The 284,273-nt window shown below is 49.3% G+C and overlaps 9 protein-coding genes, 2 long non-coding RNA genes and 2 pseudogenes across 22 annotated transcripts; 8 read left to right on the top strand and 5 right to left on the bottom strand.

Annotated features, from left to right (window-relative positions):
* Positions 1–13,478: 13,478 nt before the first annotated feature.
* Positions 13,479–68,180, bottom strand: Pla2g5 (phospholipase A2 group V). Of its 2 annotated transcripts, none has more exons than XM_041652977.1 (5): positions 68,095–68,180; positions 23,713–23,762; positions 21,866–22,010; positions 16,018–16,124; positions 13,479–15,336 (listed from the first exon to the last, which is right to left on the bottom strand). In XM_041652977.1, the coding sequence occupies exons 2-5, from the start codon at positions 23,750–23,752 to the stop codon at positions 15,215–15,217; spliced, it is 414 nt and encodes a 137-aa protein (XP_041508911.1). In that variant the 5' UTR covers positions 23,753–23,762; positions 68,095–68,180; the 3' UTR covers positions 13,479–15,214. The 2 variants fall into 2 exon arrangements, with proteins under 2 accessions (XP_041508911.1, XP_041508912.1); XM_041652978.1 differs by lacking the exon at positions 68,095–68,180 and adding an exon at positions 40,771–40,870.
* Positions 46,026–46,176, bottom strand: LOC121448975 (annotated as a pseudogene).
* On the top strand, positions 49,636–53,014 carry Pla2g2a (phospholipase A2 group IIA). Its single transcript, XM_041652976.1, has 5 exons — positions 49,636–49,739; positions 50,366–50,417; positions 50,618–50,762; positions 51,067–51,176; positions 52,570–53,014. The coding sequence occupies exons 2-5, from the start codon at positions 50,375–50,377 to the stop codon at positions 52,710–52,712; spliced, it is 441 nt and encodes a 146-aa protein (XP_041508910.1). The 5' UTR covers positions 49,636–49,739; positions 50,366–50,374; the 3' UTR covers positions 52,713–53,014.
* On the top strand, positions 62,578–67,054 carry LOC121448770. Its single transcript, XR_005974387.1, has 3 exons — positions 62,578–62,683; positions 63,307–63,358; positions 66,573–67,054. It is a non-coding gene; the product is annotated as an uncharacterized LOC121448770 (long non-coding RNA).
* Positions 68,181–78,591: 10,411 nt separating the features above from the next.
* LOC121447819 lies at positions 78,592–88,498 on the top strand. Its single transcript, XR_005974306.1, has 3 exons — positions 78,592–78,900; positions 82,777–83,023; positions 87,589–88,498. It is a non-coding gene; the product is annotated as an uncharacterized LOC121447819 (long non-coding RNA).
* Positions 88,499–98,255: 9,757 nt separating this feature from the next.
* On the top strand, positions 98,256–101,177 carry Pla2g2e (phospholipase A2 group IIE). Its single transcript, XM_041651055.1, has 4 exons — positions 98,256–98,295; positions 99,122–99,260; positions 99,419–99,525; positions 101,035–101,177. Exons 1-4 carry the CDS (start codon positions 98,256–98,258, stop codon positions 101,175–101,177), a joined length of 429 nt encoding a protein of 142 aa, XP_041506989.1.
* Positions 101,178–111,028: 9,851 nt separating this feature from the next.
* Otud3 (OTU deubiquitinase 3) lies at positions 111,029–132,035 on the bottom strand. 4 transcript variants are annotated; one of them, XM_041652353.1, is made up of 8 exons: positions 131,739–132,035; positions 127,116–127,264; positions 122,400–122,512; positions 118,741–118,863; positions 117,921–118,052; positions 117,174–117,270; positions 116,419–116,603; positions 111,029–115,620 (listed from the first exon to the last, which is right to left on the bottom strand). In XM_041652353.1, exons 1-8 carry the CDS (start codon positions 131,954–131,956, stop codon positions 115,444–115,446), a joined length of 1,194 nt encoding a protein of 397 aa, XP_041508287.1. In that variant the 5' UTR covers positions 131,957–132,035; the 3' UTR covers positions 111,029–115,443. The 4 variants fall into 4 exon arrangements, with proteins under 4 accessions (XP_041508287.1, XP_041508288.1, XP_041508289.1 ...); XM_041652354.1 differs by having other exon boundaries at positions 116,419–116,597; XM_041652355.1 differs by having other exon boundaries at positions 131,753–131,888.
* A 6,745-nt stretch (positions 132,036–138,780) lies between these two features.
* LOC121448560 (60S ribosomal protein L17-like) lies at positions 138,781–139,338 on the top strand. The gene has a single exon (XM_041652673.1). The coding sequence runs from the start codon at positions 138,781–138,783 to the stop codon at positions 139,336–139,338; it is 558 nt and encodes a 185-aa protein (XP_041508607.1).
* Positions 139,339–168,584: 29,246 nt separating this feature from the next.
* Rnf186 (ring finger protein 186) lies at positions 168,585–170,813 on the top strand. The gene has a single exon (XM_041652519.1). It carries the CDS (start codon positions 168,631–168,633, stop codon positions 169,471–169,473), a length of 843 nt encoding a protein of 280 aa, XP_041508453.1. The 5' UTR covers positions 168,585–168,630; the 3' UTR covers positions 169,474–170,813.
* Positions 170,814–174,126: 3,313 nt separating this feature from the next.
* On the top strand, positions 174,127–248,769 carry Tmco4 (transmembrane and coiled-coil domains 4). 7 transcript variants are annotated; one of them, XM_041653193.1, is made up of 16 exons: positions 174,422–174,659; positions 178,233–178,365; positions 182,432–182,519; positions 186,233–186,410; positions 192,476–192,650; positions 193,219–193,246; positions 207,711–207,843; positions 216,547–216,644; positions 217,003–217,146; positions 217,774–217,893; positions 219,079–219,243; positions 220,283–220,419; positions 228,485–228,569; positions 243,423–243,540; positions 245,035–245,152; positions 247,672–248,769. In XM_041653193.1, exons 4-16 carry the CDS (start codon positions 186,241–186,243, stop codon positions 248,074–248,076), a joined length of 1,896 nt encoding a protein of 631 aa, XP_041509127.1. In that variant the 5' UTR covers positions 174,422–174,659; positions 178,233–178,365; positions 182,432–182,519; positions 186,233–186,240; the 3' UTR covers positions 248,077–248,769. The 7 variants fall into 7 exon arrangements, with proteins under 7 accessions (XP_041509132.1, XP_041509127.1, XP_041509125.1 ...); XM_041653191.1 differs by having other exon boundaries at positions 182,383–182,519; XM_041653194.1 differs by lacking the exon at positions 174,422–174,659 and adding an exon at positions 174,998–175,147 and having other exon boundaries at positions 182,383–182,519.
* On the top strand, positions 195,663–195,812 carry LOC121448981 (annotated as a pseudogene).
* A 504-nt stretch (positions 248,770–249,273) lies between the features above and the next one.
* Htr6 (5-hydroxytryptamine receptor 6) lies at positions 249,274–264,717 on the bottom strand. Of its 2 annotated transcripts, none has more exons than XM_041652366.1 (3): positions 263,181–264,717; positions 251,480–251,638; positions 249,274–251,340 (listed from the first exon to the last, which is right to left on the bottom strand). In XM_041652366.1, exons 1-3 carry the CDS (start codon positions 263,901–263,903, stop codon positions 250,894–250,896), a joined length of 1,329 nt encoding a protein of 442 aa, XP_041508300.1. In that variant the 5' UTR covers positions 263,904–264,717; the 3' UTR covers positions 249,274–250,893. The 2 variants fall into 2 exon arrangements, with proteins under 2 accessions (XP_041508300.1, XP_041508301.1); XM_041652367.1 differs by having other exon boundaries at positions 263,190–264,717.
* Positions 264,718–272,074: 7,357 nt separating this feature from the next.
* Positions 272,075–282,251, bottom strand: Nbl1 (NBL1, DAN family BMP antagonist). Its single transcript, XM_041652008.1, has 4 exons — positions 282,058–282,251; positions 274,029–274,223; positions 273,796–273,907; positions 272,075–273,369 (listed from the first exon to the last, which is right to left on the bottom strand). Exons 2-4 carry the CDS (start codon positions 274,193–274,195, stop codon positions 273,118–273,120), a joined length of 531 nt encoding a protein of 176 aa, XP_041507942.1. The 5' UTR covers positions 274,196–274,223; positions 282,058–282,251; the 3' UTR covers positions 272,075–273,117.
* Between the last annotated feature and the right edge of the window lie 2,022 nt (positions 282,252–284,273).

Genomic DNA, 284,273 nt, shown 5'->3' with positions numbered 1-284,273 from the left:
GTGATCTTATTCTTGAGCACCGGGATTAAGACTACCTAAGGGCCTCGCAGGGAAGTGCTTCCAGTTTAACAAGCTCAGCCCCAATCCCTATCCTTGACCTCCCAGAGCTCAGCTGTGCCTCGAAGAAAATAATAAGCTACTTCCCAGTCCTGGGATGTTCCCCTCTCAACTCTCATTCTGCCTACAAGGCTGGAGATGCTAAGAAAGCAGACTTGAGTCTCCCTTCATGCTTCATGAGGGAGTGTGGTGGCCTATTTCTGGCTAACTCTTATATCTTAAATTAACTCATTTTTATGAACCTGCATATCACCAAGGGCTGTGGCTTACTGGCAAGGTTCTGGTGTGTCTGTCTCCTGTAGACAGCTACATGGCTTCTCACTGACTCCGCCTACTCTCTCTCTATATATATTTCTTCCAGCCTCGCTATATTCTGTTAAGCCTTTGGCCAAAAGCAGCTTATTTATTAACCAGTGGCAATAAAACATATTCACAGCATACATCACCTCCCACATTACCTCCCCTTTTCTATCAAAATAAAAAGGAAGATTTTAACTTTAACACAGAAAGATTACATATAATGAAACAGGTTTCAAGCAAGAATTACACAACATTTATATCTAGTTTATCTTTTATCATAACTAATGGAAACTATAATTATAACTCTATTCTTTAACTCCATCAAAGACCCCAGAAGGATATAATATTACCTAAGTTAACAGGAAGTGCATTATAAACAGCTTCCAAAGTTCTAGAATTGATAGAGACATTTTGCTGCCTGGACAGTCACCCAAAGTTCTTCTGTAACATTGGGGCATTCAATCTTCAGCCTGCAGGCCCATAGTATCCAGCAGACTTTTCCACGAAGCAGGAAATCCAAATATCTGTTTTGCCTTGGAATGGCAAGGCCAATCAGTTGCTTTCTTCTGTGTCCGGCAGAATGTCTGGCAGACTCTTTCATGAAGCAGGAACCCCAAAGGACTGTCTCACTTTCTTTAGGCAGCTTCAGCAGTCATTTTTCTGTGGGTCCTGCAAGTCCAGTCAAACAGTTCAGGCAATAGCAGTTTCTTGGCCAAACGGCTAACAAACTCCATAAGGAGACTCTTCAATGCCCATCATCCTCTTGAAGTAATTGGTGCTGCCAGGAGCAGATGTGTCTCATTGTCATGAAAAGTCTAAGTTCTTAAAACATTTTAAATGCCATTTAAATATCAGAAGAATATCTATCCATCTGAAATACATTGTTGGGGGTCAGCCTTGACAAAAATACCTTTTTCCAGAGTGGAGGCATGGTAATTTTGAAATATAATAAAGAATACAAAGACACAAATGAAAATAATAAAACATAGAAATATTTAGGATAGTATCGGGAGGGAATTTTTCAGTGAGTACTGAAAATTCACCTGTATTTAATTTCCAACTGGTTAATATATCCCTGACCCCAAAAGGTAGGAGTAAAACAGAAGACTGCATTAACACTAGGCCAAACACTCTGTAGGCAAAACTACTCCCTGGGTAGAATCCCAAGTAATTTCCATTAAGGGAACTGGAACTTAGTTGGATCCTTAGACTTTTGTTTTAAGTAGGAACCAACTAACTACTTCCCTATTTCAGGAGAACAAGATCTGGCAACTAGCCACACCTGTTGACAATAGCCTTGAGAGAGCAGAACTGATTTACAACTAGGTGGGAACTTTGTTAGAAGCACAATAACCCGAATGAACTAAAAACAAGTCCTAAACTCTCTGACCTTTGGCCTCTTTGGGCCTCCACAATACATCTCTGTATATCTAGAAAACCTAACATGACTACAAGCTTGACTATTATAGATGACTCTCTATTAACCTATATTTCTTAATTATACATTACATTTTTAAATGAGCTGCACAAACACAATACCTTAATCAAGAGCAGGAATATATATATATATATATATATATATATATATATATAACAAAATTGATCTTAAATTTGTATTAATAAACCAAGAGTATACCAATGTGAAGTATTGATCTCTATATCATATCTCCCTTTAAATGTAAAGACACATTTGTAAACAATATTTGGGAACTTGGGCATAGAACTCTCCAAACTGCTTTTTGCTTTTTGTTGGGAGAAGTAATTTTTGGGGTTGTTTGTGGTGACCTTTCAGGGGGTTTTGGTCCATAAAACCACATTAGTCTGGAAGGAATCCACAGGTTCTCATCTTCTGTGGGAACAAAAACAGAACCTCTTTTCCAAAGCAACAAATCCTTAGACTCAAATTTTGAAGTCAAGATACCTTTAAAACATATAGGTTGGTTTAGCTTAGCAGCCCATGCAAAGAAATATCACTCTGTACTTATCTCTGTACTTATTCACAGTCAAAAAATTCAAAGAAAACATAATAATAAACATAATCCAGACTCTCGTATATTCCACATTCATGTAGCTTATTTTTTTATCCCTTTAATCTATGATTGTCTGTGTGCTGTATCTTTAAAGGCTTTGATTTAAGTTTTAAAACCATTTACTTCCTTTTATAACTGTCTATATTCTTTTTCTTCTCTTTCTCAAGCCTATATACATTTATCCAACACTGTGATCCATTTAGAGGTCTTTTCCATCTGGATTTGTGTTTATTGCATGCATAACTGTAATTATATTTTGACCAGGACCACTTCTTAAAATGCAAAGCAGCATGGCTAGGACTAAGGATGCTTTGCCTTTGAACTCAGCCCAGTCCAACATGGTGGAGGTCCTCACTGCAACTGAAACTGCCTGGTGGGAGCCACATTCACCACCTCAACTCTGGTAACCAGTTGGCCCATGCTGCCATCAAGTAACTTGCAGCACGCTGCCAACAAACCCCATTGAAGTGCTTAGCCTCCTGAAAGAGCCAGAGTTTTTGCTGCCAGCATGAACCAGGAAGTACCATTTCAAAAACCTCATGGGCTTTTTTTGTTTTGTTTTGTTTTGTTTTCATTTGTTGTTTTGCTACCATTGAATCAGGAATATATCTCTTAAAGGAGCCACAGTGCTCCTACTCACCACCAGCAAACAGAAGCCATCCAAAAAATAATGCTTTCTCAGGTTTTATGGATGTAGTCACCCACATTGGCACCAATTTGTTGGGGGAGGTCACTTGTTCGTTCCCAGCTGTGCAGAACCAAAAATAACCACACAGAAATTTGTATTAATTGCAATACTGTTTGGCCAATAGCTTAAGCATATTTCTGGGTAACTCATATCTTAAAGTAACCATTTCTATTAATCTGTGTATTGCCACATGGCTGTGCTTCCAGTGGGCTCCAATGGAGGTTATCTGTCTCTTGTAGGCAGCTACACGGCTTCTCTCTGATTCTGCCTACTCTCTCTGTATCGTTTCCAGCCTGGCTATATTCTGTAAGTCATTGGCAGAAAGCAGCTTTTTAATTCACTAACCAATAAAAGCAATACATATACAGAAGGATTTCCCACACCGTCCTTTGCTGTTGCTATGATCAAACCCACTGACAAAAACAACTTCTGGGTGGAGGAAGGATTCGTTTTAGGACAGTTTCAGGGTACAGTCTGTTGAGGTGGGGAAGTCAAGCCAGCAGGGGCTTGAAGCAGCCAGGAAATCAGAGGGATGAATGTGTACTTGCTAAGCCCAGCTGGCTTCCTCAGTTTTATACAGCTCAGGATCCCCAGTCTAGGGAATGGTTGTACCCACAATCAAGATGGGTTTTTCCATAACAATCTATGTAATCAAGATCATTGCAGGCATACTCAGAGACCCATCTCCCGGGTGATTCTAGATTCTGTCAGGTTGACAACCATTATCACAGTAATAAAGAAAAACAGAACACATTACCCAAACAATGTGCTGCTTTGATGTAAGGACTGTGTACTGGCAACTGAGACTCGAGAGATTTAGAAACAGAGCTCTTGGCTTCCACTTATCAGACCAGCAAAGTACCAGTTTCCCTTTGGGGAAGGGGGACCCTTTCCTGTTGCGCTGTTGAAATCAGGCATGAACATCAAGATTTTGCACAAGTAGACCTTACCTGAGAAGCCCTTATCTTTCATTACCTACATGCACTTCCTGGTAATTTTGTCCTCAATTCATCATCCCTTGGAGACCAAACTTCTCCTTCTTAAAATGATATAGATGTTAAACTTCATTTTACACTTCCTTGAATGGACATGCACACACATACTTATTGTATATAGTATATATATATTTATATCATATATACATAGTATATATGTGTGTATAATATTATATAATATGTATTATATATGTGGTATGTATGTGTGTATGTATGTGTGTGTGTAGATAGATAGATATTGTGTATGTATGTGTATAGATAGATAGATAGATAGATAGATAGATAGATAGATAGATATTCCCTGCCAATCTGTCCTTTCCTAGTCCAATTTGCTGGTCCCACAGTGACTGAACATCAGAGAGTAAAGAACATTTTCTCTCCAACAGTGGCCTGTAATTTCCTATCAACATTTAAGTGACTAAGGAAAAAAAAGACCAAAACCTCATACTAATAGAAAAATGACTAGATAGCCCCAAACACACTACACACTCCTGGGGAGATGTGCTGCATGGAAGGCTGGCAGAGAACACCCATGTCATGGCCATCTATGGGGGCTCTGGGTCCTGTGAGCAGGCTTGTCAGTGCTGGGGTCTCCTGATTTCCAGGCTGTAGAAGCAAGGATAACAAGTTGTTGGCACTTTCTGAGCCTCAGTTATTACCCCGGAAGAATTACAGTCCCATCCCCACTAGTCTCGAAGTATGGTGATAAAATGGAGTGTGTTTCACAGCACAGAGGCCAGTGTGGAACCCAGCAGCTGCAATCATCATTGCCATCATCAGTGTTAGAGGCCACGGGTGATGTGTTTTATTGGCATGTTTTATGGCTGTGTCCTTCCGTCCTTCCCCGGGGCTCTTTGCCACCCAGAGCAGCTTATTTGTGATCCAGCAAGTCACAGAGGAGTGATCTTTCTGCTGCCACTGTGACTTGGAGAACCAAGGGTAGCTCACATATGCCACCCAACATGTGCTCTCCTGGGATAGCAGCTGCACTGTCCTGGTCTTGAGTTGCCCTGCAAGTCGACTACAGGGAACCAGCTTGGATTGCTAGGACTGTCCCAAACTCCAGGGTCAGAGAGCCTGTTTTTGAGTGCCACCTTCATCACAAATCCAAATGCAACCTTCCCCAACACACTTCTTTCATCTCTCAGGTTCCCTCTCAGTCAAGTGGGCTTCTGGGAGATTTGGTCCGGGTCAGAATACTTGGAAAAGGACAACCCAGTGATCCACACTGGACTGAATCTTTAGAGTTCTCCATGTTCCACAAGGTGGCAGGCCTGTCTAGACAGAGCCATGGTCTGGAAGGTAATGACAGGTTCACAGTTTACAGCCCCACAGGTTTATTGGAACCCGGAGTAAACTCAGCACCCAGCAGCTGGTTCGCTTTGACTCATGGGAAACCAGTCGCGCAACATTCTAAATTTCCGAGATCAGCAGTTCAGGGCTGATGACTCAACAAATTTTTGGCACTGAGAAAAACAGTCTTCAGAGTCTCAGAGCTGGGTGCTCAGACTGGACAAGTGGCTGGCAGATTCCCAGAGACTCTGCAGAGAGGAATACATGACTTTGAAATGCGACCTTTCTTTTCTCTGAGTCATTTCATGTTCTCCTAAGCTCCTTGCTGGGCTAGGAAAAGATCAGTAGGTCAGTAGCAGAATGTGGGTGCTGGGGCGGGGGTTGACCCGATGACCCAGAACCATTTAGGAGGAATAAGGAAGGGCTGGTGAGATGACTTAGTCTCTAAGCCGCTTGCTCCATGTGTGTGAGTGAGGTGAATAAGGACTGAAGTCTGATACCCTAGAATTTGTGTGAAAAATCCTTCACAGCAGCGGCCGGCTGTCACCCCAGCTGAGGTGGGCATGGGTGGAACCTGGTGCAGGCTGGCTAATCGGTACCGCTGAACTGATGAGCTCCGGATGCAGTGAGAATCTCCCAGCATCAGCATCACCTTCTGGCCTCACGTGCATATGCACACATAGGAATATGCACACACTCTCACATACGGGAGGGAGTAAGGCAGTTGTTACAGGCATGCACTCTGTTTTAAAAGCAGAGAGGCCGGAGAGATGGCTCGACGGTTGGGAGAGCTGGCTGTTCTCCTAGAGGACCTGAGTTCAATTCCCAGCACCCACATGGATGCTCACAACTGTCTGTAACTCCAAGATCTGACACCCTCACACAGACATACATGCATACCAATGCACATAAAATAAAAATAAATTATTTTTTTAAAAAAAGCAGAGAAGTTGAAGACCACATTGTAAGAAATTATTCTTCCATAACAGATGAAGGAAGCTATAAATAAGCCCTTAAAAGGTAATAAAAAAAAAACCAATAAAGTGTACCTGTGTGGGTGTCACTTGTCATGGTGTCTCCTATATTCATAATCAGGACATGCCTCCCACACACTGACCTCTCGTCCACCGTCCCAGCTTCAGAGATCTGGAAGATTCATGCCAGAAACTCAAGTTGTCCCAGACTCTAGCTGCCTTCAGTATATCCCTCGGGTATATGTGAGCATCAGGCAAGCTCTGCCCACCTTTTGGTCTGGGAATAACAAAACAGTATGCCATGCTTGTGACACATTCAGTTTCCCGGGACTTGTCCCTCCCTGGTGTCTCCACAGCTGACCATAGATTTCCATGCTGTGGATCACCGGCTCTCATTACTTGGGCATTTTGATATTCTGAAATGGACCTTCTGCCTCTGCATCCTAAGGGCAAAGACTCTTAGAATACCCCTAGAGCACAGTCTTAGATCCCCCAGGCTCCACCTAGGCTGAGCTTTCTCCTCTCCAGGAGGTCAATGGGGCTGAGCTGTGCCCCCAAGCAAATAGATTTTCCTGATCCAGAAACATCCATGTTGGGGGCTGGTGTGGCTCTGCTTCGGGGGCCCTGGGGCCCAGGGGTCCTTGGAAAGCCTCCACCAGCCCTGTCTCTTTGTTTAAGCTGAGACTTCATCCCTTAACCTCTTGTTCTCTCATGAAGCTAGTACTTGTCTGTTGCAAGTTATTCCCTGCCCCAGTGTGAACCTCCTGAGAGACAGACTGGCAGGTATCTGAGTCCAGTCAAGCCTGGCACAGGTAGATGCTTAGTAAGCCTGTGTTACAGGAGTAACCATGGGAGCTCAAGAGAGAAGGGTGGGGGAGGGAGGAGACCATGGGAGAGCAGAAGAGGAAGGAGGCCCCCTGCTGGGGAAGATGAAGATGGCACACTTTTCTGGAGGAAGCATTGGAGCAGAGCCTTGATGCCGAGGACTTTGCCTGGTAAGATGGAGTAGGTGCATCCATCCAACCTGATACACCACACAGGCAAAGGGTGGAGTGTGGGAACGGGTAGCCTTTGGGACCAGCTGCAGGCCCGTTTGCCTGATGTTCAACTAGGGTCTCCCCGCAGGTGCTTCCTCTCTCATAACTGTGGCTTCTTCCTCCTGGAAGCTCATAGTGCTCCCCTAAGGAGAACTTCACCTTTTGAGTATCACCTGTGGTCACATCCACGAAGGTGGGGTCTGGAAAAGAGGAAGGGGAGAGTAGACGGTCCCCCCATCCTCTGGCTCACAGCTGCCTTGAATCTCTCTTCTTAGAGGGCTCAGGCTCGGGTTGGGGCTCCGCTCCCATGACATGCAGAATATAATGCATGCTTTGTACCCCACTTTATCACAGAGACACCCCTGGCAAGCTAATGAAGAAGGTGTGTATTAGCTCACAGGACAGCCATAGAACAGAGGCATAGAGAACAGAAATCAAGGCCTGAGGCCACCTTGGGGTGATGTAAGCCCCATTATGCTTTGCTTTGTTTTTTAAGGTTGATTTTTTTAAGTATGTGTATGTCTCTGTGTTTATTCTCACGAGTGCAGTTGCCTGAGGAGTCCAGAGGAGGGCAGCCATTGCATCTCCTGGAGTTGGAACTATTGTGGGAACTGTGAGCTGCCTATTGTGGGAATTGAACCCGGATCCTCTGCAAGAGTAGTGGGTGTGCTTCTCTACAAAGCCATCTCTCTAGCCCGTTATTTTGAGACAGAGACTCAAGTAGCCCAGGCTTTCGCTGACCTCTGTGTAACCAAGGATGACCTTGAACCCCTGAGCCCCCTTCCTTCATGTCCCAAATGCTGGGATTACAGGTCTGCACCACCATGCCCAGCAACTGTCCCCTTTTGTTAACTGATTAACCAAAGACCAACTACATGAACACATCCTACCCAAACAACCAGGTACTGCAGAGCAACCGTGGCCCACTAGCAAGAAATACCGATGACTGTCAGCAAGACGGACCTGAATATTCATGCATAGCCTGCCCATCACAGGGAACTCACCCCTTAAGTACTGTGGCAGGGGTGGGGTCAAAGCGTCTGTGCTCCTGCCAACACACCCAGCCCCATCTCCTCTGTGTCCCTGCCCTTTGCAGGTGCAATCACATGTGACTGTATGACTTGGTAGATCTAACCAACCAGCAATGTCTCTCAAAAGAAGTTATTCAGCAGACTCTGGGCCACAAGGCCCTTCTAGAGGCCCTTGAGACAGCACACCCTGTGTTGTGGGGTTTGCTGTTATCTAAGGCATCCTTGGGTCTTAGTGTAAGTACCTTTAAGTTGGATGTGGTGGCACACACCTGTAATCCCTGCTTGGTCTATATAGTGAATTCTAGACCGGTCAGGGTTATAGATCAAGACCCTGTCCCTACAACTGCCCAGACAGAAAGGACTAACAGAAGTGAAGAAAAGACAAGACAAACAGGCAGGAGGGAGGGAGGGAAAGAGGGAGAGAAGGAGGGAGGAACAAGACAACAATAAAGAAGAAGGAATAAAGGAAGGAGAAAAGGAAATTTCTTCCCAGCCACCAGGTCCACCCAGCACGATGTGGCCTGTGGAACAGAGCAGAGTGGTGTCCTGTGGATTAAGAATTAATCCAGTTCAGGTCCCTCTGGCCAGGTCATGACCAGGACAGAGAGCCCCAGCTGCTGGGTCATTGCAAAGCAAGGGAGCAGTGTGTCATCCTGACAGCCGAAGCCAGTGTTTGTGACAGTTCCATGATGAGACAAGTCACACAGACAAACACCTGTGAAACAGGAGCAGGGCGGGGGGGAGGGGGGGGAGTGAGCTGGTCTGCTTCAGAACAGCTGCTCCATGTGGAAGCCCCAGTGTCTTCCTACCCGAGCTTCTCTGTAGGTACCTGTGCCCTGCCCAAGCAGCAAGAAAACACTCATGTCCCTTCTGCAGGTCTTGAGTGGGAAGTCAAACCTCAAATTCATGGCTTCTTCCTATAGGCTCTCCTACCCTGTAGTTTTTATTCGCTAAAATGCTCTGTCACACCAATTACTTGGCCGTCCCAGGACCACTGCTTGAATGTGATATCATTAGTAACCAATGAGGTCACTGCTTGAGTCCTGCAGGCTATGGAAAAATGCATGTCCCTGTCATCCTGAAATCCAGTGCATTCTAATCAGGAAGAGAAACCAATTGCAGATAATCCCGAAGCAAGCCACAAAGCCTTCCTTCAGGTTCTGTTCCTCGGAAATTACAGCTAATAACAAATTCTATGCCATCCAGGGGCTGGGCAGAGGCAGGACACCACTCTGCAACAATATACTGATGTGGGGACCTGCTTAGCTTTACACGGTATGGGAGGGAGCTGTTTCCCTTGTGCCTGCTGCTGCTACCACTGGAAGCTGGCAGGGCTGACAATTGAGAAGGGAGAATGGTTGTGGAGTGGGTGAAGAGGTCGGACCGGGAGCTGGGAGGTGTCCACAGGGTAGACTGAGTCACAGAGTCCTCAACCCAGTTTGTTGTGTTGTATCCTGAGGAAGTCTCCCATGCCTCTCTCACTGAGTTAAAAACACAGCTGGGCCTAGCGCAGGAGAGAGGCCATGCAGGTTCCCACCTGCCAGGCGAGTCAGCTTGCGATGATGGGTCTGAGCCATGAGCGAATCTGACTTGGTGCTAAGGCTCAGACCTTCCAGGTGCAAAGAAGACTGCCTGCGACTCCCCTTCTGCTTTCCAGACAAACTGTACAAAAACACCGCCTTCCCTTGTAGACCCAGTGCTCTGCAGGGAAAGGAACTCTGGGAAGCACAGCTCAGGCTCGGCTTACCACACTCACCCTGAGGGAAACAAAATGAGGCTTCCTCCAGACTTGTTGCAAGCCCTGGCCCTGGCTCCCAGTTTCTGAAGTGGGTGGATACCATCTGCTCCAGTCCCAGCATCAGGCAGCTGGCTGCTTCCTTCCTACCTGCCTTCCTTGGAACCTGTGTGGCCTTAGGCAAAGCATTCTATGTCCCGGAGCTTCTGGTGGCACACTCACTGCGGGAGGAGAGCATCTGCCTCACGTGTGGGTGCTCGGGAGTAGGCAGTCTCCTGCTTGGTGGAGTTCTATGCATTAGCTTGTTCAGCTTTGTCCTCCCTGTCACTTACCGCTAGGAGACATCCCCTTGACCTCATTTGCAGTCTGAGGGCAGCTATGTGGAGTGCTGTTTTGTTTGTGATCTAACAAGGAAAGTTTGCCTGAAGATCGGAGTGCAGAGGTAAGACATTAGTTAGCTATAGAAGTCAGGCAGTGGTGGCACTCACCTTTAATCCCAGCGCTGGGGAGACAGAGGCAGACCCTGTGTTCAGAACCACCCTGGATGAAATTGAGCCAGACTAAAAGAGAAGCAGAGCTGGAGGGTGGTGGCTTAACACCTTTAATCCTAGCACTAGGGAGGTGGAGACAGGAGTGATAAGGCTGGGCAGAGAGAGGAATTTAAGGCGGAAAGAGATAGGAGCTCAGCCTGATGATTTGTAGAGATAGGATCGCCTCTTCAGTCTGGGGATTCAGTAGAGATAAAAGTCTCTCTAGGGCTGGAGAGATGGCTCAGCAGGTAGGAGCACTGGCTGTTCTTCCAGAGGACCCGAGTTCAATTCCCAGCACCCACATGACAGCTAACAACTGTCTGTAACTCCAGTTTCTGGGGATCTGATACCTTCACACCAATCCACATAAAATAAAGCTAACTAAATTTAAAAAAAAAAAAAAAAAAAAAGTCTCTCTAGTGGCTGCTCTGCTTCTCTAGTCCTTCAGTTTTCACCCCTAATATCTGACTCTGGGTTTTTATTATTAAGAACAATAGAATTTGTGCTACAGCTATGAGCGTGTGAACAGACACACACAAACACACACACACACACACCCCTCCCCCCATCACATGCACACACCGACATCCATGGGTTCAAATTTTTGGCCCGTGTTGGTGTCCAATTTGAGTCCAAAGCACCATTTCAGATGCTGGCACAGGTCCTGTGGTCCCAGGGGCCTGCTGAGTGTGTATTCGCATTCTCTACTGACTTCTACACGTTGTGCGTTTTCCTATCTCTTAAAGGGCAGCCATGGAATTTCAGGGTGATGACTTCTCTGTTGGCGTTTCTGCTAAGAAGTGGGCAGGTCAAACACGAGGTTTCTTCTCAGGTTTGGAGGTTCTCGCAGCTCTCCGCCTCCTCAGAGCTGTTCCCAGCAGTGAGGGTGGGCCCAAGGTGGCAATGACCATGTGCTATTCCACAGAGGCAGGAGGCATCCTAGAGCCCTGCCAGACTGACCACCCGGGGAAGAGAGAAAAAGAGTAGCTGGCTCTTGGTTTGAGTCCAGGGGCTTCTCTTGGGAACCCCGTAGTGTGGGGTCGCCACTGAACTGTGCTGTCTTCTGTTTCTCCCTCACTGAACTGGATCTGAGGACAGTGCGTGACGGTAGACAAAGTGAGGCCTAGGCATCAGATCTTCGGGTCTGATTCTGGGACCAGTCTCCCAACCTCTCCTGGCCCAAGTGGTAGGTAGAGGTTCCCCGTGGTCCCATCCAGATGTGCTGCTGTTTCTCTAACCTCACAGCATCCCTGGCCTGGCTGAGAATCTGGATACTGGGACTCAGAGCTGGGAGGCCCAGAGACAAGGACCTGACCATCTGCCCTTTGGTAGAACTTACCAGGAACATGACACCCAGCCTGCCACTGGACTGTGACAGAAGCAGAGTCCAGGTCACTTCATGCCATCGAAACAGACAGAGGGACACTTCTGAGTTCCCCCACAAACCCACTCAAGGCTGAGCTTGGGAAACAGTTCTGATTTTGAAAAAGGAAATGAATGTGTGGGTATATGTGTTTGTACCCATACCCATGTGAGTGTGCATGTGCTTGTGTGTGCGCGCCTGTGTGTGCATGCCTGTGTGTGTACCTGTGTGTATGCACCTGTGAGTGTGCGCACGCAGCAACTTCAGTTGTCATTTCTGTTGATGGCTATTGAGCCCAGGAATCTGCCTACCTCACCTCCCCACTGCTGAGGTTAGAAGTACACACCCCCACAGCCAGCTTTTTTATTTTTTTTAATTTTTTTTAGAATTATGGATATTTATTTTATTCATGAGAGAATTAATATGAACTATATTTTATTAGACTCTTGGGTTACTTGGTTTTCATATTGTGGGGGAATAATCTAAAACCAACAGACTTTTCACAAACTCTGACTGACCATGCAAGAATCATACAAATAATCTTTCAGGGAGCCTCCAGCCTTCAATCCACACCTGTTCTGAGGATTTAGGTTTGTGAAACAGAGTCATTATTGCCTTCTCCTCGTGTATCAGTAACTCTAGTCACAATGGACATGACTGGTCCCTGGGATTGCCATTACAATGGCATGGTGAAGTAGTTCTCTCTCTACTTAGAGAAGAGACAAGAAATTGTACCATTAGAGAAGTCTCTGCTATGCTTTCTTATACTCATCCAGATGTGCGATATCTACAGATTTTCTTTTTTCGTTTATTCTTTTCTCCATTCTATTTACAAAGCCTCCTATTCTTCCTGATCCTCTTTTTTTTATTGAATAAAAAAAAATTTCCGCCTCCTCCCAGCCTCCCATTTCCCTCCCCCTCCCCCCACTCCTCTCCCCCTCCCTCTCCAGTCCGAAGAGCAGTCAGTGTTCCCAGGTGCCCAGGGCGATGTCCCCAGTTAGTTCCTTGGACAGCTGAGGATAGGGAACCTGAAATGATTCTATCCTATAGCCATACTGATGAATATCTTGCACATCACCATAGAACCTTCATCTGGCGATGGATGGAGATAGAGACAGAGACCCACACTGGAGCACCGGACTGAGCTCCCAAGGTCCCAATGAGGAGCAGAAGGAGGGAGAACATGAGCAAGGAAGTCAGGACCACAAGGGGTGCACCCACCCACTAAGACAGTGGGGCTGATCTATTGGGAGCTCACCAAGGCCAGCTGGACTGTGACTGAAAAAGCATGGGATAAAACCGGACTCTCTGAACATGGTGGACAATGAGGGCTGATGAGAAGCCAAGGACAATGGCACTGGGTTTTGATCCTACTTCATGTTCTGGCTTTGTGGGAGCCTAGCCAGTTTGGATGCTCACCTTCCTAGACCAGGATGGAGGGGGAGGACCTTGGACTTTCCAAAGGGCAGGGAACCCTGGCTGCTCTTTTTTTTTTTTAATTTTTAATGAGTCCACAGCCAGCTTTTTTTATTATTATTTATAATGAGTCTTGGTGATCCAATCCAGATCTTCATGCTTGCTCGAAGTTGGCTCTTTACCAGCTGAGCCATCTCTCCAGCCCCTCCCTCACCCCAATTTTGAAATTTCCACGTGTGAAATCAGCTCATGAGGCCCACTCTGGTGTTGCTTAAATATAGTCGCTAGCGTATGCCGAAAACGTGTGAATTTGGGGTGATCTCATGTAATTAACTTTACCTAGAAAATGTTCAGACACTGGAGTTCTCAAGTGTTCTGCACATATTTTGGAGACGTGAGTGAAGGAGCCTGGGTCCTTCCTCGGGAAGAGCCCTCCTTTATTGTTGGACAACGCATCTCTCCTTCCTGTGATGCTGGTGTGAGAAAGCTCTGTCTTTCACAAAGTGATAGGTAATAGGGATTTTCAATGCTCCTAACTTGGTGAAAAATGAACAGGCTGCTAACCTGTTCTTCCAGCCTCCTTGACTCTCATTTAAACCATGTCCCCCCACCCAGTGACATCTCAGGACTCCAGCACCCCTGTGTCTGCACCAGGTGAGCGCTAGGAGTCCCATTTCAGTTAGCTAACTGGCACTCTTTGAGACACAGTCTCATGTAGTCTAGGCTGCTCTCAAACTTGCTAAGGAACAGAGGCTGATCTTGAACCCTGACTCCCCTGCCTCCTCCACCTACCAGGTGCTGGGATTAGGGGTGTGCACCCATATGCTCCCAGAAGGAGTCTCGTTTTCTATTTTGAGGAAGGTCAGAGGGATTCAGACTACCCAGAGGTTCAAACCCACCCAGCTGCAGAAGCCAGGGCTGGGAGCTGGATGCTGCCCTCTCTAGCCAAGGCGAGTCCTAGGTAGTACAGGACTGTGTTTCATCTTCCTCTAGAAGAAGCATTGAGCTCCAGATCTGGTTTGAAGAATGCCAAGGTTTAAGAAAATGAACTCAGACAAAACTTGAAAGGCAGCCGGGCAGGGGTGGCACACGCCTTTAATCCCAGCACTTGGGAGGCAGAGGCAGGCGGATCTCTGTGAGTTCTAGGCCAGCCTGGTCTACAAGAGCTAGTTCCAGGACAGAATCCAAAGCTACAGAGAAACCCTGTTTTGAAAAAAACAAAACAAAACAAAATCTTGAAAGGCTAAGAAGGCTCCCACCTGTTTCTACCTCCATCCCTGAGGGCATGCAGGTGCTACAGGGAGTTACAAAGGTTTAGGCAATCCTACCCCTGCCCTATCAGAGGGAATGCTGGGGGTGTTTACTAGCCTTGCAAATGGGTTTATTTAATATCTACATAGCAGATTTATAGAGTTAACTTGGCCTCTACTCGAGTAAAAGGTCTCTGGAGGGTGGTAATGTCAGTTCGGTTCCAGAAATTGAAAGAAAAGTCAACACAGCGCTGGCCTGGAGCTGGGGGAACTCCCAGGCCCAGAGCCAACTTCACAAGTGCCAGCTCAGCCATCCTGGGAGTTTGCCAAGCCGGGATCAGAGTCCCTCTCTAGGACCTTGGAGGATGGGGTGTTGTCCTGGGGTGCTGCCCAGCCCAGTGGCACACAGTTCCACAGAGGAAGACAGATCCAAGACCTTGGGGCGTGCATCAGGAATACAGCAGAGGGGGCCTCCACTGTGGGAGGAACCCCCAGAGCAGAGCCCACACAGGGCATTAGCAGAGGAAGTTGGGGTAATACTGATAATAAGGATTGTAGCTCCAGAGGTTTCTCCGCAAGCAGTAGACCAGCATCCGATCACAAGCACAAAGCCTCGTCGAACAGAAGGACCCGTATTCTACAAAACAGATACCAAGTGCTGAGTGAGCACAGGAAAATTGTGCCCCACCAACACTGACTTGTTCAAAGTCATATCAGGGGGTGTCTTCTAGTCTGCGTAGACACCCCCCATCTGTGTCCTGCTCTGAGGGATCTCAGAGTGGGTGGAGGAGGAATCTGCACCAGGGTGGTACAGAATCTGATGGGAGAACTGCTGAGTTAGGGAGATGTGTAATCTGATGGAGGAGGCTCAGCTCCTGAACTAGACGGCCAAGATCTCGAGGTTTCCATTCAGGGAGTACCCAGTCTGGTGGAACAGACACATGCCCTTTGGGTGGAGTGCCTAACTTGAGGGTGGAGACAGTTTCTGTGGGAGACGTTAAACAGAGATGCACCTGCGGCCTGGCTGTGAACTCAGGGCCCTGGGCATGAGCCCCTCCTGCTGAACACTGGCAAAACCTTTGAGCTTCAGTTACACATGAGAAATAAGGGAGGTGAAACCTACTCTGTCCAGGAAGAGGAAATCTGCAAGCCCACAGTACCTAGCAAATAGTGGGTCTAAACCGGGCCCACCCTTCCCCAGAAACCTAGAAAGGCTGCAACAGCCTGTGCCTCTCATCCTCACTCTGCCTCACAAGATACCAGCTGGCCCATCCCTTGGGCAGCACGACTCCCAGTCTGAATGGGAAGCTCCACTTACCACAGATAACCTGGCCCCGCGTGACTCTGTAGTCATAGGCCTGAGTCCGGATGCCACAGCCTTTCTCCTCCAGTTCCCCATAGCAGCGGTCATGCGCCCAACAGCACCTGTCAAAGTGAGAGATGGGGACGCTGGGTGGAGAGGCACCCTCCTGACCTCCGGTGCCTGGGAGAGATTCCAAGGTGAGAGGAAGTTCAAGTCAAATCTAAACAAAATTAGAGCCAGAGGTGCTGGGGGGTGGGGTGGAGAGACACTCGGTGATGTGGTGCTTGGCTGTTTAAGTTCTCTCTGAAGGACTTTCTAACCTCCCGCCCCTACGAGAGGGTCTCTCCTTGTTCTGCATGCACCCCAAGCTTTATGCAGCTTGCCTGAGAACACAGATGCCTGGGACAAAGTTGGACTTTCTCTAAGACAGCGACAGTTCAGGCAAGATGCTCTACATAGAAGGCTTGCCTAGTAACAGCACCTCCACCAATGAGCCAACGCTAACACTTGCCTCTGGGCTCTACAATCAATGAGCTTGGTATCTGAGCAGCTTATGTAAAAGCTCTGGTTCTCCTGCTAATTAAAACTTCCCCTTATCTCACCCTCCTTGAATAGGCCCGTGGTATTCTCCTTACAGTGCACCCTGTTCCCAAATCAATAGCCATTCTTTGGTGATTCTCTCTGCATGTTATTTAGGCTGACATCCCGAGCAGGTGAGAAACTACAACGGTATCCCTCTGGCAGAAGCTGTGGTGGTGTGAGCTGGCAGGGATGGCGTCTGGTAAGTTAGGCCCTGTCACCCACTAGAACTGCCACTGATCAGAAGTTCATGGGTCTGTTTCTGCCTCCTTATGGCTAGGTGGAGTGTAGGTGAGACGGTTTGAATGAAAATGGCCTCCATAGGCTCATAGGGACTGGCACTATCAGGAGGTGTGTTCTTGTTGGTGTAGGTAAGGCCTTGTTGGAGGAAGTTTCAAATGCTCGAGTCAGTCCCAGTGTCACTGCCTGACTGGCCCTTGCTAATCCAGATGTTGATCTCTTAGCCACCTCTCCAGTGCCATGTCTGCCTGCCTGCTGCCATGCTCCCCATCACAACAATAATGGACTAAACCTCTGAACTGCAAATCCAAATTAAATACTTTCCTTTATTAGCATTGCCGTGGTCATGGTGTCTCTTCACAGCAATAGAACTCTAAGACAGAAGTCGGTACCAGGGACTGTGGTACTGCTGTTATAGGCTGGGTCATGCTTTTGTCTGGAGGAATATGCAACACTTTGGGACTTTGTACTAGAAAAGTGACTGAACGCTTTAAGCAGGGCTTAATGGGCCATACTAGTGGCTAATGGAAGACAGTGGTGCTGAGGATGATTTGAATGGGGGAGGGGTTTATTAAAGCATAAGAGGGTTCAATATGCGGCCTAGAGACTGCTCTTGTGATACAGAATATAACTGCTTTCTGCCCTTGTTCAAGAAATATCTGCCTGAAGCTAAATTGAATAGCTACGAATTACCAGCTTTGGCAGTAATTTGGCAGAAAAGAGGACTTTTCAAAATGACTTAATATTGATTGTGTTGCTTGGTTATTACCGGCCAGTCTTATGCAGATCTATAGTGAAAAGGAGCAAGCTGAGTAAGGAAAAATTGGGGGGGAAAAGTACAGTTTGAGGTAAAAGGGGAAACCAGAAAATATAATGGAGCTAAGTCCTGTATTCAAGGAGATAAAAAGATTAAAGAGAAGCCCAATGCTAGATGGAATAAAGGGAGTGGTGACCTCAGAGAAAGACCCCACCCAGCTAAGCTTCCAACTTGTATGAAGGAATTAAAGGAAAGTTTAAGGCCAGGTGTGGTGGCACACACCTTTAATCTGAGCACTGGGGAGGTAGGAGTAGGTAGGTTTTAGAGTTCAAGGCCAGCCTGGTTTCAGAACAGCCAAGCACAGGCAGTGAAGGAGACCATCAACACCAGAAAACTGGGGTTTGAACAAGGGGCCCCTGTTCCAGCCCCAGCAAGCAAAAGAACCTGGCAGCTTCAGCCATGTGGTTCTGGCTTTCGAGTTAAGGATACAAGAAAGGGGCTGTGCAATCTCCCTCCCAACTAAGGAAGGCCACCGAGGCCAGGTTTATGTTAGCGGTGCCCCTGCAAGGAGGCCTGGAGGTGCCATTGCATGAAGCTGTGAAGGTGAAGCCTGGATTGCCTTGGAGACCCCAAGACGTTGGAGATGCCAGAGCCATGGGACACCTGCTGAGGAGAGCTGCTACAGGGAGTGGAAACGGCCCAAGAGAAAGAAGTGTGTTGCAGTCAACAAAGCTGAAAGGAGTCGGAGATCTGAAGGACATTTTGACATCAGATGTGGAGATGCAGAGTTTGGCGTTTCCTACTGGTTTTTGGTCTTGCGTTTGTCCAATATTTCCTCACTACGCTCCCTTCCCTATGTTTTAGAATGGTAATATATATTCTGTGCCATTCTATGTTAGAAATATGTGATATGATTTTATTTTGATTTTATTCAGGATTACACTGAAGAGATTGAACCTTAAAAGAAACTTTGACCTGTAGGTTTTTAAGCAATGTTGAGACTGTGATAGACTATGAGGACTTATTGCATTGGGCTGAATGCATTTCTGCATTATGATATGGCTACAAGTCTATCAGGGCCAGGGAATGGGATGTGGTGACTTGAATGAAAAAGATTCCCATAGGCTCAAAGGAGCTGGCACTATTAGGACGCCGGTGTGGCCTTGTTGGGGGAAGTGTGTCACAGGGGTTGGGCTTAGAGGTTTCAAATGCTCAAGCCAGGCCTGGTGTCTCTCTCTGCCTGCTGTCTGCTGACATAGAACTCTCAGCTATCTCTCCAGCACCATGACTGCCTGCATGCTTCCATGTTCCTGTCATGATGATAACGGACTAAGCCTCCAAACTGGAACCCAGCCCCAGTGAAATGTTTTCCTTTATTAGAGTTGCTATGGTCATGGCAGTAAAACCCTAACTATGACAGTAAGGCAATGGTTAGGCTATATTTCCCTCCCAGTCTCCTTTGCAGGTGGGTATGAAGACTGTATGGCCAGATTCTAGCCAAAAGTGATGTACTTGGCTTCTACACCTACCAAAAATCTTCCTGTGTGTTTTCCGCTTCTCTTTCTCCATCTTTAGATGGAAGAAATGACCCAGCAGAGGAAAGCTGAACCTCAAGAGGGGATGTGCTTTAAGTTTGTTAAACAATACAGGTTACATAATACACACGAATAAAAATTTAACTTCTAGTGTGTTATATGTGGTGTCTTCGTTTGAGTATTTATAGTTTTATTATTTTATATGTGATAGCGCTTTGCCTACATGTACGTTCGTACTCCACACATGTGCCTGAGGCCCAAGGAGGCCAGAAGAAGGTGTCATATCCCCAGGAATCCACCTGTCTCCAACTCCTCTTGCAGTGGCATCCGGCTTGTGGATTCTGGGGAACCAAACTCAGTTCCTCGTGCTTGTACAGTAAGGACTTGACTGACCGAGTCATCTCTCTAGTCCCATGTCTATAAATGTCTGTATAAAATTACATATTAAGCTGAACAGGAGTTTGTAATGATGTGTTCAACTACAATCCCTTACAACATAGGCCATTCTAGCCTTCTCCTTACTTATTATCCATAGAGCCGCACTTCAGCTTGGCCCCAACTCCTTGGTGTCCATTGACGTCATCCTTCATGGAACCCACTGGCATCAGAACTGTTAACTCTGTACACTGGGGTTTCCAAAGAACAACATCTCCTGTTTCACACAGTCTTCTAGAATGGTGACACTCCCCTATCAAAAGGTAGAATCCAGATCCTTCTTCTCTTTTCAAGATGACACATAGTAACTAGGTGTATTGATGGGCACAACATGGTACTATACATTCCATTGAAATTGTTCATCTTGACTGTCAGCTTGACCAGATTAATAGCTCTCTAGGAGATTATAGAATCTTGAATGTGTCTATGAGGGATTCTCTAGCGGTTAGATCATGGGGGGCAATGAATGGCTTCATCCACTGGTGGATACAGAATACGATGGCATTATTAGGATGAGGCCAAAGTTGGAAGTAGGACCTAGTTGAATGAAGTGGGCCACTGGAAGTGTGTCTCTGGTGGTGATAACCTTGCCCTGTCATCTTTCTGTATCCTTCACTCTGCTTCCTGATCACCACGAAGGAGCTCCGGTGGCAGACATTCCCACCATCATATCCTGCCTCAAAACAGGCCCAGAAACAGGGACCCACGTGGCCATGCGCTCAACACTTTGAAACTGTGCGCCGGCATAGCTGATTATGCTCTTAAGTTGTTCTGACAGTTATTTCATCACAGTGAATGAGAGAGAAAAGTAACTTAAGTAACCATGACATTGCATAGCCATCGTAGCAATGCAAATCACTTACCCATCTCCTCAAACACACATTTCTTTGTGGCGAGACCATCCGAGATCTCTCTTGGGCTGCTCATCTCCTAAGCTGCTCACTGCCCATTGACTGTAGTCATAGAACATTGATGCTTATTCCTCCTCTGTTGCATCTGTGCACTCATTGGCTAGCCTAGGTCTCTTTCAGTTACATCTGTGCACTCATTGGCTAGCCTAGGTCTCCTCCAGATGCATCTCTGCACTCATTGGCTAGCCTAGGTCTCCTCCCATTGCATCTGTGCACTCATTGCCTAACCTAGGTCTCCTCCAGATGCATCTCTGCACTCATTGGCTAGCCTAGGTCTCTTCTCTCGATCTTTTGCGGCTGGACCAATTAAGAGGGCTGCATAAGGAACACTGTGGAGTGTTGGAGGTCTAGAATAAAAATACTATCTTTTATTGTTGTTGTTGAGACAGGGTCTTGCCATGCAGCTGGGGCTGACCTAGAACTTGCTATACAGCTCACATCAGCTTCAGACTCTTGCTCTTACTGCCTCTACCTCTCCAGGACTGGGATTGCAGGTTCACACTCCCACATCCTCCTTCATTTTGTAGCTTGGGAATGTTTGTTCATAACCCCCGAAGAGTCCACCATGCTGTTAGAAAGTCAAGACAACCCTGCAAATGACTTGTAGAAAGGGCCTGAGGCTCTACCTACAGACAGCAACAACCCAAGTCATAGCCATGATCCACCTGTGGTGTGGATCAACCAGCTCCAACCAGACTTTGCAAAAGGTAAATGAACAGATAGGAGCCATGCTGCCATAGCCTCCCCAGACATCAGGTTTATGGGCAAAGTAAACAATCATGTTTGCATTAAGCCAACACGGAAGGATCATTTGTTATATTTCAATAAACCAAGTGACAAATTAGGCCACTGAGATCTTGGGACTCTTGGGAGTTATATGGCATATCTTTAAAAGCAGTTTAACTCCTCTGAGTCTTAGTTCTACTTATTTTAAAGATTTATTTTAGAAGCCAGGTGTAGGGGTGCACTCCTTTAATTCCAGCACTAGGGAGACAGATCTTTGTGAGTTCGAGGCCAGCCTGGTCTACAGAGTGAGTTCTAGGACAACCAGAGCTACATAGTGAGACCCTGTCTCAAAAAAGGTAAATAAAAAAAAATTAGTTTCGTGTGTGTGTGTGTGTGTGTGTGTGTGTGTGAGAGAGAGAGAGAGAGAGAGAGAGAGAGAGAGAGAGAGAGAAAGCGCACTGGTAGCCAAAGAGGCCTGAGGCATCAGGTCCCCTGCAGCTGGAGTTACAGGTGTTTGTGAGCTGACTAACATGGGTGCTGAGAATCGAACTCAGGTCCCCTGCACTCTTAACCATTGAGCCATCTCTCTGGTCCTGAGCCTCAGAGGTAGACTAGACACAGAATCAGAGGGGGTAATGAGGGCAGAGCCCAGAGCATTAAAGGTAGTCATGACAACTCACCGATCAGTCCCATCCTTGGGGGTCCCTTTGCCGCCCCAGCCACAGTAACAGCCATAGAAGCCATAGTTCATTATTGGATCCTTCCCAGTCACTTCCTCGATCATGGACTTCAGTTCTAGGAAGCCTCCGGGCACTGCAGGCACACCTGGAAAACAGCCCAAGCCCCCAGGTGACACTGGACATGCTGCAGCAACCACTGGCTTCCCTCCCACCTGCTCTTATTCTCTCAGTTAATGGGAGGAGGGCCAGGCAGATGACAGCAAGTGACCTAGAATAGAAGTTGTTAAAAGTTTGTTAGCTGGACAGTGGTGGTATAGGTGGTCTACAGCCTGATAGGCCAGCCTGGTCTACAGAGCTAGTTCCAGGCTAGCCAGGACTACACAAAGAAACTGTGTCTTGAAACCTGCCCCCCCCCCCAGAAAAGAGTTTGCACTTGGGGGCCAGGGGATGTGATTCAGTTGACAAAGGGCTCACCTAGCATGCATGAAGACCTAGTTTTGACCACCAGCACTTTGCAAACCTGTAATCCTAGCACTCACGAGGTGGAAGCAGAAGTTTTAGAAGTTCGCGGTCATTCTCGACTGCATAGAGTTCAAGGCCAGCCTGGGTTATATGAGATACTTTCTTTAAAAAAAAATCAAAAATTGAATTTAGGAGCAGAGTTTGGAGCCAGCTCCCTTGTGTTACAACAAATTGGGACACTAAGGCTCCTATAAGTCTAAAAGGAAGTATCTTGCCTAGGGTTTTCAATGTAAGGAGCCAGGGGCTCCTTCCCTGCCTTGGGTCTCAAGTTCCTCCTAGGATCTCCAGGTAGCTGGCAAGACACCAAAGAGCAGAATTGCCCATCAGGGACTTGTATGAGGGGTGAGGGGACTACAATGAAGCCTGAAGTCAGATTATTGTGCCAGGCCCTCAGACCTTAGCATGACTGACTCCATGAGGAAAGTACCATTTGGCCATAAAACTCAGCACATAGACAGCACCGCCTGCCAAAATGAAAACAATGGCCTAATTCATCAAGTACATCAAAGTTCTGGGAAAGTTTCTACATGCACTAACCTTGCTTTTTAGCTTCTATTGGTTCCGCTTCTGGCTAACTGTTCTTGCTAACTGAAGTCTGTCAAGCCAGGATATGGTTTTTGTACTTAAAAGCACACCCGGGGAAAAGTTCAAGGCTATACTGTGATCACCCATTATGGCTGCCAACCCACTAGCAGACTTTCTACTGACTTAAACTCAGGTCCAAGCAGTCTTCTCTGAGGGCTGCCCTACAACTTTTCAGAAACTTCCAGATGGGGTTGTATTCAGAAATACTGAACAGAGAATGACTCCAGAATCATCAGCTGGAGTCTGTCTATCTATCTATCTATCTATCTATCTATCTATCTATCTATCTACCTATCTATCAATCATCCATCTATCCTTCATTGAACCTAATGCACCACCGTGCTGCAAGCGCCCTGCTGCTGAGCTGGCCCCCAGCCCAGGGCTGGGATATTTCCAAAGGATTTTGTGCTCTACTTTATTCTCGCTGTTTGTCCTTATTCTAATTTTACACTTGAGGGGTGGGATATCTGCCTCCCACATTCACAAGCTCTGCATCTTCATGTTCATAGCCTTCACACCCTGACCTACAGTATCCAAATTCTGCCACAGCACCATGTCCACCAGCGCAAACGCAGGGGCCCAGGGAGATCAAGGCCTTGGCTGATATCTTTGTTCGCCCCGTCAGGACTGAGCTGAGACTCAGACACAGGTCTCTGAGCTTCAAAGGCTGTTGGTCACCTTTCTTTCCTCTACCCATAACTCCCAAGGTTGGGGGAGGAGGTCAAGGAGCCAACACTTACTGCAGACCAGGAACCAAGCCAGTGTGAGGAGGCCCTTCATCTCTTGGGTTCTGGAAAACAAAACACATCCCATGGTGTCTTTTAAATCATCGTTGCTGAGACCTGTTCAGTCCCCACCCAGCTCCAAATTAGGTCTGGGTGTTCCCTCCCTCATTGGGTAATCCACAGACTGCTCCAGCCGGAAAAGACAGGCAAAGCCTACAGGCCTCGATCCACCGAATTTCCTGGAGACAGAAGGCCATTATTGACTCTACCAGAAGTGGGGGTGACAAGTGCCCCTTTGGCAGACGTGTAAATGGATACAGCTGGCACAAGATTAAGGGCAGGAACTGGCAGACCCTAGACCCAGCTAAGAACCAGTGTGGCGGGCTGCTGGTGAGGTGGCTTGGTGGGTAAAGGTGCCTACTACCCAAGCCTGGTGACTTGAATTTGACCCCTGGAACCTCCGTGGTAGAGAGAACTGATTCCTACAAGTTGTCCTTTGATCTCCAGAAGCACACCTTTATACATACACACCATGCACCAAATAGAATGTAAATAAAGGGCAGAGGGAGCTGGGGTGCTGAGGGAGGAGGAGCTGGAGCTCTGAGGGAGGAGGGAGCTGGAGCATTGAGAGCAGGGGGAGCTGGAGCATTGAGGGAGGAGGAAGCTGGGGAGCTGAGGGAGGAGGGAGCTGGGGCGCTGAGGGAGGCAGGAGCTGGGGCGCTGAGGGAGGCAGGAGCTGGAGCACTGAGAGCAGGGGAAGCTGGAGCATTGAGGGAGGCGGGAGCTGGAGTGCTGAGGGAGGAAGGAGCTCGCACTTGTATCTTTCTCCTGAAGTTCACAGGACTGATGTCTCTGAGTTCCCTGATGGTCATTTGAGGGCTGTAGCTGTTGGTCTGGGCACTATTTCCGCTCTGAGAATGGGGGCTGGCCAGACAGTTGCTCTGGAAAGGAGTCCAGGACCCATAGTAAGTCCTGGCCATTGGGGGCTTCACTATGGCTTTGTGGCCCCAAGGCACACTGCAGGTCTTCTGAGTCTACAGGTGTCACTGTTTCCATGGGAACGAGGAGGCTCGGAAACTGCCTGGAATCTGCCAGAGGTCACTCAGCGCATGGAGTCGAATCGGAATGTGAACCTGGGCCTGACCCCTCTCTACACTGTGCCAACACTCCTAGAGAGGCAGTCTTTCAACCCTGGCGTTCTGTCTTCCATGAAACTCATCCTCTAGGACTCCCGCCCTAGGGTCTGTCTTTAGCAAAAACACAATTCCTGGCTGGAACTTTGCTGGCAGTCCTGGCCAATAGACAGAGGAAAGGTTTCCAAAGCGGCCTCTAGAAGGTTCCTCTGCCAATAGCTGTCTGCTCTTCTCCACTCCCAGAATCCCTGATCCCTGAGTGTTCAAAGCTGTTCAGCTGGTCTGTGGCCAGCTAGGATTTCCTTTCAGATGCCACACTGTCTCTAAGCCCCCAGGTGGCCGGGTCTCTGCGCCGGTGCTCTCTGCCCAGGTCCCTGGCACCCCCAAAGGCCTGGCCTCCAAACACAGCATTTTAGACTCCTGGGACTTCTGGCCACTGAACTGGCCTTTGTCCAGGAGCACCTCTGAGCTCCAAGAGCATTCCTGAGAGTGCTGTCCCCACACAGCCTGTGCTCTGAGGCCTCCAGGCACCCAGATCAAACTGCCTGAGACACAAGTTTCCACAGTCATCCCTTCTGCTGCTTTCCTGAGATTGTTCTGAAGTAAAGACACCAGAGCTACACACTGGGCATCTCCAATGTGCCAGACACCGTCCATGTCACTCCCAAGCCAGCCATGGCCTTGACATGGTACCTAGGGGCAAGCCCCTATCTCTCCTCTTCAGTGGGGATTTGTCAGATGAGAGGCTGAATAGATAACAATTGTTGATTTGACAGATTCAGGAACTGTGAGGCTGGCTGGGTGAGTTACAGCGCTTGCTGTGCAAGCATAGAGATGTGAGTGGCTCTAGCACCCACCTAAGGCAAGCTGGGTGTGTTTGCATCTGCCTCTACTCTAGAGCTGTGGGGCACAGCCCTGGGATTGGCTGACTGTCAGCCTGACTCATTCCGGATTCTCCAGATTCACTGAGTGAGTGCCCTGTCTCAAGGGAGTAAAGGGACAGGGTGATAGAGAAGGTCGCCCAGTACTGCTCTCAGACCTCTGTGCTCACATATAGCATGTGCACACACGCATGCATGCGTGCACACACACACACAAGAGGGGGGAGAGGAAGGAGGAGAGAGGGGGGGAGGGAGGAAGGAAGAGAGAGGGAGGGGAGGGAGGGAGGGAGAGGGAGGGGGAGGGAGGGAGAGAGAGGGAGGGGAAGGGAGGGAGAGAGGGAGAGAGAGGGAGGGGGAGGGAGGGAGAGAGGGAGGGAGGGAGGGAGGGGAGAGAGAGACCTTGCATGGGTGAAACAGTTGCCCAAAGGTTTAGCCCAATCTGGTGAATCCCTCCTAGTGACTCTCCAATTCTCTGAGTTACCTGGTTAACTCTGTTTTTTTCCCCTGATTTCTCTTAGTCTTACTTTCTTTCCCTCCCCTCCACTCCCCTCCCTTCTCCTCCTCCTCGTCTTCTTCTTCTTCCTCTCTCTCTCTCTTCCTCTCTCCCTCCTTTTTTTTTTCTTTTGTAGGGACGCCTGAAATCCAAACTGACTTTGAACTATGTAGCCAAAGCTGACTTTGAATTCCTGATCCCCTTCCTCCACCCCTCGACTGCAGGCAGGCACCAACCACCATGGCCAGCTTATATGGCGCTGGGTGGCACCCAGGGCTTCATGCATGCTGGGCAAGCACTCTGCCAACTGAGCTACATTTCCAGCCCATATATTTTCTTTTATAAAGCTTTGACATCTCAAGGATCTAATGAATAGAAGGTGCCCATGTAGGCTAGTCAGTTCGTACACAGCTAGCACCCGGCTTTCCTGTGGGCATGCTTTTCACATGCCAGACAAGCAAGTCAAAACCTTCAGCCCCAGCACCCACACACTTAACTCTCGCAGGCAAATCCAATCAGTGTTAGTCCAGTGGACCCTCTAGAGAAGCCCATAGCTGCCGAGGCGAATCTCACTAGCCAAACCATTCCGCTCCCTCTCTTGCCCTTCAGACTCACGCTGGTGACAACCCCACCCAGTGTGACCCTTGGCTCTGTAGCCCTCTTCTCCTGTGGACCTGCTCTCTTCACCCGGGACTCTACAGTGCTCCTTGGGCTGCGCCGTTGTTGTACAGAGAAGGGAGTCCCTACAAAAGAATTGCAAAAATAAGACACGTTCGGGAGAGGAGCTGGCAGTAGGTCCTGGAGACAGCTGTCCAGCTGACTGTCGCTAGAGCCCAAGGCAGCCCCAAGACAAGGCTGTGGCTTGTCTGTTTTTATCTGATGATCACAGGGACACTGGCAGATAATTTCAGAGTGGAGCAGGGCTGCGATACTGAAAAGTGGGAAGGCCAAGGCAAACAAAAAGGAAACACAGGGGAGGCTGTGGAAACCAGGGAGCTGCCAAGGAACTGGTCCTTCAAGGCCACATGAGGGAGCCCCGTAAGCCCCAGACCCCCACTTCTATCTCCTGCCTGGAAAAGAATACCATGGTCCAGTCAGCTTTGAGATGACGGCGGTGCACGATGCTGCCTCTGCTCCCCACAGAGGGACAACCCCCACTCACCCCTACTGGCAGCCCCAAGAATGATAGTCTCACCTGAGGGCCCCTCTCTGTCCTCAGTTCCAGAGAATTGGCAGTAGCTGGGCCTGCTTGGTTTTAAGCTGGACTTGATGCCTCCCACAAGCTGCCTGGGCCACCTCCAAGATTCCTGGGAACTCAAAGACCCCCTGTTGCTCTCCCCTCTAGATTCTTGCTGCAGGCCTCAGGGCTGGGTAGCTTTGAGGAGAGATCTCTGGAAGGGACTGGCTTGAGCTGAGCTGGTCCAAGGCTGTATTCCCCACCAGAGACGGAGCCCTGGATCCCCACCCAGGCACACTTCCTCTGCGACAGTGAGCCTTTGTGGAACGATCCAGTCTCTGGTTCCTTGTGGTTTCCAGCCACAGCAACAACTTCTATTTTGTTCTGTCTTCTTCGGCCTCAACTCAGAGCTGGGTCACTCACAACTCTGTCTTCCTTCTCTCCTTCGGCCCCAACTTTCTCTGGAGCCTGTAAAGCGCCCCCGCCCCGGGGACAGTGCAAGATGCCCCTTCTCTAGTCCAGCTGGTACCACTGTGGACATCTGACTCACTACGGAATCCTTACACCAGCTTGTCCTCAGGAGCTACTTAGTAGCTATGTGACCCTGGGCAAGTAAGGAAACCTCTCTGTTTCTTCAGATGAAACACTAAACACAATGACGCCCCCATAAGCCAGTGCTGGACTGTTGGGGAATATTGTTTTCAGGTGTGTTGCTTTTGTTTACACTGCATTTGTTTAACTCTGTGGAGCTGTGATTTTTTTGCCTGTCTAAAACACCTGATGGTCTAATAAAGAGCTGAATGTCTGATAGCAAGGCAGGGGCAAGGATAGGTGGGGCTGGCAGACAGAATAAGTAGAAGGAGTATTGAGGATGAGGAGGAACAACAAGAGAGCGAGAGGAGGAGGGCATCAGGGGCCTGCTGGCCAGTCATCCAGTCACCCAGCCAGCCACGGAGTAAGAAGGAGAGTAAGACATACAGAAGGAAGGAAAGGAAAAATCCCAGAGGCAAAAGGTAAACAGGACAATTTAAGTTAAAAGCTTTCAAGAAACAAGGCAAGCTAAGGCCGGGCACTCATGAATAAGAATAAACCTCCATGTGTGTGTTTGGGGGTGGGGGTGGGGCCTGAGTGGTGGGCCCTTTAAAAAAAACCAAAAGAGTAAAAGCATCACACAACACTGGACACGCTAGTAAGTAATGTCACACAGAAGAGAATGTGGCTCAGCGGGTAATGTCACAGCTTCTACATCTTGAGTTCAAATCTAGACATTGTCACTGACTGAAAACATCATCTCAGGTAGGTTTGCCTGCTTGGAGGAGCTGCGCTGAGCCTTAAAGGAACCAGTGCACATATTAACGCTGGTCACAATGGTCAAGGTCGAACACTGTTAGCAAATGAATGAAGGAGTGTTCTAGAAACAGGACGTTATGCCCTAGTGTGAATCAAGATAACTCCACCACCATCACCACCATGGCCATTATCATCTCCTCCTCCTTCCGCTCCTCAGTGCAGCTAAACTGGCTAGCCATCAAGCCCCAGAGATACCTAGGGTGATCAGTGTACGCCACCATACCTGGCTTTATTTTAATGCCAGGGATCAAAGTTGGAGCCTCATTTCCTTGTGTGGCAGGCACTCTGCTGCCTGAGCTATCTCCACAGCCCTCCTGACTTTTTACCCCGCCTCCCTCCTATCTCTCTCTCTCTCTCTCTGTTTTACTGCGAGCAACACTCATGACCACTTCTCTCCCTAGGACCTAACCACAGGACCTTCCACATAGCCCTGGGAACTCAACGCCATAAAAAAAATACTTGTCTACTGTCTGCCAGACACCGAAGAGGGTCCAGTGCTGATAGAGACAGAGCCCCTGCCCTCTGGAGGAGAGAGACCCTCAGCAAAGGCACATGTTTGGCAGTGACACACGCTGTGGCCAGCACCATCTCTTCTGCGTTCTCATTCCTCCTCCTTGACCAACTGTCTTCTCCCTAGGGAAGGCTGGGTGGGGGTGTGTGACCATGGGACATGCAGAGATCAGCGAACAGGTCACAGTGGTTGGTTCTCTTGAAGATAGAAATCACAGCTGGGCGGTGGTGGCGCACACCTTTAATCCCAGCACTTGGGAGGCAGAGGCAGGCAGATCTCTGTGAGTTCGAGACCAGCCTGGTCTACAAAGCTAGTTCCAGGACAGGCTCCAAAATCACAGAGAAACCCTGTCTCGAAAAACCAAAAAAAAAAAAAAAAAAAAAAGATAGAAATCACAGAAGCAGGCTTGGCAGCAAGGCTTTACCTGCTAAGCCAACTTGCCAGACCCTCAAATCACTTTCTCTATCACAAACACTTGCTGGCCTCACCATCTGATACAGGGCAAAAAGGAATAAATAATGGAAGAGAAGGCGATATGGATGTGTGCTCTTACATATAACATTTATAATAATGGCAAAGGCAGAACACTGTCAATATAAATGAGTGATAGAATGTTCTAGAAATAGGACACTGTGTACCCATGTGATAGGGAACGCGCATGCAAGGCAGAACACTGTCAATATAAATGAGTGATAGAATGTTCTAGAAATAGGACACTGTGTACCCATGTGATAGGGAACGCGCATGTGCATGTGTGGTGTGTGTGTGTGTGTAGCAGAGTGCTTGTCTGGCCTGTAGGAATCTCTATGTTCGGTCCCTAGCTCCAGTATAAACTGGTTCTGGTGGCGCACACCTGTAATTCCAGCATCTGGGAGGTGAAGGCAAAGAGGGCCATCCTCAGCTACAATATCAAGTTCAAGGCCAGCCCAAGATATTGAAACCGTATCTCCAAACCAAAAAAGGGCCACCTCCCTTTGCCTCTGACGGCCTTCTCTCGCTTTTGTTTTCCTCTAAAGGTCCCATTTCTGGGGAGACACCTCCATGTCCGCTGATCTTCACCCCTCCTGGTCTGGATTCTGCACTGCTGCAAGCCTGGCTCCCTGAGGTTCACTCCTGGGGTGCCCAGGGTATTTCACCTCCTCCAGGCTCTCCCTCTGCTGGCACAAGCCCCTCGGAGTCAGCCCCCTGTCTAGATCCTTCCCTGATCCTGCTACCCCACCCTAACACCCCAGACACAGGCGGACTCCCCGCCACACATACACACCCTGACTCGCTCTCAGGAGTGTCTCTCCTCTCACCCCTGGGTGAGCCCATCAGCGCTCAGGGACTTGCTCTTAGTCCTGAGCAGATGTCTAGGTGACAGGTGTCTAGGTGGGTGTGCGGGCTAGGCTGAGTTTGGTAGGAGTTTTGACTTAGCAAGATAGGCTTAATGACCAAAGGACAGACTGTGAGAATGAGAGGACGCAGTGCCAGTCAGGGGACCCAAGCTGGCAGTCACACGCCCCAATTCCAATACGCACATTGTCACCCTAGCAGGGAATTTAACAGCTCAGAAGTATAGTTCTCTCACATAAACTATAGGGAAGCTATGGCTGCTTCAGCAGTGACAAAGAAAGCCTGATGAGATGGGTTGGGCTTTTGAGGCCAGAATTCCTGTGTGATCCTGTCTGCTCAGTCCCAAGAACGGCTTGTCATGCTAAAAGGGTCCCCAGGAAATCCCCATGGGTTGGACCAAGCGTCTCATAACATATTTGCTCTCTGGAGTTTTCTGGATCTAAGAGCAGTAGGCCCAAGAAAGGACACCTGGATACCCCTGCTCCAAGAGCCCACGCTTCCACAATAACCCTGGCCTTGGAATATGATTTGTGGCTCCCAGGACAGTTCATCCTGGGATCCCTGGTAGAAAAATCTGCTTGGAGCCCTCCTCCTGCAGGATGTCCTCCAGGATTCCCTCTGCAGGAAGCTGGTGGGTCTCAGGAGCATGCTGGATCTCACCATATTCAACCGTGCCCTTGGGTCCTTCCTGCAGGAGGGGTTCGTTCCTGCAGATGGTGGCTCAGGAAGGAAAGGGAGAATTCAGGGTATGAGCACCCGCTAGATCCAAAGCCAGGTTGGCGTTTGCAGTCTTCTCAAACCGTCTCCGAGCCTTGGGACGCGCATGGGTGACTACACTCTGTAAGTATGGGATGGAAACCGCAGGGCAGTTGTTGTGGGAGAGCTTGCCGGGAAGACCCAGCTAATGGTAGGGCTTCAGAACCGTGAGCCTGAGCTGCTGCCCAAACACCCAGTGCTTTCAGCTCAGACAAACGCGGAAATGGAAAGCTGAGCCCCCGTTAGTCACAAGCGTGCAAGATCTCAGGGGTTGCAGAATGACTGACCCAGGACCTTTGCTTACTTTCAGCCCAGACTCTTGTGGAAGCTTAGGTTCTCGGAGCAGGAATGGCCAGGCATCCTTGCTTTGGCCTAGGTACCAGCCTGCTCCTTTTAAACCCACCAAATTCCAGAGAGCGAATGTATGGTGTGTTCTCCTAGAAGGGAGAACATGTGGCTTAGCCCATGTGGGGCTTTTTTCAAAACACGTAACCAGGACTGGGACATAGCTCAGTTGGTAAATTACTTGCAATATAGTCATGAGGACATTAATTCGATCCCCAGAACCCACATTTAAAAAGAAAAACAGACATGATGGCATGTCTCGGCAATCCCAGCATTAGGGAGGCATAGATAAGGGGGTCCCTGGGGCTTGTTGGCCACCCAGTCTACCCCACTTGGCAGTTTCAGGCCAGTAGGAGAGCCTGTCTCAAAACAGAAAGGGTGGACAGAGTGTTAGAACCAACAGCCAAGGTTCTCCTCTGGTCTTCACATATGTAAGTCCTCATGTACCCATCCACACATGAACACACGAGCATGCACACACAAACCAAAAAATATGTAGTAGGCCGCCAATATACCAGTGTTGAAATCTTAAACAAGACTCTAAATTTCCGACCTCTCTTAAGGCATCTGGCATCCTGTGTTGGCCCCAGTTTCCTGTGTGGCAATCCCCGCCAATCTTCATTATCAAAGGGAGCTCCCTGCTGGGGGTATGGGGAATTCTCTAGTGATCTGTCTCAGCTCAAAGAGCAAAGATCATCCCTTTGGCCGTCTCACAGTTCAAGTGCTGAGCTCCAAGCCCCATATACAGTAGTTGCTCAAGTCAGTGCGCAGTAGAGCTCAGAAGGAGTACCCACGCCAGGGGAAGAGGAGACACCTGTATTGAAACCCGCAGGGTGAGGTGGTCAGTTGGCAGAGCTTTCCTACCCTGCTTGAAGCCCTGAGTTTAGTCCTCAGCACTGTGTAAACCAGGCCTGGCGGCAGACGCTGACATTCCCGGCACCTGAGACGGAACCAGGAAGATCCAAAGTTCAAGGTCACCCTCAGTCACAAGTTCTAGTTAGCTAAGAATACATGAAACCCTGTTTCTAAGGGCATGAACCGGGTGGAGGGCATTGAAATTGAAGGGTATCTGGGGTAGAAGGAGTGGACTATGCCAGAGCCACAGGCACCTTCAGGGAACTGAAAATAGCTGTGGAAGGGCTGGCATTTAATGAATAACTCCAAGGAAAGAAATTGCTCCTGAAAACCTCCCAGGCTCTGTAGCCAAACACATCCCGCAGTGGACCATCCCCTGTCACCAGCACCAGGTCCCTGAACTGAGAAGACGTGTGACCTTGGACAAGTTACTCAATGACCCCACGTCTCAGTTTGCCATCAGGAGTAATGGGGCCCAGTGATTCTTCCCTGTTCTGAGATGACCAGGTGTTTAGGCATGCAGGATGGTGTTGATAAATGTTGCCTATATTCAGTGTGTGTGTGTGTGTGGTGGGGGGACACTCCGGGTTCACTAATCACAGAAAACGATAAATATCTTTAATAGCAAGTAGGGATCCCGGAAGAGCTTTGGGTAGGACAGGCCTAGCATGTAGCTATGGTGTCACAAGGGACATAGGCGACCAGGCAGAGAAGTTCAGTCTGCTGTCTTTTGTTGTAGAAGGCCTTGATTGAGTCCCTAAGAAGAGACTCTGGTTGTTCCAGGCTTGAAACACACAAGGGGAGAGGGGTGACACCACCCCCAAGCCAGTTTCCATGACATCACCTGCAGAGGGCACTTTGAACAAGGTGGCAGAAGAACAAACTATGGGAACTCCAGAAGACCACAGACCACCCTGGAAGGCAGGAGGAAACACAGAGCCCAGCCTTGGCCCAAACAGACTTCCGGAAGAGCAGGGGACATGGGTCACAGGACATAGGTAGAGGAAGTGGCTGACTGGCCTTGTGAAGGTGGCTCAGGAAACCATTGTCTTCAACTCTCTGAAGGACTGAGGACATCAAGAAGATCACAGATAAAACATGGGGCTCAGATGGACGAACCAACACCAGCTTCTCAGCTTTATGGTGTTGAGGTTTGCCTTAGGCCAAAACAGCTCACCTGTCCTGGAACGAGAATGAGTTGTCAGGGGAGACTGACTCTCTCTTCCCTAGTGTTGCAGGATATTTTCACACTGTGAGAAGATGTATTGATGTGGTTGATGCAATAAAAAGTTGAATGACCAATAGTTAGGCAGGAGGTAAAGGTGGGACTTCCGGGAGGAGAGAGAACTCTGGGAAGAAGGAAGGCAGAGTTGGGAGCCAGACACAGAGGAAGAAGGAGGCACAAGATGGAAGTGAGCTAACACCAAGTGGCAGAATATAGATTAATATATCTGGGTTAATTTACATTATAAGAGCTAGTTGAGACAAACCTAAGCTAAAGGCCAAGCTTTCATAATTAATAATAAATCTCCATGTCGTTATTGGGAGCTGGCAATCCCATAAAAGACAGACAAGAAAGTTTGCTACACTATAGGACACTTTCTATCCGCCAATGGTCACGAAAAGCAATAAGAAGCGGGATGTAGGGAGGGATAGAGTCAGTGGGACACTCCCCAGTGCTCTATCAAGCCAATCATTGCAACACCTCCATGATACTCTGTAAAACTGTCCATCAAAGACCCAGGGGTGTGGCTCAGTTGGCAGAGCACTGATCTATACAAAGCCCCATCTGCAGCACTGCCTTAATGAGATGTGGTAGTGAACACTGTCAGGAAGCTCCACACAGCCCTGCTCCTCCCATTCCAGACACCGCCCTTGAGAAAGCCCAGCTTCCCCCTCCCCCTCCAGAAGGTCAAGACCATGCCTATAGGCTATTAAAGAGGCTGACTCCCAACCGGCCAGGTGGGTCTCCCTTGCGGCTTTCTTTTCTCTCCACCTCCGCCCCCACCACCTGAGAGTTGCTTTACTCATTAAACCTGGACTTTTAAATCTTTTTTTTTAAACTTATTTATTAGGTATGGAATGTTCTGCCTGCATATATGGCTACAGTCTAGAAGAGGACCCCACATCTCATTATAGATGACTGTGAGCCACCATGTGGTTTCTGGTAATTGAACTCGGGACCTCTGGAAGAACAGCCTCTTCTTAATCTCTGAGCCATTTTACCAACCTGTGGGTTTTTAAATCCTAATTCGGCTTGGTTTGATTGGCTGCACTGGTAGAGAGACTTAATATCGGGGTACGGAAACCTTCCACACACTTAAGATCCCAGCACTTGGGATGTGGAGGCAGGAGGATATAATGTTTCAGTTGATTGGCCAATATACCTCAAGTTGAAGTCCAGCCTGGGTTATAGGGTACAGTGTCTCAAACAAATAAACAAACAAAAGGTGTGAGGGGGAATAAAGTAAAAACATTTTAGTATTTTTGTTATTGTTTATTTGCTTTGCCTTTGGCATTTTGTTGTTCTTGTTGTTTTGGTTTTTACTTTTGTGGTCCAGGCTGGGCTACTCACTATGTATCTCAGGCTGGCAATCCTACTGTTTGAGGCTCCTGAGCACTGGGAACACTAACTTGTGCCACACAACACAAGTATTAGTATATTTTATTGAAATTATTATCTTATTTTAAATATATGGGTGTTTTGCCTACACATATAGCATGGATAGTGCCCACTGAGATCATTAAGCAGGTGTCCAATCTCCTGGAACTGGAATTACAAAGGCTGTGAGTCACCATGTGGGTGCTGGGAACAAAGCCCAGTCCTCTAGAAGAGCAGCCGGTGCTCTTAACCATTGAGCTGAAGTCAGTCAGTCAGCAACCATATGACCTGCAGGGGTCTATTGGAAGCGTCATTCCCTCTGTATTCTCGACCCCCTCCCCACTTTTTCTTCAGGCCAGAGTCCTGTTCAGTGACATGGCAAAGAATGACAAAACCCACGAAGTGGGAGCCAGACTGGGCAGCAGGTGCCCACCACATCTGCGGTTGCACCAGTGGGGCAACTGGATTGTCCCAGAACCTTCACGTGTTTTCTACTCAGATTTCTTCACAGAATGCCCTCTAGAGTACTCAGCAGTCATAGTGCTCTTGATTTATTAAACTCCAGGCCTCATCTTAAATGCCACCTCTTCCAGGATGTGTGAGAGCCAAAGCTACATCGTAAGTTCTATTATCTACTCCGTAGAGATCCATGAAACAAAAAATGCCTCTGCTCTGCCAGCCCCTTGCCCAAGAACAGACAGTTCATGGAATGCTGGAGGCTGTTGTTTGTGGGCAATAACAAGCCACGTGACCTCACTCCCCTAAACAAGTTTGTTTGACCTGTCTGCACCAGACATGCTTGGTCACATGTGGGTGGGAGGTTCACAGGCAGGAAATATGTCAGGATGTATGCCTGCCCCTGATTGGGTGTAGGCTGAAGGTCAGGATGTATGCTTGCCCCTGACTAGATTTGATGGGAAATAAAAAAAAAAAAGCTGCTACAAAAATTGAGTCAGGGCCATTTTTCTGGGCAACCAGAGAAGGACCTGGCCAGTGTCCACCCTCCTGGATAGTATGTAATTAAAGATTCCTTAAAAGTGGTCTTATTCTAGACTGGTGGGATGAACAGTTGCTTTCTCAGATTACCTACCTAAGGTCAGCAAGCTTGCTTTCTTTACCTTCAAACCATGACGTGCTTCAAACCATGACATTGTCCCAGAACCCCTTCCTCCGGAACTTTACTTTCTTAGACAATCACACATCTGTCTTCTTTACTGTATGAAGAATTTGATGGGATGACATCTTGGAGCCTGGAGGAAACTGGCTCCACCTGGGTTGGAGCCCAGCGTCAGCCTGGCAGCCAGTCTTACGGACACACATGGCTAGCCCTCCCTCTCCTGTGGTTCATGGCATGGCACAGTTCGGATGACAGCCACAGCTACTGCTCCCTGGCTCCAGTACAACTCTGTAGCCGTCTTGGGGAGGAATGTGTAGCCGTTCATACTCTTCCCTTTAGCAATCAGACTGCAGAAGCAATGGATCCCAAGCTTCTGCTCTTGACTGTCCTAGATGGCACCTAGGGTCCTGGATCCCTATACCTGAGGTACCCACAGCTTCAGTCCAGACCATTCATCTCTACCCATTCCAAGCAGCAAGTGGTCCCCAGGGGAGGGGCTGAGGCCAAGCTTATCCAGATCCAGCAGCGCCACATCATGTTTAAAAAGCAGTATTTTTCCCTGGGAAGGGCAGGGGTGAAAAGCCTTTCAGAATGCCTGCAGCCCCTGGAATGACATGGACTCCTTCCTTGGGCCCCTGCTCTTCCATAGCCCGAATAATAAAAACCATAGACAGATACTGGGGTTCACGTTGAAGATCAGAAAAGCAAAGCAGCCAGCCACTGGCTCTTACCTCTACCTCAGACCAAAATGGGCGATCCTGCCTCCACCAGTCCTAAGACTGAGACTGAGACCTGTCTCCTCCCATTTTATATTCCTCTCTAATGTTGGAATAAAAGGCATGTGCCACCACTGCCTGGCCTGTATGGCTGACTGGTGTGGTTGCTTTGCATTCAGATCTGCAGGTAAGCTTTATTCATTAAAACACAAATAATATACCACCATACGCTTCTGATATTCCCTCTTGGCTGCCTGAGATCATCCTTCAACCTCTCCACCTCCATGAGAGCACACAGCATGTCCTGCCTCCATTTTTTTTCTTTTTCCACTTCTCATTCTTTCTTTTTGCCTCTCTCCCCTCAACCCCTCTTCACCTGTTCAGCTCTTGGTTGCCTTCTATTCCCTTATTTCTGTCATCTTTCTAGCTACAACACACTCATCCCTTAATAGCTCCTTAGTAAGCACTTGGACACAGCTCTGAAGAGAGCAAGCATGGGCTATCTTAAGAATGCTCCATGCAGAGAGAAGTGCAAAGATCCTGGGGTAGAAATCTGCCTGGGAGCTGGAGAGACAGGCAAGCCAGGTCTCCCTTTGGTGGAAAACTTTCTTAGAGTTCACCTTACCCTGAACTACAAAGACCCAACTCTGAGCCCTCTGAGCACCTGGAACTGTGAGAGCTGAAATTATATTTTAAGTTTAAATTGCTGTGCTTAAGAGAGCTATAAAACAAAAATGCCTCTAACCTGTAACCCATACTTGCCCAAAGACAGATAACTCCCTGGAACACTGGGGCTGTTGTTTATGGAAGATAACAAACCTTGTGTTTTCATATCGGTAAACAAGGTTGGTTGCCCCAACTGCACAGGATGTACTTGATCACATGTAGGTGGGAGGCACATAGGCAGGAAGTATGTCACAATGTATGCTTGGCCCTGATTGGACGAAGGCAGGAAGTATGTATTCTTGTGAATTTTTGCCTTTATAATTACCTGAGCAATTTCGCTTGCAGCCATTCTCTGGGAATCTCAAGTATGGACCTGGGTAGTTTCCATGATCCTGGCCAGTAACTTAAGAAAGCTTGGTTCAAATTTGACTCAAAACTGTGGTAGTGAGTGATCTTATTCTCACCCAGGGGGTTAAAGAATCTATTTGTGCTATGATACCCACTCCAACAAAATCCCTAGAGACAGGAATTGTGTTTTGTTTTGACATCTTCATGCCTCATGTGAGGCAAATCCTTTTGTCTATAGGGTAGATACAATTGTGTTGTTAAATCAAATGTTTTGTCTAACACCACCTCTGTAAAGCTTGCCTCAAAGACTTCTCTCTAAATAGTAAACTGAAGCTTAACTTGACACACAAATAAAATCTATTTACAAAAATAGTCACCCACCCAACAAGTAATGGAGCCACCTAGACGCTCACCAATAGAAGAGCGGGAGGTGTGCACAATGGAGAATTATTCGGCAATAAAGGACATTACATCATCTGTAGGGAAGTTGACAGATTGGAGATTATCACATTAAGGGAAGTGGCAGGGACACAAAGACAAATGCCATGCTTCCTCTTGTGTGTGGAATCTATCCATCCATCCATCTACCCATCTGTCTATCAGTACTCATCTAGAATGATCCATACTACATGAAAGGACTAGGGGACTGTTGAGATACAGGACCAGTAATGGGAGGGAAGAGAGAGAAGAGTGGCTAATGGGTAGTGAGTGAGCAGAGGGTGTGACACGCAGGCCCAAAAATGTCATAGTGAGAGCTGCAAGATGGCTCGGTGGGTGAAGGGGCTTGCAGCCAAACCTGACGACCTGAGTTCAATCCCCAGGACCCACTTGGTGGAAGGAGTGATCTGAGTCTTACATATTGTCTTCTGACCTACACACACACACACACACCACACCACACAACCACACACACACAAACACTGGCTTATGCAAGTCTCCACACTCCCAGAAAATAAATAGATATGCATGATAAAAATCCATCACTTTGCACAATGAACACATGATAGTGAAAAAATTAGCATATTCTCAATGTAAGAAGCCAAAACATACTGCCTATGTGAATATTTGGACTGGAGGTTCAAGTATTTTGTTTGTTTGTTTTGTTTTTAATAACCCAGTCCTTGGGTCATCACAAGCTCCCCAATGTTCAAACCAAGCACTCACAACCCAGTGATTTCTATCCAGTCAGGCTGACTCCCTCCCTTTCCACACAACTTCCTTTCCTCTGGCTATAAATACAGCCTGCCCTTGTCAGGGTGGGGCATCCTGAACCACTCTGGGTCTGGAGTGTTGCCTGACTCAAATCACCACCACAGTGAAGGCCTGTGGCAAGCTGCTAACTAGCCTTGTCACTTTCCCCCACAGCAATATGGTTGTTGCCGATCTGAACACAGAGAGGCTCACTCTGGTCACAAAGCACTTAATCTCTTAGTTGAACCAAAATGCCCCTATGTCAAGGCCAAATACCTTCCAGAGAGGGGCACTCAGAGAAGGGAGGATGCAGAAAGGAGAAGAAAGAGTTCCTTGTAGGATCCAGCCAGCAACGGTGTGGCACCCTTCTCCGGATTGCATGGTTTGTGCCCTGGGTGAATGGCACACAGAAGTTAAGGGGATGTTAACTAAGGCAGATGAACCTTTCCCCAAAAGGGAATGTTTTCTTCTGGTTTGGATTAGAAAGAAATCCAGGGGCTGAGGAGATGGTTTGCCCACACAAGTATGTAAGCCTATAGACCCGAGCTTGCTCCCCAGAACCAATGTAAAGAAAACGAAACGAAAGAACACAAACAAAACCCAGACACAGCGTTTGTGCCTGTCATCCCAGCACTGGGGAGAGAAGGAGCTTACAAAATGGCCAGTGTATTCAGTCAGTGAGCTCCAGGCTCAGTGAGCCCTGTCTCAAAAAATGAATCAGAGATATGATTGAGTCAGACACCTGAGGTAAACCTCTGACCTCCACATGCAAACAATGCATATGCACGCATGCCTATACATACATATATATGTACATACATACACACACAAACATGTACATACATCTGAGAAAGCTGGACAAGCCTTCAGGTGAACATAAGCATGAGGCATAACCCACCCTGCCCATAACCCTTTCTGCCCTGGCTTTGTTCATTTTAGGAATGACCATCTGAGTACCCTTACTTTAGACATGACCTGCCTCAGGAACTGTCCCAGCCCTAGTCTGATAAAGTTGCACGTAAGGGGATCCTGAAGCCCTAGGAGCTTCCTCTGGCAGAAGCTGTGGCCACCCCTCCCCTGGCCCCTCTCTGGTTCTTCAGACCCCACCTGCCCAGATTCTCTCTCTCCAGTGCACTGCCTCCCCCTCTTTGAGGCTCCTCTCTCCCCATAACTGACCTCTTTGGCCTGATCTCAGCTCCTGCTCCCAGGGCTGTTCCCATGTGCAGTCTTAGTAGTCAGAGTCCCCAAGTTTATGGCCTGCAGTCCAAGCATTAGGCCCCCAAGCTGCTAAATAGGATGGACAGACTCTGATGCTGTCTGTGGGAGCACACAGTGAACGCTGGTCTGCAGTCACCCTGCTCAGCCCCCAGCAGCCTTCATGGTGGCAGAAAGTCCAACAAAAGAAGAGACTGGCACAGCCCTGGCCCTTCTAGAAGCCCCAGGGCCCTGGGCAGTCACCCAGCACATTCCAGCAGGGAGGGGAGTGGTCCAGCCCCAGGTTATCCAAGTCACAGCCTTCTCCTCCCCACAAGCCTGTGCTAATCCCTTCAGTCCTGACTCACCCCCATGGAGCCTGCACTGGAACTTGCTTCATTACCTGAGAGACTGCTAAGAGCCTTGACTGTCTGAGGACCCAGGTGCCTTGGTATTGTCCTGGCCAGGAGGGTGGACACAGATCCTGCAGTTGGGATGGCTCCTAGGACAGTGGAGAACTAGGTGTTCCTGAAGCTACTGGAGAGGCCGGGGTGTCTCTGGATGCTGGGGCTGTGCCTGGAGATCCCTGGCAGAGAAGCACAGTTTCAGTTTCGATTACTCCAAAATGCTTTTCTGAATAACAAGGGAAAATCTCTGTCTGGCTGGGGCTCAGACTCACAGATTCTGGAAAGCATGGCTCCTGGGGAAGTCCAAGTCCAATCCTGGACAGTGTACACAAGCAGGCGTGCCACCAACATCACCCAAGTGAGTGGCAGATGAGCTAAGAGCAAGAGGAAGCAGACATCACTCCTTACCCTGCCAAATCAACAACCAAGAAAAAAGAGGAAGGCCCTCCATGGCCTCTGCATCAGCTCCTGCCGCCAGGCTCCTGCTTCATGCTCTGGCTTCCCTGATGATGGACCTGTGTAACCTGTGAGCCAAACGAACCCTTTCCTCGTCAAATTGCTTTTGCTCAGAGTTGCATCACAGCACCGGAGAGACAAATTGACAACGACATATTGTTATTCTTTTATAAAGATATGGTGGTGGGGGACCGGTCCCTCAAGGGATAGTGGTCCCACGAGGGGCATCAGCAGCTCATGGGAGGCCTCAGCGGGTTCCAAAGGCAGGTGGGAGACTGTGGAGAGTGAGAGACAGATACATCATGCAGAGAGAGTTTGAGTATAGTTTATTTAGTGGGTTATGGAGGGGAAGAAAAGGGAGAAGGGGAGAAAGGAAAAAGGGGAGAAGAAGGGAAAGAAGTTACCTCTACAGAAGAGGAAGGGGAAGATAGAGCCCACTGGAGGGGGGTGGGGAATCTGCTTACCTTGGTACAAGGGGATTTGGGAGTGGGCAGAGCTTGTCTCTTAAAGGTACAGAGCATCCATGTGACAGGGAATGTCAACAAAATACTAACCCATATGCACTAAACTCTGTCACATTCCTGTATGCAAAGGCAGAGACAAATCTAGATACAGTACTAGTGGGAGCTTTGATTTCCCTGATCCCATGGATGTATCCATCGATCCTTCAGGAAAAAGGAAACACCTAAGACACTCCAGACTTACCCTGACAAAGCTATCAGTGCAATCTCCATCAAAATTCTACCAAGACCAGACAACAAAATCCAGAACTTCATGTGGAATCAACAAAGTCCCAACAGGTCAAGGCCAGCAGGACCCTCATAGCGTATTAGACTACAGACTGTGGGACTCCAACATCACGGACATTCTTCACATTCCAGAAAGGAATAAACGCCAGAAAAAGTGAAAGAGGCTGGCCAGCTGGTGTCATAATTTGGATTGTAAATGTCCCTTAAAAGCCATGATGATGAAGGCCTGGTCCCCGGCCTTGACACATTGTGAAATGATGGAAATTTAGCAAGATAGTGGACATCAGGGAAATCCCTGGGGCTGTCAGGAAAGGGCTATCCAAATCCTTAATGTCTCTCTCTCTCTCTCTCTCTCTCTCTCTCTCTCTCTCCACACCATTTCTAATCTTTCACCTTTCTGTCCTGGGAATGGCAGCCCAGCTCAGGCAGAGCACAGCCTGTTGTCTGCCTTCACAGACAAACATCATCATCTTAACCAAGTGGTTCCACACAGCTGCCTGCAGACCGGGCAATTCCTTTCCCCCTCCATGACTTCCACTCAAGTAAAACCATGTTCCTGGCTACACCATGGAAAAGAACTTCAGGATAGTATAGAGTTTGAGTTCATTAAAAGGTGGTTTTGACCTAGATTTGAAGCTCAAGTACCCAAGAGAACAGTGAGACTCCCCCAAGTATGGGTACGGGCTACTGGAGGGAGAGTTGCTCAAGGGCAATAGCTGCACATGTAATCCCTCAGCTTTCTAACTCCCATCACTAAAAGAAAATAGTTCACAGCAAGTTGAAAGGTTAAACATTTCTGTAGTGATATTTCATTTGTATTTTAATAAATAAAGCTTGCCTGAAGATCAGAGAGTAAAACAGTCATACTGGTCAGCCATACAAAATAGACAGTGGTGGTACACACATTTAATCCCAGTAGTAACCCTAGTTAGCTATTGACACTGGGCACTGGTGGGTTCATGCCTTTAATACCAGTACTAGAGAGGATTATAAAATGGGAAGAGACAGGCCTCAGCCTGAGGATTCCTGGAGACAGGATCGCCATGATCTATTGTAGAGTTAAGAGCCAGTGTCAGGCTGCTTTGCTTTTCTGATCTTTGGGTTTAACCCCAATATCTGTCTCTGCATTTCTATTATTTGTAGTACAATTGATGCCCAACATTTGTGGCACAAATTCACACAAAAAAAAAAAAACCAAAAAACTACCAGCACAGGCCGCAGCTATACGTGGGGCTCCTACTGAAGTTGGAGCCCCACCTGGCTAGGTGTTCTCTTTTCCCCCTCCCCGAGACTCTGAGCAAGTTTGGTATTTTTCTGTCATATCCTTCATGCAGCCCTCCAACATATGTGCTTTTCCTGAACAGTCCCCTGTGTGTTTTTCAGAGATTTGCTGTATTATGTTTGTTTTAGTTATTCTGAGTGCTAAGATATAAACCTTAGAAAAACCTAATGAAACAGTTCACAGAGATACTCAAATCTAAACTGATGGAAGAGTTACTTTCATTGGTTAATAAAGAAACTGCCTTGGCCCATTTGCTAGGCCAGCCCTTAGGTGGGTGGAATAGACAGAACAGAATGCTGGGAGGAAGTGAGGCAATCGCCATGCTTCTCTTCTCTGGGTCAGATGCAATGAAGCTCCAGTCCAAGATGGACGTACACTAGAATCTTCCTGGTAAGACACCACCTCGTGGTGCTACACAGATTATTAGATATGGGTTAAAGCAAGATATGAGAGTTAGCCAGTAAGAGACTAGAGCTAATGGGCCAAGCAGTGTTTAAATGAATACAATTTGTGTGTTGTTATTTCCAAGGCATAAGCTAGCCAGGTGGCTGGGAGCAACTAGATGCTCAACATATTGAAGAATCAAACAGCCTTTGGAATTCTCCTGTATTTGTTATTAAAACTAAATCTGGAGAGTGGAAAATAGTAACAAATCTAAGCTGTTAATAAGGTGATTCAGCTAATAGGTTCTCTACAGTCTGGCATTCCTTTGCCATCTCTGTTGCCTAAAGGATGGCCTCTTATAGTTATTGATTTAAAGTTTTTTCTTTACTATACCTTTTCAAGAAAAATACAGAGAAATTTTTGCCTTCACAGTGCCTACTTTCAGCCCTTCGCAGCCTGTTAAGAGACATCGATAGAAGGGTCTCCCAGAAGAAGCAGTAAATAGCCCCACCCTGTGCCAATATTTTATAAATCAGCCATTGGAAATAATATGCAAGCAATTTCCTCAGTCTATAACTTACCACTACATGGATGACATTTTGTTATCTGTTTCAAATGTAGATACTTTAGGGGGCTAGTAGATGGCTCAGAGGTTAAGAGCACTGCCTGCTGTTCCAGAGGTCCTGAGTTCAATTCCCAGCAACCACATGGTGGCTCACAACCATCTGTAATGAGATCTGGTGCCCTCTTCTGGCCTGCAAGTATACATGCAAGCAGAACACTGTATATGTAATAAATAAATATATTTTTTTAAAAAAAATGTAGATACTTTAGAAAGAATGTTTGAAGGAGCAAAGAAAATATTGCCTTGTCAGGGATTACAACTTGCTCTTGAACAAATACAAAGTTGAGATTCTATTAATTCTTTAGGCTATAAAATAGGTTTACAAAAAATTAGAACCCAAAAGGTGCAAATTAGGGGAGATCGATTGCAGACTCTTGATGATTCCAAAGATTGCTAGGAGACATTTTGCATCTATAGCGCATTATTGGGATAGGTCCTGGTGACCTGATTAATTTAAACAAAACCTTACATGGTGACAAGGACTTAAATAGCCTCAGGGAAAAATCAGCTGAAGCTGAGAGAGAACTGACTTTGATTGATGGAAAATTACAGAAGACACATGTGGATCCAAAACTAAATTGCATTTTAAGTTGTAAAATGGATTTGTGAGGATGTTGTCAAGAAGAAATACCCAAAGTCAGAGATAGAAGTTCTTTGAGCCCAGAAAAGCCACCATTTGCTTAGTTTACTTATCTTTAATGGTTTTTGGTTCGAGATGTTTTAAGGAAAAATGCCCATCATCTCTGCAGGCAATTTTGGTTTTATCAGCAGTGTGTGACTCTGCCAGCAGGAATGACAAACCAACCACATCTCAGGACACGGGATTTCTTTTCTCTATCCCACCTCCTCAATGTTCCTTCCGTCCACCTTGCTATGAGTGACAAGTCTTGTTTTGTCTTAGAAATATTTCCATCTTCCCAAGAACATTAGCTAAGGCTTTTGCATACATAGCCTTTAGGATTTTTATCTAATTTGATGAGGGTTTTTTAATCATAAAATAGTTTGTATATTACAAAATACCTGTATTACATCTATTGAGATGGCCAGATGGCTTTGCTACCCCCTCTGTTGACACAAAAGAAATTCTTTCATCAATTTGCAGATAGATACCAAACCATCATTGCATTCTAGGAATGAATCCCATGGGATCCTGGGTGTGACTTTTTTAACCTAATGTTGCATCTAGTCTGTGAGCATGTTGCTGAGGATTTTTGACTCTGGTCATCAGAGAGCACATTTTGGTCTTCGTTACCCTCATCCATGATGTGATTCCCATTTGAGCAGACATCTTGTTCAGAGATGCCCAAGGGCTTAGGTTAGACATGGGTGGAAAAACACAAACAAGTGGACAGAATTCTAAGAAAAAGTCTTGAAAATGAGAAATGAAGAAATCCCATCTGGTGTCACCAGGATCCTTAGTATTGATGCAGTCCTAAAGACTGGACTTGGTGGGGGCCCCGGGATATATGGAGGGGGAGAAACCTTCTGCCTATTGCTTAGTAAGTGCTCCGGAACCTGAGAGACTGGACCAAGGGGGAATGTCCACCCCAGGAGATGAGGTCTCTGAAGGAGATGAGATCTCCCTGAACCTTGATGTAGGCTTCACATCAGCTGCTCAGGAGAGGAGCCTGGGCTAAAAGGAATGCAGGAGCTGGCAGGGAGTCACCTTACTTCATTCTGGTGTCCTTCCTCCTTTCCTCCCTCCTCCTTCCTTTCCTTCCTTCCTTCCTTCCTTCCTTCCTTCCTTTCTTGGAAGCAGCAAGTACAAATACTCCCCTAATTATCACAAATTATAGTCAAGTTTCCTACATCTCGGAAAATGGCAGGGGTCACCAGGGTGCAGTGGGTAAGCCTTGCTGAGAAAACTACCTTAGTGATCATGGTGTCTCCCCTGCCAGGTGAGTAGTATTCACGGTGGCTTTCTACTAATGCCAAAGCCCCCCAAAATGAGTAGTCTAAAGGAGGCAAGATAGAAAGACCCAAAACTGGGGTGATATGAGACGGAAACCCTTCACCTAAGATTTGGTTGGTTTGTCCTTCCTGCTGGCACAGCCAGGAAGCTCCACACACTGGTGATAACACCAGAAGTGTCCACAGAGATGATGAGCAGTTTCCTAAAGACATCTCAACCGAAAATGTTAAAAACAATTTGAGCCATGCCTACTGAGGACCCAAATGATTGCTAACCTTGATTTTTAGCACTTCTTATTCCCAACAACACCCCTTAAAAACCCACTTTCCAACTTTGTTCATAAAAGGACACCCTTTGCTGGGCAGTGGTGGCTCACGCCTTTAATCCCAGCACTCAGGAGGCAGAGGCAGGCGGATCTCTGTAAGTTCGAGGCCAGCCTGGTCTACAAGAGCTAGTTCCAGACAGGAACCAAAAAAGCTACGGAGAAACCCTGTCTTGAAAATTCAAAAAAAAAAAAAAAAAGGACACCCTTTGTGTGGCTGTGGGATAAGGCCAGTTCAGACACCCTCTACTCTGCTGCCCAAGGACCTAGCTGGGGACATCTCATTGGACACCTGGGAACCCCTCTAGAGCCAAGCCTCTTGCAAGCCACACTGATGAATATCTTGCATATCACCATAGAAACTTCATCCGGCAATGGATGGAGATAGAGACAGAGACCCATATAGAAGCACTGGACTATGTTCCCAAGGTCCAGATGAAGAGGCGAAGGAGGGAGAACATGAGCGAGGAAGTCCGGATCATGAGGGGTGCGTCCACCCACGGAGACGGTGGGACTGATCTATTGGGATCTCACCAAGGCCAGCTGGACTGGGTCTGAACGAGCATGTGATCAAACTGGACCCTCTGAATGTGGCTGACAATGAGGGCTGACTAAGAAGCTGATGATAATGGCACTGGGTTTTGATTCTACTGCATATACTGGCTTTTTGGGAGCCTAGTCTGTTGGGATGCACACCTTCCTAGACCTGGATGGAGGTGGGAGGGCCTTGGACTTCCCTCGGGGCAGCGCACTCTTAGGACTAGAGAGGGAGGGGGAGGGAAGGGGGAAGTAGGAGGGAAATGGGAGGAGGTGGAAATTTTTAATAAATAAATAAATTTTTAAAAAAAGAAAAGGACACCCTTTGACCCTCCAACTTGCTGTGAATTACCCAGAGTGATGGAAACTAGAGAGGCACAGGACCAAGCAGTGATACTCCCGTGAGAAGCCCACATCCACACTCTAGGATTTCTCTCTTCCCCCAGGCAACTCTCTATTAAGTTCTGTACTTAAGGCCTATGCTTTAAGAGTCCTTCCATAAGCCCTGCTTCACTGCTGGCTTAGCCTGATACACTTTCCATGGCAAAGCCAAGAATCCAGCTTCATCAGAGCGCAAGGCTCGAAGTGGGAAAGGAAACTTTGCAGGCAACACTTCCTGGATTGCTGACTTCACCTCCCTTGCTGCTGACACAGGTATCAAAAATGGATTGGCTCAGGGCTCTGAGGCAGAGACCAGAGGAGCCCAGATGGTTGGGTCCTTCTGAAGGTGAGAGTCTGTCCAGGACTCTCCTGCCTTCTGTACTTGTTGGCATCTTGGACTCCCTGGGAAGTAGAACTGTCACCCTGTGACCACCTCTCTGAACCCACATTTCTTCCCCTTTCCCTAACGACATCAAGGTTTATAGGGTCAGGGTTCTAATGACCTCATCTTAGCTATTCATTTCTGTAATGACACTATTTCCGAACAGGGCTGTAGTATAAGGTTTCAAGATTTGAACTGGAAGTGAGGTCCAAAGAGAAAACCATTCAACCAATAACATATTCAATAAAATCTGCCTTTAAGTAAATGAAATAAACTCATTTTCAGAACATCAGAAGGACATCTGCTAGAATGACTCACATATAAACTACAGAATGATGCAATGATTTTGTTTATCAACAACATAAAAGAAAAATCCTTTCACTTCTTTCTCACACTAGATTCTCTGAGGGTAGTAGAATGTTCCAGAATAGGTGTCTTTCATTCCACCACTCAGTGTCCAATAAGACAGCCTCCACCTTCAGCATCTTCCAAGAGGATCCCAGAAAAGGCACAAGGTGCATCTGGTTTGGGTTTGTACCGAACTGACCCTTTGAGCCCACCTCATGTCTGAAGCAGGTCTATGGCACTCACTCATCTACCATAGGCTGCAAAGAGTGAGGGACAGCTGGAGTGCAGTGGAACCCCACAGCCTCTACTGTAGGAGTGTCTGAAGGACTGATGTGTGGTGCTTTACTTAAGGACATGGAAGCCAAATTCTTACCACAGGTGGGAGGACAGGGGGAGTAAGATGTTTAGTTTAGGAACTAAAGCCCTCAAATCACTATATCCCTGAAGCCTGGAGAATAAAGATGTCATAGACCCAGGAAACATTAAGAAGCCCACTGCCAAACTGGTGAGGGCTAGGAGGGACAGTGGTGGTGGCATTTGGTGGGAAAAATCAAGAACAGCTGCTGGATTTTTTCCAGGTTTAAAAATTCGTATGAAACTGTGCAGCCAGATTGGTTTACTTTGTGAAGCTCAGGTCAATGAAAGGCCCTGTCTCAAAAAACATGGCAGACAGTTCCGGAAGAACGATATCCAAGGTTGTCCTCTAAAGTCCACTCACGTGCACACACAGCTGCACACACAGCTGCACACATAGCTGCACACACAGCTGCACACACATGTGCACAGACAGCTGCACACACAGGCACACCACAGACACATAAACATACAGAGAAGAAAACCACATGGGATGAGAGATGGGGAGGACCATGAAGGGGAGAAGAAGAGAATATGGAGATGCTGGGCTCTTTGGGGGACAGAGAATCCAGCCCATCCAATCCTTCCCATGCTGGAGTAGTCTGTGGGGCCCCAAGAACTTGACTCCTGCAATGTCCTCATCACCCCCTCAAGAAGTTTGTGCAGCCTTGGACCTCACAGAGGCTTAGCATATATCTTTTGTGATTGAATGAATGTTGAATGGAGGAAATGAACAAACTCTACTGCATCAATGTCCTCTTCCCTATTCGCAAATGTCACAATCAATTAGGAAAAGGAACATTCCTGGCTTACAAACACTCTCATTTCCACTGCTTACACAATTCTTGCCCACTCCTGGGAGTGGCTGCTGGGAGGTGACCTCTTGGTTATACCCAGATTGGATAGAGAAACTTCCTTTGCCAGGAACTGAGCCCTTTTTTCAGCAGCCAGAGAGTTTCAAAATCAGCTGGATTTATTATAGTGTAAACCCATGGTATGAAGGATTTTCCAGCTCTCAAGGCTGTCCAGGGGGATGACGAGGGGGAAAAAAGGGGAATTGCTCAGAGCTTTAGGTATCCTATCTATGAATCCACCATTTGACCACGCCCACCTCTCTGTCCCTGTGTCTCACCAACCCCCAACCCCGCAGAAGGAAAGGCTATTTAAGGGCAGATGAAGTTCAGGACAAACAAGACAGGCCCTTGAAGAAGAAGCTGCAGCATCGTCCGAGAGGTAAATGCCCAGAAGTTCCAGCCTTGTGACTGCATTTGAGTGGTTGTCTAGGTGCATGTATGTGTGTGCTCGTGGACATGCCTGTGCATGTGAACCACCATCACGTAAACATGTAAAAGACAATATTTGTGTGCAAGTATGTTGTATGGGTTTGTGAGGGTGCTGAGCAAGAATTCAAGAGCATGTGTGTGTACATGCTTAGAAAGGCTTGCCAAGAGAATGTGCAGCTTTAGTTCGGGACAGAAACTGTTGGGGATCAGATTCCATGGATGGAGTTCCGAAGCCTTCACCCTAACGCAGGGAGGCAGGTTGAGTATCTAATGAAGAGAGGCATTGTCTTCAGCCTCCCAGTTTTGTGGAATGAATCCAGTCTCCCAGGAGGACTGAAGGAGGTGCTAGGGTGCTCCCGGTACTGTATCATATTCCACAGAGCAGGGAAGGGACAAGGGGTGACACGCGTGATGCACTGTCTGAAGCCACCTATGCTCTCTATGACTTAGCCCCATGCAAGAGCACGTCTGGACTCCAGGGTTGCTAAGTCAGACAGCAGAGCAGGGGCTGGAGCAGAGGCCGAGACTCCTAGTTAGGAAATACCCAGGCCAGTCGTCTATACCTGTCGTTCACAGGCTGACAACATGAAGGTCCTCCTGCTGCTAACAGCTGTGATCATGGCCTTTGGTAAGACTTGACTCTGAACTCAGCAGGATGGGGGGTAATCTAAGGAGAGGGGCACCCTCTCCTTCCCATTCCCCAGGCCTGTCTCAGTGGGAATGGGAAGGAAGGCATTTGTGGGGAGAGAGGCAGTAGAGAGATGCCAATGCGGAGGAGGGGCAAAGGGCTGACTGCCCTTCACCAGCCATTTCTCCATCTCTTTTCAGGCCCAATACAGATCCAAGGGAGCCTTGCAGAGTTTAGACAAATGATCTTACTTAAGACGGGAAAGAGAGCTGAGACCAGCTATGCCTTCTATGGTTGCCACTGTGGCTTGGGTGGCAGGGGATCCCCCAAGGATGCGACAGATCGGTGAGGACACCCCTATCTTCAGTTCACTCTGGCTGGGACGGGACTAGGACAGAACTGGTACCAGTTGCCTCAGGGTCCTGGTGGGGTCAGGACTAGGACAGACCTGGTATTTTTCCTCAGGGCCCTGGGGTACCCCCACCAGTAAAATAGTCAGTGCTTTGGGAACTCTGTTCTAGACCCCTCCAATGTTTCTGAGTCTCTGCTCAGGGTCAAAGATCAAGGGACCTGGGGAGGCACCAGGACTTGTTGAGCTGTGAGAATACAGCCTCAACAGGACATGCCCCCCCCCACCCCCACCGACCAGGTGCTGTGTTGCTCACGACTGTTGCTACTACCGGCTGCAGAAACACGACTGCGGCACAAAATTTCTGACCTACAAGTTCTCCTACCGAGGGGGCAAAATCACCTGCTCCGGTAAGAAAAACCCTGAGATCCTGGCAAGCTGCCCTCACGTGTTTATTGGAGCAAATAAATGCTGAGCAGTTTGCTGGAGCAGAAGGGGAATTTATCTCTGCTTAGAACCTCACGGAAGACTCCAGTGGGAAGCCAGAAACAGGCTTTGCACAGCCTGAGGCTTGCAGGGGGTCCTGCAAACAGTGGTACCTAAGCTGAGTCCTAAGAGAGTCAGTGAGGCTCACAGTGGGAGAGGAAGGTTGGGCCATCCCTCAAACAAGGCACAGCATGGCCAAAAGGTCAAAGAGGACCATAGGCCACTCTGTGCTGCCCAATGGACACGTGAGGATGAGTCTGAGCAGTGAGACAAGAATGGACAGGGTCAAGCCGGGCCTTCCTAGCCATTGTCTTGAGGTTTGGGGACCACAGCACCAGGGACCTATTATTTAGCAAAGCAGCAAGAGACACTTCTGCACAAAGAGGGCTCTCCCTGGGTGGGAGGGATAGGCAGGAGGGAGGGGGCAGCGAGCCATGCTGCCTGCAGGGTGGTGACACATGGAGTAAAGGGGCCTCTGTCACATGGGAAAGAATTCTCTAGGACAGTGTGGTGCCAACCTGGGCAACTGCTACAGCCCGGGATCAGGCCTGCTCCTCAGCTCCGGCCTGGTGCCAACATCTGTGCTTACACTACAAGACACACTAGAGCTCCGGGAATGCCCTTGGCCACCCACGACAGGTGGCTTTCCCTCTCCAAGACTCTTTGGAGAGGGGGAATGAACACTTCCCAGAAGCCCCTGCTGACTTCCTCTTTAGCACTTCATTCAGAATAAAGCTGCATACGACCTAAGACCAATCACAGCCAAGGAGAAGGAGTAGACCACACAGGTTTTCACCATTTCCATCCATCCTGAGGCCAGTGAGGCTGGGTTTCCTTACACAAGCAGGTCTGTTAACAAGAAGGTGGGGCCAGATATGTAGCTCAGCTGGAGAGTGCCAGCCTCACATACACAAGGACCTGGGTTCCATCCCTACCACTGTATAAATTGGGCATGATTTAGCGTGCCTGGAATCCCAGAGCCCAGGATGTAGAGGTGCAGGATCAGAAGTTCAAGGTCAGCTTCAACAACATAGAGTTCAAGGCTAGCCTGAGCTACATTAAACCCTGTCCTTAAAAACAAAATCTAAACTAAAGTAAACTAAAACCTAGAAGAGGTTGTCTAGGAAGCTAGGCAAACCTCTGGCAGTGCCAAGCTTGGCCGCTGTGCATCCCCATCACATGGGCTGTGTGTCCACATCCAATAGGGATCTGCCTTTCCGGTGGCCCCAGTGCTTGCCTCAGAACAGGCCCGTCCCCACCAGCAACCTTGTGATATTAACAACCTTCAGCTCAGTGTCTCTTTCCCTCTAATTTCAGCCAACCAGAACGCCTGTAGGAAACAGCTGTGCCAATGTGACAAAGCCGCAGTTGAATGTTTTCACCGGAACCGGAAAAGCTACAGTTTAAAGTATCAACTCTATCCCAACAAGTTTTGCGGTGGAAAGTCGCCAAAGTGCTGAGGGAGCAGCCTTGTTCAACATCTGGACACGTTGTCTCCTCTAGCACCCCTTCCCAGACAAACCAAGTCCCCCCCAGTGATAAACACCCCTCTCCCACCCTAGAGGCTGAGTGGGGGCCCTTCTGTACTCATTCAGAATGAGACACCAAAGCCTGGTGAGTTAGACTGATCTTTCCCCATCACTCATCTACCTTGAACGGGCAGATTGTTGGCTTCCAGCTTCCCCTTTGCGTGCAACTTCCTGCCTTGCAGTACCAGAGAGACCCCTGGGAGGCTCTTACAAATAAAGTACTTCATTATCAACCGTGTGTGTTCTCTTAACGTGAAATGAGACTGGTATGAAGTATATATGTTAAAAGTATAGGTTTCGGGCTGGGGAGATAGCACAGTCCATAAAGTGCTTACCATGCAAGCTTGAGAACCTATGTTTAACCCCAGAACCCACACACATGAAGCACACACTTGTTCACAACCCTAGAGTTAGGGAAACAAAGACAGGTGGATCCCTGCGGCTCCATGACCAGCCAGCCTACTTGAATCAGCGAGTTCCAGGCCAGTGAGAGACCCTGCCTCCAAAACCAAGGTAGATGGTGTCCTGAGGACCCAAACCTGAGCTTGATCTACAGCTTCCACACATAAACATGCACATATATGCATGAATGCATGAGCATGCACAAAGACTCACACACACACACACACGAACAGGCTTCCTGGTCAGTCAAAACGGGTCTAACTATACGGACCCCACCACTTTAAGCAATGATTCTCTTATTCAGGTGGAGCTACTTGTCAGAGCCTCCTGCTAGGGCTTGTTTGGCAATTTAGAGGGGACACAGATGTCAAGCAGTGTCCAACCACTACAGCTGCCATCCCTTCCAAAGCAGGACTCTCTCTCCCTGCCCCCAGGCCCAGGCTGTTTTTCCTGGCCGGTAGGGGGAGGTGGAAGCCAAAACCAGCAGAAGAAAGTGGAGTTGCTTTTGTCAAGGTTCTGCCACTTTGAATTTAAAGAAAACAGGGATTATGGTGGACGGCATCATGTGCCCACAAGCCTGGCACAGACCTACTCCCGGAAGACTACCAGAGCCATAGCGTGTGCAAAGCTGCGCACCGAGCAAAAATAAACTCCTGTGCCCCCTGCACTTGTCAAACTGAGAGCTTCGCACAGATCCTTAAAATGCCCGGACAGCTCCACACTTCTCTTTGCCTGTGAAGGAACAATCAGAAACCAGTGAGATTGCCCAGCTCGGGTACATCTGTGGGAGCAGGGCCAACAAGTAAAGACACTCACTTGTCTGTCTCTGCTGTTTCCTCTCCCTGCTTTAAATCTGGTAACTTTTTCACATATAAAGACAAACTGCAATAAAAGCAGTTTAAAGACTATGCCAACCCCCAGATGAGAGTTTTTCTTTTGACATTTTGGCCAATAGATATAGTGGCATTTCATTTCCATTTTTATAAATAAAGCTTGCCTGAAGTTCAGAGAGTGAAACAGCCCCACTGGTCAGCCTTACAGACCAGGCAGCGGTAACACACACCTTTAATCCCAGTAGCCACACTAGTTTGCCATAGAAACCAGGTGGTGCAGCCCTAGAGAGGATTATAAAATGGGAAGAAACAGCTCTCAAACACAGGCTCATTCTGAGGTTCCTGGAGGCAGGGTCGCCATTTTAGACTGAGGTTGAGGTAAGAGCCAGAGGCTAACTGTTTTGTTTTTGGATCTTCAGGCTGAACCCCAATTTCTCTCTCTCTGAGTTTTTACTAATTTTGCTTCATTTTGGCACCCAGCTTTTCTGGCATGAATTGATGAAAAAGCCGTTTGCCTGAGACTTTTTAGCCACCTGCCCAGGCAAGAGGATTTCATGAGGGATCACTGAGAGTCTCTGTCCCGAAAAAGCCATGTGAGTTGTGTTTTTAATCTCCCCTCTGGTCTGGAGAAATAATTTAGGGTTTGGGCTGGTACCAGAACCCAACAAACAATCTGGAATTCCTTTGCCTTCTCTATTACCTAAAGTATGGCCTCTTATAGTTATTAATTTAAATGATTGTTTCTTCCCTCTACCTTTACAAGAAAAAGACAGAAAAACTTGCCTTCACAGTGCCTACTTTTAATACTTCTTAGCCTGTTAAGAGATATCACTGGAAGATTCTCACACAGAAAATGTTAAATAGGCTGACACTATGCCAATATTTTCTTTGACAGCTGTTGAAAATGATCCATAAAGAATTTCCTTAATCTATAGTTTACCATTACATAGATGACAACTTACTAGCTGGTTCAAATGTAGATATTTTAGAAAGAATGTTTGAAGATATAATGAAAATTTTTCTTCCTTGTTGGGAATTACAAATTCCTCCTAGAAAAAATACAAAGAAGAGATTCCGTTAATTATTAGGACTACAAAAATTTAGATCCCAAAGATGCAAATTCGGTGAAATTAATGAATGTCAAAGATTGCTAGGAGACATTTCCTTTCTATGGCCCACTATTGAAATAAAAAAAAATGATGAACTGAGTAATTTGTTGGAAACCTTAGATGGTGACATGGAATTAAATAGTCCAAGAGAATTATTAGCTGAAGCTGAGAGAAAATTGGCTTTGGTGGAAAAAGAAATTAAAAGATGCATGTGTGGATCATTTACATCCAGAGACTGATTGCATTCTGGGTATTCTATACTCTAAGCATTTTCCTACAGGAATATTAATGCAGAGTAAAGATATTATCTTAGACTATATCTTTTTACCACATAAACAGAGTAAAAAATAAAATGTTTTATATTATGTGGGAAAGATTTCTGAGTTGATTCTAAAGGGAAAATTGAGACTTTATCAATTAACAGGAGTAGACACATCAGCAATTATAGTAGCTTTTTCCTAATGATGAATTGACAAATTAAGGGTGAAAGAACGTTGGCAAAGAGCTTGTAGTAATTTTTGGGGGGAGGAATTAACAACAAATATCCCCCAAAGCAATATAATTCAACTTATAAAGAGGACTAATTGGATCCTTCCTCTGATTGTATGGGGAAACCAACATCTGGAGACCCTACATTCTATACTGATGCAAATCAATCAGAAAAGGTAGGCTACAAATTAGAAAATTTAAGTAAAATGGTTCTGTCCAAAAGTCAGAATTATATGTTCTTCTCATTGTATTAATGGATTTTTCAGACTTCTTAACATAGTTACTGATTCACAATATACAGAAAGAGTTATTTTGTATATTGAAACTCCTGAACTTATTCCAGATAATACAGAATTAACTTTGTTATTTATTCATATACAACAAGTAATCAGAAATAGAAATCATATATATAAGCTGATCCTATATGACCTTCCAGGACCTCTAGCACAAGGTAATGAAGAAAATGATCAACTATTAATTGGAAATATGGTGGAGGCCTCAGAATTTCATAAAAAAACCATCATGTCAATAGCAAACATTTCAAAAAATATTTTTCTACCCCTTAGAAACAAGCCAAGGAAATTATAAGAAAATGTCCTACTTGTTCTTTATACAACCAAACTTCAATACCTGTAGGAAACAACCCAAAAGGTACTCAAAGAATGAAATCTGGCAGATAAATGTGTTTTATTTTGTAGATTTTGGAAAATTAAAATATGTAGACACACCATTGATTCCTCTTCAGGATTTCAATGGGCAATTGCTCTAAGTTGGGAAAATACTGATTCAGTAAGCACACATTTGCTAGAAATTATGGTCATCATGGATATACCTGCACAAATAAAGACAGACAATTTCCCAGCGTATGTCTCTAAGAAAATGAAAGAGTTTTTTTTGCTTATTAGAATATAAAGCATATTACAGGTATGTCACACAATCTTACAGGGCAAGCAGTTACAGAAAGATCAAATCAAACTCTAATGGATATGTCAAATAAACAGAAAGGGGGTAATAAAGACCCCCATAATGACGGCATAATGCTTTATTAACTTCTAGTTTTCTAAATGCTATTGAGAAAGGAACAACAGATGTAGAGAGACATTGGATAATAAAAAGATGGAATTAAAGCATCCAGTATACTTTAAGATGTGTTGAGTTCAGAATGGAAAACAGGACATGTGTTACATTAGGGAGGGAGTTTTGTTTTGTTTCCACAGAAGAAGAAAAGCTATGGATATCCTCAAAATTCATGAAGATGTGATTTGGATAAGAGAGATCTCTTAATTAGAAGAGATGATAGCTCATCAAACATCATTGCTGTTTAATCAAAACTAATCTATAAAACTAACAAATGTTTTTCACTTGATCAGATATAACTTGCCAAAAGAGAATCTCCCAACAATTAGGGTTGGGGAAAGGTTTTGCTCCTGTCTTTTCAGGAGAATAAAGGTATCCAACTGAGGAGTCCAAAGACCACTAGACAAGTGAGACATCTGAAGAAAAAGGATAAGTCTGATGGAGGAGGGTCATTTGTCTATGTGTTACTTTTATTGGTTAATAAAGAAACTGTCTTGGCCTTTTGACAGGGTAGAAAATTAGGTGGGCAGAGTAGACAGAACAGAATGCTGGGAAGAAGGGAAGTGAGGCAGATGTGATGAAGCTCTGACCCAAGATGGACATAGGCTAGAATCTTCCCGGTAAGCCACCACCTTGTGGTGCTACACAGATTATTAGAAATGGGTTAATCAAGATGTGAGAATTAGCCGATAAGAGGCTAGAGCTAACGGGCCAGGCAGTGTTTAAAAGAATACAATTTGTGTGTTGTTATTTCGGGTAAAAAGCTAGCCATGCAGGAGCCGGGTGGGACAAAAAGCAGGCCTGCTCGCCTCTTCACTACATAAATCATCCAGAAAAAGTTTCCCAAGAGAAAGAATAAATTGATTTGTTGATAGATCACATTTCCAACAGCATAAAATGTCGTAAATCTTTCTGCTATTCTCTACAGACATATAATTCAAATGGTCTTTTTGTAATCCCAGTTAAAGATTAAAGCTGGCTTTGGAGTTGGAGTGTGGCTCTCTCCTTCTCCAAACCTAAGCATGCTTATTAAAGTGAAATCTAAACTCTCTGTCTCATGTCAAAAAAGTCACCTGATATGGGACAAAAGAAAAAAATATTTAAGGATTACTTTATTGCCACTCATTTCTTAATCCTTTGGTTTTATATTAACTCTTAAACAGCTTTTCTTAAAGCACAAATTTTATTATATTATATATATATATATGTATATCCTAAATTTTCTGTCATATAGAACACTAACTAATTCTAGAAAAAGTTTCATCTACCTTCCTGTACATGATTTCAGGTTTGAGTCTCTATCACTTTTCTGCAATGAACCATGAGCACGCATAACAGTGACCTCTGAAATCTCCAAAAGAAGGATGGGGATCCACAATGATGATTCCTCCAGGACTATTACAGCACCATTAATCTGAAAAACACCACCTAAAGATCAACTTTTAGACCATAAACTCCTCAGAACAATTTCAAGGTGGCTAGCTGAGATGATCCAGCCTCACAGACTACTCCAGCCAGGACTTGAGACAAGCCCTGCACTTTTCCATTACAGAAAGACCGCACAACAAATGATAAAACTACCTCTACCAGGACTTTACAATTAACCCATTTTATTTTTTAGGATCTGCTAAAGATGCTGTCGCCCCCAGACAGTAGGAAGTAAACCTAAGAATATGATGCCCACATTCCAAAGAGGTGGGTTTTGGTCATTCAGTGGGTCATTGTTTAGGATGCTTGGGTACAAGTTGTTGTTGGTTATGGTCAGGAGGAAAATTAAACAAAAGAGATTAGATTCAGAGTTCTTGTTTTGAAAAGAAAAAAGGGGAATTCAGATATGATAGGATAAAAAGATGTTATTGAATCTGATCTGAAAAGAAAACAGGGAGGATGTAGATATGATAAGATAAAAAGGTAGATTGTTGGATACCTTGCTCAGTCTAGTTATAGTAGGGAGGACCTTGGACCTTCCCCAAAGCCATGTGCCTTTCCTTTCTCTGGGGAGTGGATGGGGTGGAGTGGGAGGGTATGTGGAAGGAATGGGAGGAGAGGAGGGACTGAGAGCTTAATTAGTATGTATAATGAAAAAAGATAGTTTGTTTTCTTTTTTAAAAAATAATTAAAAATAAAAAATTGTAGATTGTTGAATCTATTTTTAAAAAGCGACTACTAGTTTTAAATATTTTACATTGGATTGAAACTTTGTATATTGTATACAAATTTGTATATCAATACGAGTTTGAGATTAATTTTGTTGAAACGTACTGTACGTACATTTCTACTCTTGTTCAAGTTATTATACCTATACAACTCGTTTAATAATGTAGTACAAATTTCTAGTCCTAGAAAGTTATTACTGCTAACTGTTTAGGATAATAAGGAAATGCACGTTATTAATTAGTCACCTATTACAATAAAACATGTAGTCATATTAGGTATGTTTTCAAGGTTAAAAGGAGATATATTTTACTGAGACAGGTCATCTTCAAACACTCCAGTGAACTACAGAACATGGCATTAAAGATGTTTTAATAATATTGTTGTTGTTGTTGTTTTTAATGACAATGAGATATGTTTGCTCCTGGCAGCACCAATTTACTTTGGAGAAGATTATGGTCATCAAAGAAACTCCACAGGGCGTTTACTTTCCTTGTGACAAAAGTAAGCCACTAGGCAAGAGAGTGCTCTTGCCTCAATTGCTGACCACGTGCTGTCCAAATGGAAGACGCCCTACACAGAAGAGTGACTGCTAAACCTTGCCTAGACAAGGAGGGAGAATCCGTCAAAAATCCTGCTTCACAGAAAAGTCTGTCAAATATTCTAGGCATGTAGGCCAAATATGGGTGTGTTAACACTGCAGAGGATCCATGGGTGACTGTCCAGGCAGCCAGCTCTTTCTGTCATTTCTCACATTTTTTGGAAGTTGCTTGTTTGCACTGCCTGCCTACTCAGTTAATATTATTTCCTTCCCGGGTCTCTTGGGGAATTGAAGACTAGATAGTTACAGTTATATATTCTCTTGTTTTCCAGAGGCAGAAAGGAAGCTCTCTAAAGAGGTGTAAAGCACATAAGGTTGAGAGACGTCCAAAGATATTTTTGGATGGTAATGCAAGTTAGGTTAGAAAGCAAATTAGGTTCAAGACTTTGGACTCACCAAGATAGGATAGACTGGCCCCCAACCTTGGCATATTGTGAAATGATGGAAACTTAGGAAGATAGTGGATAACGGGGAATTCCCTGGGGCTACGTCAGGAAAGGGCTATCTAAATTCTCTCTCTCTCTCTCTCTCTCTCTCTCTCTCTCTCTCTCTCTCCCTTTTCTAATCTCTCACCTTTCGGTCCTGGGGATGGCATCCTAGCTCCGGCAGAGCACAGCCTGTTGTCTGCCATCACAGAAACACAAACATCATCCTATTAACTGAGTGGTTCCACGCGGCTGCCTACAGCCCGGGCTGTTCCTTTACCTCTCCATGACTTCCACTCAAGTAAAACCATGTTCCTGGCTACGCCACAGAAAAGAACTTCAGGATAATGCAGAGGTCGAGTTCATTAAAAAGCATTTTTTGACTTAGATTTGAAGCTCAAGTACCCAGGAGATCGGTGAGACACCTCCAAGTATGGGTACAGGCTTCTTGAGGGAGAGTCGCTCCTTGTCTGGGCAATAGCTGCACATGTAATCCCTCGGCTTTCTAATTCTCATCACTAGGGGAAAATAGTTCATAGCAAGCTGAGAAGCTAAAGCATTTCCTTTTAAAGGCAAAGCTGTAAAGTGGATTTCTGAGCTTGTTACCAGGAAGAAGTACCAAAAAAATTGAGCTAGGGGGTTAGAGGAACTTGGAGCCCAGAAAAGCCACCATCTGCTTAGTTTACTTATCTTTAATGGTTTTTGGCTTGAGCTATCTCAAGGAAAATGCCCATCATGGACCAGAGGAGCCCAGATGGTTGGGTCCTTCTGAAGGTGAGAGTCTGTCCGGGACTCTCCTGCCTTCTGTACTTGTTGGCATCTTGGGCTCCCTGGGAAGTAGAACTGTCACCCTGTGACCACCTCTCTGAACCCACATTTCTTCCCCTTTCCCTAACGACATCAAGGTTTATAGGGTCAGGGTTCTAATGACCTCATCTTAGCTATTCATTTCTGTAATGACACTATTTCCGAACAGGGCTGTAGTATAAGGTTTCAAGATTTGAACAGGAAGTGAGGTCCAAAAGGAGGACACCATTCAACCAATAACATATTCAATAAAATCTGCTTTTAAAGAAATGAAATAAGCTCATTTTCAGAATATCAGAAGGACATCTGCTAGAATGACTCACATATAAACTACAGAATGATGCAATGATTTTGTTTATCAACAACATAAAAGAAAAATCCTTCGCTTCCTTCTCACACTAGATTCTGAGTAGAATGTTCCAGAATAGCTGTCTTTCATTCCACCACTCAGTGTGCAATAAGACAGCCTCCACATTCATCATCTTCCAAGAGGAACCCAGAAAGGGCAAGAGGTGCATCTGGTTTGGGTTTGTCCTGGTGTGGACAAGACCCTTTGAACTGACCCTTTGAGCCCAGCTCAGGTCTGAAGCAGGTCTATGACACTCATCTACCATAGGTTACAAAGAGTGAGAGACAGCTGGGGTGCAGTGGAACCCCACAGCCTCTACTGTAGGAGTGTCTGAAGGACCGATGTCTGGTGCTTTACTTAAGGCCAGGGAAACCAAATTCTTAGCACAGGTGGGAGGGCAGGGGGAGAAAGATGTTTAGTTTAGAAACTAAAGCCCTCAAATCACTATATCCCCGAAGCCTGGAGAATAAAGACGTCATAGGCCCAGGAAACATTAAGAAGCCCACTGCCAATCGGGTGAGGGCTAGGAAGGACAGTAGTGGCAGCTGTTTGGTGGGAAAAATCAAGAACAGCTGCTGAATTTTTCTAGGTTTAAAAATTCTTACAGAACTGGTAAATGGCTCAGTCAGTAAAGTGTTTGTTTTGCAGTCCCAAGGACCTGAGTTCAATCCCCAGAACCTATTAATATGCACACACTTGTCACTCCAGTGCTGGGGAGAGGAATGTGACCAGGTCCCTGGGACTCTGTGAAGCCAGATTGGTTTACTTTGTGAAGCTCAGGTCAATGAGAGGCCCTGTCTCAAAAAACATGGCACACAGTTCCGGAAACGATATCCAAGGTTGTCCTCTAAACTCCACTCACGTGCACACCCAGCTGCACACACAGCTGCACACACAGGCACAACCACAGACACATAAACACACAGAGAAGAAAACCACATGGAATGAGAGATGGGGAGGACCATGAAAGGGAGGAAAAAGAGAATATGGAGATGCTGGGCTCTTTGGGGGACAGAGAATCCAGCCCATCCAATCCTTCCCATGCTGGAGTGGTCTGTGGGGCCCCAAGAACTTGACTCCTGCAACGTCCTCATCACCCCCTCAAGAAGTTTGTGCAGCCTTGGACCTCACAGAGGCTTAGCATATATCTTTTGTGATTGAATGAATGTTGAATGGAGGAAATGGACAAACTCTACTGCATCAATGTTCTCTTTCCTATTCGCAAATGTCACAATCAATTAGGAAAAGGAACATTCCTGGCTTACATAACTCTCATTCCCTCCACAGTACACAATCTTGCCCACCCCTGGAAGTGTCTCCTGGGCCATGACCTCTTGGTTTTACCCTGATTGGAGAAATAAACCTATTCAGCCAAGAATATAGTCTTTTTCTCAGTGCCAGAGAGGTTTCAAAATCAGGTGGAATTTATCATGATGTCAACAAGGTCATCCAGCCAGATGATGAGGGGGGAAAAGGGGGATTGCCCAGGGCATTGTGTGTGTTTATCTATGAGGCCACCATTTGGCAACTCCCTCCTCTCCATCCCCGTACTTCACCCACCCCAACCCTGCAGAAGGAAAGGCTATTTAAGGGCAGTTGGAATTCAGGAAAAACAAGACAAACCCTTGAAGAAGAAGCTGCAGCAGCACCTGAGAGGTAAATGCCCAGAATCTCCTGCCCTGTACATGTGAGTGATTGTGTAGGTGCATGTATGTGTGTGTTCATGGACATGCCTGTGCATGTGAACCACCATCACGTAAACATGTAAAAGACAGTATTTGTGTGCAAGTATGTTGTATGGGTTTGTGAGGGTGCTGAGCAAGAATTCAAGAGCATGTGTGTGTACATGCTTAGAAAGGCTTGCCAAGAGAATGTGCAGCTTTAGTTCGGGACAGAAACTGTTGGGGATCAGATTCCATGGATGGAGTTCCGAAGCCTTCACCCTAACGCAGGGAGGCAGGTTGAGTATCTAATGAAGAGAGGCATTGTCTTCAGCCTCCCAGTTTTGTGGAATGAATCCAGTCTCCCAGGAGGACTGAAGGAGGTGCTAGGGTGCTCCCGGTACTGTATCATATTCCAACAGAGCAGGGAAGGGACAAGGGGTGACACGCGTGATGCACTGTCTGAAGCCACCTATGCTCTCTATGACTTAGCCCCATGCAAGAGCACGTCTGGACTCCAGGGTTGCTAAGTCAGACAACAGAGCAGGGGCTGGAGCAGAGCCCGAGACTCCTGGTTAGGAAACACCCGGGCCAGTTGTCTATACTTGTCGTTCACAGGCTGACAACATGAAGGTCCTCCTGCTGCTAACAGCTGCGATCATGGCCTTTGGTAAGCCTTGACTCTGAACTCAGCAGGATGGGGGGTAATCTAAGGAGAGGGGCACCCCATCCTCCAGTGCTCCTTCCCATTCCCCAGCCCTGTCTCAGTGGGAATGGGAAGGAAGGCATTTGTGGGGAGAGAAGCAGTAGAGAGATGCCAATGCGGAGGAGGGGCACAGGGTTCACTGCCCTCCACCGGCCATTTCTCCATCTTTTTTCAGGCCCAATACAGATCCAAGGGAGCATTGGAGAGTTTTGACAAATGATTGTACATAGGACAGGACAGTACCGTGCTCCATTCTATAAGACCTATGGTTGCCACTGTAGCTTGGGTTACATAGGATATCCCGCGGATGAAACAGATTGGTGAGGACACCCCTGTTCTCCTTATTCTCTATTCACTCTGGATGGGACACGACTAGAACAGAGCTGGCTCCCACTGACCCACTGCCCTGCTGGGGACAGGACTGAGGCAGCAGAGCCCTAGTGGGGACAGGACTAGGACAGAGCTGATGTCTGCTTCCTCAGGGCCCTGGTGTATCCCTGCAAGCAGACTAGTCAGCTCACTGGAAACTCTGCTCTATACCACTTCATAGTTTCTGAGTCTCCACTCAGTGTCAAAGGTCAAGGGAAGTGGGGAGGCCCCAGGACTCCAGGGCTGTGAGAATACAGCCTCAACAAGACATGCCCCCCAACCAGGTGCTGCTTTTATCACAGCTGCTGCTATGATCGAATGAAGAATCGTGGTGTAGCACAAAAGGACTGTGCTACAGTTTCACCTAGCAAGGGGATGAAATTGTCTGCTCCTATAAGAAAACCCCCAAAATGCCAGCAAGCTCTCCAGATGTGTATATGGGACACACAAGCGCTGGGCAGTTTGCTGCAGCAGAAGGGGAATTTATCCCTGCTTAGAACCTCACGGAAGACTCCAATGGGAAGGCAGAAACAGGCTTTGCACAGCCTGAGGCTTGCAGGGGGTCCTGCAAACAGTGGTACCTAAGCTGAGTCCTAAGAGAGTCAGTGAGGCTCACAGTGGGAGAGGAAGGTTGGGCCATCCCTCAAACAAGGCACAGCATGGCCAAAAGGTCAAAGAGGACCATAGGCCACTCTGTGCTGCCCAATGGACACGTGAGGATGAGTCTGAGCAGTGAGACAAGAAGGGACGAGGACAAGCCGGGCCTTCCTAGCCATTGTCTTGAGGTTTGGGGACCACAGCACCAGGGACCTATTATTTAGCAAAGCAGCAAGAGACACTTCTGCACAAAGAGGGCTCACCCTGGGTGGGAGGGATGGGCAGGAGGGAGGGGGCAGCGAGCCATGCTGCCTGCAGGGTGGTGACACATGGAGTAAAGGGGCCTCTGTCACATGGGAAAGAATTCTCTAGGACAGTGTGGTGCCAACCTGGGCAACTGCTACAGCCCGGGATCAGGCCTGCTCCTCAGCTCCGGCCTGGTGCCAACATCTGTGCTTATACTACAAGACACACTAGAGCTCCGGGAATGCCCTTGGCCACCCACGACAGGTGGCTTTCCCTCTCCAGGACTCTCTGAAGAGGGGGAATGAACACTTCCCAGAAGCCCCTGCTGACTTCCTCTTTAGCACTTCATTCAGAATAAAGCTGCATACTACCTAAAACCAATCATAGCCAAGGAGGAGTAGACCACACAGGTTTTTACCATTTCCATCCATCCTGAGGCCAGTGAGGCTGGGTTTCCTTACACAAGCAGGTCTGTTAACAAGAAGGTGGGGCCAGAGATGTAGCTCAGCTGGAGAGTGCCAGCCTCACATACACAAGGACCTGGGTTCTATCCCTACCACTGTATAAATTGGGCATAATTTACCATGCCTAGAATCCCAGAGCCCAGGATGTGGAGGTAGGAGGATCAGAAGTTCAAGGTTATCCTCAGCTATGTATGGAGTTCAGGGCTAGCCTGAGCTACATTAGACCCTGTCCTTAAAAACAAAAACTAAACTAAAGTAAACTACAACCTAGAAGAGGTTATCTAGGAAGCTAGGCAAACCTCTGGCAGTGCCAAGCTTGGCCGCTGTGCATCCCCATCACATGGGCTCTGCCTTTCCGGTGGCCTCAGAATAGGCTGTTCCCCACTAGCAGCCGTGGGATATTAACAACCATCAGCTCAGTGTCTGTTTCCCTCTAATTTCAGCCAATCAGGACCCCTGTCAGGTACAGTTGTGCTGGTGTGACAAAGTCGCCGCTGACTGTTTTACCCGGAACTTGGGCACCTTCAAGTTATCTTATGCATTCTATTCCAATAAGCGTTGCAGAGCGAAGACACCCAGCTGCTTATTTGTAAATCTTTAGTTTAGTTTAGACAGGTCTCCTCTAGCACCCCTTCCCAGCCCAACCACGCCCCCCCCCGTGATAAACACCCATCTCCCACACTAGAGGCAGGGTAGAGGCCCTTCTGTCATCACCTGATGAGACACCAAAGCCTGGTGAGTTAGACTGATCTTTCCCCGTCACTCTTCTACCATGGGTTGGCAGATTGTCCACCTCCAGCTTCCCCTTGGCACCCAACCTCCTGCCTCACAGTACCACGGAGGCTCCTAAAAATAAAGTACTTCACTAACCACCATGTGTGTTCTCTTAACGTGAAATGAGACTGATATGAAGTATATATGTTAAAAGTATAGGTTTCGAGCTGGGGAGATAGCACAGACCATAAAGTGCTTACCATGCAAGCTTGAGAACCTGTGTTTAACCCCAGAACCCACACACATGAGGCACACACTTGTTCACAACCTTAGAGTTAGGGAAACAAAGACAGGTGGATCCCTGCGGCTCCATGACCAGCCAGCCTACTTGAATCAGCGAGTTCCAGGCCAGTGAGAGACCCTGCCTCCAAAACCAAGGTAGATGGTGTCCTGAGGACCCAAACCTGAGCTTGATCTACAGCTTCCACACATAAACATGCACACATATGCATAAATGCATGAGCATGCACAGAGACTCACACACACACATACACACAACAGACACACACACACACATACACACACACACACACACACACACACACACACACACAGGCTTCCAGGTTAGTCTAGATAGGTCTAACCACAAATACCCCACCACCTTAAGCCCTGATTCTGTTATTCAAATTGAGCCCCTTTGTCAGAGCCTCCTGCTAGGGTTTGTTTGGGAATTAACCACCATAGCTGCTATCCCTGTCAAAGGCTGAACTCCCTCTCCCCGCCCCCAGGCTAGAACTGTTTTTCCTGACCTATGGGAAGATGCAGAAGCTGAAGTCAGCAGAATAAAATGAAGTTGCTTCTGTCAAGGCTCTACCACTTTGAACTTAAAGAAAACAGGGATTATGGTGGACGGCATCATGTGCCCACAAGCCTGGCACAGACCTACTCCCGGAAGACTGCCAGAGCCATGGCGTGTGCACAGCTGCCCACCGAGCAAAAATAAACTCCTGTGCCTCCTGTACTTGTCAAACTGAGAAGCTTCGCACAGATCCTTAAAATACCCGGACAGCTCCACACTTCTCTTTGCCTGGAAAGGAACAATCAGAAACCAGTGAGGTCCCCAGTTTGGGGTGCATCTGTGGGAGCAGGGCCAACAAGTAAATGCACTCAGTTGTCCGTCTCTGATGTCCCTTCTGCCTACTTTGAATCTGCTAATTTTTTCACATATTAAGATAAAGACAAACTGCAATAAAAAAATAAAACATGCCAACCCCCAGATGAGAGTTTTTTTTTTTTTTTTATCCAATAGAAGATGAGATTTTTAACTCCTCCCATCATCGGATAGTGATCCTGCAACTTATATCAACTCCTTGGCAACCGAGGCGCCTGAGGCACAGTCCTCAGAAATGAAAACTTGGGATTTGAGGCTTGAGATGATAAGCTTCATGAAGCTGTTCTGCCCTTTCAAGTCACCCCAATGCCGGAGTCTGAGCCTTGTGCAACAGTCAGAGTTCTGGCACAAGAAATCCGTTCCGAGTGTCATGCCCACACAAACACTGCCTATGACCTTCCAAAATTCATTCCCCAAAATGCTTCCTATCCCAACTGAGGAGCCAAGTAAACATCCAAGCAAAAGCAAAAAAAGGATTGAGCTGGGGAGGGGCGTTGGCAGGCCAGCAAGATGGCTTTCAGTGAGTAAAAATGTTTATTAAACAAGTTTGCCAACCCGTTTGATCTCTGGAACTGCTAGGGTAGAAGGGGAGAAAGTTGTCCTTTGACCCGAACATGATGTGTGTGCAGTGGCAGGCACCTGTGTGCTCATACTCACATCTCATATATGTGTGCATGTGTGTGTGTGATGTGTATATACATATATATATATACACAAATAATTTTAAAAATGCAATTTCGTTCTTCTTCTTATTATTACATTCATGATGATCTCTTGGCAGCGCGTCATCCTCTAGTGCTAGTTAACAAGTAAACTGAGTGAGTAACAGGAGAGCCAGAGCTATGCAGAGAAACCCTGTCTTAGGGAGTCAAAGAAAGCCATCCCCACTGTGTCCCCTGGACAGAAGCTGGACTCAACCTGGCGGGAGAGCCTCTGGGCATGCCTGTGTATATTGCCTTCATTCTGTTAACCGACATGGGAAGACGCATCTTCATTGTGGTTGGCGCTGTTCTCTAGATCAGGGGCCCGGAAAACAGTATGAGGGAGCGTTCTTTGCTCTTTTCTTTTGACTGTGAATGCACCGGAACCAGCTGCCTCACGCTCCTGTGGCCTTGATGTCCCCACCGCAATGAGCTTACCTTGATCTGTGAGCCAGAGTTCGTGCCTTCTCCCCTGAGTTGCTTCTGTCGAGGTTATCACAGCAAAAGGGAAAGAAGCCAAGACAGCCACCGAGAGGCTAACTCACTGTGTCCCGTTACGCTGGGGCTACCGGCATGCTCCCTCATGCCCAGCAAGCTGGCCTGGCTTTGTAATTACATTCTCTATAATTAGTGCTTATACTCAAGGGCTTTCAGGCAGTTCCTTGCCCTTGCCTTGGGCAGCTGACATCTTCCCTTATCTGGTAGGATTGAATCAGATGTTCTGTGTGGCCCAGTCAATGTCCTGTCTCCTGATGATGGTCACCTTGGGTAGGGGACAGAGATGTGATAGACCATGTTTTCCATCATCCCCTTTGCTGCCACCATAGACAGGTACTCTGTTCAGCACCTTGCCACCAAGCACCTGAATCGGCATCACTGACTGAGATCCCCATCCTGCCACCCCGGGGATAAGGATACAGGAAGAGGAAAGAATGAACTCGGAGGGCAGGAGAGAGCCTGCATTGCTCTCAGCCTTTCTCACCAGCAGTGGCTTGGGCCAGCTGTCACTGTGACAGAAAGGAAGTTATCCTAGACAGACATTTGTGCCCCACCCTTCAATGAAGGGCTCGAGAGATGGGAATCTCCCTGGGAATCTCTGGAAGAATCTGACTCACACAGTTCTGAGAGCTCGCCAGAGCACCTTCTGGGGGTGACCAGAGCAGAGGGGTCAGTGGGTCAGTGATACGCAGGACCATGTCTTGACCAGGGATGCTGAGTTAGGCAAACCTCTGCACTCTCATGTCAAGACCCTGAAGATGAGTTGGACTTCACTGGACCCTTTTGCTCCTCTTCCCACCGTGGCTACATTGATTATATAATCCTCTGCTCTTTCACTGTTGCTTCCCTTTAATTGGCCTGCTGTGGTTGGGTGACTGAGCCTGGCTCATTAGGGCAGCCAGGGTCCAGCCTCTGACCCTAAGGGCTCTGGTGACATCATCACACCTCTGGAGCTTAGTCATCTCAGAACCAAAGAGCAAAACAGAAGAAAAGCACAGTCTAGAAAGTTCTCTGGCTAGGTGTGGTAACCTGAACCTGTAACTCCAGCACTTGGGAGGCTGGGGAGGAGCCTCAATCTGAGACCAGCCTGGGCTACATGATGAGAGAAAAGAAAAGAACGGTTTCCTCCACCCCCACCCACGGTCTGACCCTGCTCATCCCCTGCTCCAGGACCCATGGCTCAGCTCCCCATAACTGCACCCTGCAGTCTAGGTTGTTCCCAGCTTCTAGCAGAGCTTGGCTTAGGATCTTTTGTTATTTCCTCAGATCCAAGCTCCTCCCTCAGACCTGTCATTCTGCCAGACTGGTTTTGGCAAAGGAGCCAGGAGCCTCTGCTAATTTGTAGTCTTGGCACACACAAAATGGGGGTGGGGTGTACAGTGCAGCATTGTGTGTATAATTTAAAAGCACACACAGAGTTCCACAAACACTGAGTCCTTTTCGAGGAACCATACTTCTAAACAAACATAAAGAGTAGTCCCAATGGAGAATGGAAGACAGATGCAGTGTAATAAAACCATGCCTTCCAGCAGCCAGGGATAGTAGCATGCCGTGAAGAGAAACCTCTGGCAGGGCAACTGGACCTTTAGAAAGGGGCTTAGGGCCGGCTAGGTGGCTCAATAGGTAAAGGCATGTGCTGCCCAGCCTGGACCTGAGTTCGATCCCTGGGACTCACATACTAGGAGTGAGGCAGCCCCTGCAAACCAGCCTCCAGCTTCCACACATCTGCCAGGATTCAGAGATGCGCACACTCACATAAATAATGAATAAATAAATTCAATGGTCGTTTTTAAAAGAAAAGGCAAACATTTATCCCTGGACTCGCTTGTGGAAAAAGGCTCTAGACATGTGGTCACACACAGGCACCCAAGCAAACACACAGTGACACCTGGGATTGTTGGGAAGGGTGAAAGTCAAAACCAGAGCCATCTGGAATAAGGGCTGGTCTTTGAGTGTCCCCTCCCAAAGCAGCTCACTGGGCCTCTGACAAGTTCATACCACCTAGCTAGAGGGAGACACTGATTTCTCTCTTCCATTTCGGTCTTGAGCTCATTGGTAACACAAGAGTCCATTTTATTTCACCCCTGTCCCCAGTTTTAGGACAAAGGCAACCTGGCCACAGGTAGAATTGAGACAGGTTCATCCTAGGTGACACAGAGATGGCTGAGCACTTTCTCTACAACTCCTAAGGAGACCTATGAGGCTGGAAGTACCTATGTGACAGACATGGATGTTGTACCCAACAGAGACCAACCTGGAGCCACTCAGACCCACTCCCGTCCCTCCACTCCACTCAGCATCCATGACACATGCCACACCCAGGCTGTCCCACTGACTGGCACTGATGAAATGTACCAACATGTTGGACTGTGTTTGTAGCTGGTCTGGGACACACATGGCCACAGGTTGGATGTACCTATTACAGCTTGTGTGATCTCTCAGGATGCCAAGAAAAAGGTACATGGTCCATGGGCAACACCAAGGCCCGAGGCCAGATCTTCTACAGGAATTGTTAAAAAGATAAACCTAGGCAATTAAAATCTAGCAAATTTGATTCGTGCAGAGATCAGGCAGCTCAAGATTATGAGAGGTTTGTCACTGACGAGGACAATAGAAAACGAATCTTATAAAATGTTTGAGAAGCTCAGAATTGAAAACGCATTTGTTAAGATGGAAAGCCACAGTGAGGGACTCGCTAAGCTTTAGTGTCTCTTTGGTATTTATTTGGGGCTTCTGTTTGGTTATGGAGTGTTAGGGGAGGAGACCTGCTGTTCTTCCTGGCCACCCAGCTAGCTTAGCCCCCGAAATAACCACACAGAAACTGTATTCATTAAAATACTGCTTGGCCCATTAGCTCTAGTTTCTTATTGGCTGATTCTTACATCTTAATTTAATCCATTTCTCTTAATCTGTGTATTGCCACATGACTGTGGCTTACCAGCAAGATTCTAACCAGCATCCATCTCAGGCAGAAGATCCACGGCTTCTCTCACTCTGCCCTTCTTCCCAACATTCAGTTCTGTCTTCTCCTCCTACCTAAGTTCTGCCCTATCAGGCCCAAAGCAGTTTCTTTATTCATTAACCAATGAAAGCGACACATGAACAGAAGAACCTCCTATACCAATGGAGGATCTCAAAGTCCTGGCATTAGCTCCATGATAACACAATTTCAAAAAACAAACAAGCAAAAACCTTCGGTACTGATAATCAAATCCGGGCCTTAAGTTATATCATCAGCTCTAATTTAAATGTTTTAGCAGAGCTAAGATGTGGCTCAGTGGGTAGAGCGCTTGCCTGCCATGCACAAAGCCCTGGGTTCGAGATCCAACACTATATAAACTAGGCATGGTGGGCATGTCTATAATCCCAGTACTTGGGACATAGAGGCAGCAGTTCAGAAGTTCAAGGTTCTCTTTGGCTACATAGTGAGTTGAAGCTAGCCTGGGCTACATGAGACTCTGTCTCAATAAATATTATTTTGGCAGACTTAAGTCAAGAAATTTAATAAATATCACAAGCTAGTTTGAAACAGCGGCTAGGTGGCATATTTATAAAGAAAAAAGAAATAAAAGAAGAAAATATACTAATTCTACTGGAAGGTGACCCAGTTTTCTTGTTTTTTCATCTTTCACAGACATGCTCTGCCGCCATCATTTCAAAACAGCTTGTTCCGATCAAAAACAGCTTTGCAGTAATCGCCGGGTGAAGTATATGAAGGGCAAAATACAAAGTAATAAGCAAGCGTTCAAAATAGACTCACTTGGGCAATTACAAAGGGAACCCAAACCAAGAGAGAGAAAGTGTGGTTATCAAATTGTCCATTTGAACACATCCTGCTCTTCCAGATGGAAAACCCCAAAGAATCCATGAAAAAGTTAAAAAGAAAAAAAAAAGTTTCAGGATACAAAATTAAGACAGAAAACCCGGCAGTTTTGAAAGCCCCAGCAGGGACTTTGGTAGAACCAGAAGTGAAGGAAGCAAACATGTATGGTAGTGACAGACCCTAAAACCCCCAGGAATGGCTTTGCAGGAGCTCTCAAACGGAAACTCTGAAACACCAAAGCTTTGAAGAGATTATAGAGGACGAGGGGACAGGAGATGCCTTGTGCTATTGAGAAGGAGCAGCCCCATCCAAGTGCCCTTGCCACCCAAAGGGACCCGCTAGTCCAGTGTGCTTGCTTACAGGTGCCACCCAGGGGCCAAGGGCTGGTCCCGTGGGCAAAGCGCTGGCTGTACAATTGTGAGGACCTGTGCCTGGGTTCCCAGCACCCACGCAACGATGTAGGCCCACCTATAACCCCAACATCTAAGGGTGTGTGGAGGCAGAGAGGAGAGGATCCTGGAGCCAGCCAATCTAGCCGAGTTGATGAAGTCCAGGTTCAGTGAGAGACCCTGACTGAAAGAGTAAGAAGAGAATAATTGAGGAAGATACTCGATGTCACCCTCTGGTCTCTACATGTACATGTACACACATTTGTACAAACACACAGAAGAACACACAAACACATACAAATACACATGCACATGCGCTAACAAAAACACAGTGCACACGTAGACTAAACACATAAGTGAGCAGACACAAACTAACCACCAGCATAAACACACAAATACACAGGCACACACAAATGCCAACACACATACACATGCACACACAAACATACCTAAATGCATACACACTCACCAGCACAAACACACAGGCATATAAAAACATGCACGTAGACATTTACACGTATACAAGTACATGCAACAAACTAACACGGACACACAAATGCAAGATCATACAAACACACAAAATATACATGCATAAGCACATGCATACTGAATGCACATCCAAACACATTGAAACCAACATCCAGATGGTAACAAAAACCACAAACACAGATGCATGCAAAACAAGCCCACACACGCACACAAGATACGTACACATGAGTACATATACACACACCAAGTACACACTAGCATACAACACACGCAATGTGCATGCATGTATATGAACACATACAAATACATAGGGACACCAACACAGAGACACGGATGGACACACAAGCACAGATGCACAAACACACAGAAAACATATAAACACCCAGACACATACACACCCAAAACGCAGGTAGATAAAAATGCACACCCAAACAGAAGCCACAGAAACACACACAGACACACAAGCACAAATGTACAAGCTCAACAACTACATATTCTAGCACAGGTGTCCACAAACACATGAACACACGCAGAAATGCACACACACAAACACTAATATCCAAGAGCCAAAGTCATCTCAAGCAGGAAGACTCACACAGGAGGCCTTACTCTGCCTCATTAAATTGCATTCAAATTCTGGAATAGGACACACTGCTGGTGTAAGACCAGACACACACATCAGCGAAACAAAACAGCCAGCCTACTGTGTAGGGCAGGGTGAGGGCTGTTTTGTGGTTTTTGTTTTTCTTACAAAAAGGCTAAGAACCTGTATTGGACAGTCCAGTCTTTTCATTAAAGCTGCAGGGAAGGTTGGAAACCCAGTGTGTCAGGTCACGGGTGCCGCTGTCTCACAGATGGGCCTCACAGACCTTCAGTCCCATCCCCTCCAGGGCTTGCTGTGCAGAGCTAACAGGCTCCCTACAGTGCCTGATGTAGCTGGGACCTCTTCCCCTCTACCCCCTCACTAGAGTAGATGCCCCCCCACCATCCTTGAGTCCAGACGCCTGACTCTGGGCACACTTATTAACCGAACCTGCTGCTTCCTGGAGTAGGACCCTGAGACCCTGTCTCAGAATCCTCTAAGAATGATGCCTTACTATGTCCCTCTCTCCCTCCCTCTATCTCCAGACCCTAGCTACACCATACTCCTGCCTGCCTATGGCACTAATAATACCTAATAAAACTTTCTTGAAGGATGGTTCCTTTCTCCTCCACCACCACCCCAATTTTTTGTTTGTTTGTTTGTTTGTTTTTCTAAAAAATCCCCCTCTGTAGTCCAGGCTGGCCTGGTACTTACTAGGTAGACCAGGTTGGTCATGATTCTCCTGCCTCCGCCTCCGGAGTGCTGGAACTACAGACATGAGCCACCATACCTGGATTCTATTTTCTCCACAGACAAATTTAAATCAACCTGTGTGGTAGATGCTTGGTTTTGGACGGGTGTGGGGGTGCACGCTGTCAGTCTCAGCACCCAGGAAGCAGAGGCATGTGAGAGAGAGCCTAGCTCAAAAAACAAGCAAACCAACAGCCTGAGTCAGTTTAATGGGAAATGCATTTGCTAAATGAGTTATTTTAACTTTAAGGGATATGTGCTCTTCTGATTCCTGTACCATTTGCCACTTTCCAAAAGAGAAGACCTTTCCTGTCCTAAGAACTGGGGAGACATCAATGGCGCAGTTCTCAACCCTCAGCAGAGAAGTGCTGTGGGCTGCAGTGAACACCCAGATTCACACAGGTCAGAGAAGGCGCAGCTGCTTCCCAGAGCGTACCGGCCATCATCTGATCCTGCTCTTCCCTTTGCAAAACAAACCCCTGCGTTGTGGTTTAAGCTTCCATGGCTAAGACAAATCTCTTCTCTTCCTCTCTGCGCAGGGGACTAATGACAATATTATATAAAGTGATAAGCTGTTTTTTATTTGTGCCATGTGTTTTAAAGTGGCAAAATGCAGCCTACGGGTTTGTTCTTGAAAAATGAATGATATTTGGTCGCCCACAGCTTTGAACTATCCCTTCTGTCGTTGGCTTGTGTATCTTTAAACAAAACAAAACAAAAACAAAAACAGTGATGAGAAAAAACAAAAACAGGTAAGAGAAAAGGAAATAGTCAAAAAAACGACCCTCTCACCTCTTAGTGCCTGGCCCAAGATTAAATGAGGTTGGCCTGTCTTATGCTGCCATCTACTGGACATGCCTGCATCTGGGGGTAAGGGGGTATAAATTATCTCCCAGGTACTCTCCAAGGATACAAACCATATCGTGTCTCCTTACAATAACGTTTAATGCCTGGAGTCTGGACTGCGAAAGCAAAACCAAAGGGCTGAGAGAAGTCTGAAGCTAAAGGCTTGACTGGGCCTTTTCAGATGCCAACTAGAAAAAGGATCAAGTCCTAGGTCCTCCGTTCTCACGTTCTCGACCTCACAACCCTTTGGAGGTCAAATGGCTCTTTCACAGGGATCGTCTAAGGCCATTGTAAACATCATAAATTTACGTCATGATTCATAACAGTAGCAAAATTACAGTGATGAAGTAGCAACAAAATAATTTTATGGCTGGGGGTCACCACAACATGAGGAACTGTACTAAAGGGTCTCATTAGAAAGGTTGTGAACCACTGTGATGGAAATCTTTGCATCAGCAGCAGAGAATTGTCCACTAGACCCATAGCCAAGGAAACTTCGGTACATTGGAAGCTAAGATGCTGTTTACAGGGCCGGGCAGTGGTGGCGTAAGCCTTTAATCGCAGCATTCAGGGAGGCAGAGACTGGTGGGTCTCTGTGAGTTCAATGCCAGCCTGGTTTCCAGAGTGAAATCCAGGACAGCCAGGGCTACACAGAGAAACCCTATCTGGAGGCGGAGTTGGGGGAGGGACGACACACAATAAAGAACAAACAAAAAGACACTATGTTACTATGTTATCCACAGGGCTACTGATAGGAGAGGCAGAGACCCTGCTTGGAGGCAAAGTCCACTAATCCTAGCACCCAGGATGCTGCACCCTGAGGTTTGAAATACAAAGTGAGCTCTCCTTTCAAAAGGGGAAATAGGAGGGGAAAGGGGAGGGAGGGATAAAGGGGAGGGAAAACTTTAGGATAGAAGTGTTGGATCAGGAGCTACAGTCTCACAGACCAAGCCCAACCCCAGCAGCTGACAGGCACGCCCTCTGTGACCTTGCCATTACTAAACAGGTGCTAAAGGTCACCTGTCAACCAGAGTCAGCAGCGGCCTGAGGACAAGCAGGTACTCAGTGCTAACTGTGTGGCGTGGGGCTCTCCTCTGCTCCCTGAACCCATAAGAAGGGTGGGGCTCTCCTCTGCTCCCTGAACCCATAAGAAGGGAACCCCACTTTGCTCTGTGGAACCAAACGCTAAAATTCCCCCCATGCTGCCTGTAGTATTAAATAACTTCTAATAAGTCTGTTACCCACGTGAGCAGTCTGGGGCCGGCCAGACTCAGTGAGCGAAGGGACTGGCCATTAAGCCTGACTCCTGACTTAGATCCCAGGGACCCTCAGATGGGAGACGTGACTCCCACAGGTTGCCTCTGGGCTCTATACTCACATGCACACACCGAATTAATTAATTTAAAATGCCCTTACCCTCTGAGCCATCTCGCTGGCCCTACGGGTTGTTTTAAATACTATTAAGGTTGCTTTTTACATATACAACTTAGTCACCACTTTCTGTTTACAAGATTGGCGTTTTTCCATCCATGAGTTGCCTGGCTTTTATTCGCCTTCTTATAAGGAGTCTTTTAGAGGCAATATTTTCAACTCTGAGATATCTTTAGATGCTTTGGCATATGAATGAAAAGCACATCTCATTGTTTCTAAGGTGTGGGATTCCCTCCTCTACCTCCCAAAGTGAAGCCCTTGGATGAGTCTTCTGGTCCTTCTGGAACGTTCCATGTTGCACCTATGAGAATGACTTAATCAGCTCTCTAACTGAATTCACTTGGTTTCAGTTATATGCTTTCATCACCGATTTTAGGGTCAGATGGTAGGTGTGGGTTCGTGACGACTCAGGCTACACCTACAGGGGCTTCTTTCTCTCCCCACTGCTACAGGGAATGGCAGGCAGCCTATTGAGAGATTCCCTGGAACTCATAACCCTCTCTTCCCCAAAGGAATCTTCCCAACCCATCTATCCAAGCCCCTAAGCAATCGAGAGGTAGAGGTGACACGTACGATGACCATACACTAACTGCAGGACAGTGTGGTGGACACACACTAACTAAGGACAGTGTGGTAGACACACACTAAGGACTGTGGTGGACACACACTAACAACCATGTGATGGACACACTAACTAGTGTGATAAACACACACTAACAACCTTGTGATGGACACACACTAACAACCGTGTGATGTACATGCACTAACTAAAGGACGAATCTTGCCCCATCCCCTGTGCTCCCGTTTCCTCTCTCTTGCTGTGATACAACACTCTGACCTACAAGCAATTTAGAGGAGGGAAGGATTTGCTTAGTTTACACTCTCGTGACCCCAATCCAATGTTTGAGGCAAACTGGGGCAGGACTCTGGAGGAACACTGCTTGCTGGCTCACTTTCTGGCTCAAGTGGGAGGCTTGTGCTTAGGTAGCATTCTTATACAGTCCAGGACCATCTGCGTAGGGAATGGTGTCACCCACACTGGGCCAGGCCCTCCTCCACCAATTAATAATCTAGACAATCTCCCACAGGCTAAATGTCACCTAGGTGATTCCTCGTGATGTCTTTCCTCTCAGTGGCTAACTCCCCTACCCTGGCGACCTCTGGATTTTCAGCTTCCTGAGAATTTTGTATTAATGTCAGGCAAAGTTAGGCATACCAGAAAGTAGGTCACTCGATTCCTTTTAGAATGCAAGACCTCAGACCTTCATTGCGCCTTCACTCTCATGGGGTTGCATAGTGTTCCTCATTGCGCCAACATTATTCTTGAGGATGATGGGTAACATGACCACCCACTCTTAAGTCGGGGCTTAAGCTAAGAATCTCCCCAGTGTGCTGGATCATCACAGCTTCAGCTGTCAGTTTGACACAAGCCTGGCATTACCTAAGAAGAGGGAAGCTCAGCCAACAAACTGCCTCCATGTAAGCATATCTGTAGGGTGTCTTCTTGATTCGCGGTTGACATAGGAAGGTCCAACCCATTGTGGGCCGTGCCGTCTCTGGGCAGGTGGGCCTGGGCTGTACAGGAGAAGCAGCTGCACAAGCATGGGACTCAAGCATGTAAGCAGCATCTCCCCACGGCCTCTGCTTCAAGCTCCCACCCTGACATTCCCTGATGGCAGACTGCCACCTGTGGGCATTGCTTTTGGTCATGATGTTAGTCATAGCAACAGGGAACCAAACGAAGACACTCATCCTTGACTTCCAGCACTCAGGAGGCTTTATCTGTGTGGTTCTATAGGCTGTGGGGAGTGAGGGGGTGGGTTAGAAAAGGGGGAGATGGCCACTAGGTGAAGGGAGTGAAGGCAGATGTCAGAACTGGCCATTTGGGAAACTGGAGACGGTATTAACTAGAAACTGGCTGTGTTCTGAATCGGCACAAGCCCAACTTTAATTTTAAACGGTTGCCAGAGCAACACAAAAGTATAACATTTTTCCAGAGGCTGCCAGAGCAAAGAATCACAAACTTGAGAGCTTAAGTAACATAAATAGATCCTATCTGGCAAACAGGAAGCTGAATATGGAGTCTGAGACCAATGCTCCAGCAAGGGATGGGCTTCTCTGAGGGGTCTCCAGGGAACCTATAGATGTCCCCCTCCGATCTGTGCCTTCCACTGACATCTGTGTCCAGGCCTTTCCTTCAGATGAGGATAGCAGCCATCCATGCTGGTGGAGGCTCACTCTAGTGGCCTCATTTTAACTCAATCATTATTTAAATCCCTAACCCCCAAACACAGTCACGTGTTTCTTAAGATAAGCTCTCAAGTCGATTGGGCTGCCCTCAAATGTAGCCCAGGATGAAACTGGAACTCCTGATTCGCTTCCACCTCCCAACTGTTGGAATCACGTGGACATAGCCACATTCTGAAATAATAGGGGTGAGTACTTGAATACGTAAATGGGGGGGGGGGCACAGTTAAACCCTTAACATGCAAAAAGGCACTATTTCTAGAATATTCGTCCTGTAACTTTGCTTGCTTATCGCCCATATGTGCATGAGCTATAGAAACGATCCCTGAAAGTATAGTCTTTCACCCATGTATATGATAGGAGACTCCTCATGTCTGAATTCTTCCATTCACGTTCTGCATAAATCAGGAATATGTTGTTTATGTTGCTTTAAATATGCATTTGTGTGTGCGGTGCTTTGCCTGCATGTGCATATGTGCACCACATGCATGCCTCCTGGTGGCCACAGAAGCCAGAAGAGGACATCAGACTCCCCAGGACTAGAGTTACAGACAGTTGGTAGCTGCTATATGGTCTGGGAACTGAACCAGGGTTCTCTAGGAGGGAGCCAGTTCTTAACCACTGAGCCATCTCTCCAGGCCTCTATGTGTTCTTAATCCTATAAATGACGAGAAAAATTACTTGAGTATATGCCACCGACACTGTACTAGTGTATTAGTGGCTTTGATGCATGACTGTGATAGAATATCATGGCCAGAGAAACTTAAAAATGAAAGACCTTATTTTGATTTACAGTCTTAGAGGGAAAGAGTCTATCATGGCAGAAAAACACACAGAAAGAAGACAGAGACAGAGAGAACAGGAAGTGGGGTGAGGTTCTCCGCCATGAAAGCCCACCACCAGTGACATACTTCCTCCTGCAAGGCTGCACTTCCTAAAGACTCCATAACCTCCTCCAAACACCACTAACTGGGGACCAAGTGTTCAAAGACATGAGGCTGTGAGGGGCATGCTCATTCAAACCACCATGGGAAGAATGATGGATCTTTTATTGGAGGGAAAAAGTCACTTGGCCTCGGGGAACCAGTTTTTTACCCAGGAGGTGGGGTGGTTGACAATGGCTTTGTCTTGTTTCTCTGTCTCTGAGACAGAATGCCTGACAGCCTCAAGAAGGGATGATTTCTCTTAGTTCATGGCTTCAGGGGGTTTGGGTCCATCGCGGAGGGAATCTCAAGTCACGGTGGCTGGAGTAGAAGGTGAAGGCTGTTCACACCATAGCAGACCAGGAGCCGAGGGGGAAGCAGGGGCAAAGGATGGTTCCCCCTTCAAAGCTTCTTTCTGTCAGTCAGTCCCTATCTCCTAAGGATCCCATGCCACAAGAGCACTGCCAGCTGGGGTCGATATTCAAGACATGAGATCATGGACCACTGACAGTCAAACTGTGGCAGTCTTATTGTGGGTATTGCAGTTGTCAAGGAAACAGAGTTACATCCCCATCAGGATCCCAGGCAGCTTTCTGGCAGAAACCACCCTTTGAAACCACAGAAATAGACATAGGGGAGGGAGAGAGACGCCTGGTCAGTATTAACACTGGATACACTGTGGACAAGTGGAGCAAAGTGGGGAGTCCGCCTTGGCTTCTAGCACGGTGGTTCTCAACCTTCCTAAGGCTGCAGTCCTTTAATACAGCCCCTCATGCTGTAGGGACCCCCAACCATCAAATTATTTCATTGCTACTTCATAGCTGTTATTTTGCTACTGTTGTGAATCGCACTGTAAATATCTGTGTTTTCTGATGGTCTTAGGTGACCCCTGTGAAAGGGTCATTGGACCCTCAGAACGGTCATGACCCAAAGGTTGAGAACCACTGCTCTAGGGTCTCCAGACCAGTGAAGAAATGCATTCTTTCAGGACCTCTCAGTCAAGTAAAGAATGCATAAACCCCAGTGCCAGGGAGCACTCATTCCAGGGGAGACCTAGACTCTGCCCTGGGGGACTTGTACTGTGATGGAGGAGACAGCCTTTATCTCCACAGATGGATACATCTGATTATGGAGTCACAGTGGCTCTTCCAGGGGGCTCCCTCTGTAATGGAAGACAGCCCCTTCCCGGAAGGAGCTGTTGTATAAGACTCAATCCAACATTGAGAGGACACCGTCCTTGAACTGAAGGAGCTCCTGTATGAGAAAGAAAGCCTCAAATAACCTTCTATCTTAACTACGAGTTCTATCATCGGGCACCCTCACTTATCCGGCTCAGACAAAAGTAATCTCCCAGCAGCCTTCCCCCTCTCTCTTCTCCTAGCTACAAAAGAACTTCCTCAAAAAAAAAAAGTATCTTTGTTCATCATTCACCCTTCACCTACTCTCTCCCAAGCTCAGTGACCTGGCCTCATCACACTGTCACGTGACACACTAACACCACCTTCACCTGGGCTTTTACAGACTCAGGCCCAGGAGCCGGTTCCCCGTGTGATCCCACTCCAGCCTGGAGATACTGATCTCACAGCCTCAAGCCAGTGAAACGAAGTGTCTCTAAGAGTCACAGCCATGCTTGGGAGCTTGAAATGTGTGCACTCATTGGAGCGCTGTGGCTCTGGGGAGATTCAGAAGCCACAGTCTTCATGGGTTATTTGTGGGCGGAGGAGATGGCTCAGCCAGTAAAGAAATTGCTCTACAAGCAAGAGGGCCTGAGTTCAATTCCGGGGACCCAAAGGCACCGATGGATGCTGGGTTGCTGCCGCTAACCATTTCAGCCACCTTCCCAAGGGCTAATTCTGTGCTCAAAAATAAAACCTTCAGCTTGTCTGTTTGCTTGTGTGGGTCTACCCACGCAGTTCTCCATGATCATCTTGGCTGAGTCTACTTTGTTTTGAGTTTCCCATATAAGTAAATTAACCATAAAAAAAAAACATAGCTGGTATGGGGTTGGGAACCAGATGTGGTGGCTTATGCCTAGAGTCCCAGTCCTGAGGAATTATAGACAGTCAAAGCCCAGAGGCTGTCAGTCAGTGAAAGACTCTACCTCACAAGAAATGTGGATAGTGTGTTGGGGCGGGGGAGGAGGAGGACAATTTCGAGACAGGCTTTCTCTGTGTAGCCCTGGCTGTCCTGAAACCCACTCTGTAGACCAGACTGGCCTTGAGCTCACAGAGATCCACCTGCTTCTGCCTCCTAAGTGCTGGGATTAAAGGCCTACGCCATAATTGCTATTTTACGCCACCTGTTATCTGGCTCGCTTCATGGTCTCCTAACCAACGATTGTCGTCAGAGAAGCCATACAGTCAAATGACTAACTTGCTGGTTACCTTTCCGGTCGCATCTAACATCTAACAGGTTCCCATGCACTGATCACAGAACGAGAGCGGATCCCGCATGCCCTGAGCCCACATCCTCAGTCACCACTTACCTTGCCATTACAGCCTCCTAGCAGAAATCCAGACAGAGGAGGGGACAGAAGTCACAGGTCAGTCCTTACTCCAAGTCTTGGAGAGGATTATCCTCACGTCATCCTCTAAGAGATCCCAGCTTGAGCTGGCCTTGGACAAAACTTCCTCAGGAGTGGTGTTTGCAGAGGCAGGGGGATAGATTAAGAGGCCCACCATGCCCTGAGAGCTCCAGGCAGAAGCTATGTGCTGGAAGACGCTATCAAACCACTGCTAGTGTTAATGGTGTCTTTAATGTAAGTCTTTAATAAGCTACAATGCTGGGGGGGGGGGAGGTTGAGGTGGCTTCAAGCCTTGATTGACAGCTGTCAGACCCTGGTATCCTGACTGCTCTGCCTTGAGCTAACTACCAAGCACCCAGCTACTGTGAACACTCCATTGGTAGTTTGAAGAAGCCACACAGCAAACACAGCTGCTTGCTGCCAAAAAAAAAAAAAAAAAACCAACAATCCTAGGATCCAGCACCCTCCTCCAGCCTCTGCAGGCTCTCGCACACACATGTGCACATACAAAGACACAGGTATGTGCACACATACATAAATAAATAAATAAAATAAATATTAAAAGAATACCACAGAGCGAGTTACTTATCCTCTCAGAGCCTTGTTTCTTTTTTCAGGAGAAAAATGTAACGGCGTGTAATTGACTTTGTGAGAACCTTGCTGCTCCCTGGGATGGGACGCCATCTGGAAGAAGAACCTAGAAGTTGGCTGACAGAAGACAGGCTTTCGTGCCCCTCTTCATTTTCCTCATCATTCTGGACCTCTGTGAGGAAAGAAGCTGCAACCAATGTCTTTTGTGCTAAGAGATGATGTCAACAGCTGCATGGAGGGGATTTATCCGCTCTTTAAGTGCTCCATTCTGAGGTAAGTGAACAGGTACCGCCCTGCCAAAATGGCTGCCTGCCTGCCTGCCTGCCTGCCTGCCTGCCTGCCTGCCTGTGTGGGGCTCTGAAGGAGTGAGGCTTGCCTATGGTGTTCAGGCTTCCACCACAGTGGGCGGAGGAGGGTTGGAATTGGATTTGTGGAAAGACTGAGAGGACCTGTGCATAAAAGAACTCGGGAAGGGCTGAGTGGCCCTCCACCATGCTCAAATAGAAAAACTCTCCCAGAGGTGGCCCACGGGCTCTCTAGCACAGTGGCCAGCCTGTAAGCAGAAGGCCAAGACTGGCCCCTCAATTAGTTGGGATGCCCTTTCTGTGGGGGCAGAAACAGTGGGGACCGGCTGTGTGGTGAAGGCACTGGGGCTGCGCAGGAGGAGAGATTTAGCCAGAGAGAGCAGAGCCTCTATTGTATGGACGGATGAAGAGGAAGGCTTCAAGGAGGAAGGTTTACAGACAGGACATGGTGGAGCTGATAGGAGGATCACAGCTGAAACAAGGCTCCCACCCCTCAGGGCCCCTGGGCTCTCAGCCCTTCAGAAGAAGAGTCTCAGCATGTACAGTCCCCCAGGCACCCCTAGGATCATGAGGGATCTGGGGAAAGGGCAAGGCTGTAGAGAAACCTACCTTCCTGGGTGTCAAAGGCCCTGGGGGAAAAGTTACAAGGATGTCCAGGGCCTGATCCCTGGAACCTGTAAATGTGGCCTCGCAGGAAGTGGGCAGGAGTGAGGAAATTAAGGAAGTCACAATGATGAGATTATCCTGGATTAGTGAAGTGGATCCTAAATGGAACCACAGAGTGTCTATTATTATAGGATGGAGGCGAAGGGAGGTTTTGCCATAGGGGAAGAAAGTGGCATTGCCACTGCTGCAAGATGCCCCACTTCCGGCTCTGCCAATGAAGGAGGCCAGAGAGGCAAGGACATAGATTCTCCTCCCATGTACACGGAGACAGCTCATTCGTTTTCCGGCTGCCCAGACACGAAATAATGACACAGAAACTATATCAATTACAACACTGTTTGGCCAATGACTCAACTGTATTTCTAGCTAGCTCTTATATCTTAAATTAACCCATTTCTATTAACCTGTGTATTGGCACAAGGTAGTGGCTTACTAAGGGTCAGGTGTCTGTCACCTTTGGCAGCAACATGGTGTCTCCCTGACTCTGCCCACTCTCTCTCTCTATCTCTTCCAGCCTGGCTATATTCTGCCCTGCCATAGACTAAGGCAGCTTCTTATTAACCAATGGTAATAAAACATATTCACAGCATACAGAGGGGAACCCCACATCACTCCCAGAGCCTCCTGAGGAGGTGGGGTCCTGCCCATACCTTTGTTTATATGCAGCAAAGCTGATCAGGGACTTCTGACCTCCACTGCTTTGAGAGAATTAATGGGTGTTATTTTAAGCCCTCAATCTTGTAATAGTTTGTTACTATGTCACCGGGAATGAAGACAGACCGACATACATACACAGTGGTAGTTGGTTAGAAAGCCCTGAAAGGCCAGGAAGACAGAGATGTGCCCATACCTGGTGGATAGTTGATGCTACAGGAGGTCCTGGGTGGAAAAGCTTCCAAGAAAGAAGAAGCCAGCTTTCCAGCCTACCACTGAAGGAACACAGGGGATGAGCCAGTCGGCAATGGCTGGAGAAGTACATTGAGTCCCCTGTACCAGGAGTGTCCTGGGTCCCCTCAAAAGAGCTTAGGAGACCCACAGTTCATGGCAACCTAAATATTTTGGTAGTTATTTGAGTGAAGAAGAGGAGGAGGAGGAAGTAAGAGAACAGTGAGAGAAGAGGAGGGGTAGGAGGAGAAGGAGAGAAGAGGAGGAAGAGGAGGAGAGGGAGGGAGGAGGAGAAGGGAAGCAGCTAAGGGGCCTGGGAGATGGCTCAGCAGTTAAAGGAACTTGCCACCAACATAACCTGAAATCAACCCCAAGCACCCACATGGCACAAGGAGAGAAATGACTCCTACAAGCTGTCCTCTGACCTCCACACAGCCGTTGTGCCGTGCACATGTGTGTACGTGCACAACACACATGCACATGTACACACAAGCACACACAAATGAATAAATGTTTTGAAATAAAGATTTACTATGTACATCAAGTTGGCCTTGAACTCAGAGAGCAAATAAATGTAACCTTTTGCTTTGTTTTTTCCAGACAGGGATTTCCTGTGTAGCCCTGGCTGTCCCGGAACTAGCTGTGTAGATGAGGCTGGACTCGAACTCACAGAGATCCGCCTACCTCTGCCTCCCTAGTGCCAGGATTAAAGACGTGTGCCACTACTGCCTGGTTCAGCCTTACTATTTTTTAATAAGTCATCTCCATTTCTACTGTGACCCACATGCCCTGATCATCCTTGTTCTGATACCCAAAATTCCTCCAGTAACACACCCCTTGTGTAGCTCAAGACAGTGCAACATGATTGTCACCTGTCACACAGGGGATGACAGTGCAGTTCCCACAAGGTGGCAGCTGTGAAGACGGAGGGCCGCCAGTTTCTGGGCATATTTTGAAAGGAGTGTGTGATCTCATAGGACACCATTGTTTAGGCTTCTGCCCTGGCCCCAACAGGCCAGGTTCAAATCAAAATGAGATCGGCCACGCCAAAGTTCCACAGTGAGTTCTCTGGCCTTCTGAGAAGTGAGGACAGGGAGGAGGGGATGGCTCAGCGGGGACAGATGTTTGTAGTCAGGCCTGGCACTGGGGTTGTTGTTGTTTTTCTTTTATTTACTCGTTGGGGGCCCTCTATCCCGATCCCAAATAAATCCACAGAGACTTATTCTTGCTTAGGCATGCCCGGCCTTAGCTTGGCTTGTTTCTAGCCAGCTTTTCTAACTAAATTATGCCATCTACCTTTGCCTCTGGGCTTTTGTCTTTCTCTGTTATTAGACCAATCAGGTGTTTTAGACAGGCCACACAGCTTCACAGAGTTAAATAAATGCAACATAAAAGAATGCAGCACACTTTTGCAGGGGGAGGGAAATGGGAGGCGGTGGCGGGGAGGAGGCAGAAATCTTTAATAAATAACTAAATAAATAAAAAACAAATGTTCCAAAGCATAAACAAATGTAACACATCTTAAACCAATATTCCACGGCATGAAGCCTGAGTCCAACCCCCGAGGCCCACATGATGGAAGGAGAAACCGACCTGGCAAGTGCCCTCTGACTTCTGCATGGCACAGAGGCACACACATACCCACATGCCCAAACAAATGAATAAATAAATATAAAGGTAATTTTTTAAAGGTAATTTTTAAAGAATGCTTAAGGAATGGGGCTAGAGAAATGGCCTAACAGTTAAGAGAATTCGCTGTTCTTGCAGAGGACCTGGGTTTGGGTCTCAGCTTCCATATCAGGTGGCTCACACTCCGGCTCCAGGGAAACCTATGCCCTCTTCTGGGCTCCCAGAGTACTGCACTTTTGCTCATACACACAGATATGCGTGTGTATGTGTGATTAAAAATAAAAAGCTTAACGAATTCATTAAAAAAATAAATGAGGACAGAAATGCCAGCCAAATCTCCCAAACAGACCAGTCCAGCCGGCAGGATCATATGTCTCCCTCCACTAAAAGTGACTTGACCTTGCCTGGTGTCAACCAATGAAGGTTTTTTTTTTTTTTTTTTTCCTATTTTCAGCCCGTCCCCTTTCTGCTGTCCTGTCTACAAACTTGGCCTTCTCTGCTCAGCCCATGAGACTCTCGTTCTGTTTTCTAGAACAGTCTAGTGCCTTGTTCTAGAATCCCTAATGGGGTCAATTAAGAGCTTTAAACTCAATTGTCGTCCTTTTGACTTGTGACCACGCCAACAGTGCCTGTTGACGATTGGATACAGGGTGTGAGGCAGAGATGGGTGTTCAGGATGGCTACAAGGTGTTCAACCAAGCAACTGGGTGTCGGCAGTGCTGCCAGCAGGGCGGGCCGCGAGGGTGGCTTAATTGTGTTCTGAGATGCTTACAAGAGAGGCAACTGCATCTCAGGTTAGCTGGGCCCCCAGCAGGTCTGAGCTCCCAGATCCCAGCCCTTTGGTGGTGTTTAAGGCCCTGAGAGATGGATGTCTCCAGGAAAGTTTGAATGAAGAGACAGGGTCCAAAGATAGTGGGGAGTGGCTGGGAGGAGAAAGGTTAGAAGAGCTGGGGGGGGGGGGGGGCGGGTGATGAGCAAGGGAGCCAGAAGGGCAGCCCTAGAGAGTGGGAGTGTGTGGTCCTAGACGGAAAGAACTGTGAAGATGGATCAGAGAGGTGGGGGGAGGGGTGACATCTCCAGAGGGTTACATGTGTTTATACAATGTTTAAGTCACCAGTGTCGGGGATAACTATTACTCATAGCCTGAGTGTGACCCAGATAGGTCACCCCAACCTGGAAGCCAAAAACGCAATCCATATTTTATTTCCCATTTCCAATCATTTTCCCCCGCTTCACCCAGCACAGCTGATCCCTGGTCCGCAATCACTTCACATACCATGAGACAGGCTCTCCAAGAGCAAATCCACAAATGAAGTGACCCCAGTTAAATGTGAACCCTCTCCCGTTATCCAGGTCTCAAGTAGAGAGCGCCGTCTGGAAAATGACCTACTTCACATATTGGGAATGAACGTTTCCCCCTGGTTTCAACATCTCTACAGCCTGGAAATGTCTTCAATCAGTGTCCTACGATCACCTGGCATTCACGCGTGAGCAAGCCATTTGAAACCTTCAAACCATGTACATAAAGAGCCAGCAGCTTCTGGGTGTGGTGGTGCACATACCTTTAATCCCAGCACTCAGGAGATAGAGGCAGGTGGATCTCTGTTAGTTCACAGACTGAGTTTCAGGTCAGGCAGAACTCTATAGGAGAACATCTTTGAAAATTAAATTTTAAAAGCTTTAATTTTTAAAGAGCCAGCAGTATAGCATGCTAGGTGAAAGAAAATGAGGTATGTCCCCAATAAACTAAAAGCCCAAGGATTGTGATTCCGTTTATCCTTCCTAGCTTCTCATTGGCTCAGCCTTGGCTAGAGGATGCTGGTTTTATCCTCCCTAGCTTCCCATTGGCTCAGCCTCGGCTAGAGGATGCTGGTTTTATCCTCCCTAGCTTCTCATTGGCTCAGCCTCGGCTAGAGGATGCTGGTTTTATCCTCCCCAGCTTCTCATTGGCTCAGCCTCGGCTAGAGGATGCTACATGTCTGACTTTTTGGTTCTCCTTTTGGGGACTTTGGAGATGGTTCAGTGAGTAAAGTTCTTGCCCACACAAGCCTAAGAAACTGAGCTCAGATGCCCAGCACCCACGATCAAGAGGGATGCAGCAGTGTGCGTGCATCTGTAATCCCAGTCCTGAGGGACAGAGACAGGAATAGTCCACGGCTTGCTGGCCTGCTAGTCTAGTCAAAAAAGTGAGCTCCTGGATCAATGAAAGACCCTCTTGCAAAAAGCAGGATGGCAAGCCAGGCAGTGGCGACACACACCTTTAATCCCAGCGCTCAGAGACAAAGACAGGAGGATCTTTGTGAGTTTGAGGCCAGCCTGACCTATAGAGCAAGTTCCAGGACAGCTAGGGCTGCTACACAGAGAAACCCTGTCTTGAAAAACCAAACCAAACGAACAAAAATGTAAGATGGCAAAGCAATTGAGGGAGATAGCCCATTATCAAGCCCTGCTCTCCATACAGATTTACAAGGCTCTCTCTCTCTCTCTCTCTCTCTCTCTCTCTCTCTCTCTCCCTCTCTCTCTCTCTCTCTCTCTCTCACACACACACACACACACACACACACACGCATGCACACACACAAAACCTTGTTTCCTCTTGCTTCTTGTCACTCCTAGTGCATCCACCTTTCCCTTAAGGCAGTGTGGTCGTGACACCTAGTAGGCAAGCATCAGAATTACCCTGACGAGGCAGTAAATTTTACTTCCGGGGCCCAGTTTACAGAGGTTCTGATTCAGCAGGTCTGGGTGGGGCCTAGGAATCCACATTTCTGCTAGGTCCCTTGGCTTACTAGTTTCATTGCTGTGACAAAACAATTTCCATAAGCAAGTTAAGGACCAGGTACACAGTCCATCATGGTGGGGTAAGCATGGTCACCACGGGAGCGCGAGGCAGCTGGTCACATCCGGTCCATAGGCAGGAAGCAGAGAGACGGATGCTGGTGTTCAGCTGACTTCCCCCTTTTGTAGTCAGTTAGGACCCCAGCCTAGGGAATGGCACCGCCCACATGGAGGGTGGGTCTTCCACCTCAGTCAGTCTAAAGGATCTCTCCTAACCTCCCTGAAGATGTGTTTCCATGGTGATGGAGTTGACAGGATGAACCAGCACAGCAGCTGATGTTGATTCTGCTGGTAGGGGACCGTGCGAATCTCTTTTCCTGTCTTCCTGTATTTATTTCATTTTCCCTCATTCACTGTTCCTGTTCGGATTCTTTTTTTAGGGGGAAAAAAATAAGTATACTGAGTCACACTTCTCGAGTCTTTCTGGTCTCTTTTTAAACTCCCTGTGCAATCTGGATCTTAGAGGCAGAATCGTATGACACTGGCTGTTTTCGCTTCCTGACCCTCGAGTCAACCAGAACCGAACTTAATGGCATTAATTCCTGTGTCTCAGCTTACGCCAGATGACACGTTCTATTTATACATAGAACATCCATAACTTTTTTTTAACCTTCCATGGTGGAATCTGGCAATTAGTTGCGACCCACCTTCTGTAAGCAAGATATCCAGAACCAACCTTTTAAAAAGTTGTTCACGTATGTGTGTATATGGATGGATGGATACATGCATTCATGTATGAGCACATGTGTATGAGGGAGCTCAAGAAGGTGTCGGGTCCCTTGGAACTAGAGTTACAGGGGATTGTGAGGCATCGGTGTCCTTGTGACTGAACCACAAGCACTCCGGCCTGCTGAGCCATCTCTCCAGCCCCAGTGCTCGCCTCTGATTTCTACTACAATTGATGGCAGGATTAGATGGCTCCCTGGATGCCAGTCCATTCCCATTGCATTGAGTGGCCTCCAGGATAACTCTACTGGGGGTGACTAGCTGCACTGGGGGGCACTTGGAAACATCTGGAGCAGATGTATGTGGTAACTGGGAGGATGCTCCTGATGTGTCTGGGTGAAGGCTAGCAGTGTGGCTAAGCAGCTCATGAGGTTCAGGAGTGCCCCTACATCAAAGATGAGTCTGAGCGAAAGGCAGTGAGAATCAAAAACTATTTTTTTGATAGTCTTGGGGAGGGAGCTACTGAGGTACCCATAGTATGCCCACATCTTAGTCTTCAGTTCAGACTGAATGGACCAGAATGGCACCCTTAACAAAATCCCCACCGCACTTTGGGCAGTAATGTTCTTTTATAAGCATACAGGAATTTAGTTGCCCTTAAAGCCCTGATTTAAAGCTATTGCCCCGCCCCCAGTGGCGGCTGCAGGGTTTGCAGACAGAAGATTTGCTAAGGACCAGAAGCAGTTTGGTCCTTACTCCTCGAGCTGCCTACTTCAACTCCAGTTTCCCCCCCCCCCCCCCCCCCAGCCTGTGCCCAAGCCAGCTCTGTGCAGTTCAAGGTTAAGATGCAGTGACCTAAATACTAAAGCCTGTGAAGTCCGTGCTGTGCCCGGGCCCTGTCACTCCCATTTGCTATGCCCCTCCCTGTGACCCTGCTATGGCTCCTGAGATCGTCTTGGAAGCTTACCTCAAATGCCACTTACCCTTGGCTTTTCTGGTTCGCCTCCTTGTTTATTAAGTTCCCGGATCAGTCATCGGCTCAGGGGCTCGGAGACAAGGTCAGAGAAGAATTACACCCTGCTTCCCTGTCTAGATTTGGACCAATTGAGAGACAGGTGAGTCAACCGGGTAGCGATCAAATTAGTCCCGACTTCAAAAAGTCTTGACTGAAGCTAAATTGGAGGAGGTAGCTGTAAACTTCCTAATTCCACTTCCTTAGAATTAGATGACTAACCAGCCAGGCCAGGAACACTGCTGAGCCACCAGAGTGAGAGAGAGCTCTCCAGCTAAGCTGGCCACACAGCCCCAACCCGAAGAGCCTTCTGCGGGAAGGCAACGCTGTGCCACCAAGGAGAAAGAGGATTGCTGGGCATACCCAGAGTCCTCTGCCAAATGTGTTCATCATGGAAGGATCAGGAAGGAATAGGGACATAGGTAGTGGGAACCCGAGAGGAGTTACACCAGCAGATGGTCTACGCATCAGAAGGAAACAACATGAGCAGGGCATAAGTGTTCCCACAGAAGAACACTCGCCCTCGGGTTGCGGATGCACCTGGCAAACACAAAGCCCTGGGGTTGATTTCCAGCACCCTATAAAACTGGGCATGGTAGTCCTGATCCCAGGACTCAGCACAATTAATAAAATAAATAAATAAATAAATAAAATTAATAAAAATTAATAAAAACCCAGAGACAGAAATTAGGGTTCAACCTGAAAGTCAGAAAAGCAAAACAGCCAGCCACTGGCTCCTACCTCTACCTCAGTTGGAAATGGAAATCCTGCCTCCAGGAATCTCAGAATGAGACTGTGTCTGAGAGCTGTTTCCTCTCGTTTTATATTCTTCTCCAGGACTGGAATTAAAGGCATGCACCACCCAGTTTCTATGGCAAACTTGTGTGATTATTGGGATTAAAGGTGCGTGTCACCACTGCCTGGTCTGTAAAGCTGACCAGTGGGGCTGTTTTACTCTCTCAACTCCATGAAAGCTTTATTTATTAAAATACAAATGAAATATCACTACACCCAAATATACACACACCAAAGTTTATTGAGAACACATGGGTATGAGAATGTATTAAACCCGTATGAGAAACTGACCAAACACATGAAACCAACAGAGGGCACGACACCCTCTTCTGGACCCCATAAAAAGAAGAACACCTAATACTACAATAGCAATGGCTCTGCCTACCTGTCATCCAGCTTCCTGGTGTGTGTGTGTGCATGTGTGTGTGTACGGACCAATAGACAGGGAACCTCCAACCGTCTCAGGGGCTTCAGCTCAGCACAGACTGTGGGGACCCAATGCTTGATGTGACCTGATCCCAACTGCCATCTGTATGTTCATCCATCTATCCCTATCCACCCAGACAAAGTTGCACCTCCCCTCCCTGCTCCCATCCTGTTGATCAGGTTTGGTCAGACCCAGCAACTCAGGACCCCCAGGTCAACTCTGCCTAGTTCCCAGAAGTTCTCCACTTAGACGTGTTAATATCCATCATCCTCCTGCAGCGGCTCTCAGCCTCTACCTCCAGTAAGGCCTCTTTCTGTAACGCATGCATGTGTATATATAAGATATATGTAATACGCCTATTTCTAAACACATGCTTATACACATATTCAAATGTGTAACATGTACTGTGTGTTCTGAGTTAATATTAGTTACCAGGATTGTAATAAAAAGGACCTGTGATTGCCAACAGTCATGCTTTCTAGGGACATCAGGACTACTTGATAAGCCACAGCCAATGAAACCAGCACATTCGATAAATTCAGACATTATGGAAAGATACAGACGTGCCCATCTATGTTTCTAGTGGACCATGCCCATGACAGTTACTGAAATTTAAAATTCTGTGTGAAAGGGTAGCTACCGATTACATACTGAACAAGAGGAAGGAAAGTGGAGGTAGCAGGGCTTTGCTGAGACCCATTAAAGGACGACCATAGCATCCTAGGAAGTCCTAACTTCATGTGTGTGTGTGTACACACATGCACACACACACTCACATGCACAGGCGCTTGCACACACATGCTAACCGTGCCATCACACGTAGAGGCCAGAGTTGATGTCGTGTAATGTGGGATTCCCCTGTGTATGCTGTGAATACCAATGGTTAACTGTTTTGAGCCTATAGCAGAGCAGGGCAGAACAGAGCTAGATGGGGAAAACTGAATGCTGGGAGAAAGAAGACGTGGCCAGGGAGAAGCCTTGTGGCCCCACCAGAGACAGATGCAGGATGGAAGCTTGCCAGTAAGTCACAGCCACATGGTGATACACATATTAATAGAAATGGGTTAAATTAAGATACAAGAGTTAGCCAATAAGAAGCTAGAGCTAATGGGCCAAGCAGTGATTTAATTAATACAGTTTCTGTGTGGTTTGGGACTGAGCAGCCGGGAACAAACAAGGGGCCTGCACACTACAGTCGTGATGTTTCCTCCAATAGTTCTTCCACCTTAGTTTTTGAGACAGGGTCAGTCTCTCAGTGAACTTGGAGCTCACCAGTTCAGCTAGACTGGCTGGCCTGCCAGCCCTGGAATTCACCTGTCTCCCCATCCCTAGTGCTGGGGTTACAGACATGTGGCTCCATGTCTGCTTATAAGAAAGTGCTAGGGAACCAAACTCTGGTCCCTGTGCTTGTTCAGCAATCAGTTTGCCCTCTGAACCATCACCCAGCCCCATGCCTGACTGTTTTTTCTGTGTTTATTTAATTTTTGTCTTCCTTTAATTTGAACAAATATGTTCTGTGGTGTGATTTTCTTATCGGAAGAATGGAATCTGAGCTGTATGGTCCCGGGTGGAGACTTTCTGAACTGTCAGGAAGATCCCGAGACTACCACCTGGCAGGAGGCTTTCAGATGAAGAACAGGGGCAGGTCATTGTCCCCTCCCTTAAGTGTTAACCCAAATAGGCTCGTCAATCACCAAGAGAGAAAACCCTGCTCAGGAAGCAGGCCTATACTAGTGACTTTGGGTCCGAGATAAGAGAGCTCGCTGTTCTTGCAGGGAACCTGAGTTTGGTTTTCAGCACCCATACCAATCAATTCACAAACTCCCGTAATTCTAGCTCTGGGGCATCCGACACCCTCTTCTAGCCACTATAGGCACTGCACCCTGTACATAGCCTCCCACAGACATACTAGTACATAGACATATGCATGTAATTAAAAATAAACTCCCCAAGGAGAAGAAAATAGCATGTAGGTCAGGACAGTGGTCTCTTTGACCATTGTCCATTCTGCAGAACAGTCTCTTTGGTCATCGTCCAATCTGAAATTACAGGTGGTTGTGAGCTACTCAACATGGTGCTGGGAATCAAATTTGGGCTCTCTAGAAGAACAGCAAACTCTCTTAACTGATGAACCATCTCTCCAGACCCCTCTTCTACCGCCTTTGTTTTGGTAGTGGAGACTCCAAAACCCAGGACTGTTAACCTGTTAGGCAAGTGCTCTATGACTGAGCTTCATCACTAGCCCAGCGTTTGCATTGCCTCCTGCTGGCACTTCTTCCTGTGCTTACCATTTCTCTTCGGATAAAAGAATTCAGATTTGTAGGGGTTTGATTGGCAGGATGCTGCCTGAGCCATTCTTGGTATGTTGACTTTTTGAATGATAGGTGGATTGGAACCTAGGGCTTACAGAAAATGTCTCCGGCGGGGTGGGGGGAACTACTGGAGAGATAGCTTGGTGGTTGAAAGTGTTTGGGTCCCAACACCCACAATGGATAGTCCACGACCACATATAGCTCCAGATGGGCCCTGAGAGACAAGTTAACCAGCTTTCATACTCTGCCCATTGCAACGAGGATGGAGTCAAAGACTTCTGAGAACTGGAGAAGGTCTGTCTTCTCTGTTTCCTCCAACAGAGAGGAGGAAGCAAGAGGCTCTTTCACACAGGTGACCATCTTCCAACCATAGAAGTCAGCTTAAACACAAGAGGAATGCAGAGAAGGAACAGAAGAGAAAGAACAGAAATGGATACAGAATGTGGGCCATGATCCAAGCAGGCCTGAAGGTTCCTGAACTTCCAGAATCTTCTCTGGCTGTTACTAGCAGGGAATTCCCTCCTGCTTCTACTCTCTGGTGTGTCCCCAGCACAGAGTAGGCTCTCAGCTTAATTTACTGACTGAAGAAATGTTGATAAGGTTTACCGTGCTGCGAGTGGTTCATCTTCATCATCACCTTGACAGGATTTATGGTTACCATGGAAACCCTTCAGGATACGTCTCAGAAAAAACTTTTGGAAAGCTCTAACTAGGAGGGAGACCCACCCTGAATGTGGCTGTCACCATCCCAAGATCTAGGATGAACAGAAAGGAGCTGAGCATCACCCTCATCTCTCTCTCTGCTTCCTGACTGCAGATGCCATGTGAGCAGCTGCTTCACGCTGTGCCCCATGCCTTCCTGCTGCGACAGACTGTGCACCCTCAAACTGCGAGCCAGAAGAGACCCTTCCCCCTTAAACTTCTTTGGTCAGATATTTTGTCATAGCAACCAAGAAAGTGACTAACACAGCCTCTTTGTTCAGAGAGCTCCACAGGGTCCTTAAGATTCAGGAAACATCAGAAGCCTGCGGCAGATAGTGGGCTTGCAACACTGCGCTCACAGCTCTGTAGGAAATCAGTAAACTGTAGCCTTTGATTTGATGGTGATGATTGCATTGACTTTTGAGCTAAAAGAGGTGTATGTATGTGTGTGTCTGTGTGTGTGTGTGTGTGTGTGTGTATGCACGCTGTGTACATGTACTTGCAAGTATACACACCAGTGAAAGTTCTTAGGCCAGAGGAGGACATCAAGGGCCAGCTCCACCACTCTTTCCCTTACTCCCTTGAGACAGGCTCTCTCACTGAACCTGGAGCCAGGCTGCAGCGGCAAGCTTCAGCAATCCTCCTGTCTCCGCCTCTGAGGTTAAAGGCATGTGCAGCCACCCTTGACTTTCTATGTGAATGCTGGGGATTTGAACCCGGGTCCTCATGCTAATGCAGCAAGCACTCCTGCCAACTGAGCCATCTCAGACTTGTAGCCCAAGCTGGGCTTAAACTCCTTGGCACCCAAAGATGAACACCAGTTTTGGATCGTCCTGTCTCTGCCTTCTGAGTGCTAGGGTTCCTAATGTGCCCCCACACCCAGTTCATACAGAACAGGTGGTCAAAGCTAGGGCTTCACATACACCAGGCAAGCATTGTACCAATGAGGCTACATTTCCAGCCCCACCAAAGATGCAGATTTATACCAAGAGCAAGAATCGGTGCTAAGGGTCTGAGTTCTTTATCCCCTCAACATCTCTATCCTGACCTCTCTGCCGACACCTCCACCCATCACCCTATCCCTTCACCCTCCCCACACTCTGCCAAGCAGCAACGGTGGTCCCATGAAAAAGATGCACAGGCTGCCTGCGTGCCTTTCCCGGGTTGACTGAGTGCCTCCAGCTCCCCACAGCAGCTGCCTCCTCTGGACTCAGGAGAGGGGGCAAGAAAGAGGGATGAGAAAGAGGGACCCAATATGGATGGGTTCCCCTGAAGGACACAGCTGCCTAAAAAAGGCCATTTCGTCTCATTTCCTTTTCAGCTGGCTTATAGCCCTGAAAGCTCAGTCTGATTATTTCCATTTTTATAGATGATGAAGCTGGGCGCAGAGAGGTGACAAAACCAGCCAATGTCATTCAAGCCCTAAGCAAAGGTGCCACCATTCAAGGCCTGGTTTTGCTGTAATTTCTACCGCATTGTGCCAGGGGTGTGAGGCCCAAGCACCAACCCTGTCCAGAATGTCTGAACTCCTCCGAGTCCAGCCTTCGCCAGCATAGCACTTCAGCATGGCGCCTCCTCCAGGAAGGCAACCTAGATTCCTTCACCACAGCTACAGACCTACAGGAACTTTCAGGGTCCCCCAACTTGTCTGGGCCAGGATTCGAAATGTACCCCAAAAGCAACTCTCTCAGAACCAGACCCTTCTTCCCCTGCTCTGATCTTGCTGATGACCCCGCTTCCCGGCCAGGGACGAAAGCCATGTTGCCCTGTTGTTAGAAGGCAGCTCTTCTTATGACTCACGGTTTGAGGTCTCATGACCCAGGCCAGAAGCCAGGGACTGCCAAAAGAGCCCTCATTAAAATCAAAAGGAAATGCCAAGAAAAAGGACCTCTCTGAGTAGACGGTGACTCATGGCTGCAGAGTGTCCCAGGCAGCTGGACTCACCTCTGGTCCCCATCGCCTCTGCAATGGGGACAGAGCTCCCAGCACCCAGGGGCCCAGGGTTGGGGTGGAGATAGTAAGTAGCAGGAAGTGCATGGGCAGGGCTGGGGGTGGGGCTGAGGCCCTGTGTGCTGTCTTATTTACAGGGCTCCCTTTCTGTGTTCAAAACCTGTCATCCCAAATCACACAGCCCAGGGAACCCCCCTCGTCCTGACTCTGTGGAGAAGCTCCCCAGAGACTGGAGCCTCTGGCCCAGGGTGTCTGGATTCCTTGTCATGAGGCCCAACCAAGACCAGGGAAAGAAGACAGACTCCAGGCCCTAAACGAGCAACTGAGGCTTGAAGTTGGGAGGAGGGGGCTTTAGTCATGTGCCCCAGCCATATCCCCAGACTGAAAGAAAAAATTGAGTATAGGAAGTTACTTTATAACTGTGGTAATTGGTAATATAAAGTCAGACTTAGATTGGGCTGTATTACACTCAGTCCTCTGACTTTATACTAAGTCGTGGTCTGAGAAGCACTGTGCTGGCCCTGGGTAAGTCCTTCAGAACCGCCTGGGTCCATATTGTGGCTCCTCATTTACTGAGGTGTATGGATTCCCCTCCTCTGTAACAGGGGAATCATGGAAGCCTAAGCCCTTTGCTTTGGCCTTGTTTATGGGTGACTCACCTGGGGCCCCGCACATGCTCAGTGAGGGCCAGTTCCCATGAAGGAGGTGAGGCAGATAGATACCTCTGGCTCTGTAACACAGACAGGATTACTGATGTCCCAAGCGAGGGAAAAGACCTGCCCAAGGCCTTGTGGTCAGGGGCCCTAGAGTGTTGACTAGAAGCAATGGTCAAGTTATCTCAGTCAGGGAAGGATGGGGAGGGGCTCTTCTGCCTTGGAAATGGGACAGACTTGGGGCTTGGCCCTGTGAGGGCTTCAGGGTCCCCTGCCACACTGGGCCTCATTCACTGAGTTGGTTTAAAGGGAATGGATGCGATATTAAGCTCGGGAAAACAGGGCACAACCACTGGGAGCAAGGATTGTAAATTGGAAACGTGGGGGTCCGGGAGATGGGCAGGAGGAAAGATGGCCCCGAGACTGCCCCACCCCTGTTCCCACACCCCCTTGGAGGCAGAGTCTAGCTGGCTCCTCCCCTGGGAACTTAGCCAAAGTGTCAAAGCTGGAAGAATTATTGCATCACTGGGCACTCAAGGGTTAATGATGGGGGAGTGGGCAGGACCTGTGTATTTAACTAATTGGGAGGTGGCCTGAGATCAGAGGCACTGCTCACTTCCTCCCACCGCAGCAGGCTCCTGTGCCCCCTGCTTACCTCCCCCAGGATGAAACCACCCCTTGCCCTGGCCTTCCTTTGCCTCCTGGGTAAGTGACCTTCATGACCTCCCCACTGCATCCTGCCCCAGCTGGCAATAGGAAGCTCTCTGGATGCCTGAGCATAGCCCTGTACAGGGCATCATGGGTACCAAGTACTAGAGGCCACCCGGTGACCCTGGGATGTGTGCTCCCTGAGCCATCAGTGTCTGGGAGAGAAGGCAGGTGGGGGTGGGCTGAGGAGAACCCAATGGGGAAGGGAGTGGGGGCCTTGGCATCCCCGCTTCGAATGGGCACCTCCCCACAGCTGAAGCAGAAGGGTCTGGAGGAATCTGGGGAGGTCCGCAGAATGAGCTGGGAAACAGGCACAGGGGTGTGTGAGATCTTTGTGCTGCTGGGGAGACAGGGCTGAGGTCTGGGGAAAGGAAGATTTTTTGGGAACGATTAAAAGAGTCCGTGGAGGGATCCATGAGCTGTGGGAAGGAGTGAGGAGACTGCAAAGACAGACAAGCGTGAGGACCTGAGTTCAAATACCCAAGACCCACCTAAAAGCTAGGTGTTGTGGCACACATCTGCCTAAAAGCTAGGTGTTGTGGCACACATCTGTAACCCCAATGCTGGGGCACAGAGATAGGCAGATCTTCCTGGCTTGCTGTCTAGCCAGTCTAGCCAAATAGGCAAGGTTCCTTTTTTTTTTTTTTTTTTTTTTTTGAGAGATTCCGTCTCAAAAAAGTAAGATGGGAGATAATAAAGATATCTGATGCCAGCCAGGCTGTGGTGGTGCACGCCTTGAATCCCAGCACCAGGGCAGCCAAGGCAGGCGGATAATGCTCACTGGTCCTGAAGTACCCTGTGGTCCCTGCCTCCTCTTCTGTAGCATCCCTGGCTAGCGGGAACCTGGTCCAGTTTGGAGTGATGATCGAGAGGATGACAGGGAAGTCTGCGCTGCAGTACAATGACTACGGCTGCTACTGTGGTGTAGGTGGCTCCAACTGGCCAGTGGACCAGACTGATTGGTGAGCAGGAGGACCTTGGAGGAGGAGGGAGAGGAGGTGGGGAAGCAGCCTAAGAGGAAGGAGGTCCTGGGGGCACGTTCATCCCCTCTGAGTCCTGGGGATGTCCCAGCGGCTTCTGCTTCCAGCCCAGTCCCTCCAGGTTAACTCTGACCCCACAGGTGCTGCCACGCCCATGACTGTTGCTATGGACGCGTGGAGAAGCTGGGCTGTGAGCCCAAGCTGGAAAAGTACTTCTTTGCTATTGGTCGAGACACCATCTTCTGTGGTAGGTGGCCAAGCCTGGAATGAGCCAGGCACTGGGTAGGCAGGAGTCCCTCTAGCTGGTGACCTTGGTGCTTGTCACAGGGCCAGACCCAGTAGGCTTCCCACCATCACGTAAGGGTGACAACGCTTGTCCAACTGTTCCGATTCTTACTAGGCATCTGGGCCCCACAGCCCTGTGACCCACCAATGCAGCCCTTGCCCTGCCTCAGCCTCTGGGGACTGAGCAGAAGGGACTGAACTGAGCCATACCCGGAGCTGGATTCACACAACCCTGCCCTAGGAGGGGCCAGGAGGGACTCTGACTGAACAGCAGGCCTATTCTCACGAGCTGTTTGCGCCCAGTGGGGCTGCTGAGCTGGGCCCACCTCCTCCGCTTTGCCAAGTTCAGTGCCCATTTGGCACTATTAGCTTTCCTCTGGGCCTCAGCTGGGGAAATAGCCAAAAGCAAGGCTGTCCAGAGGGCACTCAAATCAGAGAATCCAACTTTCCTCCCAGCCTGGTGGGTGTGGGATGCAGGGAAGGACCCACGCAGTCCGAGGCACTGGCTCAGCACAGAACCCAGGGGTCCGTGCCGAAGTATTAGCCAAGACCAGCATCACTGAGGCAGAGTTGGCTCGGGGTGTCTCATACCTATAGGGGATCCCTCAGCAGGGCAGCTGCATCAGGTCCTTGGCACTGAGGGTTCAGACAGGGGTGGGACAAGCCCCAGTTGGGATGGCACTGAGGATGTTAGGGGAGGCGTCAGGTGGATGGGACATAGCCCACCATAGTACTTTGACCAAGGGAATGAGCCCTGCAAAGCCTGTGTGACTTCTTGCCTATTACGCCGAGATAGCCACGCCCATCTCCCCAGCTGTCACTGTCAGGACTTCAAGTGCATCCTCGGTCCTGCTGAACTAGCAGGTGCGGGCAGAATCATGAAGGGAAATACTCATCTCTGAGGGGGAAGTGAGGCACCAGACCCTTCCAGACAGGGAGGTGGATTCCTAGGGACTGAAGGGCAGAAAGAAACAATCACAAAGGACTGAAGTAAGGCTTCTAGGCAACTGGCGCCTGCCATGATGATGCCTGCTGGCCATGATGCCCAGGCTAGGTGCAGGTTCTGTCTATTCTGATAGAGACAGACTGAAGCCTTGAGAAGAAGGCTCCTGCATTTGTCTAATAACTCCATCCTGGATACTGGCCATCCCTAACGACGCCATCACATAGGGGAGGGTTGCTAAGGCCCTGGTAGGAGGAAGGTGAGAGGTTGTGAAACCAGCATCCTGTCAAGGCAGGAGAGGGCTAAGATCATGTGAGCGGGCTTGGAGAGGAAGGGAAAACCCAGGGTGGTAAGCCAGCCCCCACACATCCCCTTGAGCATGGGCTTCCACAGGAAGTGGGAAGGCATCTGAGGATGGGGCTGGGAACCTGGACCACAGAGCATTGAGGAGTCACTCTCATGCCGTGGCGAAGAGCCGGAGCCCCCAACCTCCACCCCAGACTCTGGCTTGTTTCCGTCCCCCTCCAGCTGGTAGAACGACTTGCCAGCGGCAGACCTGCGAATGTGACAAACGGGCCGCGCTCTGCTTCCGCCGCAACCTGGGCACGTATAACCGCAAGTATGCCCACTACCCCAACAAGCTGTGCACCGGGCCCACCCCACCCTGCTGAGGTCCCAGGCCTGCAGAAGCTTGGAGCCCAAATCTCTCTCCTGCAAACCCATCCCTCCCCTCAGAGCCCAAAGGCCCTGGCCTCTGGAGCCACACCTGTTCCCCAGGATCAGCTAAAGGAGCCACAGGACCATTCAGCCCTTGAGCACTCACAAGACCTGCTAAGTCTCCCCTGACACCTCGGTTCCCTCTTCTGAACAAGAGAATTCTATTTCCCTGCAAGTCTAATATTCTTCCATTGTCTTCCTGGAATTTGGACGCTAGTTTCCTTTTCATTCATTCATCTATCCATCCACCCACCCACCCATCCATCCACCAATCCATCCATTCACCCACCCACCCACCCATCCATCCACCCACCTACCCATCCACCCACCCACCCACCCATCTATCCATCCACCCACCCATCCATCCACCCACCCACCCACCCATCCATCCACCCACCCACCCACCCATCCATCCACCCACCCACCCACCCATCCATCCATCCATCCACCCATCTATCCATCCACCCATCTACTCACCCATCCATCCACCAATCCATCCATCCACCCACCCACCCACCCATTCACCCACCCACCCACCCATTCACCCACCCACCCACCCACCCATCCACCCACCCACCCATCCACCCACCCACCCACCCATCCATCCATCCACCCACCCACCCATCTATCCATCCATCCATCCACCCATCCATCCATCTATCCACCCATCTATCCATCCACCCATCCATCCATCCATCCACCCATCCATCCATCCATCCATCTATCCATCCATCCATCCATCCATCCATCCACCCACCCACCCACCCATCCATCCACCCACCCATCCATCCATCCATCCACCCACCCACCCACCCATCCACCCACCCATCCATCCATCCATCCACCCATCCACCCATCAATCCACCCACCCACCCACCCATCCATCCATCCATCCACCCAGTCATATGTTGAGCACCTATCTTTGGCCAGAACAATACCATATGGAGGGAACAAATGTGACGCAGTGGCTCCTGCCTGCAGAACCAGCAGTAAATCCTTTGTTTTCTACAACAGTAAGTTCCCATGCTTCCTTGCTTCTCAGTCCACAGCCTGAAACTCACTATGTGAATCGGTCTGACCCTGCAACAGGTCTGACCCTCTAATCACAGAGACCCACCTGCCTCTGCCTCCTGAGGGCTGAGGGTTGGGGTGAAAGGTGTGTGTCACCTCACCTGGGCTTTGCATCTTTTTTTTTCAACAATCTTATCCAAGACATGTCATGTTCTTCTGCAAGGAACATCTCTGGCCAAATGACTTACTATGAGAAGCATAAAAAAAAAAAAAACAGCCTAAGAATACTGTCCCCATTGTCCCCAGTCCTCAAAATGCCCCCACCAGCACAGACTGATTTAGATGTGAAAGTAGCCCTAGATCCATCTTGTCCAACCCTCAGTTAAAAAAAAAATTTTTTTTTGAGGCAAAAGCTCATGTAACCAACAATAACCATAAACCTCTGATCCTCCTGCCTCCACCTTCTAACTACTAGAATTCCATATGTGAACTACCATAGCTGGTTTTACACAGTACTGGGAATAAAACCCCGGGCTTCATGCGTATTAAGCAAACGCTCTATCAACTGAGCCACATCTCAAGTCCGATCCCTTTTTTGATAGATGGGTATCTGAGGGTCAAAGAAGGCACACCCTGCCCAAGGGTTGCCCTCACTCCAGGTCCTTCCCTGCTTCAAGGAGTTGGCACCAGCTACTTCATTGACACATTCTGGTGTGGCTGTGTTAATCGAACCTAACAGATGATAGGGCCAGAAGGGCAGGCAGGTCAGCTGTGAGCACACACAGCTGGCTCAGGCGCCTGTGAAGAGAACGGAGTTCACGCTGCTGAGCCCACGAAAGGATTCCCAGACGGAAAGGCCTGCAGCTCCTGCAGACGCAAGGTGCTCAGGCAGATTTCACTGGCAACCCCAGCTGTAATACCTCCACCATCTGCAATCAGCGGGCAGCCAGCGAAGGTTCGGGAAGAGCCTGCCCCATGGCACAGAGCAGTGTAACCATTGCACGGGGCAAGTCTCTCAGAGGACACTCGATACATATCCACTCCTTTTGTCCTTTTCATGGTACAACAAGATCTCTATGAGCATGAAATCAAACGGATGCGTCATCAGGAACTCTGAAAGGTGAAGCATCTCATCGCTTGGAAAGAAAGAGGTGGGCGGTTGGGTGCGTCCGCTGTAGCTGATTCAAACCCACTGGGCAACAAGGCCTTAAATCAAAACCGGCTTGTGAGGGACGCCAGCCGGACCCCTTTTTGGCAGAAAGTGTGGTCCCACGGCGCCCTCTGGTGTCCATCTTTTTAGATGGTTAGGAAGAATATAGGCTCTGGCTTACACGCCCGGGGTTTCCTAACCTTGATCAGGTGGGCAAAGTGCACTCTGGGCTAGTGACACTTTCGACAGGAAATATGCCGAGAGACCACCGAAGGCGGCCTCATCACCGTCATAGGATGGCGACGGACCTGATGAAACGGGAAAGTCCAGCCATGGAGGTTGCAGCGCGCCATTCGGGTGAGAAGGCCAGAAGAAGCCTGAGCTAATGGGCCAATCAGTTTATAACTAATATAGGCTTCTGTGCGATTCTTCGGGACCTCACGACTGTGGGAACTGGGCAGGACAGAAACCCCAACAAGCAGGCCCTCGTGTTTCAATTTCCCTCTGTATGCTGTGATTACCATTAATGAATAAAGAAAACTGGCTTGGCCTGATAGGGTAGAACAGAACTAGGTAGGGAAAACTAAACTGAATGCTTGGAGAAGGAAGGCAGAGTGGGGGGGGGGAGCCATGGAGCCGCCATCGGAGACAGACACACAGACACGCTGGAACCTTGCCAGTAGGCCACAAGCCTCGTGGTAAAAAATAAAATAATGGAAATGGGTTAATTCTAGGTGTAAGAGCTAGCTAGCAATACGCTTAAGCAATTGGCCAAGCAGTGATTTAATTAATACAATTCTGTGTGGTTAGTTTTGGAGTCTAGGCGGCTGGGAACACACTAGCAGCCTCATTCTACACTGTGCCATTGTATGCTGAAAGTATGGCGATCTGCTTTTTGATTTTGATTTTGATTTTACAGGGGATTACAGTTAAGAGATTGCCTTGCGTCTCAGAAGGGATTTTGAACTTTGGATTTTAGACATTGTTGAGACTGTGATAGACTATGACTTTTGAAATTGGACTGAATGCCCTTTGAATCATGATATTGTTAAAAAGCGTTTAGGTGCCAGTGAGTGGAACGGCTCCCAAAGGGAGAGGCACTAGTAAAGGGTGTGGCCTGGCTGGAGTAGCAGTCTTGTTGGAGAAAGTGTTGGGCTCTGAGGTCTTCTTGACTCAAGCTACACTTGCAGTCCTGTTGACTGCAAGATATAGAACTCTCAGCTCCCTCTCCAGCAGCATGTCTGCCTGCACGCCACCATGTCCCATGATGATAACGGACTAAACCTCTGAACTGTAAGCGAGCCACCACAATTAAATGGTTTCCTTTGTAAGAGTTGCTGTGGTCATGGTGTCTCTTCACAGCAATAGAAACCCTAATGAAGACACTTAGCTACATCCCAGATCAGCCTCCCTCCCTCCACATCTGGGCTTCTTTGGAATCCCACCTTAAGGTCAGGCCTCGTTTTATGGTTATCAGTCCCTCAGGTTTTTTTTTTTTTTTCAACTGAGACTGCTAATGTGATTAAAGTCTGTTTGCCTGAGGAAGTTTCCGCGTCTCGTTTCTTTGTTCAGATTCCCATAACAGCGTGTGCACAGATGTGTGCCTGGGTAGGAGCAGGGTGGAGGGCGGCTAGATGGATGGGTCTATCACCGATGGGTAGAAAGCTCCAGGACAGATGAAGGGATGGATGGATACATGGGAAAATGAAACAAGGAGCTACATGGCGGCTTTGGGTGTGTGGGTGGGTGGGGGTGTATGTGAATATTTCATAGCTTTTCTCTCCAATTTTGATGCGAGCATCTGGATTGGTTTTGCTTTTATTCCTACTGTGCCCTTGACACAAACTGCCCTGTGTTTTGTTTTTTGTTTTGTTTGTTTGTTTGTTTGTTTGTTTTGATTTTTTGAGACAGGGTTTCTCCGTAGCTTTTGGTTCCTGTCCTGGAACTAGCTCTTGTAGACCAGGCTGGCCTCGAACTCACAGAGATCCGCCTGCCTCTGCCTCCCGAGTGCTGGGATTAAAGGCGTGCACCACCACCGCCCGGCCCACAAACTGCCCTGTTAAATAACTTGCTGAATAAGCTATTATAAGTCACAAATGGAATTCCTGAGTTAATTAATAAGCCTAATTATAACATCATGACATTCATCTGCCGCTTTGTAGCCCTTTGCAGTTGGGGCCAGAAGGCTCGATACTTCATTAAAGCATATTCTTTCTGCCCAGGATGCTGTAGAGAGAAGCTAGCTATGGTCAAGTGGCAGGCAGACACCCCCATTCTCCACTGTCTTCATCCTACCTGCTGATACCCTCTTTGATTTCTACCATGTCACTTCTTGGTTCCCCACAAATCCTCAGCACTTCTTTATGGTCCACGAGCCCCTGGCATTGAAGGCTTGGTACTGTTAGATCACAGGCTTGTCCTTTAAAGACAGCTGTCACTCTAGGAGGCCATATCTCACAGCCTGAAGAAATCAATCAGGCCTCACGCCACCACGGGTCTCCCTGTGACAGTTAAGAAGCCAATCTATGCTGTAGTTTTGACGGCATAGTTTATGGTCCTACCTGAACCTTGTGCCTCCATTCTAAGATCATGCAGGCTAATCCCATGAATCATGCAGGCTATCCCAGACTAACTCGTGCCACAGAAAGCTCCCTGCCAGCCCCTGAAAACTTGGGAAAGTCACACATGCCCTTTGTGTGTAGATTTCTCTGACAGCACCCACACTGACAGGATCTCCAGCCACCAAGGTGGCGCTCTCCCTCTTCTCCCTTTAAGCCTGTTAGAAAGCTCTCTCTGGGTTGACGGGAAAGCCTTCCTACTGCTTTAAGGTGTTGTATGCTAAGTTGACTTGAATGCCTGTTCCTCTTTAATACCTTACCACCTCAAGGCCAGCCATGGTCTGGTGGCCTTCTGTTGCAACAAACCTCATTTCTGCAGAACGTTTGTGGGTCTGGCCCCTCTCAGAATCACCCAGCCAAGGCTGGGACGCCTCTCCACATTCACAGGGTTTCCAGGACATGCCCATGGGCTGCTTGTTGTCTGTCCTTTGTGCTGTAGCTTCCTCAACACGGAAGCTCATATTTCAGATGTATCCCAAGCCTCACCTTTCAGAACTGGAGTGGATGCCAACCTCTGTCAAACCACCCAGCTTGTGTCTGGATCTTTCCTAGTGCCACTCACCCCAGTGATCTGGGTCCTTTCGTGGTAGGTAACCTTGGGTCTATATCCTGTCTCTGCTTCCATCTTTGATCGTGGACCAGTCTGTTCCTTTCTGTGCTATTGCTCCTAACAAAAGCAATGCACCAAGTGTCCACTAAACAGGTCACTGAATAAATGAGTAGATGTGACAATAGAAGCCTTGCACCAACTGAAGCCCCTAATTATGATGGAATGGATCCACCAGCCTCCTGAGCAGTTCTCGGGTTTAAATGAGTGCCTGGGAGCCGGGCGGTTGTGGCCCATACCTTCAATCCCAGCACTTGGAGGCGTAGGCAGGTGGATCTCCAGTACCCTAGTTAAAGAGATGAAGAATTGGAAAAGCTCTAAAAGCAATGTAGCTGTGTTGGCAGAGTGCTTACCTAGCATATAGGAAGTGCTGGGTTCGAGCCCTGGATCGCAGAAATTGGATATAGTAGAGCAAGACTGCATTTCTTCTCTTTTTTGTTTGTTTTATTTGTTTTTTCAAAACAGGCTTTCCCTGGCTGTCCTGAGGAAACTCACTCTGTAAGACCAGGCTGGCCTCGAACTCATAGAGATCTGCTCGCCTCTGCCTCCCAAGTGCTGGGATTAAAGGTGCATGCCACCACCTCCCATCGCAAGATCACATTTCTATCACTCAGAAGATAGAGGCAGAAGGGTCAAGAGTTCAAGGTCATCCTCAGCTACACAGTGAGTTTAAAGCTAGTCAGGGTTACAAGGAAACCTGTCTCAAAAAACCAAAAATAAACAAAAAACAAACAACAGAATACCATGGTGCGGAGAGGAGATTAAACAACAGGCTGGGAAAGAGGAACAAATAAAGTGGAGGTTCAATGAGCCCACGCTGATCTTTGGGGTGCTGAGATTTAAACAGGAATCACCAGGGCAGGAGGCAAGAGGTATGTGTAAGCAGTCCTAGGTTAAGGTGTGGGCCTGCCCATCACAGCCTCAGTCCTGGTCCTGAATGCTAATCCGCTAATTCCTGCAGTCACCAAAGGTCCAGTCTAGTCTCTTCAGGATGATGGACTCCAGGCTGCAGCCTCTACGGGGACATCATCCTGTGAGTGCTGTGTCCTGAATGATTCGCTCTTCCTGAAACCCAAGGTGACTGCAGGTTTAGACAATGGGTTTTTGTGCTTTCAGTATTGAAGAGAGATGAAACGGGTTTGGGCAGACAAACACGTCATAGAAACTGACAGGCCCATGCAGTCAAGCCAGAGTCTGGGCCAGAGTAAAGAGACACCTAGTGAAAGCAGGGATGCTGGGCTTGGAGTCAGTGCCTCTTAGCAAAAGCAGTTTCTAAATGCCTGCTTCAACTGGAACGATGTGCGTGGAAAGGGGCACCGTACACGGTTGGTAAATACTACACCGACTCACTTGACCAGCCCCTTGGCTCCCACAGCTCTCGAATATGCAAGAGCTTATGCGGATGCATATTTGAGAGCCATTAGCCTTCACTGCCTTTGAGCTGATGTCTCCAAGGCTAACAGGTAAAGGCGCTAGAGGAGATGCTGCGGAAGTTCTCCTGCAGGGCTGCTACCTGCCACCCCAGCCCCAGGACACAGTGCAGGAGAGCCAAGAGCACATGCCCACTACACAGCCCAGCTGGACTAAGCATGCTTCCTCTCTAGACCTCACCTGGGAAGCAGAGCATTGCTCTTCCAGGACACGTCTGACGCAATGCTTCCAGTCTTCCTCCAAACTTGCTGTGGATTCTAGGTGAGCCCTGTGCTAAAAGCAGGGCTGTCCCACTCAGAGCTGGATTTGCACTGGTCCTTGGCTGCAGGTGCCTTCCCTGTTTCCGAATCTACCTCCCCTCTCCTGCACAAGCTTCTCTTGGTTCTTCTCAATCCCTGAGCCATCTGCTCAGATCTTCTTTAGGTCCCGATTTGGTTTTGTGTGCTTGGGATCCTCTGCTGTTTTGTTTTTGAGACAGGGCCTACTATAGCCCAGGTTGACCTTGAACTCCTGATTCTCCTCCACCTCCCAAGTGCTGGGATTACTCTACATGCACCCCCTATCCCTTATGTGGTGCTGGGGATGGAACCTAGGGCTTCATGCTTGCAAGTCAAGCACACCAACCGAGTTGCACCTCCATATGTTCTCCTGGGTCATTGTTATGGTGTCTGCTTTCATCCCTATATGGGAAGCCTTTGGCAAACAGAGTCCCTGGTTGTTTTCTTTTTTGTTCTTTTTTAATTTTATTGATTTTTTGTTGAGTTCTACATTTTTTCTCTGCTCCCCTCCCTGCCACTCCCCTTCCCTTCAACCCTCTCCCAAGGTCCCCATGTTCCCAATTTACTCAGGAGATCCTGTCTTTTTCTACTTGCCATGTAGATTAGATCTATGTATGTCTCTCTTAGGGTCCTCATTGTTGTTTAGGTTCTCTGGGATTGTGATTTGTGGGCTGGTTTTCTTTATGTTTAAAAACCACTTATGAGTGAGCACATGTGATAATCGTCTTTCTGGGTCTGGGTTACCTCACTCAAAATGATGTTTTCTAGCTCCATCCATTTGCCTACAAAATTCAAGATGTCATTTTTTCTGCTGTGTAGTACTCCATTGTGTAAATGTACCACATTTTCCTTATCCATTTTTCAGTTGAGAGGCATTTAGGTTGTTTCCAGGTTCTGGCTATGACAAACAAAGCTGCTATGAACATAGTTGAGCACGTGTCCTTGTGGCACGATTGAGCATCCTATGGATACATACCCAAAAGTGGTATTGCTGGGTCTTGAGGAAGGTTGTTTCCTAATTTTCTGAGAAATCGCCACACTGACATCCAAACGGGCTGTACCAGCTTACACTCCCACCAGCAATGCAGGAGTGTTCCCTAACCCCACCTCTCCAGCATAAGTTGTCATCAGTGTTTTTGATCTTGGCCATTCTTACAGGTGTAAGATGGAATCTCAGAGTTGTTTTGATTTGCATTTCTCTGATGACTAAGGCCCCGGTTGTTTTCTAAGACCCAGGGAGTCAGTAGGATGTATTCTCAGATGTTTGGATGGGTGAATAAACTTGTAGATTGAATGTAATTGGCTCCCATAGGCTCAGAGGGAGTGGCACTATTAGGAGGTGAGGCTTTGTTGGAGGAAGTGTGTCACTGTGGAAGCAGGCTTTGAAGTCTCACATACTCTTGAGCCATGCCCACTGAAACAGACCACTTACTGTTGCTTTCTGATGAAGATGTAGCCAGCACATCTGCCTGAAAGCCATTGTACTTCCAGCCGCCATGCTCCCCGCCATGACGATAATGGGCTGAACCTCTGAAATTGTAAGTGGGTCACACCAATTAAATGTTTTCCTTTATAAGAATTGCCGTGGTCTCTTCACAGCAATAGAAACCCTAAGACAGAACTGAAAACAAACAGAATATTCAAATCGCTCTACCACAGGCTGATCAGAGCAGCTTCAGATAAGGTGCAGAGCGTTTCCATCTGCAGAGCCAGAATCCACGAAGCAGCTGGACCAGTCTCCATCCTCTTCAGCCAAAAGCTCTCAATCTGCATCAGTGTGGTCTAGGAGCACACATTTTCCCAGGCAAAACAGGATCAGAACAGCGCAGTTTATTAATTCTGTTGAACCAAGGCAAGTGTACTGTTTCAGTGCCCTGAGAAGCAGTACAAGAGGAAGCCATGCTGGCGCTGTCCTATGGAGGTAATTCTCAAGGTGGTACCTGACATGTCAGACATATTGAGGTCCAGGGAGGTGTAGTAAATAGGGGCGGCGGGGCTGCGTCCCCAGCACCCTGGCTGCCTGGCTAGCTTATGCCTGAAATAACAACACACAAACTGTATTCATTTAATCACTGCTTGGCCCATTTCTATCTAGCCTCTTCTAGGCTAATTCTCACATATTAATTTAGCCCATTTCTAATCATCTGTGTTGCGCCCCTAGGTGCGCTTACCGGGAAGATTCTAGCCTATGTCCATCCTGGGTCGGAGCTTCATCGCGTGCGTCTGCCTGGGAGCTGGGAGCATGGCATCTCTCTGAGGCGTCCGCTCCCAAGAGGAGAGCTGTAGAGTCTGAGCTCACTTCCTCTTCCTCCCAGCGTTCTGTTGTTTACTCCTCCCACCTATCTTCTAACCAATGAGGGCCAAGCAGTTTCTTTTTATTTAACCAATGACCTTCCTCCATCAGGGAGGTCTTAATCAATGATCTGCCCAGCCACGAGACAGCCATACTCACCTGCACCCATGCTACTTCTGCCAGGTCCCTAATGACTACCACACTAGGAGTCATAGTCTAAGCACCTCTAACCTCCCACACAAAGGTCTCAGAAAAGGCAATTTCCCAGCATGCTTTCTCAGACCTTTCATTCACTTAAGTGGTGGTCGAATACTGGTGAGAACAATCTGAGCCAAGGATGTAGCTCGTGGTAGAGTGGTGCCTAGAATACTGTCAGACAGCAAGTAAACAAAAACAAACCGACATGGACTTTGCTTTTAAACTAGAATTTATTGGTATACAAAATCCATTTCAAAGATAAAGTGGCACATCTTTGCGGCTTCTATTGCACCAAGTGTTGAAGATCAAAAACACAAAACATTTGGTTCTTAAAACACTGCAAATAGCCAAGTACAGTACTTTGGTAAATAAAAAGATAAAATGATTCGGATGAACACAAACTGTAAAGAGACAGCCTAGGGGAAATGGGCTCCAGACACAGAAAACAGCTATCTCTCACCTCTACACATAGCTAAGGCAGACTTGCTGAGTCTATGGGTCATGACCCCAAGAAGATTTTAGGTCTCTGTAACCTGAAGTTAGAACAAGAACAGTGCAATTGGAAAAAGGAGAAGGCAGATACACTGGCCCCCTTTTCTAGGGGGACAGACACCAGCACGCAGGATGGTGTTGAGACTGGCTCAAGGTTCGTGTCTACCTTTCTCCTCCAAGCTTCGTGAGGGATGCTGGGAAGGTAGCCACCATGGAAAATGAACCCCAAGAACAGGAAGACTTGCAGCCCCACACCATCAGGGCTCAGGTTTCAACAGAGGGTTGGCGGGGCTCAAACCACAGGCAGAAGGCTGATGAATGTCACTGAGTGCCGTGGTGATGGAAACAGGGGCCTGCAGGGTGGTCATGGGCGAGGATCTGAGCCAGACCCCCCAAAGGTTTCCCCCTGTGCTCAGGACAGGGCACAAGGAATCCTGGACCACAGGTCTGCCCTGCTGACATAAAGTCACCGTGCAAGTATATCCTCTACACAGCCACCAGCCATCTCCAGTGACCGTCAGGAGATCCACATTTCAACTGAGCTACAGAACAGAGTGACGCTCTAAAAAGAAAGGACTGAAGACACGTTCAGGCCTTTCCTGGGACAGAGGCCAGGCACTCACAGGACGCAGCTCTCTGCCCAGCCTCACACCCTGCGCTCCCTCCCACTCAGGACAGAGGCAGGGTGTGTATGGTCCCACTCAGCAGTCAACTTTTAGGTTTTAGAACCTAAACGTGCTGCTCTATTTTCAACTCAACATTGACCCTGGAAACGGCAGGCCTGTGAGGATAGGGATGTGCTCCTGGAAAAGCGTCTCTTGGCCTGTTCAGGACAACACTGGGTGTGAGCCACACCAGCCTTTAGCGAAAGGAAGCACACAGCAGGTAAAGGAAAGGACAAGGCTGAAGCCCTGCATGGCCTGGGCCTAGAGGTCAGAGGTGAGAAGCTGCATGCCGACATGGAGCTCAGGAGGGGCTCCATCAAGGCCACAATTCTCAGGAGGCTCCCCCTCTTTCTGCTTCATTCTCTCTGGGGATTCGGGTTTCCTCTACCCAGCTGGATGTCTGAGCTGAACATTTCCGAGGTAAAATAAGGGCACTCTGTGTTGTCCTGGTAAAACCCAGGCAGACAGTAAAGGACTCTGAGCGCAGTCCACTGGCAAAGTCCACCTGACACTACCAGGTAACCCGAGCCACTGTTGTTCCCCAGGGAAGCAGGGTATTATGCGTGAACTACAGAGAGGTTCCCCACTGAGCCCCACTCCAGCTGCCCTGCAAGGTCAGTCCACTTCACTTTCACAATCAAAACGAGGTCAGAAGTGTTTTCAGAGCTCACACAAGAAAATATAGGCAACCCTGGTGGACATTTAAGACTCTTCTTCCTGCCACAATCCCCGGAGGTAGATGTTCTCGTGAAAACCCAAATGAACACATGTATTCTCAGCATTATCTCCGGTGGGCTCTACTCTGCAAGTCTGGGCAGCGCTGTTTTAATTTATCTGCCTCCAGTGCAAGGTGCTGCCATTGTTTTTTTTTTTCTTATTTTAACCTTAAAAAAATTATCCTTAAAATCCAGAAAACCTCTCCACAGAGTTTATAAAGCTAGTGAGCCTCCATGAAGCACTGTGGCTTTCCCGTGTGCTCACAATGAGCTACAACAACATTCTCAGGTAGCAGCTGAGGCCCAGCCGGAGGCTGACAGGCTCCCTTCCCATGCCAACTTCCCTGTGAGGACCTGGACTGGAGGAACAGTGTTAACTGTTGTTACCCCAAAGCTCGACATTCTGGGCCTCACTTTGGTGCCAAGGAGGTAACCAGCAGGTGCCCACTACAGTGGTGACGCCCACAGACGACCCAGCGGCTCTTACTCAGTGAGGCTGAGAGTCTGAGCTGCCAGCACCCTCAAGCTGGGTGCAGGCTCCCCACTTCCAATAATCAGCACACTGAAGAGACACACCATGTGAAACTGGAAAGTGTGGACAGAGACAAAGGAACCTTCTTTGAGGAGACAGCCACTGCAATCAGGACACACAGCCACTGCCTTCCAGAAGCAAACGTGAGTCTGTAAACCTCCAGAGCAGCTCTGCCACCCGAGAGGTCTATGCTGTCCTCAGCCAGGCAAACAGCAGCTCCTTGCGTGGCCAAGAGGCTGCTGAGAGCTAGGCACAGCCTGAATTTTAAGTGTTGGGGATGGAACCCAGGGTGTCCCATACAAGTGCACCAGGCTCCCCCAGCCCAGCCACTTCTGACTTCCAACTCTGGGGTTTTGGTAAACAATGCTAACCTGTCTGCAAAGAGATGGCATGCTGCACTTAGGCAGTACAAAGAAAAGCAGGGAACAGAGAGCTTCCGTTTAGATGAATTCGGCCAACCCACACCCTGTCCCGGGTGGCCCCACACTGGCTCCCAGAGCCAGCTCCACTCCTATCCCTCAGAGCACGGCAGCCACCACCTTCCCTTTTGGGCCTGAGACCTGAGTCTCCCAGCTGAGAAGGAAAAAAAATGCCATGTAGTTTTCAAATCTGCAGTCTTGCAATGTCCTGATGGTAGGAAGTAACGCAGCATCCTGGGAGAGATTCCAGGAGACTTCAGGAGTTCCAAACAAAACACAAAGTTCCAAAGCCAAACAAAAGGAAAATTAAAGGACAACATTAAACTGAAGAAGTAAATAGCCTGCTGATAAGACAACTGGATGAACCCACAACCTGCCCAGACAGTGTTGTCTGTGTCTAAACCTTTTGTAATTTTCCTTTTGCTTCTAGTGATAACAAAAATATTATCTTCTGACCCAGACAGTGTTAGTCTGAATAGTAGGTTCCCAGAAGGCGAAGGCTTTAGTCATGACTGTCCACCCCACACAGGACAGTTTACAGTAAACATTCCTATAACCCAGCCTGAGGAACAGCACCCTCCCTACTGAAGGTGCTTCAGAACTGAGTCGTTCGAAGGCTTCCGCAGCACAGGTCCTCTCCCCTGCCAGCTCACCCAGCCACAGGCAGCCTCAGCCATGGCTGCACTCTTCCCAGTACTGAAATCCCAAGTAACAAAGTACAGGGCACACGCTGGAAGAGTTTTCTCTATTGGGTAGGCAGTGAAATGGGGCCTTTTATTCTAACCCTGGCTAGCCTGGAACTCACTACACAGCCCAGGCTGGCCCCAACTTTGCAGCACTCTTGCCTTGCTTGAGTACTGGATTCCAAGCTTGAGCCACCATGCCCAGCTATGCCATGGGATTTCATTTCATTTTCACATGTTAAGAAAATTTAGTAACCTGTAAGATCAAACAACCAGTTATTTCCCTATAGGCATCTTCCTGAGTCTAGAATATCAAAAAGAAAAAATAACATTCAAACATGGAAAACTTTATCCTGTCAACTTCTCCCATAGAAGAAATGTTTAGAGTCTTCTAAGGAAAAGCCTCCCCCAGGCCTGCCCTGTGCAGCTGCGTGCTCAGCCCTGCACATCAGAGCTCAGAGCTGTCACAGAAATACCCCCCCCCCCATCTCCTAACTGTACAGAGAAACATCCCAAACTCCACTGCGCTGTGGAGCTCCCAGCAAACCCAGGCTCTCCCACAGCCAGGCACACACGCCACATGGCTGGAGTGGGGAGGGCAGCCACACTGAGGTGACACCAGAGACGGGAAGAAGGGAGATGTAGCCGATGTCCCTGACTGCCCTAACATGTACAAGCAACCAGATGAGAAGCCAAATCACATCTCGGCACACTCCTGAGCTGGTGCCAGACCTGCATCCCTGCTTGGAAATGAAAGAGAAACAAAGTTGTCACTGTGGGGGTTTCTAATGATTGTGCTAAACGACTTGAAGATAATGACAGCAAACCCACTCCACACGTCACAGAAGAGCCTAGGATTACCACGTTCTGATACCCGGGGCAAATAACGCCTCGCTCCAAAGACTCCTCTGCCCCATAACCCACCTATGAGTCCATACTTTCTTTGTGTTTCAGAAAGTGGATGGCTCCACCGTACTGTCACACAACAAACAATGACAAAGCTCAGGACAGACGAGGCAGCGCAAAGAGCACTGACTCCCGTGGGCTCGTGTGGGCACTGTCAGAGGACACCTGGCCGGGACACCTAGTCTGCAGCGCTCATCCTCCAGCTCGCAGGGGGCCGAGCATCAGATGTTCAGAGCAGCAAAGGTCTTCACCAAGGTAACCTGCGTGTTCACATCCGCTTCGCTTCTGTTAGCATCCCTGTGGCTGTTCCTGCTCTCCAGGGCTTTGTGCCGGTGCCTCTCCTCCTGTCGTTTCTTCTTCTCCAGTCGCTGTTGCTCCCTCCGCTGCTTGTTTGTAACCTGGAAGAGCCATGTGGGTCACTGGTGCTGTGAGACTATGGGCTGTCTGAGCACAAGGCCCAGAATGCTTTTAGCAAGAACAGAGAAAACCAGCCTGAGAAACCAAAATAATTTCTTTTTCATTACTGTTAAAATATACTTTAAAATGTATGTTTCCTTCCTGAAGCATCAAGTAAAAGCAATCCTCTTCATAAAACAATCCAAATACCCATGAAGACAGTGCCCCAAGTCCAGCCACTGACAATCGCAGGGGCTTGGAGATGCTTCTCCATCATTTAAGATTCTAGATAATGGCAATAAAGTTCCCAGACTGTGGCATCATTTTCTGCACATTAGGTGGCAGTCTAGCTCAAAACATCTGCCTTTAAGATGAGTTCCAAACTGGGCAAACTAATGATGCTGTCCACCTGTGAGAGTCGGGGCAGGGATGGAGAGGTGTACCCGACAGGCTAGCAAGAGCCTGAGTGGATCCTGAGAGACATGCCCTCGTGCCACCTGGGACACTGTGCAAGAAAACAACGCAAAGCACAAAGACTCACACACAAAGACACCCGCAGCCCTGACTGTCACAACGGATGGGAAAAGGCAGCTATGCATCTGTACAGAGGGCTATCGACTGTTGTGACTGTGGGACAAGCAAAGTCTTCATTCTAGATCTTATGCTTCTATGGACCCTGCCCCCAGAAGCTCTACAAGAGCTACTTTTACACATCTAAAAGAACGCACGCCAGGGTGAAAATCAGCTTCCCACCCAGCTATAGAATCCCACGGTGCCCCTGCCTCCCGACCGCGCCATACCTTTGGGATCTGGCTTTTATTTGCTTTGTTTCCTTCGCTAGGTCTGGTCCGAGCCTTACTATTTTCCGTTTGGCCTTCACTTCCACCCTGATTTCCGGTGAGTTTGGAGCTGCTGCCTGCCTCCTCGAATGAAGGGTCACACTGTTTTGACACTTGGTCACTAGCCTCAAGGTTCTCCTCTGTATCTTCCAAAGAAAGGCATTTTGTTAAAACCAAGAATCCAACAATTACACAAAGCAATTGCAGTTACGTTACTGCAAGATCACCAGGGTCCCCAGATCCCTGACATTTATAAAGCCAGGTTCCTCGAGATGGTCAGGAGGCTGCAGGAAGCATTTGAAGCCTCTAGCTGGCTCCAAGGTTCACAGTCCCTTCTACCAGCAGCATCTGTTTCTTAGATGACTTTCAAAGAGAACTTTTAGGGTTAACGCATTCATTTATATCTCAAATCTAGAAACAAAACATGACCTAGCCCTATACTGTCCAATACTAGGCCAGAGCCACACATGGCTGCTAAGATTTAAACTTATTAATTCACTTAAAATCCAGGCCCAACCCCACCACACACATGCATACCCACCACACTGCACTGCACGAACACGAGGCAGTGCTGATGCTCGCAGCCTTCGCAGCGCTCGAAGGGGACAGAGGGATAGTGTGGACACTAAAGCAATCATGGAGACTGTGGACACCTGCTTGAGGGAGCCACCACATGACACTTGAAGCTTATTTACAAGTCTTAACTGTGGACTTACTGTTTCCTTTCCCCTGGGTCATCTGAAGTATGGCCATTATTGCAGATTCAATATTGTAATTTTCTGCTTCCAGGTTCTGGACTATTAAGTTAAAATCCTATTGAAGAAGCAGATAGACACTTAAGAGTCTAGACGTGTTACGCTCGCGAGCTCTGCTTCAGCAGCCTGATACACACAAACAGGAACAGAGGAATTGACAAGGCTCCAAGACCACATCCACCAAGAAACATAAATTTCAAACAAAGCCATCAAATGCAGTAGCCATTCCAATGAATTTATAAATTAATTCTCTTTATAAAGCTAAACTCAGGAAAGATTAAACACACCCCTTGGGATTCTGAGCATTGATGGGTGAAATCCAGCAAACAAGGGAAATGAATTAGCAGCTCTCCATTCTCTTGGGCCTCTGGCAGGTCAGCTCTAGCATGGCAGCACCTGCTATGCAGCAAGGATACTGACTGAGCATCCATCCAGCTGTGAGGTGTGGCTGGGGAGGGTGGCGAGGATACTGACTGAGCATCCAACTGTGAGGCGTGGCTGGGGGGGGAGGATACTGACTGAGCATCCAACTGTGAGGCGTGGCTGGGGGGGGGAGGATACTGACTGAGCATCCAACTGTGAGTCGTGGCTGGGGGGGGGGGGGAGGATACTGACTGAGCATCCAGCTGTGAGGTGTGACTGGGGAAGGATACTGACTGAGCATCCAGCTGTGAGGTGGGGGGGGGGGGGCGGGGTAAGGATACTGACTGAGCATCCAGTTGCATTGCCAACTTTCTGGACAGCATCTTCCACTTCATCTTTAGGGCCGTCTTCAAAGTCCACCCCTTTTGTCTTGATCTTTCCTTTTTTATTTGCTTCATCTTGATGAAGCATCTGAAACTAAAACACAGCATAGGAACCATGGGCTCTAGGAAATTCCCCTCAGCTCTCTAAGACAACCCGAATCACAAACCACCCAAACACAGGAAGAATTTGAAAAACAAGCTGATGGGAATAGTAGTGGCTAGATTCACCCACATGAGAATCCGGGAAAGCCCTGCATACAGAGAAGAGAGGAACTACACAGGAAGAGCAGCAGCGAGGCACCCATGGTATTTGGACGGCAGTACTGGGCAGTGACAGCTGAGTCTGGCTTGCGTAGTTGCCAAATTTCAGAATAGACTTTTAAACATAAAATTAATTTAAAAATTCGGATTGTGTATACATCTAACTATAGGTGCCTACTGGAGGAAGGTAAAGGGATAAGTGTCTCTCACTTCATTAAAAAGTAAGAAATACAAAATACATTAGTTTTTTACATTTATATGTATGTGCATGTGTGCCAGGACCTCGTGTGTGTGTCTGAAGACATCTTGTGAGAGCTAGTTCTTTTCTCCCACCATGTGGGTTCCTAGAATCAAATCCAAGTTGTCGGGCTAGGCAGTTAGTGCTTTTGCCGGCTGAAATATTTTAACATTTGGAGCCACAGTTCTCTGACAGCAACTTCTCAATAACCTGCAACAACAGCTGGTCCCTGGTGCTCAGCTTCCTGCAGGTCTGAAAGCAGAAGGAACGGAGCTTCACTCACATCGGTCTGGAGGTGTGCTGGCGCTTCTGAGTTGTCATTGATCCTCCGAACGCTGTCATAGTGCTCACCGTAGCGGTAGGCGATGTGCAGCTCCCTCACACTGCTCTTGTCCGTACCACGAATCTGCAGACACAAGAGAGGATCTGGAAGCGTGAGCCTGTGGGGACTCTGGCTAGGACATGCCACCAGTCTCTGAGCTCTCTCCCTTGCAGGCTTCCATGTGCCTATTTAACATTTGCCTAGAGGCAAGTGAATCTGCATGGAATGATTAACCAGCCTGGGGCAGGCCTGCAATGAAGTCAGATAAAACTAAATGCCTGGCCTCTCAGTGCACAGCTCCTCCCAATGGGAAGACCCTGAAGCAGAGCCAGCTTTGTTGAGCCCGAAGCTCAAACTGATTGAGGATTACTATAGGAAAAAAAAAAGAAGAAGAAGTAAAATGTCAAGTATAAAGTTTCTAGATCCTCTCGAAGATCTCAAAAAACACTACAAACCTGGCTTGAACATGGCTTAATAGCTATAATAACTTTATCTCTGTTTCCAATCACACATGAAACTTACAGGCAGCAACAACCTCAAAACCTGCCACTTGCACCAGTTCTAAGACAAAATTCCATACAGTAAATCTGTACTAGCTCATCACACAGCCCTGGGCAATGGCCAGCCTGCCCTGCGCACACCACTCTCTGAGCACTGTCCACACTGCCCCCTGTACACTGAGCAACCCTGGGTACTGGCCACAGGGTGTTACATCCCAGCAATGCCTTGGGATACAACAAGAATTGATTCCCTAAAATCATGCAAAAAAAAAAAAGCATACAAAACTTTAAGTGCTGGGCTGGGTAGATTCCCTCCAAAACACCCATAAAACAGACACTAAAATAATTCTGATTCTGCCTATAGGTAACTGTTGTTTCTTTTCTATTTTTTTTTTTGTTGTTGTTGTTGTTGTTTTGAGACAGTGTTTCACTATGTAGCTCTGGCTGTCCTGGAATGCTGTAGACCAGGCTGGCCTCAAACTCACAGAGGTCCACCTGCCTCTGCTTCCTAAGGGTTAAAGGTGTGCGCTACCACCATCTGGCCTGTTTGTCCTTTAAAATTCTAAAACATCAGCCCTCCTTATTTTCACTAGATGTCCCAAGTAATCTGAGATGATCATTAACTTAAATAATATTCAAGATCCAAAAACAGCAAGTCAGCTGAAATGATGGTGGTGGCGCACACCTTTAATCCCAGCACTCAGGAGGCAGAGGCAGGTGATCTCTGAGCTTGGGGCCTGCCTGGTCTACAAGCAACAGAGATATGAAAAACAAAACAGACAAACAAACAAAAAACCCCACAAAACCAGCAAGTCATGGGGCAGGAGGAATCATACAGATCCTGTGTAGGAAGTGCAACAATTTCTCTAGCAGAATGTCTAGGTCTGGAGACAGCGAGTCTAGATGGACATGGGACACAGCAGCGGCACCACTGTCTTCCCAGAAAGGACACTGACAGAGGAAATTTTCACTTTGTCTTCACATGACAAACTTCCTAAATCATCTACAGATTTAGTAGCAACATATGAACATTATGAAAAGAAAACCAACTGGAAAAATCACCAAATTGTTAGGAGCCATGTACATACTCACATCCAGCAGGCCTATCACTGGCTATGTAATACATAGAAACCGCTCACAGGCGTGCACAGCAATGCAGGAGCAATGCAGGTTTCGGTATCCACGTTACTGACTCTGAGCCAACTCATCATTAATGCAAGAGCTCAGAACAGTGACTGTACTGCCAGGCAGGATAGAGCCAATGGGACAAATTTGTTTTAAGTATATACTTCCATTGTTTTACAAGTCAGAAACCAGAACGCAACAGAAGTAGATTTGAAAAAAAATATAAGAATTGGGGCAATGAAGAAACGTTACAGTTATCGTCAGGGAAAGCAGCAGACGGCTACCTCGCTGACATGGGTTCTCCTTCTCCATCAGGCTCCACACACCATACACTCAAGTGCCCTGACAACGTCACTGGCGGCGAACACTAATAACAAACACCTGGAACTGGAGGGGTGCCTGTGTTCTTGGCCAGCAGCTCACTCTTAAGAGCACCCACTGAACACAGGGTCCTCTCCCTGCCATCCCAACATCTGGCAACACTGGGCCAAGGACACAGATGCTGTTTCCCTCCTGCTCACTGCATCCTGAGGCAGATGTTCTCACCAGCCCTGCATGCAGCATCTCCGTCACTCTGTCTTGTGTGACTCTTGTTAAAATGACATTGTAGCAGATACGAAAGGCTGAAGACTTCCATTTATGTGACAGAAAAGCAAGACGAGAAGGAAACATGAATCAGAAGCTACCAGAGGCTGGGAAAGCAATAGTGGGTGGTGACTAAACAGGGCAGGCACTAACTTCTTGGTAGAGTGGAGCTACTCCATATGTTGATGGTGGCATAACATGTACATCAAAACATGGAACTATAAACCAGAAAACGGTGAATTCTGGCATGTGCAACTTATATTTCTAAATACTGTACCCTCTTTTTAAAAGAGTCAAGCCATTACTCAGGGGATTACAAAGGAGTGCATGCAGGCAGAACACGAAAAAAAAAAATGTCATTCCCTTTAAGAGAGGTAACGCATGCAGGTGCATGCGTGTGTGTGTGTGTGAGATGAGTGAAAATTCATGTATGTGTGGTTAAAATGTGTTGTAAAAACAGTGTGATGCCAAAACCACAGAGAAACCCTGTCTCGAAAAACCAAAAAAAAAAACAGTGTGATGTGCACCCTCTCCAATCATATGCCCAATGTGGGGTGAACGGCAGGACACACACTAAAAATGCTAACAGTCCTAATTCCAGTCAGGGTGACTCTGGTGACTCTCGCCCACCTGCAGGGGCTTTTCTGAATTTCCCAGTTCTTCTTCAATTAAACATTTTAACTTTCTAATAAAAAAGATGGTGACAGAGAACAGGAGGGGCAGAAAGCTTGTGCTCAGAATCTCAAGCTGTGCCAGATACAAAGCCCTGTGAGTTCTGAGGGTGAATAAGGAAGTGGAGTGTACACTCAGTCAGCAACCTCTGATCACCTGGGCTCTGGGATGCTTGGTCTGATGGACTGAGAGATGAGGTTAATGCAGGAGATAAAGAGAAGCAGAAGGAGCTGAATGGACAGTAGAGGGCTGTGTGGCTTAACTGTCTCAGCCTGGAGCAATTATTGTAGGAAAAGTCAAAACACAAACGGAGCTGAATAAAAACAGCAGTCTACTGGTCAGAAAACTCAGTAGTCATTCTGGCAGACACAGTCATTGTAACGGATCTGATGACACTTCTCTACTCCTAAACACACACACAAACTGCAGGGGAACAGGCACACTTCAAAACTACAATTTGTGTGTACTAAACATTTTATTCTACAATAGCTTAACAAATTATGTGAAGCATTTCCACATTAGGTTCTGTCCCCGCATCACCACTTTGCTGACGGCTGAGCAATATCCCCAGGATCACAAAGTGCTTCTCTCTCACACTCCGTTTGACCCAGCATGGAGGTTAGTTCCAAATCACAAGATTCCTGTCTTTGGTTAGCTCATGGTCCAAGCTATTCTTAGGAGTTCAGCATCACAGGTCAAGCCCATCATCTTCAGGACATTCCTAAATAGGTGACCTACCTGCCACAAAGGGGCATTAAGCTGATGGATCACCACATTCAACTGATGGTTTCTTGCAAAGGCTACAATTGCATCATTGCCAGCAAAAGTACCAGGCTTTGCCAAACTGGCCACTGCATGGAAACAGGAAAGAAAAATGAAGTCTTTACGATGGAAAATGCAAATGCAAACATGGTTGGTATTTACGTACTGCAAGCAGCGAGAAGCATGAACACACATCTCAAAGGCCACCGACCGTCAGTCTAGGGAGTCAGAGGTAAACAATATGCAGACTGTACTCGGAGGTCCTCGTCATCAGAGAAGGATCTGCTGATTACTTCCTTCAGAAATGCTGCGTGCTTCCAATCTGCATGGCTGCATGACAGGCACGGCGTGTACACAATAGAGCATGGCAGCAGCTCACACTAATGGATGCTACATGCATGTGTCAAGCAGTGCAGGTTATTTCTCAGAAATCATCACTTTTAATCATCAGAGCAGTGCTTGGAAGGATTATCACACTGGCCACTAGAGAGATGAAAGCGGGAGGGGGGGTGAAGACAGCGAATAATGGCCAAGGTCACAGAGCCTGAACTTGGTGGGCTAAGCTTTCATCCCAGCAGCTGACTTCACAGCCCTGGCTTATGGCCACTGTCACTCTGCCCTGAAGAAGACTATAATCAGAATAATATGGACAATGGTGACAACCAGGTGCTTCAGGAGAGGGCTGATCTGGTCTTTACTCCAGGCTCCCGCAAAGTATCTGCCAATCTTTTGGACTTTCCAAAGGAGAAGGCGAGTCTGTCTTTCATGATGGACCCTAGTCTATAGCAGATAACAGACTATACAGCAGCTACGTGCTACCACAAAAGAAACAGCAAAACCAAACCAAAAACAAACAAACCACCCAAAAAACCAAAAACAAATAAAAAACCAAACAAACAAATCTGGGCTGACGCGGGAACAAGCCTCCCTGTTGACAGTACTGTCTCTGTGTAGCGTCACAGAGATGCTGACGCGGGAACAAGCCTCCCTGTTGACAGTACTGTCTCTGTGTAGCGTCACAGAGATGCTGACGCGGGAACAAGCCTCCCTGTTGACAGTACTGTCTCTGTGTAGCGTCACAGAGATGCTGACGCGGGAACAAGCCTCCCTGTTGACAGTACTGTCTCTGTGTAGCGTCACAGAAATGCTAAGAGAGCATAACACTTCTGGAAGAGAAGGAAGCACTGGGTTGGGGACCTTCTGAGACCGGACTGTGCTGGACTGAGTTTTCCCTGTGGCTAACTTTAGTTGCTCCCTTCCCCCACAGAACCACTGCCATCAGAGCAGCTCCTGTGAGTGTGGGGAAATCTGAATGTGTAGTAGTGTCAGAGACGAGGGAAACCCTGCACAGCTATGCTCTCATACCTGAGCTTCAAGTCAGAAACATAAAGGTGTGTGTGCGCACGCGTGCACAGGGAGGGGGTGGAGGATAAGCTACTAGGCTGAGACTACTAAACCGGTGCTTCAAAGTCCATGGATGATATTCCAAACAAGAGAGACTGTGGACTCTTCTGTATGACAGGAACCTGGACTGCAGAGATACAGGGAGAAAACCGGAGAGAGGAGAGAAATTAAAAATCACAGATCATGAAGGGCTATAAAGCGCAGGCTCAGCCCCCACAACAGTGGGGACTAGCAACAGATTTTGGAGGAAAATGAAGTTGGCTCACAACTCTGTGATCCAGAACAGACTGAATATCAAGAGGGCCATAGAGCCAAACCACACTGCCCCGAGGGTTCCTGTGAAGTGGCGTTCTAGTTTCACTCTGTCGCTGGGGCAAACACCACGACTAAAGTGACCTGGAGGAGGGAACGCTGATTCCACCTCACACTTCCAGGTCAGTCTGTTACTCAACGAACCTGCAGGCAGGCACAGAAAAAGGCTGCTTACTGGTTTGTCTCTCGTTTATAAACCTATGCTTAGCTGGCTTTCTCATGCAGCTCAGGACTACCAGTCTAGGCATGGTGCCACCCACTGTGGGCTAGGTCCTCCTACATCAGTTATAACAATCAAGACAATCCCCAACAGACATGTCCACAGGCGAATTTGATCTAAGGTTCCAGGTGACTCTGGGTTATGTCAAGTTGACAGTAAAAACTAACCAGTGGGGCTGGAGAGACGGCTCAGGTGTTACAAGCACTGGCTGCTTGCTCTTCTGGAAGTCCTGAGGTCAATTTTCAGCAGCCACATGGTGGCTCATAACCATCTATAATAGCATCTGATGCCCTCTTCTGTCACGCAGGTATAAATGCAGAGCACCCATGAATAAAATATGAATAAAGAAAATTGAAAAAAAAAAGAAGAGCAAACAGAAGTCAGAAAAAATATCCATCCCCATGGGGATAACAAATAAACTAATGAACACAGGTGGTAAGAGGAAGAGGCAGCTGCTGAGGCAAAGGTCCAAGAGATAATGGACTGGTAAGAGGGGACAGGGAGATGAGGATCCAGGTCTTGCACAGATGGGGACAGGTGGTGCAGAGTCTACAGAGCCACATCTAGGTGAGATAATCCTGAAGACAGAGCCAAGTGCCAGGGTCACTAGGTCCTCACCAGTGAGACATTCCCTTGTTAAACCAGCAAATCCTCTATGGGTACCTCCAAATATCAGGTATGGCTGGATCTGGAACAAAGTCACAACAGCTCGTTCCTGAGAAGGCAATGGGTCTGAGGATGTGCAGACTCCCTGCTGGTTTTCATTTCTGCTCTGGCAGTCAAAGCTGTTGTCACCTCTTCAATGCTCACACTTCTATGCATCAGCACTCAGTCGTGCAGTGACATTTTGAGAGAACACCTTCTCAACGCACAACTAAAGTGACATCACTCTGGCAACAGGATTTGAGCTCCCTGTCCTACACTGTTACACCCCAAATCCACCACAGGACCCTTCCTAAAGATGCTCAAGTGGAATTCAGATCACAAAGTTCATCCAAAGTAACACTGAAAAGTGACAAGATTCTTTAATTTTTTTCCATGCAGGCTGGCTTCAGACTCCTAATCCTCCTGCCTCAGCCTCCTGAGTACTCTAACCAAGTGTGCACCAGCACATCCAGCAACATGACTCATTTTAAACACACAGTTCCAAAATCTGCCACCCCCCCACCCCACACACATCTATAAAACGCTAACTCTGAAACAGCCTGTCTGCTTGAAATGTGACCCCTGGAAGAGGGCCACCAGAGTACAGTAACAGGTACAGCCTATCCCCCTCACTCCCAACACACACGCCAGACTCAAAGGGCCCATTCCCGGTTAGGGGTTAGGACACTTAACAGTGTCCAAGATATGCCCCTCCCTCTGTCCTCCAAGTTTAGAGCTATTCTTGTGTTTGTTTGTTTTGATTTTGTTTTTGGAGACAGGGTTTCTCTGAAGCTTTGAAGCCTGTCCTGGAACTAGCTCTACAGACAAGGCTGGCCTAGAACTCGGAGATCCACCTGCCTCTGCCTCCTGAGAGCTGGGATTAAAGGAGTGTGCCACCACCACCTAGCTTAGAGCTATTCTTAAGCAGGACCTTCAGAACAGCCCTGGTCTCCTCGCCAGAGTGAACTGTTCCACCAACTGCTCTGGGACTGGCCCTTCACATCTCTCTCTGAACTGCGACACGGAGAGCCTCCTCACCAGCCTCCCTCCTAGGCTTGCTCTCCTCCATTCTCAATGGGGCCCCCACTGTCATCAAAACAGAGACCATGCCGCCTCATCCTGCTAAGACACAGATGCCAGCCTTGTGCTGGAGCTACTATTTGTGGGTGAGGATGAGCACGGAGAACACTTGCTTACCATTCAAGAGGAGGTGAGTTTTACCCCCTGGACCCCATAAACTGGGTGTGGTGGCATGTGTAACACTTGGGAGGATCAAAGGTCAAGCCACAAGCACACCCAAAACTAAGTTCCTAACACATTCAAGTTGAATAGACACCCTTTCAAAAAGGGTGGGTGGGTGGGCACATTTAGGTTTTTGGTGAGATATTAATGGGCTTGCTGATTTCTTTTTTCTAGTTATAAATACATGGTTTTTAAAAATAAAATAACTTCAGGAGACAATTAAAGCTATTGACAGCCCCGTCATCCCAGACAGTTAACTAATTTAAGAATTTAATTTTGTGAGGTTGGGGATTTAGCTCAGTGGTAGAGCGCTTGCCTAGCAAGCGCAAGGCCCTGGGTTCGGTCCTCAGCTTCAGAAAAAAAAAAAAGAATTTAATTTTGTTATCTAAGTTAATCTTCACAGGAAAAAAAAAATCCCACCAGAGAGGTGCTTTATTATCTCCTTTTTATGAAAACGTAAAGAACCACCACGGCTGCTAGCGTCTTCCCTGGCCTCCACCATCTCCCTGCATGGAGCTTAGAGCTTATTCCCCATCCCACTGGTAGGAGGTCACAAACAAAGTCTCTGGTCAATTATCATCACCCCCTTTTCCTTTTCTTCAGGGGTGGTGGTGGTGCTGAGTAAGGATCAAGTCCTGTGAGGTAAGCACTCTACCCCAGCCACACCCAAGCCACCAAGTGCCAGTACTTTTAGTCAAGGTAACACGCAGCTAAATATAGATTCCCACCTGCAGAGCGTGGGCTATTCACAGAATATGCAAACAAGTTTGTTGAGTAAACGAATGGCATAATTTACATTAGCAAACCCTGGCAGTGGGGGTGGGGTGCTGGTGGCTCCTGAAGGACCCAGGGTCCTTTTGAGAACCTACCATGCTTCTCAAAAGGAATGTCGTCTTCCACGAAGGGCTCAAAATCTTCCCGCTGCCTTATCATGTAGTCAACGGTCTCCTGTCGGTGCTTGAGATGGTTCCGAGAATGACCCTCCAATTGATCACCCAAAGCTCTGAACAGGCAATTGCTGTCAAAACAGAGATGCTGGTCAAGGTCTTTCAAAACTGCACTTAGCTCACCTAATGCAGGACGTCTCCCGCCTGACTCCTGAGGAAAGGAGACACCGCATCTCAGCAGATCACCCACGTGAGACAGCAAATAAGGATTCCCGTCCCACTTACCGGCTGGCGGGCTCAAAACAAATATTAAATTACTCAGGGCCTCAGTTGGCTCAATGGTGGAGCTGATAACCAGGGTACAGACCTCAAAAACCACTCCAGGCCTAAGGTCTAAAACTCCCAGACCCCTTTCCAAACTGACGTCACAACTACCGATACCTTTTGAACCAAACTTCACTAAAAGTACCCAGCTAGGCCATCTCTCATTCAATACTCAAAAGACAGCAGTTTGTCAAGCTGCTCAAACAAACTAAGCTCTAAGCTCTACACCAGACCTGGGAGCTAAGAACAGAGTTGTGAAGGCTGAGGAGGGAGCACCTGGCACACATGGTTACCAGGGAAAGACAGGCCTCATTGTCAGCTTGCCCTGCCACCAGGGAACAGCGATGCCACTGCTAAGCATCTTTATTTTCTAAACTTCAAATGCTGGTAACAGGGCTAGCAGGATGGTTAGTGGGTAAATGTTGGGCCCAAGATGCAAAACTGGGCAACCCTGCTCTAGCCATGACTCTCCCAACATTAATACCAAAATATTAGCCATAGTTTACCACATTTAAACTAATGTTTTAAAGTATTAGTTTAAAAGTGCTAGTAATACACTTTTATCTGGCATACTTTGAGCCCACTAACAAGTCAAAAACACTGCAGTGGCTTGCTTTGCCGATGAGGTTATAAGGCAGCAACACAGGAAACATAACAAACACTCTAGTTCCCTTAGGGAGCCAAGCAAACACTGCCGACACCAGTGAGAACAAAACCATGACCCTAAAGGCCTCCGGGAGACCCTGCTGTTTTCCTGAGTTCACGCTCTCACTGCTGCAGGGCAGCTGGGCTGCTCAGTGCCCCCACTATAGACACCTGGGGTCATTCTGTGCTGCAAGAAATGTCCTGCTCACTGCCATCCTTGGGAGCATCCTTAGCCTCTGCCTACCAGATGCCAGGACCACACCACCTCCCTCCTCACCAGCTGTGACAACCAACAATGTCTCCAGATAGCCCCAGTTGTCCCCTGGGAGGCAAAACCACTCCTATTTGAGAACCACTGTGCTTTAGGGATACACAGATTTAAGGTCCTGAATTTGAGTTCAGAAAAACAACCAATTACAGAATGCTAGAAGGAACACACCTATAGCAAGTCGCCATCTTAGGCCATCCAAACTGTAACAATGCCAGAAGAGAAACAGCAGAAATGCATAACTACTTTTTTATATTAGCAAAACGTTACTATATTTTAACCTAATACTACTCAACAACAAATATTAATGCATAAAAAAATCTGTGAGTCAGGTGGTGGTAATAGTATATGCCTTTAATTCTAGGAGACAGAGGCAGTTGGATCTCTGAGTCTGAGGCCAGCCTGGTCTACACAAAAGTTCCAGGATAGCCTAGGATACAGAGAGAAACCTTGTCTTGCAGGAAACAGAAAAAAGAAAAGAAAAGAAAAAGAAGGAAGGAAGAAAGGAAAGACCTTCCCATTCACTACAGTGATGAATGACAGCAGAGCCAGGCCAGGCGGTAGTGGCACACATCTTTAATCCCAGCATGAGGGAGGCAAAAGCAGGCCGATCTCTGTGAGTTCCAGGTCAGCCTGGTCTACAGGGCAAGTTTCAGGACAGGCTCCAAAGCTACAGAGAAACCCTGTCTCGAAAAACCAAAAATAAATAAAAATAAAAAAGCAGCAGAGTCAGCCCGTCGTCAAATGTCACCCAAGCAAAGACCTGTTTACGGCAGGCTGGTTTCATGAAGCTACCTAACGCTGCCAAAGAACAGACTGGGAAGTAAGCTAGCATCTGCCCCCCACTCCCCTGCACTACTACCATTAAACTGCGCCCCCATTCTGCTGCACAACTGACGGGGCTATCAGATACTGCACACTCCAGGACTTCCACACAGTGCTCATCTGGGAACGCTCTCTTGGCAAACTCAAGCTGTTCCTTCTTGAATGATAAAAGCATGGCTTCTTCTGAAAAGCATCTTGAATGTGGAAAGTCACTATTTGCTGGCTGAATAAGGCACTTTAGGCACTTCCTTCTTGATAGCATCTCTATGATCACTCACTAAGAATTTATAAAACCACTTTCCCCATAGCAACTGCTTCCCAAGTAAATTAAATCCTGAGACTCTTTCAAGATGTCCATAAATCCAAGAAAAGACCTTTATCTTCTTCACTCTCATCTCTCATAAATTTACAGTGTTTCCAAGAGGCTACCATCTCGCTGGGCATGGCGGCCCACACCTCTAATCCCAGCACTTGAGAGGCAAAGGAATTGGATCTCTATGAGTTCGAGGCTAGCCTGGTCTAGTAGTGAGTTTCAGGACAGCCAGGGCTACATAGAAAAACCCTGTCTCAGAGAGAGAATGGCAGGGGATGAGGTGGGGGCTACTACTTCAAAGCATGGGTGGCTAATGAGTGTAGGTCTGTGCACTTCTGTAAATACTGAGCTATGGCTCAAACAGCGTGTTTATTCTTTAGCAAATTTTAAGAATACAAAGTTGCTCAACAGAGCAAAATCTAAGTGACCTACAGTTCCACATCTCTCTACTGGGAACCCTTCTTCTTTATCTCAGTCACCTACCTATTTCCAGCTCTCCACTCAAGCAAAGTATGAGGATTAACTGGAGAAGTCTGCTCTCATAAGGGAAAGAAAAGTAAATCCTCCCAAAGTTGCCCAGAACCTGATGGAAGTCCTAGCGTCTCTCACTGTGGACTTTGATTGCTGGTCACGTGCAACTGTGAAGTATCTATTTCCCCAGCATGTTTCTTTGACATAGAGAAGCCATGCTGTCTGCCAAATACAATCCAGCCATTTGCAGGACAACCCCATCTGAGTCCACTGCATTCCACTGAAGTTTCTTGTTTGGTTTGTTTTTTGAGACCAGGTTTATATAGATGAGGCTGGCCTCAAACTCAGAGATCTCCCTCCCTCTGCCTCCCCAGCACTGGGATTAAAGGCCTGCATGGTCACCATGCCAGGCTTCAGCTGCTGCTTTAATGTCTGCAGCAGTGTCTGCGCTTCTGCTGGAGCTCGGTGGCTTCCCTTGATACTTTTTAGCCCTTCACTCAAGAATTTAAAAAAGTGCCAGGTGGTGGTGCACTCTTTTAATCCCAGCACTCAGGAGGTAGAGGCAGGTGGATCTCTGTAAGTTCAAAGCCAGTCTGGTCTACAGAGCGAGTTCCAAGACAGCCAGGGTTACAGGGAGAAACCATGTCTCGGGGGAGAAAATGTCCTAAATGCCTTCTATGATCCAGGAACTGCTCTAAGTGGTGGCTGAATGCAATTACGTTTTAATTGCAACTTAAGCAGAAACACCTAGCAGGAAGGTGTGCCCAACTCTTTGTGAGCAGAGCAAAATCCGATTCGCCTGAAGCTCTGAAGGCAGGAAAGACAAATGGGGAGAGGTGATTAAGTCTTGATCAGTGTACTTCAGTGCAGTATGAAATGAAGAAAACACTTTCTGCAGTGGACAGAGGTGCGCATCTTTAATTCCAGCAGGCCGTGGTAACTTTATACGTAACCTGGTCTACAAAGGGGGTTCCAGGCTAGCCAAGACGACGTAGTGAGAAAGAAAAGAAAAAAAAAATAGAAGAGAGGAAGAAAAGAAGAAAGTTCTTTCTTTAGTACTCTTTCTCCCACAATTTCGAAGGTTATTGAAGTTTCTTTGGTTTTCTTTCTTTTTTTAAACCCTCTCAGAGTCTAAACTGGCCTCAACCTCATAGCAACCCCGCTGCCACGACATCTGGCTTATGTTCCTTAGCTACACCCACTCTTTCTGCAGCTCAACCTGACCACTCATGAAGAAAACACTAATAGTGCCTCTTGCAACAACACACGGGGCAATCAGGTTCCCTCGGACCTGCTAACCCTTCTCTCCCAGTCTCTTTACCCTTTTCCTTCTTTCTCCCCACGCTCCTGGAACCACGTACCCTTTCTATTAAGTCCTTCCTCCGTTCCCTCTTTCCAGCTGCCATTAGTGTTATCGGGTTACCCGAGAAAGAGCTGGCCCGGGATTCTCAAGCAATGGGTTAAGTCCTTTGCTTAGGGAACCCAAGGCGTACAAAGATGCCTCCAGCTCTCTGCCCTCGTTACCCCATTGCAGAAGAGAGCGAGGATGCCCAGGAGGTCTGGCATGACACCGAGCGGGACCTAAGAGCCCTCCCATTCGGCTTCTTGACAGGTGCACCTCGAGGTCACCTCTCAGCCCGGCCCCGGGTCCTCCGGGCACCTGCTGCAGCGTTCCACCAGGCCCGGTCCCTGCTTCCCTCACGGCGACCGAGCCTGAGCATCCCCAAGCGTCACCTCCCGCACTCCCGGCCCGCCTCACCCGTCCCCCGGCACCTCCCGCAGTTTCAGCCCCAAGGCCTGCAGCTGGTTGGCGAAGCTCACGAACTCTTCCTCGCAGCCGCTGCCGCCGGGCTCGGGCCGGTTCCGCCGCTCCTTGGCCAGAGCCCGGCGCGCCGCCCGCTCGTCCCGCTTGCGCTCAGCCTCGGCTCTGCGGCCGCCGCTGCCCGGCCGGCTCCTCGCCGCCTGCTTTCGGGACATGGCTGCGGCACACGGCCCGCCGCGGAAGGAGCCGGAGCCGCAGAGTGCGGGGCCCCCCGCAGCCTCAGCCGGCTACCCAGCCGAGAGGCGCAGTGGGACAGCGCCCGGCGACGGCGACACGGCCACTGCGCCGGCGCGGTCGCCTGGCACCCGGGTCACGTGGTGGTAGTCCCGCCCCCTGGAGGGATAGCCTGCAGGCACCATAGAGAGAGCGCTAGGAGAGCTAGAGAAGCACCTCTTCTGCCCCCTAGTGGTAGGTAGTGCTCAGTGAGGAGCAAGCGGGACCAGATGGGGAAGGTCAAGACAGACTGAGGTTGTCAGAGGAGTCAAATCTGAAAAAGAAGGAAATGGAGACAGGTGACATGGGAAGATACTTGTCTGGAATGAGCAAATTCGAGTTCGATTACAACCGCCCGTGCAGGCGTGCGGGCGTGCACAGATCAAGCCTACAATGCTTGCGCCACCAGCATGAGAACCTGAGTTGGGGACACCATCACCCACTGTACTGGGTGGGTTTTGTGTGTAAACTTGACACAAGCTAGAGTCAACAGAGGAAGGAACCTCAGCTGAGGAAATGCCTCCTTGAGATCCAGTTATAAGGTATTTTCTCATTTAGTGATCAATGGGGGAAGGTCCAGCCCATGGTGAGCGGTGCCATCCCTGGGCTTCTGGTCCTAGGTTCTACAAAAAGGTGGACTGAGCAAGCCGTGGGAAGCAAGCCAGTAAGCAGTTCCCTTTCGTGGCATCTGGATCGGCTCCTGCCTCAGGGACCCTGCCCTGTCTGGGTTTCTGTCAGCAATGCTGAAGTGTAAGGGAAATAAACACTCTCCTCACAAGCTTGCTTTTTGGTCATGGTGTTTCCTTGCAGCAATGGAAACCCTAACAAAAACAGCTACTTTAAGAAGGATAGGCATGTGAGTGAGCCCATCGCTGTGGAAGCAGAGATAATCCACTGAAATTTATCATTCAGGCAGCTCAGCCAATTAGAGAACTCCAAGTTCAATGAGAAACCCTGTCAGAAGAAAATGGTGGACCATGAGCTCACTGGGGCTATAATTACCCTCACAAGAACAAGTCAGCAAAGTCAGACAGCATTCCCAAAGGAAGCACTAATTTAATCAGTTATTTAATTGAAAAAAAAGAGTGATATGAAAGGGACATGTGATGGAGGTTCCTGGGAGAACGGGAGAGAGAAGTTGGGGGTGTATAAGATCGAATACATTATTAACATGTATGAAATTATCAAAAAATAAAGATATTCTATTTTAAAAGTAAGGTGGGGGCAGGAGAGACGGCTCAGTGGTTAAGAGCACTTGTGATTCTTACAGAGGACCTAGGTTCTGTTCCCCGGACACACAAGGCATGTCACAGTAACTCCAGTTCTGGGATCTGGCACTCTCTTCTGGCCTCTACAAGCACTGCATGCACCTGGTGTATACGCGCATGTGCACGAGCATGTGTACACACAGGTTGCAGGCAAACACTCATGCACATAAATAAAAATAAGTTCATATTTTTAAAAACTAAGGTGGAGAGAAAATGAGGAAGACACTGGATGTTGACTTCTGGCCTCGGCATGTTGCACACACACACACACACACACACCTCATACACAGGTACGTACACACACAAACATGAGCCCTCATTGAGAGAGACACGTCTATGTGACTCCTCCTCTCCAGATTACAGGAAACTGGACCCAGGAGGACCGGAGTTGAGAAGCAAGAAGCCAGGCTTTGCCCTGGTCCAGAGCCCACATGCTTCATTACCCCTCCCCTTTCCCAATGGCCCAAAGGAGAGGATCCCTTCTGTCCATTAATCTGGATTCCATCCTGGGATGGCCAAGCTAGGTTTGCCTGAGCTGAAGTTGTTCCTGTTTCTGCTCCAAAACTGATAGCCCTGGAAAACCCAGGGTAGTTGATTACTCTAAGCTGTGTCCACCTATTCTGGGAGCTGACACCGTCAGTGATTATATCACTCTCACCCCGGCTCCTTTATCTTACCCCCTCTCTTTCCACAATAATGTCACTGTCTTCTCTTTTGGACCTTCTATACAGCTGAGATTTTTCATTACCTATCCTGGGAACACGAGGCATGCATGGGAGCTCACACTTAGAACAGCAACAGTAGGGAGGCTGAGGCAGGAGAATGCCATGAAGTTGAGGCCAACCTGGGCTTCAGAGTGATATGGGACTAGACTAAGCTAGAATGAGACACCATCTCATAAAATCAATAATAAGTAATGGTTCCACAAAGCCCAACTTGGTAAACCAACAAGCTTATTGGGGTAACTTACAGGAGTATAAATGAAGACCTACTTATAGGAGCAGGGGTGACTCAAAGGCAGCTGCATCACTGAGGCCCACCCCAGCCTGGATGTCCCAATTCAGAAGTTGCATCTCCAGAGTTCCCTGGCTTGCAGGCTGCTTACCAGACCAGAGAGTCCCCTTCATCTGCTTCCATAAACTGGTCTCATTTGCTTCGGGAACTTCCTGAGACTTGTAGGTTGTTCACTTGCTGAGTTGCATGAGCCTCCTATTTTGAAGGAATGTTTCAGTTCAGAGGAGATGGCTACATGGAACAGACAAGTTGCAGAATGAGAGAGACATGGCCCTTGCCTACAGGGAGCCCAAAACCCAAAGGCTTTATCCTAAGCAGGGACTCAGCAATGACAATAGCATATGGGAAGGTGGTAGCAAGGAGAAAGACATTATCAAAAATGTAAAATGACTTCCCTGAAGAGAACAACAAACATGAAGTCATAATCCGCTTATTGCTTTCTTCTAGAAACAGGCATTGGTCATTGAAGACCTCAAGGGTTCTTGGCACCGATCTCTCTCCATGTTGCCCTAGGATCAATCTTGATTATCTTGTTCATTTGCTCTTGTCATGAAGGCAGACCGCCTAGGCAGAGTTAAATGTCAACCCGGCCGTGTCCAACTGTCACAGGCTGTGCTTAAGTAGATGGCATTTCACTCTGCCTGATGGGCACCGAGAACAAATTAGGCATCACTAATCAGCCGGGACGTGGAACTCCCCTCTGCCCACCACCCAGACACACTCAGTGACCTCAGCACAGCATAGCATTCTGTTGTCTGGCAGTCTGAAAGAAGGAGGCCCAGGCTAAAATGTAGAGTTCGGGGTAACATTATAGATAGGTTTAATTTCAGCGTCTGTTCCTGATGTTGCAAATATGTAACACAGGATATCTGTGATAACCTTCTAGTGGGCCACGGTGAAGCATGACTTTCAGTAAAAACCGTGTGTGTGTGTGTGTGTGTGTGTGTGTGTGTGTGTGTCTGTGTATGTGTGTCTGTGTTTCTGTTTCTGTTTTGTTGGAGATGCTTGCATGTTTGTATGTGTCCACACAGAATGCAACTTGTGATTCCTTTTTCTCTTCTTATTTCTCATACACACGTGTACATGTGCATACTTACTTGCTCCTTCGTGTGGAAGCTAGAGGTTAACGTCAGGAGCTTCCTCAATTCCTCTCCACTTTACATTCTGAGACAGGATCTTTTACTGAACTTGGAGCCCTCTGATTCAACAAAGCTGGCTGACTCTTGATTTCCAGGGATCTTCCTGTCTCCACCTCCCCCCTATCTGGGTTACATTCTTAGCAGCCATGTCTGGATTACACACTTAGCAGCTGCACTCAACTTTACATGGATGCTGAGGATAGCCCTCCAGTCCCCATGATTATACCGCCAGCCCTGTGCCATCTGAGCCATTTCCCAGCCCCCCCCCCCCCCCGGCTCCTTTTCTGTCTGGTTTCTGCTAGTGTGGCACTGGCCACCCTCTGGGCCTGGCAGTCCCACTTGCCCTCCGTGGCTTTTTCCTCTTCCGCAGGACTTCTGTAGCACCTTGTCTCACCATCTTAACACACAGAGGCTCTAAAGGGAATGTTCTGGAATGGTAGGATGTGATCGTGACCTTTCCTGTTTCTGCCCCTCACCAGCTGTCAGCACAGAAGTACTTCCAAGCTCTCCCAGCTCCACCGTCTACCTCTCTGCTTTCCTATAAACCTGATAGTCCATGTACTAAATTATTCATATATGCAAATAAAGACTTTAATATCCATTATTACTTGGCTAGCAAACTGCTCGCAGGGGAAATAAGACACATCAGTTTGTTTGCAGGAGACCCTCCCTTGACTTCATCACTCTGCCTTTGAGTCTGAATGGGGAAAACGGGCAAAGGGTGAGGTTGGAAGGCTTGCTCCTGCTTCTCCTGAACTTGCTGGCCCCTTAACCCCAGGCTTATCTTTTACAACTCCACGGCAGTTTCTTTGTTTGGCAGCCCTGTGCCAGGATCGAATAGATCGCGGAGTTGTAATCCTCGTGCTGCATTAACTCCGTCCTTCCCTGTGCCTGGCAGCAGGGCCACACCCACCCTGCCATATAAGGAGTCCGGCAGGCAGGGAGTGATACGGGTCGGTCCCACAGAGCCCACGAGGGGGCAGCAGAGAGTCGTTCTGTGATTGAAACGTCTGAGCAGCACCCCAGCCTAATCCAAGGCTTGGGGATAGACGGAGTGCCCCGATTTGATGCCTTGCTGTTGTTTCCCTGCACCAGAAGACCTCAGCCCTGAGAAGTTGAGTCGGGCCTGTGAATCCTTTTGCTGGAAAGTGGCAGTGTAGGGAGCGGTCCGTGACCTTCCATCTCCCTCACCTCAGCAGTTCCCGGAGTCTGCAATCACGAGCATTGAGGATTTTTTCAGTCATGAAAAAGACATAACATGTTCATGATATAAAACCTTCAAAATGGCATTAAGGAGTAAAAAGGCAAAAAAGTGGCCCATATTCTCACTCTCAGACACAGTCGTTGCTGCTGTTTGGTGCGTTAGGCTTAGCCCTAAGATACTGTTGCTATTTGACACCCCTCCCCTTCTATCAGGGTTTCTCCTTGTCACTCAGGCAAACCAAGAACTCACTACCTCGTGTGGGCTGACCTCAAACTCATGAGCAGTCCTCCTGCCTCAGCCTCTAAAGTGCTGGCATTAGAGACCGGACCCACCATGCCCAGCCCTAGCTGACCCACACAAATCATAGCTTTGTGTGGTCCAACCTTCCCCCTTTCCTCCGTGTCAAACATAAAACATTTTGAAATACAAAATAAATATAGTACTCTACATGCATGCATATGTGCATGTATTTAAAGTGTGAGGTTTCAAATGTGTCCAGAAATGCTCGAGAATTGCAACGTCACGCTATAACTGAAACCCCTTATGGATCTCTCAGCGTCAAGAACCCCCCTCCCTGTGACCCCAAATCACAAACTGGGTGTTTGCTGTGCCTGGGTTTGTATTCCCAGACAGTATGTCTTGATGCCCACTGTGTCCGACTTCATATAAAGAAGACCAAATTGGATATTATCTTCAATGACCTTTGTTGTTGTCTAAACGGTGTTCAGATACCTTAACTGTCTTCTCCTTGTTGACAGGGGTGACTTATGTTCACTCATCTGCCTTTATTTATTTGAGACAGAGTTTCCCTGTATAGCCCTGATTAGCCTAGCACTCACAGAGATCCTCCTGCAGCTGTCTCCTGAGAGCTGGGACTAAAGGCCTACCCTACATGGCCCAGCTTTATTTTTATTTATTTATTTATTTATTTAACTCTTCAGGGTTCTGATTTGCTCAAGACTCCGTCGGTTTTGAGTCTCTAGGGCCGGTCCCACAAGCAGGTTTAGAAAAGAATGGTTAAAGGGGAGGAGGGGAAAAAAAGCTGAAATCTGGTATGCTAGAAATCCCAGCAGTCAGGAAGATCGGAAGTTCAAGGCCAGCCTCAGCTACAGAGTGGATTCAAGACCAACCTGACATACCTGACACTTTGTACAAAAAAGAAAAAAAAAAGCTGATGTTCTGGCAAGCAGCCTTGACAGTAGCAAGGGGGGCTCTTTAATCTGGGAGAGCAGACAATTCATGATGGTGTCACGTCTAGACTCAGAGTGCTGTGGCACCCTGTCCGAACCATGTAGGAAGAGAGGGAAGGAACTCTGAAAGAAGTCTCCAGGGGACCCAGTTTCCATTGCTAAAATGTAAGTACAGTGGTCACTCCCGCCCACCCCCCCCCCATCCACAGGAGCTATACGGAGTCTAGAGGAAGCTCCAAACTGCAGACAGTGCCGAGCCCTGCCTTCATGATGTCTCTTCCATCCGACCTCCCTATTCTTGCCCTTGGGGCCGTTATTACATAAAGTCAGGGTTAGCTGAATGCAAGTCCTGAGGTATCTTAACAGTTGATCTGGTAAGTAAGAGAACAGCTGAGTGACAGATGGGCGGGGAGCGTTATGTAACCCAGGCGTGCAGGGCAGAGGCATGATCCCTGCCCGGGCGGGATGGGGCAGAGTGGCACGTGATTTTATTACACTGCTCAGGTAGGTGCAGAATTGGACATCTACAGGTTGTTATTTCTGGAAATTTTCCCTTAATACTTTCAGACTGTGACTATCTCCAAACAAGTGGGCATTCTCTCCAAAGTTCCCAGATACAAAGCTCTGTACTCACAGGCATCCCGAAAGGAAGGGCAATCTGGAATGTCCATCCTTTAGTAACCAAAGATAACCAACCCTCTCCCTATGGACATATAGATTAGATGCAGATATAGATAGCTGCAATGAAGATTGAACATAAAGATATGAATGGATAGATAGATAGATAGATGAATACATACATAATTTGTGGATGCTTTTGGAGCAGATCTAGTAAATAAAAATAAAAATAAGCATTTTATTTTTAATGAGTGAAATTACACACTGGAGAGTTGACTCAGTTAAGAGTTAAGAGTTCCTCTTCCTGTAAGCGGCCAGAGGTGACCCATGAAGATGGTTCGCTACTCTCTTGACCCAGAAAACCCTACAAAATCATGCAAATCGAGAGGATCAAACCTTCAGGTTCACTTTAAGAACACCCATGTAATGGCCCAAGCCATCAAGGGTATGCATATCCAGAAAGCCACCAAGTATCTGAAAGATGCCACTTTGAAGAAGCAGTGTGTACCATTCCGACGGTACAATGGTGGAGTCGGTAGGTGCGCCCAGGCCAAACAGTGGGGCTGGACACAGGGTCGGTGGCCAAAAAAGAGTGCAGAATTTTTGCTGCACATGCTGAAAAATGCAGAGAGCAATGCCGAACTGAAGGGTTTAGATGTGGACTCTCTGGTCATTGAGCACATCCAGGTGAGCAAAGCACCTAAGATGCGCCGACGAACTTACAGAGCTCATGGCCGGATTAACCCGTACATGAGCTCCCCCTGCCACATGGAGATGGTCCTCACTGAAAAGGAACAGATTGTTCCAAAGCCAGAAGAGGAGGCTGCACAGAAGAAAAAGATATCCCAGAAGAAACTGAAGAAACGAAAACATAAATTCAACATGAAATAAATGCAGATAAAAGTAAAAAATAAAAGAGTTAAGAGTTCTTGCTGCTCTTCCTGAGGATCGGAGTGTTCCACTCCCAGCATCCATGTTGGGCAGTACACAGACAACTGTAACCCCACCCAACTCCGGGGGATCTGCCCTCTTCTGGCCTCCCCTACACTTACACACACACACACACACACACACACACACACACACGCAAATAATAAAATAACTCTTTAAAAATCACAAGCTCAATTTGAAATTTACCTTTTCATAGCTAGATCTACTGGGGTTCCTCCATTTTTCTGGCAGAAAATACATCATACTTGAAAGGGGTCCATGTAGGCCATTTGACTCAATTGTTAGGTCCAAAGCCATCATGGGGTGCTTAGGGTCACAGGAAAAGTGGAAAACAAGCTAAGTGTCAACTATTGGAGAATTTTCAAATAAACTATTTTCTGTCCGCCGAAGCGGAGCCAGGTGTGGGGGATTTGAGCACTGAGTAGACAGAAGAGGGCCTGCCAGTAGCTCAAAGCCAGTCTGGGTGACATCGTGGGTTCAGGGTCAGCCAGAGTTCCGCTCACAAGACCCTGTCTCAAAGTAAGAGAGAGAGTGGAGGAGAGGGGGAAAGAGGGAGAGAGAGAAGAAAGAAAGGGGAAAAGTGAGAGGGGGAAAAAGAGGGAGGAGAAAGAGGAGAGAGAGAAAGAGGGGAAGAGAGAGAGGAGAGAGAGCACCAGTTGTAATTGCCTTGATAGCAGCTAGACTGGGTTGGAATGGTGTGTGGAGTCTGTTAGAAGAAGGAGGAGGAGGAGGAGGAAGAGGAAGAGGAAGAGGAAGAGGAAGAAGAGGAAGAGGAAGAGGAAGAAGAAGAAGGAGGAGGAGAAGGAGAAGGAGAAGGAGAGGAAGGAGAAGAAGGAGAAGAAGGAGAAGAAGAAGAAGAAGAAGAAGAAGAAGAAGAAGAAGAAGAAGAAGAAGAAGAGGCAGCAGTAGTTTCCAAAGACAGAGTCTGATCCCGTCCCCCAGTCCCCCAGCCCCCCCACCCCATGGTAAGCTGGTTGTCTCTGGATTGTCCGTTCACTTCACTTTCTTTGCACTCTTCGTGCATTTATAGCTTTCTAAACTCCAACCACACAGATTTCTTGCTGGTGTTCCTAAGAAAAGCATTTGAAAGGGTGAACTGCCCCTGGCACACCCGGCCCTTTGTTCTCAGCCTGCTCCCAAACTGCACTTAGCACCAGAGTATACAGACTCTGGGGAAAATGTCAAATCCCTCGTCCTCCAGACTCCGGTCACCCTTGACTTTGATTCATGCACTGTGAATCATGAATCTTGAAGCAAATCCATTAATTCCAGGACCCGTCATAACTGCCAATCATTGACTTGACTTACTCTCAGAATTGGAGAGTAAGGGCTCAGGGGTGTGTGTGTGTGTGTGTGTGTGTGTGTGTGTGTGTGTGTGTGTCTGTGTGATATGCATGTGTAAATGTCATTGGGGGGCCTGTATGTGTATGTGGTCATGCTTATATGTGGTCATATGTGTGTAAATGCCAGAAGTCCACACTGGATGGCTTCCTGTATCATTCCCAACTTTATTTATTTATTTTTTTTTTTTTTTTGGTTTTCCGAGACAGGGTTTCTCCGTAGCTTTTTGGTTCCGGTCCTGGCACTAGCTCTTGTAGACCAGGCTGGCCTCGAACTCACAGAGATCCGCCTGCCTCTGCCTCCCGAGTGCTGGGATTAAAGGCGTGCGCCACCACCGCCCGGCCCAACTTTATTTTTGAGACAAAGTGGACTGACAATTCTGCTAGATTGGATCCTCCTGTCTCTGCCTCCCAGCACCCAGATTCTAGGCCCACAATACCACCTTTTGACCTGGGTGCTGGGGACCTGAACTCAGGTCCTCACAGGGCACTGCGAGCTCTTTGCTGATGGAGCCATCTCCCCAGTCCAGGTTTTTGTTTTTACGAGGATGGGAGGCATGCTCAGTTATCTCAGCCGAGAGTGACTTTGAACTTCTGACCCTCCTTTATCTACCTCCCGAGGGCTGTGAGCACAGGTGTGTGAACCAATTACCACTCTTGTTTGGTTTGGTTTCACTCTGTGGTCTTGGCTGAGCTGGAATTCACTATACAGACCAGAGTAGTTTCGACCTTGTGGAAATCCTCCTGCATCTACCCCTGAGTGCTGGCAGAACACCGTGGTAAGCACAGGGAATTTACGAATGACTTGGATTCCATTCAAAGGCAAATTGCTGCGGACCTTGGGGAAGTTTCTGACGCTTTGGAGCTTTCACACATGGAATGACAGTTATGACGATGACAATGAAGATAAAAGATAGTACATTTAGAAAGAGATGGCTAGCTGTCCATCAAAAGTTCACATGCTCCTTCCATGATAGCTGCAGGGGAAGGGTTGCTGAAAAATTGACTAGTCTGCCCTGGGTTCCCGATTCCACTCCTCTGCCCTTCAACTGTGGGACAGATCTTTGTCACCAGAACATGCAGGCACAAGACCCAGATCTCCGAGTCTCCATGTCGAGGAAATGCCCATTGCCCCAGGAACATTCTCACTGGATGGATAAAAAGGAGATAGCAAACTTCTGGGCCGTGAAACTGCCGGGAGGGCAGTGTGTCTGAGACGTCAGCACCTAGCGTGACACTGGTTAGCACAACCATATAGCGTGAATGTGGAATGAGGGTGTCATGGACTGGCACCTTCCAAGGCACACTAGTGGCTGCTAGCGGAGTGCTACCATTACCAGGGTTGGGCTTTGACCCCTTTCTTGCCGTCCGGAGACTTCGAACCCTCACCTCTCCCTTTCCAGAACAGATAGTTTTAATTGACTGGGATGTGTATTTCTTAGAAGGCTGGGACTCTAGGAAGAAGGACATTGGTCTAAGATTACTAAGAGCCCCCAGGGCCTTGTAGACTTTTATGGTAACAGGAGGTGTTGATTTGATTTGATTTGATTTCTTGCAGACAGGAGAGGGGAGGTTCCTGCCCCATGGGTATCTCTCTTTCCTCGAGCCCTGAGTTAGCAGATGTGAGTGTTTATCCCAGAGCACAAACCAGTTCTTTTCTTTCTCCCTCCTCGTTCTCCAAAACAGTCCTGGGCTGAGGTCTCCGTAAGTGTTTCCATTCTCAAGCATCTAAAGGGACAGAAGGAGGCTGCCTTGGGCCCTCCATGTCCTCAAGGTCATGACCACAGTTGCACCCAACTGTAGGTTGGAAATACACACTGTTAATTGTGTTGGGTCAAATGGCTATTTCTCCTGGTCTCTCAAATACAGCAGGGTAAGTGTGTGCATAGTGTTTTCATTGTATGGGGTACCTCAAGTAAGCAGATGTGATTTAAAGTACACAGAAGGAAGCATACAATGCCTACCCAACACTATGCTGTTTGAAGGGACTTCGGATGGGCACTGTTTCAGGTCCCTGTGAGGGGGATCTTGGAATGGGTTCCCTTCACAGACACCACGGATGACTGAATGCTTCATGCTCTCATCCATTTGAAATTGAGATGATGCTACACAGCCCATAGAAGGTCATGGGACTCACCATGGGAATTCCACAGCCTCCCTTTAGCCCACTAAACAGTCACTGTCAACTATGACGTGACTGATAGCTTGTTCTGTAATAGTTGTTAACCCTATTGGAAGTCAAATACACAGCGGTCCCCCACCACCACCTATCTTTGGTTTTACTTCCTGTCATTTCACGGCCAACCATAGTCCAACACTACTCCCTGGAACATCCCAGAAATAAACTATTTATCTGTGTGTTTTTTCTATTTATTTTATTTTATTTTTATTTATTTATTTTTTTATTTTGGTTTTTCGAGACAGGGTTTCTCTGTGGTTTTGGAGCCTGTCCTGGAACTAGCTCTCTAGACCAGGTTGGTCTTGAACTCACAGAGATCCGCCTACCTCTGCCTCCCGAGTACTGGGATTAAAGGCGTGCGCCACCATCGCCCGGCTTATTTTATTATTTTTAAGTGTGTGTGTGTGCGCGCACGCACATGCACGCATGTATATGCACACCACATATGGTCTGCAGAGGCCAGAAGCATCAAATCCCCCGGAGCTGGAGTTACAGGCAGTTTTGAGTCACCTGATGTGGATGCAGGTAACCAAACTCCAAGCCCTCTGGAAGGACCATACAAACTCTTGACTTCAAAGCCACCTCTCCAGCCCCCCAGTTCACTAGTTTTAAATCATACAATGCTCTGAGTGGCATGCTGAGATCCAGTGCTGTCCTGCTCTGTCCTGTCACGACTGTGACCCCCGCCCCTGCTCACTGTGCCCACCCTGTATGTGCTGCTTCCCTGCTCACCACCTGGCAGCTGCCTGGGTAGCAGACCCGCTGCTGTGCTGGCCAGGTGCCTGTGCCAAGCCCAGTGCGATATTTCGCCGTCCACATCGGTCATCCTGTTTCATCTCATCGCTGATGATGTCATGTCACATCAGAAGAAAACGGCAAGCTGGGCACACAGCTCAGTGACAGAGGAGTACTTTGCCTACCTTGTAGGAGCCCTAACTTCAATCCGCAGCACCACAGGACTGATAAAGGGGAGGAGAGGAGCGAGTGCAGTGCATTGCCTTGTAGGGGCTCACAGAGACTGAAGCGGCAACCATGGAGCCTGCATGAGTCTGAGACAGGCCTTCTGCACACACGCCATGGTTGTCTAGTTTGGGTTTTTGTTGGACTCCTAACAGTGGAAGAGGGAGTGTCTCTGACTCTTTTGCCTGTTTATAGGTTCCCTTTCCTCCTACTGGGTTTCCATCCAGCTATGATATGAGGGTTTGTGCCTTGTCTTATTGCTTCTTGCTATGCTGTGTTGATATGTACAGTTGCTATCACTAGGAGACCTGCTCTTTTCTGAAGGGAAAAAGAGGACCAGTGGATGGGGTGGGGGAGAAGAGGAGGGAGGGGAGGCTGCAGTTGATATATATGGTGTGAGAGAAGATAGGGAAAGAAAGAAAGAAAGAAAGAAAGAAAGAAAGAAAGAAAGAAAGAAAACCCGTTGCAAGACACAAGAGTGAAAAAGCCAAGTCCAGGATGATGTGGGAACCAAGAGCTGAGGGGAGGATGGAGAGGAGAGACCAGAAATATTGTAATATTTATTAGATCTGAAGCAAGTTTTAAATTGTGGATAGCATTTGACTAGAATGGGCACTGTGGAGGGGTATCCCAAGAATATGGAGCCATCAGAGTGCTTCCGTCATTAAATGTCCAAGTATGGATTCCTTGCTATTCACATTGTCTGGGCATGGTTGGGGCTAGATGTTTGTTCAGTGTGTGTGTCTTACACACACACACACACACACACACACACACACACACACACACTGAAGTTTTAAACCAAAGCCAAGGGTTTGAGCATCATCTGTCCTCCCACCCTAGCACGTGGATTCAGACCCCAATGTCAATCCTAGGACCGTTGGTTCTCCAGCAGCGACCTCCACATGTGCACGAGTCTAGACACAGCAAAGTCTTCAGTTCCAGGAACAGGGAGGGATTTCCTTGAAGCTCAGTCTTCAGTTCCGTAAACGCACTATCCTTGCCTCTGCCATATGGCTATCTTCATGAGAGATCAGAACACCTTCGAGATGGAGCAGACTTCTTGCCAGTCCCATAAACCAGAAAGGCAAGGGTGGGGCAGCAACAGAGAGACACTCTGTCAAGCCCACTTTGCCAGTTCTCAGCCCAAGCAAGTGAATCACCCCCAGAGATCAGATCTAATACCTGCCCCTCAATCCCGGAAGCCTTCCTGAAGCAGGGGACCATTCCAGGGGGTGCCACTTCTAAGCAAAAAAATGGAAGAAAGGCCAGGGAACCAATGAGAGGAGAAAAGAGCATCCTAAACTTGTTGGACCTGGATGATGGCTCAAGTTGCCACTGGTGGTATGCAGGCCTTTGTTCAAGCACTTTCTTGTAGTCGTTCATGTAACCTGTTCAGTCCTCCACAGACCCTGTCACTAACCTCATTCCCAGATTAGGAAACCAAGGCCTGGAAGTAAAATGTTTATGTATCCATCTCGTTAGGAAACAGCAGGCACTTTGAAGTCTGAGACCCTCCGTTGTCTTCCTTGCCTGCCTTGAGGTGTGCTGTGGCTCCTGAACTCTCAGAATGGCTCCGTGGGTAAAGATGCTGGCTGCCAAATCTAATGACCTGAGTTTGCTTTCCAGGACCCGTACGGTGGAAGGAGAGAACCGACTTCTGAGAGCTGTTCTCTGAGATCCTCACAATGGCCATGGCAAGTGAGGGCATTCATGAACACATACACCACACACACACACATGCACACACACACACACACACACACACACTGTATAGAACCACATGTATTGCTTCAAAATGTACTTCTAAATATTCTGAGGGCTTTTACAAAAAGTGGAGCAGTCCCTGGTGAACAGCCCCTGTTGTCTCTGACATACATACACACACGCACATACACACACACGCTTGAGCAAAGCACATCTGCACATACATGTTACACCCCACATGTAAACATGTGAACATAAAAATATAAAAACAGCCATGGCTGTGGAGCTAAACCCCAGATCAAAGGACACTAGGAAAAGCAGAGAATTTCTCTGAAAATAGCAGGGTAGGTAAGAATGACTGACATTCAGGTTGGCATGGAAGCCAGGAAACACCTGGGAACACCCCTTCCACCACCCAGATGACCAAGAGCCAGGCACGCGTCCCTAAGTCACTCTGGTGCTCCCTTTCAACACTGTATTTTCAGTGGCTTACCTGTCTAGGGACACCCTCAGTCGAGGCGAGGCTAGCTTCCGGGGAGGCCCTGTTCCCATCTTAGCTCAGGATGAAGGCTAGAGACACTTGGCCAGAGGTCCACCCTTTAAGATAGTCTCCGTGGACATGAATTCAGTCTCAGCGGGATGTCTACTGGAGCATCCTTGCCCACGGAGATGGTCTTTCCTGATAGGGCACATGCACCGAAACTCTGCTGTCCTTTTTCAGGTCAGAGGAAGCAAAACCTGGTCCCTAAGGCAAAGGCTCCTGGGAAGGACCCTCAAGAGCTACGGTTTTATTTGTTTCCTCCACACAAATATTTTCTCCCCAGATTCTGGTGGAGCCACAGCGTTCCCTGCTGTTTGCTTGCTAGCTCTCTAATGCATAATATAGCACCCGATTTTATCTGTTGGGCGCTTAAAAAGGAAGAGGCAAATAAGTGGTTACCTAAACTTCAGCAGGGGTGGGAGCCAGGCTGTGCTGGTGAGGGTTTTGTTAGTTTTTGTTGGGTTTTGTTTTGGTTTTGTTTTTGTCTTTTTTATCAACGTGATGTAAACTTGAGTCTGGGAAGAGGACCTTCTCACCTGGGGAATTCTCTACATCTGATTGGCCCCCTAGGTTTGTTTGTAAGACATTTTCTTGATTAATAAACAGATGTGGGAAGACCTAGCTCACCATGGTCAGTGCCACCCCTGGGAGGTGGTCCTGGGTGTAGTAAGACAGCAGGTTGAGCAAGCCCAGGACAGCACCCCTCCATGGCTTTTCCTTCAGTGCCTGCTCCCAGGTTCCTGCTCCAGGTCCTGTTGTGACCTCCCTTAGTCCTGGACATGAACGTGTAAGCCAAACAAACCCTTTCCTCCCCGTCGTTGCTTTTAGTCCGTGTTTTATTACTGTCGCATTATGGTCCTGTGCATGGATGCAGTCTGCTTAAGCACAGACCCTCCGCCCTCCAGGCTGGGAGCCCCAGTGCCCATAATTCTCACAGTCTGATGAGAATAAGTGGCTATGCCACTAATGTGCGTATTTTCTACCTAGTGTTTCATTGGTATTTTAGAGTAGATTCCTTTTACTTATTAAAGAATTAACTCTAGGCTGGTCAATAGTGCTGGACGCCTTTAATCCCAGCACTCAGGAGGCAGAGGCAGGTGGATCTCTGTGAACTCGAGGCCAGCCTGGTCTACAAAGCAATTTCCAGGACAGGCTCCAAAGCTACACAGAGAAACCCTGTCTCGAAAAAAAAACAACAGAAATTCACTATGAAAGGCCAGGGCTGTAGTTTAGTTGGTAGAGTACGCACCCCACTTGCATGAAGCCCTGGGTTGGATCTCCAGCAACAACCAAGAATGATAATGGATTGACTTAATGGGTTGTTAAAGGAAACAGCCAACAAATGTCGTGGGAAGTCTCAGCTGGGTTCTTTAGGCATACTCCACAAGTGGGCATTGTTACCAGAGGAGACGACCAACTGCAAACCAAGGGCACAAGATGTGTTGAAGACAGCAACAATCGTGATCCTGACCCTGAGCAGGCCTGGGCTACTGTCTGTATCTTACTTAGTTTTGTTTGTTTGGTTTTTTTTTTAATATTTATTTATTATGTATACAATATTCTGTCTGTGTGTATGTCTGCAGGCCAGAAGAGGGCACCAGATCTCATTACAGATGGTTGTGAGCCACCATGTGGTTGCTGGGAATTGAACTCAGGACCTTTGGAAGAGCAGGCAATGCTCTTAACCACTGAGCCATCTCTCCAGCCCCCTGTTTGGTTGGTTTTTATTTTTTATTTGTGTGTGTGTATTCTGCCAGTTGTCTGTCTGTGCACCCTGTGAGTACAGATGTCCACACTGGCAGAAGAGGGGATCAGATCTTTTAGAACTGGAACTACGGGTAGTCGTGAGCTACCCCGTGTGGAAACCAAACTCAGGTCCTCTGCAAGAGCAACCATGCTCTTAACAGCTTAGCCATCTCTCCAACCTCCTTGTTGAGATAGGGTCCCTCGTAGCCCAAGCTGGCCTCAAATTAGCTATGTAATCAGCATTAAGGAGATCAGAAGACACATCAGAGTCTCTTCCCCCATCACCCTGTGAACCCCAGGGGTCAAACTCCGGTCTGCAGGCTTGGGCAACACTGCCTCAACTGCAGAAGCCATCTTGCTGGCCCAGTTTTATTTATTTATTTATTTATTTTGCATAGATGTAGTATATGTGTACATGGGGTGTGTGTGTGTGTGTGTGTGGTGAGGTGCACACTTGTGTGTACATAAGGAGGCTAGAGGAGCATTCTGGTGTGCTTTTATCTCCTTCTGCCTTGGTTCTTGGAGGCAGCATCTCTCATGGGTTTTTAGCAAGGCTGGGGCCACGGATGGCCCAATTCTGGCATGTTATGAGAGCATTGGATCCAAATAATAATGGCCATCACTGATTATCATGTGCCAAGCACTGTATGATCAACTTCATTTAGTATCTAGCTAGCCACTATCTTATTTCTTTCTGTATTTTTCTATACACAGTAATGTATATATTTTCAATAATTGCACAGTGCCCTGTAAGTGGTTTCCCCCTCCCCCTCTTTTCCTCCCCTTCCCTCTGCCTCCCTCTTCTCTTCGTGAGATCCTTGTGAGGGATCTGGCTTTTTTTTTTCTTCTCACATTTCTATTGATGAAAACCCAGAAATTCAGAAGGGAAGTCACCACTAAGACCCAGAACTGAGACTTAGTGAAGACTTAGTGAGACCCAGTCTCATGGTGTAGCAAGCCTGGCTCCAAACCAGCCATCCTCCTGCTCCCTCTCGCCTGTGCTGTGATGACCTGTGCACCAAGGTCAGAAGGGCAATCCCACCTGTGACTTCCCCGACTGCCTGCTCTCTCTTCCCTGGTGTTGTGAGAAATGGGGCCCTGAATGTTCTCAAGTGGTCCCAAGAAGAGGCCGTCAACACTGCCCAGGGTTACACATGCAGTAGGAGCGGTGACTTACTAGAAAAGGCCAGAGAGACCCTTAGCACTTGAAGTTCTGCTGAGGACAGAGCCTCGGTGATAGCAAATGACACAGGTACAGTTAGATACAGTTAGTGCCAGGGTTCGCCTAGAGACGTCATCACAGGAGTCAGGAACCAAGTTACCAACAACTGGAACCTGATAAACTTTACAACAAGGCAGTTCCCAAACATGCAGATTTAACCAGGCCCATTTGATATGTGTATGCAAAACGGTGCGTTGCTCACCTGTAGCTCGCATTTAATGCTACGGCAGCTATTGTCGTTAGCTAAATTGGGCAACTGGAAAAAAGAGGACATTTGTTAGCTTTGCTTCATTATTTTATTACTTAGTTCTGCTTTATCATTTTTGTTCTTTCCCTCCATGCCCCAAGTCTGCTTCTGTTCTTCTCTCTCTCCATCAGCGCCAGCTAACACATTTAACATAAATGCATCTAAGCTTGATTTGCTTTACCGGCTAGCTGGTTGAGTTACAGGGAATCTCTTCTGGGGACTTTATTTTTGACTCCAGCAAGGGCACCCAAGTGAGAATTTTTCTCTCTGAAGCTGTCTTTAGTGACTCAGGCCTTTTCTTCTCTATAAACAGTTAATTTCCTGGGCTATGATCCTGTGTTAGTTGAAACCAAAGTGAAGGGTAAATACAGAGTATTAGTAGATCGTTAGGAGAGAGCTAAGGGCCGGTAGATGACACCTCCCTGCGTCTGCTGTTGGAGCAGACATACTGTCTCCTGTTTGGGGCTCCTTCCTTATCAGTGAGTGCTGTCAATAAAGTTGTGGGGTGCTAGTTTTATGTAGATGTTGTGTTTGAGAGCAAAGATTTGACTGGGTAAATGCTTTCACACCAGGGCTTCCCTGTGTGCGGAAGCTATCCCATTGCCCTACAGGAAAAGTCAAGTATATACACTTCAGGGATGCTATCGAATGGAGAAATGCAGTGATGTCACAAGATTTTTACAGACTTGACAGTGACTTATCCAAAAGACAGGTGTTCCCGTAGCTCTGCAAAACGGGTTAGTCCATGTGGATGTGTGCGCACACACTTCCTGTGGATTAGTCTATTGGTCTGTCAGCTGTACGTTTACTGGTCCACACTTGTGGGCTCACACAGTTGACCAAAGTCACAAAAGTGTCAGAGTCAGGATTTGAACCCAGCACCAGTCTGATGCTGGACCAGTCAAAGCTGTGTTTGACTCCATGTGTCAAAGCAAACAAACACAAACAAAAAACCCCAGGCTAGAATGGAAGGCTTGATTTTTCACACCTAAGAACTCTAGAAACCGTCCAGAACAACCGTAGCGGGTCCACAATGCTGCCTGTTCTCCCGTCTTTCTCATCAGCCATATTAACATGTAGCTTCTGTCTCCTGGGTGGTGAGATAACCGTCACAGCGTCCTCACTTCAAGAAAGAAGGGGAAAGGAGCAGGAAGAATGGGCCAGATGAGGCTGGGACTTTTGTTTTGTTTTGTTTTGTTTCGTGTGACTACTGAGATCAGGAGTTTTGTAGCCAAGGCTGTCCCTGAACTTATGCAGCCAAGAATAGCCATGAACATCACCTTGGCCAGGATCAGGTCATACAGCCATGCCTAGCTGTAAGAGACCTTGGAATCGTGAGCTGTCTGTCATTTTTAAAGCTAGAAATATTGCCACCAAAAGAAAGTGAGTCTTCTCCAAAATTAAGAATGGATACGAAGCAAGCATCTCTGTAGGTTAGCCATGAAACTAAGGAACCTAACAAGCCAAGGCAGGCCCCTTCCAACATCCCCTACATAAAGATTTTGTATTCTTTTTTTGAACCCTCTTCCCACCAACTGCATGGCCTGGGTCTCCCCTAGTTGGTGGCAACACTTGCCTGAGCCCACAACACAGCATGCCTTTGACCTTTCTGGCTGTGGTGGGATGGGGTGGTGGTGTGGTAAGGGCATGCATGATAAGGTTTCCTGGGCCAAATACCCAGGTCCAACTGGATCCCAGAGGACCAACATGTGTGTGTTCTCACCAAGACAGGCCCCTGAGAAAAGGGTTAGGAAAATTATAATCATGAAATAACTACAGTCTTTTGAGGGCCAGTTACATCCGGGGACTGTGCAACTCACTTTTCCAAAAATGAGCTCCTGAGTGAATTTGAATGCAGCTCGCTGTGGCACTAAAAGGTTAAGGAATTTGGGCAAGGTCATGAAGTCTGCAAACAACCAAATTAGGATCTTAACCTGATATCAAAATGCTCCCATGCTTCCTTCTGGACCATGGCCAGAAGTCTCCAGGGCTTTGGACCCATATAGGAGTTAATGGTTAATGAACAAAAACTACAGATAAGTGATGGATAGGCTTGTTTACTTTTTATTTTTTTACTAGAAGTATTGTTTGTTGTTGGTCTAAAATTCCTACGCAGCTGACCGGCTTGCGTATGGTCTGGCGTTCTGCTTTTTATGGTTATTACGGCCATGAAATCAAAAGCACACATGCTCTGTGTACACATGTTCTTTCAAAGTTAAACAAGATAAAACACACAGAGTTCCTGCATCTTGGAGAGGTTTAACCCCTTGGTGCCAGGCCTAGAGATTCTGGGGCCAGGTGGGTAGATTCTCTTCTCTCTCTGGACACAGCTGTCCCTTGGGAAGGTGAGGGAGCTGCCCCTGGCACCATTTAGCCTCCAGAATGTGCCCATCAGTTCCACCTCCTTCTGCCAGAGACAGGCACATCAATGTAGATTTCCCTTCGACTCTCAGCAGCGACCGACGCGGCTCTGGTGGTGGTCAGGGGCTAGAGGGACTATCACTGAAATTCTCTGGGCTGTTGTGACACCATGTTCAAGTCCGAAAGCTTCCTCCCGCTTCATGCAACTCTGGAAGGTGTCCCAAGGTGTGCTTCCAGTGTGGAATGTCCCCGCAAAGGCTTGTGTGGAGGTCACCGGGACAGCAGCATTCAGAAGCCGACCCACAGAGAGCTGATCGGATCGAGATGGCTCTGAATTTGTCAGTAGACCAATCCACGAGGGCATACTGTTCTGAGATATCATAGGTGGAGCCTACTTGAGAAGGCAAGTCATGGGGACATGACTTTGAAGGCTACATCTTGTCCCTGACTCCTTCGTTCCTCTCTCTCTCTCTCTCTCTCTCTCTCTCTCTCTCTCTCTCTCACTTTGCCCCTGGGAATCACAGTGGGGAAAGTTTTGTTTCTTTGCCACCATGTTCTGCTTCACTGAAATCCCATGGCGATGGAGCCCATCAACGATGGAACCAAATTAACTCTTTCCTCCCTTTAAAGTCTTTATCAGAGCAATTGGAAGCTGACTCGTGGAGCCCAGGAAATCCCATCATCAGTAAGGTTCGGGAAACACTGTAAGATACATGGATCCCACTCGTCCCTCTGCAACGCAGCCACACAATCATGTGGACTGTTGAATTGTGCTTGCGGCCCTTCTCCCTGCACTTGGCCAGCGGCCTCTCTTGATCACAAAATACCCAGTGCAAGAGTTGCTTGTTCCGTGGAATTCACTCGGGGATGTTGAGGCACAAGAATTAGGGCTGCTGTTGTAATCACGTGTCTAAGGTAACAGTCAAAACAGAGTGCCTCCACCTTGGGTAACCTCAGAACAGGGTAGATAGCTTGGTCTCTCTCTCTGTCTCTGTCTGTCTGGGAAATAAACCTAGGGCTGGGGAAGCGCTCTGCCTGCTGAGCTACATCCCCAACCCTCAACCTTAACTTTCTCTTCAAGGTCCAAATCAGGAGCAGAAAGAGAGAGAGCACGAGCAAGGAACTCAGGACCGCGAGGGGTGCACCCACACACTGAGACAATGGGGATGTTCTATCGGGAACCCACCAAGGCCAACTGGCCTGGGTCTGAAAAAGCATGGGATAAAACCGGACTCGCTGAACATAGCGGACAATGAGGACTACTGAGAACTCAAGAGCAATGGCAATGGGTTTTTGATCCTACTGCACGTACTGGCTTTGGGGGAGACTAGGCAGTTTGGATGCTCACCTTACTAGACCTGGATGGAGGTGGGTGGTCCTTGGACTTCCCACAGGTCAGAGAACCCTGATTGCTCTTCGAGTTGATGAGGGAGGGGGACTTGATCGGGGGAGGGGGAGGGAAATGGGAGGCGGTGGCGGGGAGGAGGCAGAAATCTTTAATAAATAAATAAATTTTAAAAAAAAGAAAATAGCCAGAGAACCGGGGAACTCACAGACCCAAAGTTTGAACTCAGGGAAGGAAGGTGAGAATCTCTGTCAAACTGTCTGGGTAGCCTTGAGTGATCTCCTCAATATCCCTCCAGAACTTCAGATTCTAGCTCTAAACTTCAGGCAGCATCAGATGCTTTTCTGTGGTTGGAATAATACTCCCTAACCAGCAGCAATTTAAGGAAGAAAAGGTTTATTTTGGCATTGTGGTTCCAAAGAGATTAAGAGTCCATCATAATGGGGAGGTACGGCAGCGAATGGAGGGGACAGGAGGTAGGGTAGTGCATGGCGGGGGCAGGAGCATGGCGGGGGCAGGAGCATGGCAGCCCATGGTGGGGGCAGGAGCATGGTAGCACATGGAAGCGACAGGGCTGGAAGGTCACATCTTTAACCACACGCATGAAAAAGAAAGGGAGCAAACAGGAAGTAGGATAAAGCTATAAACTCTCAAAGCCCTAGCTAGTGATTTCTTTTCCAGCAAGGCTGCACCTCACCATAACCTCCCCAAACAGCACCACCGACTGGGCACCAAGTGTTCAAATGCTTGAGCCTCAGTGGTGGGGGGGGTCATCTTTTATTCAAACCACCCCAGTTTTACTTGACACACGAGAGCAAGTGGGGTGCCATTTGAGAATGCATCGCCCATAACTGGCCGTGGGAAGTGCCCACAGCAGCGGTAAGCATACAAGCAAGGTAAAACACAAAAGAGGAACAACCCGATGTGGAGAATAGGATTTCCCTGGGGTCGTAGACAGGTCTGGAGCATTGATGAGGGACACACACACAGGGAGCCTCACACACACCAGGCACAAGGCTAACAGAGGCGTGAGAGACAAGCAAGCAAATTCCGGAAGAGTCCTAAGGCCAGAGGGTTCAAGAGTAACACCCAAGCAAGGCCTCCTGGGCCCATGTGTGGCTCAAGTTCCTCCCCAGGCTTCAGCAAACAAGACACCTCCCTTCTGTGCTGCCAAAACGCAATGGGAGACTCTCGTGAACTATTAAACGGAATCCACCCATAGAGATCAAATTTAAGGTACCAGGATGGGACATTCTGTGGCTCAAAGTCAGTGTTTGTATGGTGGGTGTGGGTCAAGCTCCTTGACCATTGGATTAACAAAAAAATGCTCCTTCTCAGCCATGAACCCCACCCCCCTGGCTTCTGGAAAATTTCACCTTGGCCATGGTTTGTAGGCCCTCCTCTTTTCGGGATGTGCAAGTATCCTGAGGAACTTGGGAAAACTGGAAGATTCAGGAAGGCCCTATGATCGTCAGCCAGGCTGGGCCAGACCCATCACCCTAGACTGATCTTCAAGGTGGCATCTCTGCTGCCCTAGAGCCAAACCCAGGCCAGGGGGCTCTGTGCCAGGAGACCAGATCCCCCTTGCACAACTTGCGACTGACCGATCCCTCTCAGTGGAGCTTCCATTGGTCCCAGGCAGCATCTCTGTCTCATGCCTCCATGCTTCCTTCTTTCTGAGGAGCTCTCTCAAACTCCTCCTCTCAGCCTGGCCTGGTGGTGAGTTCCCAGAATCCCAGCACTTGGGTGGTGGAGGCAGAAGGATAAGGAGTTCAAGGCCATCCTGGAACACAGACACTGAGAGGATAGTCTGGCGACATGATCGCCTGTCTTCCTTCTTACTCATATCTGCCTGTGTTATTGATTCTTGAAGCTCAGAGAGTCCCGTACAATCCAGTCTTGGCCACTCAAATTCTAGACAAGGACAGGGAACCTGTGATAAAAAGGGCCCAGAAATCCCCACTCCCGGCTATCTTCTTAGGATCTAAATATAAACGAATATTACCATGAACTGCCGCGCATGCCCAGTGTGTGTTTCCTGCTCCTCACACCAAGCATGAATGGAGGATGAGTTCTGGTTGGAAGTGGAGCCTTGAACCTGAAGAAGAAAGGCATGAATCCCTGTCCTGTCTGGGTGACATGGAGCAGCCTCAACCCTCCTGACACCTCCCACTGTAGAACAGGTGATCTTAAAAGACTGTCAAGTACATTTATTGTTCTTACTATTATTCCCAGAGAGTTCTATTTGCCCTTAGCGCTGTGTTCTTTTTTCGAGCATACAGTTAAAAGTATTGGGTAGTGGTCCAACCTGCTTTTCCACTGCTAAAATACCGTGACAAAAAGCAATTTAAGGAAGATTTTCTGTTGTTGGTTTTTTATTTTGTGTGTGTGTGTGTGTGTGTGTGTGTGTGTGTGTGTGTCTGATGGCTCCAGAGGGCTACATGTCCCCAGTGGGAAGGAAGAATGGTGGCAAATGGAAGCTGGAAACTCACTTCCTATCTCTCCACAGGAAACAGAGCAAACTGGAAGTGGGGCGAAGCTATAACCTCTCAAAGCCAGCCCCCAAGGACACACTCCCTCTAGCAAGACTCCACCCACTAAGGGTTCCATAACCTCTCCAAATAATGCCACCAAGAGGGAGTCCAAATGTTATGGGGGACATTCTCATTTCAAACCATAGCAGGCAGAGCCCTTGAGGTCTGACCTAGGTCCCAATACCCATGGGACAAAGGTGTCCTCGGCTGCCAGCTCTGGCCATTTTTTGAAAGCCCTGGGTAACACTGACTTAAAAAAGCCTCCTTTACATAACAGCTACCAAGGAAAGGGCCGCCTTCCAGCTACCACCCCTTCACCCACGTTCTTTCTCTTGTTTAAGCTATTCTGTCTCATTCCTTTCCTTTTACAGCCACAGCTGTTTAAAGAGCACAAGGTCTCTGTCGAGGAACGACAGAGCAGCCCTGGTGAGAAACAGTTGTAGGACCACAAACTAGAATTCTGCTCTGAGAAGGAAGTAGATTCGAGGCCTCTGTGTGAAGCAGAGAGGCACAGGGAAGACTTTTTTTTTTTTAAGTTCTGGAAATGAAACCCAAAGCCTCACTCTTTCAGGGTAAGTACTCTACCCCTGAGCTACAACCCTAGCCCTGTCTGCTTTTTGCCATGAGAGAATGAAGGGACATCAAAACTGATAGTTGAGAACCCAGGAGGAGAATGGAAACGATCATTTCCGGGGAACACTGCAACACTGATTACAGAAGCCGGCTAGGCTGAGGCACCCGACAAACCTGGTTCACAGGAAAGCCAGAATGCTTAGAACAAGGCCTGCTGAGGAAGCCTGCTCATGTAGCCCAGGTGAACCTCCAGCTTGCTATGAAATGCGATGATCTTGGGTTCCTAGTCCTCCCTCTCCGCCTCCCAGATGCGGCCTTTTCCCCTCCCCCTTCCAGATGTGTAGCTACAGGCTACCACTTTCCATTTTGTGTGATGCTGGGGAAGAAACCCAGGGCTTCCTGCATGCTAGGCAAGCGCTGCAGCAGGTGGAGGCAGGTGGATCCCGGGATCTCTCTAATCAGACAGCCCAGCCCAGTTTCTGGTTCAGTGAGAAACCCTGCTTTGAGGAATAGGGCAGAGAGTGCCAGGGAAGGACATGCACATTCTGCTCTGGCTCCACATATCTGTGCATGTTTGGTTACACCAACACACTGTTGTGCACACACATATACATACACATGCATACACAGAGATACACATGCACACATATAGATACATATGTACACATATCTATCTATGTACATATACATAAACATGGATGCACAGAGATACACATATACACGTGCACATGTATAGGTATACACATATACATATGCACAGAGATACATACACACATATATACACAGATGCACACATACATATATATACTTTTATACACAGAAATACACACACTGTGCATATATACACATATGCACAGATATACACATATATACATACACATGTATCTAACTGCTCACATACACACATTAAAAAAAAACAGAAAGAATGTCCCCAAAGACAGGATGAAGAATGTGTATGTAACCGGTCAATCACCTGAAGCATGATTAATAAAAACCCAGAGACAGAAATTGGGGTTCAACCTGAAGGTCAGAAAAGCAAAACAAACAGCCACTGGTTCTTACCTCTACTTCAATCTGAGATGACGATCCTGCCTCCAGGAATCTCAGAAGGAGGCTGTGTGTAAGAGCTGTCTCCTCCTGTCTTGTATTCCTCTCTAGGGCAGGGATTAAAGTGTGCACCACTACTGCCCAGTTTTTGTGGCAAACTAGTGTGACTACTGGGATTAAAGATGTGTGTCACCACTGCCTGGTCTGTAAGGCTGATCAGAACAGCTGTTTTACTCTCTGAACTGCAGGCAAGCTTTATTTATTAAAATACAAATGAAATAACCCTACAATCACCAACTCAGGGTGAGTAAGGTGGGTGGGTTGGAGAAAAACAAAAGAACAAAGGAGCCAGGCTGCACCAGCGTTTCATGGAGTAAACACAGTTGGCCTTTGCTTCTGTGTGGGTTCTGTTGAATTTGTGAATTCAACCACTTGGAGATGAAAATTTTTGAAGACAAACTGGCGTCTGCACCGATGCATGCAGACGCTCGTGTTATTCACTAAACACAACAACAGCAATCACTCAACACTCAGCACATTGGGTTCAGCGAGTAACGGAGAGACAGTTTGCACTGACCTGCGTGATTTTCAAGAGCCCAGAGAAAGGGAAGGCAAGGTCAAGAACAGACCCAAGACATGTGGTTTTTCTTTCATGCCTGAAAGCAATAGCTCTTTATGATTGAACATTCATTCAGACCTCAGCTTACCCATTACTTCTTGACTCTCAATCCAAATATTCCCCTGGGCCGGGCGGTGGTGGCGCATGCCTTTAATCCCAGCACTCGGGAGGCAGAGGCAGGCGGATCTCTGTGAGTTCGAGGCCAGCCTGGTCTACAAGAGCTAGTTCCAGGACAGGAACCAAAAGCTATGGAGAAACCCTGTCTCGAAAAATCAAAAAAAAAAAAAAAAGAAACAAATATTCCCCTGGTGATTTATGACTGTGCCACCCTGTTGTGATTCTCTACATTGTCTGTTGTGGAATATTACTTTAACTATGTAAAGGTGTTTTACATTTGTTTATGCTGCATCTGTTTAACCATGTAAAGATGTGTTGCTTTGCCTATGCTTGGTCTAACCAAAAGATGAACAGCCAATAGCTAGGCAGTAGAGAGAAAGGCAGGGCTGGCATGCAGAAAGAATAAGTAGGAGGAGGAATCTAGGCTCAAAACAGAATGAAAGAAGAGAGGAGAGATAAAGAGAGGGAGATGCTCAGGGCCAGAAAGAAAGAAAGAAAGAAAGAAAGAAAGAAAGAAAGAAAGAAAAGAAAGAAACAGGCTAAACTGAGTTCTAAGAGCTAGTGGGACAAGTATAAGCTAAGGCAGAGCATTCATAACTAATAAAAATTCTTTGTGTCATGATTTGGGAGCTGGTTGATGCCCCAAAAGAAAGCTTGCTACAATTGTCCTTCTCTTTTACACTTTTCTGTTTACTGTTGGCTTATTTGTTCCCAAGTTCCCAGAGCGGGGGACTGTCAGTCAGGTTCACCACTGTATCCTCAGAGTGCATCTTACTGACAACTTTGTAACTTGTATTTGCTCTGGTTAGTTTATTGTCAACTTGAGCCAACCTGGAGTTGCCTAGGAAGAGGGAATCTCATTTGGAGGATTGCCTAAATCAGATTGGCCTGTGGGCATGCCTATAGAGAACCGCCAAGGCTGATGACTGATATGTGAAGGTACAGCCCACTGTGGGCAGCACCATCCCTAGGCAGGTGGGCCTGGGCTGTCTAAGAAAGCCAGCGGAGCAGGAGCCAGAGAGTGAGCTAGTAGGCAGCCTGCCTTGAGTTTCTGACCCAACTTCCCTCTGCAATAGCATGTTTCCTGGGAGTGTAAGCTTCCCCTAGGTTGCTTTTAGTCAGATAGCTTTATCACAGTGATGTAGTAATAGGGGGCAGCGGCGGGGCTGCGTCCCCAACACCCCAGCCGCCTGCCCAGCTAGCTTATGCCCCGAAATAAAATACACAAACTGTATTCATTTAAACACTGCTTGGCCCATTCTCTTCTAGGCTAATTCTCACATATTAATTTAGCCCGTTTCTAATCATCTGTGTGTAGCACCCCAAGGTGTGCTTACCGGGAAGATTCTAGCCTATGTCCATCCTGGGTCGGAGCTTCATCCCTGGAGCAGGGCATGGCATCTCTCTCAGGCGTCTGCTCCAGAGAGGAGAGCTGTCGAGACTGAGCTCACTTCCTCTTCCTCCCAGCGTTCTGTTCTGTTTACTCCTCCCACCTATCCTCTAACCAATAAAATGGGCCAAGGCAGTTCCTTTATTAGCCAATGACCTTCCTCCATCACAGTGAGAACACACAAACTAGAACGCCCCCTACAGGCTGACTTGGAGCCCCTCAAACCTACGCGTTGAAGATTAGTCCCTCACATGACCGTGTTTAGAGAAGGAGCCTTTATGAGGGTAATTAACTCAAATGAGGTTGCATATATTTTTCCTGGGGCTGTGATTTAAAAACAAAACAAAATAAAAATAAAGCCCCACAATTGACAAATGCAACTTAAGGGAGAAAGGGCTTGCTCTGGCTTGCAACCCCAAGGCACGGTCCATCACGTCCTGCTGTAGTCAAGACAGCAGGAGCTTGAAGCTCTGTTTCTCTTTTAGACTGGATCAATCTCGTGTAGCCCAAGGTGGCCTTAAACTCACAGAGGTCCGTCTGCCTCTGCCCCCCCCCCAAGTGCTAGGATTAAAGGTGTGACCGCCGGCCTCTATGGCTAACTAGTGTCCAGCTCCACACTCTGGTTTTCAGGCAAGCTTTGTTATAGCACAAGCAACATATCACCACAAGCAGTAGCTTTCCCGCTTTATCCTATAACATCTCCAGGCTTCTAGCAGGTTTATGACATCAGACGTGAATCCCACCCCACTCCCAATCCAGCAAGTCTCAATGAGAAAGCAGCTGCTTGCCATGTTACTGACCAGGGAACTATGGTACAAGTGGCCACATCTTTTTTTTTTTCTTTTGATTTTTCGAGACAGGATTTCTCTGTGGTTTTGGAGCCTGTCCTGGAACTAGCTCTTGTAGACCAGGCTGGTCTCGAACTCACAGAGATCCGCCTGCCTCTGCCTCCCGAGTGCTGGGATTAAAGGCGTGTGCCACCACCGCCCGGCAAGTGGCCACATCTTAACAGATTGGTATTGTAACCCACGGAATCCATGATGGAGTAAGACTGCTCCTACTTTTTCTCCCCCAGCAGCCTGAACAGCACCTTCTAGCACCGAGAGAGCTAACCAGTAGAAACTAAGTTTCTTTTGCTGGACTGAGGCCTTCTGGTTCGGTGCAGCAGCGGTGGCGGCAGGGAAAGACGGTGGTAGAGAAAGAAGGCAGCCGCGGCGGGGGAAGATCAGCAGCAACTGATCCCCAGCGTGCATGGACCGTGGAGCTGCTGTGCAGAGAGGAGCTGCCCAAGAAGGACATTATCAAGTTTCTGCGGGATCACAGTTCAGATTCATTTCTTGCAGAACATAAACTACTGGGAAACATTAAAAATGTAATTCAGACGGCTAATGAGGACCGTCTGGTTTAGTCTGTAGCCATCTTTTTGAAAGTTGGGGTTTCAAGGGTGCTGAAGCTGTGAGAGCAAGTGGAAAATGTGGAGTTTAACGATGATAAACCCAAAGAAACCAAGTCTGAAGAGAGTCTGGAGGTGGGTCCACCGATATATACAAAATCTGTTCTATGAAAGGGAGATGAAGCCAACTTGCCCAAAACCAGGGGACCAGAATGGGCCTATGGAAAGAAAGGACAGCCTGGTGCCAAAATTCCATGAAATGCCAAATTCATTTTTGAAGTGGGATTAGTAGATACTGACTGGAAACCAGGGCTTCCGATCAGAAGACAGCAAGGATAAAAGCTCGTTTTCTTGATCTCAGTTTCTGGAAGCCTCTTTAAGTCTCGGATATTGCAGTATAGCTGTGTAAAGTATTAAAGAGAATTGCTTTTACTTTTATATCATGTTATAAACTAAAAGTTTCAATAAAAATGTTATGGATTGTCTTGAAAAAAAATTTCTTAGCCTATTGTATTTGGTGAGCCCCAAATCCATCAGAGACACAGTCTCAAAACCAACAAACAAACCCAACTCATGCCTGATAGAGTAAACCTAGCCAAGAACCCTAGAGGAGAATATTCTATGGCCATTTTCCTCACCCAATATAATTTCCGACTATGTCCTAAGTACGTATCCTTACAGCCACAGATAAGCGCAGCTCGCACCTCTCACTTTGCAGCAGGTGGAGGCGACTGCAAAGACCCACATCCGGCCAAAAGGCAGAGGATAAGAGTTCACAGGTACCAACCCCAACTGATAACACATCTCCCTACACGTAAGGATTAGCGAACATAGTGGAAGAGATAACAGAAAGACTGTAAAAGCCACAGGGCCAAGATACCTGCTGCAAGACGATGTCTTCTTGACATGACAGGGACGTGGCCGACATGAAATTTCGGCAGTACGGTCACCTGCCCAACACCTGTGCTATGAACTCACAAGTCAACAAGCCTAAGAGGACCGGGGAACATATGGTAGGGCCCCATCCCTGGAAAACCTATAGCGATGGATGGCTGTAGAGGGTGGGAGAATCAGTTTTCTCCAGGGAGAAGTCCTCTGTAAGTTATCCAGTCCCGAGGAGTCAGCCCTAAACACATGCAAACAAGAGCAACACTAAACAGGCTTGCTGGGTTATATGTGTTTGTGTGGAAAACACGAATAATTAGAGGAGTTGGGGGGGGGGCACAGGAGTTCTGGGGGGGGGGGACAGGAGCAGAAATAATGTAAATACAGTCTACCTATGTCCTGGTATGCTTTCTGTTGGTGGAATAAAACACTGACCAAAAGCAACTTGGGGAGGAGAGGGTTTATTTTAGCTTAGAGGTCACACTCCACAGTTAGGGAATGTGAATTAAGACAGGGCAGGAGCCCAAGGCAGGAACTGAGGCAGAGACTGGGGTGGGATGCTGTTTACTGGCTGGCTCCCTTTGGCTGGCTCAGCTACTTTACTTATATAACCGTGCCCACCTGCCTAGGGGTGCTGCCACCCACAGTGGACTGGGCCCTCTACATCAGCAAACAATCAGGAAAATGCCTTACAGTTGTGCCCATGGACCACTCTAATGGAGGCCATTCCTTTTCCCAAGGGACACTACTTTGTGTCATGTTGACAGAAATTAATCCGCACAATCCCTGCATGAAATGTGGATTGAGGACTGGCCCCCGAGGTTCTCCTTTGCCCTCGTAGGCATGCACACACATGGATATGTGTCCTTACACGAACACACCCATATATGCACAAAAGAACTCCTTACAGAGGAAACTGAGCTCAGGAAGGGGCGCTGTGCACAGCCACCTGGAAGAGCCTCAGCAGGGAGGCAGTGACAGGTGAAACTGAGCGGGACAGGAAGGAGCGCTGTGCACAGCCACCTGGAAGAGCCTCACTCAGCACAGAGGCAGTGACAGGTGAAACTGAGGAGCACAGGAAGGAGCGCTGTGTACAGCCACCTGGAAGAGCCTCAGCAGGGAGGCAGTGGTGCAGCCCTCAGAGCGCTGGCTCAGTCGTCAGGACTCTCTGGACTGTGTCCCAAGTGCCATTCCATTTGTGAGCTGCGTAATCCAACTTAATCTCTCTGTGACCCAGTTTTCTCACGTGCAAAGTAGAAACGATATTTACTTCTTAGGTGTGTTGCGGATGACTACATGCAGGACTGTGCTTACCTCACGTTAGCTCCCAAGAGCCACGTGGTCAAAACACACCACACCCTTCTGGAATTCTATGACATGAGCCAAAAAGTGTCCCCAGTCTTTGTGAGTTACCACAACTTGAGTTGATTTTTTTCAAATCTTGGAATCAAAAGATTTGGAACAAAATCCACCATTTTCATCTCCATTATGATTAAAGTAAAAAATCAGAGAGGGTAGGTTGGTTACCCTAGGATGCACAGCTCAAATTTGAACACAGGGTCTGTTTGACCTGTCAATCTACTCAGAAAAGCATCCTGTACACCTTCCACTCAAAGCCCATGTGCTCAAGACCCTCATTATTTTCTACTCCAATGTTCTTTCTTCTGGGGAGTTTCCATGAAGGTGAGACCTGACATTTGCAGAGAAAAGAGGAGGTGGTCAGGCAGCCTCCTGAGCTCAGGCTGAACACCCTGGAGAGTGATTTAACAGATCACAAATTGTGCTTGGGAGGGTTAATTCCCCATGGTCCAGTGAGCCACATCCCCATCTCTGGAATGCGTGTAGGAACAGGCAGAGAAATGTTCTCACTGAGATTGGCACACGCCAACTCCAGCCTTCCATGTCCAGGACAGCGTGAGTCGAAGGAGGTAGACTCCCCGGGGATTTAGTCTTGAGGATGCCAGGTGGTGCCCACTCTCCCTGCCACCTCTGCCTAAGATGCCAGGCGGTGCCCCCTTTCCCTGCCTCCTCTGCCTTCTGGCCTATATGCGCCTTTTCTCCCTCGATTTCATTTTTTCCCTTCGTCTCTACTTTCCTTAATCAGAAAGCATAGGAATTGCTCATAAGAAATAGCTGCAAACAAAATGTAAACACAGAAATCAAATACCAGGCACCAAGACTGGGTAGACCAGAGACTGGAGCAGAAAGCACAAGCAGAGGGAGTGGGGCACTGTATACCCGAAGTGGTGTCTTACTGTTATCATGGCTGAGCTGCCTGGTGGCCAAAGCAAAACTGGGAGGCAGGTGACCGTACAGCCAGAAAATCTGAGTAGTGTAGACACAGAACATACCATTGGGGAAGCCAAGGGTTTTGTCAAACTCATCTCCTCTAGGCCAGCTTCCCATGTTCTGCGAGGGGGACACTGAGGACCGTCACATCCAGAGTCTTGGCCTAGTCTCAGGATACAGGAGCAGCCAGGGTGGCCCCTGAAATACAACTCCATCAGAATCTTCAGAAAGTACACTCAGCATGACCAAGCTTGATCCACAAGCATTCCCCAAACCACATCTCAGACCCAGAGTCAGACACTGTGTGGGCTTTGTAAACAGGGCCTCCTGGAGCTGCCTGTGACTCCAGCACAGGAGGGCAGGAAGACCCGGTGTGAGGCCAGCCTTGGCTAGACTGACCATTAAAAGAAAATGGGAGGAGAGGGAGTGGGAAGAGGGAGCAAGGGGAAGAAAGAGGGAGAAAGGGAAAGGAGAAGGGAGAGGGAAGGAAAGGAAAGAGAAAACAAGGGCGGTGAGGAGGAGAGAGGGAGGAGAATGTTGTATAAAAATGGCTTTCTGGGGGAATGGAAAGGTGGCTTAGTAGTTAAGAGCACTAGCTGACCTTGAGGAAGACCCAGGCTTGATTCCAGCACCCACAAGGCAGCTCACAAGCGTCTGTAACTCCAGTTCCAGGGGGTCCCATGTCTTCTTCTGGCCTCTGCATGCATAGACATGCATGCTGGCAAAGCACTCATACGCAGAAAGTAAAAGAAATAAATCTAAAAAAATATAAGGTTTCTGAGACGGAGAAGGTAGCTCAATGATGGAGCTAGTCCCTGAGTTCGATTCCCAGCACTGCCCAAATGGGGGTGGGGTGAATGCCACAAGTAAATACATTAGTGGTAAAGTCAGGATTAACAGAATTAAGCCTGTTTGTTTAGTGTTTAGTATTTTTACTGTTGCTAAGATCTAAATAAGCACACTGCAGGTAGCCAATCCCAGAATATAAGAGAAGTGTGTGTGTGTGTGTGTGTGTGTGTGTGTGTGTGTGTGTGTGTGTGTGTAGCTAGTGGCTAGGACCCAGCTCTCTGCATCCCCAAGGTGAGTTGATCTCAAGAGGAACAGGCATGGGCTGGAAGACCTAACTTTGTCATTGCTATCTCAAATCCTTTCCCAGGGGAGCTAAAGCTCAGGTACCTTGATTAGGTGACACCAGCAGTGTGACTTTCAGGGCAGCCCCCTTTAACTGCTGTCTCTTGGTTTCCACTGTCTTCGAGGCAGAACATTCTACCACCACCCAAGCCTGTCGGAAGCCTCAAAAGGAATTGTCTGCAGCTCCAAGTCGAAAAACAAACAAGCAAAAGCCCACAAGCTTTGCTAAAAATCAGTGTCTATATCTCTACAGCAATAAAACAAACAAACAGAAGTCTGACTTGGGGAGCTGGAAGGATCTCAACATCACGGCACACACACCAACCACAAGGTAGAGTGTGGAAGCCAAACACACGGGGCATGCTCAGTCTTCCGGAACCATCTGTGCTTCCTCTGGGATGGATGACTTCAGACTGTGCCCAAACCCTGCCAGAATCACTTCTCTTCCAGAAGCCCATGCTGATCGGCTCAGGTATCCTCAAGACCCTGTTGCTTCTGCTGCTGAAGCTTTGAACTCGCGTCTAGCTGGCCCTCGGGCTTCTGAACAATTCTCCTGTTTCTATGCCCATCTCATGAGAGGGTGCTGGGCTGACAGGTGCTCGCACACCAGTGAACTGGCGTTTTACGTGGGTTCTGAGGATCAGACTCAGGTCATCAGGCTTGCATGGCAAATCCTTTTCCCCACTAAGCTGTCTCCCCTCCTATTCTGACACAGTGTCTTATGTACCCCAGCTGGTCATGAACTCACTATGTAGCCGAGGATGGCCCTGAGCCCCTGATTCTCCAGCCTCTGCCTCTCAAGTGCTGAGATTACAGGTGTGCACCACCGGGCCTTGTTTACATTGCTCTGGGGATGGAACCTAGTGTGAACTTCGTGCACACTAGGCGAACACTCCATCAACTGAGCTACATCCCTAACCCCTCCCTTAATGACCCTCTGATAACCTGACTTTCCCGTAGATGGGTAGGAGAGAGAGAAGACATGGCCATCCCACGTCCCTCTGCTGTGTGTCTGATATTATTTTTTAATTTTTAATGTTATTAAGTATCTATTATAAAATAAATGAAAGTGACTGACAGGATTCTCCTCTCCCCTCCCCAACCCTTTCTGCACCCAGCGAACAGAAAGGAACACTACGCAAGCCTAGAGCAGGGAAAGCCAGTATCTCAGCAGAGTGACACATTGTCACCTGGGACTGTGTGCAAGCTGTCTGTGGGTTCTCACCCACTCAGAAAGCCAAAGTTGCTTTTCCTCGGCTACTGGGGTACCATCCAGATAGCTCTCACTTGCAGGAAACAGAAATCCGGTTTAATTGACTCATTATTAACTGGAAAGTTGAGTGACCAAGACCTTGGGTTCAAGCCCCAGAACTAAGAAAAAGAAAAGTATGCTTCATAAATTAATGTAATTGAAAAATCTTCAGAGGGCTTTCTCTGGCTTCAGGCTTGGCTGGGTCCAGGCGCTAAAAGAATGTTTTGTGCCTTGGCCTTATTCCTGGGCAAGTTATTTGCACACTGTGGCCCTGTCCCTCCCCCGGGGCATCCACTTAAGCTGGGAAACCCAGGAGAAAGACACCATTAACAGTTCCAACAGGAGTCCCAGAACCCAATCTTGTTGGCTTTCTTAGGCCAGAACCAATCAGTGCCAAGCAGCCGGCGGAATATGCTAACTGGTCCTCCTTAAATCTCAAGGTATCAGCCGGTTTCCACTCTGAAGCCCAGGGTGTGGGCTCCTTTCTCCCACGGGGCCACACAGAAAGGCTGTGGGGGGGAGCAGCAATCACCCATAGTGAAGACAGGCTTCTTTCAGTCAGAAAGTGGGGAACATATGGGCACAGATACCCAGCTAGAGCCAAGGCCCCTTTGAGCGAACTTTATAGACACTGTGGTAGAAAGAAATCACCGCTTACCCATCCTAAGGCAGAAAACCACGGAAACTGGGGTTTGGATTCAGAGTGAGAGAGCCATGAGGGGGAGACAACCCAAGAATCAGCAGCCTCTGCCTGCAGGTGGCTCCACACACAGGTTGAGCCTGCAGAGCTCGTGTGGTGGAGGGAAGGGCTTAATTGAAAGAGCTAGACACCAGAAGCCATTGGCAACAGTTTCTATGTTTGTTGTGGAGGGTTTTTTTTTTGGGGGGGGGGGGGAGCAAGGACCTCCATTCGAGCTCTAGCATCCCAGGCATGGTAAGGGGGACAGAATTTCGTAACTGCCATGTTGCATCCTATCTGCCATCCCACGTGAGTCCTGCCAGTTCAGGCCAGCTGCCCAGAGGTCAGTCGAATCTGCACCTATTGACATGGCTGGGTCCCGTGAGACTGGGAACCAGACCTTGGACACAACTGGGTCCTGCCCCTGTGAGAGGCCCCTTGGCAGGCAGCCAGCAGGCCAACACCCAGCTCCCGTGCCTAGACCTTCCTTATGGAGCTGGGCTTCTAGGAGACCACAGATGAGAAACCAGGCCTCTTCTTCCCTGAGAGTTTGCTCTGAGAAGGCCCAAATAAATGGTAGCTTGTGCTCGTGGCCCCGGAGGACACAGCCAATGGTGCCTTTTCTTAAGGTGCCTGTTTGTGCGGTACGCTGATGAGATGCCTGGGGACCAGTGTCTGCTAAGCCAGCTGACGGGATGACAAGGCGCTGAATGGACCAGTGGACGCTTAGACAGACTCCTTTTCCTGTCCTCCTTTGCTCATCTTTCCCCATCACCTCTCTCTGTTTTCACTGGCTCACCCATTCGCCCGTGTGCTCAAAGCACAAACATGGTTCCCATTGATTCTGAAACCCGGAAGGTCTGGTCAGAAGCCCATTTCTGGAGGCCTTTCTCCAAATGATGCTCCCCGGTCACCCTCATCAGGATCACATGGATGTTTGTGAACTCCACGGCTCGTTGGACCCCATCCTCTCTGAGCCCTGAAGCCCAACATTATGGACTTTTTTTTTTTTTTTTTTTTTTTTTTTTTTTGGTTTTTCGAGACAGGGTTTCTCTGTGGTTTTGGAGCCTGTCCTGGAACTAGCTCTTGTAGACCAGGCTGGTCTCGAACTCGAGATCCGCCTGCCTCTGCCTCCCGAGTGCTGGGATTAAAGGCGTGTGCCACCATCGCCCGGCACATTCTGGACTTTTAAAGGCTGGCGAGGTGGCTCAGCAAGTAGAAGCACTTGCCATCAACCCTGGTGACCTGAGTTTTACCCCTCGTACACTCCTGCTGGAAGGCAAGAACAGACTCTCACAAGTCCTTCTGCTTCCTCCTGTATACCATGACACAGACGGAGAATAAACGTCATTTTTTAAAAGGTGTGGGGAGTCCCCTCATCTACCCAGATCAGGAAACTTGAGAGGGGTCACCGATGCACCCCAGAGCTTGAGAGGAACCCTCTGGCATCGCGGTGTCTTAGCTGGTTGTCATGTAGACAGACACGCATCAGGCAGGGCCCCAACAGGAAAGTCCTGATTCATGAGACTCCACCCCCTTTGGCCCTTCTATCAGGTAACTCAAAGTCTCCAGGTCTCCAAGTTACTGATTAACCCTGGGTTTCGAGTAAAGAAATAATAATAACTGAAGGGGACAACGTAAGCTGAGAAACAAGCTGGGCAACCAGAAGAGAAAGATGCCAGACAGCTGCTGTCAGCAGGTACCCGGACAGAGCAGAGAGGAGGCTGGAAGCGTCTCCACAGAGCCAGAACCCATGCAAGTCCCGGCAGCACCGGTGGTCACTCCTCGTGGATGCCCCTATGCGGAACAGCCTCATTGCAGCAACTTGGTACCCAGAATGTCTTGCACCAAGGCCCCTTCGCCTATCCCAGCGGGTGCCACCACCACAACCACCGTCATCGCCTTGGGACCCACTGGGCATCTCAGTATCTCTACGGAGGATGACCTGGAATGCTTAGTGTGCCGAGAACCCTACAACTGTGCCCGGTCCCCCAAGCTGCTCAGCTGTCAGCACGCCTTCTGCGCTGTGTGCCTGAAGCTTCTGTTATTTGTGGAAGAAGACACCTGGTCCATCCCCTGTCCACTGTGCCGAAAGGTCACTGCCGTCCCAGGAGGCCTAATCTGCAGCCTGCGAGACCAGGAGGCGATGGTGGGGCGGCTGGCCCGTTCATGCCCGGAGGTACACCTGTGTCCCCAGAGACTAGTTGGTTCTGCCACTCCGGCCGCACGGCCAGCCAACTGGGTGGGAGAAGATGATCAGGATGTAGTAAGTGTCAATCGTGTAGCTGCCCGGCGCCTAGCCGTACACCTGTTCTTGTTGGCTCTTCTCATTGTCCTAATCCTGCCTTTCATCTATCCGGGTGTCATCCGGTGGGTGCTGGCCGTTATCATCGCCCTGGCGCTACTGATGGCCACCCTACTCTGCTGTTACCCCTACAGCCGGAGCAGCAACTGGCCTTGCTCCAGGACTCTGCTCTGCAGAGAGCAAAAGCAAGCCCAGATCACTTCTATTGCCTGAGAGACCTGGATCACTACAGGCCCAGCACTGCCACGGCTCCCCTTCCCCATATCTCATAACCCACGAAGGAAAAGGACTAGGAGCCTCCCTTTGAAATCACATGCGAACTGGACTTGTACTAGCTGTGTTGGATCAAGGACTCGGGGCTGGGACAATGGGCTTGCACCCGTCTGCCTTGTGTAGCATAGCCAAACTTTTAGGGGAAAAGGGAAGAGACACATTCCCTTAATGAATGACTTTCAAGGGTGGTGGGGTCCCTACCCCTCTTCCTGAGCTCCTGGGTTTTGTATATATCACTACGTGCACATATTGGGACGTTGACCTTACTACAAAGCAAATAGAACCAGCGCTCTTTTGTAATCCTTGTACCTGGCGTCATTTTCTGGTCTGGGTTTTTATGTTTTGTGTGCTGGGAAGTCTGTGGCCATTTCTAGCTGTTGGACCTTTTTCCATCCTGGGATGCCCGTGCTCATGGGAGCATTGCCAGACGTTCTCCAGAGTCATTTACCACGGTTATCCTAAACCCTTCATGGCAAAGGTCTCATCAGGGTTTCCCACAGGATCCACCCCGGGGGTGCAGGGAGGGAAGAAGCCACACAGAGGCATACTTATAAAGCTGGGGAAGGGGCTATCTCAGGTTGAGCAGATAGAGCTGGGGAGGTGTGGAGAGGGTGAGTTCAGGAATTGTCCCCAGACTCCTCACTGAGATCACCAGGCATGAGAGAATCTCAGGGTTATAAGGGCGGAGGAGAGAGAGAATGAATGAGAATCCAGCTCGCCCTCAGACTCCCAGGCCCACAGGACAGAACGGAAGGTTTCCAGGTGGTGCCACCCTTCTTATCACATCTACGGTCTTGTTTGTTCCTTTGCCATAAAGATAAGGCATCTCGTAAAGGCAACGGTCCTCAGCAGTGACACCCCTGCCCCGCCCCCCACCCAGTCTCAGTGTGACAGTCACTAGATAGGTCCCTGGGTCATCTCTTCAACACAGGGAAGCATCTGTCCTCAGAAGTCAGCTCTGGTGGGTTCCAGGCTAAGGCTCAGCCAGGGAGGAGACGGAAAAACAAGGAGTCCAGCATGGGAGCTGGAAGTACATCTTGGAAAATCCGTGATTAGCAGCGCCAGACATGAAAGTCTGGAGGGACTCACCAGGCCCCTCGCACGGTCCTTTCCCATGCACCCCACTTCCTGAAACGGGAGAATTACAGACAGAGAGGGCACAGTTCATGGTGACAGAACCTTCGTCAAGAGTGAGCAGAGGACTCTGCCATTGGGCCCTGGGTGCTCAGCCCTGGCCAGTGGTCACATGCTGTTGAGCAAGGTCTTTGCCTCTCGGCTTCCTTCCCATGCCCCAGACTGAGTAAGTCTGACTCAATTAATCTTAAAAAAAAAAAAAAAACCCAGGATAGCCACAGGTCGATGGAGGAGTCATATTCTTGTGAATGTCGGCAAGGAGTTCACAAGGACTCCTTCTGTCTCACTGTGTGGCAGGGGCTGAGGGTGGAGCTTGGCGGTAAAGCGTTTGCCCGGAATGTGTGAGGCCCTGGGTTCCCTCCATCCCCAAAACCGTGAAATAAATAAATGGCCAAGAAAACAAAAGTCCATGTACAGCACGCTGCCTTGAAAAGCACAGTGGCTCCCTACTTTTCTTATAAAGTCAGGCAGTTAATTCCCAGTGCAGACAGAGAGAGCTGGGGTTGTGCATGGATTCAGGCTCTCACAGTCCGCCAGCATGGGCCTGCAGAACACCCTTTCCAAGATGGGGAGGGCCTTCAAGCATCTGCCCCATTGGCCTTGGGTGTGTGCAGTTTGGGATGGCTGCCAGTCTCCTCACCTACTCCTCCAAGCCCATTTTACTTCCCGGAGACAACTCTTCAGTTGATCAAGGAAATACCATTTGTTATCATTTGGTGGGAGCGTGTTTAGCCAGTACTTGCAAGAGAGACAGGCGTTCCTCTTATAGGCGAGTTATGGGTCTCTAACAGCCTTGTGAAGTGGCAACCATTGTTTTCCCTCATGCAGAGGAAGACACTGAGATCAGAAGGGCGGCTTTCCCTGCTTAGGGCTGCACAGCCAGGCTATGCCAGAGAGCTGTGGGGAAGCGGCCCAGAGTTTCGTCTCAACTTGAGCCTCCCTTGTACACAGAATGATCTGGAAACTGATCGCCACCTATGGGCTTGAGAGAAACGCCATCGAGAATACGAGACAATTGACAGGACCCAGAAATTCCAGAACTCGGAGATCAGCAGGTTTCAGAAGGAAGAATGATAACAATGGGATTGGCCTGCCACCTCCCCCTCCAGCCTTCCCTGAAGGAACCCTGCTGCTGGGAGCCCTGGAGTTCCCATCTTGAGGTGCATCCTCGTGATCAAATGACTACCATCCTGAGCCTCGGCTTGTGACAGAGACACACAAGCTCCTGTTGTTATTCCCGGCCCCCAACCAAGGCATCTTTGGGATAGCTGGGCAAAAGTAGTCTAGTATTACTGTTTTCTGGCCCTTGGAAGCTGACTTGGTCCCAACTGTCTTCTGGAATTTCAAAGCTTGGGGGCAAGAATGGCAGCCAAGACCAGCTCTGTCCTGGAGGGGACAGAGGAATGAGACAGTGTGATGGGGGATGTGGTCGGAAGGAACCATCCGAGAGGCCCTGGGCTCACTGCCAGACTCTGGCCCACATTGGAGGGAGTTAACAGATGTTTCTGGGCCTTGGTTTGTTCCCTTAGAAATGGGAGCGTGGCGCCAGGCTCACTGAGAGACCTTGTCTTAGAAGAAAAGGCAAGACTGTTGTCCCCTTCGAAATGGGAGGATAGCACTAGGCTCACTGAGAGGTCTTGTCTTAGAAGAAAAGGGCAAAGAGTGACAAGAGCAGATCACCTGACCCCTCCTTGGACCTAGAATGAGGGCTGGGGCTATACTTCAGTGATATGGCACTCCTCTGAGACCTCCAATAAAGAAAAGAGACTCCTAGGCATTTGTCCCCAGTCCAGTACATTTTTTTTAACTGTCAGCAACTCATATCCTGGTGATACACAGCACATTTTTACAAGTACGTGAACGTGGTGTTAAACGACCTCAGCTCACACATGGAGAAGGCCACTCCTCAGTTCTCTGTGGAGGAGGTGGTTCGATGCCTCAGAGTTTGAAAGGTCACCTAGCAGGAGTGACCCATCCTTTTTTATGGATTTCGGGGGGATAGAACCTGCCCAGCTAGTGCTCTGTCACTGTGATGTAGCTCCAATCTTCTGTCTCAGGTTTTGTTTTGTTTTTTTTAATTTTTGAAACCTTTAGCTCACTCTAAAGCCCAGAAACAAGTGATTTCAGCCCCACCATGAGGCCTTGGTACTCTATTTAAACAAAGGCAAGACAGGGCTTAGTTCAGAGTGGCTGCTACACTATGGGTTCAGTCTCTGCTATTTAGCAAATGTGTGTTGGGGAGGTTTTGATTGGCAGGAAATTGCAGAGACAGCAGAGTTCTTAGCAAAAACTCATGTGCCCTTTGCCCTGATTTCCAATCTTAACACTGATACATTAGTCCAGATTTTAAAAAATCAATATTGCTATGTGGTATTGACTACAGCAGAGGCTCCATTGATCAGTTTTCTCAGTAATGTCCTTACTGGCTTAAAACCTACTGGGGGACCACTTTTTATGGAGTACAACTTATTTCCTAAGATTATTTTCCATATTGATTTCACTTATCTATTGTTATTCCATTCTCCATTAGCAAATGATCCTTTTTTTAACTTTTAGAATTACATTTATTTACTTATTTATAGTAAGACTTTACTAAGTCAGCTTCTGCTGAACTAGAAACAGTAGTTCTTATTTTCCCTATATTTCTCACACCTGAAAGGCTGAGACCCTCGCTGTTGCTCAGGCTGAGGCCGGGTACTTCAGCCTGGAACCCTCTGGCCACTACTGTCCTGCATTCCTCATAACCAACAATAGGATCTTTCTAAATTCCGGTTTGGATGGGCGCTGGAGGGGGGAAGGGGGCAAATGCCACCTCCGTGTGTCTATTGCTTGCCCTTAGTGATGCCCAGAATCTCAGCTAGAACCCTTCAGCCCTCCAGAACTGATCCTTTCGACCTACAATAACCCTTTAGCTATTCTTGGCCCTGATTGGCCGATAGGAAGGTCAGGTGACAGAGGCCATAGCATTCCAGTAGGGTCCTGAGTCACAAGCTCCGGGCTGGAATGCAGCGCGTCTGACCTTTTTCCACTTCCAGCCCCAGCCTACCTTCTCCGGGAGAAAGAGGGACTGGCCTCAGAGATCATTGCTTAGGTCCTGGTGACTCATATTCCAGCCCTGACCAGAGTGGCCGCCTACTTCCTCGCCTGTGGACTATAGGTGATGAAAATCCACAGGTTGCCAGGGCAACAGGAGCTGTGGCGCTGTCCCTGAAGCTGGGGACCGAGCAGCGAATGAGGCACCGGAGACCTCCATTTCTGGGCCTTTAAGGTTCTAGTGTGGGACACACAGATTGTAAATTGGAAAACAATCAACTTCACAGCTTTAAGTATTACTATTAAAGTATTACGGGCCTGAATGCCTGGTGTGCCAATCCATGGCCTTGGAACAGGATCTGGCGCATAGTAGGTGCTCAGCAAATATTTGTTAAATGGCTAAAGCTGAGTGGGTGGTGAGGGAAGTCTCACAGGGGTGGAACCCCAAAACGAAGACCTGTGGGATGTAAGAGCCTCGGCTGCAAACATTGGCAGCATTAGAGAAAGTGAAAGAAGAATTGGGAGGCGTGAATGTTGCAAACTTCACAGAGCAGTGTAAGCCCGAGGGAGGTTGCTTCTGAGCTAGGCACTTTCAGTGTGTGGAGGCACAATTTGAAAATTTCCCCTCCGAGTGTCTGCGCGTAACCCTCTCCTACCAGCCGAGCCCCTGGTGAGCACTTTCTGCAGAGTCCTCCTGCACCCCGCGTTCTCACTCCCTGGGGCGCAGATCTGCAGGTCCCTCCCGGAGGCCAGCACCCGGGTGGCGGCTTTGGTGGCAAAGGTGGCTGTGCGCCCGCCCCAGCCCGGAAGGTCGGGGCCCTGTGGCTGCGCAGGCGGGACCGGCCGAGGCCGGAGTTGGGCGGCTGGGCCTGGGTGAGGACGGGCGGGGAGAGCCGAGGAGGAAGCAGCTGGGCCGCCAGGATCCAAGTTTCCGTCCCGTCGGTCGCTGCCACCTCCAGGTAAGCCAGCCGGGAGCCTCCAGAGCCCCCAGACCGCTTTCGGACCCGGAAGTGCTATTAGGATTCGAGCTGGGCTGCAGGAGGGGGACACTGATGCCTGCGGAGCCCGCCGGCCAGCACACCAAGGCACCAAACCGCGCCCCTGAAAGATAAGGGGCTGGGCTGGAAGATTAGGAAGTGTTTTGCCCAAGGTCACTCAGGGTCACTGGACGCCCCCTGCTTACTGGTGGGGCTCCAGAAACCCGCTCCCCCCTTCCGCGTCTCTAGACTCAATTCCCCGAAGCCTAGGAAGCCCCTGTGTCCTGGAAAGGTGCGGCCCCTTCCTACTGTGACCGGGGCGTGGCTTCTCGCCCGGCGGGTATTTACGGAACGAGGGACGTTTCCTGCTACTGACGTGAGAGCAGATTTTCCAGCTGAGAAAACTGAGGCTGGGGACAATGGGGTGACTTTGGCTAGGACCAGGCCATCAAAGCAAAGGTGATAACAAGGTGAGCTGACTCCAAAGTTTGACCCAGCGTTAGATTCAAAGTTGGCCTCGATGATGTCGTTGTCTTTCCCAGGGGTGACCCAGAGTAGAAGCAGAGCATGGCCAACCCTGTAGGTTTGCTTCAGAGGCCACTGCTGCCTTGAAGTAGGAGGGAACACCATACCCATGAGACTCCCCAGGCCTCCATTGGCCTACTATGTATCTATTGAGCACCTACTACGGGTCAGTGTGTACATTCCTGAGGTACTGAAGACAGAACAGCTAACAGTCGTTCCTCGGGAGTACACTCCAGAGGCTGAATCAGCGGGACGATGGGTAGACAAGACCACTGAAACCTTTCCAACTACCCAGTTTGTGGAAGAAGCAGGGACCCAGGGCCTGTACCAAACCTTCTGGACATCTTTACCTCAGTGAAGATGCTTCTTCCAGCCTCAGTTTCCCACTTCCCAAAGTTCTGGGGAATAGGTGAGTGAGCCAAGAGTCTCCTGGACCTAGCAGATGCCCTCGATGAACCTTGGCAAAGCGCGGGACTGCGAACCTAGCAGATGCCCTCGATGAACCCTGGCAAAGCGCAATGCGCCGGACTGCCACTTCCTCTGTCACCGTTGGTGTCTCCTTGGACCTACATTTCCTTATAACACAAAGGGACCATAAATCCTCCTGGTGCCAAAGTACTGTTGGAATGCTTCATGAGTGCAAAGGCACAGGACAGAGGGTCTTGGCCAAATCAGAAGTAAAGTAAATCCGAGTGTGGCAGCCCATGCCTTTAATCCCAGCACTTTGGAGGCAGAGGCAGGCCGGTCTCTGTGAATCTGAGCCTGACCTCTTCTACAAAGTGAGTTCCAAAAGAGCCAGGGCTATGTAGAGACGCTATCTTAAAAAATGGGGGGGGGGGGAGTGGGAATTAAAAATATTTGCTTTGGGTATGGGGACCAAACAAGCAAAGATGTTTTTCTTCAGAGGCCTAGTGACTCGAGAACCTGTTCTTGCTCACAGTAGAGAAACTTTAGAAGCAGGGCTAGGGGGTGGCCGAGTTCCAGGTGAGGAGGCTGAGGCTCCCTCCAGGGCTGGAAACACAACCCGAGCCTCACACTCTGCATTTCCGGTTTGTGCACTCTGGCAGATTCACGCAGGGTCAGACAGTAAGACAGGTTGTGTTCCTCAGCTTCCTGAGCGGGCCCCCAGCAAGCCGTGACCTAGTCTGCAAGCTTGGCAGAGGACTGGAAGGAGCAGAACAGGGTGACGTCTGGCACCCTTGGAACCTCGATAGACCCAGGCTTCAGAGTGTGGCTGGAAGGGTTTAGGTTGCTGTGGCTCAGCCTGTACTTGGATACCACGGGATTGGGGAGGCTAGACCAGAGCCTGGGCTGGCCGATGTGGGACCTGAAGATGGTCATTATGTATTAGGCGGTTAATAATCATCTTATATGCCTTCAGTGGTTTTTATTTTCTTGGAGGCAAAGTCTTATGTAGCCCAGTCAGCCTTGAGCTCACTGTGACCAAAGACGACCTCCTAACTCTTCTGATCCTCCTGCCTCCACCTCCTGGGTGCTGGGAAAAAACAAGGGTATCATTATACCTGGCTTTATGATGCTAAAAACAAACACAGTGCTTCAAGCAGGCTAGGCGAGCACTCTCCCAACTGAGATCCCTGGTCTCTGAGATACTGCTACACAGCAAAGATTGCAGATGGGGGTCTGGCTTCCTTGAACCTGGTACAGCAGGCAGAATCCAGCCTCTTTTCTGTTTGACCTCCCCACACTGGCAGCTGGACCTATGCCAGGGTGCTTCTCCCTAAAACCTGCCTGGCTCCCTGTTTTCTTAGGGTAAAGAGCAAAATTCTTGTGTCATGGACTCTGAGGTCCTTCCCCTGTGCCTGCTCTAGCCTCCCAGCACACCTCAGAGTGCCCATCAAGAGTGTCCTGCCTCCCCACCTCCCTACCTCTTTTTGTGATAAACACCTCACTCATCAGATGTTAGCCCAGCCCAGCTCTGTGATCCAAATGCCCAGGCCACACAAATCATGGAATCTGTGTGCCAGAGGCTAAGCCCAGGTGGACATGAACTTTCGGTGCCAGCCCTCGTGCCAGCCACAACTTCTAGGATCTGGTCGGAGGCAGCTTGCTAGGTGTTAAGTAATGAAAGTCACCGGCAGAAAGAACCTTTTGAGAAAACTGGGGACCCTATAGATATAAAACTGCTTTACCCTTTGCAAAAACATACGGAATTCATTTCTCAGCTGTGGAGAGAGGCATTCATTCATTCATTCATTCATTCATTCATCACTGTCTCTGCCAGATGCTATCCAGGGTACCTCAAGGAACATAGTCCAAGGGCCACTTTCTAGCTGGAGAGACGTCATTTTGATTCGCAGCGGATCTCAGCCTTCCTAATGCTCTACGCTTTAATACAGTTCCTCGTGTTGTGGTGACCCCCAACCGTAAAATCATTTCGTTGCTATTTCATAACTGTAATTTTGCTACTGTTAGGAATCGTAATGTAAATATCTGATATGCGACCCCAAAGGATCGTGACCCACAGGTTGAGAACCACTGGTCTTGGTCAAACAAATCCAGACAGATGAGTTACCCGAGGCTGGGGTGATGGGGTTGGAGTAAGCCTGGAGCTCTCATGGGGACATGGGGTAGTGGAGTGGAGTGACAGGGACACACTGATGCCCTGGACTTCAGCCGCTCTCTCCCTGTCTCCCTGGCCAGGAAGGCAGACACACCCAAAGGTAGGACTCAGGCTATGTATAAAAGGCCCCACTTGGACGTGGGGACCCAGACCAAGGGACCCAAGTAAGTTGGGGTTGGAGGCCCCCAACTGTGGGTCTTCGGTGTTGGGGTTAGCTGTCCCTGTGGTCATCTGGGGAAGAGAGCATTTCAGCGAAGGGACAGACAGTGCAAAGGCCGTGGTCCCACAGACTGTGGCTTCAAAGGCAATGACCCCGTGGTAGCTCTATAATTCAGGGGAGCTCATGGCAGCTGAGTCCACTTAGTAAAATGACAGAGGAAAAAGTTCTCTGGGTTCTTTTTTATTTTTATTTATGTATTTTTTTTGTTTAATCTTCTTGTATTTTTCAGTGCTGGGAGCCCTAGTGTGTGCTAGACAAAATGCTCTGTCACTGAGCTCCATCCCCAGCCAGAACTTGGGATCTGAAGTCACGTGCACCTAGGGTGGGACTGCCGCGTGCCAGTGATGTGACCTCCACTTTTGGTGAGCATTAGCTTCATTGTGTTGGGTGGGGATAGGGATGGTGTCTTCCTCCTAAGGACTCAGTGATGCAGAAGGGGGCGTGGCAGTCTGCCCCAGGGAATCTTAGCAGATTTTTTTTTAATTTTTTAATTTATTTATTTATTAAAGATTTCTGTCTCTTCCCCGCCACCGCCTCCCATTTCCCTCCCCCTTCCCCAATTAAGTCCCCCCCCCTCAGCCCGAAAAGCAATCAGGGTTCCCTGTCCTGTGGGAAGTCCAAGGAACCCCCACCTCCATCCAGGTCTAGTAAGTTGAGCATCCAAACTGCCTAGGCTTTCACAAGTCAGTGTGTGCAGTAGGATCAGAAACCCATTGCCATTGTTCTTGAGTTCTCAGTAGCAGATTTTGTTAGCATGATTGCTATGTATAAAAGGCCCCACTTGGACGTGGGGACCCAGACCAAGGGACCCAAGTAAGTTGGGGTTGGAGGCCCCCAACTGTGGGTCTTCGGTGTTGGGGTTAGCTGTCCCTGTGGTCATCTGGGGAAGAGAGCATTTCAGCGAAGGGACAGACAGTGCAAAGGCCGTGGTCCCACAGTGTCTGGGGGACAGGGCCAGCAGGACGGTGTGACAACAGCAGAGCCAGGGAGAAAGAAAAAGATGGGGAGGGTAGTAGGACCATGGGACCAGATTGCCTATGGCTTTGCCACCCTTGTGAAGGCCTGGGATGGCTCTGTCTTCATGACATATGACAAGTGGCGGTAAGTGAAGGCAGGGTGACACGGGAGAGTAGTGAGGAGGCTCTTCCATGACCCCCATGAGAAATGGCGGTGGGTATGCCAGGGCCCCAGCAGGAGAAAGGGTGCAGTGGCAAAGGTGGACACAGACCACAGAGTCTGCCCTGCACCTGTCCTCCCTTCCTTATAAGAATTCACAACCGGGCGGTGATGGCGCACGCCTTTAATCCCAGCACTCGGGAGGCAGAGGCAGGCGGATCTTTGTGAGTTCGCAGCCAGCCTGGTCTACAGAGTGAGTTCCAGGACAGGTTCCAAAGCTACAGAAAAACCCTGTCTAGAAAAGCCTTTTAAAAAAATTGACAAAACACAAAATATTGAAATCTCCCTGAATTCAGTCTCCATCCCCTTGGAGTGGTCATGGCCAGCACCCTGTCACATGTTCCAATAGCTGTTTCTATGTACACACACAAGCACACACACACACGCGTCCACGGCACCTTCTAGGGAGTTCAAAGGGGGTCACGGCAGAAAGCAGTAGAGAAGCATTCACATCCCTGGCCGCTCACCCTTTGGAAGTGATTTTGGAAAATGCCCTCGCCACATGTTTTTCTCTCTGCATGGTTTCCACATGATTAGTTTCAGTTTAAATTTCCTCAGTTTTGGGGATTCTTGTGTAGTGACGAAGTATTTAAAAAAACTCAGTTAGCTTTTAAAGAGGCAAAGAGTAATATTCCTTGCTGGCTGTGTGTGTTGGCTAGTTTTATGTCAGCTTGACTCGTTTGGAGTCATCTGAGAGGAGAGAGCCTCAGTTGAGAAAATATCTCCATAACATCAGGCTGTAGGCAAGCCTGTAGAGCGTTTTCTTAATCAGTAATTGATGGGGGAGGGCCCAGCCCATTGTGAGTACATACACCCATGGGCCTGTGGTCCAGGTTTTTATAAGAAAGCAGGCTGAGCAAGCCGGTAAGCATCTCCCCTCCATGACCTCCCCATCACTTCCTGCCTCTAGGCCCCTGCCCTGCTTGAGTTTCCAGCCTACCTACATCCTGTGATGAACTCTGATATGGAACTGTGAGCAAAATAAACCCTTTCTTCTCCAAGTTGCTTTTGGTCCTGGTGTTTCATCCCATCAACAGAAACACTTAAGACAGAAACCAGTCCCAGGAGTGGGACATTGCTGTGACAGACCTGGCCATGTTTTGAGGAGGATTATGGAAGGACTTTGAACCTTTGGAAAAGAAAAGCCATCCAGTGCTCTAACCTTGGTTAACTGTTCTATGAGACCTGGAGAATATGAAATGTAATCCTAATTAATCTTATCAATTAAAAACCAGGAGTCAGGGGCTGGAGAGATGGCTCAGCGGTTAAGAGCATTGACTGCTCTTCCCGAGGACCCAGGTTCAATTCCCAGCACCCACATGGCAGCTCACAACTGTCTGAAAATCCAGTTCCAGGGGATCTGATACCTTCACACCAATGCACATAAAATAAAGTTAAATAAACCATAAAAAGATTTTTATTTAAAAAAAAAAACCAGGAGTCAGATATCTGGGTAAACGGTGGAAGATCAGAGAAGCAAAGGAGCAGCCACAGTTACCTGTTACCTCTCTGAACCCTCTGACTGCCAGGGCTGAGATCTTTCTGTCTCCACTCCACCTTATCACTTCCTGTCGCCTCTCTGTACAGATCTCCAGACTTCTATGGTTAACTCGTGGCTATCTCCGCCCTCTGATCTCCAGGCAAGCTTATTTTGTCAGAACACAAACAAAACAGAACAACAACTAACAGTACTGGGGAAAATGTAGACAATGAAGGCCTGGCTTCTGATTCCAGAGGGAAGTCTGAGGTTCCCTTACAGACTAGATCGGAGCCATTGCATAGTGTGAAAGAAGAATCTGTGGTTCTGGTCAGCTGGGGCTGAAGAATCAGCTGTGATTAACAAGAGACCAGAGCCACTAAAGTGAAACCTGTGCTTTGCTGGGCTAATTGATGCTGGTCAGCTGGGGCTGAGAAATTATCGGTGACTAAGAAGAGGCCAGCGTCACTGAGGTGAAATCTGGAAAGTGTTTTCTCAGAATCACCGTACAGAAGCTGTGGTTCAGAGGTGGCCGAGGTTGTACCTTGTGCTGGCAGCTGAACATGGTCCTGTGTCCTGTGTGAGAGTCTCCCAGGGGGCACTGGCTTTGAAGGCATGAAGGGATCATGGAGAGCAGCTGGGGCTTGGCACCGTGAGAGGCCAGATGCTGCCGCTGGTGCAGGTAGCCAGAGTTGAAGGCCCAAGATCGAAAGGGTCACCGAGAGAAGCTGAGGCTTGGCATGATGAGAGCCCAGGAGAGGCTATTGGTAGCAGCTCAGCCCAGCTGCAGCAGAGGACCCCAGCATATTGGCGATACCAGTACTATAGTACACAGTGATTTTTTAGTAGGAAAAAGATAAAGTTTAAGATGAACACGCCTTGCTTTCAATGAAGGCCCAAAAGATAGGCAAACAGATCACCAGACAAAGGAGAGGCACAGACATCCAGACACACAGGGGATGATTCCCAATGAAGGCCAATGGCCAGGCATAGTAACTGATGTCTGTAATCTTAGCAGTCAGGAGACCTGGGAGGCAGAGGCAGGTGGATCTCTGCAAGTTTGGGTCCAGCCTGATCTACATAGTGAATTCTAGGCCAGTCAGAGCTACATGGTGAGTCTCTATCTTAAAAAAAGATGTCAAGTTTGAGGATAGCCTAAGCAACTTAGTGGAATCGATCTCATAATGTTTGTGTGTGTACATGTGTGCATGTAAAGGGGAAGGAGAAGGTTTAGCTAGGTGGTAGAGCTCTTGCCTAGCATGTGTGAGGCCATGCTGCAAACAATGGCCAGACTGGAGTTCAAACTGTTTGACATGTGAGGGTGTCCTGGGTGGGAATCATCCCTGGGTGACTTCATACACTAACCCCCTCTCCCTTTCCCATCTGATGTCCAGTTGGGGTGTGAGAAGTTTCCCATCTAAACTCAGCTCTTTAACTTGTTCACGAATCGGTGTTTTCTGAGAAACTGCCCTGCTGGATGCTTCATGGACCCAGCGAGCTGCAATGCAGAGAGATAACTCCTGCCTATGGCAGCCAGGCTAACCCAGGGAACAGGTGTAGTCACAGCCCAAGGCACAAGGACATCCATGAGATAATCTGAGCGGCACCTGGCACTCTGAGGGAGAGGGACCACTAAGTGAGGGCTGCGTGCTGCCGTGCTGGGTCAGGCGTCTGAGTGAATCAAGAGCACAGCCTAGGCTAACTGCTCCTTCTCCCACGGTTCCAGGCTCCACACCCTCTGGACCTGTGACTGGTTTTTCTGGTTTGGTCTCTAGCGCAATTTGCATATTTCCTTGAGGAACCCTCTGAAGTTGAACAGCCTCTCCTGAGAAAGGGACGCCCACATTGGCTCTCCAGAATTGGGTAAGGTCCCCAGAGGTTTCCTTTGCTGCAGGTCCTTGGCATTATCTAAAGTCTCTTTCTAGCCTAGAGTCCCCATGAGGGGAACCATTGTCTGTCTGTCTTGGCACACTCACCCCTATGTCCCCACCAGACACCCTGATGTCTGGCACCTGCTAAGTGCCAGTACTTGCTTCTTAAATCAATAGCTGGTTAGTTTGTAGTGGGCATGGATGCTTCTAATTGTCTTGGACCCTAAGGAAAGACCTTTAGGTTTCTCTGCGTGCTCCTGATGGAATTCTTTTGACTTGTGTTTCAAAATCATGTTGAATGTAAAGGAAGTTACAGAATTAATACTTGGAAGGACCTGTGTTCCCTCACCCACTCCACTGGCTTTGAACATGAGAAAAGCCTTCCCTGGACCATTGGGCCCTGCATTGGGCCCTGCATGGTCCCTGTGACAGCTCCCCTCAGTGTCTCATCAGTTAGACCATCCACCATACCCAACCACCTGCAGAGCCCTGGCTTCCCTGGAGAATCTCTTTGAGTCTATGAAATCCTGTCTCTCTTTTGCCTTGAGGCCTGCCACACACTGTGCCCTCTGCACAGGACATGCCCTCTGGCCCACCCACCCCATCTGATTTTTCTTGTTTGTTCTTCAGGTCTCATCCTAGTCCTTGTCTTTGCTAACTCCGGCTTTGTTTTGGTATGCCTCCATCTCTCATGTTACTAGTACAGTGTTTATCCGCCCCCACCCCCTTTCTGAGTCAGGGTTTCACTATGTAGTCCTGGCTGTCATGGACTCGCTCTGTAGACCAGGCTGGCCTCGAACTCACAAAGATCCGCCTGCCTCTGTCTCCCAAGTGCTGGGATTAAAAGACAGGCACCACACCCAGCTCTTTCCTGGCTTCTTTAGTGCACCGGACCTGAGTGTGAATCTTGGTTCCTCCCCTTTTTTTCTTTTTGAAGATTTAAAATTTTTTATGTGAATGTGTGTACCTGAATGTATGTATATGCACCATGTGTGTACAGAGGCCAGAAGGCACCAGATATCCTAGAATTGGAGTCACAGGTGATTGTGAGCCTCCATGTCCATGCTAAGAACCAAATCTAGGTCCTCCGCAAGAGCAGCAAGGGCTCTTAACCACTGAGCCATCCCTCAAGCTCCCCTCCCCAGCTCACTTCTGTAACTTTGACCTTGTTACTTGACCGTGGTGTCACTGTGTGTTATGTTATGTTAAACACTGTGTGTATGTTATTATCTGTCTCCCAGCAGCATGGAAGCCTCTCCATTCTTCAAGAAGTGTGTTTGATGCCTGCAGTATTCTAAAACAGAGAAAGCTTGGGCAAATAGCAGGGCCGCCATCTGTCTAAGGCAAGGGAAGGAAGATTCAGACGCTGGAGTAGAGGAGAGAAGTAGAGGCTTGGACTCAAAAGTCTGAGTCAGGTCTATCACTCATCCACTTTGTAACATTGGGGAAAAGGCATGGCCTCCCTGAGCCCACCCCTCAGTTGCAGGAGGGAATCCTACTGCCTCATTCCCTCCCTCCTTACAAGCATGGTGTGTGTGAGAATTAAATGGATTAGAGCGTGCTTTACAAACTGATTCGCTGTTTGAAAGTATGAATATTTCAGACACTGATCTAAGCCCAATTTACTCTGAGTGAAGTTGGTATTTAAGTGCGTCCTTTAAAAAAAGTTAATTGCTGGGTGGTGGTGGTGCACCGCTTTAATCCCAGCACTGAGGAGGCAGAGGCAGGTGGATCTCTGAGTTTGAGGTCAGCCTGGTCTACAGAGTGAGTTCCAGGACAGCCAGGAATACATAGAGAAATTGAGTCCCAGAAAAAAAAAAAAGTTTGTTGCTTTTAACTATGTTTTGAAAATTAATACATTATTGGTTGTGGACAGATGAGCAATATATATGTATATATATTTCATATATATAACTCATCTATGAGTCCATCAATATAATTTACATATAGTAGCTATATATAAAGTGAGTAAATATATATTACTCATTATATATCTAATGTATAATGTATATAATATATATATATTTTTTATCAGCTGGATGAGAACAAACCTATGGCTTGAGAACAGTGTGGGGCTGGCTATTAAACTCAGAAGTTCTTAGAATCATGACCATTGTTTAAAACAGAGACAGTGGCCCAGAACTTAGCCTGGCTTCTGTCAGTCTGCCACTTGCTGGCTGTGTGACCCTGGCCCAGTGGCTTCTCCTCTGAGGCTGTCTGAGGATATACAACCTGTGCTTTATGGTCCTTCTTACCACCTGGAATTAGAATCCCAGCCCCAGTGCTCAGGGACTGTTGAAGACCCACCTTGACAAAAATGTCTCTTGCCAGAGTAGGGGGCGTGGGGATTTAGAAATATAAGTAAAGAATACAGAGATGCATAAAAATAATAAGACAGAAACCATAGAAAATACCACGAGGGCATTCCAGTGATTACTGAAATTTCCCAAGTTTATTTTTCCACAGCTTTTATATTCAGTGTAGGGGGTGGGGGGGGAATGTAACAAAAGACTTTATTAACATGATACAAAGGACAACTCAGTCAGTCCCTCTAACACTCTGAGATATCAAATCATTAGCATTTTGCTGTTTAAGCAGTAAAACTGCTCTCGGCCAAGATCCTGAAGGCAGCCACTCCCGAGGTGACGCAATCGTTACAAAAGAAGGAGCAGAAGTACCATCTGTACATCCTGACCACCCGTCAGGATGGCATTGGCCTACTTGTGTAAGCTGTTTCAATGTTAAAAGAAAATCAAGCAATCACATCCTGAGTTGGGTGCTTGTCAACCATTTGAGCAACCTTCAACTCTCTGACTGACAGGCAAGGTGGAAACGGGCCCACATTTTTGGGCCTCCACAGGGACAGACAGTTTAGTCTTACAGATTAGGTCTATATATCCCAGGATGACCTCCAGCTGTGTATAGCCGGAGGTGACCTTAAACTTGGGACCCTCCTGCCTCTGCCTTCCAGGTACTATGATTACAGGTGTGTCTCCCACACCTGGCATATGCAGCAGTATAGGAGATGGATCAGGGCCCAGTGCATGCAGGGCAAGCACACAGCATATTCCTAGCCCAGTATTAGCTTTTATTATTTATTGTATCCATGCTGTGTTCCACATACATATACATATACACACACATGTGTATACTAATATGTATGTATATACACACACACACACACATACACACAGAGGCCAACTATTCCATGTATGTGTGTTTATACCTGTCCTGCACTAAGGAGGCTAGCTTCAAACTCACAAAGATCCACCTGCCTTGGTCTTCCAAATGCTGGAATTAAAGATGTGCACCCTGTCCCCATTCCCTGGACTGTATGTGAATAGAGCCCATCTTGTAATCCCAGCGTGGGATGCAGAGATAGAGAGTGAGTTCAAGGTCATCTTCAGCCATGTAGCAAGTTTGAGGCCAGCCTAGGCTGCAGAGACCCATCTCAAACCAAGGTACTGAACAAAAAGCCATCATTTTGGTGACACTAATACGTCAGTCCCTTCTTTTACGGTTGATGTTCTGTGGTCTTGTTGCGTAGCTTAGGCTGACTGGGAACTCGCAGTCCTCCTGCCTCGACCTCCCTCATGCTGAAGGACCCTCAAGCACCACCAAAGTTTATGCTGGGTGACTTTTGTGTCCCCCTCTAGTAATCTCTGCCTTCCCCTGGAAGCTTCTCACTGGGATTCTGTCTTGCAGGGCTGGGAATGGCCACATGGATCAGGCCACACCCGAAGCAGCCTCTGGCAGCAGAGCCAGCTGCGGAAGGGGAGTCTCAGCAGCCCCTGGGCCGAGAGCTGACCGAAGCCAACCGCTTTGCCTATGCTGCCCTCTGTAGCATCTCTTTGTCAGAGCTGTTTCCAGAGCCCGAGCAGAGGTGAGCTTTTAAGTCTCTCAGAGGGAAGGCCCTTTCAGGGAGGGGCATCTCAAGAGGCAGTTAGCTGCCAAGGTTAGTTGGCCACAGGGGGATGAGATGCCCCTTGTCTAGTTATCTCTCATGGATGCTGTTCCCAAGTTTCTTTTGAGCTCCGACTGGACACCAGGCACAATTTTCAGTTCACAAAAGGCCTTGTGTATATGATAAATGAGACAGATCCATTCCTCCCCTCAAGCGGGTCACTGTCTACAGAAGACAAGTGATTTATTCATCCTTTATGTGTGTTTATTGTGCACTTACCATGTGCTGGGCATAGTGCCAGCCTTGCAGGTGAAACTGAAGAGCACGAGACCTGGCTCCTGATCCCTCCTGGTGCTTAGATATGACGGTGGCAAGCAGAGATGAGAAGGGGCCATGTTAGTATTTGATGTCTGTCACTGTTGCTGCCTATCAGTGTGGGCTTCGGTCATGCATTTGGCAGCCGTGGAATGAGATGGTTAGGAGCCTGCAAGGTTGCAAGGATGGGGGTTGGGGCATGGAGGGGGTTCACAGTAGAGTCTGTCTGCAGGGCAGAGCAGACATGAGAGCCTGCTTAATTTAGGGGGAGGGAGAAGCAGGAGCTAACAGACTGACCCTGAGGAAGGAAAGAGCCTAGAGGCGAGAGATGTCTCTGTGGAAGGGACCACACCGTCTGACATTCCCCCAAACCCTCAATGACCTCCTGACTATACTGCCTGACAGCCTGGGGTGGCCTCTGAGTGGCCTTCCCCAAACTGCCATCACCCCGTCAGGGCAGTCAGGGCCACTGTTCTGCATAGGACACCAGCTGCTTCCCCCAGTCCTCTCGGTAGATTGTGTCCCAGACTCACTACCCCTGCACCCTGAGCTCCTTGGAAGGTCACCTTTCAACCCCAGGACCTTCCCATAGTTCAGTGAAGCCCTGGCCCTTAGTGAAGTCCCTGAGAAAAATTGACAGCAACTGCTGGATTTGGAAGCACGGGAACCTTCCACAGATTCACGCTCAGCTCTCGTCACATCCTATAACTTTGGGAGGGTGGCCTAAGCAGGTGGGGAGGGGACCAGCAGTCTGGATTACCACCACAGTGCCTAGCACACAGTAGATACTCAGTCTGCATCTGTAGGATCAACACCACAGTGCCTAGCACACAGTAGGTACTCAGTACATTCACCAACTCTGCACCTTACTCCCTTTGCCCTAGTTTATAGCAGTCTTTTTCTGTCCCACCAGCCAGCTCCCAAACTACACAGAGACTTATTAATTATGAAAGCACGGCCTTAGCTTAGGCTTGTCCTATGAGCTCTTATAACTTAACCCATTGTGACTTTTTACCGTGTTTCATCTTGCACCTCCTGTTTCCTCGCTATCTGGTTGCCAACTCTGCCTTTGTTCTTCCCAGAGTCCTCTCTGTCCCCAGAAGTCCCACCTATCCTCTTCCTGTCTAGCTATTGGCCATTTGGCTCTTTATTACATCAATCACAGCAGATACATCTTCACACAGTGTGCAAACATCCCACAACACTGGTTTCCTCGAAGTGTGAGGACACGTCAATCACAGCAGATACATCTTCACACAGTGTGCAAACATCCCACAACACTGGTTTTCTCGAAGTGTGAGGATAACAGCGGAACCTCTTTCTGCAGCCAGGGAACTTTTGGGTACGAGTTCTAAAACAGAGCTAAAAGAATAAGTGGTAGATTTCTTTATGTGCTAAAAACAAACAAACCAAAGGTAGATAATTCCCAGTTGATGGCTGCCCCAGAGGCACTTGCTAATTTATAAGATTCCTGATCACAAAATAGCTGCTTCAGTTTGTCTTCACAGGACCAGGCCCAAGGCCGGAGGAAAGACAGTCTTTCCTAATCTCCCTTGACCCCTTCTACTCCACCCCTTCCCCAAGGCTTCCTTTTGTGTCATTGGTAAGATCCAGTCACATGGCCAAACTTCAGCCTTGGGGTGGGGACGGGGAGGAGAGTGTTCAGCTTTTGCCATCATCGGAGAAACAACTGGCACTGCATTGATGTCACAGGGGGCAGCAGGGCAGGGGATGTGCACAGATGGCCTCTGAAGAACCTGGCTCAGAGTTACAGCCCTGCATCAAACTGGGCGTGGGGACACAGGATGGCAGTACCAGCACCTGTGATGTAAAGGCAGGAAGATCGGGAGCTCAGCATCATCCTCCCCCACAAAGTAAATTTGAAGCCAGCCTGGGCTACACGAGACCCTGTTTCAAATGATGCTGATGATGTCGTTGCCATTGCCATAGCCTCCATATGGCAGCGAGAAACATCTGGATACGCTGCTCCCCGGCATCTTAGTCGCTTTCCTCTTCCTGCGACAGGAGCATCACGACCAAGGCCACCTGTGAAGGAGAGCGTTTGATTGCCCCTGTGGTTTCAGAGGGTTAGAGTCCACGCTGGCAGAGCAAAGGCATGGCGGCAGGAACAGTGGAGAGCTCACCTCTCAAAGCAGGAGGCAGAGAGCCCCTTAAAGCTCACCCCTGGTGACACACCCCCTCTAACAAGGCCACACCTCCCAGTTCTTCCTCAAGAGCCACCAACAGGGGACCAAGTATTCAGGTTCCTGAGACTTCTAAGGGACATCTCATTCTCATCCACACCACCTCACCAGGCAGGCCCAGGTCTGTCTCCTACAAGAGTTCACCTCAACATCTACTCCGTCCCTTGCATGTACCAAACCTGGGAAGCCGCCATCTTCCCAAAAGCTCTCCTAAACTGAGCCACCTCCACCACCCCCACCCCCTTCACCATCACCACCACCTCCCCCACCACCTCCACCACCACCTCCCCCACCACCTCCACCACCACCTCCCCCACCACCTCCACCACCACCTCCCCCACCACCTCCACCACCACCTCCCCCACCACCTCCACCATCACCTCCACTTCCCCACCACTGCCACCTCCACCACCACCTCCCCCACCCCCTTCACCTCCACCACCACCTCCCCCACCCCCACCCCCTTCACCATCACCACCACCTCCCCCACCACCTCCACCACCACCTCCCCCACCACCTCCCCCACCACCTCCACCATCACCTCCACTTCCCCACCACTGCCACCTCCACCACCACCTCCCCCACCACCTCCACCATCACCTCCACCTCCACCACCACCTCCCCCGCCCCCACCCCCTTCACCATCACCACCACCTCCCCCACCACCTCCACCATCACCTCCACCTCCACCACTGCCATCATCATCACCATCACCACCACCACTTCCCCACCACTGCCACCACCACCAACAAAGGATCCCCCAAAAGCAGGTCTTGATTACCCCAACTGCAGGCCTGTCCTGGCCACTGCTGAAAGGACACTAGGGGTATGAATTCTGTTCCCATGACCCCCAGCATTCTCCCTGGGCTCCCCAGTTCCCCCACTGTTTCCCATGCTGTATGCCAAGTTGCTGCTCCTCTGAATTTTAAGGCAGAGCACATTTTTTTTGAACTCTCTGCCTTTCTGAAGCCCCGACAGGCTGCTGGGCTCCCCGTTATCTTGAGAAAACATTCAGTGGCCGGTTTTTTTTTTTTTGGTCCTCCTGAGACATCAAAGCAAGCGTCTTGAATATTTATTTCTTATCTGTCCTCTGAGTGTCCCAGATGCTGCTCCATACAATTGATTCAATTTATTCACAATATACAGCCAGGCGGGCAGGGAGGAAGCTCAGCGGTGGAGTGCCTGCCCAGAATGCGTGCGGCGCAGTCCCTGCACCACAGGAAAAGAAAGACAAATGAAAGAAAAAAGACCAAAATAAAACCAAAGAAGCAGTATAGAGACAGGTGCAGCAGCTCCAGGCTCATACCTCTATCCTGCTGCATACTCTCGGGCAGGAGAAATCACATGTTCAAGGCCAACCTGGGCTATATGCTGAGACCACATCTCAAAAAAAGTCAAAACTGGTTGGGTATACAAAGTTCTGCAAAACTCCTTTTGCCAAGGCTCAGGTATTTTTGCTTCTCAGGCTGTGGCTGTGTCAGTTATTCAACCTCAGTCTTGTAGCCTGTTTGTAGCCCCAAGAGCATGGCTGTGTGTCAATAAAACTTTATTCATAAAAGCAGGCTGGGGGCAGATTCCTGAATGCTATAGTTTGTATTTCATGAGGGGAAGAACTTTAGAGAAAGAATAAGGAAGCCTTGCCTGTGTTCCCCTTTGGGACCCTGGTGAGCTTGAACCCCAAAGCCAGGTGCCCTACCTGTAAGAAAGGGAGTGACCAGCACATGATGACCCTAGGTGACAGAGTTGCTAGAGAGGGGCTGGCTCCATGGCAGGTAAGCACAGCAGTGGGGGTACAAGATGAATGTCTGAGACATGTCTGGATCTAGGTTGCCATATCTGGGGGGACAGAGGTTGACACAAGACCTTCCTGACCTCCTGGGGCTGTGGTAGGAATTCAAGTCTCTGTATGGAAAGACAGCGCAGGCAGACTTAGCTGTGTGACGAGCGTTGCTGCCTTTGCTCTTGCTGTCGTGCTGGGGATGGAACCTGAGGCCTGGTGCACACTGTGCTTGCCCTTCACCACTGAGCTAAATTCCCAGCCCGTCATTGCCTTATTTCTGTGTACGTCCGCCCTATCAACCAGAGTCACAGTAATTGCCAAGGCCCTGTTTACCAAGGCCCTGCCCATCTGACATACAACTGAACTTTTCACTTGCTATGTGGCAACACACGCACACACACACACACACACACACGCATACACACACTTCCACTCGACGGTTGTGCTGTTTAGTTCTGTCAACATGACAATGCCTATAATCACCTAGAAAAGTCTTCATGAAGAACTGTCTAGATGTCGGTGACTTACGGCTGTCTGTGGAGGACTGTCTCATGGTTCATTGCTGTAGGAAGAGGCCAGTCCACTGTGGGCAGCACCATTCCCTCTGCAGGGGGTTCTGAACGGTGTGAGAGGAGAGAGCTAGCTGAGAGCAGCTAACAGGAAGGATCCATGGACTCGGTCCATCTCTGCTTATGACCGTATATGCGATGTTTTAAGTTCCTGTCTTGACTTCCGCGCCATGATGGACTGTAACCTGGAATCACAAGCCAGATAAACCTTCTCTTCCTGAAGCTGCTTTTCATCGGGATATTTTATCACAGCAAGGGCAAGCGGAACTACAGCAGCCATTGTAGAACTATGTCGGTCAGTAGTGCCTCCCATGTGGACAGATAACCAATTCTGTTGATCTTTCCAGCGACCCTGTGAACTAGGTTTTCTCGTTGTCACAACTATTTTGTATATTAAAACTCTGAGGCATAGAGGGATGGAGTAACTGATGCCAGGATCACACAGCTGGGGGCAGCGCCAGTGGCTCTGCTCTTTAAACTTGTGCTCCTGTGACAAGATAGTTCTTTGGGCCCAAGCCTTCCTGGGCAGGCGGCAAGCTAGACTACTCCCTTGGCCCTTAGCCATTCATCTTTTACATTGACTGCTCTAGTCAGCTACTTACTCATATTCCTGGAAACATCCTGTCCACACCAGCCACCTGCCCCTCCCGGGATGACCCAGAGGGAAGTGCCTTATCTATCACGAGGCCATCACAGGAGATAACATTTACTGCAGGTGTGCAGATGCCACACGCTGCTCCTGAAATTTTATCTTCTTGTTTAATTCCTGGGGTGGGTCCCGATGTCACCCACATTTTACAGCCTTAGAAAATACGAAAGGTTAAGTGGGGACTCTGAGGATTTCCCAAGAAGGCCACACGTCATGGTCCAACTCTCACCCTTCTCTCTGTTGTCTCCCCCGGACACCTGTCTATCAGTTACAATGCTGACTAACATCGCTCAGGCATTTTCTGCTTGCTGTGTTCTACTCTGTGAAACTGGCCTCTTGAACCTATTTTACAGTTAAGAGTTAAGGACTCTGAGACACAGAGCTGCATTGCCTGAGATTCTGTCTGGACCATCTCTGTGCTTCTGGACCCTAGTCACAGGCTGACTTATGTGGCCCTGTCCATCCACCATGGGCCCCTCCAGGCCATGTTCCCCAGAGGGCTGGGCTCTAACTACATCTCCTTATAGCTCCTTCTGCACAGAATTTGTGAAGGACCTGGTGAAATGGCTGCATTTGTCCGAAGTCGTCCTACCAACCATGACCGCCTTCGCCAGCGGCCTGGGAGGTGAAGGAGCCAACATCTTTGCTCAGACTCTACTGCAGGACCCCATCCTGAAAGGAGACCCCTCAGCAATCACTCAGGTGCGCTGGTCCCTGGGTGGCAGCTCACAACCATCTACAACTCCAGCTCCAGAGGCCCTGACGCCCTCTTCTGGGCCCCGTGGGCACTGCACACATGTGCTACACATACATGCATACCACTAGAAGGGAACTAACAAGGAAGCTAACCATACCCAGAAAATACAGGAAACAGATAACATCCCACTAGCAAACCTCAAAAAGGGGAAACACACAACCACTATCAAACACCCATACACATAAAATAAAATTTTAAAAACCTTAAAAAAATATTCTAGCCCCCCCCTCCCAACTGGAAGTCTTGAAAGCACTTCTGGTTGTATGTACTTTGAACATGGGGCACACTCAGCCTGTGTCACCTGCCCCAGGAGGTTGTTTGAGAATTAAATGTCTCAATGTCTGTAAAGGCGAGATCTCATTTTAAGTACTCTGAGCGTTAAATGCATAGTGATGGTTTCCGCCATGAAAATTCAACATCAGCTGTGATCATCACTGTAATATAGGACGATGGGTATTGAACTGGGTGGTGGGCTGTCAGCACTTCACTGATAACTGTCTCCTTTCCCCACAGGACCTTCTGAGCTTCTCACTCAAGGACGGTAAGTGGATTTGCTGCCTTCGTGAGCTGGGTGCAGGGCGGCCGGTGACCACACCACACCTGTGTTCCCCCAAGTGTGTTTTTGATGAGCACTGTGTGATATTGACGGGGCATATTTCATTTCTACCTCATAACCCTCAAGTCTGTCCCTTCCTCACCACTCAGCATCCTGGGGCCACCTCGGTGACAGCTGGGGTCTCCTCCAGCCACCCTCTCCGCTTATATCTCAATGATATTCCAGAGGACTGCCTGGCTACCCTTGTCTCCCTGCCTCATACCCATCAAGGGCTTCCAGCACATTCCATATGGCCCCGAAGCCCTGGTGGGCTTCTCATCCTCTCTCGTGCCTCCCCAGTCAATATAGTCAAGTCCCAGCCCCAAGGGTGGCCTGTACCAGCTGTGGCTCCTTGTAGCTCCCTGGGTGTCTGATGCTCTTTGCACCTTGGAGTCTTTGCACACAACCCTCCCCTCACCCTTTTGTACATTCTTCAGGCTGGGTATCATGACTTACCGTCCTTGGTCCACCCACTGGCTCTGCCCTTACCTCCTTCCACTCAGCCCTCACCTGCCCTGGAGACAGAACGTCTGACAAAAGCAACTTACAGATGGCGCATGGTGGGGTTGATTTTGGCTCACAGTCTGAGGGCACAGCCCACCACGGTGGGGAAGACATGGGAGCAGGAGACGGAGGTAGCAGCTTCCATTCCATCCACAGTCAATGCCGACTCCCTGTCTGTTCTTTTTATTCAGTCCAAGCCGGCAGCCATGGGCTGCCCACTCGGGGTGACTTTCCTTCCTCCGTTAAACCTTCTGGAAACACCCTCACAGACATGCTCGGAGGTTATGCAGTAACGACTAACCCTCCCAATACCACCCCTCCTCAATGTGATAACCCCACATGTAATTTTTAGTGATGACATTCTACTTGTGATGCCAACGTCTGTGGCTGTCTCATGATGCACCGTGTATTTAGTTCATTTTATCAGTTCTGACAGCGCTCAAAAGCCCGGAGTCCTTTCTGATGCTCAAGGTGATTTTAACTATAAATCTCTGTAAAAACCACAATAAGTTATGGTGGTGGCTCACACCTTTAATCCCAGCAGAGGCAGTGAATCTCTGAGTTCAAGTCCAGCCTGGTCCATGGAGTGAGTTCCAGGACAGTAGGGATACATAGAAACCCTGTCTCAGAAGGAAAATAAAAAGTTATATACTCCCAGTATACAAAGGCACAGAGTAAGCGTTCCCATTCCAAGGAAGGAATGGGGGCAGAGAAAGGATAGAATGGGCCCAATCCGGACCAAAGCCCAGAGGACAAAGAACATATCCTGTCACCCCATATGTGACATCCCAGAGCTCTCGGTGGTCCCTCCTCAGGTAACTCCTGTGCTCCAGCGAGCTTCAGCAACTGCACCTCTCCCGTTCTCACCTGCAGCAGAGATCTCTGCTGGCTACACTTCACTGTGAATTCCAGCTTTCCTTGGCATACGTCCTGTGGTCTTGGTCTTCTCCACCCTTCTTTGGGTCTCTGTTGGATTTTAGGGTTCACCATCACGGCTCCACCAGTGGTGTCTCAGAACCTCTCCCAGGGGATCTAACTGCCACAAATCCCCTAGAGCGCTCAGCTTTCTGGTGCTTGAGTGCAAGCTTCCATGAGCCTCGGGCAATGTGCACACACCTACTGTTGGGTTTCTATGGCCTTGATGAGGCACTGTGCTCCAACTGGGGAGGAACGGGTTTGTTTTGCTTATACTTCCACATTGTAATTCATCGTTGAAGGAAGTCAGAACAGGAACTCACACAGACCAGGAACCTAGAGGCAGGAGCTGGTGCAGAGGCGATGGAGGGGTGCTGCTTACTGGCTTGTTCAGCTTGATTTCTTGTAGAAACCAGGACCACCAGCCCAGGGGTAGCATCACCCCACCAATCACTAAGAAAATGCCCTACCGCTCAATATTATGGAGGCATTTCCTTCATGAGGTTCCCTCCTCTCGGATGACTTTAACTTGTGTCAGCAACCTGAAGCTACCCAGCTGCTAAAACAGCTGTCAGCTCCTCCGTACACCTAGTGCCTGAACCCGGAAAGTCACTTCTAGGAAGTTGAGTTCAAGCTGAGAAAGCCTCTTGACATTCAGTTTGGGCTTTTTTTTTTTTTTTTCAAATAAAATTGCATTTTCCCAAGTTGGAGCCTTCGGTAGATGAGATCTTCAGACTCTCCAGAATGGCCCATTACACCCAGCTTATGGCGTTCTAGAGTTCTCTAGCCTGCAGTTCAGATTCTCCTGGTCCTGGAAAGCTACCCAAAGGCCCATGAGCCATATTGTGAGGTACAAGGATAGCCTTCCTTATCAATATGCATTTCTTCCATCCATTGTATTCTTATTGCTATGGCAAAGAACCTGAACAGAAACAACCTAAGGGTACTCTCCTGGTGGGAGAGACACCCAAGAAAGGGATTTCCCAGGGTGAGGCTCACCCATCGCTTTGCAGGTGTTTGGACTCCTGGGGTCTCCCCAGCTGTGGGAAATTCAACTGCATGAGTTATTACTATGGGGGACTGCTTTTCCCTGTGTTTTAGTTTAAAATAGAGTATTGGAGCCGGAGAGATGGCTTAGTGGTTAAGAGTGCCAGCTGCTCTTCCAGATGCCCTGGGTTCAGTTCTCAGTACCCATGTGGTGGCTCACAACCACTTAGAATGCCGGTCCCAGGAATTCCAGCACATCTCTGGCCTCCTTGGGAACTGCACGCATATGGTACACAGACACGCATGCAGTCAAAACTGCCACCCACATAAAGACATTCTGAGAAACCCACCAGCTCAAGGAATGAAGGGATTATTTTGGGAATGAAAAAAAAGACAAGGAAGAACAGGTCTGCTCCTAGGTGTGCTGGGGTAGGCATTTGTTGTAGATAAAAGAGAGCAGAGGCAGGGACGTTTGGGAGAGTCCGGAGTGAACGTGACCTTGACTGGGCTACGGGAGGGGAGAGGAGGGGAGGGGAGGGGAGGGGAGGGGAGGGGAGGGGAGGGGAGGGGAGGGGAAAACGAGGAGAGTAAAGGGTAGACAAAAAAGGCCGTACCCAAGCAGACAGGGACCAAGGGATGGTGGGGGAACCTGGTGGCCAGGTACACTTTGATATATCAAATAGGCACCTCAGCCATTTGTCCCAGGTTTGAGACCTAACTATTTTGGCTTATAGTTTCAGGGTGCAGTCCATCAGTGGCATTGTGACAAAAGCTATTCTGGCTATAGTGGGAGGAGCACTCAACAAGGTCACATGACAGCTGCAGTCAGGAAGCAGGGAAAGGTGGATGCTCACTGGGCTGGTCTACTCTCCCCAGTTAAAGTTTGTCGGAGACAGTCTCACAGTGATACCTAATCCAGTTCGACTAACAAAGCAGTTGAGCTACCTCACATGGGAAAACATTTGGGCCTCTCAGTGTGGACGACAAAAGTAACTTTGCACTTCCTTATGTGCCTCTTGGTAACAACTTCCTCGCTACTCGGAAGCTTCCAGTAGGTCGAGCTCAGCGCCTGACACTTAGCAAATTCCTGTAAGTTGAGGAGATAGATCTGCCACCCTCTTTGTGGAGGAAGGCGGTTCAGGCACGTTCAACCATTTTCTCTTCCGGAGTTACTCGATGAGCAGCAAGGCCAGATTCTACCTATATTGGTTTCCCATGACAAAGTGTTGCTGGCCTCCTGACTTCTCTGCACCCTCTGAGAAGCCAGGCATCTGAACCACAGACATCTGGGTGGCGCTTCCTCCGGAGGATCCTTCATGTCTCTCTCAGTTTCTCTTTGCTCTCAGAGCACCTTGGCCTGGGTCCCGAACCCTACCTGGCCTTCCCAAGGACTTTGCCTTCTCACTATCTCTCCTCTGGGTACCTTACCTCTATTGTCATGGAAGGACAACACCTCGTCAGGACAACCTCATCTCGGGGGCTTTATTTTGATATCTGAAGAAGAATTTTTTTTTCTGACATAAAACACTTTCCATCTCAGGTACATCTTAATGACACACTGTTCAACCGCTAAGCAGCCATGGCTGCCTCTCAGGCACCTGCTGTCCCCATGGCTGCTGTCCGCCATCTTCCGCCAACTCATGGATATTGCCTATTTCCTAATCTGAGCTTTTAGTCCCCAAACCTTGGGTGCTTATTCTGTTAACCAGTGGGAAAGGGGGGACAAATTAATGAGAAACTCCCCAGCAAAGTGATTAATGCCGGACATAATGGCACATCTTATTCACAAAAGGTGGGAGGTAGACTCACGGGGATCAGGAGGTCAGTGCCAACCTGGGCTGTGTGAAACCCTGCTCACAACGCCACCTGGAAAACTCAGAGGAGGGGTAGGAAGCACAACAGCTCAAGGGCAGGAATGGGCAAGGAATCCCAGGACTGGCAGACAGTGAGGTGTAAGATGCGGGTGGGCTCGGGCCATCAAGAGGCTAGGTGACCAGGCTGGGGAGCTGGACCAGTATGGTGCCCACAGTTTCACCCAAGCAGCAGAGAGAGCCTGGAGAAGGCCGCTGGCAAGCAGACAGATATGGCCGTGGAAAAGAGAGGGTCCTGGCATGCTGCCTCAGCTCTGGGATTCTGGATGTCTGGTACCTGGTACCTCTCTTGGAGATGCTGAGTTTGCAAGATTTTGTTTAGAGACCCTTGAAGAGCAGGGAGCTGGGGCTTCCTCTGGTCACACGTGGACTGTGGAGACTGCCTTCTCTTGCTTAGTTGCTAAGGAGGGTTTGTGTGGTACAGTCACTGCCCAACCGGATGGCAGAGCTTGGAGGTCCCCCCTCATGGAGGCTGCTGCTTGTGAGGACAATAAGAATTCTGGGTTGTTAGAAAAGATCTCTAAGCCTGCTGTTCCCACTATGGCCCATAGACACCCCCCCCCTGCAATACCAGTGCCAGCATCAGCACCAGCGGCCCCCAGAACTTTGCCAGAAATGCCTAGTCTGGGCCCAGAAGATCCACAGTGCCATCAATAGCTGCTGGTTCTTTGATCCCAGTAGACTCCTCCAGGCCCTGGCCCAGAGAATACTTTTGGTTCTTTACGTTATCAGTTGTGGGGCGGGGCATGCTGCAGGAGTGGACTTGTTGTAGTGCACGGGAGGAGGTAAGAGGTCAGCCTCCGGTGTCAGGCCTCACCTTTCACCTTGTTTGAGACAGACCCTTTGTTGCTTCCTCTGGCATCCACCAGGCTAGCTGGCCCAGGAGCTTGTGGAGATCCTGTCCTCCCCTCGCATCTCACCATTGTGTCCTGCTTTACTGGACTCGGGGGAATCAGAGCCTTAGGACGTCACAGTTGCATAGCAAGTGTCTTATCAGTGAGCAAACTTCTAGTTCTGGGTCTTTAAACTGGTTGAGCTGTCACAAAATGCCTGAGACTGAGTAACTCGCAGGGAACAAAGATGAAATTCTTACAGTTCTAGAAGCCGGGTCCAATATCAAGGGACCTGCATCTGGCAAGAGCCTTCATGTTGAAGTGTCTCGAGGCAGAAAATGGAAGAACAAGGGGAGCAAGAATGAGAGAAGAGAAAGCAGGATGGGTTGGGACCCGCTCTGGCGATGCCAGCGTTGATCCCTCCTGACTTAGTCTTCTCTTAAAGATTTCACCTCTTAACACATGCATTGGGGTTAAGTTTCCAACCCCTGCTTTCTGATGGCTATAGTCAACCCAGACCTGAGAGTACAATCTCAATGACGACATAGCTACTCTATGCTGAGCCACTGCTCTGGACCGAGCATGGATCTAAGGGCCCACGCAGCCACCTGACTCTCTGGCCCCCAGGGAAGCACTCTGGACACTTGCCTCAGTTTGCAGACCTGAGACTCACCCGACAAGGCTAATTTGGGTGATCGCATTTTGACAGGAGAGACCAAAGCCAAGAAAGGAAAGGGACCTTCTCAGGAAACATAGTAATGGTAGACTAGGAATCAAAACCAGGCTTCCTGGACCAGCGCTTTCCCCCATCGCCTCTCCACTGAATGCAGAGTCTCAGCTAGTACTGCCTTTTGTGTTTGTTTTGAGAAACCCCACCATTTACCAGCACCCTTACAAAGGATGGAGGATGGGTGAATGATGGATGGAAGAATAGATGGGGTGTGGATGAGTGGATAGGTGGGTGCCCGTGTGGATAGATGGATGGATGAGAGCAGGTAGGGAGGCAGGAATTATATACATATGGATGGGTGGATGAGTGGATGGATGGATGGATGGATTGATGGATGAATGGATGGATGGATGAGTGGATGGATGGATGGATGGATGGATGGATGGGAGAAAAAGAGGAGAGGGATAGAAGAAGAAAAATGATAGTCTTCAGAGAACAAACTTAGATCAGAGCTGTCATTTCCTCTGAACACTGTTCTCCAGAGGCTGGCTGGGGTTGCCCAGCAGGGAGGCTGGATTTCTCCCTGTATGGGGCAGGATGAATAATCGTGGAATCCACATTTCTTAAAAGTTGCTGGAAAACTGACCTTTATTGATAGTCTGGGGATGATTGTTACAGAGTAATGCCATATTGGCTACTGGGTGGGCTGCTGATCATATTCTGTAGCACCCCACAAGGCTGTTTGCCCACGTAACTATAAAAGTTAGTCATGTAGTACAGGTAACCAGACGAGAGTTGGCCGCTCTCATCCCACGGGTTCTGGGGATGTTTGGAGCAGAGGATCCTGTGTGGCAGGGCATCCTGCCCGCTGTAGGACATCAAGTGGCCTCCCTGGCCTCTAACCATTAGATTTCAATAGCCTATCTCATGTTGTGACAATCACTGGTGTCTGAGGCTGGGGAGACAGCTCAGTCAGTAAAATGCTTGCTACATAGCGTGAGGATCTGAGGTCGGATCCTTGGCACCGTGTAAAAGCCAAGCATGGCAGCAATCCTCTAAACTGGGCATTGCGGATATGGACACAGGCAGATAGATCACTGTTGCTCACTGGCCAGCCGGCCTGCGTAGCTGAATCAGCGAGCTTTAGGTCCCATGAGAGGACAACCGAGGAAGACAGCCAACGCCTATCTCTGACCTTAATATGTGGTTATGCATCCACCCGCACACAAATGTTGGTGCAAAATCAAAACGTTGCTATCACAGTTGCGACCTGTTTGTTTGCACTCGGTAACCCTTACAAGCCATTGAAGTTGCTCTTTGGGCCCTTGGTATTGATTGTGAGTTATTGCATAGTGTGTAACTTTACATCAGCTACTGAAAACCTGTATAATTGCCCCCGCTTCCAGGGAGGAAATCAATGCCGCAGAGGTTAAGCAGGTCGCCCAGGGTTCCATTTCAGAATTCCATTTCAGGCAGCACGAAGCTCGGTGTGAACTCTGAAATCAGAGCCAGAGCAACTGAACCCTGAGTTTTGCCCTCTGCTCTCTTTGTGCCTGTCGTAGGTCAACAGAAAGCCAGGTTCCCCTGCACGTGCACGCACGTGAGCTGTAGCCGTGTGTGCCTCACAGCTGACTCTGCTTTCTGTGAGAAGTCTTTCTGGAGGGATTGCGTTCCTGTCCCCGAATGATCAGGGCTTTGTGAAATGAGGCTGGCCTGGCAGAAATGTCCCTCCTGTGACCAAGTTGCTAAGTTCCCTGGCCGTGTCCTTGAGTTTTGGGCAATTGATGGTTAATTTTGCAACATCCTGCTTCCTCTATTCAGCAAAATAAGCTCTGAGCTGCTGCTGTGTGCACGGGCCCTGCACAAGGCCCTGGGAACAAACAGTTCCTGTGCCTGCTGGGTGCCTGGCTCCCAGCTGAGGGCTTCCTTTCCAAGCACTCTTTGGTGGAAGTCACACAATTCCTCCAGGAGACAGGTGCAATGGCTGTCCCCATCTTACAAAAGAGGAAAGTATGGCACAGAGGGTAGGATAGCCTGTCTGGGACCACATTGCTTAAAGCCAAGTAGTGGGATTCATCACCCACAATCCATCCCTTCCCGTGTTGCCTCCAGGCCTGAGGATGGACACTGTTGTGCCTTGTTCTCCACCGTGCAGAACCATCTGACGGGTGTCAGGATGAGCATGTCAACATGAAGAGTAATACTAGGGACAGCCAGGTGGTGCATGCCTGTAATCCAGCACTCAGGATGCAGGGTCCAGAGGACTGAGGATCTGAGACCAGCCTGGGCTACAGTATGTCTTTGCCTTTAAACAAAACAAAACAAAACAGCAATTCTGGCTGCCTTTGGTTGTGTACTGCGTGCCTCCAGTGCTGGCCAGACTCAATCAATAGCCTCCGGTTACTTCTCAGCAAAGGCAGAGGTAGCATGCCCGAGACCCTGGGTTCCGTCCTCGTGCTCATGCACACCCAGACACACACACAGGCACACACCACAGTTGGGATCAAGGGCATGGTCCACTTCTCTACCAAGGAGCCAGTGGTCCTGGGCAAGTGAACCAGTGACCAAACCAGTGCTGTTTCCTCTGAACAATGGTGTGTGTAGTTATGCCTGCCTCCTTGGGAAATGAAGAAGGTTTGTGAAAGCAGGGTAGAACAGACGGATAGCTCAGAATGTGGCCCAGAATGGGCAACGGAGAGCATTAATGGTCTGCTGGCATATTGTTCCTTGGGCGGTTGGATGGCATCTCCCAGACTCTGCTCTTCTTCTCCTGTATCTTTGCTTGGATTTCCCGCCTGGCTCTATCCTGCCTTGCCATAGGCCAAAGCAGCTTTGTTTAGCAACCAATGAGAGCAACACATATCCACGGTGTACAGAAAGACATCCCACAGCACTAGGGTTTCTCTGTCCCTCTAGCAGCTCCCAAATGACAACACAGAGATTTAGTAATTCTGAAAGCTCAACCAACAACTTAGGCTTATTTTTAACTAATTCTTTTTTTTAAAAAAATATATTTATTTATTTATTATGTATACAGCATTCCTTCCATGTATGTCTGCAGGCCAGAAAAGGACACCAGACCCCATTACAGATGGTTGTGAGCCACCATGTGGTTGCTAGGAATTGAACTCAGGACCTTTGGAAGAACAGTCAGTGCTCTTAACCTCTGAGCCATCTCTCCAGCCCTTTTAACTAACTCTTATAACTTAAATTAATCTTATAACTTTTAATCTATATTCTTTTATGTGGCTTAGTTACCTTTACTTTGTAATGTCCATGCTGCTTACTCTTCATCCCTGCTGTCTCCACCTTCTTCCCAGCATTCTCCATGCCTGGAAATCCTGCCTAGCTATTGACTGTTCAACTTTTTATTAAACCAATTACAGTAACATAGCTTCACACAGTGTAATCAAATATCTCATAACAGGAGACAGACAGAAAAAAAAAGTAGGCAATCAAAACTACCAACATATTTTTGTTTTCTTGAGACAAGGTCCCAAGATGATCCTCCTGCCTCTACCTCCTAAGCGCTGGGATTATAGGCATGTACCACCAGGTCTGGTTTATGCACCGCTGAGGGTGGAAGCCAGGACTTCACGCATGTTAGGGAAGCACTCTGTCAACTGAACTGCATCCCTAGCTCCAAAACTGCCCATCTAAATGGTGGTTAGTAGGAACTGCTGTTGCTGAGGCAACAGAGGCCATGGCGTGGCATCCACAACGGCTTCCCAGAGGAGGTGACCCCCGAGAAGGAACTGAGCTATGCAGAAACCTCAGGCAGAATGTTCTAAGTATTGCCAGAGCTGGGCTCATAATAAAGGCTTGGGGGAGGGGCTTAGACAGTTGAGCTCTATGCCCAGTGCCCCCCCATATCCTCTGGGAAGGAAAGACTCTGAGCTCCTGAAAAAAAAAAATCTCACAGAGATGGCAAAGGTCTTTTGTGTCATGTGGGGCTGTGGACACAGCAGAGAATCTGGTGGACCAGGAGGACTGTGGTCTGTCAGTGGGTGCACCTACTAAGCCAGGTATAGACAGACAGGAGCAGGCAGAGAAACCTGAGCTGTGTGGCTGGCATTCTGATGAACTGAGCCAGACAAGAGTCTGCACAATTGTGGGAAACAGAATGGCTGAGGCTGGGTGCTCCTGGTGAGGAGCCAGTGGCCTCTCCAGGGAGCTGGTATTTAAGTTGAAGTTTGACTGGTGGACAAGGACCAACCTGGCAGTGCACAGGGGCGGTACTGCCCAGACAGCAAGCATGCAAGTATAAAGTGCATGCTTGGCTCCTGGGCTGGACTGATGGTTGATGCCTGACGCAAAGACTGGTAGTAGAGGATGCGAGAGAAGCTGGCAGGCAGGGCCTGGGAATGGACAGTCTTGCAGGTAGTAGAGGATGCAAGAGAAGCTGGCAGGCAGGGCCTGGGAATGGACAGTCTTGCAGGTAGTAGAGGATGCGAGAGAAGCTGGCAGGCAGGGCCTGGGAATGGACAGTCTTGCAGGTAGTAGAGGATGCGAGAGAAGCTGGCAGGCAGGGCCTGGGAATGGACAGTCTTGCAGGTAGTAGAGGATGCGAGAGAAGCTGGCAGGCAGGGCCTGGGAATGGACAGTCTTGCAGGTAGTAGAGGATGCGAGAGAAGCTGGCAGGCAGGGCCTGGGAATGGACAGTCTTGCAGGTAGTAGAGGATGCGAGAGAAGCTGGCAGGCAGGGCCTGGGAATGGACAGTCTTGCAGGTAGTAGAGGATGCGAGAGAAGCTGGCAGGCAGGGCCTGGGAATGGACAGTCTTGCAGGTAGTAGAGGATGCGAGAGAAGCTGGCAGGCAGGGCCTGGGAATGGACAGTCTTGCAGGTAGTAGAGGATGCGAGAGAAGCTGGCAGGCAGGGCCTGGGAATGGACAGTCTTGCAGGCCACGACAAGATGTGTTGGTTTCTTTCTAAAGACACGGAAGCTGTTAGACTTTAAAACTGGGATAGAAAATGATCTGCTAGGTTTTCGTGGACCTCTTTGGCCACCATGGGGCAAATGGAATACATGGGGCCAGCAGGGTAACCGGAGGTGGTAGACCAATGGCCGTAGTCATGCCAAGTGGAGCAAAGTGCTCAAACCCAGTAGTCTGTTCTTAGGAGACACGGCTCTGACCTTAGCTGATGGCCTGGATGCTGGATTGGGAGAACCAGAAGTCTCTAGACCAGCGGTTCTCAACCTTCCTAATGCTACGATCCTTTAATACAGTTCCTCATGTTGTGGTGACCCCCGACCATAAAGTTATTTTCATTACCATTTTTTTAATGTATACAGGTGCTTTGTCTGTATACATGCCTGCAGACCTGAAGAGGACATCAGATTGTGAGCTGCCATGTAGATGCTGGGAACTGAACTCAGGACCTCTGGAGGAGCAGCCCATGCTCTTAACCACTGACCCATCTCTCCAGCCCCCTCTTTGCTACTTCTTAATTGTAATTTTGCTACTGTTATAAATTGTCATACGGAAATATTAGATGCACAGGATGTCTGATATGTGACCCCTGTGAAAGGGTCGTTCGACCCCCAAAGGGGTCCACGATCCACAAGTTGAGAGCCGCTGCTCCAGACCAATGCCCAGGGTGGATGGATGGCATGGGCTGCTCTTCCAGGGGTCCTGAGTTCCCAGCACCTACATGGCAGCTCACAATCTGATGCCCTCTTCAGGTCTGCAGGCATGCATCAATGACAGCTTCCAAGTTAGCTGACCACCTGGTAAGCTGGTAGGAGACCTGTTCCAAACTGCCCGACATAGTCCAGGACCCGGGAGCCACCCATCTCCCTCCCTCAAACAGCTCTGCTCCCGGGCGCGCAGCCCAGCCCCCAGTCTTTGAAATGACTCTTTCCTGATGCTTCCCCTTCCCGGGAAGGGGCCTAGTGCCTGATATTACCACCCTGCTTATTAACTAACTCCCCGTGCACGTGGCAGCCTGAATCACCACAGCCTTGACCGATGGAGCATGCATTGCCTGCTAATTACAATCGCCACCCATTAATCACCCCAGCCAAGCCTTCTCCACAGCCTGATTATCTCTGGGCGTCACAAGCTTCCCTTCAAAGAAAAAGGAGTGCCTTTGTCTGTGTGAGCCCAATGACCCCAAGACGCGACACACTTGTCTGTCCCTGGGCACGTAGGCAGCTCCCATTACAGTATGTATGTCTGAGGACTCTGAGGACCCCATCCCTGCCCCGGCCAGCTTCTCTCTCTCTCTGTGTGTGTGTGTGTGTGTGTGTGTGTGTGTGTGTGTGTGTGTGTAAGAATGGAGCCCAGTGCATGTTAGATCAGCTCTGCCGCTGAACTGTATCTCCCGGCCAGCTTCTGTGTGTGTGTGTGTGTGTGTGTGTGTGTGTGTGTGTGTGTGTGTGTGTGGCTAAGAATGAAGCCCAGTGCATGTTAGATCAGCTCTGCTGCTGAACTGTATCTCCAGCCAGGAATCCTCATCCCTGCTATGTTCCTCAGACATCACAGATGGGCAGCAGGAACTGAAAACGGCACATCTGACTATTCGTGTCTCCACAGGGCCCACGAGACTGTGGAGCGGCTGAATGCCAAGTCCTGTGACTCTCTGGGGGAAAGAGAATCTGATTTTAAGCTCTTATGTTGCACCTCACTAAAGGCAGACGCTGCACTAGGGCATGTGGATGAGTCAGAGTGTCATCTAGCCTGACACAGGCAAGCCTGTCACACAGGAATGCCAGGAGAGAGGCTACATGCAGGACCATAGGCCCCAGCACAGGTGTGGTCTGGAGAGGGTCCAGGCAAAAGTGGCAGCCAAGGCTTAGCTTGAGGGAAAAAAAGTGTCAAAGCTCAGTAGAATCTGGGCCAACAGAGGTGTCCCCCTCAGCTCTGGAACCTCTGACTTTGCTACCCTAGATGGCTTTGGAATTGCATCCAGATGAAGCATCTTGAGATGGGGAGATAGTTCTGGATGGAGATGGTGGCATGATGGAGCCCCAGGGTCCCTGGAGGAGAGAGAGGAGATCCAATAAGAAGCAGAGGTTGGTGTAATACGATCAAGAGCCAACGCTTCTAGAAACTGGGAAAGGGCATGGGCACTGTCGCAGAATGAAGTGGGCTACTTAGTGAGCTCAAGGTCAGCTTTTGGGATACATAGCAAAACCTTATATGAAGACAGGAGCGGGTTACATGTGAGAACCTGGTGATTGCGAAATGGCTCGGTCTCTAAAGTGCTTGCCCCGAGTTCAGTCCCCAGCATTGACATAAAAACCACGTCCAGAGACACATGCTTGTAATCCCGGCACTGGGGAGGCAAAAACAGGAGCATCCCTGGGACCTGATGGTCAGACTAGCCAAACTGGCAAACTCTGGGTTCAGTGAGAGACCCTGTCTCCAAAGATAAGGTGAAGAGAGGTGGAGGAAAAACCTGTTGACCTCTGACCTCTACACAAATACATGAACATGTACACATTTCTCTCTCTCCCTCTGTTATACATACACACATGCACACACGCACACACATATGACAGACACACACACACATACAGCATGTACAAAATCTCAGAAAGGCTGGGAACAGATCCTCCTCGACTCCCTGAGAGAAACCATCCAGCTATCACCTTGATTTGGAATCTGCATCCACAGCACTGTAAAATGATCAGCTTGCCCTATCTGGGCCAGTGAGATGGCTCCATGGTTAAAATAACCCAAGTTCAATCCCTGGGACTCACATACTGGAAGGGAAGAACTGACCCCTGCAAGTTGTCCTCTGACCTCCACACATATGCCATGGCTTACATACATACATACATACATACATACACACACCTGACCTCCACACATATGCCATGGCTTACATACATACATACACACACACATACACACACACACACCTGACCTCCACACATATGCCATGGCTTACATACATACATACATACATACACACACACACCTGACCTCCACACATATGCCATGGCTTACATACATACATACATACATACACACACACCTGACCTCCACACATATGCCATGGCTTACATACATACATACATACATACATACACACACACCCGACCTCCACACATATGCCATGGCTTACATACATACATACATACATACATACACACACATACACACCTGACCTCCACACATATGCCATGGCATACATACATACATACTTGCACACACACACCTGACCTCCACACATATGCCATGGCTTACATACATACATACTTACACACACACACCTGACCTCCACACATATGCCATGGCTTACATACATACATACATATACACACACAATTATTAATTTACAAAAAAAGATTATACCTGGGCATTTTACTGTAGCAACATAAACAAATTCCTAGATCTTAGCTTTCTGAAGCCCTGCTGTGAGAGACTGATATTTGTCATCCAAGAATCAGCGGCTCACAAGACCCAAGACCACTAGGACAGAAAATGGAGACTGTCCACTTGGAGCATTATAGGCGCACAGGGATGTGTGGCCTGCTGTGCTTGGGTCAGGGGGCAGAGCCACTCCTGAGTCTGGCTTCCCTAGGGCTTTTTTTTTTTTTGTCTCCAGGTTTGGGTTTTGCTGTTTGCACCACTGCTAACATCTCTGAACTGATTCTTTGGATGTTCTGTTCCCTTTCAAGGACACTACGATGCCCGAGCAAGAGTCCTCGTTTGTCATGTGACTTCCCTGCTCCAGGTGCCCATGGAGGAGCTTGATGTGCTAGAAGAGGCATTCCTGGAGAGCCTGAAGGACACCAAAGAGGAGGAGTCGGAGTAAGATAGCCTTGCGGGCCCTGGTAGAAGCCTAAATTCCACTTGAGGGCTTTTGCCCATCATGGGTTGTAGCATGAATATTAAAAACTCAGAGTCAGATATTGGGGTTCAACCTGAAGATCAGGAAAGCAAAACAACCAGCCACTGGCTCTTATCTCTTTCTCAAACCGAACTGGTGATCCTGCCTCCAGAAATCCTCAGAATGAGACAGAACTGAGACCTGTCACAGTTTTATATTCTACTCTAGTGCTGGGATTAAAGGTGTGCCCCACCACCGCCTGGCCTCTGTGGCTAACTTGTGTAGCTACTGGGATTAAAGGTGTGTGTTACGACTGTCTGGTCTGTAAGGCTGACCAGTGAGGTTGTTTTACTCTCTGGTCTTCAGGCAAGCTTTATTTATTAGAATACAAATGAAATGCCTCTACAGTGGGTTCCCTTCCCAAGTAGAGATCTTGCGGTGAGGTAGATGGAGCACTGGACAAAGTCCCAGCGGGCCCTGACTCACTGTGTGACCTTAGCAAGTCACTTGCCACCCTCTCTGGGCTTAGCTATGTTTACAATAAGAAATATTTATTAAAGGCCCTGCATGTGTGACCGCCATCCAGTGGTCCTGACGCCCTAGTCTACCTCAAGCTTTTATGACACTGTCTGTGGGCCCACATGAACCATCCGCTACTTTACCACAGACGGGTGGCCTCCTTTCTCTCACCACAGTATCCCTGGATATAAGATGGCGATAACAATAGTGCCCTCTCAGGGTCACTGGAGAAAGGAATGTGTGACCCTGTCAGAAAATGCTCAGCCCAGGGCTGGCATGTGGCAAGGGCCTGACAGATGAGCCCTCCGGTTCACAAACCCCTGCACCGTGTGTGTGGTCGGGAATGTGAACGGATGTGGGGAGATAGTTCAGAAAGTGCTGGCCTTAGAATCACTGAACCGGAGGTGGATCCCAGAACCAGCAAAAGCTGGTAATGGTGGTATACACTTGGATCCTTGGCACTCATCAGTCAGGCAGCCTAGCCAAACTGGTGAGTTTCAGGCCATGGAGAGACCTGCCTCAAAAGTAAAAAAAAAAGAAAAAAGAAAAGAAAAGAAAGAAATAGTGAATGGTATCTGAGAAATGCCAAACAGAACTTGTCCTCTGGCAACATGCACACACACGCACACACACACATCACGCACCTTGCCGCCATCACCCATGTTCACACTAAGGACGTGGGAAGGAAAAGCAACCTTGTGACTTGGCCAGCACCCAGCTCTGAGCGTCGTCTAATCCAGTATCGTAAATCAACCCCAGTGCCCTCCTGATCCTGACCTGCTGCACCAGGCACTAGGCATTGCAGCCCAGCACAGGCTTCTTCTCATCCCTCAGTTACCCCAGTTCAACCCAGTGGGAGGTAGAAATGTGAAGCCCAGTTCAGAGGCAGAGCCTGCTCCCCCAGAATAAAAGGAGGGGTGTTAGCAGTGGCAAGGATAGATTTTTGGTCTCTCTGTGTAGTCCTGGTCTATTCTGGAACTTGCTATGTAGACCAGGCTAGCCTCAGATTCACAGAGCTCCACCTACTTCTGCCTCCTGAGTACTGGAATTGAAGGTGTGCGCCCCCACAGGCTCAGGTGGTTTGTTGAAATAACCTAAAGGGAGGGTGAGGAGATGGTTCAGTCAGAAGAGTTTGCCATGCAAGCGTGAGGAACCAAATGTAGGCCTCCAGCACCCTGGGAACAGCAGCGAGCACCTGTAACCCTAGCGATGGCGGGTGGAGACAAGAGAGTCCCTGATACTAGTTGGGGAGCTCCAGGGTTCAGTGGGAGACCCTGTCCCAAAAAATCAAATGGAGCATGATCGAGGAAGACACTTAATGTCAACCTCTGGTCTTCTCACACACAAACACACATATGCACATATATTTGCACACTTACCCCATACACACACACAAACACACACACGTGTGTGCATACACATACTTATCCACACACACACACATATGTGCATACTTACTGTCATTTACATACACACAAAAAAAATAATGTGAAAATATTCGTGTTTTGATGCTCAGAACTAACTATACCAGGGAGCAAACAGCTGGACCTTAACCAAAGGTCATTGTCACAAGAAAAATTACCACATTCTTTAGCTAGGTTCAAAGTGTGCTGGGACTCACAGTCTTGAGAGGGAGAGACCTCCCAGTTAGTCAGTTAGTACCTGAGGGTTTGTTACAGACAGGAGCATGTTACCTGGGGTGGGGGCTGTACCCACTCTGTCCATATCAGAAAGTCTGAGAAGATGGACTCCAGAAGTTCAGACACAACCCAGCTCCAAACTCCCTAGGGCCTCAGTTTCCTTACCTGCAAAATGGGGATAGCAATCAAGACCTATTGCCCAGGTTTTCTGTGGCACAGAAAGGAAGCCAACAGTGGGTCCATGTAGTTCATCGTCTATGTATTAGCAGTGGGGTTGCAATTATGTTATTATTACATCGGAATGTGGAGTTTTCAGGGCTGTAGAGAGAGAGCTCTGGAATTCTCTAGGATTTGAGACCAAAGGAAAGCAGCTCTTCAGACCAGGGTCTCTATTGATTCTCCCGTGTGGGCTTGGGCAGGGTTTTTGTCTTCTCTGGGCACCAGGACCAGTCTGTCCCCTCTACGTTAAGCGACTGGGTTCTATAGAAATTTCTTTTCCTATTAAGTCTTTTTAGTGAGTTTCTCTCTGGTGCTTCTTTGTGGGCGGGACTCAGAATGTGACATACCACTCCAGTGTGCTTAGTCCTCACCTGAATGCTAAGGCCACCCCAGTGTGCTCGGTCCTCACCTGAATGCTAGGACCATCCCAGCCTCCCTGGACATTTATTGGCCTCACCTCTCCGTGCCTTGGTTTCTTCAGCTTTGGTGTGGGGTTAGTGGGAGTTCTATGTCAGAGGACTATAGGAGAATTAAATTAATTGCCTCACATCAAAAGCTTGGGACCGTGCCCTGGTATGCTGCAGGCCCTGGTGACCCTCAGCTGATACAAGGCTGGATTTTATAGCTCCTGAAAGAATGTCTAACTCCTGCCAAGTGTTTCCTGATGCAGGCCCAGGGGGCCGCCCCATCTGTGACAACTTTTACAGTCCTTGTGGGGAGCCAGCCAGGTGATTTGTTCAGCCCAGGTCATACAGCCGTTCAATGGCACCCTGATTCAACCGTGTCACCAGCCTGTGTGTTGCTTTCTTCCTTTTCTTTTTTTTTTCCCCAGGACAAAGTCTCACCACGTAGCTTAGGCTGTCTTAGAACTCTCTCTGTAGACCAGACTGGCCTCGAACTCACAGAGATCTGCCTGCCTCTGCCTACTTAGTGCTGGGATTAAAAGTGTGCACCACCACACCTGATTTGTGTCTTATTTACTTGAGGCCCAATTCAGAATCCCAGATTCCCTCCTTCCCAGCTTTAGCTAGAAAGAGCTCTTAGGGCGGGCTGGGGTGGGGACTGCACACTGTTTGCAGGTAAATCACTCGTGCACACACGTATGAGGACAGACAAGAACATTGGTGTCCTGCCCTATCACTGCCAACCTTAATCCCTTCAAACAGACTCTCTCATAGAACCCGGGGCTAAGCTGATGGCCAGCAAGCCTAGTGGCAGAGTGCTTTTGCCTAGCGTACACGAGGGGGGGGGGGGTATTTGATTGGTGAGTCTGTGCTTGATATCTTGCTCTTCTTGAGCTATTCCTGCAGTCAGTGTGGGATCTGACTTCGGCTGACAGGGACACACCAACCGAAGTTCATGCCCAGTCTTCTAGAGGGGGTGTGTGGCCAGCGACTGCCCATCTGATGGTATGGGTTGCCATTGTGTCTAATCAGATGGCAAAATCCATAGCAGTGACAAAGCCACCGTTTAGATTTATAGTTCTCAGGATTTCAGTGTCCGAGGAGAAGGAAGAAAGTATCTTCTTAGCTATGACTCAGAGCAGAGCAGACGTCTCCCCTTGGATCCTCGATGCGGAAATTCACCCAGACACCTGAAATCATTGAGAGAGTAAAATGCTGTGATAATCAGCGAAGATAAGGGGGCCTATCCACCTTACAGGGAAAGCGGTTCCTAAGATAGGTGCACCTGCGGAAACCAACGGCCCACGGAGGCGAATGTCAGAGAGAGCGCTTCCACTGAGATGGCTCAGCGTGCGCAGGCATCTGCTGCCAAGCCTGACCGCCTGGGACCCAAACCCTGGGACCCATGTGGTAGAAGCAGAGAACTGATTCCTGCAAGTTATCCTCAGGCCTCCAGTTATATATACATACATAAACATACACACAAACATATATACATACAGTAAACATTAATGAAAACTTGAAAACATAAAATAATTATTTTGTTTTTAAAAGAAATAAAAGGTGGCTGTAGAGTTGAGTCAGAAGATAAAAGCACTGACTGCTCTTCCTGAGGACCCAGGTTCAGTTCCCAGCACCCACACGGCGGCTGCTGACTGGCTGTAACTCCAGTGCCAGCTCTGTTGCCCTCTTCTAGTCTCCACGGGTATTGCATACATCTGATGCACAAACTATATGGAGACACACAAAATAAAATAATAGTTTTTTTTTTTAAAGAAAGACAATCTTACCTTTTCCAGTCCAAAAAAAAAATGTTTTCAAACACATAAATAATAACATGGAGGAAGCTGTGGGGGTCAGAGCATCTCATGTGTGCCGTCTCTGCAGGGCTGCTCTGGTGCAGCTTCATGCATTTGAGTCACACAGACCTCAGGGACCCTATTGATTTAGCTGCCACTCTACTCCATCCAACTCAGCTGAGCCTGCTGACCATCTGGTACCGTTATCAAATGGATGTCACTATGGGAACACTCTAGAAGCCAGCAGTGCCAACTCACGTCAGTGGCACTAACTTCAAAACTGCACTAGGTTCTTAGTAAAATACATTAGTAATAATTATGAACATCTTGTTTATTTATTTACTTGAGACAGGCCTCACTATATAGCCGTGGCTGGCCTGGAGCTTGCCATGTAGACCAGAGTGGCCTCAAGCTCTTAAACGTTTTCTGACACTTCCCATCTGTTCTCTTATTCCACGAGTTTCTAATGGGATGGTGACTGGCTTGTACTCCACCCACATGCTTCCATTTGCCCTGTGTCCCTCTGGTTTTTATAAGTGGTAGGGGAGCTATGTCACTGCAGCAAAGCAGTCAGCACTTCCTGGAATGATTGGTTTTGTTCAAGAAACATCCCAGGGCTGGGGAGATGTCTCAGATGCTGTGTCAGCATGAGGACCTGGGTCAGATCCCCGGCACCCATGTGAAAAGCCCAGATGTGGCAGCGTGAGCCTCCAGCCCAGTGCTTGGGATAAGGACTGGGTGGAGACAGGAGGATCCCTGAAACTCACCAGCCAGCTGCTGTCACTGCACCAGTGAGCTGCAGCTCCACAGAGATACCCTGACTCAAAAACTAAGGTGGAGAGCAATTGAGGAGGACACCGGATGTCAACCTCTGGCCTCCACATTCACCCAATGCTTCTGAACACGTATGAACTCATATCCAAAGAAACCTGCCCTGAACACGCCCATGCCCAGGAAAAACTTCAGAGGGAAGAGAGCTAGGAAGGGAGAAGCCAGCAGTGCTCGGCCCCCGCACCCTGGCCCTCAGCATACAGCAGCTCCTTAGTCCATGACTGTCGTGTGGAGATGCCACTGACTTCAAGCCACTCCGTTGTTCCCCACTGTGTGTTGTCAGCCACTAGAATGTCTCGCTCAGGTCTTCCACTGCACCAGAAGCCAGTCATTTCCAGGTCTCCTGTTTAACGAAAGGTCATTAATGAAGGGTCAAAGTGTAGGAGGAAGTGATGATAACAAGGAGACAGACGGTAACAGCAACAAACATATCGACCGGTGACAGTAAGCCGGTCACCTTGGCCAGTCAACTCCTGCAGGCCTTTCGACGCTCCCCGCCCCACCCCCAGGGTGTTTGCCCATGGAAGAGATTCAAGTGTAACCTATACAGAGTCACACACTCGCTCCGTGAGGTGGGGAGATCTTGCTGCTGGAACAAATAGCCCCTGAATCCCCATGGCTGGCAGCCCCAAGGGCTTATTCCGTGCTCTCAGCACCCCTGAAGATGCTCTGTGGATCTTGTTCACGTTGTCCTGGTTTTGAGCTCCAGGCTGACGGACCGGCACCTGTCTGGAATACTGTTGGTCTCAGGAGAGGGCGAACCAAGGAGACCCGTCAGCCTCCCGCACTGGCTTCTGAAGACCCTGGCGGAGATGGCAGCGTCATTTCCTCCCGTGTTGACTGAAGAAAGCTGGCCAGCAGTTGGCAGCTGACAGCACAGGAGTGCAGTCATCACCTAGACCATTTCCATTCCCTCCAAGTCAGCCGGCCATTCGATCACAAAATACTTTTGTATGATTTTTTTAAAAAATTTTTTTATAAGATGTCATGTAGCTCAGGCTGGACTTCACTTTAATAGGCAAGGCTGCACAAGGTTGATCTTCTGATTCTCCTGCCTCCAGTTTCTCAGTTCTGGGGATTCAGATGTATTCTACCATGCCTAGCCTAAAACAATTATTAAAAAAAAAAAAAATCAGATGTATTCTACCATGCCTAGCCCAAAATAATTACTTTTTTAAAAAAAAAAATAAGATCTATACTGAATGTACTTTACTTCCTTTATCATTTTATATAAACAGTACGAATGCCATGACACATAGCATGCTATATTATATGAGATGTATGATATATAAACAGCCTTAAAGCATTCGAGAGGAAATGTAGAAGTTACATACAAATGTCTACAGTTGTAAGGGACATGAGCCCCCGTGGATTCTGGCGCACTCTGGGACACCCATAATAAACCCCCACCAATACTGAGGGGCAACTGCAGAATGTCACAGTTTAGATCCTGACACCAGACCCCCTCACTCCTGGTCACATCTCACCATCCACCTGCTGGGAACATGCTCCACCTCATCACAGAAACCCATGGCAGGCAAAGGTTCTCATCCCTGGTGCCTGGTTCTCTGCAGGAGAGCAGCCATGAGGGTCTGCTTTCCACACAGGGCCCTCGCAGGAGGAAAGTGTGTTGAGGTGAGCTGGTGCTGGTGGGCAGCCAAACGTACATCAGGTCCTCGGTGCCTGAGGAAAATCCGTGTCTTGGTTCTGCTCATGAGGAAGGATCTAGGCATGTTGGTTGAGCATGGATCAGGGGTTGGGGGTTCAGCCCACAGATATGCAGACTCCAGGGGGGCGAGGCAGTGCATTGTCCGTGTGCAGTGTGTTTGTTGGCTACATAGTCATAGCCCAGCTACACTTAGTCCTTGAAAGCAATTGATCTGTGGGCTCTGCGATGGTTCAGGGAGCAGAGGCACTTGCTGCTCAGGCTGATGGCCTGGTGCTCTCCCTGGGATCCACATGATGGTAGGAGAGAGCCAACTCCCAGGTGTTGTCCTCAACCTACACGTACACATGCACACGCACGGTAAATTAATGTTGTAAAAAAATTCACTTTTAAAAAGTATGTCTTATTTTCCTCACGTTGTAGAAGACTAAGGATCAGACCTATGTTGTTTGGTAGCAACGGCCACTGATACCACCAAGGATGTGTGTGTACTACGTGAGCGCCGATCCTAAAAGGTTTTAAGCATTCTCTTAGCGCGCGCACACATACACACGCACCCCAGAGCCCCTCTGGAATAACCACTGTTATCTCTTAAAGCATTCAGACTGTGGGACCGCAATAAACCTCTTCTTGGCAAAATATGGGAAGTTCACAGTGTGAGTCTGGTGTTGAGGAAGCACTCACTAAATATTAACCGTTTCTCGTCATTTATGGTCGCTCCACGTTCCGTTGTCCAAATTCCAGCTTCAGTTCAGAGTTCTCTCGTAATGGCCTCTCCACCCACCCTCCACCGCTCTTCTTGCCTCTGATCACCTTAAAGCAGCCAAGGACTAAAGGTCCGCTGGGAAAACTGAGCGTCTAGACTCTGAGCACTCGAGACCGCCATTCTCAGAGGGGCTGGTGATGGCCACTCAGCCAGTGGTGTGCTCGCCTAACATCCTCAGAACCCTGGGCTCGACCCCCGTACCACATAAACTGAACATAGTGGTATGTGCCTGTGATTTCAGCACTTGGAAAACAGAGGCAGAAGGACCCTAAGTTCTAGGTTATTCTCAGCTAACGGCCTGCCAGGGCCTTGAGACCCTCTCAAAGAACTACAAACTAGATTACAAAATCCCCAACCTCTGTCATTGCCGATGCCTTCTTACCCTTGGCTGGGTTTATAGTATCTGTGTTTTGAGTCTGGACCAATCCAGCTGTTGCCACAAAGCCACCATCATCCATACAGATGTTTCACTAGCCCATCCCACAAGTAATTGCTGTGGAGAAGATGGGTTTTCCAAAATCCCCAGGGGAGGATTCTGCTGGCAAGGTGGGGGTACATGCCGTACTCATTCTGGGTCCATCTGTTCTGTGAAAGCCATTCCTACGTTTCTCTTGCTGTTGTTGCTGTTATTATTATTATTATTGTCTTTTCATTATTTAAATTGCACCCATTAGGATGGATCTGCAGGGTAAGTAGTTTGCCCCATTCACTGAGATTTCCCCCAGTCGCTGATGGTCCAGGGCCTGCCTACCATTGATCTCGGGTTTGGGGGTTGGTGAGGTGGGAGATCTCAAGGGCTCCTGACCCATAACTAGCCATAGACCAGCCTCTTCTCTCCAGGACCGCAGAGGCATCCCGGAAGAAGAAAGAAAAACGGAGGAAGTGGAAACGCTATCTCCTGATAGGCCTGGCCACAGTTGGAGGCGGGACAGTGATCGGTGAGGCCTGCTATAGGGGTTTGCTCATGGTCTGTGTATCAGTGAGGCGGTGGCCCCAGCACGTGATAGGCACTCAGCTCAGTAGTAAATACACTCATTAACACTGATAGAAGCTGCCCGAGAATGGTGGTGCAAGCCTGTAATCGCAGCACTTGGAGATGGACACAGAAGGATCAGGAGTTCAAGGTCATCCTTGGCTGCCTAGAATGTCTGAGGCCACCCTGAGCTATATAAGTATGTTTCCAAAAATAATAAATTAATTAATTAATTAAAGGCACTGCTAGAAGCTTCCACAGAAGGCAGTGGGCAGCTCATGGGAAAAGAACCCATTAATCCTAACTGAGCTCTAACCTTGCAGGTGTGACTGGGGGGCTAGCTGCCCCCCTTGTTGCTGTGGGAGCTGCGACAATCATTGGCAGTGCTGGGGCAGCCGCACTGGGCTCGGTGGCTGGCATTGCTGTTATGACCTCATTGTTCGGTGCAGCTGGAGCTGGCCTGACAGGTAAGGTGGAAAGGGAACAGGAAGTTGGAAAGGATTCTTATCCAGCATGACTCAGCCAGAAGGATACCCTAGGTGGCATCCTGAGGGGGTGAGGGGATGTGGCTTTGCCCCTTCTGAGCTCCACCAAGGTAGGCTTGCAGACAGATGTCTCAGAAGTTGCTGGACTTAAATTCAGCACAGCCAAGGTCAGGACAAAGTTTGACAAACTAATTTTTCCCACGGGCACCCCGTAAGTAGCTGCTGAGAAAGAGTTCAGCCTGTTCAGCCAAGTCTGTTGCCATCACCCCAGCAGTACCCAGGCACCATCCCTTGGAGGCATGAAGCTTTCTTGTGTCTTTGTCTCAGCTTTCTGTCCTCTCCCGTGCCCGTGGCCTCCAGTCACGTTCTGGCACGTGGAACACTGCCAAGGCAGTCGATATCGTCTCTGTGACAATTAATTCCCAACGGGAAACATGGGGCACTGTGGTGGTTCAGACATCCCTAGTCTGTGGCTCTGGTGGCCTTGGGCAGTGTCCTAGTGTCATCTGATCAGGACAGTGGTGGTACCCGTCTTAAAGGGCTCACGGATGTGATGCATTTGTCCAGGAGCTGAGCATATGTCACAAGTGATCGTTTCTGTGTCCTTAGGGTACAAGATGAAGAAGCGAGTCGGGGCCATTGAGGAGTTCATGTTCCTGCCTCTGACAGAAGGCAGGCAGCTGCACATCACCATTGCCATCACGGGCTGGCTTGGATCCGGCATATACCGTGAGAACCGGGGTGGGGAGGGATGCAGGCTGGAACAGCTAGCTCTTCCTGTGTGTCTCTAAGGGGTGGACGTGGGAGGCTCTTTTCATAGAGGGGGAAATAGATCCAGAGAGGTAAGAAAACCATCTTCTACCCTCCACTTGTGTGCCCAACCACCCATTATCCACGTCAGAATTCACCCATTCATTTATCCAGCCAGCAATGACTGTAGATGGCCCATCCTCCACCCACTATTACCCACCATCCTTCAGCCTCACCCACAATTTATAAATGCCAGCCTTACCACGTACCCCACAGAAAGCCAAGCCATCGATAGTCAACGGGAGCAATGCAGCCATTTTCTATGCTCTTGCAGAATACAAGAGAGGATGCAGAGAGACCAAGTTACAGGAACTTGGGGGCTGGGAGAGTACACTTGTCTTTGATCTGTCAGAAGGGCCATAGAAGAGGCATGGGGTTGGAACCCCAAGGGCCAGAGGAAGAAAGCAGGGAGCTGAGTCAAGAGGGGTGCTATTTAAACGCCTGTACCAGGGGCTGGAGCAGGTGCATGCCCTGCCACAGACAGAAACAAGGGAGATCAGATCGGCTGCCCTGCTGGGCTCTGAAGACAGAGGACTATAGGGAGGGGAGGATGGAGCAGATGGCCACAGTGAGCCTTGGTCTCCTGGTCCTCATTCAAGGTCATTTCCATGATCTAGGTGAGGAAATGAAGGCCTCTTCCTACTCCAGAACTCCAACTTCCGTATTCTTTCCCAGCTGGTGTTTCTGGAGTCTAGATGCTGCAAGCTCACGGGGCCTCCATGTTAGTCCCCTGCGTGTTGGCAGATTGATGTTGGCCTTCTGGGAGAGGCGGAGGGATATTTACTTTGGAATAATTCACTTCTCTTACATATCTCACACCTTCCCACTTCATAGATGAGCAGAGTGAGGTTCAAGGTCAGATGCTGACGTTCCCAGGGTCCCCTAGATCTTAAAGAGGGCAGGAGTTGGGATTGGAAGCCATCTCTGGACACACTCATAGGGGAGCAGTGTGCTCATCTGCCCCACTGACTGCAGCTGATTGAGAACAGGGCGAACCCTCAGGAGCAAGAGGCCCCTCTCGCTGTCAGTCTGATCCAGTGGGCGGAGCATCAGCTGCCACAGCCAATAGCGGATGCTGCCTATACCTACCTGTGTTCTCCTCAGGCACATTCAGCGCCCCGTGGACCACCCTAGCCCGCAGCCAGGAGCAGTACTGCCTGGCGTGGGAAGCCAAGTACCTGATGGAGCTGGGCAACGCCCTGGAGACCATCCTCAGCGGCCTCGCTAACATGGTGGCCCAGGAGGCTCTTAAGTACACCGTGCTCTCTGGTAAGCATCCCTCCCTGACTAACCATGGTATGACGCAAGTCCTCGAATGCTTGTGACCCAAGGGAGCCTGGCACCATGTTAGAGATAAAGGGTGCAGATCAAACCTAGGGCCTTATGCATGCCAAGCAAACATTCCACCAATCAGCCTCTCTAGCACTGTGTTTGCATTTTTCTTGTTTTTATTTTGGGTGGAGAGGGGAAAAAAAATCACAGCTTTCTTGTACATTTGGAGTCCAGACAAATGGCCGCAGCAATATCAATCTTCAACTAGGTTCTTTTTATTATAATCAAAAACAGTTTTTAAATTGAAATATATTTTGACCATAGCCTTCCCCTCCCCCAAGTTTGTGTTTACTTTTTATCTCTAGGCAGGGTTTCATTAACTTGGTCCAGGCAGACCTTAAGCTTGCAATCCTCCTGCCTCGGCTTTTTCCTCTGTGAAAAGTCTGTGGCTTTTGTGCCAAGAGACTAGGCAACAGCCAATTAACTGCATAATGTATCAATTAGCATAACAGGTCACTCCCGACCTCATGGCACACTGATGCTTTAGCTCAGGAGAGGGAAGGCTAGAGCTGGCTCATCTCACCTGGGTCTGCTGATAGATCGGCAGCTCAGCCAACTGTCCATGACTCAGGCCAGCTTGTCTCAGGCAACTTGAACAGCTTGACTCTATTCCATGTGTCTCACCTCCTGAAGAGACCAACCTAGCCCACAGCAGTGGGAGACACACAGCAGAGGTGGGCCCTAGGCTAGTGCAAGCCTCACCCCTGCTGTCTCTTTGCCCTATACAAGTCACATGACCTGGGTAGGATGGTGGATCTAGAATACTGAATGGGGTACGTAGATGGGGCTGTCTTTGGAATCTCCCAGTGATGTGTGCTCGGACAGAGATGTAGTTTGTGTGCAGAAATGTTTGATTCAAGTCTCCCCCTTTGCAAGTTAGAGGAAACCTTTCAGATTCCTGGCTATACAGACTCATATGCATTTACTAGAGCATCCATCGGCCACACTACCTTAGCAAGGCTCCCCGCTTCCCCAGGTATCGTGGCTGCCCTGACCTGGCCGGCCTCCCTCCTCAGTGTCGCCAACGTCATTGACAACCCCTGGGGGGTATGTCTCCACCGGTCCGCGGAGGTTGGCAAGCACCTGGCACACATCCTTCTCTCACGACAGCAGGTACCCGGGGACGGTGATGGTGGAGTGGGCGGGGAGGCAGACGGCGGAAGCTTGTATACCAACGCATGTGCCATGTATGCGGATGGGAGCTCCAACAATAAGTCGGTTGGAAGCAGCCCCGCAGCTTTGGGGGGAAAAGTCGTCTTTCCTGCCACTCAACTTCAAATCAGGGCAGTATCCTAGGAAACTCAAAACCACCTGTGAGCGCAGCTCCAAGAAATCCAACTCCTTCTTCCAGCCTCCTCAAGCCCCTGCACCCACGTGGCATACATACGCATATACACATAAATAAAATAAATCTTTTAAAAAAAAAGTAGCTTTAAAATAAAATTTGGATCAGGGCCAGAGAGATTTGATAAAAACCGTTGCCCCCAGAACCTACATTCACTAAACAAGCCAGATGTGGTGGTACACACCTTTAATCCCATCACCGGGAAGGTGGAAACAAGGGGCTCCCGGGGGCTCACTGCCCACCAAGACTAGCCAAATCAGAGCACCCCCTCCCGCCTGTGAGAGACCCTGCCTCATAAAACAAGGTAGGCAGCTCCAGGAATGGCATTCAGTGTTGACCTCTGGCCAGCACACACACACACACACATACACATACATACATGTAAACACACATACACAAACATAAACACACATGTATACACACATGCACAAACATACACACACATACCTTCAAGGTGAAAGTTTACTTTTGCTGGAGAAACCTAGAGCATGTCGGGCAATCTGATGGTGCATGAGCCCTGGGAGAGAGGCCTCTTGCCTTGAGCAGGAAGTCGGCAGGAAGTCAAGGCCTCGCAATTGTTGCCCTGGGTATGGCAGCAATAACTTGACTTCCTACCCCAGGATGACAGTACTTGAGCTCCAGGAGGCAGGAGAAAGGAGGAGCTGAAGAAGAAACCAGGTGCCATACCGCCTCTCGGTGTCCGCTCCCTGGCCAGAGACTAGTCACATGCTCACACTTCATTGCCCCCAGAGCCAGGAAATCCAGTCTTTATTCTGAAAAGGCATGTAGCCAGCTGAAATTCAATTACTGTGGACAAAGGGGAGAGTAGATACCCAGAGACCCAGCAGTTTCTGCCAACCTGGGAAACTGCCAACTCCAGCCAACCCCTGTATCTTTTCCTCCCAAAATGAAAAAGAAAACCAGAGTAGCTCTTTGGCAGATCTGGCTGGAAGGCAAAGACCAAAGCAGCATTGGCTAAACAAGGTGGAACTTTATCATCTCCCATGTAGCAGTCTGTAGTAATTGGAGCGGCGGGGCTGCGTTCCCAGCACCCCGGCCGCCTAGCTAGCTTATGCCCCGAAATAATTACACGGACACTGTATTCTTTTAATCACTGCTTGGCCCATTTCTATCTAGCCTCTTCTAGGCTAACTCTCGCACCTGGACTAGCCCATTTCTAATATTCTATGTAGCACAGCTAGGTGCGCTTACCAGGAAGATTCTAGCCTACGTCCATCCTGGGTTGGAGCTTCATCGCATGTGTCTGCCCAGGAGCCGGGAGCATGGCGTCTCTCTGAGGCGTCTGCTTCCGAGAGGAGAGCTGTGGAGTCTGAGCTCACTTCCTCTTCCTCCCAGCATTCTGTTCTGTTTACTCCTCCCACCTATCTTCTAACCAATGAGGGCCAAGCAGTTTCTTTTTATTTAACCAATGACCTTCCTCCATCATTTCCCCTTTTTCGGTTTAAACAAAAAAAAAAAGGCTTTAACTTTAACATAGCAAAATTACATATAACGAAACAGTTATCAAGTAAAAGTTACAATAATCTTTATCATAACTAAGGAAAACTATAACTATAACTAACTATTCTTAACTCCATCAAAGACTCCAGAAAGATACAATACTACCTAAGCAAACAAGAAAAAAGCAACTTTTAAAACTCGAGAAATGACAGAGACATCTCGCTGCCTGGACAGTCACCCAAAGTTCCTCTGTACCGTTGGGGCATCCATCTTCAGCCTTCAGGCCCATGGTATCCAGCAGACATTTCCATAAAGCAGGAAAATTCAAAGTCAGTTCAGTCACTATCTGTTGTGTCCTGCAGAATGTCTCGCAGACTCTTTCATGAATCAGGAACCCCAAAAGATCATCTCACCTTAGGCAAGTTCAGTAGTCCTCTCTCTGCGGGTTCTCTGTGTCCAGTTTATGCAATAGTCCAGGCAAGAGCAGTTTCTTGCCCAAATGGCTATCAAACTCCATAAGGTGCCTCTTCGATGCCCATCTTCCTCTTGAAGTACATTGGTGCTGCCAGGAGCAGAGTGTCTCATTGTCATGAAAAGTCCTCAGTTATTAAAACATTAAATGTCCTATTCTGTAATCTTTGAAAGACATGAAGAATATCTATCTAAAATATATCTCTATATATCTAGAAAATCTAACTAACATGACTACAAGCTTTACTATTATCAATGATTATCCATTAACAACCTATATTTCTTAATTATACAGTACATATTTAAATGAACTACACAATCACAATACCTTAATCAAAATCAGAAACACTTATACATATAACAAAATTGACCTTAAATCTCTATCAATAAAGCAAAATCTATACTAATGCAAATTATTCATATCTATATCATATCCCCCTTTAAATGTAAAAGAACATTTATAAACATTTTTTGGGAATATGGGCGCAGTTATTTCTCTCCAAACTGCTTCCTGCTGAATGGGGGCGTCGTTAATTAGGTCTTTCATGGTATAACCTGTGTGCTAGTTTCATCTCAGTTGGCAGTTGAGCAAAGCAATTTTCTGAAGGTGTGGTCCATCATACCAAATCGGAATAGAAGAAATGAACAGGGTCTCATCCTCTGTGAAAACAAAATAAGAAACTCCTTTCCAAAGCATCATGTCCTTAGATCCAAATTTCAAAGTCAAGGCATCAAAATATCTATGATGGATTAGTTCAGCAGCATTTATAAATAAATATCTTTTAGCATCTGTTGCTCCTTCCTCAGCATTTAAATAATTTAAAGAGAGCATAATAGCATACAGTATCAAAATTCTCTGTGTATTTTCCATCTTTGTGCAGCTTTGTTTTAACCTCTATTTTGTTTATTTTTACTTTTAACTCTTTGCTTTTTGAGACAGGTTCTCTGTATCTTTGACCTGAAGTAACTCTGTAGACCAGGCTGTCCTTGAACTCTCAGAGATCCGCCTGTCTCTGCCTTCCAGGCATTGGGATTAAAGGTGTATGCTACTACACCTTGAACTCACAGAGATCTGTTTGCCTCAGCCTTCTAGGCACTGGGATTAAAGGCGTGTGCTACCACACCTTGAAGTCACAGAGGTCAATCTCCCTCTGCCTCCCAAGTGTTGGGATTAAAGGTGTGTACTACCACACACAACAACTCTCTTCCTTTTTTCTGTTTTTTACTTTAAGAACTTCAACTTTTAGTCTGCATATATTTTTAACACACTGTAAACCATTTGGAAATTTTCTTTGTCTTTGAATCTCTCTTTACTCTATATCTCTCTTTTTCTGACGACATGAGTCTTTAATTTTCCAAGCAATATCAGTAGGACTAAAGCCGTGGCTTTGCCAGCTAGATCCAGTCCATTCCTTAGCTTTCCAGCCTCATGGCCGAGGTACCGGTTGTAGCCATGTTTACTGCCACAACTCTATGGCATTTCAAGGTTCCTGCCAGCAAGTAAGTTGCAGCATTATGTCCACAGACAACACACAAGTCCTCTCTCTGTAGTCGGCCCTCCTGCCTCAAACAGTCAGAGTTTGCCCTGGCAGGATGGCCCAAAAAGCTGGCATTTTTAAACGGTGCAGCTTTTTTCCTGCTACAGCTGAAAACCGAAAAGCATATGTTCAGCTTTTCGTCAACAATGTTTAAGTGTTTCGTAGCAGGACCTCTTAATGAGCTGCAGGGTTTTGCAGCTAAAGCTGAGTCAGGAAGCTTCTCTTCAATGAGAGCGCTTGCTTGCCTCTAGCAAGCAGAGTGCCACAAATGCTTTAAAGCCAGAGTTCACGCTGGCAGCACAGCCCCAAGAAGCTGCGCTTTAAAATGACACAGCGTTTTTTCTGCTGCTGTTGCCGAATCAGGAAATCTCTCTACAGCACGCCACCAACAAACAGCAAAAATCTGTGTTAAACTCTCTCTCCCTTATTTTTAAGCCTTCTCAGGTTTTTTAAGTGGGTCTAGCCCATCATGTCGGGCGCCATTTGTAGTAAAGAGGGGCGTCGGGGCTGCGTCCCCAGCACCCTGGCTGCCTGGCTAGCTTATGCCTGAAATAACAACACACAAACTCTATTCATTTAAACACTGCTTGGCCCTTTAGCTCTAGCCCTTACAGGCTAATTCTCACATCCCGATCAACCCATCTCTAATAATCTGTGAGCACCGGTCTTACCGGGAAAGATTAAGCATGTCTAACCTGGCGGCTTGCTTCATCGCCTGCATCTGCCCGGGAGAGCGGAGCATGGCATCTCTCTGAGGCGTCTGCTCCCGAGAGGAGAGCTGTGGAGTCTGAGCTCACTTCCTCTTCCTCCCAGCGTTCTGTTCTGTTTACTCCTCCCACCTATCTTCTAACCAATGAGGGCCAAGCAGTTTCTTTTTATTTAACCAATGACCTTCCTCCATCAGCAGTCTGGGTGTCAATGACCAAGGAAGGTGATGGCTCTTAGCATCCTCACCTCATACCAGTGTACTCTCCTCACAGTGTGGAGAGCAGACGTCTGGCCTCACAGGCTGCCTTTGTTCTGGATACTGCAAGCAAGTATCCATTTCCTAGCCTTCTGGGGCTCCCAGAGGCCTCTGTCCTCCTCTGCTGGTTGACCCTCCTCCATCTTCAAAGCTAGTGGTGTCTGGTGTGTCCACAGGCAGCTTCCTCTTTGCTCCTTCTCCCTTCTGCCTGGCTCCTGCACTCCTTTGACTCCTGTGTCCCTCTGATTGCTGAATCCTTCTGCCTCCTGCAACCCTCTTTATTTGTTTAGTTTTGTGTAGGGATAAGTCCCGCCCCTTGGGGGGCGTGTTTGCCTCGGGCTAATGTCTGCCTATAAATTTGGCGAGTGAGCTCCCAGCTGTCGCTTCTGCTTTCCTGGTCTCCACTGGAACGGTGGTTCTGTAAGTCTATTTTGACATTAAAGCTATAAATATTGTTACAATCTGTCTGCATTCGTTTACACCACTACAGTTTTGGCTGAGATAGTGTCTCTCTCTGTAGGCCAGGCTGCACTAGAATTCACAGTGTAGCCCAGGCTGGCCTCGAACTCCTAGCAGTCACCCAGCTTCAGCTGCCTGTCACAAGTGTGAGCCACTACACCAGCTAAGCTTCTTGACTAGGTCACACCTGCAAAGTCCCTGTCTTAGTTAGTGTCCTGTTGCTGTGAAGAGACACCATGACCAAAACAACTCTTATAAAACATTTAACTGGAGCTGGTTTACAGTTTCAGAAGTTTAGTGCATTATTATCATGGTAGTGAGAAGCATGGTGGCGTGCAGGCAGACATGGTATGGGAGAGTAGCTGAGAGTTCTACATCTTGAACTATAAGCAGCAGGAGCCTATGAACCACACTGGAGGTAGCTTGAGCATAGGAGACCTCAAAGCCCACCCCCATGGTGACACACTTCTTCCAACAAGGTTACACCTACTCCAACAAGGCCACACCTCCTAATAGTGCCACTCTACATGGGACAAACAGTCAAACACATGAGTATATGGTGGCCACACCTATTCAAACCACCATAGTCCCTCTCCTGGATATTAGGTGACATTCCCAGGTTCTGGGATCTAAGATGTGCACACCTCAGCAGAAGCTGTTACTCTGTCTTAGTTACTTTCGACTGCCGTGACCAGACACCATGACCAAGGAAATATAAAAGAAAGCATTTGATTTGAAGCTCCCAGTTCCGGAGGGTTAGGCAGGCAAGCAGGCATGGTGTTGAAGCAGTAGCTGAGGGCTCACATCTCAGTTCGCAAGCATGAGACAGAGAGAGTTAACTGGGAATGGTGCAGGCTTTTTAAACCTCAAAGTCCACCCCCAGTGACACACTTCCTTCCACAGGGCCACATCTCCTAATCTTTCCCAAACAGTTGCACCAAATGGGGACCAAACATTCAAATAGATGAGCCTTTGGGGGCCGTTCTCATTCAAATCTCCACACTGTCTTCTGGGAGCCTGGGCTCCTTTAGTCACGGGCCTCTTTTGCTAAGCACTGGTGTCTCTCTGTGCCTGAGGGCATCCCCCACCATCGTGTGCACAGTACAGACTTTCAGAGGTCGGAACATAGAAATGAAAGACATTTCCCAGAAGTTGAAGCTGTCCCTGGTCTTCAGTCTCCTGGCCAGGACTCCCACCCTAGGAACACCCTTAACTACAAAGGACTTCTAGAAGTTTCCTCTCTGGCTGCCTGCCTAGAAAGAATCAGGACAAAGAGAGAAAGGACCCTAAGATGATCAGCAACTTTGAACACCTGCTCCTTTGCCTCCTGTGTGCAGCTGGACCCTGCTACCCAATTTATTTTTCTTTAGCATGTTCCATGCCTTATCGTTTCTCCAGGCTCCCTAGTCAATATCCTATCGTTTCCTATCCAGAAAAACAAAGTTCCCTGTAGGGGAATGTGTTAAAGCTGTAAGGTTGCAGAAATATCCTGACTTATTGAGAAGCTAGGCTATACTTGGAGCCGCAATAGCACAGCTCTGAAGGGTAGAGCCGCAATAGGACAACTCAGCCCTGGAGGACAGGTGTCCTGACTGTCAGGAAGCCAGGCTACCTGAAGCTGTGGTGTGTTGGGTGATGGTCTCCTCGCAGGATATAGCAATCCTGCTCTTCTCCTGGATAGTGGCTACAGCTGAACTCCGCTCTCATGTTCCCTTAAGGGAACATCCTAACAGAGCTTTCCCCTTCTTCCCCAGACTAAGATGTTACTTCTTTTGCTAACACTCTGCTAAAGGGGAAGCCCCTGCAGAAATACAGTACTCTCCGGCTCTGGTGAAAAGTTGTTACTTTTTCTCTGCTCGGTCTTGCTCAGCTCTTCTTAAGGAGAGTTCTAGCAAGGTTCTTCTGTTCTGCTCCGTCTTGCTCAGGCCCCCTAAGGGGGCGTCTCATCAAGGTTTGTCAGCTCAGTTCCTTAAGGGACATCCCAGCCAGTTCTATTCTGTGCCGATGAATGAAGATCGTCACCTAAGACTCTTTCAAGAAAGGGATTTATTTGAGAAGGAGTCCAGGAGTGGCTGCCTCTGCCAGGGAGGAATAAGAGGTGGCCTCTAACTGAACAGGCAGAGAGGCTTATATAGGGTTTCTTAGGGGCGGAGTTTTACCAGGGAGAAGAGGGATTGGTCCGTTTTTCCATGCTCAGGGATTGGTTAGTTTAGTTGATCAGGGGCAGATATAGCTCTGACTTCATGGCCAAACTGTGTTTCTTTCATTGGTCCTTTTTAGCTTTTTGACTCTAATCTTAGGAGCAGGGCATATTTCTTTCACCACCTCTGATTCTAGGGACAAAGTGTGTATCTTTGACTCTAGTTTCAGAGTCAGGGCATGTTTCTTTGGTCCTGGTTTCAGGGGTAAAGATGTTTCTTTCCCTGGCCCTGGTCTCAGATCCAGGCTGTGTTTCTTTCACTGGCTCAAGGCTCAGAATCAGGAGGCTCAGTGATTGGTTAGTTTCCTGCTCCAGTTGTCCCTTTTACCCTGCATTCCCTCTGCTGCCCTTCTGCGTTTTCCTCATCACATCACACTTGTGTCTAATCTCTCCATCCCCAGAGGGACCCCACATCACCCCAGTCCTTTGCCGTAGGCAGATGAGTCTAAGAGAGTCTTTGTCATTGGCTCATTCTGTCTAGCTGGAAGATGAGCCATGGCCGATGATGGCTTGAGATGAAAGAGAATTAGCCCAACCGGAGGCCGTCTACTCTTGTGGAAGCCAACTCCAGAGCTGCCAACTCCTGCATGCGCAAGGACCCTGACACCACTGATTGACACTTCAGAGTGCGGGAACTGGAATGTTGCACACACAAGCAAGAGTTGAGGGGGAGTTTGCAGTCCGCGCAAGGACTGACATGCTGTAACGTCTCGAGACACCTGTGTCCTGTTTCCCCTCAGGGCCGGAGACCTGTCACCTTGGTTGGGTTCAGCCTGGGAGCCAGAGTCATCTACTTCTGTCTGCAAGAAATGGCTCAGGAACAAGGTAAGTCCCTTCATTGTCACAAACAAACACCCTTCTCAAGTCGGCCCCCAGGACCCTGGTTCTGGGCCTGGAGTCGTGAGTTTTGCACAGTATATTCCCAGTCCTTAAAATAACAGTTAAAATGAATAGTCTTTATATGGAAAGAGGGTTAGCTCTGTACATAGAGGACATGGGTGGCAAACTGCCCCATCATGACGACAGTAATCCTGGTGCTCTGATGCATGTTCTTGAGTGGGAGTGACAGTGAGAAGCGCAAAGTCAAGGGGTCTGCAGGACCATGCTTGCCATGAGCCCAGGAGAAAGAAGCCTCCATTATCTCTTCCAGCTTCTAGTGGCTTGGCATCCCTTGGCAGTCTCTGGCTGTCCTTAGTGGTCCTTGGCTGTTGTTATCAGTTCACTGAAGTCTGTGGCATCCCTTGTTGGTCCCTGCCCCCCCTCTTAATGACCCTTGGCAGTCCTTGGAGAACCTCCGTGGCCCTTGGTATCCCTCGGTGGCCCTTGGCATCCCTTAGCTGCTCTTGTCCATCTTTGGTGGTTCCTGGCATCCCTTGGTGGTCCTTGCACTGTAGATTCTTTATTCAAATCTCTGTATCCATTCTACACACCACCACTTCCTGTTCCTCTTTTTCTAAGAACAGAGCCCATTCTGACCTGGGTCAATCACAAGATCATTAATTACATCTGTGTAGACCCTTTTCCCAGAAAGACCTTTTTCACAAATTCTAGCTGAGCAAATCTTCTAGGCCACATTCAACCTACCATAGATATCCTGGAGAGTGTGTAAGGCCCCTGTGTCAACCTCTCTGTGCTAAAACAACCAAAGATCTGAGGGGGCTGCCAGGTGGAGGGGGGAGAGATGCCAGGTGGAGAGGGGCAGCCACTGATGGGGGAGAGATGCCAGGTGGAGGGGAGCTGCCACTGGTGGATGAGAGATGCCAGGTGGAGGGGAGCTGCCACTGGTGGGTGAGAGATGCCAGGTGGAGGGGTGAAGTAGTAATAGGGCGGCGGGGCTGCATTCCCAGCACCCCAGCCGCCTGCTCGGCTAGCTTATGCCCGAAATAATTACACGGAAACTGTATTCATTTAATCACTGCTTGGCCCATTCTCTTCTAGGCTAATTCTCACATATTAATTTAGCCCATTTCTAATCATCTGTGTGTAGCACCCCAAGGTGCGCTTACCGGGGAGATTCTAGCCTAGTCCATCCTGGGTAAGAGCTTCATCCCGGGAGCGGGGCATGGCGTCTCTCTCAGGCGTCTGCTCCCGAGAGGAGAGCTGTGTAGTCTCTGAGCTCACTTCCTCTTCCTCCCAGCATTTTGTTCTGTTTACTCCTCCCACCTATCCTCTAACCAATAAAATGGGCCAGGGCAGTTCCTTTATTAGCCAATGACCTTCCTCCATCAGAGGGGAGCTGCCACTGGTGGGGGAGAGCTGCCAGGTGGAGGGGAGCTGCCACTGGTGGGGGAAAGCTGCCAGGTGGAGGGGAGCTGCCACTGGTGGGGGAGAGCTGCCAGACACGATGCCAGCTCTGCTCAGATCCATCTGCAGAAGCTGTGGGGGAGGCAGCTGTCTGGGGAGTGAGCTGCAAAGCTTTCTGCCACTCTTGCTGGGACACAGGCTTCCCTGCCCCCCTATCTCCTGGTAGCACATACAGATGCTAGACACTGAAGACCAAAGAAAGATCTGGAAGAGAGCTCCCGCACACACAGGGCAGATAGGCTATGAAGAGCTGGAGGGGCAGCCACTGTTGCCAAGACCTGAGCACCATCCTGAGCTTCCTTTCCCCCAGTTACAGAATTGAGGGTCCTACCCCTTGTTCTGAGGAGCAAGTAGGGGTGTCCATACAGTGTTTTGGCCAATCTTTAACCCAGACAGTGCAAGGATGTCTTGGGGAGCCTTTATCTTCAGTTTCTGCTCATACAGAGCTGCCTCGCTCCTTGGGCAGCCCGAGAACATGACACAGTTGCTCCCCAGCCAGCGAGAGCAAAAAAAGATGGCGTGTCTGTCATCAGCTAGACCTGGAAAGGCCAGAATTCGTTCCAGCGCTGGCATTACCAAAGCACCCTGGAAAAGTCCCGGAGCTCAGGAGTGTGGTCGGTCCATTCTTGCTCTTTGTGGACCAAATGTCTCCCCACCATCGGACTAACAGTAGGTCCTATTCTCCTGGTTACAAGACAATGAGGATATACCTACCACCCTTAGCGCTGGCCACAGAAGGTCCACACCTGGACCCCTTCTCCCACCTCCTTTAGCTTATAGCAGCCTTCTTCCCCTGCTTGTATCTAGTCAGTGTAACAATGGGAAGACACTGTGGTCCTATTTCAAGTAGCTCTGTTTACCTGCAACCACCATACACAAGGGCCTGGCAACCGGCTCTGGGCTATGCTCACCAGGAAAATCCAAGCTGAGGTCAGGCAAAAACCAACAAGGAAGTGGGGGTGATGTAAAGGTGGAGGATGTTGGACATTTCTTTCTATACACATTCTTCACCCTCTTGGGTACCACGGATGGATGGATGGATGGATGGATGGATGAATGATATGATATGATATGGATAGATATATAGCAAGTCAGTCCACCTACCTCAGGTAACTCACCTGTGATACTCTGGACTACTGGATGAATCCCTAGACAGCCACAGTGTCTCCTTTTCCTCAGCTCTTTGCCACCTCCCATGACTTTTTTGAGTCTCAACAGTTTCCCACTGCTGTGTTCTGTGTGGCTACTTTATACAGTGATCACTGCACTGCTTATCTCTCTTAGGAGAAACTTCTCAAGTGATGAAATCTTCTACATAAAAACACACACTCTAGGGGCTGGAGAGACGGCTCAGTGGTTAAGAGCACTAGCTGCTTTTCTGAGAGGTCGTGAGTTCAATTCCCAGCAACCACATGGTGGCTCACAACCATCTGTAATGAGATCTGGCGCCCTCTTCTGGCGTGTGGGCATACCCGGAGGCAGAATGTTGTATACACAATAAATAAATAAATAAACAAAAACATCACACACTCTAAAGAGTCAAGAGGGGTGTATTGGTCAGCTTTGGTCACAGTAGCACTGCGTAACAAAGCACCCTTACACTCAGAGGGGTTTGGAGAGGGCAATGGCTGCCTATGGTTTAATTGATCTGACACAGGCTGTGTTCTGGCTGTGAAGTCAATGGCCTTGCTGCCAGCAGCTAGCTAGATTTAGGTCATTTCTGCATGTGTTTATACTGCACCCCCACTGCCGTCTCCAAACCCAGACAGGAAGCACACCTGCCAAGTGAGCAGGAAATGAGCAATGCTAGAATTAGTGGAGATAAACAGCACCCCCACCACCGCAGTGGTCTGTTTCCCGGCCAACGGCATCAATTTGCTTTGGGAATGATGCCAGCTGGTGGCAGAGGTAAAGGTGATGGTGCCTGCTGCCAAGCAGAGCCTCCGCTGGAGTGCTCGCTAAGAGACCCTGGGCCCGGGATCGTAATGGACCATCCCTTTATTTTTTTCTCTCGGTATTTGCTTTGAAAGGGTTTTAAAATTGGACAGTTGGAGGGAGAGTTCAATTGAGACTGATTCATACTGGCTGGCTCCGCCAGGAAAAAAAGCCCTAAGAACCAAAAAATCAATTTCTGCTTGAGCTTATTTATGCATTTATTCTCCTCTTCGTTCTAGAGGGACTGGAAGGGAATTAATTAAGGGTGCTGCATATTGTCTCTGCCCAGTGACCCTGGCCACACAGTTGGGGCTGAGCCAGCACGCCTGGGGCATATTTGCTAGCAATTAAAAAGCCTGCTTCTGCTGGACTCTGGGGTCCCTCCTTTCTGCCCACCCCACCTGGCTCCCCGTCCTTCCCCATGTGCAGACTCATTCTGTCGCTCTTCCACGTCTCTTCAAGATGCAGAACAACAGGGAGAGTCATGGGAGCAAAGCAGCATTGGTCGTAGAGTTTAGAGACCTGAATTCAAGTCCAGACTCTGCTGGTTTCTGTCTGGGTGACCTTGGGCACGTCACTTCAGTGCCCCAAACTTTAGGCTGATTGGTCAAATGATGCCACTGCCTGTCATAGTTGTTCTGAGTTTTAACAGTTGCCTCTTGCTGACTACGGATAATGTGACAGGCCCCTGTGAAAGAAAGGCTTTGCCTGTTTTCTCTCACTGAGTAAAACCAGCAGCACTGAGAGGTAGACACTTCTATCCCCATCTTGGCTCTGGTGCAGTGAAGGCCAGAAAATATACATCAATGTGCGTAGCAGAGCTAGGGTGTGCCTAGCATGCACAAGGTCCCGAGTTCAATCCCCAATACCACAAAAAGAAGGGTGGGGTGGTATGGGAGATATAAAGCCATCTGGAAGTTTCCATGAAAAGAGAGCAGAGCCTGGATCCAGAAGTGCTCATAGCCAAGCCTGCATCCAAATCTAACTGTGCTGTTCCCAGCTGAGTAAGCAAATTCCACATTTAGTCTCTGGAGAAAAAGGTCCAGGGATGCTTGCTTCACAGGACCAGCCACATGATGAAGTGGAAATGCATCTCTAAAGAAGTTAGGTACATGGCTGGCCAGGAAGCAGTAGCCATGCAGCAGCTTAGGCTAAGGTCATTATTACCCTGTGTCTCAACACTTCTGTAGCTGTGATAGTTGCCATACCAAAAGCAACTTCCGGGGCGTGGGGAGGGTTTACTTTACCTTACACTTTATAGCATATCCATCTCTGAGAGAAGCCAAGGCAGGAACCCAAGCAGGGCAGGAACCTGGAGTCAGGAACTGATGCAGAGGCCATGGAGGGGTGCTGCTTCCTGGCTTGCTCAGCATGGCTTGCTCAACCTGCTTTCTTAGAGAGCCCAGGAGCGGTACCACCCACAATGGGCTGAGCCCTCCCACACCAATCGTTCATCCAGAGGATGCCCCACAGATTTGCCTGCAGGCCGAGCATGTTTTCTCAACTGAAGTTTTTTTTTTTTTTCCAATGACTTCAGCTTGTATCAAGTTGGAAGGAAACAAAAAGAGCAGGATACACTGTGTTTTTCTATTCTTAGCCTGTGCTGGAATTAAGCTATGAATTTAGCTATTAGCTTCCTCTTCGTCAAGGCAAAAAAAACTAAAAGGGGACACGTGGGGACACGGAGATGCCAGCTCCACAGAGAACAAGGCCTTCCATTTCAACCCAGCATGTGTGGTCGCTTAGGCCTAGGCGCTCTGTTCAGACTTAATCAGCCAGCTGAATCTCAGTGTCTCTGCCTTTACTCTTTAGAAAGGTCAGGCTGGAGGCTGCTGTGGAAATGCCATGTAGGAAAGATCTTTATCAGCTTGAACTGAGCTGTACTGGAGAACCCCAGTGGGGAGTTCTTCAGATAATTACCGCTGCGACTTTCGGTGCACGCCTGGGGACCCGAAGACTCAATTAAGCCCCAAGTCTGGTTAGTTTTACATGCTGCAATCTCGTGGCTGTTAGCTGATGAGCTTCGTGAACCTGTCATGTGCTAATCGCAGACACAGAGAGCCACCATAGTGTGGAGTTAATCAGCCCTGCCTGACCTCTGCAGAAATCAGAAGGAGAATACTGCCGCCTCTCCAGTGTGCCAAGGAGCAGGAGAGGCTAATGTGTGTGCGCGCGGAGCCCAGAACCAGAGGGCCCAGCCATCCAGCAGTCTCCCTTCCTACCTGGTAGCATCTCTCCCCTTCCTCTTCTTCTCCTCCTCCTCAATCTCTGCTCTTACTCAGCTCCCTCGCTCTCCTGCTCTCCTCCTCTCTTCTCCTCCTTCCCCCCACCCCACCCTCTGACTACTATCTCTGTTTTCAATTTAATTTAAGGACTCTGCCACAGAGTATTGGTCCAGGAGGCCCAGGAGGCCCTCCCCTTGCTAACACGCACATCCGTGCCCTTCCTACGGTCCCATGAGGGTGGTGCTTGGCCTTGTATGGTGTACCTTCCCTGCGGGCTCCTGAGGTCCTGCCCTACTTAGAGACACCCTCGGTGCTGTGGTCAGCATAGCTCCACCTTGTGGCTTTGGGGGACACACTTCACAGAAGAGGAGGACCCAGCAGCCACTTGCCGTGACCAGGTCCCAGAAACCAGCTTTTAGAAGCACCTGCTGGAGAAACTGCCTTGCATTGCAAGGCTGTGTAAAACTCGGCAGCGGTTCAGATTTCCTGAGAAACGGCCAGCAGTGTGATCCCCGCTTTCATTTTCCTGGATAAACATTTATTAGGCACTAAATCTACAAAGCAGGGAAGGGATTGATAGTTACCTGTTGATAGACAGCTGTGTCCAGACAGTCTCCCAGAGAACCTTCCTAACAGCCTGAAAGTTCAGGGTTCCTGGGACATTTTCCAGATGAGACTATGGCTGAGTGCGGTACTGGTCTCTGTTGTGACCCAAATACCTGACAAGTGGAGGCTTACAGGAGGAAGGGCTTATCTTTGGTTCATGGCACAGTCCTTCAAAGGAAAGGAAAAGTTACAGCCATGTTCAAGGTAGAATCGTTTGCTCTAGGCTTAAGGGGAGCCACCAGTCGCTGGAGATGCTTCTGAGGTGGGGGTCAAGGCTTAGGAGGTCCATGGACACGCTCTCGTGTTCCAAGGACATTGAGAGATATGGGTCATGCAGGTCTCAGTCCTTCTAGCATCCAAAACTGGCAACGCAGGGCTGCTCCGGCAAAGGGATGAGCATTGCTCTCGGTCAACAGCCATGTCAACCGTTCCAGAAACAGTAAAGAGTCGCAAAGCTTCCGCCTTGTGTTGTCACAGCTACTCGGGCAGAAAGAAGGCTGAAGCAAGAGGGATATGTGGGGCCAGAAGTTCAAGACCACTCTGTACAACAGAGTAAGACCCCATCATCTTTAAAATGGGGAGGAAGCTGGGTATAGTGGCGCACACCTTCAATCCCAGCCTTCGAGAGGCAGAGGCAGGTAGAGCTCTGAGTTTGAGGCCAGCCTGATCTACATGTGGTCCACGCTAATCATGGCTACATGGTAAGATCCTGTCTCAAAGATGTGTGTGTGTGTGTGTGTTTGTGTGTGTGTGTGTGTGTGTGTGTGTGTAAATAAGTAAAAATAAAATATATGCAAGGGGAAGGGGCTGCATGAATTTCAGTGGTAGGGAATTCATACAGCATGTGCGAGGCCCTAAGTTCACGTCTCCTTGCTGCCAGAATGAAATAGCAAAACCAAAGAAATAAATAGTGGGTGTGGTAGCTCACACTTGAACACAGGGAGAAGAATTGCCACATTGAAGGCCAGCCTGGGCTACAGATGAGCTTCTGCCTTAAAGAGAGCCAGAGAGCCAGAACGTGAGGGGGTGGGCAGAAACAGGTGGGTATTAGCATCTTTCTAGAGTGGCAAATGTGTAAACTAATTAGCCTCCCTGCTAACTTGCTGTGTAAATTCCCCCATCACAAACACCCCATAAATGCTAATGAAGTTGCAGCAGATACTCCTTAAAGTGCTGAGCTGAGCCCCCAAGAGGTGAAGAAACAAGAAAGGAATAGAAAGTCAAAGGAGGTATTGGGAGGGTGTGAGGGCACAGGCCGGTAACCCAGCCCTTAGGAGGCTGAGGCAGAAAGAAGAACAGCACATTACAGTTATCGAAGGCATAGGCTTAAAGACTAAAAGTAAATAGTAAAGGGCCAGAGATGTGGTGGCGCACGCCTTTAACCCCAGCACTTGGGAGGCAGAGGCACACATATCTTCATGAGATCAAGGTCAGCCTCATCTACAAATCCAGTTCCAGTTCAACCAGGACTACATAGTGAGACTCTGTCTCAAAAACAAAACAAAACAAACAAACCATGTTTTTAAAAAAGCCAGAGGGGTGGCAGTGCAGAGCCCTTTGACCCCAGCATCCAGGAGGCCCCAAAGCAGGAGGACCATGAGGTCCAGGTCAGCCTGGGTTTCATATAGAGATTCTGTCTGAAAAGAAAAAGGATAGAAGAAAACTAACAGATGAGCAAGACGCTTGGAAAAATAAAAATAAAAAATGAGAGATTTGAAATGAGCCAAACGAAACTTCTGGATATGAGAAAGCAGGGTGGAAACCATACTGGGTGATTCAGTAGCAGGTTAGACAGAGGAAGAGAGAAACCACTGCAAGATCCACGTGTAGAAATTACCCATGATGCATCAGGAGGGGGAGTAAGAGAGTAGAAAAGAGGAAAGAGGAAGTTCCTTAGTCATCTAATGCAAAAGCTAAAAGAAGAGCAGAGGGGAGAGAGAGTTGAATGCCTGTGGATTTTCCAGAAGTAAGTCCTGAGCTGCAGGGAGCAACCATGCCTGGTTGGTAGACGCTTGGGAATAAACACGGCCCACCATGAGTTGCTAAGCAGGGACTGTTTGTGCAGAGCAGTGGCCGCCACCTTTACTTGTGTGCACATGCACAGAAACAGCCAGCCTATTCCTGACTAGGTCACCGTTGTAGAATATTATTTTAGGAAGTATTATATTTGTTTATGCTGTGGAACATTTGTTTAATGATGCAAAGATGTGTTGCATTCTTTTATGTTGCATTTGTTTAAACTCTGTGAAGCTGAGTTACTTTGCCTGTCTAAAAACCTGTCTGGTCTAATAAAGAGCTGAATGGCCAATAGCTAGGCAGGAGAAAGGATAGGTGGGGCTGGCAGACAGAGAGAATAAATAGGAGGAGAAATCTAGAGATGAGAAAATCAAGGAACGGGAAAAGAAGGGTCCAGCCACCCAACCACACAGCCAGACATGAAATAAAAAGGAAAGAAAAGATATACAGAAATAGAGAAGGGGGGGGGGCTGGAGAGATGGCTCAGCGGTTAAGAGCATTGCCTGTTTTTCCAAAGGTCCTGAGTTCAATTCCCAGCAACCACATAGTGGCTCACAACCATCTGTAATGGGGTCTGGTGCCCTCTTCTGGTCTGCAGGCATACACACAGACAGAATATTGTACACATAATAAGTAAATAAATAAATAAATAAATAGAGAAAGGTAAAAGCCCAACAGCAAAAGGTAGATGGGATAATTTAAGAAAAGCTAGCAAGAAACAAGCCAAGCTAAGGCCAGGCATTTGTAAGAAAGAATAAGCTCTGGGCGGTGGTGGCGCGTACCTTTAATCCCAGCACTTGGGAGGCAGAGGCAGGCGGATCTCTGTAAGTTTGAGGCCAGCCTGGTCTACAGAGTGAGTTTCAGTACAGGCTCCAAAGCTACACAGAGAAATCCGGTCTCTAAATAAATAAATAAATAAAACAAAAGCCCCTGTGGGATTTATTTGGGAGCTGGGTGGTGGACCCCCAAAGAGCCAAGACTAAAGAATAAAAACAACTGATTACGGATTATACACACTCAATTAAGGAATCCTAGCACCAGAGAAGGGGAGGCCAGCTCTGGCTATATAGTGAGTCTGGAGATCTCATGGGAAAAAAACTTAAAGGGGGTAAGGTGGGTGTCAGAGAGGGTAAGATGGCTCGATCGGTAAAGTTCCTGTAGCTGCAAACATGAGGACCTGAATTCAGATCCATGTAAGACAGCCGGGCTTGGCTGTGCCGTCTGTGACAGAGACAATTGAGGCCTCAGAGTTTGCTGACCAGTCAGCCTAGCCAGTTAGTCGGTACCAGGTTCAGTGACAGATCCTGTCTCCAAAGACAAGGAAGACGGCAACTGAGGAAGCCAGCCAGCATCAACCTCCAGCCTCTACCCACATGCACATGCGTGTGCTACATGCATACACCACACACACACACAATTCTTTTAAAGGAAGAAAAGGGAATCAGCTATGGTGGTGCATGCCCTATTCCCAGCACTCTGGGGCCAGAGGCAGGTGGATCTCAATGCGTTCTAGGCCTATCTGTCTTTATAATGAGTTCCAAGCCAGCAAGGGGCTACAAAGTCAGACCCTGTCTCAAAAAGGGGGAAAGGGACCTGGTTAACAGCATATAGTAGTGCCCTTTCAGAGAATACCCACATCCAGCCATTCACAACTGCTTGTAACTCTTGCTCCAGGGGAATCTGACAACTTCTAGCATCCACTGGGCCCTGTACTCATGGGCACGTACACCTGGACATACATATATGTAATTGTATTGATACTAATAAAACATTTCTTTAGCGATTTATTTGAGTAGCCCAGCTCTAGAACCCGCACACTCCCAGTTGGCCAAACCTTGGCTTGGCTGTCACCAGACACCAGCAGGAATACACAGCTGGCAGTGGCTCTGTCATGTGGCCCTTTCATTGCCACGGTAACGCACAAGTCACAATCGCAGTTGGTGTGATTTATTTCCCAGCCATGAAGCTGGCCCCACCAGTTGCTTGAACCAAGGCAGACCTAACTTTAGCCCACCTAGGGGGCAGCCAGGAGAAGCCAAGTGGAACAGATTAATTTTGAGGTTCCTGGGGTATAGTAATAGCTGTCTCTCTGGGGTAGGTATCAGAGAGCAGAAATGAAGGTTTAGGGGCCTTTGGAAGACTCCGTCTCAAATCCTGATCAGACGGCCAAACAGGTTCCTCTGGAGGGATTTCCTGCCAGTGTGAGCCTCCCATGGGGGCAATACTGCAGCCAGAGCCCCCTCCTCCCAACTCATCTTCTCCCTTTATGGTTTCCTCCCCTTCCGTGGCAAGCGAGTGTCAGTATCTTTTCAATGGACTTGGTTTGTGTTTGACACAGCTCAGATCATCTCCAAAGCCTTTCTTGCAAATCTGCAGCTGGCAGACGCTGCCCCCCGCCCCCCCCCCCCCCGGCACCCTGCATTCCCATCTTATCACTCTCTGCACACAGGAACCCCTGACGGGAGGCACAGGATTCATCTACTTTGCAGGTCAGACTTGAGACGCTCTGGGCTTTCCAACTGAGAGTCTCGTTCCTGACAACGTGACGAGCATGGGGGAGTGTGCTTATGCCTCTCTGGCCATTTGGGGAGCTGTCAAAATCGGTCTCCCTTTAGCGAGGCCCGCTGTGGAGACAGGGAGACTCACAGAAGTCAGAGCAGGTATGGTGGGTTCCATGGGCGGAGCTGGCCCCCTGTGTTCTTTAAATGCTTGGTTTTAGAATTTATACATCACATTCAGGGTTTTCAAGGCTGACCCTGGGAAAGGAGTGTCCCTTCCGGTTTTTGGATGGGCCTTAGAAAAAGCGAAGGCAGCCATCTCTAGACTTCTAGGAGAGCCACAAGGTCCAAGTGCCGCGCTAGGAGTCCAGGGGGCAGCCCAGAGGTGTAGACTGAGAGCAAAATGGTGACAGAAGTGAAGGAAGAACGGGTGGCCATGGCGCACACTTACTTAATCCCAGCACCTGGGAGGCAGAGACGGGGGATCTCTGTGAGTTCGAGGCCAGCCTGGTCTACAGAGCTAGTTTCAGGACAAGCAGGGCTACACAGAGAAACCCTGTCTTGGAAAACCAAGCAAACAGAAACAATAGCAAAAATGAAGGGCAAACGCTGCACCATGGCATGGATGTTCTTGTCGCCACTGAGCAAACTCTTGGGCATTAAAGGTTTATTTTTATTCTTTCACTAAGCGTAGGGGTGTGAGTGCCCAGACAAGCCAGAAGAGGGTGTCAGATCCCCTGGAGCTTGGGGTTTTGGTTGTGAGTTGCCCAACTTGGGTGCTGGGAACTGAACCAGGGTCCTTGGCAAGAGCTCTTAACCACTGAGCCCTCTTTCCAGCCCCCCGAACTGAACACTTTAACACGATAAAGGACAGGACAGGACATGTGGCTGACTTGATAGAGTGCTTGTGTAGCATGCATGAAACCCTGTGTTCCATCCCCAGGGCCTCATTAACTTGGAGTGGTGGCCTACTCCCAACAGCAGGGAGGTAAAAGTAGAAAGGTCGCCAGTTCAAGGCTATCCTCCACTCCATAGCTTATTCTAAACCAACCTATGATGCGCGAGGTCCTGTCCCAAACTAAACAAAAATGACAAGATGGGAAATGTTCTATGTGTTTTCTCACATCCTCTAGGGATGGAGGGTGGCTGTGGCAGAACATCTGCTTCCTGGGCACCTGAACACTGGCTCTGTGGTAAAGAGCCCTTGGCTGTACTTGCCCAGGATCCAAGTTCGGTTCCCAGTCCCCACAGCAGGCAACTCACAGCCGCCTCTAACTCCATAGCATCAAGTGAACCGTCTTCTGGCCTCCTGTACATACAACTCATGTACATATTCACATACAAACACTTAAAGAAAAATAAAACATTTTAAGAGATTTAGGAGCAACAGTGAAATACTCTTCCATGGCCTGTCACCGGTTATCATTCTCCAATTGCTCTGTTGGGGTTTGTTTTTGAGATAGGGTTTCATGTATCCAGGCTAGCCTAAACGTAGCAATATAACCAAGGATGATGCCTCCTTACTGCCAAAGTTATAGCAGAATGAAGGACCGCCCACCCCCATGGTAATAGGATGGAGGACCGCCCACCCCCATGGTAATAGCAGAAAATGAAAAGATCTAAGGATCAGTTGCAGAAATGAGAAATCCAAGCACAAAAGCTGCCCATGTCTGTGACTTCTGAACTTAAAAGATCATCTCACCTGTTTATATAAGAATATGAATATTCATAAGCCTGGGGCAGGGATGGAAGGCGCATGCTAAGCCAGTGCTCTACTGTTGAGCTGCATCCTCAGCCCTGTAGGTCTGTACTTAACAACTCAGACCTTCACAAGAGGGAAAGCCTGGACCAGAAAATGACTCTTGGCAGACTGTCCCCACAGCTAAAGAATGCCAGGGCCGTTAGATGCTCATCTCTGGCATCTTTATATTTTTACACTTACTTACGTATGTGTGTGTGTGTTGTGTTTGCTATGTATGTATGTGTATTGTTTGTGTGTGTTGTGTGTGTATGTATGTGTATAGTGTGTGTGCATGGATGGGGGATGTATGTGCGCACGCATGCATACTTGCATGCCTCTGTTCACACGTGGAGGTCAGAAGACAATTTGACTTGTTCTCTCCTACTCTGTGGGTTCCTGGGATCAAACTCAGGCACTTCTACCCACTGAGCCATCTCATTGGCCCTCTGGCGTCTTTTGCTGGTCTTGAAAAGTGGGTGTATTCTATGCTGATTCCACATCCTGACCCCAGATTGCGTGTCCTTATGAGGGGCTGCTGGACACTGAAGGTGCAATCAGGATTTTCTTTTCAATGCAGGGACAGGAATGCAGGGCCTTGCATGCCCACACAAGCACATTAACCCTGCGTGATGATCCCAGTCCCCCATAAGGACGTTTCTGTACCTCACCTAGAAGGCCTGAATTATCTGGGGTTCAAAAGTTCCAGCGTTTTTTAGGGGGTGGGCTGGTTGATTGTTTTCCAGACTGGCCTGAACTTGCTGTATTGGAACTCTTGATCCTCCCACCTCCGCCTCAGTGGTGCTGGGATCACAGGTGTGTGACACCACGCCCACCTTTAAACAGTGTATTACTGTTGTGTCTTTCTCACAGCCCTTGTCCCTGGCACAGCCTCATCCTGTCCTTTCCACGCCTAGAACCTTCAGAGGGTGGGTAATGTTCTCAGACCTCCCATTCAGGATTCCACAGTGGATGGTTCTTGCAGCTGCCCTTAACCGACATCTGTATGTTGCTAAGAGCCTAGCTTGTAGTTTGTGTTCAGGTTTTACCCCCGTTGCAGAGAACAAATCTTTTGAATGCAAACTCATCCAAGAGCAGAAAGAAAGGGTTTAGTGAGGCAGCTGCCCGCTGGGCTTCAGGAATGGCGAAACACGTGTGCAGTCCATCCTGGTTTACGTTCACTCTGGACTACCATAGGGAGGTTCAATGACTAGGTTGAACTAGTCTCAGTTCAAAGGGCAAAGCAGTTGCCTTTTTTCAGGGCTCTCCGTGGATCTAGCAGTTGCTCAGAAACCCCTGCTATTTTTCCTGTTGGCTACAAGGAGGTGTGGCACTCTACCAGCTGTCCCATACCAGAATGGCCACTCTCCAGGGAGATGGAATTCCCTAGGACAAAGGAGGCATCTGAATGGCCCATCCCAGAGGTCCTGGCCCAGTGGTGACCAGAGACCCTTTTGGTTACTGTATCAGAAGAGAGAATGGTCCCAGGGACCTCACGGCTGTCCAGGTACCCTGGGTTGTAGTCCTTGCTGGATTCTCTCTAGCTGTGTGGCCTTGGGCTGGTGCCACCTCCTCTCTGAGCCCATTTCCCATCTTCCAAGGGAAGGGTTCAGAATGAGGGAGACAGGTCATCCATGTTCTCAGTCAGTGTGAGCTTTTGGGTGCTGGGAAGATGCCCTGGTTCCAGCTTGAGCTGTGCTACTTGCTGTCTCTGTCACTGTGCCGATGTTAACTGTGACAGCAACACTTAGCAGGAAGAGATCAGGCATGTAAGGGTCTGACTCAGGGCCTGGAGCCCTGAAAATGCCACCCCCCCATTGCCGTGTGTGTGTGTGTGTGTGTGTGTGTGTGTGTGTGTGTGTGTTATGGGGTATTTGTTCGCACTGACACTCCAAGACTGCTAACTAAGTTTACCTTGAATGAATCGGGATAGAGCCAACCATTGGTTAACTGGAATTAGCCATAGAGATTTTGGAGGACCTAGATGGGGGACACAGGAAGATATAGTGAGGTGCTTAGGAGATTCTCGGCCCTTTCGATTTGGGAAGTGTGGAGAGTTAGAGTCAGATGATTGTTCCTCCACTGCTCTTTGGATCTATCAGGTTTTTACCCCAATATCTTTTTACCTCAATTACCCCAATAGTTATTTTTATTAATAATAGAACAACATAGGTAAACGTGTGTATCCATGTGCAAGTATGTATGTGTATGAGACAATGACCGCCTTTATCATTCTTAAGCCCCCTGCCACCCCAACCTTCCCCCATCCCACCCCACACATACACCACCCTACCCCTCCCATGGGGACCCACTGTGGCATAGACCACTGACAGACTCTGCTGAACTCTCTCACCAGATTGCCAAGGGATCATCGAGGATGTGGTCCTTCTGGGTGCACCGGTAGAAGGGGACCCCAAGTACTGGGAACCGTTCCGGAAGGTGGTGTCTGGGAGAATCGTCAACGGGTACTGCAGGTCGGTCTGAACCTCATGCCTTGGGGAAGGAAGCAATATCTCCTGAGCAGCTCGTGCCCCATCACACCCTTGCTGGAGACAGGAAGTCTTTATGCTAGAAGATACCAGAAGCTGGCCACTGGCTGTCAGTTGTGCAGCCAAGCCAGGGATTCAGATCTGGAAAGCATCTCACCCTGCAGGATGGTCATTGACAGGGGGGTACCTTGCTCCCCACCCCGCGTCAGGCCCAAGGTCATCTGCAGGATGACTCAGCAGATTAGAACTGTAGGGGAAGCGTGGGGGTGGCACCTGAGACTGAAACACACCAGGGCTCCAATCAGGAGCCCTTTAAGGCTAAGGCATGCATGCATGCCATTGGCAGTGGAATCCCGGCTCTGTTTTTGGAACATAATTTCTGAGCAGGGGAGGGAAGATGGAAGAAGCTGCTGGCAGTATGGAGGGCCAGCACCCTGGGCAGCAGGACCTCTGGCAAGCAGGGGAACTTGGGGATCCACTGGAGTGGGGGGCAGCCCTGTTTGGAGTCTGAGGAGAGGCCCTCAGAATTTCATTCTCTACAATAACCTCAAGCTCCCAAAAAGCAGCGCCCCCACTCCAAGCTTGCAAGAACATCCTTATGACGCAGGCCACAGGCTGGTTAGCCGTACAAATCGCGAGCCTCATAAACCACCACAGGCATAGGTCCCAAGGGCTTTGGATAAGGGGCCTGCAGTGAAAACACAGGATGATGTCGCTCTAAGCTCAAAATCTAAGGGCAGCCTGAAAGGAGGAGACGGTGACCATTGTCTTTTGGAGGCAGGCTCTCCTACAGCCCAGGCTGGCTTTGAACTCTCTACAACCAAAGATCCTTCTGCCTCTACCTCCCAAGTGTTGTGATGCACAGACATGCACCACCAATTTTGGTTTATGTGGTGCTGGGATCTAAAGCAGGACTCGTGCATGCTAGGCAAGTAGGCAGTCCACCGAGCAGAGCGCTTGCCCTTGCCCCAGGGACCCAACTTTAAATATTATCATTTAAGGAAAAAAATTACATATATATAATATGATATATATATATATATTCCATACATATGAGGGACTTGGAGCAAGTGGCTGCAGGTTTGAGCAAAAGTGTGCATGCAGCCCACGCTGTAAGGCAATGCAGTGCTCAGAGGTCAGAACTGGAGGGGCGGGTGAACCAGAGGTTCTGGGTGACCACTGAAGGCGGAGGGACAGACAGTGGAAGGCCTATGATGGAGGAGCCTGCAGGAGAAGAGCAAATGGTGGGATTCCTGTTTAAAGGATTCATCTCAGGAGGGGGCACCAGGTGTGGGCCAAAGCCCCTCAGAGTGTCAGTGGACCACCTGGTGTCCACATGCCATCCCTACATTTGGAGGCTGAGGTGGGAGGATTGTGAGTTTGAGGCCAACCCAGGCTACACAGTGTCCCGCTGTGCCCAGTTAGTCAGTTGCCCATCCTGCCTGGGCTCAGGTTGACGGTGCCCATTTCTGCCTGCAGGGGAGACTGGTTGCTGAGCTTCGTGTACCGCACGTCTTCCGTGCAGCTCCGGGTCGCAGGCCTCCAGCCCGTGCTGCTGCAGGACCGGAGGATGGAGAATGTGGACCTGTCCGCAGTGGTGAGTGCTGGCCTGGCCCTCTAAGGGCTCCCCATTGGCTTGTGGATCACTGCAGCACTTGGCAGTAGCACCTGCATAGATCTATTGGCTATCCTATCGGCTCCATGCCAGCCTTTCCCCCTTGGCTGTAATCCTCAAGCTTCTACTGCCAGGCAGGAACTGCTGTGTCCCATTTACAGATGAGAAAATCCGAGTTTAGGAGAATTCCGGTCTCCCATCTAGAAACTCACAGGGCTCGATCCAAACCCCTAGCTAGAGTCTTCAAATTACCACCCTCCTCTCCCCCACCCCCGCAGCAATAACCAGATCACTGGTCAGGGCTGCCCCCGCCCCTCACCCCAGCAATAACCAAAGCAAGCAGAGGACTCAGGTGCGGAGCATTGTCTAGATGCAAAACAGTCATCCCTGGTGCTGGCCAAGCAAGAACATAATCCAGCACTAAGCCCAGCCATCATATGGGGAGTTTCCTTAAGATGCAGGGCCCTGGGCTCGTGAGTGCTCCCTGATACTAGCCCCCTCCTCTTCCTCTTCAGCCCCCTCCCCACTACCCTCACTTCTCCAGTTTGGAGACTAGCTGTTTGCGGACCTCTCCCTCCTCAAACACCTTGGCTTTGGCTCAGCTCCTGCCTAATAATAGCTCTTTATCACATTAGGGGCCCCAGCAAAGCGGTGCTTTCCTCCTCTGACTAATTAGAGGTAATTAGCATTGCCTTTGTGTCCCTGGCTTTCCTTGGCAGCTCACTGCTGGAGGAGGGGATGGCAGGGCTCCCTCGGGAGGATTTGCCTGGCAGCTCCCTCTGTGCCAGCAGCCAGGAGACCTGTCCTATCCCTCCTCCCTGTGGCAGGCAGGGACCATCTCTGGTGGGGGGTGGAGAAAGGGACCCTGGCTAGGAAGCCTCTCTCGGCTGCAGCTGGTGAAGGATTTTATCACCCAGGGCTCAGTGCTTGAAGCTGTCCAGGAAGCCCTGGTCCAGGACAAACCTCTCCGTGTCCCAAAGGATGTGCTTGATTTAGAAGTTAACACAGGGCCAGCCACAGAGTACAGCAGTCAGTAACAGCACCAGCGTCGGGTAACAATGGCCATTGTGAATCAGGTGACCCTGCAAAAGGTCCCAGGAGGACATACTGATCCATGGTTCAGATGTGGAAACTGAGGCTACAGCTCGTGACAAACACGAGCGTATTAGTGACTTTCTGAGTCGTTTGTGAGCATGCCCCTTGGCAGAAATAACTGAATTGGGGATTTATTTGCATTCGGCTTCAGTTCGCAAGGGCAGGCGAAGTCCAGCCGGAAGCTGTTCACAGAGAGATGGATCGACAGCAAAGGTGGAGGGAGGAGGCCAAGCCTAAGCGGCTCATTCAAAGCCCACTTCCAGTGCCCTCTTCCACCAGCTGGGCCCTACCTCCTAACGGTTCTCCCAACACCACTAGAGAAGGAACAGTCAGGGACATGAGCCCGAGGGGGACATTGTAGATTCAAGCCAGAAACCCAGGGCAGCTACCCCAGAGCTTGGGCCCTCGGCCACACACTGGTGCCACCTGCGTTCCTCAACCTCGTCAACAGTTTGCAGCCCTGGTGGCATGCCCTTATCCACATGGTCTCCTGCTCACACCAGCACACATGGTGCTGGGGTTATTGCCAGTTTCATTTTACAGAAGAAGCGGGGACAGCGAGGAACCCGGGGCTTAGTGGCCAAGGAAGGGGTCCTCAGGACGGACAGGTAGGGTGGTGGCAGCCAGGCCAGGTCTCTTGCAAGGCAGGAAAGGGGAAATGCTGGGGTCCACCCCTACCCACACGGACCTGGTAACTCCTCAAGTTCATAGTCTCTTGGCCAGTAGTCGATGAGCCTTTGCTAATGGACAGTGGGAGTAGGAGGGGCCTGGTGTGTCCTGAGACATCATTCATGGAAGATGGCTGCTTTGTATTAGTGATATCTGGCTGTACAGGGCAGTGGGCAGGGCTTGGTAGGACAGCTGGGGAGATGGTCACAGGCTAAAAACTTGAGTCCACATCAGCTGTGTAGCACCCACCCATGACCCACCTTGCCCTGCTGCTGGCTGTAAACATGGAGTACCAACAGCAATGACTCCATCTTGGGTCTCTGTAGACCTGCCAAAACCTGGATCAGCCTATGGCAGAGGAGGCTAGAGCTGTGGGCTGTAAGTGTGATGGCCACCTGAAGTCAGCAGCAATGACAGTGACACAGCCCTTCCTGGCCGCCTGTTCCCACACAGCCCTGGCACCAGTCCCCACTCCTTCCCCAGGATCCCAAATGCTCAGGGAAGCAGCTGTAATTTGTCCATGGAGAACTGGTTGGTGTTTGTCCCTGCGGGTCTGAAGTTTCCACACACACACACACACCTGCCCCCAGAGCACTCTGGACTTGAGAACCACTGAAAATTAGGACCCTGGGATGCTGAGGGACTGGCTGAGTCACTTGGATCCCAGGGAAAGGGTGGGCCTGTCCACTATCCTGCCCACCCACCCCCCGTGGTCCTCACTCATGGTCTCCCTGCAGGTCAATGGGCACTTGGACTACGCCAAGCAAATGGATGTGATCCTGAAGGCTGTGGGCATTCGTACCAAGCCAGGCTGGGGTGAGAAAGGATTCCTCCTGGCCCCTGGCAGCCTGGCCCAAGAAGAGCCTCTCCAGACAGCCACAGACTCCACAGATGAGGCAATCCACCAAGATGGGCAAACCCGGGAACCTGGCCCAGGAGACAGTCTCAAAACCGCTGGACCTTCCAGTGCCAGGCTATCCCAGATGCCAACAGAACCAGACCAGTCCACAGAGGCCTTGCTCCCTGCTGCTGCCAGTCCAGTAGAAGGACCCTTGATCTGCAGCCATGGTGTGGGTCCTAACCCACTGGGCTGCCCTGACTGCACACAAGGGACCCGGGAGTCCTGTGCAGAACTGGACTGACCCCAGAAGTCCAGTTATCTCTTTAGACTTCTGTATTCAATTTTCTCTCATACCTCTGGGCTCCTCAGAGAGTTCTGGAGGTGTGGAATTTCCACAGGTGCCTTTCTGAAACAGAAAGAGCCTGGAATGGGGAGCTGGTGAGAAAAACGCTTGCTCCCTGAAGGGACACTGGCCATGTGACCCGCAACATCAGCCCACCTCCAGGCCAGCGTAGGCTCCTGCCCTGCAGGTCCATCCAGAGGCCCAGGAGTCACTGTGAGACTGGAGGTCCCTGTGCTCTTTCTTCCTCCACCTCCAGTGGAACCAAGTGTCTTCCTGATCTTTTATCAACTCTCCTGGGCTGTCCACCAGGCCCAGACCCTACCAGTAGGGTGTTTTCAGGTGCCAATGAAGTTCTTCTCTCTCTCTCTCTCTCCGCTCTTCTTGGGAGGTCCAGTCAGCGCTGTCTCATACAGATGTGCAGGCTGTGTGCGTGCACTGCACAACTGCAGAGTAACTGAGACAAATGTCATGTGAATGGCGCCCCACCCTGAGCTTGTGAGACGTGGTGGCCCTGTCTAGAATGGTGGCCAGTGGAATAAAGGCAGAATTCACAGTCGGCATAGAGAGAAAGAAACGGGCCTGAGGATAAAAGGATTACACAGGGGGGGACCAATAAGTACTAAAGCCTTTTCTCTTAACCTTCGCAGCTGCCTTTTATTTTATGCTTGGGAAACTGAGCCTCTATGTATTTAGGAAATCTGTTAAAGGCCACATGGCTGATCAGTCATGGAGTCACTGTGAAGTCTAGCCAGTGGGATTTTAGACCCGAGCTCTAAGGTCCTGCATCTGCATCCATGGGAACCTCCTCCTTGTTCCTCCCACCTCTTCTGTAGAGCAGGGACGGAGGTGGCCCGCCCCCATTGCGCACGTGGAGAAATAAGACCCATCCGAGGCTGTGGGTGTCACAGTGTTCAGAAACCAGATGCCCCTCCGGGGTGCAGCACCTGTTCACTTTACGGACACCTACCCAACTCATGCTGCTTTCAGTACAAGTTGCTGTGTCCACACAGAAAGAATGACAATGATTTGTCGGGGTGTCGCAAAGCAAGCTAGGGACAGAGTCAGATCAGAGCCCAGGACGCTTGGATGGAAACCTTTACGCAGCCACTTTCCAACCACCCAGGGATTCAATACGACTCGGTCCACACACAGTCATTTCACCTCGTGTTTATTGAGTCCCTCAGGCAGGCCTGGAGGAGGAGAAACCCGGGCAAGCACCAAAACCCTGCTGCCAGGGCCCAGTTGAGTATGATCAGCACCAAGGAGAGCTCCTGGTCACACTGGGCGAGCCTGGGAGCCAGGGTTGAAGGGGTTGACGTAGCCTAAGGGCTTGAATAAAGACCTGGGACAGAAGAGGAACTCAGCAGAGAGAAGAAGCATGGAGCCAAGGGTCCTCTGCCCTTACCCACAAAAGCCAGGCCCAAGCGGGACCCCTCCTGCTTGCCTGCAGCTTCACCCCCAAGCCAGGGACATTCCTCTTCGACTGTTCTCTGCCCACCCAAGCAGCTGTCCTTTCAATGACCCTAGGGAGGACCCAAAGAGGCAGGGTGAGGAACTGAGTCCTCCTCCATCAGCTGCTTCCTCTCCGGGAAGCCCGGGATGGAGGAAGCCCGCCCTTGAGGTGGAAGAGGCAGAACAGCAGGTGGGACTGGAAGGGTCCCTGAGTGGTGGGGTCAGAACAAGAAGGCTGGGAGCCCAAGTTAGGGTATAGAAATCAAGGCTGGAAAAGGACAGTGGGGCCGCGGTGTGGCTCCGCAGAGAGCACTTGCCTAGTGTGTGCAAGGTTGTCCTAACAGAAAGGAAAGGGCGCTGGGGACACAGCTCAGTTGACAGAGTGCCTCCCTAGACTGCATGAAGCCCTGAGGTCCATCCCCAGCACCGCATAAACCTGATGTGCGCGGTACATCTGTGATCCCAGCACTTGGGAGGTAGAGGCAAGAGGATCAGAAGTTCAAGGTCATCCTTGGCCACACGGAACTCGAGAGCAGCCTGGCTACATGAGACCCTAGAAAAAAATAAAAGGGAGGGAAGGAGAGAGTAGAGAGGGAAGGAGGGGGAGAGGGTGGGGCCTTGCTAGCCTTCTACCAGAGCCAAGCCCTGGCTGACCAGGGGTTAAAGCAACAGAATTTACCACCTCCTGACCCCTCACAGGTGCCGGGCACACCATTTACATTGTCTCTCCCCTTGAGACCTGTGCCAAGCCCCCAAGCTGCCATAGACAGTTGAGGAAAGGGTCATGTTTCTGGCTGCCCGGCTTCCAGCCTAAGGTGCTCTTTAGTGTGGCAGTTCCCATCCTAAGGGCTGGCAGGTCCAAAGTGTCCAGCAAATGCATACATGGGAAAGCTCATGAACATACAATTTTGACTGAGTGTATCTTCAGTGGAAAGGGGGGCACTTTGAATAAACTCCCCAAGGCCTATGAGAGCCCCAGTATCCCAAGGATGGCACTTTGGATAGCAGGGGATTGGGCCAGACAAGAACTGGGTATCTACATGAGCGTTCTTCCCACCTACCAAGAAAGAAAGGACCAAGAACAGGTTGCTTTCCTGCTGGCCTGAACCAAATGACCCATCTCCCCAAGCCCCCCAGCCACACTACACAAACCACAGGTGATTCTCCATACAGAGCTGTTTCTGATCACTCCTTATGTCAAGGGGCCTGTAGCAGAAGATGGGGGTTAGCCAAGGATGCCTCATGGAGCTCACTTCCCAGGCTGAGGGAGAGTGGGTTGAGTTCTCTAGAATGTGGCTCTCCACTGACCAGCTCTTGACCGGGTCAGTTCGTGGGAGAACTCAGTGGATGCTGCTGTATCTCGGGCTCCACAGAGTCCGCGACGAAGAAGTTGACCACAGCGGTGGCCCTGGTGGGTGGTGGGGGTTCCCGGGTTGCCTCTCCAGGCAGCAGAAGCTGAGCTGCCGTGAGCTGCAGGCCCGAGGTGCCCCCTGACGCTGAGTCTGAATCTGAATTCGTTGGCAGAGGCAGAGGCAGCACCTGCTGCAGGCTGAGGCCTGGTCGTGCACCGCTGTGGGAAGTCCACACGGAGGGGGAGGCAGGGCTGGCCCGGTGCTCCGGGGGACAGTGAATGCATGGCAGGAACCTGCCCAGGGCCCTCTTGAAGTCCCGCATGAAGAGTGGGTAGATGATGGGGTTCATGGTGCTATTACAATACCCGAGCCAGGTGAGGACGTCGAAGAGGCCTGGGGAGATGCAGTCACACACGGCCTGTGGGGATAGGATTTGTCACACCTGGTCCTGGGCTACCTCACCCAGCAGGGATGGAACAGGCACACAGACACAGGTACCACACATGTGCCGTCCTCCTCCCTCCCGCTTTTGCACAGCGAGGCATGTCATTTTTTACCTGAGCTATGTTGGCCACAAAGAAGGGCAGCCAGGTGACAAAGAACATGCCCAGAAGGATGCCCAGGGTCAAGCTGGCCTTCAAGGCCTTCCTGCTATGCTTGGTGGCCAAACGCCTGCTGTCAGTGGACTCCATCCCTGGTCGTGGGGTCCTGGGCACCTGTAGAGAGGAAGGCCACATAGGTTGACTGATTTTAGTCATAGACTGAGCCTCGATCCTAATACTAGACTGAGTCCTATTATACCAGCAAAAAATTGAGCCCTGATCCTTGACTGACCCCCAGCTAAAACACTAAGCCTAACTCCAGTTCCACACTGAACTTGACACTGACTGCAGACCAAGCCTGACATCGCTGCTAAGCTAAGCACAGCACAGACTGCCCACAGATCCTTGTGTGCCCAAGGTCTCAAGCTGAGCCTTCAACAAGGCCTGTACTGAGCCCTGATCCTGGTCCCACACTACACCTTGACCATTCAGCATTTCACAAGGGGTTTGAAAAGGTTCAGATACAGAGGTCGTCAGCTCCAAACAGCCCTCCTGCGAGGCCAAACGGTACTCGGTACATGGGGACACCAGAATGTAGCTCAATTGATAGAGTTTGCCTAGCATGGGGAAAGCCCTGGGTTCCATTTCCACCTCAAAAACTAGGTGTAGAGATATGTACCTGGAATCCAGGCAAACTCAGAAGTTCAAGGCTACCCTCAGCCACAGCATGACTTGAGACCTGCCTGAACTATGGGAGACACAGTCTCAAAAATAAATAAGTTGGATGGATGGACGATGACATTCAACACAGGCAGGCACACAACTCAAGAAGCCCCATCACCTTCCAAGGCTTTGGCGCTTCAAGACTCAGTTACACTTGAGGAAGAACACCCATGGCCGAAGAGCAGGTCATTGTGCAGCCCATGGAGTCCCTGCATGTTTTGGTATTATGGTTTTTACACGCATGGTGCACAAAACAGAAATGTTTCTTTTGAATATGTGCATGAAGCAAATGTTTGTGATGAAATCTTGTGTAGATGCATAGGGATGCTGGCCCCTGACCTTAGCACCGCACAGACCCCTGACAACCCAGACTGACATCCGACTCCATTCTCCTCTTGGACACTGGAGGGAACCAGGGAAGGAGGACGGTGCCACTCCCCAGAAGTCACTGAGAAGGGGATAGGCTCATGGAGAGATCTGAGGTGATGCTGCCGCCTGGCAACCAACCATCCCAGATCATTAGGAAGCACTGACGAAGCCTGGACCACCTTGAACTCTGAGAGCCCTTTTTTTAAAAAATATTTATTTATTTATTATGTATACAATATTCTGTCTGTGGTGCAGGCCAGAAGAGGGCACTAGACCTCATTACAGATGGTTGTGAGCCACCATGTGGTTGCTGGGAATTGAACTCAGGACCTTTGGAAGAGCAGGCAATGCTCTTAACCTCTGAGCCATCTCTCCAGCCCCTCTGAGAGCCCTTTGAAAAAGAGGAGAAACCTCCCCCCAGAAAAGGATGCTCATAAAAATCTATATCCGTGTGCACAAAAGAAAACAATACACCACTTTTAAGTAAAGGTGACTGCCACCAAGCCTGACGATCTGTGTTCGAGCCCTGGAGATGACCTTGAACGCCTAATTTTCCATGATTCACCTCCTGAATGTTGGGGTTACAAGCATGTGCCTCCACACTTGGTTTATGCAGAGCTAGGGACTCAGCCCAGGGCTCCACACCTGCTAGGCAAGCCCTCGACCAACTGAGCCATAGTCCCAGCCCTGTTCTTGCCTCCCTCACACACTTAGGTTTTGAATCCAGGAATTTCCCCAGCTTCTTCTTCTTCTTTTCTTAACTTATTTTGAGACATGTAGTCCAGGGTATATAGTCCAGGCTAGCCTCATACTGAAAATAGTCCTGCCTTGGTCTTACCAGATCAGGGTAACAGGTAAGTTCCAATATGCCCAACTGGGTTCTGGAGACAGCCAGAGGTGGGATGGCTGTGGAGAGATGCCAAGACCAGGAGGAGGCAAGGAGGGAACCAGATTCCCGGGCAACCCTCCACAGATGGAGAGGGGGTGGAGAAGGCAAAGCCAGGTCTGTCGGAGCCAGAGAGCTTCAGTGCCAGCCAAATGCTTTCTCACACCGGCGCACTCCTCCGCCTAGCTCCCTGCCAGCTTGGCTTACAGAGCAGAGGCCTGTCTATAGTGCTGAACCCCAGCTCCCAGCTGCCCTTCTGCAGGGTTCGGGATCCTGCTCTGGAATATGAAAAGCAAAGCACATCGTAACAGAGTTCTCAAATGAAAACTGGTGATATGAGAATCAGGGGCAAATCCATTGAAGAGCAGCCTGCAAGAGGCCCCGATCTCTTCCCCTTGGCCTTGAAAGGGTGGCAGAGGCAAAAGCTGGGCTTTATGATAGGCGGTCTGCAGCCAATCACAGCCTCACCTCACACTAGCTCTATGAACTTGAGAGAGTCCCCTGTCTACAACTGTAAAGAGAGAGACCATGGGGCCCATAGAGATAGCTCAGTGGTCAGGAGGGAGACGTTCCTCAGCTGCCAGAGCCGCTCGAGGAGTGCAGACTGTACGTGCATGCGCAATACTGATGCCAGTGCCTGACTTCCCTCTTCCCAGGAGCCATGCCCAGCCATGCTAGGCCTCCTTCTGCTGTCTGTATGTCCCTTTTATATGTCTGTGGCTTGTTATCCAGGGTAACCCGGCAGTTCCCTTCCACGTGGACACTTTGGTTCAGCTGACAACTCAACCAAAGGCATGGCATAGGAGAAAATGAAGGCCTCAGCCACCAGCTGTCACCCAAGGAAGCATGGCCAGATAAACCATGCACCTTCCCACGGCAGAACACAGCACAATTTTTTTTTCTTGGCTCCGCAGGTAAAAGTCCCTACTGCCAAGTCCCATGACACGAGTTTGGTTCCTGGTGGAAAAGACAGAACTGGGCTGGGCATAGTGGTGCACACCTTTAATCCCAGCACTCGGGAGGCAGAGGCAGGAGGATCTCTATGAGTTTGAGGTCAGCCTGGTCTACAGAGTGAGTTCCAGGTCAGTCAAAGCTATATAGTGAGACCATGTCTCAGGAGAAAAAAAAAAGAGAGACAGAACTGACTCCCACAGGTTGTTCTCTGACTTCCACAGGCATGCCATGGCGTAATGCTCCCCCAACACACACACACACACACACATACACACACACACGCACACACACACACACGCACACACTGAATATACACACAATGAATGAATAAATACAATAAACATGTCCGTGTTGTTGGCGAGGAGCCGGAGATGTACCGTCATTGGCACAGTGTGTGCCTAGCCTATAGGAAGTCCTGAGTTCCATGCTCAGCATTGCATAAACCAGGTGTGGTAGCATACACCTGTAATCTAGCCCTCAGAAGGGAGAGGCAGGAAGATTAGAAACACGTGATCGTCCTCTGCTACATCATAAGTTCAAGGCCAGCCTGGGCTACATGAGACCCTATCTCATAAATAGGCAAGCACTCTATCAACAGAGACATGGCCTCAGTCTAGAATTCATGCATTCATTTATTCACTCACTCATTCATTCTTCAAACAAGGTCTCAGTGGTTAAGAGCACTGGCTGCTCCTCCAGAGGACCTGGGTTCAGTTCCCAGCTCCCCCATAATGGCTCACATCCATTCATAACTCAAGTTCTAGAGGACCCAACACCCTCTTCAGGTCTCTTTGGGCAACAGACATGGTACACATGCATACATGCAAGCAAAATACAAAAATGCATAAAATAAATGCATCATTTTTTTAATTAAAGTAAATAAAGAAAGAATATGGTGGCCAAAGGAGGTGTGTTATAAGTGAGAGTGGCAGCTATGTAAGCAGTACAGGCAGCATGTCTCCGTCGTGGGAAAAGCACTAACATAACACACTGATTCTTAAAGGCCTGACATAGGGAAGAACTGCAACAATAGCCGTAAAAGGCAAGAGCGTCACCAGCGGTGAAGAGATTGGGTTCAAAGGATCTTTTACTTTTTGTTCCTTGTACTTCTTGGGCTGTGTGGAGCACTTTCCTATCAAGCATAAGGTCCTGGGCTCCACTACCGAACACCACAAAAAGCTAAAAGGAAATGCGTGTATATCTTCCCTCATTATTTAAATTGCTAAGGATCAAGGGCTAGAGGGATGGCTCCGCTGTTCAGAGCACTGGCCACTTGAAGAGGACCTGAGTTCTGCTCTCAGCACCCAGATTGGCAGCTGTAACTTCAACTCTGAGGAATCCGATGCCCTCTTCTGGCCACCATGGGTATAGCACACGTGCGGTGCATATACAGCTGAACAGACACACATAGGTGTGCATAAAGATTAAAATAAGGGGCTAGAGAGATGGCTTGGTGCTTAAAACACTTAATTGCTCTTTCAGAAGACCTGGGTTCAATTCCCAGCACCCACATGGCAGCTCACAACCATGTGTAATTCCAGTTCCAGCAGATCCTATGCCCTCTTCTGACCTCTGTGGGTGTTATAATACATGTCCTGCACATACAATCAAGTAGGCAAAACACCCGTGCACATAAAATACTTAAATATATCAAATTAATAAGTAAATTTAAATTTTTAATTAAGATAAATAAACATTAAAAATGATTCAGTAATTATCTAGTCACAGAGCGAGGCCAACAAGATGGATTTGAGCCAGAACACAGGGCATCACACCCCGACTCTCATCTAAGCAACTGAGCGACACTGGTGAGCTATGGTACCTCTCCCATCTCTTCTGTATAAAGGTGCTGCTGAGAGTATCCACCTCACAGCCCTGTGCTAAGGGTCAAATAAAGTAATACAAACCTGTTGGAACAGCTCCTGAACCCCGTAAGTGTCATGTAGGTTAGCTGTTATCATTTACACTGTATGCATCCCAAGAGTCTCACCTACTTAACGGTGATGCTGTTGGTGACCGCCATGACCATCTTTTCCCTGGAAAGACTAGGGGTCCCCAGAACCATCTATTCTACCACCAACAGGCAAGGAGGGACACCTGTTGAAAACCTACTATGTGCCAAAGCCACTGTATATTACCCCCTGTCTTATGAATAGTCCTCTCTAGTTCTGAGATAGAAAAAGGTGAAATGACTTCTCCAAGGTCATTCAGCAGTGGCCGGAGCAAGCAGGATTTGAAGCAGGGCACACTGAGTTTCGACTCCAAGCCCCCAGCTCAGCACAGCAGCCACCTGCACTCTGCAGCCACATCCCCCAGCAGTGAATGTCACCTCCTCCTCCAATGAGGAGGAGGAATGGGGGCAGAGGGACAACCTGTCACAGACAGAAGGGATGTGCAGTTGGGAGGGAAGGGCAGAGGTGGGAGGAAGACAGGGAGGAGGGAGAGGCGGGGGAAATCAGGGGAGACAGAGGGAAGATGATGGGAGGAGGAGCACCCATGGGGAGGGGGAGGAAGATTAAGGCAGGTTAGGAGCTGGGGGTGAGAAAACAAGGTTAGGCAGAACAGGGACTCCTAGCTCCCCTCTCCCTCAGCATTCCCTGGGAATGCTGGGAAGACCTACTGGAAACCACTGCCCAGGGGTGGCTTTTTAAAACCCATTTTCACACAGAGGCATATGTGGATCAGAGGGAGATAAGCTGGCCAGCTCCACGTTGCCCATGCCAGGAACTGTTTCCACCTCCCTTCCATCTGCAGGGAGCTAGAAGCTGCACTGGTGAAGAGAAGAGCTAAGAGAGAGGCAGATCCTAGATGGGAAAGGGCCTCATGCCACCTTCTCTGCACCCATCCACATTGTTCCTGTGGATCTGAGTTCTAAGACCATCTCTGCCTCTAGGCTGCAAGTTCCCTGCCTGGTTTGTTGTTGTTGTTTTGAGACAGGATCTCACTCTGCACCTCTGGCTTGCCTGGAACTCACTGCATAAATCAGGCTTGGTGCAGGACAATTCTGTATTCTGTCAATTATGTTTTAAATAAACACTGATTGGCCAGTAGCCAGGCAGGAAGTATAGGCAGGACAACCAGACGGGAAGTAGAGGTGGGGCTATGAGAATAGAAGAATTCTGGGTAGGGGGAAGTTCCCTCTGCAGTCCTGTCCAGACATCAAAGAAGGAAGATGTGACCTACCCAGCTGAAAAAGGTACCAAGCCATGTGGCTAACATATACTAGAATAATGGGCTAATGTAAGTTATAAGACTTAATAAGAAGCCTGAGCTAATGGGCCAATCGGTTTTATAACTTATGTAGACCTTCCGGGTGATTCTTTGGGACCTAATGACTGTGGGAACTAGGCAGAACAGAAACCCCAACAAGCAGGCCCTCGTGTTACACAGGCTGACCTTAAACTCAGAGATCTACCTGCCTCTGCCTCCAGAGTTTGAGTGCCAGGATTAAAGGTGTGCACCACCACCATTCCTGGCGAGCTGCCTTTCTGGATAAGCCAGCTTCTCAGAAGGAAAAACAGACACAAACCCCAAGCATATGGAGCAAGAGCGCCATACCCCACACCAGCCCTCAAAGGCAGGCAGAATCCAGGCACTCGGGAAACAGGCGCACAGAAGGCTCACTCTTAACCAAGTGCCTTTAAAAGCAGGGTGTGGTGGCTCATGCTTCTGATCCCAGCATTTGAAAACAGATGAATCTCTGTAAGTTCCAGGCCAGCCTGGGCTACATAGAGAGATTCTGTCTCTACCACTCCCCTCCTACCCCCCCCCCCAAAAAAAGGAAAGAGAGAGACCAGGCTTTCCCTCAGGTGTTTGGTGGGAGGAGGGAGACAGGATAAACAAGCCTCCAGCTTGAATGCCCAGCGGATCATCCTGTCTGTGAGGTAGGATGATGACCTTGGAGACGGAAGGGATATCCTCCAGCCTTTGGCTTCAGGGTTCACTGTGGCTTCTCTGCCTAGGCCTTCAGCTACACACAGAACATGGCTTTTAGAGGTCTCCCCCTTCTACGATCCACCCTCCTCCCCTCCTGCTAAACTGAAGAAGGACCTTATGGAAATGAGGTCAAAGTCCATCTCTCCAACCAGCATAAATTTAAGCAGGGCAGGGTCTTGCTCCTACACGCTGTAGGTACTCAATACATGCCATTGATTGGGCTAATGAATTCATGCTGTGAAAAGCTTACAGACGCATTGCATACAGTGAGCCTGCAGGAGCTGAGAATGGGCAGCCCTGTGAGCCAGAGTTGAACCCCAGGCCCTCTGCAGCTAGGCATCCATTTCCTTCCCACCACAAACATGGCTGGGATAGGCTTGGCACGGTTCTGGGTGCTGAAAATACAGCCGCGAACATGACAAGCTCCTGCGCTCTCACAGCTCGCTTCCCACTCAGGAGAAGCCATCAATCAATCATCCATCAACTGGCAAGATGTTTGCAGACGCTGCTGGGAGAGCAGTGGGCCTGGAGAGGACCTAGTGAGGGCAGCAGTTCCTACTCAGAAGCAGGAGAACCGAAGGGACCAGAAGATGGGACAGAAACTGAAGAAGGACCTTATGGAAATGAAACAGGTCCTGGGACAGGAAGGTGCTTGATGCTCAAGGGACAGCGAGGAGGCCGATGTGGCTGACAGAGGAAGAGTAATCAAAGGGAGAAAGAGGGAAATATAGACAAGGATCAGGGAGTCTTGGGACAATAGCTGTCCCAAGCATAAAACACAGTATACATATCAGGTAGAAGATTACCACTATAACCCAGGCATGATAAAGGGTCTCATCCCCAGGAGGGCAGTGGAGAGATGCAAGGTGCCCAGAGCCTGGGCGTGTGCCACAGGTAGAGAGGAGAGGACTGGGTCCATAGTGGAAGAAGCAGAGAGGCATCCAGGCTGCTTCCAGAGCTTCTAGCCTGGGAGATCAGAAAAAAGAGGTCACCATCTCCTGACATGGAGAAGACCCTAGGGGCTAAGTGTGGGGTCTGGGAAGGGCCGAGAGTTCTGTCTGTCCTTGAGCAGGGCTTGGCCTAGCTGCTCGCAGATGGTATTTCCAGGCCTGAGACAAAACAAACCCACTACAGAGAGAGTGGGAAAAGAGCACTAGCGACCCAGGTCAGAGCCCCACGGTGCAGGCTGAGTTGGCAGATCAAGGCTCAGGGAGGACCTGGGAAACAATCGGCAGGGGGGCAAGGTTTAATGTCGCTGGTCACAGGACTGATCAACTGTCACTTCATCACATCTGCTCTCTCTGGGGCGTAGATGCCCTACCGTGAAGCAGGGCTGAGGGACAGATGCTCAGCGGGTGTTCTGGACACCAAGCTTGGCTTGGTGCCTGACAGAGGGCTTAAGCCAACAGTGTGTGTCTGTGGGAGGCTCCCACGCAGGTCCTGAGATCATGGTACCAGCTGGCTCGCTTCATCTAAAGAACACCTGTGTGAGGGCCCTGTTGGGACCGGAGAGCCCGACAGGCCAACCTCTAATAGTCTTGATCTCTGGCACAGAGTTTCCTCAAGAACGGGCATTCAGGACTTTTCAGTTAGATGAAACATTTCAAAAACTCGCAGAGCCAATGAGAAGGCTCAGTGGATAAAGGCACCTGCACCGAGCCCGATTAGACCCCGGGCTCCATGAAAATAGTCGTAAGTCCTACAGACACACATTGTGGTACACGTGTGCATGCTCACACACAAACACACAATAATGAGTTAAAATTAAAAAATGCAAACACATGAGAGCTGCGAGCTATTTTCCCGCAAGAGAAGGCATGGTCTTTGCTCTTCGTATCCCCTCCCCAAACGCATGATGAGAAAGCCTGCTTCAGGTTTGGGCACGGCAGACAGACATGTCAAAGGCACGCCAGCGACACTGCGTGGGGCCCCTCTGACATCCTGCCCTTGTGTTTCCTGTGACCGCTTGTGGGAAGGGATACTGGTTTTCCATTTCTGGAAGAGAGAGGGTTTTTTCTTTCTGAACACATTCATGGAATAAAAAGATAAATGAGGAATACAAAGAAAATTCCAGATAGAGATGAACTGAGAGACTTAAGTAGGGGATTGGGGGGGGACTGGAAAGTAGATACGCCCCACCCCCAAGTGATTCTCCTTCCTTTACAAAATCTCAGAAAGCAAGCAGGGAGCTCAGTGGTAGACCACTGGAGACCCTGTGCCACGGTCAGCCAATGTCTTCACGAACCTGGGAGCTTCCGTTTGTATTGAATATTGTTTCCATTGGCTTTTATTTGTGTGTGTGTCTGTGTGTGTGTGTCTGTGTGTCTGTGTGTGTCGGTATGTGTCTGTGTCTGTCTGTGTGTGTGTGTCTGTGTATGTGTGTCTGTGTGTGTGTGTCTGTGTGTGTCGGTATGTGTCTGTGTTTGTCTGTGTGTGTGTGTCTGTGTGTGTGTGTCTGTCTGTGTGTCTGTGTGTGTCGGTATGTGTCTGTCTGTGTGTGTGTGTGTGTCTGTGTGTGTGTGGGTGTCTGTGTGTGTGTATCTGTCTGTGTGTCTGTGTGTGTCAATATGTGTCTGTGTCTGTCTGTGTGTGTGTGTCTGTCTGTGTGTCTGTGTGTGTCGGTATGTGTCTGTGTCTGTCTCTGTGTGTGTGTGTCTGTATGTGTATGTGCTGACCTGTTACTGTCACATGTACCAAATCTGAGAGACAGCACTGAGCGCAATAGAGTTCTGAGTGTCTGTGGGTTGCCCAGCTTGTTATGTGTGTGCTGGGATCCAGTCTCCCATCTTCATGATTATTCAGCAAGGTCTCTTAACCGCTGAACCATCTGACTCCTTTGCTGAGTAAGAAACAGGCCCCTACTGTGTAGAGACATCACATATGATCTGTTTGCATCACCGACACTGCCTGTAGCTCATTCACTTTCAGGACCCCTCTGGAGAAGCCACCTGCCTCTGAGGCCAGGAAATTTACACAGGTGAGAAGCAGCAAGTCAACAAATGGGCAAGTCAATGAAATCACAACGAGGCAGGAAGGACTCGCGGCTGAGCAAGGATGTCTTTTCTTTCTTTCTTTCTTTCTTTCTCTTTTTTGGTTTTTAGAGACAGGGTTTCTCTGTAGCTTTGGAGCCTGTCCTGGAACTAGGGAACTAGCTCTTGTAGACCAGGCTGGCCTCGAACTCACAGAGACCTGCCTGCCTTTGCCTCCCAAGTGCTGGGATTAAAGGCATATGCCACCACCGTTTGGCTTACAAGGATGTCTTTACAAACAAGCAAACAAAAAGAAACCACCAAAATCCTCAGAAAAGAGTGAAAGGCCCAGGGCATCGATCCTGCCTCTGTGTCAGGACCACAGTCAGCTGCTGGGACTCCAGAATGTTCTCAGAATGCAGAGAGAGACAGAGAGCTACAGCCAGGATTCCTGCCCACCCAGATACCACTGTCCTAGGTGACTGGACCTTGGAAGATCGGGCCTCTCTGTGGTCCAGCTGCCCTGGGGGCTTCCCAGAGCCTGCTACCTTTCCCACCTAGTCCCTGGCTGCTGTGTGACCCCCCCAGGCTACCACCCTCGAAGACCCTCCTTCACCTGAGGCTACACCAAGACGTCCTTGCAGAGCCTACCTGGGACCTTGGCCAGAGCCTTAGATTTAGAGACCCAAATCTCAGAAGCTCAAGTCTAGTCAGTGGACATCTCCATCACTCAGGATGGACCTCAGCCTGAAGCCCAGCATGGCCTGGATGGCAAGACCAGCCACCCTTGCTTGAGCTAAGAGCCCTGCCCTGTTCTCCAGCTATTACTGAGCTGTGTACTAAGGATCAAAACTGACCTAACCTCACACAGCTCCCAAGTCAGTGAGCCAAAGTGGCTAAATCAACAAACAAGTTTGGGGGTTGTGATGGCAATAGCAGATTGGAGCCGATGGGCCTGCAGATCAGAAAGTCAGGGTCACCCTGGGAAGAGGTGGGTTTAAAGGGAATTGGGCAAGAGGGGCTCCAGGAAGAAGCATCCAGGCAAAGGCCACAGCAAATGCAAAGACCTTAAGGCAGGCCTGGTGGCTCACACCTATAGTCCCAGCCCTTAGGAGGTAGAGGCAGGAAAATCCCAACTTCAAGATCACCCTCAGCTACATAGTGAATTTGAAGCGAGCCGAAGCTACATGAGACTCTGTCTCAAAGTAAAAGCCAAAATCTTGGCACAGAATTAAGCTTGGCAGCTTTGGGGACTGTCATCGGGGCCCTGAGGCTGGTGCAGAACAAGTGGAAGAGAGGGAGAGAGGAGAAAGGGAGAATGGAGTTTGGCCCGGGAGGAAGGATCCACAGGCCACATTCTGAGATGGGTTTTCTCCTTATGGTGAGCTAGGTGAGGTTTGTAGAAGGAGAGCATCACTGCCAGGAGGGTCTTTTCCGTCATTCTGGCTCTGGTTGGAAAAGTGGACCGCAGCGGGGGTGGGGGTGGGGGCAGGGGCAGCAGGAGTCTATCAAAGGCTCCCTGGCGACAGTGGCTTACACAACGGAGACAGCCGAGGCAGAGAGGTGTGCTTAGACCCGTCGGCAGGACCAGCAGGCCTGAGAAAGGAGTGTGGATATGAGGGAGAGAAAGAGCGCTCTCTAAGTTTGCCACATGTGACACACGATGGGGCCTGTCAAGGAGAAGCGCGCCAGCTTCCTCCTCCGTATCCGGATATAGCAGCTAACCCACCACAGTCAGAGTTTGAGATTCATGAGAGAGGCAGAGCCACGAGGCCTTAGAGGATCAGCCCCAAGCACTTACTAAGAGACAGCCAGCAAGTGGATTCCCAGTGGTTGTTTATTCCTTCCCATCCCATGAGCCCAGGTCTCCCAAACGCACCCCGGGTACCTGCAAGGTCTCCAGGGCCTGGCCAGTCATGCCCGTGGTGAGCGAGGCCACTTGCACCGCCTGCTTGCGGGCAGCCAGCAGGATCCTGCAGTAGGTGAAGCAGATGGCACCTGAGGGCAGGAAAAAGGTGACTCCGGACGCCACGAGGACAAAAGGCAGGCTCGCCAATAAGCGGCACTGGCCGGGGGCAGGTGTCCGAGCGTTGCCCAGTTTGTGCCAGCCCAGCAACAGGGGCAGGAAGGAGGCAAGCGCTGCAAGGCTCCAGGCACCCAGGATGAGCGCCAAGGCACGCGGGGTTGTCATGCGCAGCTTGTAGCGCAGCGGGGAGAGGATGAGCAGGTAGCGGTCCAGGCTGATGAGGCAGAGGTTGAGGATGGAGGCGCTGCAGCACATCACGTCGAAGGCGGTCCAAAGTAGGCAGAGGCCGCGCGCCAGCACCCAGCGCCCATACAGAGCATTCAGCATGGCCGGGGGCATCACCACCAACCCCACCATCAGGTCCGATGCGAAGAGCGACACCAGGAAGAAGTTAGACGTGTTGCGCAGCGCGGACTGCGTGCAGATGAGTACGATCAGCAACGAATTGGCGGCCGCTGTCAGCACGATGACCACGCAAAGCGCCGCGGCCACCCAGCCGCTTCCCCCTGGGGCAGGAGGTGGCCCAGGCCCCCAGACTGGGGTGCTATTGTTGATAGGGCCCGGCTCTGGGACCATGGGGACTAGGGTTGAGGACCAGGACGGGATATAGTGAACGCGGGGACAGGATGAAACCAAAGGAAGAGGAAGGAAGCTAGGTAAAAATTGCGCCCCGGAGGAGTAACAACACGGGGACCTTAGGTCACCAAGCGGCGATTACAAGAGATCGGGAAGGGGCTGTAGGGGTGTCTCCAACGGGAAGGGGCTGTAGGGGTGTCTCCAACGGTGGGGCCACCTGGAGGACTCAGGTAAGAAGTTTGGGGAGGGGTACCTGACGAACCGAGTTAATTAAAGTTAGGTTGGCGTTGAATGAGAGAACCCTGGAGTGGAACAGAGCCACCTGGGATGGCGTAAGATGGGGGTGGGGCTCCTGGCCAGAGACACAGCTGGGGAGATGGGAGCAGGAGGCGAACTCGCGCTCTCGGGCCGGGGCAGGCTCTTCGGGGAGGGTGGACGTGTGCGTACGCTAGATCACAAGCTGTCGCGCATGGGGGGGGGGGGGGGGTCTCAAAGGGATGGCCCGAGAGCAGGAGCGCAACCCAGGCGCGGAAGGCAGGTCTCCTTTCGCCCAGAGGCACCGCGGGATTCGGGGTACCGGAGGCCGCGGGCAGGGCCAGGCCAGACTGGGCCGGGGTGAGCGGCTTGGCAGAGGAGCGCAGCACCCCGCTCCGCCTTCCCGGCCGCGCCGGCTCGCCTGGCTGCCTCCCACCCGAGCTCCCTACCTGGGCGCTCGCGGGTGATCCGCTGCCGGCGACTGCGGCAAGAGCCGCCGGGCTGGAGACTACAGGCGGCGGCTGGTGGCGCGGCGGGCAAGGGGCTCCTGAGCCGGGGAGACGCGCGCAGGAGCCCCACGACGCTTCAGCCACTCGCGGTCCCCTAGCCTCCGAGCGTGCGCCCCGCCCCGCGGTGGGCGGGCAGAGCCGAGCCCCTCTGGCAGACGAGCCGGGTTGCAGTACTTCAGGCCTGGAGAAGATGCTCTGAGCGCTCTTGGGTGCCTGCAGCCCCCACACCTCCGCCTGCGGCTCCCCTGCCCACACGTGGTGATGGCGCAGGCAGAACCCAAGGAAGGGGGATGTGACCTGTCTGTACCGGGAGACTGCTCTCAGTGGGGTCCGGCCCCTCACTGTGAGAGTCAACAAGCCGGAAAATACCAAGCAATTCGTTTGACATCCCTCTGGGCCTCAGTTGCTGGATCTATACAATGGGTAAATAATTTCTGCCATTATTCATCTTCGGGTCGCCCCATCCAGTTCTCCAACAGCACTGAATGTTATTCCTGAAGATCCCTCTAGGCCTGTCGGAGCGCCAAGTCTTAGTGTGAGGGATTTGGGAATCTCCAAGCCATTGGAAGGGTAGAGTCACTGCAAGCAGAGGGGCAGGGTATAGCGCCTCCTAGTGATGACAAAATTTTATTCGCACCTAGTAGGTACCAGGTAATGCTCGGGTCAAGCTGGACACTACATCAGATGATACTTCCCATCTGGGAACTTCCGTTCCGGCATGGGTTAAAAAAAAAAAAAAAAGCAAGGAATGGGCAAAGGAAACCTAAAGTGGGCATTTCTATTGGAAAAAAAGAAAATGTACAACAGTCTGAAGAGAACCTGGTGGGTGTCTTTTCCAAAATAGAAATACCTCCCAGTTAGAAGTCACGGGTGCAGTTTGTCCTGGAATATCTACCCCGACTACCCCGACTAGAATGCCAAAGAGAAGGTGTTAGTTAAGATGAGGCTCAGAGAGGTCAAGAGCCTCTGCAGAGGTCACCAGCACCAACCAATCTAATGGTTGCTCAGATCTGCCAGGTGCCCCAGGCAGAAGGCGGCCAGGTAGTTGGGCAAGATGCCCCCTGCCCGAATTCTCAGAGCAGCAGTACCCACTCGCCCCTTGAGTGTCTTGGGAGCAATGGAGCTCAGCGCCCACACTGGGTGGAGCCAGCTGCAGCAGAGGACTGCCCGCCCTCGCCCGCACCATACTACTTGACCCAAGGAAGAGAACGTCTCCGCTGGATAGAGAGTCAGAGACCACCGTGAGATCCCGTGAGAGTACTTCTGCTCATTCCGGGCCAGTGGCACCTGATCCTTCACCCTCACCCCCACCCCCGCCTTTCTCTTCAGCCACAGTTAGCAGAATTTGGTGTCTGACTCGCGGGGCGCCCGGGAAGATTAGACGACGCTGTGTGACCTGACGGCTTGACTATATCACGTAATACTGTTGGCTTCTGCTTCCCCCGTTGGGGTTCCACCCTAAGGTGCCTCTAATAGCATACGAACGCCTAGCATGGGCAGCAGGAGATTCATTTGGGGTCCAGGAACCTGGGCTCGTCGTCATGATCTGTTGCTTGATCTATAAGGCTGGCAAGGGCCGTTTGTTTCCTTGCCTATGAGTGTTGGGCTGCGTATATGTTTAGTGCCTGTGGAGGCCAGGAGAAGGCATCAAATCCCCTGGAACGGGAGTTACAAATGGTTGTGAGCTGTCATGTGGGTGCTGGGAATCAAACACGGGGTTTCTGGAAGAGCAGCCAGCATTCTTAAACAATGAACCATCTCTCCAGGCCCCTAACAAAAGATTGTTCTTTTTTTATTTTTTATGTTTTCCTTATTATTTATTATGTGTACAGTGTTCTGCCTGCATGTACACCCGCAGGCCAGAAGAGGGCATCACTTCTCATTACAGATGGTTGTGAACCACCATGTGGTTGCTGTGGATTGAACTCAGGACCTTTGGAAGAGCAGTTAGTGCTCTTAACCTCTGAGCCATCTCTCCAGCCCCTGTTCTGTTTTTTTTTATTATGTTTATTGTGTCTGTGTGTGTGTGTTGTGAGATATTTATACACTATGTGAAAATGTATTGCTGTGGTTGGTGTAATAAAAAGTTGAATGGCCAATAGCTAGGCAGGAGGTGTAGGTGGGACTTCTGGGAAGAGAAAGGAAGAGGAGGAGGCATCAAGGTGCACAGGAGATGCCCGGAGACACAGAGAGGAAACAGGGAGTAGGAGATGGAAGAGAGGTAATGCCATGTAATAGATTAATAGGAGTGGATTAATGTAAATTAAAAGAGCTAGTTAGTTATAAACCCAAGCTAGTTAGTTAGCTTTCATAATGAACAAGAAGTCATTATTTGAGAGCTGGCTAGCAGGACAGAAAAAGGCTCATTACGTGTGTGTGTGTGAGAGAGAGAGAGAGAGAGAGAGAGAGAGAGAGAGAGAGAGAGAATAGAGGACAGCTTCCAGGAGTTCTCTCTTACCATGTGGGCCCCAAGAATGAAGCGCACAAACACAAGTCATCAGCCTGAACAGCAGCTGCCTTCTCACTCAGGAATCTTCTCTTCCTGGCTCTTGTTTGTATGAATGTGGTTTTGTTTGTTTGAGACAGGGTCTGTCTTAGTTAGGGCGTCTATTGCTATGAAGAGACACTGTGACTACGGCAACTCTTATAAAGGAAAACATCTAGTTGGAGCGGGCTTACAGCTTCAGAGGTTGATTCCATCATTGTCGTAACAGGAAGCCAGGCGGTGTGCAAACAGACACGGTGCTGGAGAGGTCCTGGGGAGTTCCACTTGTGGATCCGCAGGCAGCAGGGAAAGACAGCGACACACTGGCCAGGCTTAAGCATGGGAGCCCTCAAAGCCCACCCCCAGTGACACACTTCCTCCAACAAAGCCACACCTACTCTAGCAAGGCCACACCTCCTAATAGCACCAGCCTAATAGTGACTCCATTAAGTTACTTCTATTCCAACCAACACGGCTTCATTATATGGGCCAGGCTAGCCTCAAATTTTCCCATCTGCCTGCTCCGTTTTTTGAGAACTGGGTTGCAGACATCACTATGATGCCTGGCTGCAGAATGCTCTTCTATTCTCCGTGCTTTGATATCAGGGTAGTGGAGATGGGGGTGGGATGCACATTAGAGCCTCTTGGCACAGCAGCCTGCTAAATTTTAGCTGCATAAACAGAGAGAATATATCCCCTGCTTTAGTTTTTTTTCTATGATAGGTAATGTCCTTCACATTTTACAAATAAAACATGATCATTTTATTTAGTTAGTTAGTTTTATTTGTATGGGTATTTTTGTCTGCTGGTACACATGTGCATCACATAATACAGTACCTGGTAAGGCCAGAAGAGGGCATCGGATCTCCTGGAACTAGAGTTACAGACACTTGGGAGCCACCATGTGGTTGCTGGGAATTGAACCTGGGACCTCTGGAAGAGCAACCAGTGCTCTTAAACATTGAGCATCTCTCCAGCACCCAAAACTTAATCATTTTATCATTCCAGGTGGCATGCAATTTCCGTGAGTATTTATTATTATCCACAATATGCTATAATTAAAAAGGTTTTTTTTGCTGGGTGGTGGTGATGCACGCCTTTAATCTCAGCACTTGGGAGGCAGAGGCAGGAAGATCTCTGAGTTCAAGGTCAGTCTGGTCTACAGAGTGAGTTCCAAGACAGCCAAAGAGTGTACACAGAGAAACAGTCTTGGGGAGGGAAACATCAAAAACGGTTTATATTTAAGACTTGCCTGGAAGTGGTGCCACCTTGTGGTCATACTGTTAACACCTCCAACTAAAAGAAGTTTTTCATTTGTCCTTTGTGTCCTGGACTGAGTGGTAGGTAGGGTCCAAGCCTCCCTCACCATCACAGGTGCAGAGGGGCTTTGAGAATTTTCAACCCTTTCTTGGTTGCTCCCGGCCATGGTGAGCTTCCTCTATGAAGGAGGCTGGTAATGCCATGTGGAATAACGGGACAACAATCTTAGGAAGTCATACCCCTGCTCCAGCCTCCATGCCTAGAGACACAGAGGACAAAGACAGCTCCCCGCTACACAGTGGGAGGAGTCAAGGTCTGCGGAGGTCGTGAGTCCCGCTGGAAGCTGCCTTTGCAGAAGATGTAGTGGGGGGTCACCTCCACAAAGACAGGCAGGTTTAACCATGGACACTGTCTAGGTTCTTTGGAGACAGGGTTTCTCTGTAAAATAGTCCTGCTGTCTTAGAACACACTATGTAGACCAGGTCAGCCTCAAACTCATAGAGATGCGCCTGCTTCTGCCTCCCAAGTGCAGGGATTAAAGGCGTGAGCCACCATTGTCCGGCCCATCTAGGTTCTTAATAAATATCTGTCCAATAAGTGAATGAACGCACGGACAAACTATCTGTCCAGCTACCTGCAGTGTGGGCCAGTCATTCGTTCCCCATGGTCACAGCAAATGACACTTCCTGCGGTGTGGCCTAAGGCAGGCACTGTGCCCAACTTGCCATGTGCACTGACTTCCTTCCGGCACCCTCACCCTCTCCCTGGGAGTAGACTTGGCCGTGGACAATAGTTTCCACTCTACACGTGGGAACACCAAACCTCAGAGACCTTGTGATCTCTCAAGATCACAGTTAGAAAGTAGCCTAGCTGGGATTTGAACCCAGGCAGTGCAGACTTCCCAGAAGCCTGGAGCAGGGGAAGGAAAGCAGTTGGTAGCTGATCCCATGCAAGGTTGGGAAACCAACTCAGGCAAACCAGCCATCTTGCCTAAATTGCTCATCTGTAGAGAGGCTAAAGGCCCTCGCTGCTTGTGCGACGGGGTGAAAGGCTGCAATTTTATGCTTGGGTTCTTTTAGTGGTTCGGTTTGAGCTTGGTGGAAGCAAAACTCTGAATCAGTACCCCATATAAACATACATACATACATACATACATACATACATACACAAATATACACATGCATTTACACACACTTGAAGTAGACATAGCTCATGAGAATTCTCAAATTCTGTGTTCTGCTGAATGTGATGGCACACACCTGTGATCCCGGCACTCTTGGACCTGAGGCAGGAGGACCATGAGTTCAAGTCCACTCTAGGCTACAGAACAATATTCTCCAAAGACGGAGAGTGGGATGTAGCTCAGTTGCTAGAGTGCTTGCCTAGCATGCATGGAGCCCTGGATTCAACCCCAACACTATGTAGGTCAGGCATGGAGGCACACTTGTAATAATCCCAGCACTCAGGAGGTGGAGGTGAGAGGATCAGAAGTTCAAGGTTATAACCTGCCTAGGCTAAGACCTGGTCACAAAACAATGTTTTATCCTATGCAAAGATGAGGATCTGAGATGGATTCCCAGAACCTACGTTTTCAAAGAAAAAACTTGAGGTGGTAGTGGCGGTACACTCCTGTAATCCCAGCACTCGGGAGGCAGAGGCAGGCGGATCTCTGTGAGTTCGAGGCCAGCCTGGTCTACAGAGTGAGTTTCAGGACAGCCAGGGATACACAGAGAAACCCTGTCTCAGGTGGGGAGGGGGCTCATGTGAAGAAGGAAGGCAGGGTAAGGGTGCTTTCCACCAGGCCTGAGTATCTGAGTGCGGCATCTTGTACTCACACAATGGGGAAAACCAACTCCTAAGAGACGTTCTCTGACCTCTACATGAACACCATAGCATACACCTGCCCCCCCCACACACACACCACACCTGGTATGCTGGCATGTGTTTATAGTCTCAGTACTGGGGATCTGGAGACAGATGGGTTCCTGGAGTTCAGTGACCAGTCAGCCTGGTGAGTTGGTGAGTTCTATCTAAGTCAATAAAAGACTTTGTTTGTTTCGGGTGGTGGTGGTGCACGCCTTTAATCCCAGCACTCAGGAGGCAGAGGCAGGTGGATCTCTGTGAGTTCGAGGGCAGCCTGGTCTACAAGTGCTAGTTCCAGGACAGGCACCAAAGTTACAAAGAAACCCTGTCTCGAAAAAAAAAAAATTAAAAGACTTTGTCTCAAAAACAAGGTGAATGGCACCTGGAGAAAGATACTCAAGGTTGTCTTCTGGCCTCCACATGTGCCTGTGGACCCCCATGCACAAATACACACACACATATACATGTATTCCCACATACACGCATGCACACATGTACACACGCATGCATGTGCACACACACACAATTCTTTCTCATTCCTGAGATCTGGCCGCTCTCCCTGACAAGGCTAACAAATCCGACCAGAGGCTGCTCTTCCTTGGGCCCTCCCGGCCCCTCTCAGATGGCTTCTCCAACTTCACTGGCCCTGAACAACTCTGGCCCCTGAACCCACCCACCAGCTGGCCTGCTGCCTTCAGGCCTTTGTCTCCAGCCTTTTGAGTCTTTCTGACAAGTGTCTCTCTCTCTAGCTGCCATTCAGGACCTGCCAGCAGCCCGGCCACCACCTTCTCACCTCCTCACTGAATTAAGTCTCTACACTCTAAGAAGCAGTCCAGAAAAAAGACACCTGCAGTAAGACAGCTCTCAGACTTGAGGCACAGGACTCAGAGGTACAGTCCCAGGGACCTCTAGAAGCACAGTTATCGCTAGTTTTCTGACTGCCATGTAAAAGTGACATCAGGAGATCTGTGCACTTCTACCAAGTCGGGATGTACCCAAAAGTCAGGTGTGTACCCACAAGTTGGGATGCACCCACAAGTCAGGTGTGTACCCACAAGTCGGGTATGCACCCACAAGTCGGGTATGCATGCACAAGTCGGGATGCACCCATGAATCAGGATGCACCCACAAGTCGGGATGCACCCACGATTTGGGATGTACTCACAGACTTGGTGCCCGACTCAGAAGAGCAAATGAGAGAGTTCCCCCACAGGTTTACAAGTGCTTGGGCCACCAAACTTGGCATGGATTCTGACCCAGACTGCCTGGGTTTGATTCTTGGTGGCATTTAACAAAATGGTCCTGGAGAGATGACTAACTCCCCTGTACCTAAGACGCCTCGTGCACAAAAAATAAGGACAAGATCAAAATGAGACTGAGGGCTAGGCAAGATGACTATGCAAATGACCTAGCCCAGGGACCACCCGTATATTCACTTGTAACCTTTGATTTTAGGGTTCGTCTGTTTCCTCTTCTCCTGGGGCTTGGATCAGGCTGGTGACATGTACCAGGGCCCTGAGAGTAAAGAGATGGCCAGAGGGACCCCAAGGGATCAAGTGTCCAAATCTAATTGTCCATGCCCAGTCCCGTGTGAGCAAGGCAGAAATGCACACAGGAGCCCAAGAGAGGAGGTGAGCCAGACACGGGGCCAAGGCAGGGAAGCGAGCGAGCCAGATACAGGGAGGAGCTACAGCAATAATTAAGGTCAGCCACACACTGTCTAGACCAAACCCAGTTCCGGTTCCTGCATCCACCACCGCCCGGATCAATAATCAGCCCACAGGAAAGAGAATGGAGGCATTGAAGGTATTTATTCATGAAAATACTTGGGTTCGGGGGGAAACGGGCTACTGGTTACAAGCTTGAAGGCTCTCGTCAAACAGCCATGGGCTGGGGCACCCCCAAGTAAGGGGTGAGCTAGCAGCCCCCCTGGACACAAACAATGGTGCCAACACATCAGAGACAGAGTGCTCTTCCTCACTACCTGCCCTGCCCTAGGGTTAAAGTGCAGACGGGAGGAGAGGGAAGAATGGGGAGCTAGAGAAAGTCAAGGTCAGCAGGGGCCCTACGCAGGGGCCTCCTGTCCACTATGGTCCCAGGTAATGGAAATCAACGAAGCATCACCTCGTTCAGAAAGACCCTCCCCAACGGGTGGGACTGGCTGCTTCTGCATCCCAAAGGGTCCAGAACATGGCAGGCACAGTGCTAAGATCTCGGGAGGGAGAGAGACAGGAAGGATGGCCTTTCTTCTTCAGTGATGCTCTGGCACCTGAGTCAGCGGGGTCCTGCCCCAGCCTGACCCCTAAACCACCCCAAAGAAGGGGATGCTTTCCTGGAGGTGGGAGGTAAAGGAGGCCTTAGGGAAATCTACAGGGGCTGGAGCTTCCTGCTTCTGCCGACAGTCTTCCCAGCTCAGACCCTCCCGCAAAGAGGATGCTGTCATGGTACCCACCCTCTGCCCATCCCTGGGGATCCTGCCCCATCAGGAGTTGTATGGACCCGGCCTGGGCCTGCCTGTTTGCAGGTCTTGCTCATCCTCAGCAGCTCAGCCCACTTCCTCTCCATCCTAAGGACCCATCTCTAGAAAACGAAGCTCCACACTTCACCTTCCAAAAAAGAGCCCTGAGAATGTCTGCTTCCTCCCCCCATCTTGCATATATTAAACTGTGCAGCTTAGCTACAGCCCCTCCCTTCGGATCTCTATGACAACCGGGCAGCATTCCAAGTCCATCCAGTGCCAAAGGGGGTGGGGGGGGGATTTCCGCCTCTCCCCTCCCTCTTCCCTGGAGGGTGGGACCCAACATTCCACAGGGGACAAGAGGGGAGGAAGAGTTGGAGGCCCTCAGTCCTCAGCCCCCTCTTCCTCAACCTGAGGGGCTCCAGGAGGTTCTTCGGGCTCGGGGGTCTGGCCACCGGGGTGGGGGTGGGGGTGCGGTCCAGGCTGGGAGCCCAGTCCATCTTCACCCTGCACATAGACGCTCAGGCCCTCGTGACTGGGCTCCTTGCCGCAGGCCTGGCAGCTGCAGTGCACAATCTTCTCCACCAGTTTGTCCACCCTGGGCACCTCCTCGTGGCCGGGACACTCCAAGGTCACCTGGGTGGGGCAGAAGGAAGGGAAGGGATATTTGTTCCCGAGGCTAGGGCAGGTGTTAGAGACTCCAATAATAACACAGCCCTGGAGACCAAGAATCCCAGAGTCCACCTGCGCCAGCCCAGTGTGTCCTGTGGACCCATGGGGTGGGGGTGAGGGGGGTGGAGGGGTGAGCTCCTGCAGGAACTCCAATCTCATCTTACAGGCATTCCCGCCCCTCCTACCCATTCCCCCAGGCATGGGGGTGGGGGTCTTAGCCTGTAACAGTGAGTGGGGACTGAAGGACTGCACTGTTTGTAACATGGGTGGAGCCTCAGGAATATCTGCGACCCTCTACAAATCCCCCCACCACGTGTCCCCGTGTGTATTCCCAGCAGGAACCCTGCAGCTCACACAGCAATGAAGCCAGGGACCGAGAACCCTACTCACAATCTCCCACATGGACTGGGCCGGCATGCAGGAGTCACAGTGCACCAGGGACTCTGTGGACTGCGGAAAGGTGTTGGGGACGCTGTAGCTGAAGCACTGTCCCAGGCACGCCCTGCGGGAAGAAATGGCCCTGAGCCCGGATCTTCAGAGGGGAGGCAGGAGTGAACCCTCCTGGTTTTCCTTTCCCGTCCCTCGGTCCCAGGCTTCACCCTCTCCCTCCCCGAGAGCCCCACCTGTTCTGGATGGACTTGGCCTCACAACCGCTGTGGCCCACAATCTGTGTGATGTTCTTGGCCTCGCACCAGGCACTCTTGTCCGGAAACAGGGCCAGCTTGTTGATGGGTGGTGGGGCAGCCAGCAGCATGACAGGGAGGACAGCCCTCACCAGGACCCAAAGCATGGTGCCCGTGACGTCCAGAGCCCTGGAACTGAGCACAGGTGGCAAAGTGAGGTGCAGGATGGCCCAGGTTAGGTGCTGGGGAACAGGGTGTATTCCAAGTGCAGGTTCTGGACCTCAGGTTCAAGGCCAGCTCTCCACAAACAAACCAAAAAAAAAAAAAATTTTTTTTTGAGACATAGCCTCATGCAGCTCAGGCTGGCCTCAGGTCTGTATCCAAGGATGACTTTGAACTCCTGGTCCTCCCAATCCCACTGCTGGGTGACAGGCAGGTAGCACCATGCCCAGCGCCAGGTACACTAGCAGTCAAAAGCAGCTAGCTGTATGTAACACCGCACCTGATGGCACGGAGCGACTGAACAGTCCTCAGTGGGATAGCAACTAGTGTCAGGTTAGGCGTGTGCCTCAGTGGTACAGTGTGTGCCTGACTTGTGCAAGCAGGGGCTCTGGGTTTGGATCCCTCATATCATAAATCCAAAGTGATCCTGATTTTCAGCCTCAGAGGAGGCCATAGCACATGCCTCCTAAAAAGACACTGCCTCGCAACCTTACGCCACCGAGGCAGATATATTTCTTCTTAGGGTTCCCCACCACAGTGTCCAGCCACCAGAGATCCCCACACGTCTTTACCCCCAGCAGGATCCTAACCCCAGAGTCAAACACAAAGGTCTCTGGTTCAGGAGTAAGGCACTAATTCCAGAGCTGGCCACAAGATGGCGCTGCAGGACAGAGTCTGTGTGTATAGGAGCCAATCAGAGGGGGACTTCCACCACCTTCCTTAACTTTAGCTTCTGTAGGCTTCACCCCCTCTCCCAATCCCTCACACACACATCTCAAAAGTAGTGAAGGGGGTTTCAGAGAGACCTGAACAAAGGGAAGTGCTTATAAAGGCAGGGTGTCCCCAAACCCCATCTGAAACAGGACACTAGAGAAAGGTATGTATGTATGTATGTATGTATGTATGTATGTCTCTGTCTGTCTGTCTATCTATATCTATTTACCATATATCTATCTATCATTATCTACCTATCCTTATCTATCCATCTATCATTATCTATCTATCTATCTATCTATCTATCATCTATCTAATGCTTGGTGACCCTGGCACCTTCAAGCCTCAGTTTCTCCACCTGTAAAATAAGTGGCGTCTTCAAACCTAGTAGTAGTGCATCAGAATTCCCTGGGGACTTAAGAGTGAAAGCTCTCAGCTGGGGTGAGAGTCACACTTCTACAGCCTTAGAGGAGGTCACTGTCCATGCCTCCTAAAAAGACCTAATAGGCAACCAGACAGGGTAATATCCCAGCTTGGACAGTTGGGAACTGTGTCTTAGTATTGTCCCCAGAAGGGCCTGGGTGAACTTGAATTGGGGAGAGAGGAGCAGGGTGTTTCCACCAGCTCTCTGGAAGTCAGGAACCAGGAGTGGGGAAGGCTGGCTCCTCTGGATGACGGCCCTGCCCCATCCCCAGAAAGTGATGGGGGTGGCCATGACAGGTGTTTTGAAAACTGTCTAGGGAGGTGGCAGTGGAAGGGACAGTTTCTGCAGTGAGAATCCAGTGGGCTGAGGGAGAAGACTGTCAGGGAGGATAGAGCAGCCTTCAGGCTCGTTGGGCAGGGCCCCCAGCAACTGCTCCTCTCTCTGCAGAAGTCTTGGTCCCTGGAGATGACCTCTGCCCCTGGCTTGACGGGGAAAGGGACAGTTAGGGGTGGGACTGGACAGTGTGCCCGGATCCCAATACTTTCTGCTGTGATCCACACTCAGCACATACTCCAGACTCACCCATGAGATCAACGACAAAACCCACATTTTGAGAATAATCATGTCCCACGAGGACCGACTGGACTCGTTCCTGAGCATAGGCAACAGCCCCAGCATCCAGCAGGCCTCCTGCTCCTGAAAGGCCCTCTGTCTACCCTCAAGAACTAACCTGAGCAAAGGTGTGCCCACAGCCTTCTAAAGATCTCCAAGGTCCATCGAAGACCAGAGCTCTGGACCCTCCCTGCGTTGGACTGACCCCTCCAGGCACCAGAGAGATCCCTGAGTCTGGGACACTTTCTTGGCAATGACAAGCAGGGAATCAATAAGATCGAGGCAGGACGTGAAGCTAAGGTCTCAGTAGGCACTGGAATTGAGATCTGAGCTGTAGCGACAGTAGTCAGGAGATGGGCATGTGAGTCCGTCTTAAACCAGCAACCAGGAGAGATGGGGGTGGAGGCTGCTGAAGTCAGGACTGGCTCAGGCGGAGCCCAGCCTGGAGCTTAGCTATGAGGCTACCTGGAGACAGGACAAGGGGACATTTCTAGAGTGTCACTGGCCCAGAGGTTAGGCCCTGTTATTAGACAGATCTGGTAGAAGCTAAGAAGTAAGATAGATTGCCTCAGAAGGTCACCTCCTTTATCTTGCTTTTCAGAGGCCCCAGCAGGGACAAGCACAAGGGCCAGTCACACCCCTCAGAAGAGTGGTGTACCCCAACCCACCACAACCAGGCCAGGATCCGGGGCAGAATGCTGCCATCACCCTAGACCTCCCCAGATCAGCAGCTGAAGTCCCAGTAGACTGGACCTTCCATTGCCCCTGGAGTCTGGGGTCAGAAGTCTGCAGCCTAGGAGCTGCGTGCCTGTGAAGAAGAATTCATCTCTCTTGGCCTCCCTTGGCTGGAAAGAAGGAACATGGATCCTTTCTAGAACTAGAAAGCTGCCGGGCGGTGGTGGCGCACGCCTTTAATCCCAGCACTCGGGAGACAGAGGCAGGCGGATCTCTGTGAGTTCGAGACCAGCCTGGTCTACAGAGCGAGTTCCAGGACAGGCTCCAAAGCCACAGAGAAACCCTGTCTCGAAAAACCAAAAAAAAAAAAAAAAAAAAACATAGAACTAGAAAGCTCCTATAACAGCACCCAGCATCCAACACCCAGTATCCAGCCCCCAGCATCCAGCATTGAGCACCCAGCACCTCGTATCCAGCACCCAGCAATTAGCACCCACCCACCCACCCAGTATCCAGCATTCACCTACTAACATCAGTTCCTATCTCTGGAAGATGAATAAGGCTGGGCAGTGTCAGAAGGGAGGTCAAAGAGGTACCAACAGGAACCCCTCTCCTCAAGCCCTCACACCCTGCCCAGAGGCCATGATGCCCCCCCACCCTTGGGTGGGCTCCTTGCAGGCTTAATCTTCTATTGATTTACCCTTTTTGCGTGTGTCCTCAACCCGCAACTCAGCTCCTTTCTGCTTAAGCAACAGTTGGACTTTCCTTCCTGGGCCTTGGGAGCCTCACCCAGCTCCTCAGAGCTTCAACCCTGAAGGTCACACAGAGTGCCAGAATGCCAGGGCAGGACAGAAATGAGCCATCAGTCAGACCAACACCCAGGCTCTGCAGGCAGGGCTTGTCAGTCCCAAAGCACTTCCAGCAAGAGAGGTGCCATGCCCTCCTGGGCCACTCATTCCCCATATCAGGTACTCCCTGTCTGGGGGTCTTCAAGGACAGGGAAGCAGGAAGGCCACGCTCACTCCCTCCAAAGCTCAGATCCCACGAGGAAATGCAGAGATGCCTGAGTGAGCGGGGAGGAAATTCATCGTTCTGGGTTGAGCAGAGGATTGCTTTTGGGTAATGGTGAAGGTCGAGGGAGGGCCCTCCTGGCCAAGGTTACTGCAGGAGCAAAAGCCGGCAGAGGGGATCACAGGCGGCAGCCCCATGGCCTCTCCTGCCTGGCAGGGAAATGCTGGTCCTAGCCGCCGCATCAGCTCATAATAACTCCACTGGATAGGCCCTGTCTCCCCCACTTTCTACTTGAAGAATGGAAGCAGGCCGCAGCTGGGATTTAGACGAGTTTACACGTCCCGACAACAGGAAAGCAAGGCCTGGTCATGAACGAATCAGGTGAGCAGCAGTTAGCCTCACAGATTGAAGGTGCCAAAGAGAGAGAAAGAGAAGGCAAGAGATGGGGAGAGGTGTCCAGGAATGGTGGTATGGAATGAGGAGCTGGAACAAGATTTGGGGTACCGTAGGGGCAGCCTTCCGGTCCCCATCAGAACTCTGGTGCTTAACCATTGCCTCATCTGGAACCTTGCTCCACGGACCAGAATTTGAGCTCCCCAAAGGCCAGCATGTGGTCACGGCATGTGGTCATGGCGGTACCTGGTTCCTGGATCTGGGTACGGGAGTGAAGTGTCCGCTGAGCTCAGTAGCACAGTGGAGCACATACAGATGCCCACCCTGGCCCACCTCAGACCTGGAGGTGGGCAGGATATTTCTGGTGACCCTATCAGGGCACCTGCTGGATTGTGAGAGGCACAGCCCTTCTCTCCAGCTCCCCATAGGCCTCCTTGTGCCTTGCCTTTTCCAAATTGTTGCCATTCACACAGAAAGGAAGCCCCCACAGGGCGACACCCACGGGCTGACCCCTCTCTTCACACACAGGTCAAGAAGAGGCCCGACCTATCTCTCCCAGGCAGGAAGTGCTGTGGTAGCTCCCCAGGCCCTTGACTCACAAGGCCCTTCAGGAATGCCAGGAGGTGGGGCTGGGAGCGCACAAGGCTTGGCCCACAGCACACCTGCCAGGCTCCAGCAGCCTCCCTGAGGTGTTCACCAGAAACATAGAAGTGCCTGGGCCTAGCCTGCAAAATCAAACCACCAGAGCCCGGGGTGTGGCCTGAAGGGGCATCTGTCTGTGTTCCCTGCATGACTCTGAGGCCCAGCCATGTTAGGAGCCGTGTGTGGCCCCCAGATCCCCAGAAAAATGGCCTCCTTAATGTCATGGCTAACAGGAGCTCTCAGTTCCACCACTGGGGTCTACCGCCTGGAACAGGTGTTCTAAATGCTCTGTGGACCTAACTCTCAAGGACAGTTGCCACCAGCACCCACCAAGAGGTGACCTGTGTTGAAGGAACAATTGCTGCCTATTTCCTCTTCTTTTTTTTTTTCAACTTTCCAGAAAGGGTTTCTCTGTGTAGCCCTGGCTGTCCTAGAACTCACTCGGTAGACCAAGCTGGCCTCGAACTCAATCTGCCTGCTTCTGTCTCCCAAGTGTTGGAATTAAAGGTGTACACCAAGATGCCTCCGCCCCCCCCCCGCCCCATTTCCTTTTTTGGTAACTCTGATAAGTCGGTCATCAGTCCCCACTGGGACTTTCAAGGTAGGCTGTACCATACTACACCCCCAGTCTTACACACACACACACACATCTCCCTCACACACATATATATACAATCTCACATACATACAGGGAGGCAGAAATCTCTCCCCGCCACGACTGCAGGCTCAGGTTCAAATTTCAGCTCAGCCACCTGAAGATGTCTGTGCGTCTGTTTGGTCGTCCGCAATGTGGAAACAGTAAAGCAAGCCCTCTCGCCTAGGCAGCTGTGACTTGACCTGAGGAGTCGGTAAGGAAGGCTCTGGAGAGGTTGTCACTGTGGGGTTACAGCTCCAGGAAGTCACCATGAGCGCGGCTTGGAGTCACTTAGGCCTCTTATGTTCCTTCCTCCAGATCCGGTTTAATCCCCAGTGTTTCTCAATCTGGGATGCATCTGCCACCGTAGGGATTTCGGGGGATACCTAAATCCTTGAGTTGAAACTTAAGCAAGAAGCAAGATGGCTGGGGACAGTTTCACAAGCTGCCAAGTGTCACCCAACACGCCCGCTTGCCAGAGCAGAAGCTGGGGCAAGACCTGATCCAAACTCTACCCCTTTGGAAGACAGCAGCCCTGAGAGTGCACCCCCACCCCCACCTAGCTATAGAGAGTCGGGCTATGCCTGGTACCCACTGCGCATGCGGCTGGTGGAGAGGGTGTGGTGCTTATGGCCGCTGCCCTGGGCTTGGGGATCAGTAGGGTGGGGCAATCCTCCAGGTCTTGGAATGAGTGCAGGGACTTCCTCGAATGGTGCAACAGAAAAAGGCTGCTGGGGAGGGGGCAAAGCAGTCTCCAGCCTCACATCAGTGGGGCCCAGCTCTGGGTTCCTGGGTGCTGAGGGACAGGGGCTGTCTCAGGATGCATGGCCTAGGGGCAGGGCTGCTCATACAGACTGTGTCAGTGACCTGTGCTTCACCTCCGTAAGCCTCACACTTCCCACCTGTGAAATAGACCTCGGCTTAGCCTGGGAACATCTGGCTTAGTAGATTCCCTTGGGGAGAGTCTGGCTCCAGTGTGCCGCTTAAGGCCACAAGGATTCCATGACCCCAGGAGCACCACAGGGTGGTTTTCCTTCCTTCAGCGCCAGGGCAAAGCATGAACCAACTGTGCAGTGGGTTGATACCCAGGGTCCATCCCATGCCACCCAGGCCTACCTCCTAGTACCAGGCAGCTTCACCTTCAGGCTCTGGGTGTTTCTATGCAGGCAGTCAGGCCCCACAGACCAAAAAACAGTCTCCAAAACAAACGCACGCTAACTACCGGCTGTAGGGCAGGCTTTCACATCTGCTCAACAGAAGTTCCCCTCAGACCTCACCAACAACCCTGCCCACCCCACAGCCTCCGACCCCTGGGGTTGCCAGCAGGAGGAAGGAGCTGAAATTTCACTTTAAGGAGGCTGTACCCCAGGCTACGGGAAAAGCATCCACTCCCCTGCCTACCCCTTCAACACACAGGCCCAGGAGAGAGGTCTGGCTTTCAGGGAAGGGTGGAAAGGGGTGGGGGTCACCAAGGAAACGCCCCAGCCTTGTCTCTTCTTTGGCTCTCACTCAAGGCAAACCCGCCCAGGCAGTTCCAGCATCCGTGGGAGTCTCGGGGGGCTGGCTGCTTAGAGACAAAGAGTGGGGGGCTGCCTGTTGACAACTTACTTCCCTACTCTCAGCCTGTGCCAGGAGGCTGTTTTCCTGGGGTGTTCCGAATTGCAGGCTGGTGGCTTCCAGCTGAGCAAGGACCTCGGAAAGCCTGGAAATGTGGCCTTCTCCCTTGATGCCCGCATGCCCGCCCCTACCCCACCCCACCCCACCCCACCCCAGTCAGGCCAAGGCAAGCAGCTGCCCCCTTTAGTGACGCTTGTAAAAGATCATCGCCTGGCCCGGGAGCCAGAGCCGGCTGGAGGGCAGGTGGCCGGCAGCAGAGCCCTGCGGTGAACACTGCCTCATTGGGGTGGAATGCTTACAAGGCTCGCTATAGCCCCTGGAAAGGCTAGCTAGCTAGCTCGGGCACTCACGTCTGCTTCCCCTCTCCCTCTCTGCCCCTGCGGGGGGGGGGGGGGGGGGGGAGTGACACCGGCCAGACTTTGGGGCAGTCAAGAGGAGAGTTTGGGGTCTTTCGTGGTGCCAGAGAAACTTTGCACGAGTTCTATTGAGGGACCGCGACTCGGAAGCTGGGGCGGGATGCTTTGATTTGAAGTTAGGAGGTCAGGGAGGCGCTCAGTCACCAGAGAAAAGACGAAGGCAGAGACATAAGCCCAGAGAAAGTGAAAATCGAGGCACGAGGGGGGACAACGGGAGAGACTGAACTCCTGAAGGAGCGTGGGGGCGGAAATGGAGTGGTGGGATGACGAAGACCTGCGGATGGGAGACAGGGACCGAGTTGGGGGACCAGGATTGAGCCAGTGGACGAGCGAGCCCAGAGCCCCAGCGCTGCCCGGCGCCCGCCGGGCGACGCTCTCCCTCCCACTCTTAGTCCAGGCGGTGAAACTCCTACAAGAAACGGAGCCTCGGGGCGCGGCTGGCGACCGGCTCGGGACGCCGCCGGTGCCCCCTGGCCACCCGGGAGCCGCGCCCACGTCCCCAGCGCGGGCGATCGGAGGCGCCGGACCAGCCGCTAAACTGCGCGGCGCCGGGGTCGCGGTCTGGCGAGGCGCGGAGAGGAATTGCGAGGCTCTGGGGACGTTTTGGGGCGCGGTAGCAAGGGGACCCCGGCTACCCCGCTCCAGCTTGCGGGCCCGGGCGAGACTTACCGCGCGCAGCGTTAGCGGGGAGCGCGGCGCGTCCTCCTGGGGGTTCTGAGAAGGGGTTGAGGGCCTCGGGGGGGTCACAGACCCGGGGTCCTCGGGCTGGGGCGGCCCCGCGAGGCTCGGCTGGGCTGCTCTGCTGGCCGTCTGCGGCCCCGGGCAGGCGCGGGGCGCGGGGGAGCGGCGGGCCGAGCGCCTCCGACGTCAGGGTGTCTCAGCTCCAAATAGGGAGCGAGGGCGGGGGCAGCGGCGGCGAGGGGAGGGACGCACGGGCAGGGCGGGCGAGCAAGAGCCGCTCCCTCCGCGCTCGAGCAGGGGCGCCCAGGCCGCGGGCCCCACTCTCCCGACGGCCGGGACAGAGATGAAAGGGCACGAACCAGGTGCCCGGCCGCTTCGCAGGCTTTGATTCCCCTCCGCCAGGCTTTTCTGGGCTGTCGGGTCTTGCCAGGCCTTGGAGTGACAATAGCGGACAAAACCTTGGACACTTGCTGAGTGTAGCCCTCCAGCCTATTGGGGTTCCAGCACCAGCAGCCTATCCGAAGCTGTGCCCAATCTTCCCTCAGGAGGCTGGGTTCCCATCTGGGATGTGTTCCTTGCTCCTTGACCTTCAGTTGCCTCCAAACAACTTAGCTGGAGCATCCAGAGAAAGCCAAAAGCTACTCGCTGTCTCCTTGAAGAAGGCACAGTGCAGCTTCCCTAAGGGAGGGGCTATCTACCTAAATCCACTAAGGTGAATCGCACTGGTGTAGCCTGTTCCAACAGAATAAGAGGATCTATCTGGACTGCGGCTGTAGCCCAGTTAGCAGAGTGTTTGCCTAGTATGCAGGAAACCTTGGCTTCTTTCCATGACTGGGTCCAGCGGTGCCCACCCAATACTCAGGGTCAACTAAACAGCCAGTTCCAAGCCACCCTAAGAAGAGGACAAAGGTAGTGTCCTTGTTCCATGGAGGTGACAGCTCAGAGCATCACCAAGCAGGATGGTGAACATTGGAGATCCATCTGCATCAGTCATCCATGCCTTGTAGTTCAGTCGCTCAGATGGACTCAGCCCTGCTCAGCTGGTGTTTCAAAGTTGCCAGGCATGAGGCCGGGGGTGGGGGGAGTGGGGGAGAAGGGGGTGGGGGGTGATGGTGGCAAGGAGGCCTCCTGGTGGCCTAGGGGTAATGCCACGGCTGTCCCAGGCCCTCTGCTCTCCAAATCGACAGCTCTAATGCTGTTCTTAGTGTACATTCTTCCCTCCCTCCATCTTCATTCAATGCCTTCTTCATCCACCAGGGTGGAAAGCCTTCCCAGAACCCGCAGGGAGCGCGCATGTCTTCCTTCTCCAGGTGCGATCTTGCGGCCTGGGATACCGCTCTCATGCTGCTCTCTCTTTAGGACGTCCTCCATCAGCCCCCTAAGGCAGGGCTCTTCATCTCATGTCAGTGTAACCTGCCATTTAATACATGCAAAGTGCCCAGAAACAGCTTAAGTTGCACGACCAAAAAGTTACACAGTAAGAGGCTAAGGTTTGGAGGCTGTGTACTACAGACACCAGTCCTGAGCCTTGGACCACTGGAGGGCATTTACTGCCAAAGCTTGCCAGCAGTGTCAATGTGGACCTCGGGCAGGATGGGAGTGATGCCCACGGTCTGTAAGTTCTGTAAGAGCCCCGCTCCCGCTCCCACCAGATATGGTGACGTGTGCTTGTAATCCCCACCTTGGAAAGGCAGAGACTGAAGGGTCAGGAGTTCAAGACCAGCTTTAACTGGCTCCATGCTAACTTGGGCTGTGTGAACCGCTGTCTGAAACAAAGAAGGGCTGGTGAGATGGCTCAGTGGGCTCAGTGACACCTAACCTAACAACCTGAGTTTGATCCCCAAGATCCACCGTGAGAGGAGGAGGAAACTGACTCCTGCAAGTTGTCCTTTGACCTCCACAGCTGTGCTGTGGCACAAGTGTGCTCACAAACACACACTCACACAAAGAAAACTAAATCAATGTAATTTTAAAAGCAGGCAAACAGGAAAAGAACCTATTCCCACACTGCAGGAAGCTAACTGCGGAGTAATTTGCTCATCAGATCATACGCAGCAGCGGCAGCAGCAGAAGCAACGAAGAAGGCTGGAATCCCAGCCAGTGCCCTTGGCAGTGCAGCCCAGCACCCTCTCAAACACAGGGAGGTTCCAGAGCAGCTCCAAACCCCTATCCAAAGGCATGGGGTTCACAGCTGATTACATCTG

This window comes from Microtus oregoni, unplaced genomic scaffold (assembly GCF_018167655.1).
Source record: "Microtus oregoni isolate MIOR12 unplaced genomic scaffold, Mior012 000005F_ref0000423, whole genome shotgun sequence".
Classification (NCBI taxonomy): domain Eukaryota; kingdom Metazoa; phylum Chordata; class Mammalia; order Rodentia; family Cricetidae; genus Microtus; species Microtus oregoni.
This window is presented reverse-complemented; position numbering and strand designations above follow the sequence as displayed.

Coding starts and splice junctions, on each gene's coding strand:
- Pla2g2a (XM_041652976.1), top strand. CDS start 50,375: ATGAAGGTCCTCCTGCTGCTAACAGCTGTGATCATGGCCTTTG. Junction 50,418..50,617: donor AGCTGTGATCATGGCCTTTG/GTAAGACTTGAC, acceptor ATCTCTTTTCAG/GCCCAATACAGATCCAAGGG. Junction 50,763..51,066: donor CCCAAGGATGCGACAGATCG/GTGAGGACACCC, acceptor CCCACCGACCAG/GTGCTGTGTTGCTCACGACT.
- Tmco4 (XM_041653198.1), top strand. CDS start 186,241: ATGGCCACATGGATCAGGCCACACCCGAAGCAGCCTCTGGCAGCAGAG. Junction 193,247..207,710: donor GAGCTTCTCACTCAAGGACG/GTAAGTGGATTT, acceptor TTCCCTTTCAAG/GACACTACGATGCCCGAGCA. Junction 217,147..217,773: donor AGCTGGAGCTGGCCTGACAG/GTAAGGTGGAAA, acceptor CTGTGTCCTTAG/GGTACAAGATGAAGAAGCGA.
- Otud3 (XM_041652353.1), bottom strand. CDS start 131,956: ATGTCCCGAAAGCAGGCGGCGAGGAGCCGGCCGGGCAGCGGCGGCCGC. Junction 118,864..122,399: donor TTAATGCCCCTTTGTGGCAG/GTAGGTCACCTA, acceptor TTGTGTCTGCAG/ATTCGTGGTACGGACAAGAG. Junction 115,621..116,418: donor ATAAAAGCCAGATCCCAAAG/GTATGGCGCGGT, acceptor TGGCTCTTCCAG/GTTACAAACAAGCAGCGGAG.
- LOC121448560 (XM_041652673.1), top strand. CDS start 138,781: ATGGTTCGCTACTCTCTTGACCCAGAAAACCCTACAAAATCATGCAAA.
- Pla2g5 (XM_041652977.1), bottom strand. CDS start 23,752: ATGAAGGGCCTCCTCACACTGGCTTGGTTCCTGGTCTGCA. Junction 22,011..23,712: donor GGCTTGGTTCCTGGTCTGCA/GTAAGTGTTGGC, acceptor GCTGTTTTCCAG/GTGTGCCTGCAGTGCCCGGA. Junction 16,125..21,865: donor CCCAAGGATGGGACTGATCG/GTGAGTTGTCAT, acceptor TCACTTTGACAG/GTGCTGTTGGGCGCATGACC.
- Nbl1 (XM_041652008.1), bottom strand. CDS start 274,195: ATGCTTTGGGTCCTGGTGAGGGCTGTCCTCCCTGTCATGCTGCTGGCT. Junction 273,908..274,028: donor GCCAAGTCCATCCAGAACAG/GTGGGGCTCTCG, acceptor TTCTTCCCGCAG/GGCGTGCCTGGGACAGTGCT. Junction 273,370..273,795: donor CCCAGTCCATGTGGGAGATT/GTGAGTAGGGTT, acceptor TGCCCCACCCAG/GTGACCTTGGAGTGTCCCGG.
- Pla2g2e (XM_041651055.1), top strand. CDS start 98,256: ATGAAACCACCCCTTGCCCTGGCCTTCCTTTGCCTCCTGG. Junction 99,261..99,418: donor CCAGTGGACCAGACTGATTG/GTGAGCAGGAGG, acceptor CTGACCCCACAG/GTGCTGCCACGCCCATGACT. Junction 99,526..101,034: donor TCGAGACACCATCTTCTGTG/GTAGGTGGCCAA, acceptor GTCCCCCTCCAG/CTGGTAGAACGACTTGCCAG.
- Rnf186 (XM_041652519.1), top strand. CDS start 168,631: ATGCCAGACAGCTGCTGTCAGCAGGTACCCGGACAGAGCAGAGAGGAG.
- Htr6 (XM_041652366.1), bottom strand. CDS start 263,903: ATGGTCCCAGAGCCGGGCCCTATCAACAATAGCACCCCAGTCTGGGGG. Junction 251,639..263,180: donor AGACCTTGCAGGTACCCGGG/GTGCGTTTGGGA, acceptor TCCTCTCTACAG/GTGCCCAGGACCCCACGACC. Junction 251,341..251,479: donor TTGTGGCCAACATAGCTCAG/GTAAAAAATGAC, acceptor CTATCCCCACAG/GCCGTGTGTGACTGCATCTC.